General features: G+C 40.4%; 2 protein-coding genes across 6 annotated transcripts; one reads left to right on the forward strand and one right to left on the reverse strand.

Annotated features, from left to right (window-relative positions):
* The first annotated feature begins 21,221 nt into the window (after positions 1–21,221).
* On the forward strand, positions 21,222–106,747 carry EGFLAM (EGF like, fibronectin type III and laminin G domains). Of its 2 annotated transcripts, none has more exons than XM_048930739.1 (23): positions 21,222–21,849; positions 42,889–43,001; positions 44,807–44,890; positions 46,511–46,537; positions 50,273–50,390; positions 50,960–51,095; positions 57,151–57,317; positions 64,337–64,452; positions 64,684–65,020; positions 67,562–67,662; positions 68,552–68,652; positions 69,686–69,830; positions 72,333–72,522; positions 76,221–76,346; positions 77,090–77,333; positions 82,131–82,242; positions 83,956–84,072; positions 86,490–86,670; positions 90,469–90,547; positions 91,900–92,043; positions 94,524–94,607; positions 95,629–95,732; positions 96,132–106,747. In XM_048930739.1, exons 1-23 carry the CDS (start codon positions 21,747–21,749, stop codon positions 96,284–96,286), a joined length of 3,084 nt encoding a protein of 1,027 aa, XP_048786696.1. In that variant the 5' UTR covers positions 21,222–21,746; the 3' UTR covers positions 96,287–106,747. The 2 variants fall into 2 exon arrangements, with proteins under 2 accessions (XP_048786696.1, XP_048786697.1); XM_048930740.1 differs by having other exon boundaries at positions 21,625–21,849; positions 42,892–43,001.
* LOC125686592 (leukemia inhibitory factor receptor-like) lies at positions 106,720–192,196 on the reverse strand. 4 transcript variants are annotated; one of them, XM_048930738.1, is made up of 22 exons: positions 157,959–158,095; positions 157,143–157,419; positions 149,812–149,918; positions 136,728–136,878; positions 135,861–135,981; positions 133,718–133,866; positions 131,501–131,664; positions 130,777–130,951; positions 130,225–130,494; positions 128,194–128,323; positions 127,175–127,338; positions 124,163–124,308; positions 121,242–121,407; positions 121,025–121,095; positions 120,387–120,600; positions 117,378–117,557; positions 115,740–115,841; positions 114,064–114,231; positions 113,259–113,420; positions 112,115–112,208; positions 111,486–111,564; positions 106,720–110,832 (listed from the first exon to the last, which is right to left on the reverse strand). In XM_048930738.1, the coding sequence occupies exons 4-22, from the start codon at positions 136,807–136,809 to the stop codon at positions 110,194–110,196; spliced, it is 3,276 nt and encodes a 1,091-aa protein (XP_048786695.1). In that variant the 5' UTR covers positions 136,810–136,878; positions 149,812–149,918; positions 157,143–157,419; positions 157,959–158,095; the 3' UTR covers positions 106,720–110,193. The 4 variants fall into 4 exon arrangements, with proteins under 4 accessions (XP_048786695.1, XP_048786693.1, XP_048786692.1 ...); XM_048930736.1 differs by lacking the exons at positions 157,143–157,419; positions 157,959–158,095 and adding an exon at positions 191,883–192,196; XM_048930735.1 differs by lacking the exon at positions 157,143–157,419.
* Between the last annotated feature and the right edge of the window lie 56,686 nt (positions 192,197–248,882).

A 248,882-nucleotide genomic window follows, 5' to 3' on the forward strand; every position in this document is an offset into this window, starting at 1 on the left:
CACACATTTTTTCCTAGTAATTTAAATTCAGTCACTACATTAATTGGTTTTCCCTGATGAATTCAGAGTTTGATGGATTGAATTTAAGAGAATGGTGGAATCTTCACACCTGGCATCAATTTCTTGGTAAGCTGGGTGATGTTCACACCCTGAACCGAACCACACTGGTAGAGTAAATATGTTACAGCAATAAATCTGAGGTTGCACCTTGCCTTTATCTACACTGATAGCATGCTTCCTGCTGGCTTTAATCTAAACCTGTGCTTGCCTTTTAGATTAAAGAAATTACTGTTGACTTATCACTGTGTAGAATAAACGTTAGAAGGGGAAAAGAAATAACAAGGAGACAAATTTTAACATGAAATCTAATCATATATTGTGGAAACTGTAAGAGACTTTGAACTGTAAAATATCCTTACAGTTCACTTTTAAGGAGATTTCTGCACAACTGAAGATCAAGAAAAGACTTTTTCCCTCTGGGAGTCTCCCACTAAAGGAATCAAAGAGAAATTACAATCAGGATTTTTAATCGTTGAAGTTTTTCAGTACCATCACATTTTGGGCTGATGCTGATATATTTGTCCTTTGTAAAATAGACTGTTCCCTCTAGTTGCTACCAATCCTCCAGAAATTCTAATCTGGATTGCATTTGATTTTAAGTCGATGTTTCCTCAGACAGTGATATTTAAATGGCAGCCCAAGTTAAAAGAGCAATTGCAAACTAAGCACTGACATTTTTAAATGAGGCATTTTGGATAGTTTCAAAATGTTGTTTTGGAAAATTTAAATATTTTCCCAAAATTGAGGTGTTCCCAGGAGAGGGAACTCTTTACATTAACAAATGCAGGAAACCTTTCTCCAATGCCCATTCATCCACTTGATTTTTGAAAAACAAGCTGAGGCAGGTCTCTGAAAGAAAATTAAATGGATAGAAAGAATAAATTTTAGTGTATCTCTCCATCTGCACAACATTTCATATTGTGCATTTGCTGCATTTTGCAAAACTTTTAACAGGAACAGAAGAAGAGTATACATCTGTGCAGTGTTAAGGGTAAAGATCTCCTGATTTCTGCCGCAGCACAGTCAAAAATAAAGTGTTTACCTCTGTTCACTTCAGCATTTAATGTATCACAGCACAGAGCTTTCATCTATGCCCTGCTGAGGTAACTTAGAGCACTTTAGCCTACCATTCTTTTCCTCACGCTTAGCAAAAAACCCCTAGGAGCTTTTCCTTTTCTACAGCACGTTCCAAACTTCTGCATTTGTAGCTTGGAACACTGATATCTAATATGTTTCATGCCTCTCTTCAAGACCATCACTTCTCTGAGTGTGATTTTCTGCAGATCTTCTTGAAGTGAAAAACATTCATGCTTCAAGTGAATTTAGTCTCCTTGTGTTGTGTCCTGAACTGGCACTAGGCTCCTTACATCTGCCCTGCAGCCACTGCTGCTGTCTTTTTCCCATATCCTCTATTTTGTTCCTCCCTTACCCTACACATTTAAGCTTAGATATCTAAAGCCTTTTCTCATCCTGCTCCTTATCTCCCTCATCCCTAAACATCAATAGACTGATATGAAGTGTGCTTTGTCCCTTTTGTCTGAAGGGGGGGGTTTGTTACCTGGTATGCAGTAAGCCAACCACATACACATCGATGAGATACTGATTTTGCAAAGCTATGTGAGTTTGGGCACTGGGTGGTCTTCCACAAGGCTAGTTTATCCTAGGACTTTCGTGATGTCTTTCCATGTCTATTTTTTATTATTTGACCACTACCCTGATACAGCATCCGGCCTACAATTGATTAAAGATACAGCTAATCTCCTAACCTGCAGACTAGCTAGACATACTAATTAATGGCATGTTTTTTAAGGATGCTCTTATCTTCAAAGGCAAGTTTAGTCATTGCACTGTGATCAAGAGTTACTTGATTTTCTCTCCTGGCTATATGTTTGGCTGGGGGATGATAGGCTGGAGAGCAGCCCTGCTGAAAGCGATGTGGGGGTCTTGGCTGACAGCAAGTTGAGCGTGTCTAGCAGCCTGTCAGGCAGCCAGGAGGCTAACTGTATCCTGCAGTGCATCCAGCACGGCATTATTAGCTACATTGTCCTGCTCTGCTCTGAGCTGTGCGCCTCCAGCACTGTGTGCACATTTGGGCACTACATTATGAAAGGATATAAAACTCTCAGAGAACATCCAAAGGAGGGCTGCAAAAAAGATGAAGGGACTGGAGAGCAAGAGTTGTGAGAAGTGGCTGAGGGCCCTGGGTGTAATGAGCCCAGATCTGAGGGGAGCCTCGTGGCGGCTGCAGCTCCTCATGGAGCGGAGCGCAGCGCTGAGCTCTGCTCTGTGCGACAGCGACAGGCCCGAGGGAACGGCACGGAGCTGCGCCAGGGGAGGGCCGGGGGTGGGGAAAGGCTCTGCACCAGAGGGCGGTGGGCATGGAACAGCCTGCCCAGGGCAGCGGGCACGGCACTGAGCTGCGAGATTTCGGGAAGTGTGTGTACAGCACTCTCAGACATAAGGTTTAACTTTTAGGATGGTCCTTTGTGGAGCCTAGTGTTGGACTCAATGGTCCTTATGGATCCTTTCTAACTTGGAATATTCTGTGATTTTATGATTCTATAATTCTATGGTCCCACTTAATCACCCTAGCTGTTTCAAGGGTGGTCATCCTGACTTACATCTAAGTACATATTTGCTATTTCTAAGAATATACATATAAAGATTTGTACAAAAGTTTTCTGGGCCTCGCTGTTCATTGTATCCTAGAAGCCCGTATTAACTGTCTGGTTCATGGGAGAACTTAAACTTCACCTGGAATCATCTGTCTCTTTCCTTTAGGTGTTGTCTTGCAGGCTTTGCCCTGTTACAGCATGAAATCACAAGTCCAGACCTTATTTGTTTTTTTATTAGTAGCAGCTGATGCTGGTAGTCAAGTAGAAAATAAGATTTTTTATCCTGGAGAACACTGAGAAGCAGATGGAATTGACAATTGCTGCAGACATCGTGCAATAATTTTTCAGGCAATGGGAGAAGGCTCAATTTTCAGGACTTCGCTGTCATCTTGCCCTGTGTGTGAAAGCAGAGTGCAGACACGTGCAGCTGGACTTCAGCTCTCAGGGCTCCATTACACATGTTCAGCATGCCTGTGTGGACTTCCACTTCCTCCCCAGTGCATCACAGGCACACACGCATGGGGAATTTCCATTGTGGCACCCATTGTCCTCCTTCTGAAAAAGGGATGATCTCAAGAATCCAAGTTTGTGTGTGGCTGTTGTATTCAAATGGTATTTATTGTGCATCTCATGGGGAACTTGTCACTGACAGCATGCCAAAAAGGCTTTTCAAATACTGGTGGTGGAAAGTAAAAACCATTTCACTTTTCAGAGTTCTCCAGTACTTTACATACTTAAGGAAGCTCTGTAATATTTGTTTATTTAAACAGCAGTTTAGAACAGGAAAGTCTCTAAACTTCTTGAGGAAAGTCAATAGGCAGGGAAAAAAAAGAAGGGCATTTTTAAAATCTAGAAATATATATTTAAATAAGGGATACTCTGTTTTTACCTATTTTGTATTTCGTTTGCAGTCTGAGAAAGATAGCTGCCCAAGGTTACCACGACAAGCAACTTGAAACTGATCTTACAGCTAATATTAAAATAAATGTCTTTCTGGCTGTTTTATTTGATAAAATATAAAGAACTTGATATCTCAGTGTACTTTAAGATATCTCTAGTGTTGAGGCTGCCAATTACACACCCCTCCAGATGGCACTACATATATGTTTTACAAAGCATGTGTAGATGTCTTTACATTTTTACAAAAGAAGATTAGTGAGCATCTTCTAATAAGAAAGTGGTGTATCCTGCAAAAAAAACATGTATATCAAAAACTATCATCAACAAAAACAAACAAACAAACAAACATACAAGTACAAAAAAAAAGGAGAAAAGAAAACCAATCTAAAAACATTGTTTTTCAGGGTGTTATTTGTCTAATTGACATTGTGGTCTTTCAGCATATCCCATATTTCTACCAGATTAAGTTCTTTACAATGTATTTTTTTCTGATTCCAATGTAAAACACCATTAAACTCATTGTCATAACAACAGGTGAGACCATTGCAGCCTTTGCTGAGCTGTGAAGAGTTTCTTCTGGCTCTCCTGTGGGACAGTTTGCAAAGAGAGGCAGGGAAGGTGGGGGAACAATGGAAGTTCAGATATAGTAATATTGGCCTGAAAATCATGCAGGAAATATCCCAAATAATCATTTTGCTCACCACTGATTTTTTTTTGTTGTTGGGTTCCTTAGGACACACATATATATATGTATTTTCTGCAATTAAAACTGCAGCAAATGTGTTTCAAAATGAATTCCTTAATTCTTCATGTATTTGACAACTCCAGGAGCTGGAGCTTTACAGTGCACATAAACAAGAGGGGTAGGCTGGCAAACACGAGAGTAGACTTCATTTGAAAAAAGTAAAAACCCTTTCATTCTCTCCAGGCCAGGCAAAGGCAGAATGAAAACTCTTGAGCCTTGGGTGAGCAGAGAGAGAGTTGATCTCTGGTTTGTTGCTGAAGGACACAGCTGTCTGGTGCTTCCTACCGAAAACAAACAAACAAACAAAAAAAGGTACGTTAAAAATACTGTTATAAGGTCATGGCACAAGAAAAGTTAAAAAAGGCTCCTACAAAGAATCTGTTGTCTCTCTACTGAGTTTTATTGTGTAGAGTAGCACTGAGCCTTCCACTGTATCAAAACTACCCTCATTTGGGTGGTTAATGCTCCCTTTCTCTACCCCAAACAAATCAGTCTCTTTTTCCATCCAGATTGATTTCAGTTGAAAATCAGGATGCTGATCTCCTTAGCAAGCTCAAAAAAAGTCACTGCTAATATAATCTTTCATAGAAAATGAGAGAACTACTAATTCACTGCTCTGCATGTATTCCTTTTCTTTGCTAAAACATATATTAATTGAACACTTCAAGTAACTTTGATATTCAGTCTTTATGGCTTCCCATAAATGTTTCCTTTAAGAACTGTGAACCAGAGAGTGTATCTTCTCCAAAGAACTGTAATTCTGAGCTGGTTCCTTTACCCTCATCTTAAATCAAATCAGAAAGAACCTTCTTCTTTCCAGCAGTCTCCCTAGCCTTGATCAATGTCCTCTGACCTTAACTTCCTCTTCCCCTTCTCCTTATTCCTTTCCCTTTTTCCCTTTCACTTCCCTTTTCCATTTCCCTTTTTCTTTCCCTTTTCTTATCCTCTCTCTCTCCTTTTCCTTTTCCCTTCTTTATTACTAAGGATAAAAAAGAGATTATCTGTGTAGAATTTTCTTGGACTTCCCTCTGAAAAGAATTTTCTGACTCCCTGTGATGAATGCTGTATAACCATAATATTATGGTGTAAATGCCAGCACTGCTTTCTTGCATGCAGCCTCCACTAATATTTCTTTTTCTTCTTTTCTCCTTTTGATTCATATTGGCTATGGAATTAGCTCGAGAATGAATTTCCCATGTCAATTGTTAATTAAGTGTATTTTCATGCACTGTTTAATTGACTAACTTTGTATGCTCATTCAGTCACTAGAAGTTATATGTTACACATCTCCACCAACTGAATTTAAATCAGTTTTTAAAAACAGTAGTAAAAACTGATGTATGTACAGTGGATGAAGAATGTCTTTCCACTGAGATACCCTACAAGTGTGGCAAAATTAACTATTAAAATCTAATCAAAGTCCTGGTTCTCTGTTATGTTGGGAAGAAAAAGAGGAACACTGCTGCCATTACTTTTTTCTTTAGCAATTCCTTCCTTGCAAATGGAAAAAAAATGGTTTCTCATCTCTGCCTGGTTGCATGTGAGGAAAAGCAGCCATTACAGTGGGTACTTCATATCTAACTTGGTTGCAACACTCTGGGCTGGAGGGCAGGAACAAGGGCAGCATCAGCTATACTTGCCAGCTGGTGCCAGATCTTGAGCCAGGGAGAAACTGCAGCCTTCCCATTTAATTTATTTACACAGATAAGAGTGAGTGGATGGTTGCAGTCCCTTTGTTTAGCAGAACTGCTTTTGAAAAGGCAAATGTTCCACTTGCCTGCAGCTAACAAATTGCTAACCATTTATGTGTGCTTTCCTTTTCTGTTCTAGTTATTTTCTGGGGTTCACTTCCTCACAGTTTTAAGTTGGTTATTATTCTCCAAAGTTTTCCACAACAGACCCTACCTGACTCATCAGCTCCAGGAAAACAGCGCTGCCTCCCTAGGGCTGTCCAATCTCCACTAACTGGACAAAAGGAAAGCTTCACTCTGGGTGAAGACCAGTGTGTAGACTTCAGCCATACTTCCTGCTCCCCTTCTTCTGCCATGTTCTGGAAAAACATGTATCTGTATTTTTTCTATGTGTAATTTTTTACCCTGTCTGTCTTCATCCCCCTGAGGTGGCTGGCTTGCTCAGGAATTAGAGGAAATCTTTTTTTCTCCACTCTCCTTCTGCTGCTTTCCTTGCATACGTAGTACACAGCTTTTCATCTTATAGAATCGTAGAATGGTTTGTGTTGCAAGAGACCTTCAAGATCATCTAGTTCCAACCCCCTGCTATAGGCAGGGACACCTCCCACGAGACCAGATCGCCCAAAGTCCCACCGAGCCCAACTCTGAATGCTTATGATATTGGAAAAATGAAATTATTTTTATTTACTTGGACCTTTGAGTTGTGGTGGTGAAAATTTAGCTCTTAAGCAGCACGTCACAACAGTAAGTAAATAAATAGACCCAAACCGTCTCCAGCTTTAACAAATCCCTACACGCTAGCGTGATCGCTTCTGAGGCTCTGGCTGAAGCTAACTGGAAAGATCTGTTCACAGTTTAATTTCAAATTGCTCTGGATGACATATGAAGTATCTTGTGTACTTAGAACATGAGTAGAGAATTTAAATACTTATAACATGTCTGGGTAGCTTTTAGTGAGAAAGAGAATCCATGAGCCCATACCAAACTGCATGATTGCATTCTCAGATTCCCCTTTTTTTTTTTTTTAATTTGAAATCCTTCTTGTTCAGAGTAAGATGATTATTCAAAGTTTTACCCCTAAAACAATTTTATTTTTTGTTTTTCTAGCACTTAGAAACAATGGGTTTGCAAATAACAAGAGAAGTGGTTACAGCATGTGATTGTAAACATATGCTGAGCATGTCTAGAAGGATTGCCACAGCCATAGTCACCAAGTCTATTGCACTTGAAGGTCAGAGTCCTACTAATTGGGTTCAGATATCAGTGCTGCTGTAACTGCTTTAAAGAACAGCTTACTGTCATGTGGTTGTGTTTGTGCGAATTTTTGGGTGTGGGTTCTGGGCACTGGCAGCAAGTGGTTCTGCAGGGTGGCTGTGAGTTGCAGCTTGAAGATAAGGGCAGTGCAATGCCAGGGACATCAGAGGAGGCAGAGCATGCAGACACCCTGCTCCTGCGGCTTTTTGATTGTGTTGGACAGAGAAAATAGTAGTAAAATGAGAATTAAAGTCTGCATCAAAATCATTATCAGTTTAATAATGAGTAGAAAGGTTGTAGTATTGGTTTTCAGCAGTAAATACTGATGTAACACTTCTCCAAATTAAGATGAAATCATGTTATTCTCCCAGTTATGTGCCACTTGTGCAACACCTGGTAGATGGGGTTAAGCAAGATCTTGAAGAACGGTCAGGCTATGGAAGGGAGAGGCATATGCCTCTTGTTGTGCAGAGAGATTAGAACAGTGAGCCTGGGGTAACTAGAATTTTATTGCATGTGAAAAGAACAGTATTAGACAGATCTATGTTTCTCTCTCAGCAGAAAATAGCATAGCTTACTTACAGGAATAGAAACAAATCAAAGAAAAATGATTCTTCCAGGAAAGCTACAAAGCAGTTCTTGAGGGTAGAGACCTGAATATACCAGCAAAGCATGGATCAATACATCTTAAACTGGTTTCATCCAAGAACTGGTGTGATGTCTCACAGATACAATACAATGGATACAGACTTCTATCTGTTATTTTTGCTAGTAAAGTACATCTGGGAGCCTGTAAATATTTGACATGATTTTATAGAAATTTCTTTGTTTTGTACTTTTTTCTTCATTATATATATATATGTATATATATATACATACACATTAACATAAGTAAAAGTCAAAGAGAGAACAAACAAATATATATCTTCTCTCTGTAAAGTAAAAAAATAATACGTAGTGTAAAATATCACAATAGAATACTTTTAGTAATAGGAAGATATAATCATCATTGCCTTCCACCTGGATCAGAGGAGAGAAGAAGGCTTGAGAGTCTTGTGGAAAGGCTTGGAAAACACTAACAATACTCACATGAGAACGTTATTACATGTATAGGCTATTCATTTCTATTTCCCACACTGCTGTAGACCAAACCCCTGGTCACTAGAGAAGGCTGTTTTTTCTGAAGCTGTCACGGCGTCAACTCACAGAGGATCTGGCTTAACATACTACAAAAGATGGTATGGTTGATGTTACAGAGGGCACATATGGGTGCTGTGGAACTAATGCCCTGTTTCATTGTTGGCCCACAACATCAATGGCAGATTTTGATGGGATGGCAGTGGAGTCTGAACCTTCCTACCAATATCCCATCACATTTTGTTACTGTGTGACAGATGGCAGCAGAGGGGCAATCTGACAGAATGGCATCTGACATGAAAGTGCATATGAAGCAAAGGTGTGTCACTGAATGCCTCCATGTGAAAAACGTGGCACTCACTGACATTCATCAACACTTGCCAAATGTTTATGGTGTTTATGATGTGAACACAGTGAGGTAATGGGTGGTGCTTTTCAGCAGTGGTGACAGAGACAGGAAAGACAAGCCACATTCTGGACAGCCATGGACAGCTGTCCATGAGGAATATCTTGATCAGCTTGTCCATGTGAATCAAAAGATTACTTCTAGGGAACTATGTATGGAGCTGAATAATAACCTCAGTACTTCAGAAACAATGGTGGCAAAGCTGGAATAGAACAAAGTTTGTGCCAGGCAGATCAAGTTGTTCTCACACTGCAACAGAAAGAGTGCAGTGTGCATGCTTGTCAGGACCTATTGACTCAGTGTGGGGCTGAAGGTGGCAATTTTCTGGATCGCATCATTAGCAGTGATGAGACATGATGTTATCATGATGAGCAGGAATCAAACTGGCTGTTTATGAATGGCAACATGGGAATTCCCCATCAAAGGAAAAGTTCAAGACACAGCACTCAGCAGGTAGAGTAGTAGCCATAACTTTCAGCGTAACCTTCATATGTTTATATCCTTACTGGCCACCTGTCCATTCAGCAGCAGCAATGCTGACATCTTAAATGGTGGATGTAGAATCATGACATTTGTGGTAATTGCTGCAAATCTAGATAAAGCCACAAGCTGATAAGTTATTTAGCAAAAAATGACTCGGTATCTCCTCTTTATAACATCCATGGATTTTCTGCATCCAGCAGCCATGAGATTTGATTCATTTATGTGTAGGGCTCTTTTGTAAAAAAACATAGAAACAAAAAATAGAAAAAATAAAAAAGGATAAAAAGGCTAATAATGTCATTTAGAAACTAGAATACTGGAAAACAACCTGGTTCTTTGCACTTACTCTGTAGTTATTTTTATGCTCTTTGTCACTCCTCTGTCTTGAACCTGATTTTAAACTGAAAAATGGTAGTATAAATCCAGTATAGCTCCATTGATACAGTTAGACATGTATGGATTACTATGGGTACAAGCTGTTGTATTTTCATTTTTCAAGCAGCGTAAAGGTCCGTACTTACTTCCTTCTCCAAAGAAGGTAATTTATCTAATTTCTGATAGAACTAATCACTTACTAGAACATAAACATGAAGTAGGTTGCTGTTAGATATAGTTAGGGCAACCATTTGTCTGGATTTTCTTCTTCTGTCTGGAAATTTTGTCTGGGCAGAATTTAAGAGCTTTTGCACATTTTCTAGGATTCTTGTGTATGTGCTTCGGAAAGGAAAACCTGCTTAAAAATGCAACTGTACAGATTAAGTATTTATATTACAAAGTTTTGTAAAACAAATTAATTTTAAAAAGATGTGACATATTTTAAGGAAGTCCCTCATGAATGTAAAGTTCTCAGGCCTTAGAATGTGAAATATTAAAAGAAAAAAGAAAGATATTTTTTCCCCTTTAATCATTTATTTTTAGTGTTCCTGCTGCTGTAGGGAACCTGCTTTGGCAGGGGGGTTGGACTCAATGATCTCTGGAGGTCCCTTCCAACCCCTACAATTCTGTGATTCTGTTGCCACTGATTTAGTTAATCCCTAACTTTACCATCCTTGTTGCATATCTGCGCAGATGTTACTACTGAAGAAGAGGGCCTATTAATCTGTAGCACATGCACCTGATGAATCACAGACCCACAGAATCATAGGGGCTGGAAGGGACTTCTAGAGATGATCCAATGCAACTCCCCTGCTAAAGCAGATTCCTTTACAGTGGGTTGCACAAGAAAGCCTCCAGGAGGGTTCTGAATGTCTCTGGAGAAGGAGACTCCACAACATCTCTGAGTAGCCTGTTCCAGTGCTCTGTCACCCTCAAAGTAAATAGTTTTTTTCCTCATGTTCAGATAGAACTTCATATTTCTAGATTGTGCCCATTACCCCTTGTTCTGTCTCTGGGCACCATTGAGAAGAGCCTGCCCCCATCCACTTGATTCCTGCTCAGATAACTGAACAGAGCAGTCAGTAGGAGGCCAGTCATAATCAACTTCTCCCTCTCTTGTCTTGTAAGCTCAAGCATAATTCACTGCCTTTGAATTCTGTAGTAGAAAATAAATCTGATGTGTTCTTCTTCTAGTGTTCATGTGAGATTTCTGAACTCACTAAGACCTGCCACGCTAAATGCTGTGCCGAAAGCAGTGTTGTTCAGAGACATTCATACTGTTAGGTAGCTCAATAGAAAGTTCTGCGTTTGTGCCAATCATAAAATGGGAAGTTCCCCAATTACAGCAGCTGCCCCTTCTGCCTTCATTCAATTACAATGGAAACAGTGGTTGCAGCTTCTTGTAGTCTCACGCAGAGAGTTGCTATAAATTATGACCTAAATCCTTACCACTGACATGACAAATGCAGTATCCTCTGAAGCCACTAGAAGTATTTCCACAAACTGCACTGGCTTTCAATCAAGCACAGTAAGGCTATTGCAATAGTAAGGTCTGCAGAAGTATGTGCTCTGAGTTACAATGTGTCTTATTCATATCAGATCAGCAATAACAAATACTAATCCAGAGAAAGGTAGAACTCACATTTAAATTACTTTCCATCCTTTTTGTCTGATGGATGAGAAAATGAGCAGTTTGAAGATGAGGAGCTGGAAGAGGGAGCTGCTCGCTTATCACATCTCAGCTCACATTCTCACTCAGTGAGGAAGTTTCTTGCTGTGCTCTGTGGCGTTTTTGTACAGATGGGTACAGGCAGTAGTTTGATGCTGGGAGGTGACTGAATGTTCTTCTGAAATTTCATGTGTAGCTTTTGGTTCAAAACCACTCCTTCACAGAGAGTTACACTTGCTCTTAGTATGCCTTGTTTCTCAGCAGACAGCAGAAGAGAAGCTAAGGGCAGGAATGTCACTGTTGAAACCAGAGAGTTAAGTTTTGTGGAAAATAAACTTAAGATGCATAGGTGGGCTGTATCACACCACCCCACACCATGATTTGAACACTGAGTGGAAATACATGCCCCAGAACCAATCCTTAGCATTAGAAATATGTCCTGGGAGCATCTGGCCTTGTATTTCAAAGATTGAGTCTAAGGAAATTGAGATGCAAAAACAGGCCAGAGAGCAGGACAGCTGACCAACACTTAGGCAGCTTTAAATGCACTAGACTGAACATTGCACATGACATCAGTACAGCTGCCCTGTACATTGATCAGCTTCAAACCTATTAAGCTAACAGAATGGTACCCTGTTCTTATGGAAATACATTACAGAGTGGCAATGTTTTCCACATACAGTTTTGCAGCAAATCAAAAGAGTTTAAGCTTGAAACACGAATCCACTGCATAAACATTATAAATAAAAGTGAAAATGGATGATGTACTTACCTTGTCCATATAATCTGCTACTAACATATTCATTTGTGGTCTCATGGGAAATAAAGTCTCCCAGCTTTGATTTATTAACAGCCTCATCAATTCGTGTGCTAGTGATGGCCTGCAAACCATCATGTTTAATAACCAAAGATGAACTTGTCACTCAAGAATTTGATGAAATTAGTATTACCTCATGTAGATGAAACAAAAGAAAGCTGTTATACTCTGCAAAATATCTTGTAGCCCAGATAGTAAGAATAATGATTTTATGATAAACTCAGCCTATCATTAACTCACTAGTATCACATTTATATATGAGAGAAGGGGTGGTGGGCGGGAAAATTCTCGTGGCAAGAAGAAGATAAAATCATTTCAAGTTAGGTTTCTGAAATAAATAATGCAATTTTCTTGTGTTTTCTTGTCTAAAAAACAAAGATTTCTTATTTTCTTCACCATGCAATCCCATCCTGGTTCTCTCAGTATCTTAATGGCCTACTGATTGGATTTTGCTACCTGCTATATTTAAAGAAGTATTATTGCTCTGTTAGGGCAATCATGAAAAACTACTTTTAAAGATATTTTTAAAGTTTTATGAGTTTTCAGAAGCTCCATAGAATCTTATCATACTCAAAGATAGCTGGAACTACCTCTACATGGTTATCTTTGTGTTTCTGAGACACTGAGTTATTTTGTGGCAAATGAACTTTTCAGTGATCTCTGGAAAAAGGAGAAACATTGAGACATCACTGAGAAGAATTACTTGGAGATCTCTTGTCTTTTATGTTACTGAAACTTGCAAAACCATGTGATGCCTAGAAGTTTTTTAATATTCAGTCTCAGGTAAAGTGGAATGTAATAGTGTTGCATATGAGGTGATTTTGTGTTCAGAAACAAAGACTTCAAGAGCATGACTGGGTTCCCACAATGTATGTAGTGCTCATTCTGTGGATCTGTAAATCATCTGACTTAGAAAGAAAATTCATCTTCTTCAAAGTTTCTCTATTTCCTCCAACACTTTTTGCTCCTGATGGAAGAAGCAAAAGAGACTGACTAAGCTACAAGAACTTGTGGTCTTCCTCTTCTTGACTGGCCTTAACAGAAGTGTCATTCTTTCTTCAGATCCATCCTTTAGGTCTCTTTTCTGCACGTCGAAGAGGTGAACATGAAGTGGAAAATTAAGTAATTCCCTGGGACATGGTGTTACTGAACAGGCCCCACAGATGAGCAACAGAAATGAGGCTTCATACATTTACTCTTCTTATCTGTTGTGGTTTCACCCTGATGGTCAGCTAAACTCTACTACAGTTGCTCTCTTACCCTCGTTCTTCCTCTGAAGAGAAAACACAATGCAAAAGGGCTCAAGCGTTGAGATAAGGACACTCACCAATTACTACTGTGGGCAAAACAGGCTTAGCATAGGGAGATTAATGTAATTTATTGCAGTGACAACTAAAAGCAAACTAAAAATGATGCCTTGCCCCTATCCACCCTCACCTACCTCATCCCTCTGAGAAGCACAGGGATGGGGCTATGATCAGTCCGTAATGCTTCATCTCTGCAGCTCCCCCATGGTCACTAAGCCCCTGTTGCATGGATCACTTCTACAAAATACTGTCCTTGCCCATCTGATTTTCATGGGCTTTCCACACGTGGCAGCTCTCAAAGCACTGCCCCAGCACAGCTCCATACCACAGGGACCACGCTTCACGCACTTTTCCAGCACTGTTCTTGGTCAGCAGCAGCTCCCCCAGCCTACCTGCCCCACAGCAGACTGCTCGCCATGGGCTGCAGCTCCTACTCAGGACTGCTCCTGCAGGGGCTCTCCATGGGCTGCAGCCTCCTTCAGACCTCCTCCACTGCTGCACGATGGGACCCTCCGTTGGCTGTGTGTAGAGTTCTGCTGTGTGTGGTGCCCATGGGCTGCAGGGGACAAGCTGCTCCACCTTGGGCCTCTCCTGTACTGCAGGGAACTTCTGCTCCACACCCGGAGCACCTCTTGCCCTCCTTCTGCACTGACCTTGGTGCCTGAAGAGCTGGCTGCTTCTCTCACTTTGTCACTCCTCTCTCCCAACTGCTGTTGCACGGCAGTTTTTCTGCTTTCCCAAAGCACACCCAGTGTGGCTCATGGCTCAGTTCTGGCAACAGTGAGTCCCCTTTGGAACAGGAGAGCTGACTCCGCTCTGACATGGGGCAGTGCTGGGCTCTGCTCACAGAACTGATCACTGCAGCCTCCTGCTACAAAACTTTGCCACATAAACAAAATAAAGTTGTGATTTTCATCACAGAAATGACATCAGTGTAAGGGTGAAGTGATAAACTGGGGGCAGTATTCTCTCCTTTAATCTTTATTTTTCCCTAATAGAGATTAATGAAAGTCATAATACTTCTGCACATGAAGTAGAAGTGGACAGCAGCACACTTGTCTCTAGTGTACGTGCACTTCTTCCTGCAGAACAGGAATTAAAGCAAATTTGAAAAAGTTACAATTTGTGGCACTTTTTATGACTTGTTTCTGCAGAACTCACCTCCTTATTAACTGCAAAAAAATCCAGCAAGTCCATTAATAGATTTTGATGTAAAATATGGATAGGTGATCTATCTTTGATGTCTGGCTTTATGATCTGTCTCTTCTTTCCTCACTCTGAAATCCTTATCAGGAAATTAGGAGGAATACCCCCAGGAAATCATGTCACAAGCAGGAAAGCAGGAACTACATGCTGGTCTGTAAAACTTACACATGAGAGGAAGAGAAGAGCATATATGTGTGTTAAATATACATAAAATAGAAAAACAATGAAAGTAACTCTTTGAAGTCTTATTTTTTTTGAGAGCAGTGTGAAGAAATGGGAAAATAAATACAAAGATGATATTCTGAAATCTCCAAAGCACTGTGAATCATTCATTTTTTTTCTGTATCATCATCATAAACTGGGAAGAAAGAAAAGCTGACATTGGGCAATGCATCATTCTTCCAACATCTCCCAGTCTTGCAAATACTGAATATGTAATGCTAATGCCAGCAAGCTTTGTGTCTAAAGCTATGCTTAGATTTGTAAAATAGCTCATTTGTTCTTTCCACGTCTTTTCATTACATTTATCATAGGTCCCAAGTCTGGCAAGAATTCACTTACTAACAAAAAGAATGTGCTTTGTTAAATCACAAGGAACATAACTTGTAAATAATTGACCTGAGAGGAGGTGGTGAGAGAGATGTATAACATTACACTTAGATGTTTCGGTGATAATTTTTTTAATTTGGATCTTTGTGCTTCTGTTGTTTCTTTGAGAGCTGAATAAATGTCAACATAAAGAGCTTTCTGAGCTCAAGACAATGCATTCTCCATCTTACCTAAACAAAACAATAGCAGACAAAAAGAGAAGGAAAGCAAAGTTATTAAAACTGGAAACTATAAATCTTTAAACAACTCTGATAGAAAGAATAGGCCAACAACTTTATCATAAACAGCAAGCATAAGGTTTGGCTTTTACAAGCTATTGCTCATGTTGCTAGCCCTATTGCAATGTGCCTCCTTGTGTTACAGTTCTGCCTATCCTGAGATTAAGTTTACTCAGGCTGGGAGATCTTTGGAACATATCTTTAGGAATTTTTAGCATAGTGCCATCATAAGCCATGGTTGATGTGATGTAAAATTATTTGTTATGCAAGTAATTTATATAATATTACTTATGAACATAAATATTAAATGAGTTTTTGGGATAAAATTTTAGCTTTGGAACACACAGACTACAACATCCACTTTGGAGTGCTGACACAAAAGAGTGACTGTGCTCACTGCTCATAACACATTTAGTTTAAATTATGAACAAGTATTGAATTGGGCCCACAAGTGAAAGGAAGAAGCACTAAATGTTTATCCTGGCCAATACCATTGTTTTTAAAGTATAATGAATACTAATTTTTAATTTAGAAATTGTGCTGATTCTTGACAAAGTGTTATCCTATGACTAATCCTCAGGGAAAGAGCCTTGGAGGCTCAATTCAGATCCAGATCTAAAATAAGTAGATGGTGTCAGAAGTTAAGAACCTAATAGGATAAATTCAGCCCTTCATCATTTCAAGTTACTTCTGCTCTATGTGATTCTCTACCAGTATCCTGAAAAGAAACCATACTAATTCTGCAGGAAGACAAGCGTTTCCACAAACCTTACTCCTTAGGTTTGTTGGGAAGCTTGAGCTGCTCAACAGAGCCTCTTTTCCTTCTTAAAAAAAAGCAGAATACTGGAGATCCTCTTTGTTTGTGTTGTGGACTTCTCTTGTACCCTGGGCAACAAAGAGCTCTTAAATACTGTCTACCATCTTCTGTGCAAAAAATAGGCCTATACAAAACAGTCCATTTGTTAAGCCAAAGGGAAACTGTATGCAGAAAAGTTATGACTTTAGGCAGCATATTGTAATATGCACTCTTTGCATATCTGTGCCATTATGTAAGAGATAAATGAAATAATAAGCATAAACAGCTACGGTATTGCAAGATAAGTAACTACTTATTTGTTTTGTTGTTTTTTGTTTTTTTTTTTACCAGTTAGGCAAGCATTTATTATAATGATTACTATTAGATGCAAGGAATATACACATTCATGAAGCATTACTGTTTTCTAATTGAATTATAATAAGATACAAACCACTGTGATTTGTTTGTTTTTGCTATAAAACTAAATGTGAGTTGTCAAAATAAAGTTTGCTTGTTTTAAGTGATGTTTACATTTTTTAAACTTGTATCTGAAAACTGGTAAGCTAATGGTTCTTCTATTTCCATGCATTTATCAAGTTGCTATATTCAACAAATAAATCCCCAGGTCTATATAATATTATATGTCAGCACATGCATATGATGATATAACACATATTTAATATTTCATGTTAGAGTTATTATCATGATGGTGAAATATGTAAATTACCTTAGCATACCTTAAAAGCTCAAAGAGGTAAAATTTGCATTGAAATTTCTATGCAAATGCCATTAATAAGTTCTGCTTGGATTTTGGTACCCTCAGAGAGTTTTACTGGAGAGGTTCCAACACAACTTTCTTCAAATCTAATCAGGATGGAGTAAAAGTAAAAATATAGATGGAGAGAGAGAGTGAGAGGGAAAGATAAGCTGCAGAAAGAACTATGAGATAATTGACTAGGTTACATATAAGAAGAAACTGCAACAATGACACCCAGAGTACCTTATTTTAGGTTATCCTTTGACATTTCCTATCATATTTAAAGTCCAAGAGAAAATGTGTACATGCTGAATGTTTCCTGCAGTCTCTGAGAGCTTTATGCACTTCTTTCATGCACTTTCTGTTCCAGGTACTGGACAGACCAATCAGAGTGAAGCATTACTGGACCTAATGCTCACCAATATGGAGGAGATAATGAAAAAGGTAAAGATCAGAGGCAGTTTGGGCTGAGTGACCATGCCCTAGCTGAGTTCATGATCTCGAGGAATACGGGCCCAGCAAAGAGCAGAGGCAGGATCCTTAACTTCAGCGAGCAAACTTGAGGTTGTTTAGGAAATTTATGGATGAGATCCACTCAGAAATGATCCTTAGGGACACAGGAGCAGAACAGAGCTGGCAGCTCTTTAAGAATACTTTTCTGAGAGCATTAGAGCTCTCCATCCAAACCATAAGAAATCAAGCAGAGGAGGCAAGAAACTATTATGGCTGAGTAAGGTTCTGCTGATCAAAAGAAGGGGATGATGAAATTATACAATTGTACAACAGTTCACGAGGTGGAAGCAGGAACAAGCAGCCTAGGAATAATACAGGGATGCTGTCTGGATATTCAGAAATGTGATCAGTAAAGACAAAGTGCAGGTGGAACCAAACTTGGTGAAGGGTCCAAAATAAAAAGAAGGTACTACACTGATCAGACAGGCAAAGGAGAGAATACTTCCTTTGATAAATGAAAAGGGAGAACTGGCTTCAACAGACATGGAGATGGCTGAGGCACTCAACAAGTTCTTTGCCTCAGACTTCATCAGCAGTCAGGTGTTCCATGCCTCTCACATCTCTGAACTTCTAGGCTGGAGTTAAGAGAGGCCTATCCATCTCAATTATAAGAACAGAGCAAATCAGAGACTAACTTATGAGACAGAATGTGTGCAAGTCCATGGGGCTGAACTACATGCATCCCAAGGTCCTGAAGGAAGGGCAACTGATGTCATCTCCGCAGGCTTCTGCAATGCCTTTAACTTGGAGAGGTAAAGATTTCAAGTCTGGACTATTAGGTGAATAAAGAATCGGTTTGATGATCACAGCTGTGGGGTTGTAGTCAGTGACTCTACGTTCAGGTGCAGGCCAGTGATGAGTGGTGTCCCTCAGGGTTGCAGCTTCAGACTGATGCTCTTCAACAACTTTGTCAATGACACAGATATTGGAATTGAGTGTACCCGTACAAACTTTGTGGACAATGCTGAGCTGAGTGGTGTAGTTGACACAAAAGAAGGAAGAGATGCTATACAGAGGGAGCTGGACAGAGCTGAAAAGCAGGCCCACATGTGAGGTTCAAAAAGACCGAGTACACTCGGTTGCACTTGGGTTGAGGCAATCTCAGATATGTGTACAAACTGGGAGAACTTACTGAGAGCAGCCCTGCAGAAAAGGACTTGGGGATCTTGGTAGATGAAAAACTTAATATGAGCCAACAGTGTGCACTTGCAGCTCAGAAAGCCAACTGCATCTTGGACTGCATCAGCAGGGGTGGAAGTAGGGAGAAGGAGGTGATCATCCCCCTTTGCTCTGCCCTTGTTAGGTCCCATCTGGGCCCTGCATCCATGTCTGGAGCCCTCAGCACAGGAAAGACATGGAGTGGTTGGAGCAGGTCTAGAGCAGGCCACAGAGATGACCAAAATGCTGGAGCACCTCTTCTGTGCTGTGAAGAAAGGCGGAGGGAGCTGGGCTTGTTTACAATGGAGAAGAGAAGGCTCTGCAGAGACTTATTGTGGCCTTCCAATTCTTGAGGAGAGCTTATAAGACTTTTTGTATGATCTGATAGTGATAAGGGGGAATGGCTTTAAACTAAAAGAAGGGAAATTTAGGGTGGATGTTAGGAAGAAACTTACTCCTCAGAGGATGAAGACGCACTGGAACATATTGCCCAAAGAAATTGTGGATGCCCCACCTCTGGAGACCTTTAAGGCCGTGTAGAATGGCATCCTGGGCAGCCTGATATGGTGGGTGGCAAACCCTCCTGATCAGATGGGTTGGAACCAGGCAATCTTTAAGTTAAGCTAAACCAGTCTGTGATTCTATGATTCTGTGAAATCCATGAAAAACACTTAACGAAAATCAACAATATATTATGGTTGATTAGACACAGTGTTGCATTTTCAGAATTTGGCTTTTCAAAAACTGTAGATTATGAAGAAAAAAAAATAACAAAATTTTTGAGACTTCATTTGAAGAGAGAAAAATCCATGTTTCACAATTATGAAAATATGCACATACATTATTAAGTTCCTTAACTGAGTTACAGTATCATCATGGAAACATCTAAAAAGGAGTAAAATCTTCTATACCTTCATAAATGCTCCCTTTTCTTTATTTTTAGTCCAGAAGACTTCAATGATTTTCTTTTAATCTTATTCTGGACCACATATTTCCACATATGGAACTTCCCTGGAAAATGCTATAAATTCATACACTCCTTTTATTGCAAATATCTTTCAAATGAAGACAAGGCCTAGAACAAAGACACGTTTTTTTCCCCATGAATCACAATGGAAAAGCCTGCTAACCTCACTTAACTGCCCACAGAGAAAGAATTCCATACTTGAACTAAAGAGCCTTTGGGTTGACATCCTGTTTTATCTTTTCTTAGCATAAAATTGCTTTCTCAGGGATTTACTGTTAAATCAGATGTTGAAAATAATTGTAGGGTTTTTCTTTATTTATTTTTATTTATGTTATGAATGGATAACTGTGTAGATCACTGCTAAAAATTTTGTTGTCCTAAGACTTGATGTGTCCACAGTAAAGTTCACAGAAATAGAGAAAGACAGAGTTCATTTTCTGTCATGTGAAGTGCAAACCAAAAGGGAATTTCTGCCATTGGGTCCTGCACTTTTATACATGCTGTGATTCCTCCAGCTCTGCATAGGAAGGCTGGATGATAAGAGCATGTGGCATCTCAAATACGCAAGCAGAGCTATTCTTCATCTTCAGTCTCTTACAGCCTTGGACATGCTCTCCCTATGGGGATCTTTCCAAAATTCACATACTGTGCTCTCCATGGGGACCAGGCTTCTGCCTCCTTACCTCATCCCTGGAGTAGGCAGGAGATGTCCTCTCCACCACCTCCAGTGACAACTTTGATTTCCCCCCTCAAACAACTTCTTGAAGCTCTCATTGAGTTTTTAAAGGATGTGTGCACCAACTCCCTTTCTCTGATGTTCTGTCCAAAAGGGCTTCATCACTGTTTCCTTGTCTGTCCTCATATCTTGAAAGGTTACAGCTTTCCTTCTTCTCCTGTCTCAGCACTATTCCTGCAGAACTTTTCTTCCAATCTCTTACATTTTCCCTCTCCCTCCTCCCACCCTATGTCATAAAATTAGAGACTGGAACTCACTAAACAAAGTATTAGTGTTAGAAATTGAATAATGTTCAGAAAGAGACTGAATGAATATGCATAATTTATACGGACACCCAAACCAGTCAAAGTTATCAAAGTGAAGAGCAAAACAAATAACTCAAGTTCATTTCAAAAACAAAGCCTACACAAACCCTCAAGACGTAACAACTCTGATGTTTCAGGGTTTAAACTAACGAGGATTAGGATGAGACCTAAAGCAGAGGGCAGGTAATCCTACATCTGCCTACGGCAAAGTTTCTTGCAACTTCCTCTATTTGTCAAGTGTCCAAAAAAGATTTACTGGAATAAATGGATTTGGGTTTTCGTCCCATGAACAGTATTGCTCCAAAAAGGGTGTCTGACTGTTTCCTGCTCAGTTTCTCCTGTCTTTTCCCCCTGGATCTTCAAACTCCATGACTTCCCCTTGCCTTCCTCACTTCATCCCTCTAATCTCCATCGAGTGTCTATATTAGTCTGAGTGGCTGGGATAGGTCTCAGCCTCCATCTGGGGTGATTAAACTTAATTTATCTTCTTACCTCAACAACAACTTCCTCATCGAATCCTCTGCTTATCTTGCTCCAGTACTCGGCTACCCCTCCAACCCCATCCCTCGCAGGGAATCCGGGCAGGAACCCTAAGCGTCAACGGACCTCCGGAGCGACGAACAGCCAAACCGGGGTCTCGGAGGAGAGCAGAGGGCCGAGGACATCCCAGGCTCAGGGGCGGGGTTCCGCGTGGCCCCGCGGGGCTCCGGGCGAGGGACGGCACCGCGGCGTCGCGGGGCTCGGGAGCTCGGAGCTCTCGGGGCCACGGACCGACGTCGTCCCGCGGGGAGGTGCGAGCCGAGCCCCGCGCCGCCGCCCACCCCGGGGGCGGCTGTAATCCTATCAAAGGGCCGGCCCCGGCCTCCTCCTCCTCCGCTTCCCTTCCCGACCCTGCTCCCCGAGAGGGTAAAAGCCGCTCCGCTGCGCGCCGCGCCCTCCTGGCCCTGCTCCCCGTCCGGCTGCCGCGCAGAGGGGACGCCGGCCTCGGCCCCCGGCCTGGGCGGCGGGGGAACGTGGAGCACATGGAGGTGCCGGGCCGCTGTCGCCTTGCCTCGCTGCTGCTGCTGCTGGCTTCGTGCATCGGCTGCACGGCCGCGCCGCGGAGGAGCATCCCCCGGCGGCAAGGTAGGGATCCCCGCCGGGGATGCGGCGGGTGCTCGCGGAGGGAGACAGACTGTTCCGAGAGCTCCGAGAGCTTCGGCTTGAGCGCTCCGCGAAGTTTCGGGTCCCTTTACAACTGGCGTTCCTTGGAGCACCCTTCCCTCGGGCCGGGCGGGAGCGTCCAGTCGGGCGACTCCGAGCACTGAAAGAAGCCGGAGTGCTGCCCCGAGCCTCGTCCTGCTCCCCGACCTGCCCTCCCCATCGGGGAAAGTGGCGGGATCAGCGACCCCTTCTCTCTATTATTTTCCGTACGATAACTCAGTTTACTGACCGAGACCCGGCTGAAGCCATGAGCTAAACGCTGCTCGTGTTAGCCGGAGCCCTCAACCTGCTTGCAGAGGTGGGAGGCGGTTGCCCAGTGCTGTCCTTCTGGCTGCAGGGCTGTCCTCTGGCTGTGGCAGGGACTGTGGTAGATAAAGTGTGTGTGTGACAAAGACTAGAGTATGCGAGAGAAAATAGCTGGGGAAGCAGTAATTTTATCAGAAAGCTGTACTTTATTGTGTACTGAGTGCGTCATTGGGTTCTTCACGATGCTGCCTCTCTGGCCGAGGGCTAACTGCGACCCAACCAGGGAGTTCCCGCTGGTGTCAAAAGGGTTTTGCACTTTAATCAAAGTAGTCGTTAGCGTTCGAAAGCTCGGAGCCTGGGCTCTGAGCGGCGTTTTTAGCCCCTGCAGTCTGCAGCCTGTGAAACAGCGAAGCGAGATGTAAACACTGAGATGGGACATGGAGAGTGGTGAAGTCAGGCATTCTGATACTCAGAAATGGTGTTGCTTAGGGGAAATGCTGATGCTCCAAAAGGTCTCAAAGTTGGAGACTATAGTGCAGTCTTTGGGGTCAGTGCTGATCTTATCACTGATTTTACCAGGATAAGATCAGCGGGAAATTTAATAAGTTTAGTGAATTTTGCCTCAGCTGACAAAATCACTGAATCAGACCCGTTTTGCATTCTGTGTTGGTGCCCTTTCTTTCTTTCTTTCTTTCTTTCTTTCTTTCTTTCTTTCTTTCTTTCTTTCTTTCTTTCTTTCTTTCTTTCTTTCTTTCTTTCTTTCTTTCTTTCTTTCTTTCTTTCTTTCTTTCTTTCTTTCTTTCTTTCTTTCCTTTCCTTCTTTCCTTCTTTCCTTCTTTCCTTCTTTCCTTCTTTCCTTCTTTCCTTCTTTCCTTCTTTCCTTCTTTTCAGAATCAGTGCTGTGCATTCTTTTGCTCTTGTGGAATAAAAACAACAAACACAACAATATGCCAGTGCAGCTGGAAACTTAATACTTAAATACAGCCTGATCTTAAAGCGCTTACTGGACAGATGGCTAATTTTACTGGTCTGACCTTGTCTCTTAGGGATCTAGTCCTATGATCCTTGGTTGTCATAATAGCCACAATTAACTACTTAAGAAAATTAGGTGGAAGGTAGTTGTCAATGAGATGATTAGCAGCTTGTATTAAAGTACTGGGCTTGTGAAGCTGGGCATGGAAAAGTGTAAACTATATTTAAAGACTTTTAAATAATTTAAAAATTGTTTTTATGCTAACATACTAGTCCAACTTGCACAGTTGAATAGTACTAGTGGAAACGTAGTCCTATGCATTAAACTGTTTTAGAGCTTGGAAACAAATTACTTATGGTTTTGTGGAGGAGATTAATTTAACACACTGACATTGTGTGTATCTTACTTTTGTTAGCTCCGTGTATATATGTTACTTAATGTGTACAGATTGATTCAATCATTTTTTTTCTATTTCTTTTTCCATGTAAGAAGTAACCCAGTTTTATCTGGAAACAGTTTTTTTCAGAATGTAAACTGTAAATGTGTAAACATCTGAAAATCCTCTTGTAGCAAGATTTGAAGAGGAAAGCCTTCCAGAGTGCAGCAGTACTCCATCTGCATCCTCCCACGGGCTGTTGGACGTATAGAATTCCTTGAGCCCTGCAGCTGGGTTGCGTTATTATTGATGCACTGAGCACATGTGTATCAAGGTATCAAGGTATCTCACATCTCCGTCTTGTTCCTGCTGCTGATCATATGCTGGATGGCTAAGTGCAAGACGGAGCTGTGATTTATTTGCACATCCCACAGCAGTGGATGAAGAAGAGATAAGATAAAAAGTTCTTTAAGTTTGGTGTGTTTCTTATTCAGCTTTCACTGTGCCTTTTTAATCGTGGTGGAAGTGGGTCTTGTACAGGAGCAGTATCTGGGGTGGAAGCCAAAAGTCTCACTGAGAGATGCAATAAAACTGGTTCATCTTCAATAATGAGCTGGCCAGCAGTTCTCTTGTGTCAGAAGAGATAGTCAAATACACTTCTATTTTTCCACATTTTTCATCCAGGACTCACCTTACAAAGGCCAATCTTTCAGAAAGCAGTAGTCAGAAATGTATTAGTGAAGTTAAAATACATAGCAACATTGCCACAAATGCAGTTTGTTAAACTTCAGGAAAAAAGCTGTTGTGCTCAAATTCATAACATCCTGGTGACTGTTAAACTCATTTGAGTGTTTATTTACAGTTACAAGATTCATTCACTGCAGACAAGGAAATGGGATGCCAGACACTTTGGGAAGGGCTTAAAACAAATCCTTAGACATCGTGTGATGAATAGCGTAGTTGGGAGCAGATTAGGTGGGGATTCTCTAAATCTTGTTCTCCCTGAAGCTGGCACTTGTGCTGGTTTTTTTTTGGTTTTTCGGGTTTTTTGTTTGTTTCCTTGTTTGTTTGTTTTCTTTTGATTTTGCCTTCTGCAACAGCTTCTTGCTACTTCTGCTTCAAGAGTCGGTCAACTTGGACTGGAAAGGGTAAAGCTGGTCTGCAGTGTGTAACACTGCTATTGATATAAACATATCATTGGATTTTAATAGTTGTATGATTTTAGGGAATTATAGCAGGAAAAAAATGGTAGCTGATTTCCTGTGGATATTCATGGCATGAACTTGTTGCACTATGCCGTGACTTTATTTTGTTGGTATCACGGGGTAAAATTCAAAAGCCCCATAAAATATTTAACTTGAGTTGGACTGCATGGAGAAAATCAGATATTATTTTCTGATGCTTTGGGATTTATTATTATTATTATTACATTTATTGATGAGTGTAAACAAAGAACTGGGCTAAAAATTTCCTATCTTGTGTCAATTTCCCATAACGGTAGATGTCACTGACTAGCTCTGCGAATGCAGAAAATGCAGGTGTGTCTGAAGGAGACTGTACAAGATTGTGATATTTCATGTCAGGGTCAGATTTTCAAAAGAGCCTAGCTCACAGGTCAGCACTACAGTAAATGACTTTTTTTTCCAAAGGACTTGACCTGCAGTAGTAGAATTATTTAGACAATCTGGCTATAATAAAAGCTGCTGGATGTGGAACACTTTTGAAAATCTAGACCTGTTTAGATATCAAAATAGGTCAAGGTGCCTTGACAATCCAGTCTACATATGTGGAAAATGCAGCTACCTTTGGGAAAAGTTTCTGTTTTGTTGATTTAATTATTACAAATTTTGGAGCAACATTAGAATGAATTTTAAGTCACTGTCTTAAGAAATCTTGCCTGTAAAGGATAAGGTTGAACTGGTGCTGAATAGAAAACCTATCCAAGAAGAGAAATAAGGGTAAAGTAAGTTGATGCATGTTGCCAGGGCTGCGTTGCTGGCAGAGATGGTTCATATCTGTGAGCTGAAACTAATGAAGAAGTTGTGAACAATATATCTGGCGGGAGATTAATATCACTCTTTTATTGTTTCTGACATAGGTCAAAGCATGTGCTATCAGAATATACTGTTCAGTGTCTTGAACATCAATAAATTTAAAGAAGGAGTAATTATGTATGGATTTGTTGGTTGTTTACTGTGTTTGGGTGCAACTTATGTCACAACACTGTAGGGCATTTTTGGATTGGATTTGTGTTGTAGTGCTGGGGCTCATATTCTGGTAATTGCTCCTGCCTTTGATCAGTATCGCTGACACCTCGTGCACGTGTTTCTTTAGGAGCTACTAGATTTCCTTAATACCCTCTGGAGAAGAAAATATAATTTTAGCAGGGAATGCACAGAATTATTTCACTTCAGATGTTTCTTGATATCTCACTATTAGTAGCTCATTTTGAAGTACGTCGTGGAGTCCTCAGTACAGGAGACATGGATCTGCTGGAGTGTGTCCAGAGGAGGGCCACAAAAATGATCCAAGGGATGGAACACCTCTCCTATGAGGACAGCCTGAGGAAACGGGCTGTTCAGCCTGGAGAAAAGAAAGCTCTAGGAAGACGTGAGAGTAGCCTTTCAGTATCTAAAGGGCAGGCAGGAAGAAGGAAAAAGACAGACTGTTTGGCAGAATGTGTTGTGACAGGACAATGGGAAGTGGTTCCAAACTAAAAGAGGGGAGATTTAAATAATATGTAAGTAAAAAGTTTTTGCAGTAAGAGTAATGAAGCACTGGAATTGGTTGCCCAAAGAGGTGGTGGATGGCCTGTCCCTGAAACTGAATGTCAGGTGTATAGGGCTCTGAGCACCCTGATCTAGCTGTAGGTGTCCCTGTTCATTTCAGGGGAGTAGGACTAGGATACTTTTCCAACTCAAACAATTCTATGATTCCATGATTTTATTCATCACATGTTTTCTGTTCTGTCCATCCTGAAATCGCTGTCTTCATCTGTAAAAGGAAACTTTTCAGTGAATGAGTGCTTCCAAAACTACTGTACCACCTTCCACCAGTGTTGAGAAAGGCAAAATTAGACAACAGAGTGCTAACAATGGGTGAAATTATAGCTGCATAAGAGGTTGGTTTTCCCAGTGATTCTTTGTAGAAGAGTAGTGATGTTGGAGTTAAGGCATTAGGACGAGCCTTGGGAAATCATCCTGTCCTGAGGCTGTCAGAGATTTGCTTTGAGGGTTTGCCAGTCATTCTCAGCAGGCTTCCCATTTTAAAAAAATGGAGAGGTTTTGCACTTTTATTCTTCTCCAGTCATGCCACATAAGATTGTAAGAGGACTAGGAACATAGCTGAACCCCCTTTTTAGTCAAGGCTGATAGGCGTTACCTTATTGTGTATGTAACCTTATATGTATGTTAGTGTCTCCTTGTCTTCTAGAGTGCCTTGCAGAAAAAAGCTCTTTTTTTTTCTGGAAGATTCTTAAGGTTAAATGTAATGGCAAGACTTCTGAATACTTGTCATCTCAGAGATTCTGAGGATCAGAAGAACATCCTGTTTTAATACAGACGATTTCAGTGTATGAGATCTCTTCAGTGCTCCACAAACTAATCAGTTAGCTGAGAGTACACCTGGGAGTTTCTCATTTCTCAGATTGAACATCTCAGTGCTCAACCTTACGTCTGTTTGACTTGAGTCAGACCAGATTGATCTGGTTAATAATTTGTTTATTTCATGCACTAATAAATGTACAGTTTCAGCGCATATTTGTAGTGAATGTGCAGCAATGATCTGTGATTATGTAATAAAAGACTTTCTAAACAACAGGCATGCAGAGACTAAGCTGACTGTGATCCTGAATCAAATTTCCTATTTTATTTGTTTTGTTCTATGCAAACAAATGACTTATTTGGGAGAAAGCAAACAAACAAACAAAAACAAAAACCTATTCTTCACAATTAATTTCAACTGAAAGGAAATACTTATTGCTAAGAACATGGAAGGGTTGATTTCTTTTTATTTTTAATTTTCAACAATACTTGCATGTAAAACCCAAATTAATTCTTTCGTATAAAACAAAGCCTTCATAACTTATAGCTGTGAACATCCAGGCCACAAGAAAAGAAGATGAAAGTTATTTTTTTCAGATTTTTCAGAGCTTCTGAGCTGAGAACAAGCACAGCAGAATTCATCTTTGAGAGTAACTACTTCAGAAGAGCGTAAGCCTCTGAAGATTGGAGGCTTAGGGGGAAAGCTACCTCAAACCAGTTACCTAACTCAAACCAGCTAATGATGCAGTGATCCATAAAACCCTGCAGGTGAGAAGTGTGTAGTCAGGTTCACACCAGCTCTTCTACTGAATGCTCTGTATTCAGATGTAGGAGCAAGGGCTGCCCATGAGGAGCGTTCTTGAAGATTTTGGCTTCAAATTAAAGAGAAATATGTGCAGTATTGTCCCAGGGAACATTTTATCCAACAGGAAGAATACAGTTATTAGGCTGTGGTAGACATTTCTTCTGTTAATGTCCTGATGGACATTTAATTGCATAGTCAAAAGATATGGGCTTTGTTTCCTCAAAAAGATCTTTCATTCAAGCATTGCAAAAAGTTATCCCAAATAACATTTAGACCTAGAAGAGAAGAACCATGTCAAGTTGTTACTGTGTTCTGGCTTTATGTGATCCACATATCAAGTGTTTCCAGGCTAACTTTCAACTTACCTTGTTGTTAATACACTCTTTTAAAGTAGTGCTGGTAAAAATCATATTACAAACAACAGTTCTAAAATGGGACACTGAGCGGTTCTGAGTTTTCCAGTGTGTGCAGATGATAATCAGGCTGGTATAGCTGACAGAGAGACACCTCCAAGATGGAAGGATCCCAAGCTAAATTGTCCTTCACACTTCTCTTGATTTTTAAAATCATTAAAATTATTGACACCTACAAAAGTGATGGTTCAAATATCAATGTCTGTGCACATTTGGAGCTTACAGTACAGTTCAAAATGAATATGTTGCAGATGTTGAACATGCTACTTTCAAATACAGAAATTATTCCAATTCTTCTAACATGTCTGAAGAATTGTTATGAGTGCAAGGTTTTAACCAAAGTAAGTTTTGAGTTGCTGATCTCAAGAATCTTTTGAAGAAGTCATAAGGGCAAAGACTATAGAGAATCTCACATAAGTTAAATTCTTACATTCATGAGAAATTTCAACAAGATCATTTTAAGAAAAAAAAAATATGAACAAAATATATAAACCTGCAAGTGATTGAACTTGTTCTTGTACTGGGGAGCCCAGAACTGGACACAGTACTCCAGATGTGGCCTCACCAGGGCAGAGGAGAAATGAAAGATAACCACCCTTGACCTGCTGGCCACACTCTTTTTATGTCCCCGGGATACCATTCACCTTCTTCACCACAAGGGCACACTGCTGGCCCATTGCCAACCTGTCGTCCACCAGAACACCCAGGTCCTTCTCCACAAAGGTTCTCTCCAGCAGGTTCTCCTCTGACCTGTACTGATGCATGCAGCTATAATTATCCCACAGTCATTTACCGTTCCCATATGGAGTTGGTCTCTCTCCTTACACTGGGATAAATTTCCATGTCTCAGTGTCTCAGTCTTAGTGCAGCAAAGGTTGTCTCTTGACAGTCAACCTTGCTGCTTTCACATCCCAGTTCTTGTATACTAGCTCTTCTAATATACAGTTGATGTACAGCTGTATCCTCTGCTGTATTAGTGCAGAGATTCAGGTTTAAAAACGTTTCTGTTTCTATCACTTATAGCATGCAAGTAATTTCCTTTGTGTTTTGTTGTGGTTGTTTTTGTTTTTTATTGATGTTAATAGTTTATGGAAAGACTTGATGTCTGCAGAAGATAGTGAAATTGTCCTGATTCTTATGGAGAAACTGATCTGGAGAAGAAGTGGCTGCTTCTTGAGAAGATGCCAGATTTTCTCCCTGACCCGGCCTCCAGTAGTCTGCAATAAAATGACATTTGCAATTGAACTGAATTTCTTAAGTCCGTTCTGCACCTTGAGCCATCTGCAGCAAGACATGCACCAGCACTGAGGAAAGCAGTGAGTGGCGGTGTGGGTGACTCCCTGATACGGGACACAGAAGCCTCAACTTCCAACATGAGTTGAAGCCCCTATCTAGGGGCCTCTGCTTTTTGTTGGGAACTCAGATAGAGGACTTTGTGAAGAGAGCAGGCTTGGACTATTACTGCTTGCTGCTTTTGCAGTGAGAATGCGTATGGAGACCTTGGACATACCAAGTATGACTACCTGGCTACAGTGTGAGGCCCAAGCTGGCCTTTGGTGGTTCTGCTGATAAGAGAGATGGTTTTGAGGATTCAGTGTACTAATATGTTTTTGCATAGGTGGGGTCAATATCACAGATTTTCCTTTTATAGTCAGACCTTCTTTGGGGTTTGAGGATTACTAGGATTACATGGGATCCACCTATGTAAGCCACTGTCAGCCATTCCACTGTCCTCATTCATAGAGCTTTAAACTAGAAATGTCAGGGACAGAAAGGTGTGTCCCAGAGCCAAGTGAGTTAACAAGGGTTAGGCTGGCATTTAAGTAAACATGGGATCCTAAAACCAGAGAATAGGGTGGGAATGGATGCTACATTTTGGGAAAGTGAACTTTCAGCTCAGAATGATTCCAAGTGATACAGCCCTAGAGGGGACATAGGTCCAGGGGAAATGGTTGGTTTTCGAACTGAAGAATGATCCATCTTGTCATGCAGAAAGTCTGTCAAAAGCACCAAGATTCTTGCATGCGTACACAGGAACTCCTGATGGAGTTCATACATACATACAAAAGGAGGAAGCAGAGGCAGGCATCCCAGAAAGAATACAATGTCTGAGCATGTAACATTGTGGTTAGAAAAACCAAAGCCCACTTGAATTGACTCTGGTGAGGTTTTGAAGGGCAACAAGAAGGGTTCCTGCAGTTGCTCCAGCAGAAAATAAGAGTAGGAAAAAAGTGGATGGAAGGGCACCCAGAGACAAAGAGCATGCAAAGGCTGAGCCACTCAGTGCTTTCTTCATCTCAGTTCTTATTGGCAAGTCCAACTGTTTAACATTCACATTAATGCCCTAGATGGTGGGACAGAATGCAACCCCCACAAATTTGCTGAAGACACAAAACTTGGAGGAGTTGTCTGATAAATCAGAGGGTTGTGGCTGCCATACAGAACAGATGTAAACAGGCTGGAAGTATGCTCTGACAGAACGCTCATGGAGTTCATTGAAGGGAAATGCAAAGTCCTACAACCTCATGCAGCAGTATATATGGTGGCCAGCTAGCTGGTGGATGTGCCCTGTCCCCATCCTGCACATTTGCTGTTTGTCGCATGATCAACTTTGTCTTCTTTGTAATTTAATTTTTGTGTATGTGTGTACACTATGCATCTATGAGATTTAGGTTTATCTATCTGACATATTTCCATTTTTCCATAAGGTCTCCTTGAATTTTGTTTCTGGTAGCAAGTGAACTATTTATTCAAGAGTTTGGCTTTGTAGCTGGTTTCAAAAGAAATTGGAAAGAGAAATTTGTCCTAGATAAAGAGATTAAGAGGCATCAATGAGAACATTTTTCAAGTTGCATAAACATTTTACCATGTAAATGGTAATTGGAAATAGTAAGTTTTGGATAGCAAACTCCTGAAAAATATTCCTTTAAGTGTTACTCATTGATGAGAAAAGCAAATTTTCATAGACTATATGAAATGTGAAAAGCATTTTCATAGACTATATATAACATAGCTGTGTTTTTTATAATTAATATAGTCTTTGTTATGCAATTGTTCTATACATTTTATCCATGTTATAGCTACTCAGAAAATGTAGAAGGTTGACTTTATCCTCACATCATTTCGTTTCAGAACGGTATTACCCGCCTTAGTACAGTTTATTTTCACTGGGAATACCTAAGAGTCAGCTAAGGGCTTTAAGCTGTGTGATCAGCTTTATTCATGTTCTCTGATTTCTGCTTTCAATAGTGTTTGGAGGACCATGTGTTTCAGTGCAGAACTGTTCATAAACAGGAAGAAAATGTCTTCAGTATTATGTATAATCAGATTGAATATTGTCAATGTGGGTGATTTCATCGTGGTGTATACTGTGGGAAACTTTCATTATAATATAAAATCAAAGAATAACTGTAGGAGAGGCAGTCTGGTCAATTTAGGTACATAATGCATTCTTTAACTTCAGTATGAAGTAGTTTTATTGCTCTGGAACAGACTGCCCAGGTGGTGGAGTCACCATCCCTGGAGGTGTTCATGAAACATTGAGTGTAGTACTTGGGGAAGTGAGTTAGTGGGCAATATCGGTGGAAGGTGGACAGTAGGAATAGATGATCTTGGAGATTTTTTCCAACCCTCCCGATTCTATAATTCCATGATTCTATGATCCTAACCAAATTACTAAATTTTCTGTGTGTTTAGTCAGTAGTAGCCACCTATGGAGAGGTTTCCAGTGCCTATAACTTGTACTTTTTATGTCTTGAAGCAGAACATCTTGGAAACGGGCCATTTCCCACCTGCTTTCTCCTCCCAGGTCCTGTCCGTGCCATCCTGCCACTTTTCCAGTTTTGTCTCTGGAGCTCATCCTATGTTTATATTCCTTCATTCCTCAGATACTTTGCCAACAAGAGAACAGAGAATAGCCATTATTTTTTTGCTAAGCAAGTAACTTGAATTCTTTTAGGTGACATCTGAGACAGCACAGAAGGGAAGAGAGCTGCCCTGGATAGATGGTAGGGCAGAAGGAGGCAGCCAGCTGCTGCTTTGTCTCTGTGGTAGATATGGCAACACCTCTTGATGACAATTTTTCTTGTCTGTGGAGTTTCCTTTGGTTTGTCCCATTCAGGCAGCACATCTGAAGATTTCCCTGTCTGTAGCTTTTCATGAAGGCAGGACAGAAGCTAAACCTTTGCTCAGAGATAGTGCTCATCCTACTTCTAATAGGAAGGAAGGAATTCCCCCAGTGCAGTTCTGGTGCACAACTATCCGTTGGGTAGATATTTTCTTTTTCTAGTTCTTAAACAATTCTTTAAAAAGTCAGCTTCTGCTTCTCCTTCTCCCATTTGGAAGTGACTGTACCATGTAGAGCCACTGGCAGCAGAACCCAGCTGGAGGAATGCAAGCAGCGGGGCTTCCACATTTCAGCCTTCCCCTTCCTGCAGTGCCACCACAGGAAAAGTCATGATGAAGCTGTCAGTGACCTTGTGCCTGCTTGTTTTTAGTGGGATTCCCTGCACTGTGTTATAGCTTAAGTTTCTAGCTTTGTTTCCTTCATTGCTTTTCCTAGGGCTATAAATACTCCAATGGCCATTACCTTAAATGTACTTGGGACAGATAGCAGATGATAGTGGCTGCAGCAGAAAAATGTCAGATGGGTCAAAGCCTGCCATTATGGTGGTGCCACTGTTTCCAATTGGCTTGTTAAGTATTTTGAAAGGATGGATCAAAAATGTGTTCATCACTGCAACACATGAACCACCACACTGCTTCTGTAGGGCAGTAGTGGCACAGTCTTGGCAGTGGTGCTGGTTGTGCTGATGTGCAGGTGACCCAGTGAATCTGCTGTTGGTGGGACCCAGTGGATCAGCAGCAGGGTAAGGAAATGCACCATGTTGCAATCTGGGATGTGCCAGGGTTATGGCTGGGAGAGGAACCAGCAGCACTCTGCTCTGACCTATGCCCCATGCAGCATCCATCTCCTGTGCTTCTCTTCAGTAGGTGACTTGTGCAGAGCACTGACTACCAAAATTTCTCAGTTTTTTTTAAGTTTTCTATATTGGTGCTGCTACTAAGTGTACCACAAGCAGGATCAAGAAAGACTGCCTGAGAATTCCCTGTTTCAGTCGTCATCTTCTGTAATTATTGTGGTTGGGAGGTTCTTGTTTTCTTTTGTACCCAGTGGTGGGAAACAAAAAATGCTTCAAAGAGATAGAAAGATGGCATGTTTTTTTCATTTATGATTTCCTGATGTTCTTTGGTTCATCATGCTGTCTTCATGCTGCTGTAGTATTTACATAACCCAGTCCAATCTATAAAAAGGAGATTAATGAAAAAAGGCCCTTTGGATGCTTATTGTTTTACACATGGGAATTTCACCATTATTTCAGCGAGAGAGTTTATTTTGACACTAGGAATAGATGTAATTTTTTTTCTCAAAAACATTAGTGTGATAAAATATCATTTTAATAAAATTCCTTTTTTTTTTTTTTGACAAATTAATGAAGTAAATTAAATAATGTTTGGCTCAAAAGAAGTCCAAAGTTATTTCTCTTTTTAGAGATGATTTGTTCTGAGAACTTTATTGCAGCATTCATTGGAATTGTTTTGCATGATTTTTATTCCTGTTCCCTTATTTCATGATGTTAAAGACAGATAACATTTCAGTGGCAAATTTCTCATTTCATGGGACACAAAAAGGAGACACATCAACAGAGAAAATAGAATCCTTCAGTTAGTAGCTCTTAGTACTTACCCACAGAGATTTAAAAATAAAACAATGAAAATTTCAGCTCATTTTGTTGACCTCTGAAGATTATAATTTTCAGAATATCAAACTACTAAAGATGAAATGATCTGTTTTTGCTCTAAAGTGAGTTATCAAAGTACTGCATGTGAATTGTGTTTTTTTATTGTTTGTACATTATTTGATGTTGTGAGGATCTGTGACTAATGGCATGATTTGAAACAGCATAAATGGTTAAAATGGAAAGAGAAAATCAAATATAATATACTAAAATGCTAAGCAAAAATATTGTAACCTTGATCTTTCCAGATATTCCATGCATGAGTATTTAAAAAAAATGCTGTTGTCAATCAGTCTAAATTTTCAGTCTCATTCAGAATGAAAATAAAATTTGAAATTTCTATTAAAATCCAACAAAGTTTATTCAACTTACCTGAAACACCTTGGTTTTGAAGGTTGTTTTTTCCATATATATTTTTTTTCACTGATTGTTCATCCCTCTGGTAAGAGTTGGGGGTCACCTCAGAGCTGAGAGGAAGTTGTCTGTGTTCACACTAGCAGTTTTCCCTCAGTAGCTGGAGGATGTCTGCATAAGAGCTGTCTCATTGGGCTGGAACATTGTGTGAGTAATTTAAAATCTTCCCATTATCTACACAAACTGATTTTGTTTAAAATCACAGTGGTAGTGAAATCTCTGTGGGCAGACTCAGGATAAGGAGGGGCATCTCAAGACACTGTATTTTGCTGCTTGGCACAGATTGGAGAGCATTCCCAGCAGGCACTTCACACACTGTGATCTCACAGTGATGGTGTAGAGGAATTTGATGTCTGGGCAGAGGCTGTTGCGTGGCATTTATCTTCCAGGGGAGAGGAAAGTGGTGCTGGGCACATCATTCTCTCACATTTTTCTGCTTACCTGCAGGCAGCACCATCTGAAGCCCACCAGAGTCCCAGTTCTCACTCAGGACAGGTGAGAGAGAGCAGGAGCACAATGCCATACCTAGGAATCTGCCAACTCTTTGAATAGATATTGACTTTACTGGAAGAGTTTCTACTAGCAGTAAAGCAGGGTGAGCTGAAATGAGGGCTGAGGCAGCAGGAGCAACAACAGAATTATTAACTCCATAGTTGGGATAATGATGTCCTTTTTTGACCATTTTTAATTAGTTTCTTTTGTGAAGAATAAAACTTAAATTAAATTAACTCCAGCTGAGAGAGAGGATTGTGTATTCTTTAGGTCAAGTGAACAGCTTGTTTTGTGACTTATTCACTGTTTTGGCAGTTTTTGCATATATTTGCAAGTACAGAACCAAAGAAGTGTATAAACAAGAAAATAAATAGCTGTAAGGAGAGAATTAAATGTGACACTGCCCATTCAACATTGTTCTGTCACTGGTTTCATCAAAGAATTTTGGGCAATATCAAACTTTCTGTACCTCCTTGGTTGGAAAGGAGAATACCTGTACTAACGCAGAGTGTGTTTCATTTTATTTTTATATAAATTGATTCCTTGTTCTTTATCAAAGCTATCTTGTGCATAGACAAAATCTTACTGCAGAGGAGCTTTGCAGGTGGAACAACCACAGTCACAAGTGCTCATCTTCCTGGTGGGCTTCAGCTACACAGACATCTGCTGGAAAAGTAATATGGTGAGCTGTAGGGAGTCCTGGAATTCACTGAGGATAACTTCTTTGAGCCAAGTAATAGATGGCCCCACCAGGGGAGATGCAATACATTGCTCACCAATGCAAATGAAGTGATCGGTGACATTAGGAGTGAAGGCTGTCTGAGTGATCATACTGTGGTGGAGTTCATGCTCCTGAGGGATACTGAAATAGGCAAAGAGTAAAATTAGGATGCTAAATTTTAGGGAAACTAACTTCCAGCTTTTCAAGGAGTTAGTCAACAAAACACTCTGGGAAACTGTCCTCATGGGTCAGAGTGCAGAGCAGAGTTAGCAGATTTTTAAGGAAGCTTTACTCGGGGCACAAGAGCTCTCAATCCCCAGATATAGCAAGTCAGGAAAGAAAGGCAAGAGTCTGACATGGCCGAACTGGGACCTGGTTGTCAAACTGCAGAGCAAGAAGAAAATACATGGTGGAAGCAGGAGCACGTACCATAAGAGGAGCATAGGGAAGTTGTTTGGCTATGTAGGGATGGGCAAGCCAGGGCCCAGCTTGAACTGAACTTGGCATGGAATGACAAGATAAACAAGAAAGGCTTTTAGAGGTACTCAACCAGAAAGGGAAAGCCGAAAAGGGTTACCTCCACTTGAGAATAACACAGGCAGTCTGCCCGAGGAACCTGAATATCCACAACTCTATGGGTCCTGATGAGGTGCATCCCAGAGTTCTGAGGTAACTGGCTGATGTACTTGCGAAGCCATTCTCAGTAATATTTGAAAAGTCATGGCAATCAGGTGAAATCCCTGTTGACTGGAAAAAAGGCAACATGACATCCATTTTTAAGAAGGGTTAAAAGGATTATCCTGTCCCTCTGCTCTGCGCTGGTGAAACCTTACCTGGAGTACTGCATCCAGATGTGAAGTCCTCAGAACAGGACATAGGTCTGTTGGAGCACATCCAGAGGAGGGCCTCAAAAATGTTCTAAGGAATGGAACACCTCTCCTACAAGGACCAGCTGTGAGAGCTGGAGCTGTTCAGCCTGGAAAAGAGAAGGCTCTGGACAAATGTGAGAGCTGTCTTTCAGTATATGAAGGGGAGCTACAGAAATGAAGGGGACACTCTTTAGTAGAGCTATGGTGAAAGGACATGGGGAAGTGGTTTCAAACCTAAAGAGAAGTGACTGGTTGGATATTAGGAAGAAGTTTTTTACAGTGAGGGTAAGAAGAGGCACTGGAACAGGTTGCCCAGAGATGTGGTGGAAGCTCTGTAACTATGGGCACTCAAGTTTTGACCATGTTCTGAGCAAGTTGATCTGTTTGTGGATGTGTCTGCTCATTGCAGGGAAGTTGGATGTCTCTGCTCATTGCAGGGAAGTTGGATGTCTCTGCTCATTGCAGGGAAGTTGGACTAAATTATCTTTGAAGAGTCCTTCCAACTTTAAGAATTCTATGATCAAGTCTTCTGTCTAGGAAGAGCTGAGGCACATAGTCTTGTAAAAGGAGCAGGAGAAGGAGAAGCAGTAAACATTTATGCTTTGGCTTGGAAGTGTCCGAAGTGTATTTTATTATCTAAGCAGGACCCCTGTACTAAACAGCCATAAATGTTCAGATCAGTTTTAACGTAATTTTTAGTGCACCTACTACACAATGTCCTGTAACATCTTGCATGCATTTATCTCAAAATGATCTGATAGTAAAGCAGTGCTGCTTTAAAAAAGCATCAGTTGTGATCAGTTGACAATCTGCTTTGATAAAATGCTGCAGTATGACTGTTTGGAAGCTGTGACATCTTCTGCATCTCTGCGACATAAACATTGCTTGTGTCCGTCCTGCGGCTCCTCTGTGATGGTTATGAACGATAGTTACAGTCCAGAAATGGACAATTCTTTGCTTTCTGATGGGTTGTGTGAAATTTGGAATCTGGCAGTGAAGAAGCACCTCTGAGTCCCCAGATACCTATCAACAAGCTGCAAGGTCTGCAGTGTGGCTGTGGAAAACCGTGGTGACAGCTGTGCAGCATGAGATACTTCTCTTTGCATTGCTGGGGTTCTTTTCTTGGCTTCGTGTGGTCAGGAGCAGCTCGATTCCAGGTAGGATGGTCTCACATATCTGAATGTTTTTATAGACATAGTTAATGGCTGTAGTGGTGGTGGATTGTTGGTTGGACTAGATGACCTTGGGGGTCTTTTCCAACCTTAACAATTCTGTGATTCTGCTGTTCTATGATCGTTGTTCAGCATAGGCTGGGGCCGCTCCTTGGGAAATGCTGGGCTCTGAAGGCATTGGTATTTGGATCCTGAACACACTTTCTGCAGGTCTATAGCACTAGAGAAATTCTTTTATGGAGAATTAAGCAAAGAAAGTGGAAGTGTTGCAAGCAGGAGCAGAGAAGTGATTGTTCCCCTATATTCAGCACTAGTGAGGCCGCACCTCGAGTACTGTGTCCAGTTTTGGGCCCCTCACTGCCTCACTGCAAGAAAGATATTGAGGCCCTGGAACGTGTTCAAAGAAGGGCAACAAAGCTGGTGAGGGGTCTGGAACACAGGCCATATGAGGAGAGGCTGAAGGAGCTGGGAATGTTCAGCCTGGAGAAGAGGAGGCTCAGGGAAGACCTTATTGCTCTCTATAACTTCCTGAAGGGAGGTTGTAGTGAGCTGGGGGTCGGCCTCTTCTCTCGTGTCATTAGTGATAGGACCAGGGGGAATGGTTTCAAGCTACGGCAGGGGAGATTCAGGCTGGACATGAGGAAGTATTACTTTTCAGAAAGGGTGGTCAGGCACTGGAATGGACTGCCCAGGGAGGTGGTGGAATCACCGACCCTGGGGGTGTTCAAGGAAAGACTGGATGTTGTGTTGAGGGACATGGTTTAGTAGGTTTAGTAGGAGCTATTGGGAATAGGTGAACAACCGTTGTGGACTGGGTGATCTTTTAGGTCTTTTCCAACCTTGGTGATTCTATGATTCTATGATTCTAAGTATTAACTTCTGCAGCCCCTTGCTCTCGTTTTCTCTGTCGTAAGTTAGGACTCAGTCCTTCAGTGGCAGTTTACACACCAGTGTAACTGAGATCAGTATTTGGCACTCTGTGTCTCTTTCATCATCTGCAAACTGGAGATAATAGTGTTTGGTAGGTTTGGGTGAATAATTCATGGCAGGTCTTTATTAGCGGGTGTTGCCTGTCTGTGCTTGCAGAGAGTCTGCACATTGACTGCATTTTTTTCAAATGTATTTGTTATTCCAAATCATTCACCAAATACTTTTTAATATTTTATTAATATATTAATATAATTAATATATTCTATTAACTATTAATATAATTTTATGGGCCTATAGTGTGTTTAGAACATTAATTTGAAGCTTGCCTTGTTTGAGTATTTGTCATTGTTGGTTAAAATTTGTTATTTCAGCAACTGTGCCTCCTGTACAAACTTGTCTGACTGACAGGAAATACAAAGAAGGCATGAATATGTTGGAGTTATGGGGTTGTTGTTGTTTCCCTTTATTATTGTTTCAGCTCTAATATCAATCTACCTCAGAGAGTATAGTGAAGAATCAAGAGATAATTCTAAACGTGCAGTGCTGCCTTACAGTGCTATTGTTTCTAAGACAGAGGCTCTTGTCTTTTATAAGTGCCTCTGAGGGCAGGAGGTAAGCAAAAAGAGGTGGCACACACTGATGTGTTCAGAGCTACCAAGAAAAGTAGAGATGTACGAGATTGAGTCTAGGCTAATAAAGTAGATGAGGGCTCAGAGAGCAAGTAGCATACCAAGACTTGACTGATGTATATGGCTGAACTTCTTTCCTTCCCAGAATATGTACATACTGGCTTATGAAAATGGTCTGTGATTTGTGCTGTTCTCCATACCATCTCATGCTTTTCCCTAGGAGCCTGGACTTGTGCCAGACACTGTACAGGCCATTAAAATATATGAATGTATCACAGAATCACAGAATCACCTCTAAGATCATCTGTCCAGGCCATCAACACCATGCCCACTAACTTTGTCCCTCTGTGCCACATCTACACATTTCTTGGACACCTACAAGGATGGTGACTCCACCAGTTTCCCTGAGCAGCCTGTCCAGTCTATCGTTAGTGTCCTGGGTAGTTCTTAGCATCTCAGGAGCAAGCTTAAAAGCCTGTGGGTTGCTTGGCTCCACTGCCCAAAGCGCTGACTGTGTTTGTTTGTTCAGGACGTGCTCTGTTCCACATCCATTCCCTGTAAGCTGGGGAAGGAAGACATTCACCATGTCCCTGGAGAGTTGCTGAGGGAGGCTGCAGCTCTGAGTTTTGCTGCTTGGGAAATGGAAAGTGCTGGGACAGAGATCAGAGTTCTGACTGGAGGCTTGGATCTGTGGAGTAAGATCCTGCTAGTGTGGACTGCAGCTGTTTTGAATGATTCCACTAGTTCTGCTTAGATCATCACAGTGAAAAAGGACAATTAGTGTAGGCAGAGTGCTAAGAATGTTTCCCCACTTTATCGTACAAGTGGAACACTGCTCTAATACATCCACAAGAACTTCTCCATGATGGTGTTCAAGGCCAGGTTGGATGGGATCCTGGGTAGAGTGATCTAGTGGCTGGTGGTTCTGCCCACAGCAGGGGTTTGGAACTAGATGGCCTTTAATGTTCCTTCCAACTTAAATCATTCTTGTAGATGCTAAAGAGCATTTTCGTTTTCAGGATTTATTGAGAAGCAAGATCCTTAGGCGCATAGGAGATGTAAGCCAGTAACATACAACTGGCTTGTGCCTTTTCCTGAAGCTGTATGTTTGTTCATTTAGTTGATTGGTATTTCTTTTCCTGTATAGTTTCAATAGTAAAAAAAAATTTCTTAGTGTGGTCCCAGTGTAGAAGTTTTTGTGCAGTTTTGTCCAGGACATAACCACCAGGAGTCCTTGGGATTTATTTTCCACTAAGAATACCTAAAGCTTCAGGTGTAAGGAATGAACAGGGAAAGAAGGATGGCTCTCTTAAGCTTCATTTATAGTTATCCTTTCATGATTGTACCAACACTGTCTTGGATTTTTTTACTGGAGAAAAGTAACTTGGTAACTTGAAAGTTATGGGTAACTTGAAAGTAATGGGGAACTTGAAAACAATGAGCTTTTGATGTTAACCAAATATTAACCTGGTCGTACTTGTTCATTCAGGCTAAAACTGTAAAACAGCTTTTCATATTAAGGGAAAATAGAGAGTCAGCATGAAAAGGGCAAGACTATCAGGTCTGCTTTTGGTTTAACTTCTCAGGTATTGATGTTGATTGATACTCTGCAGAGATTGTAAGCTGCTATGTTTTGTATTCTAGTTCAAATCAAATATGTTGGTGGGAATGACAAATCAGTTGTAGGCGTGCTTCCCATCTAAAAATTACCTTTACAATAGCTTGATTGTTCTTGATTTTTTATCAGAATTAGTGGGGAAAAAAAGATGCCCTTTAATTACAGTTTGTTTAAGTAAGGGCATACAAAAACATAAGTAAAGTAAAAACTATTGCCTATGAAAACATGGAGCTGCCATTAAAACATTTAAAACATTAAAATTTAAATCAATTCTCTGTTGCAGCTGTTTGTTTCATGAGTTTGGTTTCAAGCCCACGAATGATAGCAGTTGGGACAGTTTGTGTTAAAATCCTTGATCCTGGTAACACGTTGCATGCACTGTACAATTCTCATTGTCAACAAGCTCTGGCTGGGAGGTTGCTGCCTTAGATCACAAGATGAGTGTTATGGCGGCTTCCGAACACATGTCTGTATCTCATCAGCCAGGAAAGGTATCCTGCTGCTGCTGCTTTCTCTGGGACATTTTAGGATTTTTTATTTTTTGGCGTGCCCTGCTCCATGTTTGCAGCACCCTCATAATTTGCTCTGCCCACACTGAACTGAGATGTCCCCGGCCTGATGAGAAATAGGAGAGTTTCTCCTCAAAGCTGCTCTTAGTGATCATGTGCTTTTATTTATTTTTCTTTAAAGCTAATTATCTTCAGTTAATTGATAAGAGTTTTTGACAGTTCCACCAAAGAAACTGTATGTATTTGAAAACTGGGAACTTCTAGAGGAATGCCTTGGTCCCCTGTGTAGCAGCATGAGGTTTGTGTTGCGCCACATTTGCTCTGGCTGCAGAGCAAACAACCATCTCTGCCTGTCCCTTTCTCAGGCAGCAAATGCAGGCATTTATGTGTTACTAGAGAAATGTATCTCAGGGTTTTCTGATCTTCCAGTGTTTTCTTTAAAGCAGCCAAATTTGCCAGTGTACTGAAAGGCCAAAGCGTGCAAAGGAAGGAGAAGGATATGGAGAGGTCCTGTGAGATCAGAATAGCCATATGACAATATTGAGAGGTTCAAGAGGAGCGAACCAACCGCTATAGCTTAGGGACTGGGAGGAACTGAGGGCACATTTGTGCTTTTCTTATAAACTTAGCTTCTTGCTTAAGCAATTGGCTTTCCTATCTGTAGCTGATGACTGAGGGACTGAGACATCAGAGGTTGGTAGTCATCAGGAGATTTCTTGATGGCCCATAAGGAAGGTTTCTCAGCCTGTGCTAAAACAGCAAAGGGCTGAGGATGGGGCATGGTTTGGTCTTGGTTCAGTTTTCCCCATACTAGAACATGTGGGAATATGAGGCCTGGTGGATGAGGTGTCCACAAGATGTTCTGAGGTGAGAAAAGCTGCTTAGCACAAACAGGGGATGTCCTCCCCCCTCCTCAATCCTCTCATTCCTTGCTGCCCTGGGGCAAGGGAAGAGGGTGCACCCTGTCAGAAGGCCTTCTAGTACTGAAGGGGAGCTTATAAACAGGAGGGAGACTGACTTTTTATACAGACACATAGTGACACGACAAGGGGCAATGTTTTTAAACTAAAAGAAGGGATATCAGTGTTGGATGTTACAAGGAGCTTCTTTACTCAGAGGGCGGTGAGGCGCTGGCACTGCTGCCCAGAGAGCTGAAGTGCCCAACGCCTGGAAGTGCACAAGGGCGGGTTGGATGGGGCCATGGGCAGCCTGAGCTGGTGGGGGCAGCCAGCACACAGCAAGGGGATGGAACTGGGTGGACTCTACTATCCTTTCCAACCCAAGCCATTCTGAGATTCTGTGACTCCGTGATTATGTGATTCTGTGACACACAAATAACAGTTCATGTCTAGCAGTTTTTAAAGAAGGCAGCACACGACTCTTTATGAATAGTTGATGCCAGGTGATCATTTTTCTGCCTTATGGATTCTTACATAATGTCTTTTCGTTTTCAGCAGATAGACTGGGACCTCCTCTAGACATACTGCTGGATTCGCTGAACTGCACAGCTTTCAGTGTGCAATGGAGGATGCCAAAGCAGCACGCAAGCACCATCACAGGATATACAGTAAGTGATCCCTTATGCTGTTAGCAGAGAGCAGCCTCAAAACTGCACATGCACAGCAGAGCAAAGCATGACAGCCTGCTCTCCAAAAATAATGCTATAGCCAGAAAGGTGTTCAGGGAATGGGTGACTGATGGAACTGTAACTTTAAGAAACAGGCAGTTTGCATGTTCAAAGGGAGCTATGATGGGAATTTGGGTTGGCTGCCAGCGGCTTATACTGAGTATAGATTGCTTTCCTTTAGTGGCTTCCATGAAAGCGTCTCGATGCTCTCTGCAGCTGATAAAGCAATGAAGTACAGCAGAGCAGGTCAATACTACACTGTGCAAATGAAAGGAGGTCTGTGGTGATTTTAGGACTGTTTGGATCCATACCTCCAGCCTGAGCAGTACTTTAGCAGCACTCACTATTCCAGAATCTGTCTCTTTGCCTCTTTACCTCTTTACCCTTCTCTCTCAGAGAAGCTGTTGGTTTTCCTGTTTCAGACGGCAGTTCTGGAGCTTTCAGACCCTTTCCCAGTTCCCCTCTGCACACTGAGCAGTAAGAGTGGCTAGCCTAAACTGGGCACTATTTGAAAGTGCAAACAGAAAACAATGGGCACAAATTGCCATTCATTTTCTCAACAAAAAAGAGGTTCATTGGATTTTCCTTCAATTGCTATTCCAGGGCAATGAAACTCAGTAGCCAAACAGATGTTAATCAGAGAGGAATTAGCATGAAAAAGATTGGAAATTTTTGTTTGTTTTGTCAGTGAAGAGATTCAGATTTTTCAGTAAAAGTGAACAGAACACAATACTCAGTTTTACACAAAGCATACATGGTGAACCTTAGTAGTAACATACAATAGGAGAGTGAGACAAGTTCTAGAAACTGTTATTTTTGATACGCATCCCCTTCATCACATGGTCACATAGATGACACTAATCCAATCCAATTGCAGAGCTGTTTCTATAGTTAGGAAGATGCTCATAATGCAGCATACAGAACTGTGGAAGTCGCAGAAGAGGTGAGTGTGGGAATATTGCTAATAGTTCAGGTGTCAGCTCCAAAAAAGGGACATTGACTACTTGCAAATTCTGCCAGTTTAAGTGATGGTTCTCTAAGTCGCAATATTTTTCAAAGCAGTACTAACAGAACTCCATATCACAAATTGTATTTTTCACTATTCATTTAGTAGATGAAATATTTATGTCCCAGTTTATTTTTAACTCTTGAGCTCATGCATGATCTAATAACGAAAGCAATGACAAACCTAGTATTAATTGTGCTGTATGCAAACCTTCTTCACTTTATGTTATCATTTGACTCTCTGGCATCTCAGTGTCTGTTTGCATACAAAATGAAATTATTTCTGGTTCATTAGTCTCCTGTATGCAACAGTAGACATGAAGGAAGACATTTATGACACAGCAATTTTGATAGTAGCATGATCATACATACATACATAACATCTTCTTTATATGAAGTAAAACAAACTTGTGCAGATCAGTCCCACAAATCAACAGCTGTCAAAATAGATCGTGGCCAAAGCATGTACACAGATCAGCTCAAGAGTGCACCAAAAGCTGGGCCATATTTAACATAAGATTAGCATAAACACTGTAAGATGGTGGCCTCTGGTCATGCTGATGATTTCTACCAAATATTAAGGTAATATTAAGGGATGTTAGCTTTTCATGGGTTTTGAAAGTGTAGGGAATCACAGACTTAACTGCTGTTCAGAAAGTGATAACATTGCAGTTGTTTTTAAAACATTGTACAGCACTGCATTATTGCATTAATCACTTAAACTGTATCTTCTTTGCAAGGTCTTCTACTCAGAGGTTGAAGGTGACAAAGCAGTTAAGCAGCTCTCACACGACGTTCCCCTGAGCCTGGATATGCTGAGCATGGTGAGTGTTCATCAGCAGTCAGAGCAGAACAGTGGAAGGTGCAAGTGGGAAGTTGCAGCTCCCTGTTTGCTGTGAATTACATGGAGGATCGGAGCCCCATGGAGGATCGGTGCACTGAGCAAAAAAGAAACCACAAAGCTTTTCAGTAACCCATTCAGAGGACCGACTCAATTTTCTCCACATTGTTGGGCTAACTTACTACATAAAATTTTGGAAGTTGTTGGTATCTTACCAGTACTGACCTCTGGTGTCTACTGAAAGAGAACTTTTAAGTTCGAATGTGCGCTTTTGTGCAGGAAGGGGGATTTGTGCAGCCTGTATATCAGTGTGTGTATATTGCAGCATCTGGCACAGACGAGTGAGTGCACAGAGTTAAAGGGGACAAGTAGTTTTCAATGTTTTCTTTTTATATCTCTGTGAGACTGTTGCCTCCCAAAGGATGGAATTTAAAGATTAATCTTGCTGTTTTGTTGCATTTGTGCAAATCTCTCCCATAGAAGATTCTTAGCTTCCATTTCTTTGGTTCTTACAAGCACTTTTTCTCATTGCTTCCTATTTTTCCACTTTCCTTTGGCTGTTTTACTTTTCTGTTTTTCCTTTTATCTGCCCTCTACATTCTTATTTTTTTCTCTGCTTTCTCTGTCCAATCTGACCTTCAATTTCCACTCACAAAGGAATGCTGCCCATCCTCTTCTGCTGCAATTAGTGCTGAGATGAAGGCGATCCCTCTGTGCTTCTAGATGGTTTTAATGCTGTCTGCTTTTAAAAAGATCTTATGAAACACACTTGCATCCCCTCAGTGGCGGGAACCTGCTCTTTGAGCTCAACAAGGAAGAATCAGTGATTTTCCAGCCTTGGCTCAGCCAAAGGTTGGAGTAGCATCTTGGGGCAGATGCAGTGAGGGAACACTTCCACAATGCGCTCTGTAAAGACCAGAGTCTGTCCCCAAGACAACACCACCACCAGCACAGGAATCAAAACCTTATGTGTGCATATAGAGCATTGCAGGATCTTGATTTTGTGGTTCTTATTTACAATTTGACTTTTTCTTCCTCTCTCATTTTCTTTCTTTTTTATTTTCTCACCTCTTTTCCTTAGCCTTCCCATCTGCTGTTCCATGACATGCATTCACTGCTTCTCTTTGGCCCATGTTGGGCCATGCTCAGCAGTCTTCCCTGTAGAAGGCATCGGGGAGAGAGTTGCTCAGATTTCCAGCAGTCACTCAGTTTTGGCTCTGACTCCTGTAGGTTTCTGGGATCATGGCAAATGAAAGTATCTCGTGGCCATGATATGTTATTTATTGATTAACACATTATTTTCTCCCTTCTCATCTTTATCTCTGTATTTCTCACTTATTTTTTTCAATCCATCAAATAGCATTCTTGCTGGTAATGCCAATAAAGATCAAACATCACATTTTTATTGTCTTTATCCTGACAATGATAATTCTTACTCCCTGCAAAAAGAGTCTGTACTCATGCAAGTAAATAATAGACTCAAATAACACCTTATGATGCACCACTGACCTTGTTTTTGTTTGCTGACCCATTACTTATGTGTATTTGCAATCTCTTTTTAGTGTGTTACTTCATTAACAAATCCTATTTTCATTTTTTCTAGGGTCAACTTGAGGGACAAGCAATTTTTGTAAGTATTGCTTCACCTGAGGCTCAGTCACAGCTGTGATTTAAAATAAGATAGAACTTTTCTGCTATGAGCTTTCCATAGATTCAGCCTCAAAAATATTTCCCTATTCATCTCTAACGTTGGTTCTAGTTAGCACTTAGACAGGATCTTTTGTAGTCAAAGTAGTGACTAGAGCTCAAAATCCAGAGGTAAATAAGGGGAATGTGTGTATGGGTGTAGCATTTCCATTTTTAATGATGGATAAATCTTCATTCAGTCTTTCAAAGTGTTTGTTGATGTTTTGCTTGTTTAAGAAAACTTCAGCTATATTCAGGTGGTGACAATTTAGAGGAAACCAGGACAGCAAAACTGGCAGACACACAACAGTGGGAAGGACAGCAGCCCAACAGTGGGTGAGGAGGGAGAGATGGGGAGGACAGAAGTGCTGATGTCCAGGAGGAGGACTGGGAGACCGACAGCTCTTATAAAATAGGTCTGAAATGAGTTTGCAGCTGGTGAGCGATTCACATTAATTATTTCCAGCCCTGTCCATTCTGCTTCCGATGAGCAATAAGCAAATTGGTCTTATTGTGAAGGAGGAAGTTAGCAGGAGGTGCTTGGCTTTGTGTAGGATAAAGGCAGGGATTTCAGTTAAGCACTGAAATATCAACAAACTCCTGCATTTTTCTTTCTCCTGAGATTTGTTAAAAAATGAAGAAATCCAGTGAAGTCAGTGGGTCTGGCACAGCTTTCACTGTCTTAACTAAGAGAGGCTGGGCTGAGAGGAGGTTGTCCAGATGAGACCTCGGGACACGCCTGAGACACGGCTGTCTGGTTCAATCCTGAGTTTGGATTACGGCATTTTGGAGTTGAAGTTCCAGGCTGGGCCCTTGTTTTCTGCTTGATAAAAATAACACTTGTGAGGGGTACATGTGGAGAATGTGACTGACTGGGATTAATCAGCTCCCAGCTGTCATTAATCCCCAGGAAGTGGTGTTCTTGCTGAAATACTTTCTGTTATATTCATACCAAACGCAACAGAAATCTGCAAAAGCTTTGTGGTTAAGTCTGCATAATTTGTGTTTCCATCACTAAGCCTCCTCTGCTGGTGTGGGTACAATTCTGCTGCCTTCTCAGAAACTTCTCTGGACCTCATGAGAGTGTTGTAGAGAGATTGGCTCTTCTTGTGTGTGTGCATGTGCCTGTGCATGAGCAAAGTGGATGGTGTCTTGTATCTGCACTGCATCATCCTAACATATAGAATGCATACATGACAGCAGTCTGTAGAATGCTGCAGCAGTACTATTTACTAAAGCTTTGTTCTTCTGGGCCAGTATACATGAAGTTGTGCGCACACACAGATATATGTTTGTATATATAAAAGCAAGGACAATTAGAACGCTTTAGAAGTGGGAGGTTTTTAGGTCGTAAGAACTACAAGATAGCCAAACACACAGGTGCAAAATGGAGAGTGAGCAGTTGAGAGTGGGGAAGGGTTGGTAGGAGGATCAAATGGCATCACAACCAGCTCTGCTTCTTCAGCAATACTTTACTCCATGTGGGTTTTGTTTCTTATTTGTTGGTTCATTTTTTTCAAATTAAAACCAAACAAAAGGGAAAATAGACTTTATCTGGAAAATAATTTATAATCCAGGTTTCTGTGAAGCAACTTCGAGTGCAGCTCACAAAAGGGTTCAGCACAGCTGGCAGGAGCACAAGGCAGGGAGGGCACAATCCATGCCTGCACCTGATTCCCATACTGCAGAAAAGGCATCACATTGCTTCACACTGTTAAAGAAGGTGAGATTGTAATGAAACTGCCAGATATCATTCTGCAGGATTTAGTATGTCATGTAAGACAAGAAGGTGCAGTCGATGTTAATAAAGCTTCATCAGGAATGTAGTGTTCAGTTTTGTGTGTCATGTTTCAAAATGCAGGAGATGCTCAAGATAGTGAAGGAATAAGATGCAATGATTGTGAGCTAACCTTTCAATACAGCACCAAAATTCCCTGTCTGTGAGGCTGTTGTCTCCTTCGAGATGCAACAAACTTTAACATCTTTCTCCTAAGTAAAAGCAGAAGAGAGTAGTTTACTGTGGTTTTTGAGAATAAATATGTTGAACCTAAATACCTCAGTCAAACTTTTATTTTGATTGGCTTTGTAGTCAATGAGGCTAGTTCTGTTTAGTTTATTGCACATTTGACTTGTGAAGCAATAGCTAAGAGCCAAATATATGTGAATATCTCACTATTTTCTGAGGACAAGTTCTTGAATAGCATGAAAGCAATCAGAGAATCAGACATGTAACAGGATTTTTTATTATAAGGTGCTTTCAGGAACACAGTGCACACAATTTAAGTACAGATGGACAGTATATATGACAAGGTGGGTAGAGTGGCAGGAGCATCAATATTGCTAGTGGGCGGAGGTGACAGGTTTTCAGCAGCCATCGTTTCAGGTCATATTTGGAACGATTGCAGTCACTTCAGCTAAATAGATAAATACTTTCATTTGAATGTTCTCACTAATTCTCCCGGGGAAGTTACTTTTTCAGAATTGTTGTCATCTCAGATGAATCCAAATCATTCAAGCAGATTGAGGGTGAAGGATGGAAAAACAGGATAATGGCCAGACAGTCTTTGTTAATAGGAAATCAGTGATGGAGTTCCAAAACCATGGCTAGTGAAATGACAGATGGCAGGGTGTTGTTAAATGATGTTCTAGTAATGAAATATCTTCCCCAAAGAACAGAAAGGGAAAGTTTGTCCAAAAGGCCATCGTGAGGACATTTAGCAGATAATAAAATTTTAGGATTGTTTACTATTTTGCTGCAACTGGAAATGCAGATTTAAAGTCTGTTCGAGCTTGAAGTGAGATAGTTCCACGTGCTCTGTGAATAATGTTTTTAATATCAGAGAGTGAAAAAAAATTATTCTCTGTACAATTCTCCGTAAATGCATTTTGTTCACAGCAAAGCAATCTGAGGCATATAAACTGTTTACTTGAGTGTGCTGTCAAAATTAATAAATCTAGGATTTTCATCTACAGATAGGCTACATGTAAAGAACTCTGCATTTTTATGTAAGTATTTTTAAGCATGTATTTTTTTGATAACATTATCTACTTTCTGGAAGAGTTTAGCAGGCTCCTTTGAAAAATATTCTGCAGAAGTTCCTGTGGAGGACAGCATTGCCTTCCACATGGTAGCTGTTTGTAGGTTAATCTTTCTGTGTTTATGGCAGAAGGACAAAAAAGGTGAGTGGTCAAGGCTGGTAGCATGAAGTGAACAGTGAGCTAGGGGTATCGTAAGAGGCGGTGAGATTGGGCTCTGCTCTATGAGAAATTCAAGATTGTCAGTTCACACGGCTTTAAATTGCTTTATTTTCAGAAGTTCCTATGGTCTCAATTTAAAAAATAAAAATTTTAAAAATGAAAAATGCACGACGCTGATAATAAAGGCCAGTAATCGGCTCAAGGGAGAGAATAGTACGTGACTTCAACTTGACCAGCAAAAGCATGACAAGGGGCACAAACAGCCCTGAGAGTTATGCTGAGAAGTAGGTCCAGATCTGCCCTATGGATTCCCCAGGGGTGGAAATGCAGCTTGAGAGGAAGCACATGGTGACCTTCGTGTTTTTTTTCAGAGCAGGGCTGGAAGGCAGCAGTCCTCCCAGAAGGCTGCATGGAAAACATCGTGTCAGATTCCACTGACTCTTGCAGTTGTTTTTGTCTTGTTTTCTCTTGACTCTGGTAGGAAGTTGTTATTGGAGATTTGAAACCTGGTACCCCACATCGCGTTAGTGTTGGAGCCTATGGCTGGGCAGGGAAGGGACGACCCAGCATGCCCAGAGATGTCACAACCTTATCCCAAGGTAACTCTGCTTTCTATTGTGAAGCTGTCAGGGCAGGATCAGCTTGACCCGTAAATGCTGACTATGTGAAATTCTCAATTTGCCCAAAGCAGTGAGTGAACAGGGGGGCAGGATTAGCAGCAAAGTGGTCAGAAATAAGTCCCTGTCAGCAGAGGTATTTAAGAGACGTGTTGAAATAGCCACTGAGAGACATGGCTTGGTGATGAGACTTGATAGGTCAGGTTGGTGATTGGACTTGGTGATCTTAATAGAGTTCTCCAACCTATATGATTCATAGCCATCTGATGTTATGAATCTTTAATAAATTCCTGCTAGACCATTTGAGGTAAGGTTTCTTTTTGCATTAGCCCTAGCGCATCTGTCACACAGCAGGCCACTTGCACCTAAGTCCCTTTTACATGCAGCACTGCAATACTTTACTATTAATTTTCCACAAATGTAGAGTTTTACAGGGGCAACAAGGGAGGGAAGAAGCATATAAATTTGATTCCTAAGTCTGTGAATTTGGATTGCTGTGCATATAAGTCAATTCACTTCTCTAATGCTGTTCTGCATTTCTTCTGGCACAGATAACTGCATGCCCCCTGCACCACCCTATCAGCCCCAGATTGTTGTTGTTTCTGATTCAGAAGTTGCATTATCCTGGAAACCTGGGGCCAATGAAGGAAGCTCTCCCATACAATATTACATGGTGGAGTTTATCAGGCAAGTTTGTCAGTGGAAACTGAAATTTAGTGGTGATGTGCTGTAGTTTTGTCTTTTTTTTTCCTAAACTGTGCTATCAAACTGACTACAGATTCTTCTTGTTATTTATTTATTACTGTATATAGTATGTTAGGTTTCACTCTCGATATGTGTTGAATTACCATGAAAATTTGAAGGCAATCTAGAAATAATCAAAATTGATATAAAAACACCAGTAAGTCCTATCTTCTGATGAAAGAAAAAAAAAACGTCTAGTTTAATATATTTCATCTAATAAAAGCCTGGGTAAATTAAGTTTTAAGCTTCTCCTGTCATCAACTTCTGTTGAATCATGCTGAGTGAAGAGTTTGTGGCAGAGGGGTCTCCCTGAGCGAATGTGCCTTTGGCTGCTATAGGAAAAAATCCAGGGGCTGAAGACTCATTTTTTTGGTTTAACTGACAGGAGTGTGTAGAGTCTTGAGTTGCAGGACTCTGATTTGTTGTTCTATCCCTGCATTGATCAACTGTCCATGAAGTATTGACTTTACTTTAATCTCTGGGTGTTTTGTGCTGTTTTGGTTTGCTCTTGTTTTTATGTAGAACTCTCTACATTTTGTAGTAATAGTTCTAAACTGTGAAAAGCTGATAGGCAAGTTGCTTTATGCATGTAAAAGGTAAGGAGCAGGTGATTGTATATGCACGCATAAATAAGTATGTATACCTTGCTGTTCATATACTTGTGGAATCTAATATTTGTATTCAAATCTTATTTATTTTCATGTGCTGGTTCCTCTGTTTATCCCTACTGTGAGCGCAAAATTCAGCTTTTGGAAGTTTAACACTTTGAACAAACATGTGATGACAGATTTTATTTGAGGTTCCTGCACAAGAACAGAGAATTGCTTCTTTATCTGTATTAAGCGGTAAAGGTCAATAAGTAATTCTTCAAAAAAAGACGCTCATTTTAAAAAAGATTTTTTGTTGTAAAAACCAACAGGAAAAACCATTGGTTTTCAGTGCTTTAAGTATGATTACAGTCTAGAAGATACTGATACAGTGCGAAAAATTCCCAAGTTGAAAACCCACTAGTGAACTTATGTTGGACTTTGTATTGGAATCAAAATGCCTCATACTCATTGGGAAACCACCCAGTATTCACTGCAGTGAGATGCAGGGCATGAAGGCTGAAGATGCATTATGGTCATCATGTAACCTCTGCTGAGGAATTACCATGTAATTTTTCCAATATCTATTTCTCCACTGTAATTGTTTTCTAGCCATTTCTCTCTTCTCTTCATCTCTTAATGATTATCTATTCATTGGATAGGAAGGGGATTTTGTTAGATTCTGACTGCAAGTACATCAGACACGTGTGCTCTCTTACCGTAAAATAGAGTCTACACATCATCGTAGAACCAGGGGCCCACTAATGTGTAAAGTGGGCATCACTGTTTCCATTTCATGTGTTGAAAGCACACCTTTAAATGTTTTTGTTCAGATGGAGAGCAGAAAATTGCTTCACCATTTAAGTAAGACATATGAGGTACTGAAATTTCAGTGTTTTGTTGTTTTTAGACTTTGGGAAAGAATTTGCTAACAGCACAGTGTTTTGATTATACTCTTTAGTTTGAGTTTTAAAGTATTCTTGTTAAATGTGGGATTATGCTCTCTTAGACTTGGAAGCTTGAGTATGTATTTGGAGAAAGTTCAAAGCACTGTAAGCCCTAATGCAGTTAGAAATAAAGATTTAACTTAAAGCTTCATTGTATTTTGCTCCATGTAGTTTTAACTAGTATGAAGAGCATTAACATGAGTTAAAGCTGTTGAAATCAAACCAATGAAAAACCAGAACAAAACAGTGCAAACAAATTTAGAGTTAAGTCTTCTGATGCTAAAGAAATACAGTTCAGATATTACACTGAGTTTTTTTTTGCAAAATTAATAACAATGCAAATCTGTAATTTTTTTGTGGATGCAGCAAAGCCTCTAGAAACTATGATATGGTTTGCATCATTTCAGGCCCCTCAGGACCAACTTCTATTACTTTGACCATATAGGAACCATGCTGAGAGACTGAGATGAAGGAAATGTCTTTTTATTTCAACAATTGTGATAGTGGGCGTTGAAAACTCACGGACTTTAATTCGTTAATTGCTTGCACCTACCAGAATGTCATCAGAAGCAAGGATAAATTCTCCTAGGGATACTCTCAGAGATAATGTGTCCTTCTGCCTGAGGTCTCAATTTGGGCCTTTTTTTGGCACTTGCATGGTTTCCCTGGGAGGAAACTTTGCACATTTTAGTTTGCTATAGGCAGCAGAAGGCCATAGGTGATTTCAGATGTGTTATGGGCAGGGGTAAGTCAAGCTCTGCTCTGCTCTTGACTGTAGGAGAATCCCAAGGAGACCACGCTCTCAGCTTAGTTAAGTGCTTAAGATCAGAATGTGAATATAGGCCTTACTCCTATCGACACAGTTCACGGGGAATGCATAAAAGAATATGTTGAAATTGAGAGAACTCGTGGGATTGCTGGAAGCTCAATGCTTTCAAGCTCAATGTAAATTTTCCAATGGTTTATGCTAAAAATATTTTATTTAAAAAAAAAATTCTTATGAAAGTCTACATAGCAACATCCTGGGCTTTAATGTAATTTGTGTTTCTATTCATAAGATACTGAAAAGAGCTTTCTCAAAAATGTCAGATATTTTCACCTGAATACCCAGATGTCTAATTATCCTTGAATCCATTCTGCTCTGAACTGTCTGTCCTTGGTGCTGCAATATATTGGGTTGTCATATTTGAATATCTCATGCTGAAGCTTGTTAAAAGCATCTAAGGCAAAGCTTGGCTCTTTCCCAGTAGAAATATTTTGAATATACAAGTCTTTTCGACCTATAGTTAGAAAAGTGTTGAGCACAGGACTGTTACACTTTCATGTACAACAGAAATTGTAATTTTTAAGTAACTTGGCTGTGAACTTCCAGACCATGAATGTTGTAGTTGTTCAATTATTGCTTTCACTTTCAAAGAACCCAAAACAACAGTTCTGATGGGGACACTCCTCTGAAAGCCCTGCAAAAAAACCCTTATTTTTTTACAGTTTTTCTGGTTAATTCATTAAACAGATACTTCTGGTTTTACTCTTACCTCACAGTCTGAAAGGGCAAAATACCTGAAAAGATAATTAATGAAGAAAAAGAAATAGTAGAAGTAAAAATGTTTAATGATGTCAGCATAACATTTTACAAAAGAATAAGGCTAGAATATTGTCTATTTATTTTATTATTTTCCTCAATTGACCTGGTATATTGTTTAGAGTGTTTTATAGAAGGTGTCATAACAAAGGTAAATAAATACTAAAAATAATATCATGTGGTGCATTATTTTCTACACTGAATATTTTCCATACTAAATAAAGACTGTAATGTATAGGTATATCTTAAAAAACATTTTGTAGGCTGAACATGGTACTTATCATGAATAGAAACATGGCACAAGTAAGCAATCAAAAACCTTGTGAAATTGATTAATTTAATTAAAATTGATCAGGCATTTCACTCTTGAATAATTTTCAGTTGATCTTTAAGAGAAAGCTCAAATGAGTGTAGCATTACTGTTCTCCACATCAGAAATATTTCCTTTCTGGGCTGAACAAATCCCCAAACAATATAGAGCAAAAATCCAAATGTTTTTGGGCATAGCTGGGACAGAGTTCTGCGCTCAGTTTATATCTGTTCTGTCCTAATGACTTTACCTATAAATCTATTATTTTAAAAGCATTCCAACCACTCCAACTCTGTCATTGACCAGATTCTTATTGCATCATATTTTGGTATGGAGATGCACAGCTGTACTTCCAGAGCAGAAAATGTGTCGTGCACAGAGACATCACCCAGAACAGCTCTGCAAGGTCCTGGCTGGAGACAAACCTCTACTGACCCAGGGGAGATATCTCTGTGAGAAGATAAGAAAGAGGCATCAAGATGAGCCCTTCTAGTGTAAAAGTTGACTTGAAGTGAAATTCAGCAAAAAGCTCCAAGCTTAGAAAACACAAGAGTTGGCTGCCCTGAGAGTATGAGTTCACTGTGTTCCTCTCTCCATCTGTTTGCCATTTTATAGTCTTGTACCGATTTGTTCACACAGGGAATGTTCTGGAGAAATAGCAAAGTTCAAGTGATAAATCTCTTTTTTTTCCTCTCCTTCAGCTGCAGAGACTTACACACTTGCAGACATTTCCTCTGCTATTCATTTCTGTAGAACGAAGTCTTTTGAAAGACAGTGAAGTTGAAGACTAGCCTGCGGTTTGTGAAGTTGTGACATTTTCTCCTCTATCTGTAAAGGCAGTAGTATCTCCTTTGGGCTTTTCCCATTTCGGCACTGATACTGGCAGGGTGCATTACAGAGCAGCTTGAAGGCCATTTTTTAATGGGCAGGAATCCTTTCTGTTGCAATTAGAGCAAGAAAAAGATGTGTGTAGGAAAACTGAGAACATGCTGCAAAGTGAGCATGTGGACAGAAGCGATATTAACATTTTTCATTTGGAAAAGACTTTAAAAGTTTTCATTTTGGCCTGGGCATCAAAAGCTCAGAAAAGGGAAACAGTGACAGAGAGGCCAACATCAATGTCCTCCTGTCTACCAGGAAATGGTGATGGAGGGTGACTGAGGATGGTCTGTTTAGCCATCATTGCATCTTGCACATTTATCTTATTTTAGGTTTATTTTTAGTGAGACAGTAAAATATTTGGCACAGTGTGCCACTGTGTAGGAGTCAGGCAGCTGGGAGCTACAGCTTTATCAGTACACTTGCCCTGCTGGCTCAAAGGAGTGAAACCTCAGTGATCAAAATCTTGTATTGACTGATAAAATAAAACATACATTAATTTTGGCACTTCCTTCCAGCTGCAAATAAACAAATACAAAATGCCTGCCTCATGTTAAAATATTCACTGGAAGGCTGTTGGAAACATTTGCAGCTAGTCCTATGTAAACATCAGTAGATTCAGGGAGCACTTGGAGGTTATTTCCTGTAATAAATACCACAAGGACATCTTAGAAACAGGCACTGGAATGACTTTCTCAGAAAGGTCATTTCTTTCCCTATTTTACTTTCATAGGCTTTAATTTAAATATTTTAGGTGTTCTGGATTTAATGTTTATGTTTTGATTTTGTTTACATTAATTTACCTTCTCATTCAATTTTCTTCTTGACGAGACTTCCTTTAGTGAAAGCAGAAATGGTGTGAAAGCTTTAGAACGTTCTCACAAGGTGTTTGAAGCAAGCCTTCTCCTTCACATATCCCTTTGTAGACGAATGTAAGCATTTCTTGTTTTCCTACATTCGTGCTGAGACCAAACCAAGCGAATGGTTGTACGGATTTCAGCTGGATTGTAATGTATACAGAACAGACATTTGTTGGTCACTGATTTCCAGTACGAGTCAAGACCTATCTAGGTGTGGCCCAAGGGCTAAGAAAATATTTTTGCAAAGGCCAGGTTCTCTGCATTATTATTCAGTTCTTTTGTCATTTCCAGGGAGAAGACTTTGGATCCAGATTTTCCAGTGTGGGGAAGATTAACCTCACTGCCTGGGAAATTAAAAGTTAGATTCCGATTCTGCTAATGCTTTTGTACATTTGAAAGGTGGTCTCTGAAGCATTAGAGTACAGCTCTTATACATAAATCAGATGTTTTCCTCTACCATTGCAAAGAATAGCATTATGCTGCGGAAGAGGAGATGGGGACCTGCTGGTGACGTCCCCTCTTTTGAAAACTGAGCTCCAAATCCACAAAAACAGACAAACAGAAGCTAATTTTCAAATTATCGAATAAACCACCTCCTTGGCTTTATAGGCAAAATCAGAATATTTCTTTTCTATCACTTTGTACTGCAGTCTTTCCATGTCACAGGTTAAGTAATGATTGCACAGTCTGGCCTCTTAAGAATTAAGGATTTCAGTCATGATTTTGCAGGTTGTATCTCATTTATTTTATGTATTTCCCTGGAAAGTTTAAAGGCAATTAATTTATACAGCCAGCCTTACCTACTTACGATCTTGTTCTTTTTAACCCTGAAGGCCAGACCTTGACAGCAATTGGACGGTAATAAGAGAGCAGATCCAGATGGAATCTATGGTGCTCAAGGGACTTCTCCCAAATACCAAGTACCAGTTCGCAGTGCGAGCAGCAAACTCCTACGGATCCAGCCCTGCCAGCACGCCGAGCGATGTGGTCCGAACGTTCAGTGAGTAGAGCCACCATTTTGTCATTGGTACTGTATTCTGGGGGCAGTCTGTGGTGGGCAGCTGGAGGAAGAGTCCCTCTCCAAACCAGGGTTCACAGACACCCTGGTTCAACACTTCTCGTTCCTGATCATGGTTTTTGCAGCATTCTGTGAAGACTGAGATTCAAATGAAGGTTAAAGCTCCAGCTAGAAGCACTTTCACACCGTTTCATTGTCAGATATTTTTGGACTGCTGCTTACTGACTTTTATGCCAGCTTCATGCAGAACTGATAAGTGAATCTCATGGGGAGAAATGAGAGACAAGTCTGTTTCATCTTGTTTGTTTGTTTGTTTGTTTTGTTTTAAGAACTATGTATATTACACATGCAATTTAAAAAATCAAAGAAAATCTTTACTGTTACCTGAATAGTAAGGCTTTTCAAGTACTAATCACAACCACAAAAATAATGATATATACCGATAAGCATCCTATTTTCATCAGAAGCTACATGTGAAAATACTGGGTAGAAATGCACACAAATGTTACACATATTTGAGCATCAACGCAGGCCATGCACGTTGAAATAAAGGATAGATCCTGTGTGGTCCATCTCCTGACAGTCTTCTTCAGAGTATAATCCTCTGCCAGTGCCCATGTCTCTGTGGGCTGACTCAGAGGTGCTGTTGCTCCTTACCTCCCACAGCGCCAGTGCAGTGTGTGAGCACACCAAATGAGCAAATCCCAGCCTCATGTGACAAAGCAGACTCCATACAGGAGGCAGAGTTAATGGTGGAGAGCATGACCTAACTAGACTATATCCTTAATGTGCCAAAGTCCTTCTTGTCCTTCTTGCATTTAGGTGGTTTTAAACAGTTCTGAAGGCATTCACAGAGGATAGAGCGCAATGAAAAAAATAAAATGCCTGCAGGCACTTCTAGTAGATTACTGAACTATAAAATTGAGCTACAAGACTGATCTTTGTCTTCCCTCACATACACACTCAGCAACAATCATCTTTACTTAACAGGTAAAATACTAGCAGCTGATATTCAAATAGGATGTTGAGCTCTGTAAGCACAACTAGCATGTTGTGGAAACCACGTCTTCAATGATCAATTTAACCCAATATGGATTTTTTTTTTTTAATTGCTTCTTTATCTTGAAAGCTCTTGTCTTCTCTAATCCCGTAAGGCGATTTTCATCCTTTTTTTGCCCCTGCTATTCTTGAAATCTCTTGAACAATTGTTCAAGAGGAGGATATTTGTTGTGGCAGCTGAACTCTTAACGTCTGAAGAAAATAGTCATAAAAATCATGAAGGTGTAATGCCCTGTGAGATTTTTTGGCCTTGGATCCTCAAGGTTCAGCTTCTTGTGCCTCAGCCACACGTACATGCTCCTCAGTGTCCTGTTTATCTCTGATATGTGTCTGCATTCTGTAGTCAGTGGACAATGCAAATCTGGTTACTTGGCCCATCTGGTGTTGGTTTCCAGGACTGACTTTACAGATAGGCTTCCAAACACACCTGAAAGACCATGCTCTCTTTTTCTGGGTAGCAGTCTTCGCAACAACCAGCTTTTTCAGAGAGAGTCGTGGTGTACAAAGGTGACAAAGAATACGTGCCTTTAGAAATAAATTCTTCTTTTAGGAAGCAGGAATGTGACTGAGAATGAAACCATCATTTACCTTTAGTAACGATGTCTGTGTCAAACTGGCGTGATGCTAACCAGATACATGAGAACCTTACATATTACAAGGAAAGCTAAGCTTCTGCACTGAAAATTCCTACTTTACATTATGTATCTTCAGCTACTAAATTACCTTCCCCCTTCCAGTAGCCAGAAAGACAGTAGTTACCTTTGGCCTACCTAATCATTCAGTTCATTTGTTCAGGTATAGGCATTGAGTGTATCTGAGATCCTCTGGATTACACCAGCTTGTTTTTGACTGTCTTTGCAGGACAGGTGCCTCCCATACCTCTTCCAGACACATGCAGCCCTCTGGGGATGTCTCTAGGACCATAATGCATCTCAGATGGCACCAGATGCCTTAATCTTTCAGAGTGCATGCAGACAGCTCTTAGTCATATTGTTGCTGGAAGGGTGTCAGACAGACAGCATGCATGTCTGAAACTGGAGCATCTTTGCTTTTCAGAGTACTCATCTCAGAAATTATTATCTTCATTACAATTGTTCTCCTAGATAAGCAATGAAGCATGCCCCAGGTATGTGGTGCTGTTTTCTGACAGCCTGGGTATTAGTACTCAGAAATATGTGAATTATCTTAGCTGGCAGAAGTCCAGACAGTGTCTGAATGCTTTGTTCATGTAAGTCTTGATGCTCAGATCCTTAGTGTGTATAAATTTTGAAAATGTGGAGCTTTATGCTTGCATAACCTGGATTTTTATGCTTGTTTTAAAATAATAACATTCTGATACTTACTTTAAGTGAAAGGTGAATTCCCAGCATTACTGCAAAATGCAGCTCCCATACTTCATGTTGCATTGTTTAGCAACTATTATAGTTCTTCCAAATGGACTGAAACAACAAGTCCCGCAGATGCAGAGTCCACACTACCTGGGCATTTTTTCTGCTGAGGCTTATCTCATTCCCACACATAATTGTCTTATTTTTGCTAGAAAAGTGGCTGTATTTGCAGTACTCCTCACTCAGTTCAGCATAAGAAATGGTTGGCTTTGTTTGATAAAATACTCCTCTGAAGGAATGCTGACTGTATCACCTAGAGTGACAGACCTCCCAGACCTCCTTGCAAGTACAGCATGTGGCCTTGACTATCAGCTGTTGCCCACTTACCTAGTAAAAAATTGCATATTTGTTTTATATTACATTGGTCTGTTTCCAGGGAGGAAAGAGAGGGCAAGTTTCCCCAAAACTTCTCATGTATTTATAATTTACTTCAGGTTTTTTTTGTTAGTTTGTTTTGTTTTTTGTTTTGTTTTGTTTTTTGTTTTTTGTTTTTTAATAGAAGGAAATGATGCAATAAATCAATTTATTATTTCTTTCCTCTCTAAATTGCAGACGCAGGTTGTAGGTGTTTCACTTATATGGTTGTTGGGATTTTTGGTCTGTCAAATCTTTCAAAAAGGCCATGGACAATTGATTGAAAACAAAAGTTTTCACGTATCAAGTTTAGTAACAACAAAAGCAATGAACTGTCCCAAAGAAACAAACAAAGTGTCCTCACCTGCATCACTTAAATATCTTTAATCTCCTGGGGAAACAGATGGTGTTTGCACTGTGTCTGGAAGGTCACCGACCTTGGGCTTTGCCAGACTGACAGAGGAAGTGCCTTATGTTAAAAATACCCTCCTGCTCGTCCCCATGGTAAACTTGACAGAAGTGGCCGCTTAATTTGGGTACATCCTTTCCACTGGGCCTAGCCATCAGCACCCAGCTTCTCGCAAATGGGAGCATCTGTATGCTCTGACTCGTGCTGAAAAAGGCATTGGCACAAGTGTTTGTTTTGCACAGAGAGTGAATGTGCCTGCTGAGGCTCGGGGCAGGAAAGGAGCAATCCCTTGGATCCAGACACTGATGGAAGTGATGGCGATGTGTCTAGGAGATACTGGATGGAGAATGTTCTCTGTAGGTCTGCTTCCCACAGGTCTCCAAAGAAAGGCCACATTTGTATTTGTTGTCCCTGTTATACAAAAAGCAACAAAAAGCAAGAGATCCAGCAAACAATACTCCTTGCTTCCCTCTGAGTCACTGGCAGGAATAAAACTCAGATAAAAATGCCCCCATGTATTCTGGATTGAGACCTGTGAGATCGTCTGTGTGAAGATCAGTCTGTTACAATTCCATGCAGCCTGCCCTCTTTGGCCAACCTCCTGCCTCTTCTGATTGGTGTACTTGTGGTCCTCATTACCTAATAGGTAAAATAGAAGTTTATGTGGCTTTCTGTTTGTTTTTAAAAATATATCTTTGATATAGCTTAATCCTGATTACTTGGAAAGAGGCTGTCTTAAGTTTAAGACACCCACATGTTTTCTAATTAATTATAAAACAGGATTATAAGATCTGGTAGAGAGTCTTAAACAGGCTTCATCTTGTACACTGACACACTGATGTAAAGTAATACAGTGCATATCTGGAGTTGTTTCTTTTTGGCATTTGCAGTGGATCGCTTTGCTTTATTATCCCTGGTTTGCCACCCATTATGAGGTGAGCTCTCCACCAAATCTGTGCACTGCTCTTAAAATATGGGCTAACACAGTGGATTCTGTACACAAGTCCTGTTGGATTCTCTGCTTTCTGTTTGCTTTGTAGTTCTGTTACATCCTGTCATGTGTGAGTGTCATGTCACACCCACCTAATACCAAATGTAAGGCAGAGCAGAGCGACCAAGAAGCCAGTGGATGTTTGATAGTGTCTGATCAATTAGGTGAATATTCATCACCTGTATGCATTCAAACATAGTTAGAAGCAAACTTCTTTGTCTTCACTGTGTTGCCAAAACTACTCACACAGTGGCAGGTAAAGTAATGTAGTATGTGTCATCTGAAGCTTAGATGGATCCGTAAGAGTGAGAAAGAGAATGTGAGGCCATTTAAGAGAACTGTGGACATCAGGGCACTTTCTGAACTTACACTTTTCCTGGTGAGGCCAAACTTAAATTTTGAAGGCCTTTGAAGAAGGGCCTCAAAGCAATCCTTTCTGTCAGCCACAATAAGCCATACCTTCTTTGCTCTCTCCAGGATGTAAATGTTATACCAATTCAAATAGCTTAAAAGAAATCATTATCTGGTTTAAAATAGTGTGTACATGTTGTATTCCACATTCCTCCGCTGGAAAAGCATGGAACATATAGTTTTGCCAGATGAAAGAGGCACACCTTATGCTTGGAGAACCATGTTTAAGTTACCAAGTCTCATTGTGCTCTGATGGCTATTGATGTCATTTAGTGATAACTCCACTCAAGAGAGTTACAGTTGTGTGAAACAGTGTGGCATTAAAATCTCGTATAATGCATGTGAGCAAGTCTACATATTGGAATGCAAAACTAGGACCAAATGTTTTCCAACAAATGAATATAAAGATACATAATTCTCTGTATCACTTCATCTCTACCATCCTTACTGAAGTCCTTACTGAATGCATTAAGCCAACAGAAAGCTTGCTTGAGAAGAGAAAAAATGTGGCAGAATTTAGACTATAGCAGGCATTTGTTTTAAAGTTTATACCCTCTAAATTGTAAAACTGAGTTTGTGTATTGCAGTCTGAATACAGATTAGATTTTTTGTGATACGGCTGATCAGTAATGTTTGGTTTTTCTTTTTTTTCCCCAACTAAGTTTTATGACTTCTGTTACTCTTAGATAATTTACGATTTCATCTATTAGAAGATCTAAATTTGTTCTGAAATACAAACACTATGAACAGTGTAATTCTAACAGCAAGAAATAATATTACTGACCTGAATTGAAAGGAAGAGCATTCCAGCGAGCTGCAACTTGGGGCATCTCCTGACAGCTGAGTTACTGGTGGGCTTTGCTTCATTAGTACAATTTCCAGTAAACCACAAGACACTTTTGTAAGTTTGGGAACACTTAAATTCTTTTGTAGAAATACATGTCATAGAAAATTGCTTTTGCCAAAGAATAAAATTCTGATTCATTAATGGATGGATCGAAGAGGAGTAGCCTGCCTTCCTTGCTGGAGTAAAATTATTTGGAGGTGGCAATTAATCTTAGTAACTAATCAGGTGAATACTGGGAATATGAATTTGTGGCCACATTTTGCTAATACTTTTTTTTTTTCCATAATGAATGCAGGATTGGGACCAGTTTGTAAAACGTGCAGCATATTTCTCCACTTGTTATCCTTTGCCTGTGAAGTTACTGTCACTACAAAAATAATCTGTATTTTGTACAATTTGCCTCTTCTCATTACCAGCCACAAAGCTATCAGTTCTCTGCTTACATGCCTTATTAGAACTCAATGCTGAATAATTCAACTTACAGTTAAATTATACAGTTAAGTTGTATTATTTACATATGATTAGATATAAAAGTTGGAGTGGAGTTTGAGTTTATGCATATTTTATTCTGGTCTGTCTTGGTTGGAAATGTGTGTGCCGCATTAACTCTGCTCATTTGCTTCTGCTTTTTCTGTGTGTCAGTGTGCCATGTGAACTCCACTGATAAGCAGCTCCCCAGGAGCATACAGTGGGGTGGCCAGCAAGCCATCCAGGGCACGTGGATTTCATAGCATTAAACCTGCCGGGCCTTGTTATCTTTCACCTTAGCATCAGGTTGTTCAGAGGTATCAGTGAAGCTCTCACTGCCATTAAGTGGCTCTCTGGCATCTCTGGGCTGCCAGTTCTCCTTCCTGCAGACTCCTGGCCCCACAGGACTTTGTGTCTTTGCCTTTTGTGGTGAGAGGGACCTTCTAGCCTGCAGGAAAGTACAGGAAAGTTGAGGCTGCCAAAATAAACCAGGACACGTGGCCAGCCCTTTCAGAGGCTCTGCAAAGCCAGGATTACCTGTGCTGTTCTTAAGTGACCTCAGCATATTTTGTGGAAAGCTGATGTATGATGTCCATTGTTTCACTGCTTACTATATGTTTTATATTCTTAACCTTATATTCTTAACCCTGAGCTCTTCTGGATATTTGGTTGACAGTGGGGTGAACAAGTGATGGGGTATTTATGAAAAGGAAGGGTTTGATTTAAACGAATATGGCTGTTAAAATGTGGTCCATGCTGAAAAAATGGTTGGAGCCATTTGACTGGAGGAATGATAGATAGAAGTCTGTTTGCAGTGGGAGTATGGAGCTTTTCCTGCTTTGTTAAGGAAACCCAGACCATGAAGGTCTTAGCTTGTTTTGTTTTAAATTGGGTGTATGTCACTTGTGCGGCCTGTCCCATCTTCAGGCTGACACGTTTGTTGCCTGTACAGAATGAACATCTGTGATCTGCTTCTTATTTCACTGTTCTAAGACAGGGAAGATAACATCTGAGCTGCTTTATGTAAAGAGAAAAAAAGCATATGAACTGAGTACACCAGTTGTGTTTTTTCAGGTTCTGAAGAGTTAGGAAGTGGAAGTTATGGACATCGTTATATCACAGAAACAGTCACTGGTGATGATGATGGATTTGATGTGGATGACTCAGACTATGACATTTACATAGAAGAGGTAAATATCAAGATTCCACTTCAACATTTCTGTTTCCTTTTAAGTCTCAACGTTTTGAAGTGTCTGATCTTATCAGATAGATATTATATGCTCAGATAAAATAATATAATTTCTTCTTTTTCTTCAGTGAGAATGGATTTGTTACTTCAGATCTGTGTCTTGGAAATTGTTCATGTCATGCCAGTGTCCAAATTAGGTTTTACTAATTTGTGTTTACTTCTTTCCCTTTAGCTCAGACCACTTCCTGCTATCAAAGGAGGCAACAGAAAATTTCTGGTTGAAACTAAGGTCACGCCAGGGTCTAGCTCCAGGCTGCTGTCACGGGTCCTTACAACCACTTCGGAGCCCACCACTTCCACTCCCACCACCACACAACCTTCCACCACGGCCAGGGTTACAACAGCCAGGGCCACAAGAAGGGGCAGCATGTCCTCTGCCCCACGCCTCTTTGATCTTTCCTGCGATGAGACCATCTGTTCTGCAGACAGCTTTTGTGTCAATGACTATGACCGAGGAGGCTCACGTTGCCATTGCAACTTGGGGAAAGGAGGGGAAATGTGCACAGAAGGTACATTTCTATGTGCAGAGCTCCTTGTGCGCCAGTACATAGGGCTGTGCTTCCTCAATGGCTTCCCAATGGGTGTCCCCCCAGGGATGGCCAACCAAATGTCTGAGGCTTCTGTGCACGTGCAGGAGTGGCACGTGCAGCAGCAGGGCCTGGCTGTGGCCCAGGTTTTTAGACCACACGGAGGTTGATTTCTAGTTTTGTTTGTCTTAGGCAAGGAGCAGCTGTGTAGTAAAACAACAGAAGTACATTTATTGAATTATCAGGTTGGGATTAATGGGTGCCTAAGGACAGCAGAAACTTCCATGTTTCTGTTCAGAGATCAGTTCCTTTGATTTTTTCTCTTTCCTTAACCATGTTTGAAAAAATTAGTCTTTAATAAAGCTGGGAAAGACAAATGCAGACACCTATAGCTATGTGGGGCATATTAATCCTACCTCCTATATTTGGGAGTGAGAGGCACCTAGGCCTCACAGTGTCCAGCCGTGGTATCTCCAGCTTTCATTTGAGGCATTCCTACCCCTTTGACTCTTGCTCTGCTGAGGCCAAACCTCTCCTTTCTGCCTGCCCTGAGAGGAGCTGATCATGCAGTGAGTCACTTCTGTTGTTTTTTTTCCCCTCTGGAATTATTTGTCTGTTGCTTTGATGATCAAGGGCCTAGAAATGCCAGAAACTGTGCAAAGTGAGAGGTGAGGCTATGCACAGGGAGGAGGGAAGAGGTACATACCTGTGTGGTGCTCTTAGGTCTGCCCAGACCCAAAGCTGGCTCGGTTGACCCTCAGTGAGGAAGGTCTGCTTCTCTGCTACACAGCATCCCAAGCATCGCTTCCCAGTCAAGTGTCAAACTCTTGACAGCAGGTGTTTGAAATTGCAGCAGACGGTTGCAATTAGTGGTAACTAACAAAAGAAATAAATAAGGAGTCTGATGGAGAAATGCTGTCCCTTCTCATGGGATAGTGTCACGACTTACGTCTTATTGCTCATGATGTATGTGGGAGGTGCTGAAGATCTGTCCTGTTACTGATAATAGTGCTGTCCCATGTGCTAAGAAGGAACACCAGGGACATGTATTTTTTCTGCAGGCCCGTTCTGAATATTCCTGATGCACTACAATGTGCATCAGCAACATTTGCACTGTGGTATTTTATTTTCTCCTCCCAGTGCAAGAGTAGACAGAGCTCATTCTGAAACCAGTCCATTGTGACTCAGCCACAGGGAACAACTGCAGATGTGATTTTTGGCCTTGATCTAGTATGAAAAGTCAAGGATGTGTTTGAACTGTATACAGCTTGTAGTGTTAGTCTGTTAATGTGATTCCAAAACCACCATTTTTCACAAGGGAGTTTTCTGTTCCTTTATACTGGTAAGCAGTAGCATCATCTATCAATATTGCTTTGTACTGAGATTCTCCAAAGAAGACAGTATTTTTAAATAGTATATTAGTCTGAATAAAAACAGACTTTTCTTTACAGTCAGCAGCTGAGTGACTCTTTGGTCCAGTCAGGGCTGTTTGTGATCAGGGCATGAGTTAATTCTGACTACTTGGTTGATTCAGGGTTATAGCACCAGTTCTGTCCACCCCAGACTCAGATGTATTTTATTTGTTTGCCTTAATAACAAAGAAGCTGTGAGAGCTGTATCTAGCTCCAAGTACACAAGAAAAATCCACTCAGTATTCAAACAGCAAAATGGAATAAGACTCTTCATCCTTCCTACCTTATTAGGCTTACATCTATGGCAAAAATTCAGGCCTGAAACTGCATCTATCCTCTGTGTTTCTTGGGAAAATTAGCTGCAAATGTAGCAGTAAGACATGCCCCTCTTGTTTTCTGTGCTGAAGCTGGGATGGTGGTCTGACATAAGATAGTAAATGGCCAGGGCTGATGACACCATCCAATGAATAATATGGAAGGTTACTGCTGCACCCACGGAATGGGAGATGCAGGAACTTTCCTCTCCCCATCCCTCCCTGAGCATTCTGCCCTGAGCTGATGGGAGAAAGGCACTTGGGGCTCCTAGCAATCACCCAAGACTTTTCCAGATGCTGGATATGGCAGATATGGAGCAACAGTGAGTAATGCATCATGGATACTGGCTCAGTGTACATTTCCCAATTAGGTTTTTGTAAAACAGAAAATTCATTTGTCGTCTCTGTATTGGGTGGTTTCTTAAATGAAGATAAGTAAATAGATGGGTTCTGTTTCCTGAAACAGAGATGAAATTCAGAAAGTTCCACTTTCTGAAGTCAGTGATTTAAGCTGTTTAGCAGTATTTGGCCTAAAGTATCTTGCTCTTTTCCAAGTTCACCAGCCTTCTTGAGAGTAGAGGAATTGTAACAGGTGGTGGAATGATGAGACAGTAGGTTAACTGATTGTTCACTGCGACAGTAGGTTAACTGATTGTTCACTGCTGCTGACTAATGGCTGTCTCTGGAGGAGCTCTACCTTGCCTTTTCCCCTGATGTTACCTACTGCTAAATATGTGTATAAGTTTTTATGTTGGTAGAAAATTGCTAAATCATGTGCTTCTGTCATTACTTTTCAGATATTACTATTCAGTATCCTCAGTTCTATGGCTACTCATATATTACATTTGAACCACTGAAAAACTCCTATCAGACGTTTCAAATTACCCTTGAATTCAGGGTGAGTTTAAGCAATTCTATGTTCTTTTTGGTGCTTTGGATTTTTCACTTATTCTGATATTCATAGATTCATAGCATCAGAGGATGGTTTATATTAGAGGACCTTAGGATCATCGAGCTCCCAAATCCCAATGTGTCCTGTATGTGAACAGCAGGATACTAACTTTTCTTCAGTGCAGTTCATAATGCAACTGTGTGTTACAATTGAGCTTATATGTAAGCTTCATCCGTAATGATCTGTCTTCATGTTCAAGGAATGCAAACTACTTGGGTAATCTAGATACAGTGTTCGTGTCCATTACTGTCCAAATTAGGACAGAGCTGATAGGGCTGTCTGAAGAGAAGGCAGCATTTGTAGATGAGCTCTCGTTTACGTCCTGTGCAGGGCAGTCTGGCTACCATCTCAGCCCAGATACAAACCTGTTGTGGAGCGGTAGCGACCTGTTGCCTCGTGTGGTGATCTAACACTTTTCTGGCAGTTTGTCAACTCAAATTGTAGGATGGCTGTGAAAAGCCACGGCTTCTGCTGCTATGCACATATGGATACGGATAAATCTTGCCTGCCCAGGTTATTTGGCTTGAAAAGCATCTGATTCTCTGAGGGTGTGAGGAAGGGTGTGTGTATTCATGTGTGGCAAGTCTCATGTCTCTACACTTAACAGCTGTTGGTAGATCTGATAGTGTCATTCTGTTTATGTAAGAGATATTCTTAAATCATTTAAGCATTAAGACAATGTGTGCTAGGCTCTTCTTAGTCAGGATTCATATGGATCGACCGTGTTTTTACAATTTAACTCCTTTTCTGAAGAAAATTCTCCCAGTACTACGTACAATTATCTGTCATTTTGAGGCTTGGTTATTGATTTTTCTTATTGGTGCTGTCATTGCAGGCTGAATCAGAAGATGGTTTGCTACTCTATTGTGGGGAAAATGAACATGGCCGTGGTGATTTTATGTCACTGGCAATCATCCGACGGAGTGTCCAGTTCAGGTAAAAGAATGATTTCCAGTAGGCCCATCTTTATTCTAAATCTGATGTAAAGAGAAGAGGACACTGCTACCTCCTGGGACACTTTAAATGATAAATAACTGTCCTGACTTTCTGTCCTATGCAGTGCACAAAATGGATAGTATTGCTTCACTGTACAGTTCCTACATATTTTCCTCTATAATCCTTAGTCAGTGTGTGAATATGTGCCCTGTTGAACTAATAGCACTCAGACCTCGGTGTAAAAGTACAGTGATCAGTTTTCTTAGGGGCAGTGCATACTCAGTGTTTTTGCCTCACAGCAAAAGGAGTTGCAGATCATATAGTACAGTAAAGGATATTAGGCCAGCAAGGTGTCTGGAGCTTTCATTCCATATTCCTTGTTTGGATGGAAGATGCAGTTTTTTTATATGATGAGGGAGAGAGTTTCTTGCATTGCCACTGATATGAAATGTGAGAAGGAGTCTCTCAAGGGTCTTCTCGTTTGGAAGACTGACTCCTTAGAAAGTGGGGAAAACCAAAACGGGGCTTGTTAAAGCTCTATTTCTGTTCACCTTCTGCATTGAACAGCAATCAGAGATAATGTGCTGTGCATGGTCAGCTCCACAGAGACTCTGGTGGAGGTCTCCTTGTCAGTGTGCACTGGAAGACTTGAGTTTTGTACAGAGCCCCGGTGTTATTAATACATTGCTACCTTTTGCCAGGCAACTAGCAAAATTCCCAAGATAAATTACTGTGATGTCTGGAACTGTGGTTGTAATACCATGCATCTTGAAAGAACTTCAGCTGTGAAAAAGCTTTGCAATGCACTTGATATAGCTGCAAACTTCAAGACCTTCTCCATGAGGGATAATACAATTTGAAATCTGGAACAAATCATACTTAGACCTCCTGTCTAATTTTCCTGTTGCCTGTTAATATGTGCTGAGAAACAGAGATGTTCCCAGAAGAGGAGGGAATATTCGGAAGTATGAAAATATTCGGTATTTGCTTCTTGAGAAATTGTCACCCTGCCCTCTCTGTCTACAACTACCAGGTATAACTGCGGCACTGGAGTTGCAGTCATAACAAGCGAAAACAAAATCAAACTGGGGAACTGGCACAGTGTCACACTCTTCAGAGATGGGCTGAATGGCTGGCTCAGGATGGATAATGATGCTCCAGTCATGGGAAAGTCTCAGGTAGGTAATCTTGCAGCTTGACCTAGGGCTCTCTCAATATTGCTATGACTTTTTTTCTTGCCAGTAGAAAAATCTGATCAGATTTGAAAGGTCCACTTTCCATCGTCAGTTTTGGAGCATTTTGTGTGAATCAGGATCAATGCACAAATTACCGTTCTACATGAGTAGTCTAGAATTCATGTAAATAGATATCCCAATGCTGAATCCCATCCAGGTTATCCTGCCATGCTCCCTCCTTGCCCTGCACCCTACTCCTGCACTTCTTTCATCTTTCATAACAATCTGCTGTGAGAAATTTGCCAGGTTTTACAGCTGTTGGCTCTGTTAGTTTCTTTTTCAAGTCTCTGCTTTTCCACTTTCTCAACCAGAACAGATTGCTCATATGTGTGTTTGTGTGTAGTTATATACAATATACATATGGCCACACAAGATTTGTATAGTAGAGTATAAATAAACGTATACTATTAAGCACTATAATGGAGATAGGCATTCTGCTCTGATTAAAAGTAATACCAACAGTCTCACATGAGACTGCTAGGATAAAATATAATGCAGGAAATTGTCTTGTCTTGATTTTCACATCTCTTACCAAATCAGAAAAGAGAAATAAAATAAAGACGCAGAGAAAAAAAAAAAAAAAAAGACAATTGCAAATTGGTTTGGATGTCTTTCCTCTTCCTTTTAATAAGAACTATTAGCTTGCCATCCCTGGCACTGAAAAAGGGACTTCTAGTATATTATTGCTTTACACTTCCATGTGCAGGCTCTGAAAGAAAGAAAATATCAAGAACTAGAATGATAGGAAGGGATGAAGCTTGTCAGCATAAATGCTGTGTGCTTGGAGCCTAATGGCAAGAATTTCTGTTTCACATAGAGTGCTCATCAGCTGAAAATGACAGAGGAGAAGGATTTTAGTGTCATGTGTCACTATGTGTTACCAGTGCTGCAAGGCAACGTAAAAGGCAAATGTAATTCAGAGTGAATCGGCGATGTGTCCAATAGAGAGTTATGCTATTGCATAGAGTTTTGGTGAGTCTGCGTGTGGTTGCCTGTACACAAGACAAGTTGATGGGGAAGAGATGCAAAGAAGGAGGATTGTGGTCCACAGAGTCTATCACCAGAAGAGTTTGATAGTGGACCAACAATTTTCTAACTGCATATACACCAGAAAAATAGTCAATTGCTCCTGCAGCTCTCCACCAGAACTTGCAGCTCTGACAATGTTATTGCTCCATTGATTCTTCCTCAGCCCTTCCAAGTTAAAATTACCTGGACTGGTGTCAACAAATGGCAGTCATATCTGATCTGTTCTTTGGAGAGGTTTGAAAGTACCCATAAGAGGTGGAACATGACAGACCTGTGCAGGAAAACATCAAAGGCTGTTGGAGCTGGCAATCAGTGGAGGAGAGCAGGAGGATGGTGTGCCCACAGCTCTGCAAAATGCCAACCTATGAAACCCTGTGGATAGATGAACTCTCTGTAACCACAGGCTCCACATTAATTATTTCACTGCTGAAATCCAGATCCATTTGATGTATTTCTGCACTGTACTGTGCAGCATATGCTCATGGACTCAATAACCTTGGCTAACTTAGCCTGGCAAAATGTAGCCCCCGGAAACAGGATTTATTGCCATAAATACCATGGAGGCAGAACAAGACTGAAAAGTCCAGAAAGTGTCTGGGCTAATGATCAGCTCTCAGGACACACTAGGTAAAATCTAGCCGTGAATAAAAGCAGGAATTTTAAATGTTTTATTCTAGAGGTCACAGATGTTTTGAAACAGCTTTTGAGTAGGAGACAAAATAAATATTTTGATCAATTTATGAAAAGAATTGTGACTCAGTTGCCCACATTATGGAGGGCTTAAATTAATGATCAAAAAGGTTCATTTTAGGCTTTTTTCGTTCCTTCCTATGCATTGCAGTAGTGCAAGGAAACTTGTATGTGTAGGTTTCCATAGGTAAGTTGAGATCAAGTAATAAAAGATCAGGAGTAAATTTAGTGCTGGTAAAGTGGGCAGAATCCCCTGAAGTTTTAGTGGTATCAGATTATGTTTTGTCTTGGTGTTTGCTGTTATCTTTTTTCATTTGATTATTATTCAACTCTCAGCATTTGCTGAGTTCTGTCCAAATGGCAGCACCATATTGATCTGTGTCCCCCAGGGCTGAGTTGAGAAGACAAGCAATGTTGGCAAAAGCAGAGGAAGAAATTGCAGCAAAAGACAGATATCCAGAAAGCTCCGTTAGAATACAGTGATTTTCAAACTTCATATTTTGCTTTAAGTAGCTCATGTTATCATAATGGATGTAGGTGCAAAAAGTAGCATATTTTAAGTGTTTTTCAGTTATAGATGGACCAAAGGAATAAGCAATGAAAAGGGCATCAACGAGCAGCCTGTAAATCCACTGGGACAAATTTTCATTGATTACATACAGTGTAGCTTAAGTTACCCTGTATTTTGTCTGTTCTACATTATGTTGTGTTATGTTTTCCTTTCAGGGCCAATATAGTAAAATTACCTTCCGGACTCCCTTCTATGTTGGCGGTGCCCCCAGTGTGTATTGGCTGGTCAGAGCTGCAGGCACCAACCGTGGATTTCAGGGCTGTGTTCAGTTTCTCAGCATTAATGGGAAAATGATTGATATGAGACCCTGGCCTTTGGGGAAAGCACTCAGTGGTGCTGATGTAGGTAAGTGTAACAGTGTGCAGTCTTTAATCAGTGCTAAACCACTCACCAGTTTGTTGGGTTTTTTTTAGTCTGAAGGAAAATTGAGCAGTCGTATAGGTTTGAGAGTGGGAAGTTCTGATTCTAGTTTTTGGCATGATATTTCTCTGTGCTTTATGCATTGCTGTAGCTGGGTCTGTTGTAGGAGGCTTTTACCAAACTATCCATGTAAATATCAATCAAATATACCCCAAACCCTTGTAGATGTAGCTGTCCAACACAATGGTAAAGCCTACTCCCACAAGCAAGCAGGAAACTCACTGTTTCTGATGTAGTTATTTCTGCAGTAGTGTTTTTGCCAGCAGCTTCTAGGCTACCTTTCCATGCCACTGACTGACACAGTCACCAGCAGAAATCAATAGAATGCATACTGAGTTTGTGCAAAGCACTATGGACACACAAAATGTGTTTTGCCTACAGGCATAATTTCACTTCTCCAAAGCAACACAACAATCTTTCAGATCCAAGCAGTGCTTTGGCCATTAAAAGGACTTTTTCCATGAAAACCCATTATTGTTGAGGCAAATAGGCTTTCCTGTTTACCATCCATTGTTTTCAGTTCCAGGATCACACTATTAAAAATACATATATATCAATTCTTGCAATAGCTCTGGAGGGTGGTGTATAACATTATTTCCCCTTCACAGAAGAAAAGATGGAGAAGTAGGGAAGTTAATTAACAAGTCCTGTCTTCTATATATATTTAGTAATCCCTACTTCATCCATGTAATGGACAATCAGAAAACAACAAAATCCTTGCTTTAATGGCATCCTAGTCTGATCAGTTTAAGTGGAAGGGTAACCCCCAGGTCAGAATGCAAGAGATGAAGGCAGGAAATTTGTCCCATATTGTTGAATGCTCTCTGCCATGCTTCATCCACAAAGTCATCTTTCTTCTCTTCTATAGCTTTGCATTTGGCTTCTCATGAAGCAAGTGATTAATGAGAAACCTGCCAACAATCACCCTGTATTCTCTAGATAACATGATTGAACTTCTGTGCTACACAGGAGGAGAATAGTGCAGCCTAAGAAATAGATAGTAAAAGAATAAGGCTTTGGAAGCAGACAGTAATTTCATGACAGAGTGAGAATCTATGGAATTTATATAGATAGATGAAAGCCCTGCTGAAATTCTCCAAGTCCTGATCTCTATTGCCTCTTGTGATGCAGCTGGTTTCATTCCCATCTAGGAATGCTTCACGTGCTACTGCATTAACAATCAACATCACTGAAAATAAATGCTTGGATCTGCCATGTGTGACTCAAAACTGAGTGATAGGGCCCTACTTTCCTTACGTGGCTGCACACTCTTATTTGATACTGTGCCAGGAGAGATTTGCAAGCAATATATGATACATTAAGCTTAAAATAAATAAATTTCAAGTGAACTCTACTGAGGTTTAAGGATGGCTTTTGCTGGCCTGCCTTTTGTTTCTTTTTCTTTAGTACAGTGTATAAATCATGAATGCTGTGATTTATGGACCACAGCACTAAGGGCAGGCAGGAGAGGGGCCACCCAGCCCCTGTGCAGGACAAGCCACCAGCACATGATGCTGTGAGAGCAGCCTGGCAGTACATACTGTGACTGCTGCAGCTCAAACTGGCTCTCAAACCAGAGAGCCTACAGCTTGTCTGACCACTGCTGCTGCCTTCTTTCTTTTCTGGTACTTAAAAATTCCACTTCAGTCTTTCTGAAAATAGTACCACCATTGTTAGTACTGCAGATAAAGACGAGCATTGCTTGAATTTTCTAGTTATGTCTCAGACTTGATGAATTTCTAGTTGTCCCACATCTTGCCTCAGTTTCCCATCCATAAAACCAATCTGGTACTGCTCATTTCTGTTTCCACTGCAAAAAGTGATGACTACATGAGAGTTCTCTCAGACCAGAGAGCTCTTGTAGCCATTGAGAACTTCATCATAGGCCTGGGGAGAACCTTCAGGAAAGGTGCAGGTCATCATTACAAAACATTCTCTGTTGTGTAATAACACTGAGCATCAGAAAGGGAAATGGCTAAATGAGCATCGCACAGCTGGGTGTGGGGCAGCCATTTTGAAAGGTAATTGTCTTGTTGCAACAGGAGGAGAATTTGTTCCCTTCCAGTGTGCTTCAGTTATGCTCCTTGGTTGAATCCCTAGACCCTGTCTAGTGAGGGCTGCATTCAGGCCATTTAGGTCCATGTCATATTACCATTGGATAGCATTGTTAGCATTGCCTGAGCACACGTGTGTCATCTCAGGGGTGATATCCCAGAATCACAGAATCACAGAATGACCAGGGTTGGAAGGGACTTCAAGGATCATGAATCTCCAACCCCCCTGCCACAGGCAGGGCCACCAACCTCCACATTTAATACCAGATCAGGCTGCCCAGGGCCCCATCCAATCTGGCTTTGAACACCTTCAGGGATGGGGCATCCATAACCTCTCTGGGCAGCCTGTTCCAGCACCTCACCACTCTCTCCATAAAGAACTTCCCCCTAACATCCAACCTAAATCTTCCCTTCCTCAACTTAAAACCATTTCCCCTTGTCCTGCTGTTATCTACCCTTTCAAAGAGTTGATTCCCCTCCTGTCTGTAGACTCTCTTTAGGTACTGAAAGGCTACAATGAGGTCACCCCGCAGCCTTCTTTTCTCCAGGCCGAACAAGCCCAGCTCCCTCAGCCTGTTTTCATAGGGGAGGTGCTCCAGCCCCCTGATCATCTTTGTGGCTCTCCTCTGGTCCCTCTTCAACAGCTCCCTGTCTTTTTTGTACTGTGGTCTCCAGACCTGGACACAGTACTGCAGATGGGGCCTCACAAGTGCAGAGTAGAGGGGGACAAGCACCTCCCAGTCCCTGCTGGCCACCCCTCTTCTGATGGAGCCCAGGATACCATTTGCTTTCTGAGCTGCAAGGGCACACTGCTGGCTCATGTTAAGCTTTTCATCTGTCAAGACCCCAGATCCTTCTCTGCAGGGCTGCTCTCAAGCACCGCTCTTTCCAGCCTGTACAGATGCCTGGGATTCCTCCAGCCCAAGTGCAAAACCTTGCACACTGCTGTGTTGAACCTCATCAGGTTCACCCAGGCCCACCTTTCAAGCCTGTTGAGGTCCCTCTGAATGGCATCACTTCCTTCCACCATGTTGACCGCACCACTCAGCTTGGTGTCATCAGCAAACTTGATGAGGGTGCACTCAATTCCATCATCGATGTCATTGATAAAGATGTTAAAGAGCACCGGTCCCAAGACAGACCCCTGGGAGACACCACTCATTACACCTCCCAGGCTTACAAAGGCACAAACTTACAGTGAACAAAGAAGCACTTACAGTATTTGAAATAAAACAAATCACAGTGTTTCTGAACGATCTATACAGTTTTCAATTAACACTTAAGAGAAAACAAAGATTGGAGTGAGGGTGGAAGAAAAGTATTCTGGGGAATTATTGAAAGACTTGACTGTCATGATTTGCTATTGAGGACTTATTTCTGCTAATTTTAAGGTCTAGTATAAAGCCAGTGCTAAAAGCGAGCTACTTTGGCTGAACTATGCATAGTTTTACAACTGGGGGAAGAATCTGGGATGGAGAGCAAATTGTATTGGTTAGTTGCAATGACCAACAATTAAGTAAATCTTTGACAAACCTCTCTGATAAATCATTACTGTGGTGCTGTATTTAGGTGAGTGCAGCAGTGGAATCTGTGACGAGGCATCCTGCATCAACAGCGGTACCTGCACTGCAAGCAAGGCAGACTCATACATTTGCCTTTGCCCTCTTGGATTTAAAGGTCACCACTGTGAAGAAGGTGAGAGTGTACTGGATTGCCTGCATTTCTTGTTGTTATTTAGTATTCAGCGTGCTTTTCCAAATAGTGACATCCAAGGATGTCTTATGTTATTAACTGATAGAAGACAAGTACTCAATATTATTTCATCTTATTAAAATCACACATTGAAATCCTGCCCGACACTCAGTCTGGGGCTATGTGCAATCTCTATTTAGTTAGAGATTCTTAAACTTGGCCTCTTATTCAAATTAACTATTTAAATTAACTACAATTAAGCTTCTCAGTCTCCCTTTTCAGCTCCACAGTTACACAATCACCCTAAAGAAATCCACAGTTTTGTTTTAACCAGCATCAGTTTTGTATTCTAAATATAAAGGACCAAATATCAATTTTATGTTGAAATTGCAGAGATTAAAATAACTAGTTACCAAATTAGTGTTTGGAATACAGTTTTTCATGATGCCACGCATTGCTTATTACTTTGAAAAACACTGCAGTAAATGTGTACAGAGATGTATTAATCACAGTAAAGCACAAAATTTTCTAATACATATAGCATCCTTGGGAGAAGGAGAGATAAAGGAGTTAAATGATTCTGGCTATGATAAAAAATATTTCTAATTTTGATGACGAAATTCCTGAGTTGTTTCCTTTTGTGTTAGCTTTAAGCACAAAATAAAGGGAACTGATACTGGTTGGTAGGTTAGTTACTCCTTACGTTTGAGCCTCAAGTGACCTACTTGTGTATTCTGGATTTCCAGCACTCACCCTGGCCATACCTCAGTTCAATGAATCCTTAAGATCGTTTGCTAGCACACCCTGGCCCTTGGAACCACAGAACTATCTTTCCTTCATGGAGTTTGAGATGACATTTCGTCCAGATTTAGAGACTGGTGTCCTTTTGTACAGCTATGACACAAACAGCAAAGACTTCCTCTCTATCAATATGGTGGCTGGTTACGTGGAGTTCAGATTTGATTGCGGCTCAGGAACGGCTGTCATCAGGTACAATCTCATTTGTCATATTTCCCTTCCAACAATGCCACAGATCATTCCCAGGAGAGGAGTGAGTTGAAAAGAAGAATACGGTATAATGAAGTATGGAAGCCCATCTGTTTGTACTGCCTGCTTCTTCTAAGAAGGCACAGAAACACTACCACTGCACTTACAGGGACAACATCTTACTTTGTTTCAAAGACTTCTCACTGTTTCCACATCATGTCACTGTCTTACTGCAGATGTTATTTTTCTTTCTGTGTGTTATTGCAGAAATTCATTCTTACCTCCATACATTGTGCAATTGGTAATTAGGAGGTTGATAAATGTTTATATATATTTCTAGACACAGAATTGTACTGCAGCAGTCTTGTGATCACGATCCTCCCTGGTCTCCTGCCTGATTGCAGGCAGTAAGTACTGGGATGGAGATGTCACAACAAGATACAACTCCAGGTCCCCTCTTTTGCGTAGTCTTGTTTCTTTGAGGATCTAAGAGTAATACCCAATTTACCTAGCAGTCTTAAAGATTATTGTCTGATTTGTATGAGTCACCCAGGCTCCCAGACACCGTCTGAGAATGATTCATCTCATCCTAAAATAATGGCGTAGGACAGGAGCAATGATATGCCTCGAAAAGGGCTTTTCTTTGTGTGTAAATGAGTGCCCAGTCCTTGAATAGTTGTTCCCAGTGTTTGTAGAAAAGGCAGTGAGCTGAACAGAGGCACTCAGTACCTTGGCTGCAGTCCCAGTTTGACCAGACTGACCTAATATATAGAAATAATCTGTGTAAAGCTTATGAAAAACATACACAGTGCCTGCAAGTCTTGTGTATCATGTCTTTTCTGTGGACACTAGGAATTATGGCTGTACTGCAATTAAGAGAAATACGTTGATTTTCCACTGAATGAAGACTAATACATACAAATTCACTCAGATTATAAACACAAAGATGAAATATCATTAGGACTAGTGCAAAATAATGCACAATACCAACAATTCACAGCTGTGGAGATGTAGTTAGTGTTGTCACATAGGGGAGGATTCTAGAGTAATCATAGATAGTCCTGTGCAACCAACAGCTAGCTGCTTGGAGACAAATACAAAAATGCAATTAGAATGCAAAGAGTTTTTAGGAATGAAATAAAGAACAATGCATCTGCAAAAATTCATGATGCACACTGTCTTGAAAACTTCCTGCAGCTGTAGTCACTTAATTTCAAAAGAAATCAGCAGAATTAAAAGAAGAGGAATAGCGTTGATATCCAGGAAAGGTAAAGTAACAATTTCCACAAGTGGAAGATCATTTCAAAGAGACTAATGGAAGTACAATTAGGATTTTGAAACTGTGAATGGAACATGGAGATGAACAAAAAATGATTATTCTGCATTTTTTAATTTGTGCGGGAATTGTGCAGGAGACTGCAAAACAAATAGTAACAAGCATAGAAGACTTTTTTTCCCAGACAGCACATAAATAAGTTGTGGAAACTAATCATCACTGCATGTTTCAGATGCCAAAACTATAAATAGGTTCACAAAAAAACTTAGACAAATCCAAAGAAAGATCCATTGAGGGAGATCAAACACAATTGTACGGATGCAGCCTTCAACTCAGGAAATTGCTAAATAACATGTTGCCAGAAGCTTGGAGGATACATCAAGGAAAGTATCATTCCAAACTTGCCCTGTTCTTTTATCTGACCAAACTGTCAGAAATATCTTATGTGAAAGACCTTTGCTCGAACCCGAAGTGACTCTTACAATAGCCTTCAATTTCTTTCTGATTACATCTAATTCCTCCTACTGGTAACCACAGTACTTTAAAGTAGATATCATTTTCCCACCAAAGAATACTGTAGTGCTGCAGAACATCTTGGATTAAAGTTCAGCCAAGAGGTATGGGGCTTGTAAAATGTGCTGAGAGCCACAAGCTTGTGCCTAAGGTTGGAAACTGCCCCTTTCTATTGGAAAGCACAAGAGAGAGCAGCACACCAATTAACACTGAGTTGAGTGAAGTAGGAATGAGTCTGGTGTGACTGATGAGTAATGGGGGGAGATTTTTGAGGCTGCCAAGATGAGTGGAAGGTTGCCAGAATTGTTCCACACATTAGAGAAGCTGTTAAACAATAACTTAGATACATTTATTTTCAGTGCATGTTGTGTCAATTGCATGGTCAGGCACTTAGACGAGGAAAGGACAAGTTTGAGGTTGACTGTGCATCATCAGTTTAACAAGTTTATGTTTAAGGAGGCATAGCACTGGTGCATAGAGTAATCCTTTTCAGCCTTTAGATGTGAATCAAAACCCATGAACCCTGGTTCCTCTTACATTCAATTGATTACCTTCTTTACATGGCATTAACTTCATTTCTGGAGCTGTAACTTCTTGCCCCCTCCCTTCCTGTGCCCAAGCACACAAGCTTCAGGTGGGGTAGTTAATTTTCAGCTCAGGCACTGACTACTTAACTCCAGGTGTCGTAGTGAACTTGCCCTGTCTGATGCACATCAGGTTGCTGTTATCTTGGTATAATTAACCTGTATTCTACTGCCTACTCCAGTCATATCTTCATGGAACATACCAGTGCTCAGCCCTGTCTCCATTTTACATCCTCTTGTAACATGGGCAACTTGCACCCTGCCATCAGTTATGTCAGTTCTTAAATGAAATATGCATGCCTGTTTATTCAGTACCAGCTCAAAAGTCTGCTTTAGTCTTCATCGTAATAATTCTCACCTATCTTTTGTCCTACCTTTTATGAGGATACAGTTCTGGTCATCCTATCTCTTCCACATGACCAAGCTGTTAAATATTAGAATATGACTGGAACACAACTACAATGTATTTGTAATTAAGGATATGGAAAACAGAAGGTATTTCAGTGAGTCAGAAGCAGCAGTCAGGATTTTGCCACAGATGAGCCAAGCTGGAAGAAGCATAGTGTGCATAAGGTGCTCAGGAAGAAGAAGGGCTGCTGAGTGAAGGCAAAACCAAAGCCAGGCAAAACCAGGATGTAAAAATTTGCTGTATCCCATGGCCACATGTTGCAGGATCAATAATTTTATTGTATGGAGTATTTTCTAAGTTCCAGTTTGTCCTGGAAAAAGTAATCATTAGCCCATCGGCACACAAAGAATCAGGAGTTCCAGTACTGGAAAGAAGCACTACCATATTCGCAGCTTTCAAAAACCCCATGAATCCAAGAAATATGAGGGAGCTCCAGAAATTATGCCTCCTATTTTATAATGTTGGTCCAGAGCCGGATCTTGGTGGTATGACAATAGAGGCTGAACCTTCCCAACAATGTCCTGTTCCATGTTGCTGTGTGACAGATGGCAGCAGAGGGGCAGTCTGACAAAATGGCATCTGACATGGGAGCGTGTATGAAGCAAAGGTGTGTCACTGAATGGCATACATTGGTGCTTGCTGTATATTTCTGGGGACCAAACAGTGGGTTCGAGTACAGTGAGGTGATGCACAGTGCATTTGAGCAGTGGTGACAGTGAGGAGATGAAATATATGTAGTGGCACTTATTAGGCATCCAAACCCATTGGTTTCTTATTAAATATTTATATACTAAGGTGATGAAATTCTGTTACCTATTAATTTACCCCAAGTAATTAAACAATAAATGCTACCACACACAAAAAAGAGGAAAAGGCAAATAGCATTGCTCAATGATATGTGTTTTTTCAGGTTCTCTGAAACAACTGTCAAAGTAATTATTGTTAATATCTTCCAAATAAAGACAGATACAAACGTTGAAGAAATTTGAAGGAGCGATGTAAATGCAACAAAAATATTTCAAATTATACAGAAATAAAAAAGGAAAGGAACTCGTATTTGCACATTTTGAAATTGATACATCTTTTTTTTTTTAAATCAGCATTTAAATCAATCTGAAAATTTCATATTTATTTATACTTTCTCATAAAGAAAAAGCTAAAAAGTGCTGAAGTATCCCAAATAACACCATTTCTGATTTTTTCAGCTTGACTGGTGTATGAAACACAGGTTTTATCACTCCTGGGGGAATGGCTGCAAATTATCATTTAGACATAAAATGTTTTAACTTTTATACTAATTGGCAAGTTCTGTAGAACTTCTGAAGGGGAAAACATTTTTGACCATTAAGTACTCTGCTATTCGAATTAGAATTGAACCAACCCATATTCTAAGAACAGTCTTCAAAGACTTGCTTTGAGACTGGAGAATGCTTTACACAACTGGGGATTATTGTTCCTGTCCAGGATTTCATCACATCATTAGGATCATATTTTAGTTACTTCCCCTTAATGTGCAGGCTTCTTGTGTGTGTGTGTGGATGTCACTGGAACAAGATGCATAAATAGAGCTGATAAGCCAGTACAAAGCACTTCTGTTTTAAAAGAGAAGGGAGGATGGGGGGCTAAATGAACATTAAATGGGAAATTTTATCTCCAGGCTTATGTCATCATGAAATAAGAATGTGCAACTGAGCCAAAAAATTTCCTTTACACTTTACAAATGATTGAGCATAAGAAGTAATTCGGAGCTGGATGAAGTGAATTCTGATTATTTAGATGTTTCTTTTATAAACAAGAGTAAAGAGATAGTTGTTTGTGGTAGGAACACAATCTTATTTTCTTTAGTGATAAGCCTCAGGCATTATGTTTCTTCCTTGTAGCTAAACGGAAACTTGATGGATTATTATTTTTTTAAGAAAATAATCCGAAGGAAAATTGACTTTTAGCATGGCAGTTATTTGAAAATATTAGAAGGACAAAAGTATAAGACACTTAAATCTTTCTTCCTTTTAAAATAGGAGTGAAGAACCTGTCAGTCTGGGTCAATGGCATGAGCTGCGAGTGTCTCGCACTGCGAAGAATGGTATCCTACAAGTGGACAAACAAAACCCAGTAGAAGGCATGGCAGAGGTGAGCATATGATCTAAGTTCTCATTAATATGTATGTGAGTATATATATGAATACAGCTGTTAGTTTGTAGAATAATCACATCATAAGCCAACAGGCTGCTGTCAAAGCTCTTACAAGCTGACAAAAGTACACTTCAGGGACACATTTCCTTATGTAACATTGTCTTCCCTGTAAGTACAAGAATTCTATAAAGGCAGATGAAACCATGGCCTTGCCTGCTCACACTGTGCAGCTGGACTCACATTTCTGCAAGTTCATTCAAGTTCTTTAGGTTCTTTTCCTGGCACTTAATTGTTCTAGCTGAGTCAGTTGAACCATGAAACTGTACACCATGAGATGCAGTATCTTGAGAAAAGTGAAATGAAAAATCTGTGCACAAAGTCCTGTTTTTATCTCTCTGAATATTGTGTTGGATAGGTAAGTAAAAAGAAAATTGTTTCTTTGTCTTATCCTTGCAAAAGCAACGTTTATCGCAGAGTAAGGCCAGCCCCACTCACAGGGGTTCACGTTTTATTCTTTTATCACTGAGAGGTCATAGTGAGTTTTAATAAGGTGAAATCATGCTTGCAAAAAGCCAAGCAGGGTATTTCCCTTGAATGTACATACAGAGGTCCTTCTTTATTCCAACTACCTGAGACTAGAGCTGCCTTTTACTATAAAATGTCTTTTATAGTTTCCAAATGAAAAATCTGGCCATAAAACCTCATTCTAAATTCTATTAGCAGAAGAATCTACTTCTTTCTTTCTTTCTTTCTTTCTTTCTTTCTTTCTTTCTTTCTTTCTTTCTTTCTTTCTTTCTTTCTTTCTTTCTTTCTTTCTTTCTTTCTTTCTTTCTTTCTTTCTTTCTTTCTTTCTTTCTTTCTTTCTTTCTTTCTTTCTTTCTTTCTTTCTTTCTTTCTTTCTTTCTTAATTCAAATGAGGAAACCATTTAAAGGAAAGAGTTTTCTTGAAATGTGTAAATCAGTTGAAATTCCAGTTGTCTCTTAAGAAGCAGCTTGAGTAGGAAAATGTTCAAGCACAGTTGAGATTCCTCTACAACGTGGGTCAAGATGAACACTCATTTTTTTCTGTAAGTGCTGCAGTGCAACTGCTGAAGGAAGTTGTCTGGGAGCTGCATTTGCATATGCATATGGCATTGCATAGTTATCCTGTCCTTACCCGGTAAATGATTCACACTAAGAAACTGATAGTCCATCAGGTATCCTAGCAAATACTTTTAGCAACTAATTCAAACCCAACTTTTCTTCCATTTTGCTATGGATTTACTTCCAACATTGTTGGAAACGTTGATTGAGTCTCTGTTGCACAGACCTTGCCTTGGTTTTAGCTTCACAAGCCTCATTTGGGTTCTGTGTACCTCAACACATTGCGGATAGCTACATGTGCAGTCAGCAGTCAGAGTGTGAGCTGAATAAGTAAGTAAGGAGAAAAGAAATTTGGTATTGCTTCAAAGCTCTCTCTTGATTCTTCCTACAGTTTTCTCATTTTGAAATGTGGGAGGTTTTTCAGCTGGCTCAATGAGGATAAAGTTGGGCATTAAGGAGTGTTCTGTAGTAGCTTTCTTGACGGAATTGCATGAAGATATGAAGTTAATAGAAGTAATGTGGCATTAAATAAGCTGTAATGTAATTAAGCTCTAATGTAAGCCAAACCAAATAAACAAGCATTGCTCCAGCTACTCCGATAAAATGCTACTCCTGTGTTTCTTGCAGGGCGCTTTCACACAGATTAAGTGCAGCTCTGAGATATTTCTTGGTGGAGTCCCCAGTTACGATACGGTGAAGAAGAACTCTGGGATCCTCAGACCCTTCACTGGGAGCATTCAAAAGGTATGTGCCAGAGTAACATGCCAAAGTCATTTATTTCCATTTTCCCATATAACCCACCCAGTGGACTCTTCATGTGTAAACTAGACCATATAGCACTGACAGTATCCAAAATCACCTCTGGAGCACAACATGAAATGATTAAACACATATTTCACAATGGAAATTCTTTCTAACTTGAACAGCTGGTGAGTGTGTCCTAATTAGTTTCTGCACTAAAGAGAGAGCATAAGCCATGCAGGAGCAAGAGGAGATAGATGCATAATCCTTTTTCTAGATTAGAGTCCTGGAAGTGTTCTTTAACATTACGTACATATATAAATAAATAGAAGGAAGATCCTCAGATACTTCAAGGACTGCACACTGAGATGCTAAATACATGATAGAACCAGTACAACAATGAGCAAATAGATGCAAATTTAAGTAGCTTCCAGATCAGCTAGAATAATGTTGTACCACACAACAGTTGTTCTCCCCTCTTTTATTTGCTTTTATTTGGGGTGTATGAATCACAGAATTGCAGGATCAGAAGGGACCTCTAAAGATCATTGAGTCCAACTCCCATGGGGAATATCTTTTTCATTGTTGGCAAACTGTATATGACATTCTACATTTGCATAGGTGTAATCCTCTTCTGGAAAAGAGATACACATTAATATAACATTCTGAATAAGTACTTAAATGGGATTTCAGGTTGAAGTAATATGTGATCTAGCTTAAGCATATCTAAAATAATTTGGATAATGCCCAAAAATTTGCCTTCAATTCTCAGTATTTAAAATGAGTAAATGTTTGCATCAACTTTAATTAACAAATATAAAGCCCTGGCAATGCATGTCATAATAATTAATCAAGGACAGAAGAATAATTTCAATGGTTAATGGTTTCATCCATTAATCAAGATCTACCATTTTTCAGTATCTGTGTCAGTTATTTAGTGGAAAACATGAAATACAAGAGAACTGAAGGAATCAGTAATAGTGGTGAGCACAGATCAGTTACATGAATATGTTTGGAAAGGTGAATTGACAAACATTGTGTGATTTGAACAACCAGATAGGGAGCAAAGAACATAGATCACACTTGCATGGTGGGGGGACTGTACCCTAGAGTACAGAGGCATTGATGTTTTAGAAATGTGGAGTATTCACTGTTACTTTTCTGGTGTAGCAAGAGCATAGATGGGAAGTCAGGGAAGAGTACTGTCAGCCTCTCAGGCCCTGGAGACTAGCTGTGTTCACACATAGCAGAATTTTGAAGAATGGAATAGAAATAAAGCTGCAAACATCCCTAAGCACTGGAAATAGGTATAGGAAGGGCCTAAGATCTCAGTCTACTTAGAAGACTCAGATATGGCTAAGGAATTGACTTTGCTGTGATCTGCTAATTTCTGTATGAGTATGAGATTTCTTCCAAATGATGCAGGAAAAGGCACAATGTGAAACAAGGACTGGAAACTGAAGACAATCTAAATGCAGAAATAGCATACACATTGTAAGAGTGGGAGCATGTTAACTTCTGGCACAATGCAGCTGGAAGTTAAAGAAGCTGGAAGGGTGATGGGCTCTTCACTGGTCGTTACTCATGACAGGACTACTGTTGAAGTTGTTCAGCGCTGTCTCAGATAATAAGGTCTTCATGCAATTCCCCCTTCCCAAATAAACCTACTAAGATATATTGTCTGAGTTAATTGTAATTTGAGTTAATAGTTAAAATGCTCACTTCTGACCTTGTTTGTGGAAATAGATTTCATATCTTGATGTAGCTGAGGTCAGGAGCTGAATGCACAGATGTAACCTGTGGTGTCAGCTGAAATTATAGAAATGTCAGTTTAACTGGAGAACATATGTTACTGACACATTGGGAAAATCCCAGCATTTAACAATTCTCCTTGGTTTGTACACAGACTGTTTTGTTAGGTCATTGTGTTTATCTTCTGCTCTTAACTCAAGCTTCTTTCCAGCAAGATTTGCTAGAAAGCAATAGAAAACATGAAAAACAAGCTGTTCTACATAGTGTTCCTGTTGTCAACACTGGTCTCTTGGGGGATTCCTGATCTCAGAGACATTTTTTCTCAGCAGTGCTCATCTGATTTTCCAGTCATTGCTCATGGCTCAGTATTCGGAGAACAGATCAGTAAATCCCGCACTGCTTCTCTCCATATAGGGGTTGCCTAGTTCTCTGCCATGAAACACAAAAGAAATTTATCTTCAACAGGTCAAAGTGAGCAATAGAATTTGTTGGACCAGTTCCTGGAAAACACTTTGATCCCAAGAAACAGATTGTTGGCCATATTTCAAGGATTACCTTTCTCTGAAGTCTTACAGAGAAGTCTTCTGACTAGCAGTGCAACATGAAAAGCCTTTAAGACTTTAATAAGCATTTTTTTCTTCCTCCATTTCTTTCTTTTTAACCTCTAGATTATCTTGAATGACCGAACAATTGATGTGAAACAGGATTTCACTTTTGGAGTCAACCTAGTAAATGCTGCCCACCCCTGTGTGGGCTCTCCATGTGCAAATGGAGGCAGCTGTGTTCCCAAGAAGGACAGCTATGAATGTGACTGTCCCCTGGGATTTGATGGACAGCACTGCCAGAAAGGTAATATTGGCTGCATCTCAGTTGAGGATTGTTTGCAAAAACAGGGAGAGATTTAACACCTACAATTGTTGCACACATTTCTTGAAATAGAAATCCTGGAGGACAGGGCTCCCTTTGCAATCATGCACGTTCTGTGTACTCAGGGAAGAATTCATTTTGTTATTTAGGAACATCATAACTGTTATTCCAGCAAGGAACAATAATTCATAGACAGCAGCCCGCTATCTGATCGCTTGCAGTACTCAGCATTGAATACTTCATATATCTCCCACCTCCCTGGTTACACAGACTATAAAAAGGGGCAGTTCCTGCCACTGTCCTTCAGCCAGGGATTATTTTACATTCTGAAGCACGAGGATGGATAACCCTTGTAATTTAATCCTCCCCAGTACTAATGACAAACTCTGCTCTCATATTCAGAAAAGACTAATCCTTTTATAGACATTACTACTCAGCAGTTTCAACATCTGCACAGATCCTGCCTTAATATAGCAATGGAGATCACCAAGGAGGAGAGCCTGCCTAGGCACACGTAGTTTTTTTTTCCTCGGAGCCACTGCAGTATTTCACTTCTAAGACTCAGGAAAACGTCCACATTGCATGAATAACCTTGAATAAAGGAATAAATGTGATTCCACTAGGTGGAGGTATTTCCCTTCCATCAGAATTGTCTTGAAAAATCCCTAAGGAAATGCTTTCCTGTGTAATAGCAAACTAAGTTAAAAAGAGCTGAGTGACATTATTGTCTTCACCCACTCTTTCATTTATCACAGGCATAAACATCAAAGTAAAAAATAGTTGCTTTGGTTAAATCATGATGAATAGATTGACCTTTTCTTCCACAGAAAGACAATGTCTTAGAACAAAAACATTTATTAAAAAACAATGCAAGAAACCCCTTCGCTTACGTTATTGCGGTCTAGCTAATAGCAGGAGCAGCGTCATTTATCCCAGCTTCTCAGTGGGGAGGAGGAAGAATTGTGATTTTGCCGAGTGCTGCGCTCCTGGCATCAAGATGGTATCTGAGCAGTCCCAGGTCTCCAGACTGAGCTAAGGCAAGAGAATGGCTTGCAGCTGGGGCATGTGTTCATGGATGTACAGAGAGTGCAGAAAGCCCTCCTCCTGCACCTCTATCCAGAGCAACCCTTATGAACTCAGTGTAAATTTCTCATAATTACCATTACCAGTGTCTTGTCAGTAGGCTGTAGACAAAGCTGAAGCAGCATGCATATGCATGGACACTACTATTTCAGCACAGGGCTTTGGTTTGTGCACTCAGCCCCTGCAAGAAAGGCTGGCAGCGCAGACTCTATCCTGCTTGCTGTAACTCCAGGCACTGAAAAAACAAAGTGCTTATGTGGTACTGTGCCTCCTTCTCCAAAGTGATATACATACTTTGAAAAACTCAAATGGTTTTGATATGAGATGCAAGTTGGATGCTGTAGTGGATCATTGACTGAGAATTCAATAGAGCATTACTGGGATATTACTGCGATTTATATTTTCTGTCCAAGCTGTGATAAGTATTAAAGTTATTTGTACTTGCAAAATGGAAGACAACAGTGAATTGTTACTATGCTCTGTGTAGAGTTGATCCCTGCATAAGCCATGGGGAGTTGCTAATACTTGAAAACAGCAGAGAAATTTGGTGCTTGTCCTATCTAACTGCATCTTTATGTGTCTTGGGCTGGCAGGCAAATATGTATAGTTGAGGTAAAACACTCATGTGTGCTGCCTTCATAGGTGATTATACTTGCATATGCAAACGGGAAGTGGGTATCATGCCTGTGCATGAAAGGTGGGCATGAAAGTAGATGACCACTGAATAGGAGAAAATTATGCCATAGAAAAATAAAACCAGAATGTTCTTGTTTTGTTTTTTTTTTTTGCTTACTCACTGCAGAGTGTGGAAATTACTGCCTCAACAGTAAGTACTGCAAATGATACGAAAACTTCTCTGTCATTATGTGCCTGTGTCTGCTTTAGCAAGCTGAATGCCGGATTGCCATTAAGTCTGGCAATTTTCTGTCAATAAGCCAAAACATTTTCTAGCATTATACTGTACTTCCTTCAGCCTTGTCCTGTTGACATTTGAAACTGTATCCAGAGCACCTGCTGAGTACAGTGTGGTGGCTGCAGAGCTGGTCCCTGCATTTGCAAAGCAGTAGAGGCAGCAGGTGCTTTGCAGCTCTAGGTGCTCCCTCATGCTGCGCTGTAGTTGTTCAGACTTCACCCCTGCTTGAGAGCTCCGGTGCCAACCAACAGCATAGTGATGAGCTGGGAGTGAAGGTGTTTATGACATCTTGTTCATCCTACTCTCTTCCATTTGCAAAGATCTTGCATGTATCAAAGTACTGCTTAACTTCACATGTTTTTCTGCAGTTACATACTGTGCAACAGGTGAAGAGCATAGTGAAGAGCAAGAAGAGATAAACATCCACAAGGCTTTACTCTGTAGAGGAAACCTGAGTGAGATCAAGGGCTGTGCATGGCACTAGCCCCTTCTCCTGCTGAAGGCAGAAGCAGCAAGGCGGTAGGACCAGCACAGAATAGAGTAGACGGAGAAGGGCTCCTGACACCCTTTGCAATCTTCCAGCATGGTCAGAGGCTGTCCAGTGCAGAAAGACCAAGTGGGCAGCATCTGAATGTGCATAACACATTTCTCATGTCTTCCAACAGTTCTGGCAGGCTGCAGGCTGTAGCGGTTTCTTTAGACACATTAGGCAGCTTTCCTGATTTCGCTAAGGATGGAAACAGACATTTGTCACTACCTAAAATTCTCACCCTTTGCAACCAAGAGCTCAATTTTTTATTGCTGTTGTTGGCTGCCAGACTACAGCGATTGCTTTGTGTCACAGTGAACTTTTAAAGCCCAGCCAGACTCAGTTTTGTACAAAGAGAGTGTGCATCCATGCTCTGAAAAGTGAGCAATTTATATGGATGGGATTAGGAATGGATTGAGGGGATTAGTTCTCAAGAGGAAAATAGGATGAAGTTAGCTATTTTATTGATTTTATGAAATTGGTTTATATTTATGCAACAGGCAGTCACGAGAGCTCAGCAGCTAGCTATAGGCTGCTCACTCAAAATAAAGTCTCCCCAAGGCAGTGCTCACACTTGCCGCACACTCTGTGTCATGGATGTTCAAGGATTTGCATCACAAATCAAAGTTTTCCCAATGGGAAGCTCCAACTCCAGCACTGGTTATGGTGCATGCTGACCTTGCAGCAAGGACTGGGACTGCACAACACAGCTGTGCTATGGGCTGTCTCTGGTGAGGTGTTGTGGGAGCATCAGTGAGCAACACATACTCACCCCTCCTGCACTGCTGTGCATGCTGATTGCATCAGTTGAGAGGCTTTGTACATTCTGTCAGCAGCCTTTGGAATAGTGTCATTTGCTTTCAGGAGGCATAAAATGATGAAAGGCAGCTTGGATGTCCTCCCAGAACTATCCTTTATCTGTGCTGCTGTTAGAGGTGCTAGGGCCACCATGGAGGAATGTCATAACAGGGAGTGAAAAAAAAACTGCCACATTTTCCCAGTACTTCATCTTTTCCTACAGTGATGTTTATGGTGGAGTAATACATTAGGCCCTTGGCATGAAGTCAGTACTTTGACCTGCGTCAGCTACTACCCTTGCATTTACATAGAAACTAGCAGTGCCTTTTTGGAAGCCGTCGTGAGCAAGTTCAACTGGGTTCTGGGCCACCTGTTGATGTGGAAGTAAGTCAACAAAACAGTCTCTCGTTCCTTCCTTTCGACAGCTAACATGCATCTTATTTTTAATACATTTCAGCCATTACAGAAGCAATTGAAATCCCACAATTCATTGGTCGTAGTTACCTCATATATGATAATCCAGACATCCTGAAAAGGTAATGTATCTCCTGTGACCATAAGTGATCATACTGGTTGTATACTATTATAATATTGGAATTGTTATTTATCTAAGCATTTTAAGCTACATTTCTCAATTTCTAAATTTTTGGAAAAAATATATTTTCTATTAATATGCTTATGAATCAAATTGCTATAACAGTTAAGGATCTTGCAAACTTCAAAGAAGTGATATTCATGGCATATGTCTCACATGGAGAAGGGCTGTTTTCACTTTCCAAGAACAGACAGCAGACATATAATAAAGACCCCACATCCACAGACAAAGGATTTAAACTCTTACTCTAGATAAAATTTAGATCCTAAAACTTCTTTCTTTCTTTCTTTCTTTCTTTCTTTCTTTCTTTCTTTCTTTCTTTCTTTCTTTCTTTCTTTCTTTCTTTCTTTCTTTCTTTCTTTCTTTCTTTCTTTCTTTCTTTCTTTCTTTCTTTCTTTCTTTCTTTCTTACCCTTCTTACCCTTCTTACCCTTCTTTCCCTTCTTCCTTTCTTCCTTTCTTCCTTTCTTCCTTTTCCTTTCTTCCTTTTCCTTTTTCTTTTCCTTTTTCTTTTTCCTTTTTCTTTTTCTTTTTCTTTTTCTTTTTCTTTTTCTTTTTCTTTTTCTTTTTCTTTTTCTTTTTCTTTTTCTTTTTCTTTTTCTTTTTCTTTTTCTTTTTCTTTTTCTTTTTCTTTTTTTCTTTTTCTTTTTCTTTTTCTTTTTCTTTTCCTTTTTCTTTTTCTTTTTCTTTTTCTTTTTCTTTTTCTTTTTCTTTTTCTTTTTCTTTTTCTTTTTCTTTTTCTTTTTCTTCTTCTTTTTCTTTTTCTTTTTCTTTTTCATTTTCATTTTCTTTCTCTTTTTCTTTCTCTTTTTCTTTCTCTTTTTCTTTTTCTATTTTTCCTGCCCTCTACCCTAAAAGATGCTCAGTCTGCAAAATTTATTTCAGCAAATACTTGCCTGTATTTCAGCCATTGGCTGGGGGGAGGCTTCCCAAATATTCTCACTTGCAGCTCAGTACCTCTCACCCACCAGTTCGCTAAACTTATTAGACCTTCTCAAAGTCTGCTTGTTAGAGTGCAGCTCACATGGTGTGGGGACAGAAAGTATTTTCTCTTCTTTGTGTAGTATAAATTAGTGTTTGGGATTCTGGAGAACCAAGCTCAATTCCTTCACTCCAAAATGTTGGAAACGGGCCTGTGAACCACAGTGTCTCATAAATCACTACATGGGCAAGTTACTAAACAGAAATGAGCAAGATCAGTGAAGAAGGAATACTGTATTGTCTTTTAGGTCTGTTTGAAAGAGGACTGCACTATTCAGTGTTTACTTTTATTTTCTTATTTTACATTAAACAGGGTATCAGGATCAAGAACAAATGTTTTCATGAGGTTTAAAACCACCATGAAGGAAGGTCTTTTGATGTGGAGAGGAGACAGTCCTATGCGACCTAATAGTGATTTCGTTTCTCTTGGCCTTCAAGAAGGAGCATTAATATTCAGGTAAACTACCACTTCCTTGTTTTTTTTGGCAGACAATGCACTTCACGCTCAAAAGAATCCACTGCATATCCAGCGCACTTGTCCTTTGGTACATTGTGGCACAATTCAGATTTCAAGGTTTGTTCAAAGATAGTCCAGTTCTTGTCTAGGCCAGCTTCACAGCAGTCATTCTTCCTCTCTTCCTACCCATTCTTAGAGCATCATCTTTTAAGTATTGAAAGTCATCCTGTGGTAGTAATAGTAATGTAACTCCCCCCCCATGTCTATTGACGTATTTGCTATTTCAATTAAGTAGAAAGATGCAGGGCTTGCAAACAAAACAGGTCAAAGAAACAAAGCCTTGCTAGTGCCTGTGCTTACAGTAGACTCAGTCTTCATCAGACTCTTTGTAACTGACACTACCGACAAAACCACTTGTTTAAGAATTGAGTAATATTATCATCAAAAAGCTGAAACCAGGGAGTACTGGGAATTGACTGAAGATGTCTGCTGGCTCTTCAGAATTACTTTCTCCCCCACAGACACTTAGGCAGACTCAGTGCAAGTTTGTGCATGGCGCTTTTTGTGACTCCTGCTTTTGAAAGCTGCATCTTTCCAAGTGAGCCACTTTAAGATTGTGTAAGACAAATACTGAAACAGAAAACTACAAATTTCATTGTTGTTATGGATTATTATGAATGACTGTTGATTAAATTACAAATATTTTGTTAACCATTTAACCTAATTTGGAACTACCTTTTACTTGACTTCTCTGATTGTTCTTCACAACCACAGATACACAAACACAGATGCGTATTTCTATTTAAATTAATTTATTTAAAGATATTATCTTGTGGTTTCCTGTGGTTAACCATTTAATAACTCTTAGCTACCTCACTGTTTAATAAATTAGGAATTGAATCTGCAGAAGTGGTGCATTTTATGTCTTTGGGAGAGCCTGTCTTTCCAAGATGCTGGTTAGTAAGTGGCCAATCTGTTATGCCTGTTTTCTCAACACAGCGTAAATAAACACAAAGGTTTTACACTGAAGCTATTGTTTTGTTTTGTTTTACTGACACAACTGTACTTATACATTTAGGAAAGATTAAAATTAAGATCTCAGATTGAAATTCATGCAAACCATCACTGCATAATTAAAGTGAGCACTTGAGATGATGAGAGGACAAATGTATAAAAAATGTATCATCTTTCACAGCAAGTAAGCCTCATTCTACTCTTGAAAAGAGCAGCTCATGACAGATTAGGTCAGAAGAAAATCATAGGCCTCATTTGGTAAGAAAGCACAAAGTTAGATATCTGTGTTCTGGTTTGAAATTCAAATACTCTTTTTTTTCCCCACCCGAAAGGGATGGGTTCCCTGTTCAGTGCTGTAAACTCTCTCTGTTCTTCTGTGTTTCAGTAGGTTATACCTCTGTTTCAGAGAATCTCTGTACATCAGGGATATGAATCTCATTTTGTAACTAAGAGTATAACACTGAGTTATAAAGCTGAGCTTAGCAACAGCTGTATCTTCCTGCAGCACTCCTCCTCTGTCTGCAGGATGAGAGGAGATACTTGCTTGAGACACACTCAAGTCTTTGTGAGTAGTCAAATTTAGGTTGACTGCTTTGCTGTAGGCAGTGCTCGGCATAATACTCTTTTCTCAAGTGCTTGACTCTGGCCTTGAACTTTGTTCCAGGATCAATCTTATCTGAATATTTAATGATGTTGGCTTTAGCCTCCAGAGTCAATACAGGCAGAAGGCCATTGATCAGCAGCTGGGGGTCAGAATATTCAGGCAGCAGAACACCCAGTAGCTCAGTGCTGCATCATCACCTCCGTTCATGAAAGTAGGTTTAGGTATTTGGAGCTCAGAAATTAAGATGCTTTAAGTGTAAATATGATGGCAATATCTGCTGAGTAATTTCACTAGCAGCAAATGCAAAGAAATACTCAGCTGCAAGTGAAACAGAGAAGTTCATTAGTATCTCTACCTTTACATCAGTAGGCTTCACCTTTTCTAGCATGACAGGACTCAACCCTCCCTATAATTCAGATGATCTGTGAGCCTGCTGTAAGCTGCATGTTTTATTGTATGGTAATAGTTTATCAGCCACGTGTGCATCCTCCCATTCATCTCTGCTCTTAGGCCAAAGTTCTGTAGATCACTGACCATTGCAGCCTCCTGGTGCTCGGAGGAGCTGCCATGCAGAAGCCCTCTCCTTGCCTCCTGGGCTGCTGGTGTTGGTATCCTCTCTCATCTGAGACAGGTTAGGAGCAAATTTTTTATATTATTCTATGATCTTGACTTTGCAAAAAAACTACATCAGTCCTGGCGTTTGAAGGAAGCTACTGACACACTCCAAAATCTAAGGAAGGAGGCTCTGGGAGCTGAGCAGGTGCATGAGGCACAGAGCAAGGGTATTCTGTCATAATGACAGGAAGCCAGTCCTCGTGGAGGAAGCAGTAACGTTTTATATTTTGTTTTTTTTTCATTTCAGCTACAACTTAGGCAGTGGCGTTGCTTCCATAGTGGTGAACGGCTCCTTCGGTGATGGCCGATGGCACCGGGTCAAGGCTGTTAGGTGAGTGGCTGCGTGCTGCCACAGAGGCCTTGGGAGACCTCCTGCCATGGGGCTGCCATCTGGGTGTGAGCCACTGCACCCTGTGCTCTCTCAACACTTCTTAGCTAAGCTGTGAGCAGTTTGGCTGTAGCAGAAGGGCGTACGTGGAGATCTTTGTACAAGAGGTGGCAGTGCCAGCTCTGAGACCAGCACAGCCTCAGGCAGTCTGCTCCCCAGTGGTGACAGGCTCTCTCTTCAGCTCATGCCATATGGGTTTCTTGCATCTCTCTTTCATGTCTGCATTTTGAAATTCCCCAGAGAGCACTTTGTGGGCTGGCACAATGTTTGGAGCACGGACCATGTATGCCTACTTTTTCTATCTGAGGGAGGCACAGACATCTCACAGTGTATATATAACTCGTATTTATAGCTCATTACCTCATGGGAAGCCATCAGGCCCAGCAGAAAAAGCACACATCTCTCGCCTCATGAGATGTCGGCTCCATGGAAGTCACAGAACGATGTTAGTATATTTTGTTACCAAAGTGAGGAGTAAGACCTTCCAAGTGGCTCCTCTGTCGGTCAGGGTACTGACCGTCTGTAAGATGGAAGCAGCCTAAGACCTCAAGCAAGAAAGAAGTCTTTTGAGTATGTAATGGGCCTTCCAAAAATATCTTGGATTATCATTTCCTTCTCTTCTTGTCTAAGCTTCTGCAGTTTAGTTTCATGTATCTGATTTTAAAATGCCTGTCAGCACATGCCCATTCTCCCCTCCTCCTGAGCTGTGCAATTAACTTCTCCAGTCTGTTTTTCCCCCAGAAATGTGTCCCCGTAATTGCATGTCCATGGAAAACATAATCCCAAAGGGTCAGGATCGATGCGGCCCAATGCTACCTACGGGGCACCCAGAATCCACTCCCTTGTGGATGGATGTTGAGTTCAGAATTTGGGTTGTCCTGGCCTCCTGGATGGAGGAGACGCTGCTGCTCCCCCTGCTTGGATGTAAGCTGGATACATAAGAGCTGCTTGCTTTGCATTTCAGAGATGGGCAGTCTGGCAAGGTAACTGTGGACGATTATGGAGCCAGGACTGGTAAATCCCCTGGAAAAATGAGGCAGCTAAACATCAATGGAGATCTCTATGTAGGTGAGTGATCATCATTTGTGTTCAGCACATGGCTGTGTTTTTCTGCTTGTAAGGACAGCCGCAAGCCAATGCATCCTAGTCCCATTTTCCATAAGGTGAAGGCTCCATGCCTTGGCCTTTGGTCCTCCTCTGGCTTCTGGGGGAGGCCTCACCAGGGGATACTGCTGTAGGAGAGGGGATAAGCACCAAAGGTTACACTGCAGTACGCCAGGAGATAATTAAGGGAAAAACACTGTGTTACTGGGAGCCTAGGCACTAAGCTTTCTCAGAGCTTACTAGTGCTACAATTTCTGCAATAATCAGAATCCTAGTTCACTCTCTTCTGTTTATCCCCTTTGACTGTCCAAAGCTAGTTCTAAAAACAGAATACATATATTAAAATTCACCTCTTTCCCACAGGAGGCATGAAGGAGATAGCCCTGCACACCAACAGGCAGTACCTGCGGGGGCTGGTGGGCTGCATCTCACACCTCACACTGTCAACTGACTATCATATCTCTCTGGTGGAGGATGCAACTGATGGGAAGAACATCAACACCTGTGGGACTAAGTGACAAGAGAAGAGCCCGGGTGGTGAGGACCCGTCCTGTGCTTGTGTGTGCAGCTGAAAGCCATCTTGCTGCAGCCCTCCACAGCTGGACCACAGTTGCCATCCGGGAAGATGACAGAGCCAAAGGGGATACCCTAAAAAAAATTTTCCCTCTCCTTTCCTCAGCAGACCAGACCAAACTGAGTATTTTGTATAGGAGCCATCCCTTTTCCCCCTGCGTGTCTAGTGAGTGCTAAAGATCGTGTGTTGGTGCAAACAGCAAAGAACTGTGTGATGTTGTAAGTAGCTCAGTGGCTGTGTTGTGGTCCGTAGGTGTCTTTTTTATGTCAAAAAGAGCAGTCATTAAACACCTGCATTCATTCCATCTTGCAGTGGTACAACAACTATGTTGTGCAACAGAAACACAAGCAGAAATGTATCTATGCATTCAAATGTATGTCTCTGTATAAGTAGTTCTTATTGCTCTCTGATTTAGCTAAATTATGTTTCGCCTGTGTAAATAATGCCTGCAGTGGTTGGTTAAAAATACTGTTGTTTGTTGAGGAGAAAGTTCTTAAAGTCTACTTTTTTTACTGCAAGCAACAAAAATCAATGGACCGATTTTGTAGAAGTAATTTTATACTTTGATATTTTTTATAGCAGCAGCAGACCTGCTTATGTGGTATAACTTTTAACATTTAAGTGTACTATACATTTAGCTCTTTGCACACTTTCCAAAAAAACAGCAAAGTGACCTGTGGTTTCAGTTGGTTATACAGAAGGATCGATATTATACAGTTTTTGTTGGGGATATTTGTGAACTATAATCAGCTTTAAATCTTTTTTTGTTCTGTTTTGTTTTGTAAATTTTGACAGCTTAAAATTGTACATTATGAACTTTTTCTGCCTATCCAGATTAAAAGTTTAGGAGAAAAAAGATCAAACTCTTCCTGCTGTCATGTTTTGAGGCACAATTTTTGATCCTAAAAAATGACAAAAAGGAATGTGCAAGAGACCTCAGTAGGTCACAATCCTCTTAAAATAAAATAATTTCTAGGCACTGGACCAACACTTGTGCAACCTTGATTGCCAAACTGTAATTTAAGAAGGCAAACTGAGTGCTGTCGAGACAGTAAGGAAACATTCCGAAATTTCATAGTTCAGAAATTTTGGGTTCTCTTAACTCTTTAGCTGAAGAGGAGCCCCAAGATGTCAGGGGGCAGAGGTATGAGAGATGCACGAAGTTCCCTGCTGGCTCCTCTTAGTTGTACTGTGTTGAAATGATGCAATGTGGCGAGGGCAACGGGCAGCCAGGTCTTTTGGCTGCTTTTTACTGTGCCCAAGATACTCCTTGTAATGTTCCTGAGACTTGTCCCATATAAACCTGTCCTGGAGCAGCTGAGCTGCAGAATGGAGAGAACAAATAGTAGTTGGTTCTAGATCTGAGCATGTGGAATAGCTGCCCAGGAGACCCCAGTCATTCTGCATGCTGAAACAGAGACTCTGATTGCTAAAACATATAAATCATACTTAGCATATTCACCTGTGTTCCCCTGTTCAAAACACACTGCAGAAAAGCTGCAGAGGAAATAGGCGGATGGCAGAGGGGCACACATAGCTTTCCGCCCAGGAGGAACAAAGGTTTTCACATTTTAGGATCCCCACAGGGAGACAGAAGCCTGTATATGGTCAGCAAAAATCAGGATAATGCATGAACTAAGTGTCACTGAAGTGCATGATAGGACATGTCTTTAAACTGAAAGTAAAAGGAATTTGATGCAGTAGGATTTAAAAGAGAAATTTGAAATTGAGTGAAAAGGAAAATCTGTGGAGACAGCAGGCTTGCCAGCCGCTGGAGAGGAAAGAGCTGTGTTTTATGTGCATTGGGGTTTTCCCAAGCAGCAGTGACCTGACCATCCTGGCAAAGGGCAGCAAGATTTGGCCACACCCCCTGTCCTGGAGAATGGTGTGTTGACAGCATCACTCTGCTCTGCCACGTGTGCCCCTCCATCCCCTTTCACTTTCGCCATAGGAGAGCAGCTCCAAGGCAGACATCTGGCGTGTGAGGTGTCCATTTTGAGATCATTTGTTGCAGGGTATAGAATGCTAGGTACAAGGCAGCGCTTCTCCAGAACAAAAGCTGCTCTTTGAAAAGTGAGAAGGGGGAGTGGGTAAGAAATATTTCTGGTGTTGTGGGGAAGGAAAAGCAGCAAACTACAACTCTCTAAATGCCTCTTTTCAACTGCATGTATCACTGCATGGGAATTTGGCACTGGCAGCAGCACCCCACCACAGCAGAGAGCAAAGCATGGGCAATACAGCTGTGCAGCATCACGAGGAGTGTGTGTGAGGGTGCAGATAGCACAGATGCTGTGATGTTTGGTTCCGCTAAAGAAAAAAAAGATCCTTTCTGAGTTCTCTTATAGAGTGTCTGAAAAGCTTCCAGATGGGGAGCATCCCTGCTCACACATTTGCAGTCTCCTTAGTGAAGTTTGGCGATTCTCCCAGGCTTGATTTGGGAACAGGAGCTTCTGCTCAGTGGGCTGAGCATAAAGCAGGCGGCAGGACCATGGGAACATCTGACCTGGCATGGGGACTCGGTGCCTGGGGCATGGACTCCAACCTCTTTGCTGGCCTGGACCACACTGAGTGAAGAGAAATCATCACAGGCTGCATAAACAAAAGTTGCTCTGAAAGTAATGCCTTCTATTTATTTCCACGGAAACTGCAATTGATAAGGCATACACAATAAGAATGTTTGATGGAGCAAACTCTCAGCTACAAAGCACTATTTTGCAACAGTCACCATCATTAGCTATGCGCTTTTGCTAGGGATGAACAAGAACCTGCATGTCACACATGAAAATCTGTACTGGCAGAGTTGACCCACTGTTGCTGACGCCACTGCTGAAATGCACCATCCACTGCCTCACTGTGCTGATGTCCACTGACTGATCTCCATAAATGTTACACAGGCTTCACTGAATGTCAGTGGGTGCCATTTTTTTCACATGGAGGAACTCAATGACACACCTTTGTGTCAGACACACTTCCATGTCAGATGCCATTCTATCTGCCCCTCTGCTGCCATCTGTCACGTGGCAACAACATGTAATGAAATACTGGTGGGAAAGTTTAGCCACTGCTGCCGTAACACTGATAAGGCACTGATTCTGATGCTTCTGACATCATGGGCCAATATTATTAAAGAGGAGGCGTTACTTTCAGAGCAGCCCTCATAAAATATATAGTTTATGTATACAAGAAATTAAACATTGAATCTTTCATGCCTTTTATTAAAAAAAAAAAACAACAAAACCACAGAACTAGTGGGATATGTTGCCCTGTTTTCATGAAGCTAATGCATCAATCCCTCACTGCAGAGGTGGATCTAGGGGACAGCAGGAACAAAATCCAGGGACAAAATCCCTACCTGGGCCATTGCTGTTCCCAGTCCTCCTGCAAGGACCTGCTGGGCTGGCAGGGAAACCGGTGTCCATGGTGCTCCACATTGTTTGCAGCAGGTCAACAGGGAGCATGCAGTTAAGTAAACTACAGAAAAAAGATTAAAACTGCTATAAAGAGGCCATTGAAATGCAGCTAGCATTACTGGGTCTTTCTGTCTCTTCGAGTGAAATCCTCTTCCTAAACCTAATCTCAGGTCTTGGTTTTCTTCTTAGTTTTTCATGTTCATCCTGAAAGACACTCTTGCTGCAAGCATTGGGTGGGATGAGGCAGGCTCTGTGCTGAGCTGCAGAATCCAGGGGACAGTCAGGAAAAAAATAGATGGTGTTGTCCCAAGAGGAAGATGCCCAGTGGGGCAGAGGCCATGTTTTTGGGAGCTTGCCTGCCTAATGCCCTGACAAAGGCAGAGGGCCTGGTTTAAACTCATCTCAGGCCAACTCTGCAAGGACCAGCTGCTGGGGTACTGGCAGGTAGGTCTGCTTGGGTCATCCTAGGGCAAAATAAGGAAAAATGTAAAAGAAAAAAAAAATGAAGTGAAAAGTGATGGCAGAGGAAACTGAAGCCAGACCTAGCGGTGATCCCTACTGTAGGCAAAGCCTTATGTTGGCAACAGTGCATTTTTGGCAGCCAAAAGTAAAGAAGACCAGGGACTCTTTATCCCAGGTTCTAAACTTGTCTCTGGGGAGCCAGGAGGTGATCAGGAGGAGGCTGCTGGAGGTGGTTGTCCTGGGACCCGGTGCATTATCTTGCCTGAAGAGCCTGCTGAATTTTCATCACACAGGTTCTGCTTCTGGGAAAACCTTTTAAAGCAGAGGCCAAAACATTGCTGAATTCTACTCACAGAGAGCAGCAATCCCATCTCAACAGTGAGTCACTTCTGGTTTTAGAAGTTTACTGCAGAGGGGGCGGCTCTCTCACTTGCTCTGTTTTTTTCCATGGTGTGGCGCAAAGTGGGTCTTTGTCCCCACAGTGGGGCTGAGTCTTCTATACCTGGGCTCAACAAGTGCCAGCAGCACCAGGGCCTGCTGCATCCTGCAGCCTCACCAGGCTGTGGGCATCAAAAGCCCTCAGCAGTGCTCCTGCACAGCCCGGTGAGGACTCTGCGCAGACCATGTTGTTAGGAGCTGAGCCTGGACGGGATCTATCTGCAAAATAACAAAAATATCACCTCTTCAGTCCCCTTTTTGCCCCTTCTGTTCTGCCAGCTCCAAATTGCCCGCTACAGAGACTGCCAGGCAGCACTGTGGGCTGAGTGTCCCCATTTCTCTTGAATTTTCCCTCACTGTCAGAGCATTATTCTTTGTTTATTGTGTGCAGGACAAAGACGACGTTGTTCCTCTCCTCCCCCTGTCCTTTTTTAAGCTTCCTTCAGTCTTCCTCTCTAAGGGAACACCAATGCTGTTCTCTCTGCACCAGCCCCACCGGTTGCATTTTCCTGCACCACACGTGACGGCGAGACGCCAGGAGTGGGAGTGGGGACATTGTGAAGGTCACCGTGGGGCAGACAGCCACAAAAACTGTGACTGGGTAGAAGAAAAGGGACAACAGAACTTAAGGCTGGCTCACAACTCAGCGGCTTTCCACCCTTTTTTTTTTGCAGATTTGCAAGTAGTTTTCAGTGGCAACAGCAGCAGCTTTTGTGATAACTTTTTGTGGACATTAGATTTTCCCTCACTTTTCCCATTTTTTGAAGATACAGTGAGAAAATTTAATATTTTCTTCACTATTCATTTTGCTTCCATTTTTTTTTGACTTCAATATACCTTTTGAAGTTGGCATCAACAAAGCAGAATTCAAAAATGAAATAGCCAATTATCAAGGTTTCATTTGAACTACCACAATACTGCTTTTTTTAGAACTAGCAAGTGGCACACACACAGGGATGCTGCAACCTTTATTCATGTAATGCAACAGGAAATGCAGGGAAACACTGGATGCAAATGCCACAGGCAGTGATGTGTTAGAAGCAGATAGCACTGACAGACCAGAGAAAATAAAGTTAGGCAGCATAAAATGATGCATGCAGATATGAGGCCAGGAAACATTGGCAACATAAAGCCCTCTCTGCGCCCATGTACTCATGGTGAAGAACAGAAAATCCCAATCCTCCATCACTACCCAACCTTAGAACTTGGTCAGGCTACTGTTACAACTTACATTGTTCAGAAGGCCCTAACACCCTAACATAACTTGAACCTCACTCTCCTTTTGGGTATATGATTTTAATTTTTTTATTATTATTTTTTTTTTAATAATTAAAAAAGTGCCTGTACTAATGGTTCCCAGTTATCAAATGCACTCAGAATGAAAAGTTTCAGATCACAACTTGCTTGAGGTATTTTTTTCCATAGTTACTGTATGTTGTAAATGCAGCACAAAAAGGTGCTGTCAGTAACTGATTTCTGCATTCACTTAGCAACTAGGAAACAAGCACGCACCTAGAGGTGAATCCTTGCAATGAGAGGACTTGCCACACGCATGGTAAGATGCACTACTGGGATTTCTGCCTCATCAGAGCTTCAAGTAATAGAGAAGGACTACTGCTGATTATGGGGAGATCAGAGACTACCTTGTGTCTTCAAGGGCCTGTACTCTCGGCTGCTCCTCTCTGGTCACTGCAGTGGTAGAGATCAGCAGGATAGCTGGTCTGCAACACTTATATATTGTATGCTGTGTTATAGCACTTGTCTGTCTGCACAGTACTAAGCCAGTGGGTCACTCATTGGTCCAGGTGCTGTAGTTAAATCACAGAATCATAGAATCTCCAAGTTTGGAAAAGACTTGCAAGATCATCCAGTCCAAATGTTCACCTGCAACCAACATTTCCCACTAAACCATGTCACTTAGTACAACATCTGAACATTTCTTGAACAATTCCAAGGACAGTGACTCAACCATCTCTGTGGGTAGCTCATTCCAGCCTCTGTCAGAGATAAAATTTTTCCTAGCATCCAATCTGAATCTCCTTGACATGTCTCAAGGCCATTCCCTTTAGATCAATCACTAGTACACCAGAGAAGAGGCCAACTTCTACATCGCTACAGAGAGCAATAAGGTCTCTCCTGAGCCTCCTCTCCTCCAGCCTAAACACAGTTTCCTCAGCTGCTCCTCATAAGTCCAGACGAGACACAAAATTCCCTGGATATCGCTAGAACAAACAAGTATTGTGGCATAAATAAATATCTTCAAATGTAAGGCCCGTATTGGGGCCCATGAAGCCACCATAGAGGCTGATCATCTCAGTTCCACTACAAGATCTTGAGAACGTGTCCTACATCAGGCAAACCAACCCACAATCCTCATTCTGGACCACTTCCTCCTGCCTCTACATTCTGCGTCCTGGAATAGGGGCGTCCACCACACAGCTCTGGTGTGGGTGGTGAGGAGCTCTGTCTCCTCACATCTAGAAGCCCTCAGCTTTGGAATCACATCTCAACCCCCAGGTGTTAGAGCCATAATCTGAGGGAGACACAGGTAAGGGAGGCAGCCCACTTCTTCTCTTCACATTGCATGACATGAACCAAAGAGCTTCAGTGTATGCTGTACTTACATGCTATGAAAGGCTGTGCTTAGAAGCAGATCAGAGAGTACTTGCATTACTCTACTGATCAAGAAGCCAAGGCAGTGCTTGCCAGATCCTGAGGTTATTTATTCTGGCACAAAGTTAAAATAACTCTGTTTACACTGGAGCATGTGCAGAATTTAACTCTTATTTAAGAATAAACATGCAAGCAAAGAATATCAAAACATGTAAGAGCGTAAGAAAATATATTTATTAAATTCCATGGCAATACTATGGTAAAATTGTTAAATACATGCATATTTTTAGACACACAAGCAATATAACAGGAATTACAACAGCCAAGCAAACTAGTTTTAAAACATTTGCAAAGTTGGTGTCTCAGGTTAGTCTCACGTGTCATCTAGCTCACCGGAATATTATTTCCCCATCGTGATCCCATGCTTCCATTTTCAAGCACGCATGTTTAATTGCTAAGCCAATAAATTTTCTCATTGATACACACTGTTGAATCACTATTTTACTTGGTATACTACAACTTTGTTAAAGTGCTGTACGATTATTTTAAATTGTGAAAATCTTGTTTGAGTAACAGATTTGGAAGCTGGAGAACTTCGGTATCATTCAGCAATAGAGCTATGTTAAATGACTGGTTAGGTTTAGTGCATTAGGATGACTGTTTTGACAGTATGATTTATTGATTTATTGATTTATTCTCAGGACTAATTTTATAGATGAACATTTCAAATTGGCAAACAATATTTCACTACTATTTAACAGAAGTCCATTAAAATATTTGTAAAAATAGAACACAAAACCATCTCTAAAAAAATTATTTATGCTGTAAAAAGACGGTATAAAAAGATCTAAAAAAAACCCAAAACATTGAACCACTGAACCTGTTCACAGTATATATTTTAAAAGTAACAGCATTAGAATACAACAAATTTTTGGGTGACTTGCATGACTCCACCAGTTCTGCTGTTTTTTGTGCCACAGCTGGACTGAAGTTCAAACTACCATTATCATCAGGTAGGGTTTCAGATGAGAGTTACCTTCTTTTCTGGCCATCTGACAGGCTACAAACCTTACAGTATTGTTTACCCTAAGCCACTTTAAATCACATTAAAGAAACAATGTCATGGTGAAGTTTAAGGACTGTTTTGTATCTGTATTTGTTTTGCTACTAAAAGGCGTGAGACTTTACAAGCATCTGTTTTACTCTGCCCACTTGGAGCTTTTTGAATTTTTATCATCCCAACTAAAGAAAATGAAAACCTTCAATTTTTATGCATTCTCTGGTTAAACTTTACTCTCTGGGCACTACGATTTGCAAGTTGCAAAACGTGTGGCTGGCAGAGTGCTCGTGGAAGCTGTCTTCAGCAGCCTGCTTTCCAGTAGCACCAGCTGAAGAGCAGATTTGGGACTGTTTAAAATCCTCCCTACAGATGCTGTTAAGGAACACAGTAAAAGATGAGGATGCTAATTGCTCTGGCTCACCATGGCATCACCCAGACACAAGGAGAAGGTGAGACTGGCAAGGGATTAACTCAATCCCTTGCAGCACCCTACTCACTGACCAGCTCACTGGTGAAGCTCAGTCCTCACATATTTTCTAGAGAGCTTTTTTGTTGAAAAAGTGAGAGAAGTTGATAGACATTTTTGTGTGTGTGTGTTGGGGGGGGGGGGCGGGGGGAAGCATTGTTATGCACACTGGGACAACTTGTAAAGTTGTGGAAAACCCTGCCAATATAATTTGAGGTTTGTTTGCATAATGTGCAAAAAGGAAATAAACACTATCATAGAAACACTGGGGAAAATCCAGAGTTATATAAATGATGGAGGAGGGGAAAAAAAACTGTTATGGAAGAAACTGTTTTCCAGCTTCTATGAAGATATTTAAAAACTTAGGAGAGGCATGAGGAAATGAGCTTTTAAACACTCCAGTGTTCCTCAATCTCTGTATGCAACATTTGGGGTCGAAGAATGTCCTCCCCGGCTTGCTAATGCCAATTCAAAGAAGAATCCAACAACAAATCTGCAGATGTGCTGACAGCATCTCTAAACATCAGTCACTGCTAAATGCACAGCAGCACGAACTCTGCATAGGATGCTGGGAGGAGTGCAGATGGCAGCCAATTTCCCCTGTGAGAAAATGCACTCCTAAGGCATATAGTCAAGGGCAGGGCTCTCAAAAACCATGCTTTGGGAATCGTAGGCCAATACACAACTAGGTACATAATGCTGCTATCACACATTTGCATGAAAAGTTAGGACCTTACTTAGTGTTAAAAATTCTGATGCCATTGGATTTGAAGTCTTCTTCAAAGCCTGTGGCAGAGCAAAGCATGCTATCTACAGGGGAAGTCTTTGATAGATTTATGGTACAGAGCCTTGTTAGCAACTTGATTCTTGAAATATTACATTTTCTTCCTGCATATTTCAAATTCTTTTACTGTATTTTTATCTACTTCTAGGTACAAATACGCTATTTACAAAGAAATTATTGTCTAAAAATAGAGGATACAATTTCTCGTCACCTTTTAATAGTGATATTCAAATATCTTCTCCCTCCAACAAATCCAGTTACCTTCAATTTTGCTACCATTTATGTTCAATTGAGTGTGGAGGACACTATAAGAGACAATATCACTGCCTTCAGCTCTAACTTTATTCTGTTGGACTTGTCAAAAACAAAAAAGGAGAGAAGAGACTTTTGTGTGCCCCCTCAGAGCAGCCTGAAACTTGAGTTGAGCAGAAGCACCCTGATGCCCTGTGCCCAGCAAAGGAAAGTTCTGGTCCCCCTCATAAATCAAATGTGAAAAAAATGTGTTTGCCAATTGTGTTGTGATGGATTAAATGCCTGCTGATTTCCTTTGAGAAACAATTTACCCATGAAAGCAGCAACTATGGATAATAGAGTCAGCAAGAACAGCAAATACCACTGATTAGGTCCTAAGTCTGCATTTGCAGCCTCCACATAGCTGGGGAGATAATTCACTGCTCATCTGTAATATTAGCTTACTGTTTTGTTGAAATATTTACTAGTAGTTCTGTGAGGTATATCACATTCAAATTTACAACTCCAGAATTTAACACACAAAATCAAGATCCCAAGTATGCTCCTGTATGTCAGTCAGAACAACAAAAATAATGAACAAGTCAAACAGAAGAGTGCATGATGTTACATCAGACGTGACCAATGTTCCATGCATCAAATGAACAGTACTAAAAATCAAAACAAAAAACAAACCCAATTGTCACATATTATAGTCATGGCTCAAAATAAAAAGCAGCAACACCGGTGACTTGCTTCAGAACAAAACAGCTTGACATTGGCACCCTACATCTCTGGACATTGATTCAACCAGAGGACTGAAGCACTGAGTTAGGAGTGTTTTGGAAAAAAGCTCTTCTACTTGGAACCCTTCTGGAATTTTTTTCTTTTCCCTTTTTACATTTTTTATTCTAGGAAAAAAAAAAAAAAAAAACCAAACAAAAGCTCAAAAGAATTAAAACAAAATAGATGTTCAATAAAGGAAAAAGATCTTTCAGAAAATGATGAAAATGCATTACATTTAGTTTCTTAATACATCTTTCAGAAACAACAAGAAGGGGTTTCACTCACATCTAATTTGATCACACAGACTCACTGGGAAGCCCAAAGGCACAAGTACAAGGAGTCTGATCTCCTTTGAACCCCAAAGTTTCAGTCTTACAATTGACATCAATACATCCAGAGGTTAAACAGCACCATGCTTTGAAAGTGCTTTTGGTATGAATGACTTTCTTAAAAATGCTTCATTGGTTTAACAAATCACTTGGGCTCAAAAAGCAAGTCTACTCTTACTGCCAAGGGGGTACACCAAGGGGTGCCTTCACATGGACACTAAATAAGCACATATTCTCTCATTAATACGGTATTTGGATTTGCTGCAGAAGATTTAAGACAGATATTGGAAAGGAGTCCTCGCTGGTAGTGTACAGATGAAGCCCCTCTGCAGGGCTATAAACCAAGATTAAAGATATAGTAAGCCACTGTTCTTAATGGGACTCTTCTGCCTACATACTGGGAATCGGGACACAAATCAAATAAAGTTAAAAAAAATTAAAAATAGCAATGGATAATTAAGTGAGAGTGCTATGGTTCATTAAAGACAGCCCTATGTTAAGGGAACTCTCTATCACCTAATCATGGTGAAATAAAGGATTTTGCCTTTACTGAAAATTAAGAGCAACATGAAAGAGAATTTGACTATGTGATATTTATGTTGAACTGATTCTCCTCGAGAGCACTGCAAAAGGTGCTAGGTTGCTCCCTGTGAGCTTTGAGCGCTCTCTGCTCACCCTGGCTTCCAGTCCGCCAAGTTAAAAACCACAACTTTGGTTTGGTGTTGCTTCTTGCAAAATGCAATCATAAGAAAGCACTATTATTCTCTGAGATCAGCAATTCCCCTACAGAGTTTTCCTTTTTCCTACGGATCTTCATATAACAGTAATTGCTCCTCTGTGTTGAGAAACTGCTCCACTAAACAAAAATGTAATAAACCACACTACCCATGCCTTCTGTTCTAAACATCTTCTGTTCTCAGTTAAAAGCATAGTCTAAAATTTATTAGAACAAAATGCAATAGAAAACAAAAAAAATAACGTTAGAGTGAAAAAAAAAACAGGCTTTAAATAAGGTACTGTGAGCTTTGGAATAGAAAGAAAATACTGCTACTATTAGGACATAATCGCTGCCTCTCTATCAAGCACAAAGAGTAGAACTGCTTCCTTTTATGTATTAATTTAGTGTACTGAATAACAAGCAGTAATACGTTAGGCATGAAATGCTCTCTTGTAGGGATGCCTGTGGACGGATGGACACCAGCTATTCACACTGCCTTACTTTTCATTTGCAGCCCTGTTCATTTCAAAATTCATCCTCTAGAGCAGAACCTGATCTGCACTTTCCATTCTTCAGACAGACCATGTATTCTGTCAGGCCCACAAACACATCTAAACTTACTGTCTTTACATTTCACTCTTCCAGAAGGCATATATAGTTGTTAGTGATGATGATTTGGAAGCTTCTTAGTGTTTTGCCTTTAGTGTTCTGTCTGTTTTGAAATCCCTCTGTGTTTTCATTCTACGGAGATGGCAGAGACATGTCAGTATCTGAAACTGCAGCACCCATTGCAGTGACTAGGTTTAACCTAATGCTTGGTTTTACTTTGATGGCCAGGTCATGTGGTTCGGTAGACCAAACATCTGCTAAGCTTAGCCACCCTTCTGGTCTGTTCTCACACCATTATAGCTAAAAACTTAGTCAATCCAGCCTCCTTATCTGTTAGAAATCTCAGATTGAAATCTACTCATTCATCTTATTTTCAAATGCCACAAGCTGGTTCAGGAAATTGAAATCTACACTAAGATTTGGTTATGACTTTATGAAAACCCTTTTTGATCAAGTGCTTAAAGATCTGACCTCTCTTCACTGTGTTTTACAATATGGAACAGGTAAATTAGAAAGCACTTTGTATTGTAAGCTAGTGAAACTCAGTGTGCTGAAGTTGGAAATTTGCACAGTGAAATACTACAATTACAGTTGCCTATAGATGCATACATGAAAAAAAAAAATCAAAGATGATTGTTCTGAAAACTTCTTTAAGCATACAAATTTACATCATTTAAGATATCTTTGCATCACATGTCTAGTAAAGGAGAGGTAGAACTAGTGGCCTTAAAACCTCTTAAGGTTTCTGCCACTGCAGAAATCCCCCTTTGCACTCCTAGATAGGATGTGTAGGAAAAGGTCCTGTCGGGTGGACAATGTGGAGAACAGCCAGGCAGCAGGTAGCAACACTAACATAATGAAGACCATCCAAAGAGAAATTTGTTCTCACAGAGCTGTAGTACTACATCTGATTTCTGGTGCCAAATGGCTTGGACAACTAGTGTTAGTGGTCAGAGATTTCCCCATGGCTTACATTGCTGCATAATGCAAAGACTCCTGAATACTGTGGGGGAATTGAATAGAGTATGAGTTGAGGCAGGAGGTCTGGAGCTCAAACTATAAAATACAAAATGCATTAGTGCAATACATCAAGAAATGTAACTCCTTAACAGAAGGACAGAAAAAGTATAGAGTATTCTATGGTTGTTTTTTTTTTTGTTTGCTTGTTTTTTTGTTTTTTGTTTTTTTTTTTTTTTTTTTTTTGTTTTTGTTTTTGTTTTTTTTTTTTGTTTTATTTTTTAAACTTCATGCAGTTCTTGTTGAGGTTTAAATCAGTGTTACACTTTTTTTTCCCAAGTTTGTACCCCTGAGTCAAACACTGAATAAACATTGTACAGTAGGTACAGAAACTAGTGTCTAGTTAAGAAGCAACAGCTTTGAACGGCCATTGCTTCAAAAGTGTTAAACAGTGACATATGGGAGAAAAGTAGAACTTTGATTTGTTGTTAGTTCATCATTAGGTAAAAGATCTCAAGAGTTTCCAACCATATCCTTATAAAACATTAGGCTGAAGTTTTCAGTAAATGAAATCTTCAAGTGAGCGTATCTGTTGGGACTACATCATTTGAGTATGCATGGTTGAGAACAACTACAACAAAGCAAAGCAATCTTTCCAAGTTGTGAGTTGTATGAGATCACACTAGCCTTCAAACACTGAAGGTAAGCACAGTTCTCTGACTATATTTATCAGGAGATCTAAACTCAATACCGCTTATATCCAATATATTTTACTACAGTAATAACTAGATTGCTATAATTCTGGCCTCAGCCTCTATTAAAATGGAACATCAACACTTTCATTAACTTAAACATGGTAACATTCAGCTTACTAGAACCTCTGCTGACTGTCTCCAAGAATAACGCATGCTTTTTGTACTTTTTTCATCCTGTTTCATCAGGAATAAGAGCTTATTTAGAAGGCAGGTTCAGGTGCAATGATAACTCACTGTTAATCATTTGGCTTGTTTTGAAAAAAGTGTGTGAAGGACCACCCCGTGTTACTGGGCTTGGGAGAGTCTTCGTCATCTTTGGGGGGAAGCAGAAACTGTCGGGAATTAATGGAGCACGGGCTCCCAAAAGATGCATTTTCATTGTTGCTTTCAACTGATCCAGGAGAGTCTGGAGCGTCCATGTTCCAGGCATTTGCGTTTGCTTGAGGTCTGTAACCTGCTGTCTTGTCTGATTCTTCCTCGGCAGGTGAGTGACTTTCTATTTTCAGAGCACTGACAGGCAGCTGCATTTGTGGCTTATAGCCCGCAGTAGTCACTAAATCTATTTCTGACTCCTCTTCTGGTTTAATTTGAGGCTGATACATTGACTGGATGTCAATGTAAACCACCTGAGATAACCCCACAGGTTCATCCATAGGGGGATTTGATATCTCCTCTTCAATGATAGGGGGGCAGTAGGACACAACCACATGGTTTTCTGTTTCAGAGTCAGATCCATCTTCAGGCACAATGGTGTCTGTTGTTGCGGACATCATCTCAGTGTCTTCAATTTTGGGAGCTGCAGACTGTGTTTCCACCACTTCAACACTATTTGGGGTACAGGGATTCATTTCCAGTGTTTTAAGTGACTTATTCCCCTGAAGTGAGAAAAAGAAGGCAGAGACTAAGCTAAAAGACCTGGAAACCCTGATAATAACAGCTTGTCCAAATTAAACCTGCATGCTGGCTTGTGCCTTGCACTCATTCCATTGCTATCAGTACAATCAATCAATCAATCAATAAATGCTTTGATTTTTATTTTCTGGTTCCTCACACATTCCTCTTCTTGTTAAAACTATTTCAGCCAATTTAAAGAGACTCCAAATCTTGCAGTAAGTGTTTGAGAACTGTTTCCTCAAATCTCAGCTTTTTATAATCCATTCAAGAAGGTTATCTAAATGTTACACTCAGTTCCAGTTATGGGGCCCAGTATATGTTACCATACTTTCTATTTCCCCTACCAGCATGGCAAAGATAATAACTATGTGGGAGTAACACAGCCATCTACTAAGACTCACTAATTGCGTGGCAGGACAGAAATGTATCAGCTCTTTCCTAGTTCAAACTTCGTAACTACATAAACATTATAGTTTCAGATGTAGTTGGACAAAAGTTACACAGCATCTTGCCATGTTCCTCTTTGCCACAGAGTCATCTTACAACTAGAGTAGAAGACTCAAAGCCTACAGAGACTTATCTGCTCACAGTGTCTTCTAGAAGTCTGAAATGCCAGATTTAAAATCAAGGTTACCTCACAAATGTTCTTCTGAAACTGCAGTGCCTTACTGTTCTCAGGATTTGGGATCTCCGGATAAAATGTTTCTTTGATCCTTTAAAGAGGAGAGACAGAACTTATCAAAGTTACCAAGCCCTGAAACACATTGTCAATACACTGAAGGGGTCAGAACATTTCAGTTTACTTCAGAATACTGAAGACATCTGGTATAAAGATTCAGTACGTTGTACTTTCTCTGAGTATTTAATGGAAATAGCAGTAAACTATTCTGTTTTCCTTTTCTTTTTTTAAACTAGGGAACTTGTGATGCCATGTTTATGAGAACATGAAGGTGGGATGTCTATCTGAGTGTTTGTGGATAGCTCACAAATTATGCTTTGGAAAATGATTAATAAACAGGGTTCACTGGGAGACAGGCTCCTGTAAAACCCTTTTGTATCCCTAGTTCTCACTTATTGCCAACTTAATTTCTTCCTCACCTTCTAAAACATTATTTTGCCAACTTCTTTTACACAAAGGTCTGTAAAAGCCCACTAACATATTTGGGCACTCGCAGAAAACAAGGAATTGCTCAAACAATCAAAAACACTGATGCCAAAACAAATATATTTTAAAAACGTTCAGAATTGAATGCAGATATTTACCACTCCCTTTTCCTATAGCAAAAGATGCTTGCCACCACTCCAAGCAGAACAACCACTGCCACAGGGATGAGAATTGCAATGATTAGTCCTACAGCTGGGGGACAAAAAAGAGAAGGTACTAAATATATCCAAAGTTTATCCAAATATATCCAAAGGCAAGCTTTATGCCTTTTCTAACAGCCCCACAGAATAGAGTCTCTCACCTACACAGAAACTCAGCTAACAGTGGCCCATAAACAGTGACCTATACCATAAACTTCATAATATATACCATAAACTTTTTAGGAAGATCAAGCGTCAATCTATAAACAGTTGATTCAGTGACAGCTACAGAAATTAGCCGATTATTTCTCTCTGCTTGCTTAATCTCAAAGGTGCAACACAAGACTGACTGCCACTGCGATGTTTGCTCTCAGTAGGCACTGGAACAGCACTTTCAGGTTACTTGAGCTCTTCAAATCTCTGGTAATAGCTCTTAAGGGCAAACAACACTGCACAAGCTGCACTGGCTTTTATACGGTTTACAATGTTTCTAATTCCCAGGGTTGCTCTCTGATACATTCCCTCTGCCTTTCTCTGTTGATGTTAAGTGCCTTACATTCGATTTTTCATGTATTTTTGTTGCACCCGTGTTCAATCTTCCTTTCACATGACTTTTTTTTTTTAATTCTTGTTACCTAAAGTCAATCTCTTTTTCTAACTATCTTTTAGGGTTTGTTTCTGTCAGGGGATTGATAAAACTGAATTAAAAGCAGAAAGGCATCTGTTTATAATTCTGAAACGGGTAAATATTTCCACAGTGTGTTTCTTCCCATCACGTATTAACAGATAGATATTCTTCATGGGAAAATTGAGAAAAACAAGTTGCTAAAGAAGACTCCATACTATAATAAAAGTTTATAAATTATTTCTTCTGCATACATTAGCTTGAATTATAAGGTAGCTGTAATAAGAAAGGACTTTTTTCTCACTTTTATCATTTTTTGTGGTTTTTTTTTTTAAGGTACTAAATAAATAAAAAATAGGCATAGACTATCTGAAGTAACCAGGAAAAAAAAAAAAACACAACCAAAACACCTCAATTTTACATACACTGGATAGCCCCTGAGTAACTAACATTAATGCATAGGGATGTTCAACTTACAGTCTTCCTTTGTCACCACATAGAGGCTGTTTGGAGGGCTCAACCCACCAGCAGTGTAGGCTTGTAGATCCAGCTGGTAACTCGTTTTGCCTTGAAGATCAAGTATTTTCAAAGACTTTTTCGTTAAGTCAGTGATATTCTTAACTTTAAGTTCTGGATTCCCTGTTTGTTTAGAAGAAAGAAAAGCATGCACTGTAAAAAAAAGAATTCAGAGAGCCATCCTCAGCATCAGCAAGATTTTCTTTAAGTCAGCTTACTAAACCCAAGGAGACCTCTGTTTTAAGCAAAACTGAAGCAGAGATTCCTGGTCACGACACTTCGCTGTATGGCAGCAAACACCACAGCATTTAGCTGAATTTTTTACACTTGTGCTTGTCCTCTTAATTCAGTGCGAGACAAACCTGTACAGAGGTGTGTTTGCAATATGGGTCCTGGTAGGGACCCAATTTACATAGTCACATAAGTTTGCCTGCATCTCTTCCACCTAAGACATCTGTACACAGGGCAGTGTGTCTCACTGACACTTAGTCACTGTACAGCTCTATGCCCTCAGCAAACCTGGGTGTTCTCCAACTTTTGCCTTATATTAAAGAACAACTATGCTAATCAAACAAAGAGCTGATATTTCAAATGCCATTGTTACGTATCAGGGGCCAACTACCAACAGTATCAGTGACTAATGCAACTGAACTATAAAATCTCTTTTCTTTTTAAAAACGAAATTAAAATGAGTGGGAAAAAAAAAGAAAAGAAAAAAAAAAGAAAAAAAAAGCTTGAGCAAGGGAATGATAATCTATAGATTTACCTGATTCCAAAAGCCTAGGCTTTAAGGAATCTTTTTCACCTTTTGCGAAGGAAAGCCGATATCCTTCTAAAAACCCCTGACAATCTTCAATAGGCATGTCTTCCCACTTTACCAATATCGAATCTGAAGAAGTTTCTTCTACAGTAAAATTTGGTGCACGTTTTGGAGCTGCAGGAAGAATTAAGAAAGAAGAAGATAGTCAGTAATATTCTAGAGTTAAATGCTGAATCCATGCAAGTGTTGCACCAGTTTAATTTCAGGGCTGGCATGTTCAGCTTTTCCTGAACATCTTTCCCTAACTCTCAAAAACTGAACAGATGACACTGCAAAGACACAAGTACATTGGTCTCTTTGATATTAAGTACTGCAACTTTATCTAGTAACACCAGCTGAGAGAAAAATCTCTTTTCAGGTAGTGTTTTTGCAGACCTATACCCTTCTTCACATAACAAATGCTGAAAGATTGCATTCAGAACATATTAACTATTAAGCTTGTAAAGGCTTTAGCTTTGTGATTGCATTGCTTGTCTTCAAATTAAACAAACTTCACACTACTATTATGGAAGCCTATCTCAGTTTAAAAGAACAGCCTTAGCAGGCATCACAGGTCCTTACTCCAATTCCTAGAGCTACTGAAAACATCTGTTGTATAAGGTCATGTAACAGGACATAGTCTGATGTTAGACACTAATCTGCTACTATCTATCAGCACTGAACTCACGTCTGAGAATGCATCTATTTCATCTTTGATTTCACCATCTTTGATGACTACCTGTCCAAAGGCAAATCTGATGTTTAGAATAAACCTATGACCTTCAGCAAAATGAGTATCCTTATTTTCCAATGTCCAATGCGTTTTTTATTATCCAAAGATGTTATCTATTTGTCTTGGAAGTTTCTAATTCTGCTGAGAATGCATACTGAAAAACCCTCTGGGAGATTGTTCTTTATTTTTGCAGAAATGCAAATGAATGAAAGATGAGTTCCTGGAAAAATTCTCTTGATTTCACCTTCAGCTTTAGCAATGCAATAAACAACAGTCTTTCAAAGGGATCAGATCAGTTCAGCAGCTCAGTTTTCCAAGCACAATCTTCCAGGAGAAACCACGCTAAACTTCAAAGTGAAATGGGAGCTGTAGTCACATTCTACACAGAAGATGTGATTGTAAAGAACAACGACAAATTCAGGCTCCTGGAAGTAGAAGGCATTCAGCCACTAGTGCATCCCCAGGCAAGTAAGCTCCGCCTTAGTCCACACCCCAAGAAGCTGAAATGAGAAAACTCAGTATGACAGGGTATTCATTATGACAGTAGCCAAGGAATCCAGTTCTCAGAAGTTTGCTTTGACTTGACAAGTTGACCCTTCTCCTGCAGAAGGGATCACATCAATGAGGCTCATCAACCGTGCCTTCAACACCGAAGAACACTGTCCATAAAGCAAACTTCTGCTCTGTGGTGGCAAACCCTATACCACAATACAAGCTGGAGGATATAGAGTTGTTGCATGCTGAGAACTGGAGTGGATCAAGAAATATATTACAGTTATGCACAGAGAACAAGCAGAAGTCAGTAGCACTGTATGACAATTTCAGTGTCAATCTTCTGCCAACACCAAGCTAAAAGCAGACACAGTTCAAACTCACTTTGCAAAGATCCTGAATGATAAAGTACACTTACGCAGCTCTTTTGTATACCCAGTTATGTTTTTCAGTAACTGATATCCACTGGATTTGCAGCCATACAGTGAAAAGTTGTATCTCACACCAGGTCTGAACAGAGCTGCAAGAGAAAAACTGTAAGTGAGAAGGTTTCACTAATGGACACTGATGCTTCTAATTTTCACAATGCACATACTCACAAAAATGTGTATTAAAAAAATGACAGCCTCAGACTGCAGTATTAGATATAAACATTGTTAGTCACGGTTTTGGAGCAGTAAGCAAATCTTGCTCTTGGAAAAATTTTGTTTCTAAACAAACAGATTCAAAATAAGCTACTCAAATTGCATAAATTGCTTTTTCCATGAGGAAATACAAACTAAAGTTACTGAAACAATCACTTTACTTTCCTCCCACAGCAGCTATGTAGACCCTGACTCCTCTTTGGAAACAAAAACGTGTTTTGAAATACACAGACTTACTGCAGCAATAGTGCAAAAGAAATTCAGAGAGGTCTCAAAAGTGACTCTGAAACACTTCAGCAATGAAATTCCAGGTCTGAAATGACTCTACAAAACCCAGACAGTCAAACTTTGTATGCTTTGTATGCCTTTGATAGATGCTTAATACTACCTTGTATAAATAATTTACAACTTCCTGTGATTTCTGCAGGTCAGTATTTTCAAGCTGAACCTCAATTAATCTTTTCCTAAACAAGCAGCCTCTGTGGACCACTACAGAAGTCATGTGGATTCAGGTCCAGATGGAGAGACTCTTCTGGAAGGACCAAACACAGAGGTAAATGTGGCAGCTTGAGCCCAGCCCCCACAGCCTGGAAACTCTCACAGCACACTTCAAAAAGCATCGCAGGAAAGAGAGCAGGAGTTGAGCAGTGCATTTAGGACAGACATAGTATTGTCTGCTTAGAAAAAGCAAGAGCTAGCCAGCACAAACAAAAATAACATGAAGACAGCACTGTCACTGCAAGTAGGAAAGCTCACCCACTAAATTTGCACCCACCCAACTTTTTTATGTATACAGTTTCAAATCATTTTCTCTAATGGGAGCTTTGTATATAGCAAATGCTTCTAGAAAGTAAATACACATATACATAGGGAGCAGAGAAAAAACCAACATCTTTGTTTGGTCTTTTCTGCTTCTACCAGTCTCACAACAGCTGAAACTCATTTCCCTATCTCCCCACCAGCACCTAGAGACCTGGAACTTTAATTGCAGAAAGTGATCCAACACATGGAGGTCACACTTTAAAAAAAAATAAATCTGCCTGATGTAAAAACAATGGATTAGTCTTCCCCCCATCCTGAGCAGTGCTTTTATGTTTACAATCCAAATACACTCCTGAACGCTAGATTAACCATTACGTATTATACTGTGACAGAATGTTGTTGGGTGTAGCTAGAAAAGGTAATTTCAAAATAGTTAATAAATGCATGACGATAATAATTTAGTGATGACTAGCATTTGGATTTGGTAAGGCTGCATAAGAAATTTTAAAAAATGCAATGTCAAGGAGAAATTCGTCAGTATACACAAGCACAGAGCAACAATCTTTGATCCATAGCATCGTACTGCTCTCACTTCATTTTCTACTCAGACTTCTGAACCAGAAAAACTCAACAACTGATTTCTGACTTACCAGATTTTATCACTGCATCTGTTGTATTTGAAGGAAATTTCTGCCAGTCCACGCTGCAGGGTTCCGACCCAGATGAATGACACCATTTTACTATATAGCCACAGGTCATGTTGGGGTACGAATTCCAAGAAATATAAATTCCATTCCCCATTGCCACGGCTCGATCTGTTTTTACATTGTCTGCAACAAAGACAACAAAAAAATCCATCAGAGACAGACACTTATCTGTCAAAGCTGAAAGAAAGACTTCCAGACACAGCACAAAGGTTTTATAAGCTGCAGTGATTTCTAGCAATGAGAAGCGCACTCCTGGTACTGTGAAATTCAAAGCAGCACACTCAGCCATGCTTTCTCAAGTGCTGGAAATCAGATGTAGCCTGCAGCAAATCCCACAGCAAGTCTTAAGTAAGATGATGAGAAGTACTGCAGCTCAGGGCTGGCTAAAAAAGCACTTTTTCAAGGTAAGGATTTACAGCAGATGGCAGGTTCAAATCTGACTTGACACCAATTTGGCAGGAGCCTGCAGCTATAAATTCCTGCTGTTATTTCAGCTAACAGTTTGCTTTGTGTTTCTGTCAGAGTGTCTTGCTGTCATTCGCCTGACCACAGACCTTTATTTTTCACTGAGAATCAACAATGGAAGTTGAGTCCTTGGTGAACTTCATAGAAATTCGAGGCTACCAAGGGTAAATAAATTATAAAAAAAAAAAACAATGAAACAACAAACCAAAACAAACCTGCAATGCCTTTTGGTTCTTTTGTTTGTTTGTTTGCTTGTTTCTGATTTTTAAAGGTTTGGATGCCTCTGAACAAATTGGATCTGAGAATGACTTCTGATTCCTGCAGCTTCCCTCCCTGGTGACAGATGGGACCCTGCAGAGCTAAGAGATGTTTTCCAAAGGCCATCGCAACAGCTGTGGCCCCACAACTGATCTTCAAAAACAAGTTCAGAGTTTGAGTTTTTCCTTACTCAGTATTCTCATTTATGCTCCCTATTGAGTCTATTATTTCATGTCATTAAATCCACAAACCATGGAAGGTTGAAGGGCAATGGCAGTTTTTAAAAAGCAGTGTTGTGAAAACTTCACTCTCACAGACATGCTGTGAATGATGAAGGACTGCTTAGCTCTAAGTATACAATCATTTTCTAGCTTCCTAGCTAGGCAAAAAAAGCCACATCTGGTTAAACAAAGACAAATCAACTCCGGAAGTCTTGTAATATCTTTTCCCAAAAAGTACTATGCATTCAGTGAAATGACTCTTCTGTGATGCTGGAAGAGCATATTTGTAATTAGACTGCTTTAATTTTCCTACTGACATGAAAATTTCCTATTTTTATAGTGAGCACATACCCTCTAAAATGCTTAAATACACCATATTCAATATTATTTCCTGAGCCAGAAGATTAGAGTTTCACCCAGGGTAGTATTGCTCATTTTGATGTATTTATAGCTGCAATCTACAGCAGGAGAAGCACTATAGCACTGCTGTAGAAGAAGAGTCTGTAACAGCCAGATTATGCATCCTGAACGCTGAACAGCACTTTTCACAGACAGCAACAAATTAATTAAGGCAAAGTATCCTTTGTTTGTGTTTTTGGGCTCCTTAAAACCTCAACAGATCTCAAGCCTCAGAGCCACTGCTCTCTTATGGACACTGAAAGCACTTACAGATTGCACACAGGAAGCAGCCAGAAAAGATGTTTGGGTAGAAATGTCATCCAGTTCAGTAAATGAGTCATCTTTCATGACTCTAGTCAGTGACTCAGACAATTCCTATACCAGCTTGGGAGCAAACCTTCAAGGAGTGCAAGTTGGGTAACACTGAGGGGAACCTCAGACATCCCAAGTACTCATTACAAGAGAAAGCTACAAATGACTGCAAAGCTCCAGCTGCCATCAGCTGTCCCACACCACAAATCTATTACAGCGACCTCCCCAGCAGCTAGAGTCTAGCGCTGGTATTGCATGAAGAGAGCTATAAAAGCATTTTTATTCATTTAGCTACTCTACAATTACTTTTCCATTCAGGAAGCAGAATAAGAAAATATTTTTAGGTGTTGGTGCTTTGGAGAAGCACAAGAAACATTAGGAGCTATTATTTCCTTTTGCATTTTTCTCTCACTGCAGATCTCATTCAAGGCATGCATCTTCCTGGCAGGAGATGGCATTTTCTTACCAGAGCCAGAGTTGGAAGAAGGATGACTGTGGTTACCTGTGGTACCTGCACTATCAGTGGAGAAGGAGAGGCAGTACATCCTTTGCACAAAAACAGCTAAAAGAGCCAAAAGTTTAATCTTTGGAGATCACACACTTCTCTTGGTATGTAGGGAAGCATGGACTGTCAATAGCCACGTGCGATATCATCTGCTCCACAAGCTCAAGGTTAAGAGCAGAAAATCATTATCTGGCTCAGCTATTTTGCTTTACAAAAGTCCACAGCAAGAGTGGCAGTATTTTAATTAGGAAGTTAAGGTCCTATCTTCTTTACAAACCCCAGCTCTCAGCCAGGATGCCAGCATTTTACCAGACAGCCCAATTAATATTCTCCTGCAGAGCTCAGGAGCATTGAACCAACAATCCCTCTCTTAAAAAGGCACACAACACCTCCAAATATTTATTCTGATTCTCTTCAGCACATAACACTTCTTGGTATCTCAAAAAGAATGCACAGAAATAAACTGAGCTCCTTAAACATCAGAGAACCATGCTAATGCTTTGAAGCTTCATGTTTGCTGCTCCTGGGAGGTCTCCAGAAAAGCAATAGTGAGAGAGGCTGTACACTATCATCCTTTTTTGTAGAGAGCATAATTAATTGGAAAGACACTACCCTAAGAGCAAAGCAGTTTTTTTTTTTTACCTCCCCCATGCAGTGGAATTGCATGGGAAAAAGAAACAAAATCAAAATGCAAACAAGCAAAGCGTGTTTCATCGCATTTTTCAATCATCAAACTTGCCAACATATTCCCCAGGGTATAAAGGTGCTAAGCTCTCCGCTGGGAGCACTCACCACTTGGAAGTTCCACGCTTGTTATCCTTGAAGGAGGAGATGAGCCTGCATGATTTTTGGCTACAACACTAATTACACAGTCATTTCTTCCAAGTTTTATCTCAGTACTGTTTGAGGGCTCCGTGACTTCTTTATACTCCAGTGATTCCTCTAGCAGGTAGCAGGACACTTCATGAGACACAATTTTTCCATTGGCTTCAGAAAGGGATAAGGGCTATGAACAGACAAAGAAAACGTTACAAAAAAAAATAAGAAGGAAGAAAGTTAAAGAAGATATAGGATAATATGATTCTAGCATCCCAGTCTTGTCTGAGGAATGCACAGGAAAGGCAGAAAATTTAGTAACTCAAGTGTAAATTTGGAGGTTAATACAAAGGTTTCTAAATTTTTCATTTCTACCTGGGATTTACTAAAAATTTAATTGTTTAAGTGAAATGCTTCTCACTGTACGTTTTAAATACAACTTCAGTAAATTTCCATTTGGGGAAAAATATTTTTTCCATGGATGGTTCTATAAAATGATAAGAAAAACAATCTGATTTATTGACTATCAACTTCATTCATTTATAAATCTGTAGGAAAATGGATTTTCACGCTTAAATTACACCATATGTTATAACGTTAGGTTTCCTATCTACCTTCCAGAAGATTCTTAGGCTTTTTCCAGAAGGACTTCTCTCTCTCCAGATATCTGGTCCTCTGGCAGGAGCTAAGATAAAGAAAGAGATTCTTTTTCCAAGTTGCACTGTACACAATTTATCGTCTATCAAAAAGTTAGCTTTTTAGACAGCGAATTTAAAAAGCACACAGCTTCACAAGTTCACTCTTTATCATCAAAGAAGCAGATAAACTTACGGGCTTCCAATGTTGTGTGTTCCTCTGTCCCACTCCAGTCACTCCATCTCCAGAAGTGGTCAGCAGCTGAACAGCGCACCCTGAACCGGTATTTGGTGTATGGGTGCAATGCATTCAGCTGAGCTGTGTAGGTTGAGAACTTCCCACCAGGCATGGAGACATTGTGCTGTTAAACATTGATAGAATTTTACTTGCTATATAAAAATACATATATATATAATTTGCTGAAAGTCAACACCTAAAAAAGGTGGTGTTTTCTCCCATATAGACTGGAAAAATGCTACAGCCAAATTCTAGATAGCTGTTGTTTGTCTCACAGAAGGCAGCCTTCCCAAGGAGAGAAGGACTATACAAAGAAACAGTGTGAGAATGTGACTATGTTTGGAGAGTATAAAAAAATATATATATTGAAAAATATTTCCTATGCAGTCATGCTAGAAAAGAATTCAGAGGTCTGTCAAAATGAAGTCGTATGTGGCACAAAAATATGACATACACTCTGTCTGCTGCAATTATTCCCTAGAAGTGTGAGCTTTCAAGAGGATAAGCTCTGCAGGCAAAAGCAGGCTGCTGCTTCCACCAACCCTCTTTAGCTTCCCCCCTCTCCTATGAGCAGTGAAATGTTAGCTCACAAGTTCCACCAAGGCTTCGTCTCTGGTACTCATAATCTGAACTCCCATCATGACTGTGCACAGCAGACTGGGCAGACAAAGGACTTACTCCTAAGACACATTCACAAAGGCATGCTAAAGACAGTCCATCTGAGAAAAAGCTTATCACGCAGCATCCATACCAGACAGACGTTTTCCCCTCAAAAGACAGTATCCAAGTAAAACCCAAATGACTTCTGTTCACAGTTCTTACTACAGCACTAGTCTCTCCTGTTATTAAAATGGTACAAGTCTATAGAGTATTTCTGTTTCACAACCACTTAAAAAACAACAACACAAAACCTAGGCATGGGAATGCGCTTTACTGAATCTAATTATAACACATGTGCATCACAGCTGCCAAAACTGGACTCTCAGTGACTTCAAGCTGCAACTAATTGTGCATTTCTAAAGCCAAACGACAACTTGAAAAATATAAAAATGACAACAATCTCTCATACGGATGGAAAAGCTTCTGAAAACATCCTCAAAATGCCATGTAAATACCCATAGCAATTTCACAGCTACTTTTTTATTACAGAGAACTCTTTGAGCTTTTTTATTAAGCAACCAAAGACAATGTGACAATGCTTAAGAGCTTCTACCAAGTTGTGCATTGTGTTTCAAAGTATCTGTAAGGGAGAGCACTGATACAGGTGCAGTGAAGCAAACTGCTGTGGCAGTGTTTGACTTTATCATCCTCCACTGCCCCTGATTACTGACCTGGTAGCAGCATTCACAAGCAATTATGTTCTCCAGGCTTCAAACAGTGTAATTCAGGCTAGACAACTGTGCAAAACTACTTTTTGGCATCTTAAGCTGAGCTGGGGGTGGGTAATGCTCAGATATTTGTTTCCACTCCTGACTGCAGCAGAAGCAGTTACTGCTGGGAGCAGAAAATGCAAGCAACTGTGGGTGAGGGTATCTGTAACCACAACACCAAAATCCAATACAGCTCATTGGTTAGAGCTTTTATTTACATCTAAAAGCAAGTTAATTCCTCTGATAATTCCCAAGGCATCTGAACTGATTTTCTCTGCAATACTTAGTATTTGAGTACTACTAAACATATTACTACAGAGAATATAGACAATCTTAAGGCTTCCACAGTCTGTAAATGCTTCAAAATTGTTTTAGAAATGAGCATGTATTTATTACTACCCTATTATTTTAGAGAACACACATAAAATTAGTGTGTTCACTGTCAACTGCTTCACTTCTGTGACTTGAGTGACTCTGTACAAGGCTATGGTACTAAATGTAATTGGGTAAGAGAATACTCCTGCTACAAACTTCCTGAGGAACCAGCACTGATCTGATAAAAATCAGTCTGTGAGGTTTCCGTGCTCACATGTTCAGGTTCTTTACACCAAGTCTGGGTAATTAACCATCTGTCCACCTGAGCTGCTCAGAGATGCTCCAGCAATGAGCAATCACAGAACTTGGAGGTAAACCTGAGGCCAACTGAACAGGCAGCCATTAGGCTTCCCCACTGATACAGATCACCCACACACTACTTTAGGCAGTAAGAAGGGGATATATTTCCACCACCTACGCTTGGTATCTGATGCTGGTGTCTAAATTAGTGCCTTAAGCTCATTTGACAGTCAGCAGAATAAATATGCAGCTCCAATCAGTGACAGAACACCAATGCTGGGCAGCAGCTAGAACTCCAGCCTGAATGCTGGAAATCTGAACACCCCCCAAAAACCACCACCTCCTCTCCAGTTGCAGAGGTCTTCACCAAGGATTACGTTCTGTTGTGCCAGTGGGAAAATGTCTCCCTATCCTGCCTCTGCTCTAGTGACATAAGAGCAGGTTTAGCAACTCTGTATTACAGTCATACACATGCCAATTGCTAACAGCAAGCAAATAAAATGTTCTCTAAGGAAAAAGGATGGAAAAAAGAAAATCAACTACAGATTACTAAAGGCAATCAGAAACAATCACTGTGGAAGTCCGTGGGGCAGAAGCAAACCATGGAAAGAATGTGCATTAGTACAATTTGCAGCACGAAGGACAGACTACAAGGACTGTTACTCAAAGAGTGGGCTTGAAGTGCCAAATAATACTGTAGCTACACTGAAACTTCCCCTAAGCTACTTAAAAACAAGCAAAATAAGGAACAGCAGGCAACAATGAAAATGAGTAGAATTTTATCTAATTGTGCTAGATGAGCTCTTAGCCATTCCTGCATTAAGATGATCAGAATGAAGATATGAAAAAAGATAAGCATTTGAACCAAAAAAATCCACTGAAAATAACACTTACCAGTTTTTGCTCAGAATGGCCACTGCGGATTTCAATTTGACACAGAAGCCTGATCTCAGCAAAGCTGCCATTTATAAACCAACGCAGACGGACGCTTGTGGAGCTGTTCCCATAAACAGTTAACTTTTCTGGAGTTTCTGGATTAACTTAAAAATTAAAGAAAAAACATTTATTCTAAGAAAAAAAAAAAAGCATTAACTTCAGTTTTAAAAGTTACGTTTTGAAAGACTGAAGAGAATAAGAAGAATAAATAATACCCAAATAGGGCTTAAGAGGCACCTATAAAACAGCCTTGCTCCTGATGCACTTCTCAGTTATTAAACATGGAAGCAGATTTACTTATGCTGAGTTCCGCTGGCATACATAATAAGGGGTTGGAGTTGCAGAAAAACATTTCATCGCTAGCTATTTTACCAAAACAGTGAAACATGGGCTATTTCAGAGGACTGTAAGGACACATGAAATTCACACAATCATGGGAACCTGGCAAGTTAGAACTTAAAATATTCAGACCTCTTTACCTCCCCCTGTCCAAAGCTCCCTTCATGAAGCATTTGTGGACTATTCAAAACTACTTCTCAGAGCTGTTGGAGAAAATCAATCTCCACTGTTGGAAATGCTCCAGTTGCCCTTGAGAAAATATGTGCTCTACATTGGGAACTAAGTGTACAGTGAGTAAAAAAAAGGAAAGGAAACAAATACAGAACAGCAGTCATACTGACAGTTTATCATTAACAGAAGTAAGTTATACCAAAGTGACCTGCCTATGTATTCCTACAGTTCTAGTCTCAGGCTACTTGTCATTAGGAGATGAAAATAAATAAATAAATAAATAAATAAGATGAGCTATCTTTAACTACAAACTGAGTTTTACAGAGTGAATGGCTGAAAGCTATAAGTCCTAGAAACTCTGAATCCACAGCTGTGTGTGGCTGCATGGAAAAGGACAGGGAAGAGAGTCAGCATGACAAAGGTCATCATCTTCGCTTTAAAACATGAGTGCAATGAAATAAGTTCATAACAGCAGATGATCACAGGTACGTGCTTATTATAAACAGTAAGTAATACCCTTGCTAGTTCCTTTCAGCACTGCCTTTTTATGCTCCAAATGCTGCCAGTGTGAGCCTGTACAGTATTCTGCCCTTTATGCAGACACTGAAGTAAAGAATCACAGAATGGCCTAGGCTGAAAGGAACATTAAAGATCACCAAGATGTAACCCCCTGCAGTGGATAGGGTAGCCAGCCACCAGATCAAGCTGCCTGGGATCCCATCCAACCTGTCCTTGAATGTCTTTAGGGATGGGGCATCCACAGTTTCTCTGGGCAAACTGTGCCACTGCCTCACCACCCTCCAAATAACGAATTCCTTCCTAACATCTAACTTAAGTCTCCCTTCTTTCAGTTTAAAGCCATTTACCCTCATCTTACCACTAACAGACTGTGTAAAAAGTCAGCCTCCCTCGTACTTATGAGCTCTCTTCAAGTACTGGAAGGCTGCAATGAAGTCTCCCCAAAACGTTCTTCTTCACCAAACTAAACAAGCCCTGGTTGCTCAACCTTTTTTCATAGGAGAGGTGCTCCAGCCCCTCCATCATCTTTGTGGCCTCCTCTAGACCCGCTCCAACTGCTTTGCATCCTTCTTGCATTGGGGGCCCCAGACCTGGACACAGTACTCCAGATGGGGCTCTATAAAGGCAGAACATTTCCTCCACCCTGCCGGCCACCCCTCTTTTGATGCAGCCCTAACATTACTGTTACTGAACATTACTGTTCAGAGATACAAGTGCATAGTGCTGGCTCATGTTCAGTTTTTCATCCATCAGAACCCCAAAGTCCTTCTCCACAGAGCTGTTCCCAATGAGCTCTTCTCCCAGCCTGTAGACATATCTGGGACTGCCCCGACCCAAGTCCAGAACCCTCTGGACAGCTTCCCTTCCTTGTGTTGTGTCAGCTGCTCCATACAGCTTGATATCATCTGCAAATTGACAAGAGTGCACTCAATCCCATCATTTATGTCACTGATGAAGACATTAAAGAATACAGGTCCCAAGATGGATCTCTGGAGGACACCACTCATGGCCAGTTTTCACCCGACTATACGGACATTGGCTGCTAACATCCAACCAATTATATATTCACCAAGTAGTCCAGCCTTTGAATCCATACCTCTCACCTTAGAGATAAGGATTGTATGGGAACTGCTGAGTCACGGCCTGAACCTCTGATTAATCACCTGAGGTGAGCCATGAGTCAGCCAGAGGAGCACAGGTGAAGGCAATTCACCTGTGCTGCCGGAAGGGGTGGAGCCTGGCTCCACCCCTCCTAGACCTATTTAAGAGCTGGCTACCAGAGGGGAAGGATCTCTTCTGGAGATCACCTCTCTTGGTGTTTTGTGGTGAGCTCAGCCGAAGGGTAAGCTCTTCCATCTATTCTCTTTTTGTGATCGTTGTCTATTTTGCCTAACTCTCTTGATTATACTGTGATTATAACATCTTGATATCTATTGATTATACACGGATACATGCAGGACCATGTCAAAGGCCTTGCAAAAGTCCAGGTAGATGACATCAGTTGCCCCTTCTTTGCCCACTGAAGCCACTGGCCCATCATAGAAGGTCACCACCTTAGTCAGATATGTTTTGCCATTGCAGTTCTTAGTTACAACTAAACTTTAATTGCTGATTTGGAATAGAATATGAAGCAACACATAAGTAGCAGCTGCTTATTATTAGATCACAAGCAGCATTTATCCATACAGCAGCGTATACAGTCCAGCAGTACTGCTGTAGAGTACATACAGTACAGACATCTCCCTGCACACCCTATCTTTACCTCAGGACATGTGCTAAGCTTTCTTAAGTTCAAATCACAAAATGAGTCAAAAAACTTGTGACAACAAAGCGAAACAATCACAAACAATAGCATACCATGTCAGTGCTCTTCCAAACCCCAAACAAACCTTTAGTGTATAATAAACATATCTAATTGCCTTCATAACTCTCAAGACTTACCTCTCCGATTTAAGTCAACCAAAAGTGATGCCTCTGTTTGTCCAATAGGATTGGAAACTCCTAATACAAAACTGTAGGTTTTCTGATCAGCCAGAACTGGAAAGCCACAAACACGCTCTTTCTTCATTTCATTTACATCACAGGAAACATTTTTACCAGATATACTACAAAGTAAGAAAGGGTGGGGGAACAATATTATTTTTGAATAAGGTAACTTACAGCAACAGTCAGAAGTCTAGATTAAAAACAGAGTAAAGAATAATGTGTTCATTAAAACACAGAGCTTTCAGAATTAGTTGACTGCAGAGGCATATCTAACACCACAGTACAAGTTAAAGTGGCATCAGTTATGACTTGCCCCGTTCTCACATGAAACTCCTCTCTTTCACTAGCATAACATTTCTATCTTCCCACTTCTCAAAAGCCTGGAAAACAGGTATGTCCTGTAAAACTACCTCACAAGTCACAACTAAATCTCTTATTTGGAGTATCTTTGTTCAGATCAGCAGACATTTGCATTGGAAGTATGATCTTGATTGCTTTCTGAGCTAAGGAAATGTAACATACATAACATCTTTCTACCAGCCCTGCCAAACTTAAATTAAGATTTGTTGCCCAGGATACATCCACTAGTCCATTGCCCACGATACATCCATTAGTCCCAGCCATTTATAAATCAAAAGCAGGTTGGTAATACCCAAGACCAGAGCTATATCATGTTGGCAGTAGTCTGACAGAATAAGCCAGAAGAAGACAGAATAAGACAGAAGAAGAATTTTGTCATTCGTCCAGAACAGCGTAAGTCTTTGGAAATATCATCTCCAATTCTCATTGCAATTTTCAAAATGAGGTTCCTGTAATTTTATTTTTAGAGTTCAGTTCCAACTTCAACAAAAATATTTCAGGCTCCAAACAGTGAAGACTATGTCATATAAGGAGGCATGGAACAATTAGTCGCAGCCAGCAAAGGATGTATTCTAGTTCTACCTTTTTACTTCTACAATGCTGATCGGTTTTACCTTTCAATTAAACTGTACTTTGTTCCACGTACTCCGTACAGTCCACTGGCTCTACCTGGTTTCCAGGTGCATTTTATTATCACAAAGTTGGATGTTTCACAGCTGAGGTCTTCGGGAATATCAGGGCCATCTGTAGGATAAAATAAAATCAAAACAGTTAGACAAAGTATTTCCATCCCAGTGTGATAAGTGAAACTGCGATACATGCTTAATTGAACAAATAAAATGAATTATTATTATCAGCGCCAACTGATTTACGCTTGACTCTGGGCTCCTAAGTGGGTAGGTAAGTTGATTAAACCTAAGTTCACAAGCTCCAGGTTCTGACTTGGAAGTGCTTCACTAAAACTCTGTGAGTCTCAGTTTAACAATGAAACAATTTAGGAATTTTTCACATGCCAGCTCCACGACTGCTTTGCATTCTCCAAGCAAGTCATGTCAAAGAGATGTCCCCCTTGGCAAGATTTTGATCCTGAATTTGAAAACTTAAGCAAACCATGATTCCCTCATTCTTTTCACTGTTGCTTTGAAGGCAACCATCCTCTCCTTTTGAAGCATGTTTTTCTCTCTCACACTACACCACTGTTGACTGCCTTTTTGGAGAGGATGGACAGTACTGCCAACAGACAGGGTAACCAGGCTGATGTGACACTATGCATAGTCTTACTTCAATTCTCATACACTTTTCCCCAAATTGTACTGCAATAGTATCCATGTAGCTGCCATATAGAAGGAAATTAACATGAGACAACAGTGGCAAGGGTTAGTTTAGACTAAGAGTAAAAGGAAAAGAAGAGTTAACATTTAGTTTGCCAGGTCTAGCCTTAACTAAAATGGTGTGGATATACATTCATTTCCTCTACTTTCTTTTCTCCAAATCTACCTCATCAGGAACGGTATTCTGGCAAGTCTTATTTCCCACTAAGCAGCTACACTGGCAAGTACAAGAAACACTGGAAGGACACAGACTTCACTACAGCCTTGCTCTTCAGAAAGTACTGTATGAAATAATCCTAGATCATCATAGTCTTCATTCACTGCGCACTGATTATTTATGTGGAAGGCTCTTCCACAAAAGCAAGCAGGGCACAGATAACATAAAAACTGTACCTCACTGAGAAGGCTGCTTTGCATTTTCTAACACGGAATATGCAAGAAGACAGATTTTCAAAAGACATGTTGGAATTAGATGTTGGAATCAGAACACACTTTCAAAATGAGTTCCTCAGTTCCAAGGATTCTAAATTCCAAGATGGGTGCTTATAATGGAAAACTGGAGCTGTTAGAAGATGGCAACTCTCATAACCATTGTGGTGAAAGCACATAAAACTCTGAGGTTTATTAATTAATGGGAAGAAGAAACAGATAATTTCAAAAGGTAGCTGCATCTGGAAAAGATTTCTGAGGCTGGCAAAGATACATAGAAAAGATACATGGTGCATCTTTAAAAAAAATATTAAAAGAATATTTAGAAGATTTCCCAAGGAAAATGAACTGTCAGCCAAATTCCCTCACTGTAATTAGCTCCCAGGAAGTTACTGCTCTGGATGAGCATCTGCTGTTTTTTCAAGCATAACTGTTCTATCACTTTTGTTTGGTTGGTAAATTAGTCTTCACTTACAATTCTTCCTCTTCCTCTTACCTTTATTAGGAACAAACTGAAACACATGTTTGTCAAAAGTGACAGAAAATGAGGATAAATCTTTGAATGCTGATAAACTACTAAGTACTCCGGATAAGGAAGAACTGCCTCAGGAATAGAGGTCCAGAAGCAAAGATGCAATGGGACTGGTTCTAGGAGACTCTCACAGGTAGTCACTGGGTACCCACCATCCCTCACCCTCTCAGCCCTTGTGTCTTCTCCATGTGTTGGAGTTTCCATAATGAAATTAATCATATGAGTAAAATACCAGTTTTTCCTCACAAGCCAAAAGCTAGGGAAGAGCAAGAAAGACACAACAGCATGTTTTCTAGCAGACCCAAAAGTCTCAAGAGCATTTCCTCAAGGTTAGTAAACATAATTATACATACATCCTACAAACAAGACAGTTCCATCCATCCCATTTTCAGACATTCTGCACACTATATTTGTCCCACTGGCATCTGAAGCACTGGCATTTAGCACTCTGATTGCACTGCTCCGACTGCTCAGACGTATTAGTGGGTAATCTTTTGCTCCATATGACATCCGTTGTACCTGCCGTCCTTCTTCATGGACACAACAAAATGTCACATTTGAACCCACTGCCACCACAGTGTCCTGAGGAAAAAGTCCACTTCCACTGGGCTCAGTATCTTTTCCTATCAGAGAAGGAAAAAACAAAAATGAAAAATATAAAAGGAAAAAAAAAAAAGCAAAAACAATTTGCTATAAATATGCTTCCAGTCAACTAAAACTTAACTCAGGAGTAAGCCAATGCACCCAAATCAATGCTTACGAGGTTTCATTATTTCATTAAACATTTCTCTATTATACCTCCAAAAAAACATTGAGTCATCACAGCCTTAAATCTTTTCCTCTGACTTTGCCTTAGTTTTCATAAAGTACTTAAAGTCCATGTGGTACTAACAGAACATACATACCAGGAACTACTTCTACTGGGCTCCAGTCACTCCAATCCTTGTTGCCATCAAACTGTGTTATATTAATATAACGGCGAATCCTTGCATAATGCGATGTACACTCCAAAGGCATGTCTGATTTCCAGTTCCAAGAATGAATGATGTCTTCATGGGTCAGTTTTGAATTGTAAAATTCCTACAAAGTTTTTCCCCCAAAAAACAAAAAGATCATGAATGGTTGTTAGCAAAGACACATAATCTTACAGCTGTTAACCAAATGGGAAAGTGAGTGAGGTTAATAATAAACTCACAATGGATGGTCACAGTGTTTCATTTAACTTTCAACTGCCTTATGAATTCACTTGGATAAGAGTCTAAGACACTAAACAGCCCACCAGCCAGAAATACCAGAGGGCACACATTTGAGGAAGAGTAGGCAGCTTGCTGTGCATTTCAAAAGGTATATATTGTATCCCAGTATTCAGGGCCTACTCCATGTCCCAACTTTTTCAGCATGAATTTCTTGTAAATTTTAGCCTGAGAATACATATTTTATCTTTTTTCCTTTTCTAAAAAACAAATGTAATGGAATAAGGTTAGAAAAACTGGGGATGTCGTTTCCTAAACTCTGGTTAAATTTAGAAGGTACTGTGACCTCAAGATACCTACTGATTAATTCAGCTGACCTACTACAACACTGGAGACATAATCTGCACATTTATTTTTCAAGATGAAAAGAACTTACTCGTGTGACATCTTCCATTGTTTCCTTACGGAGTATCTCAATCTCCCAAGAAGCGTCCACTCCATATGGGAAGGCTGATCCATTATCACTCCACTTCAGAGTTAACGTGGAAGTTGAAAAGTCAGGTGTTAAACTAAGAATGCGTGGAGCGAGTGGAACAAATGCTTGAAAGAGAGGGCAGGAAAAAAAAACAAACATATTGAAATTATTAGTCAGCAACACCAGCCCTACAGGTGTTTAACAGACACATTTCTGCTCTGAACTGGCTAGTAGCCATACAAACATATAACTCAACCTCTGTGATTAGAACAAGATGTGCTTCGTCATTACTTGAGCAGAAAAGTGCTGAGGACAGCACAGGTGCCAATGAGTCACCAGGTAGCAGCTTCTTGCAGACATGTAATTCAGTGATCATGAATTGACCTTTCCTAATGTGTAGCAAGGCAGGCAGACAACTTTCACTCCACGCCACAGAGTGTACTACAGAATTGAAGTGTACATAAGAATACAAGAAGAAAGATGTAAAATCCACCAAAAAAACAAAAAGGTTTTAGAGACAAGCAGAAAAGAGGTGACTCAACAAAAGTGGGAGCAGAGAGATAGGAGAGCAGAAGCACAGCATGGAAGAAGCTCACATGAGGCTCTGGAGAGGATCATGAGGAATATGATTTTAAGATACAAGAAATAGGGAAGACATGACATCGTGATAGAGACATGACAAGGAGATTAAACAGAAGCATATCTTCTACAAAAGGACAGTAGTGAAGCAAGAGGCTGAGAGGCAAGGGTTACAGCAGTTCAGATGGTATTGGCCCTGGTGTAGGATAAATCTGGTTTTTAAAATGCAACTTGGGTACTGGCCAAGACTGAGAGCTTGCAACATGTTCAGAATGATTAACACACTAGCCAGGATGTCTTGTGAAGCGTGAATGGGTCCTCCTGACTGGAGTCAGACACATGCTGGGGAACCACATTGTGGGAATCCATTCCCCACATATTTTTCAGTTCTGTTTTGTTCACATTTCCTAGCAGCTCTAGCCAGAACCAAAGACTAAATTATGAGTAAGTGCATCAGATTGCCAATGCCTATCTTCAATTCACAGCTGAGGAGCTGGGATGATCAGTGAAGTTGCTGCTGGAAGTGAAGAACCAGAAAATATAAGCTGAAGGAAAAATCAGCTGTCGACTAGTTCAAGTTCTGCTTCTGTAAGAAACGCCTGGAAGCAGGTAGTGCTGTTAAACTGACTGATAGCAATCAGAGTTGGAAATACACAACATAATGTCAATGGCTAAAACTACTGGAGCAGATTACATGGCAGTGGTTTTGGGTGACTGTCATAATTTCAATACAGCTACAGAGAACCTGGAAGAACATGCACTTGAAACTCTAGGGACAGAGGCTGTGGGCATACATATTGAATGAGATAAGGGGATCTCCTTTTGAACACTGGACACCAAGTTCAGTGAAATTCCTCAGAGCCAAGCAAGCCACAGTACTATTATCAAGGTAGGAAGCAATTTAGTGTAGGGCTCCACTGCCTCAACCTGCAGATACTTTCTTGCTTTCTTCCACTTTTGGGAGAAAGGAAGTAGGAAAAAGTCTGTTTTATTAAACTATGATACCACATCCAATAGGATGCAGTAAAGGTGTTAAGCATAGATGTCTTTGCTGAGTTTCACATAAATTTAAACAGAATGGACAAATTCAGCATGTATTAAGAAAACATGAGTCTGTCATGAATGATGCTTGATATAACTGATCTTAAAATATTGCCTAGTTGCAGGAATAAACAACTTAGTTCTGTAGTGGTTCAACATTTAAGAAGGGAGAACTGGCACTAGGAATTTTAATCTGCCTTCTCCCACTCAAGTCTAAGCAAATGCACTTTATGCTCCATGTAGGTACTTCAGAATGTAAACTAGTAACTATTCCACAAATCCTTTCTACTATGCAGCAAAGAAAACAAGAACACGGAGCGATTGGAAGGATCTAACAACATTGGGCTTTGTTTCCTCCTCACATTCTGTCCTTGAATTCTCTGTGATGAGGGGGTTCAGGATTTTTTTTCCTCTGAGGAGAAATAACAACACACTATGTATGGCCAGATTCATGTGGATTCATTAACATTCTATATACAGGAACACTGGCAAACAAAAATGCAAGCATCTACACTTAACAGCATTTCAGATATGTTAGGTCTGAAACCCGACACTTACAGATGTTTTTCTTGTGAATTTCAAAGCGTCTAGTAGCAAAGGCTGTTCCAGAAATGCTGTATGTGGTTATTTTCATCGTGGTGGAGCTCTCTGGGACTGGAATCTCAACTTTTTTCTCCTTAGTTTTAAAACACTTTGGAATGACGTCACTGAAAAGACAGAGAGGTTTAAGCAGGTATTTCAGCTGATAGGAAGTTAAGGCAAGCTAAGTCATATCTCTAGGATACTAACAAAACACAGATTCTCTGAAATGTAGCAAACAGAACTTCATATCAAATACGTCTTTGTGAAGAGTCGCAGGACTTGGTTGGCAGCAGATTAATAGGCAGTCCTCTTCCCTCAAGCCACTTTAATCAAAGTGGTAGACCATGCACTAGTTGTATAATGTGGCCATCCAGTTAAGAGAACACTTCAAAGTGAAAAAATGACTTTTTAACCACGAGATACTTTTCTAAAACCTATAGTTGCTACAAATCAGTATTTCAAAACAATTTAAAAAAAAACAAAAACTCTACAGTTTTTTCCTTACATTTCCTGACTCCATCTCTCTCAATTTCTTTCCAGAGAGATGACATGTGGATGCAAACAGTATGTTCACCCACCTGAAAACAAAATCAGCTAGCAGGGGAAGAACAGACTGCAGGGGAGAGAACTACTAAGATTCCAGATGGAAATGCAGTCTGCACACAGTATGCAGCGCTCAGCACAATGTGATCTGGCCTTTGTCTAAAGGTCATAGATACATACATAAAACAACAATGCATGGGTCAAGTCCCTTTGCTCATAATCATTGATATGCAACAAGAAAGGAAAAAAAGTTTGAAAAAATCCAAATCTTCCTCTTGAGGCAATGATAGGAGGAAGGAAAATGATGAGAACAATGCCAGACTTCCTGCTGAGAGATTACTACTCATTTATGAACTGGAACAGGACCCTGGAACTCCTATCTGCTGGAGTCAAGAGCTTGGGTTGAACTTTTCTGATTCACACAAAAGACTCTGAACTAGTGAAAGCCAGTTGAGACCTGAGTGCTCATAAAGGCTATTCCTATTATGTACTGAAATATCATTAGAGGATGTTTGAGCAAATGAAAAACAAAATTTTTTTCCCTCTGGGAGGTCTGCATGAAGCTCAGCCATCATTTTCTGCTTTGGGACCCAACCTTGATCTGCTTTGCTAAGGAAAAACAGAAGCAGCTACAAGGTTGTTGTTGTTCAGAGCGCAGTACCTTGTGAACTTTGCACTCCTAATCTCTGGCCAAAATATCACATATATGCAATTTTTGTATAGAAATAATAGCTGGCAATGCAGGAATAATAACTAAACAAAGAAATCAAGCATGTAGGTGGAAGAAGTACAGCCAAGCCCTGAGACCCCAAGGAAAAGTTTGGGCTGCCTGCAGAAGTAACAGGAAAAAAAGAGCGCAAATGTCTGGACTGGGAGAAGAATCAAGATACAAAAATGATTTGAACTCAGTCCTAGCACATGATAAGTATTTGGCAAGTCAGCAGCATGGGGAATTGCACATGCATTTTCATGAGTGAAAAACATACTGAAGATTTTATTTTCTTCATGTTTTTTTGAAATTTTTCACTTGCATTCACTTCAGAAAGGCTACTGGATATGTGGACTCATTTTCATACACTCTGATAAAACACTCTCCAAACAGCTTAAAATTTAAATAGGTTATAAGATAGCCACTAAGAGATTTTTAATGTTTTTTCCACATGTAAATCTTGACATTTATGTATTCTACCTCGTTGGCGCATAATATCGGGATCTGCTTCTTCCAACTATCATTTCCTTTTGGACTAAACCTGGTATGAAGACGTCCCTTATGAAAACTGAGTAAGGGCTAGGCAGACACACAGAGAACTCTGAGTAAAAGAGAGCATCTTCCAGCTCTTTGAAGAGATCAAGGAGGAGATTTTGGCAGGAGAACTGTTAGCGTCAAAGAAAACAACTTCATCAGAAACCCTGCCATTGCCTGAGTGCCTGTTGAGAGCACCAATGGAGGACAAGCGGCAGGCAGATTCTTAGGAGAAAAAAAAGCATTATGGATTTCACAGGCAGAGACTGAGGTATAACTATACTTTAATCACAGTTCAGCAGTTTGCAGTCAAGTAGGTAACGGAGGACTTACTCTGTAGTGTAACAAAACTCAGTTTGTCCGTGTCTTCTTTTAGATGACATATCCCAAGTACAGACCATTTTACGTAAATTGTGCGTGACACATTTTAAATTCTGGGGGTCCCCTTGAGAACCTGAAATTGTATAAGAACTACAGTCACAAAAATTTTGTAAATGACCAATTTTTGTCATTTACAAAAAAAATGGTAGGTCATAAATGGCCAGCTGTAAAACAACTACTATGGCTCATACCTGTAGGCATTATGTTTACATATTTACTGTACATATTTCTGGACAGTATTTTAAAACCACTGCATGATTTTTGAGTGCGCCTGATTATAGGCAACCACGGACTGAAGGATTTCTGGAGGTACGCAAAATCTGGGTTTATATTTGTGCACTAGACAAGCAGTTGTCTCCACAAAACCCATTCCTAGCCTGGCCTAATAAGCAGGCTTTGGGCCAATGGCAAAACCACAAGCAGTGACAATAAACTTAATGTGTTTTTGTTTTCCTCCATTGTCCCACATGGAGGACAATTAATGAGAGATGGGCAATTAATGATAATGTGTGAACTGTCACAGACAGCTGACATATACAGCAGAATGGCCTCAAAGCAGACATTTACATCAACTACACATGCAGGCCACCACAGCTGCATTATGGAGAATTTAAAACCCAGCTTTATGCTGATTAACAAGACATCAACGGCTGCTGGAATAGAGAGACCAGGTCTGGTGGTGTTTCCATCTCAAGGGTGGTGTGGGATCACACTGGTGGCAATTCCTGAACATTCATAATGTAGGAAGGCACCATAATTAAGTGGTGTCAGTAGAAACAGAAAAAAGGTAACTAGCGAATTACGTAACAACATACTCACCTATGTCTCGACTATGCACTAAGCTTGTTAAACATGAAATAGCTAGCGCTAAAAGACAGCGGAGGTTTGGATTCGTCCACATTCTTCTTCTGTTTCCCAAATGGCAGCTTCAAGTAGGAATAAACATCATCTTCTAAGAAGCTGGTCAGTTCTAAAATTGCAAAAAGAAAAAAGAACAAAAAAACCTCTTTGAAATTCTAGAGCTGCCACCACACAAACGCTACTGTGTGTTCCATCTGTTTTTCTTTTTCAGTGATGCTACCAGGTGTGTTACCACTGTTCTTTTCTCTGATTGGCAAGCAAACCTTTTTCACCGTCCCGACCACTCCCCAATGCACACTTTTTCAGAAAGGTATTTCAAAGATAATTTTAGGATTCACACATATGGGAAACACAACTGTACACAAAGCTCCTTCAGGACTATCTCATGCCAGAATAGACGTGGCAGCGCATTCTTCTAGAACAGGTTTCTTCCAGTGTAGATTGTATATCACAGTTACAGGAAGTCCTGAGTACCACAACTGCAAATGTCCTCTGCTTTGGGCAAGGGTCTAAGAGAGCAGAGTAGTTCATCTGATTACCTGGTTTCCTTTCCACTGTGATAACTCTTGCCTCTCAAACCTACGAGATGGCAGAACCAAAGCTGATTAACTGAGGATTGCTGGTTCAATATGCTGCTAAATGATAATTTCTAGAGCAAAAAGAAAGGAGGAAGAAAAAAAAAAAAAAGAAAAAGAAAAAAAAAAGATGGCCACATCTGCATCCCTGGATACTTGCTGCTGTAAATATTGACCTTAAGGCAAAAATCTAGAATATTATATTTAATGTCTTCTTTGAAGATGAATGGGTTTCATATTTTCCAAAGAGATGTTTATCAGAAACTGAGGAACACATTTAGTTCCACCCACACTTCAGACAACATCAGTTTTAGTTCTCAAAATGAAAACTGCAGGAAAGCTTTTGCTCAAGCTCAGCCTACTCCTGAAGCATTGTTTCCCAAACCACCTGAAAGCTTTGAAAACATGAGTTTTCCAGAGACACAGATCAGAAGGAGCTAGATCATCTTCACACAGGAATACCGTCGAGACACTCTCTCCTACAGAGCAATTTTTTAACGCTGCAGGCCAGCTCTTTCAAAAGAAATACCAAGTGGAAAACCACCTCTCCCCAGAAGTTTCTTCCAAGGCTAGATGTACCTCATCGTCTGAATAACAGGCTTGGTCTGAAAGCTTCTAATAATTTTAGAAGCCTCCCTTTACTGAAGTCCAGCACTCCCAGGCAGATGTTCCTTCATCTTTCAATACAGACATCTTTATCATTATTATTATTATTTAAGAAAATTTTCCTCACAGGAGACCTGGGAACGCCACAAAGACTTCTGCACTCCCCATCAATCTGTGTGCATTGTGTTAGAAGTGTAGCAGCATTATTTCAGATAATCCAGAGCTGTTCACAAGTGGCCACTGCTTTCTTTTGGTCTGCAGCATACAGAGGGAATGGCACAGGCAGAGCCGGAGCTAAGATTCTGTGGTAAAGGTCAGCGTTATATTTGGAGAGAGGAAACACCCCTAAAACTTATTCTATTTTCATCACATTCTCAAGTGAGTTCCAAACTTTTGTTTTCATACATTCTTCAACTGGAATAACCATGTCATGCAACTTGTTCAGGACCAAATCAAAAGTAGACAAATCCACATTAAGGACTAATTAAGAACCTGCCAGCACATAGAACATAATGCTGTCAGTGCCAGAAGCACCCACTGCATGTTGGCGTCCTTTGAGGGCTTCATATCGTATTTGTCCACATTACTCATGGAAATCTATGATGTAAGCTCCAGGTTTAAACTCCTTCACAAACCTCTCACTTCATCAGGAATCTGAAGACTGCTCTGATAGAACTGGGAGTTAACACGAACAAAACAACGGGCATCCACTCAATAAGTATATGTAAATTACAACTGACTGTTTGCGAGTACTCGCAGTATTTTTTTAAAAAGCCATTTCAGGTTTGCAATAAAGCTCATAATCAAAACTTCAAGTTGACAGCATCCTGATAGCTTGCAAAAACCAGGGAATCAAAAAAAAAAAAAAAAAAAAAAAAAAAAAGGAAAGCACTGATAGCACCTGAAGCAGAGAAAACTTTGCACTGTGAAGTTAATAAAACCCCGAAGAACTCACTTTCTAAACACACAGCTGTATGCAACCGTGCAGAACCTGTTTGGTCATGCCAGGTTTCTGAGGCAGGCAGCAGCTACACGTGCCTGTGTGTGGTTCAAAAAATATGCTTTCCTGCTTTCTTATATGTACTTTGGATGCTGCGTGGATACTTTAACATTTTAACAGTGAATTCCAAGAAATCTGAGTAAAACTGACTCTCCTAAATCAAGCAGTTTTAGTTTCTGTTTCAGAATCAGACAGGCACCAAAGGAAAGTTATGTGCTTCCATGCAAAGCATGACAAGTATCTAGTAAACCACAATCTTTCCTAAGAAGTGTAGTCTCCCTGGCTCTTGTCTTCTCATATACATTTTCTAGCTTGCTGAAAAGCTGCCAAATCAAAGACTCACATCCAGTAATTGAATGCCATTAGTCAGGAGAAAAGATACCCATTAAAAGGCTTGTTTTAATTACAAAGTTACAAAATAATTGAAGTAATTTTGAAATAGAAAGTACCCTTTCTTTGGATGAAAACTGCCTTTCATCTGTTGCAGGCTAATGAGATATGGAGGTTTTACCTTGCTCTGCAGAGTAATGAAAAGCTGTTACTCTCTAAGCAGATACACTGCTATGGCACAGGACAACATAAGATTAAGAGATACAAATTCAGGACAAGAGGTCCCAGTGTTGTTAGGAGAAGTCAAAACCCTATGCTAGAGTGCAACAGGAGCAACTGCTGCTAAGCATCTTCCAGTTTCAGGTCTGCATCTTCTTAAAATGAAAAGAAGGGGGTAAATCTGGTCTCTCCACCGGAAAGAGCAACTGCAGCTAAATCTTTTGTAATAGTGAATATTAAAATCCATCAGTGACAGGACATCCCATAACAGTCCCATCAGCCCAGGAAATCTATTCACATCACTCCACTGTTGGTGTTCCCCAACTGCTGCACAACTACCTCTTGTTCCAAGGACATTATTCTGCTTTCAAGGACACTATTCTGTTGTTCTTTCAGAAAATAAAGCACAGTTTATCATCTGACATACAGCAACCTTGTATTTACAAGATGACTGGAATCAGGTCTCCACTAGTTCCACTCTTAAAAACTCTATTTTTTTCACTTTTCCCAGTCCCCATTTCTAGATCTGTGATAATTCCTGGAATGCATCTGTGTGGACCAAAGCTGTTGTACTCTCAGATTCAAAGGTATTTCTGTCCCCTGAAGCCTTGAGCATTACCAAGCACAATGAAAGAACTTTCCTAAGGTAAACCTTTGAGTAGTATGTGTTTACACAGGCCATAATGTATTTGCTTTTCTCTCAGTGTTCAGACCTTGTTGACTCAATTGCAGTTTGTGATCCAGCCCCGGATGCTGCTGCATATAGCTGCCACGTAGCTATTTGTCTAGCACTTCAGAATCCATCCCCATCTTCAAGTGGGCTGCAAGCCCCCTGACTCAGCACTGCAGAATTAATCTTAATGAAGTTTCTTGTACAGATCTTTCACTTTCCTGATTTTAAAATAAGGAAAAAGCCTTCCATAATTCCACACTCATGAAGAATAGTGTGCATGTATTTAAAAGACATCTGCATGCAAATTTCTGCCATACCAGCAGCAAAGGTTTTGGTGTATAAATTGCCCATATTTAAGATCAGTTGCTAAAAAAAAGATTTCGAAATAACTTTGCTGAAAGCTACAGTATGTGGAGATGTTCTGACTTCTGCTCAGGGCTCTCTGGTGTGCAACTGGTCCTTGTCCTCGTGGCCAGAAAGAAGTTATTTTAAATCACTTTTTATGCAGGCAAGTTAAAGGAGGACAAACAGATTCAGATTCTTAATCACTGAAGTCAGAGGATGATGGTCCCTATTTAAAACAAAATTAAGGGTATGCATGCACACAAACTGGGAAAGCAGCCTCAAGCGAGCCAACAAACAGATTAATGCTAACTGTGGATTTCTAAAGGTGTTGTGAGGCATGCAGCATACCTACTGGCGGATCAGACAGATTACAGAGAGGAGATGATACTTCCAGTTCAACAATATGGGTCTGGGAAAATAATTGTGAACATCTTTCCTTCAAAATCTTGTCAGCTGTAAAGGTTAAGGGTTCTGTCACAAGCTCAGAAAACAAGTGGAGCACGAAATGTCTGACATTGACACGTTGACACATTCCCAGCCTCACCAGCCTTAACCGCACAAAGGGGAAAACACAAGATAGCTGCCATCTCTCCTGCCAACTGTGTTTCTTACTGTGCATTTCTGGGTTTAACTGCTTCTGCCTAGTATTTTAAAATATGGTTGATCAATTGTTTGAATCTTTTTAATATAAAAAGAAGTATTTCTTAGTCAGCTGTAACAGCTTAGTTCCTGAAGTATAAGACTTCTTCAAAGTTCTATTAAGTAATTACAAAGGAAAAAAAAAAAAGTATTTCTGTGTCTTCTGGTCTCAGAATGTATTTCATCGTCAAGTGCTTAGAAACAGCTCTGAACACAAACAAACAACACCAACTGGAAAAAAAAAAAAAAAAAATCAAAAAGCCTTTTTGGCCTGTCTCCTGCTGGCAATCTGATATGCCAGTCGCAACGCTGCAGATCTGGTTTAATAATTGATGAATTGAGGATCAGTGGTCACACCTTTCATACCTATTTTTGTGATCCACATGCAGGTACATAAAAGGAAAGGTTAAGAAGTGAACTTACCCAGAAGGCTCACAGAAATTATAAGTGGAGAGTACTAGATGAGATCATACACAATAAACGTAATCAACGTAATAGATCTGTACATCAATAAATTATCTCTAGTTATATTTTGTTGGGTTTCTTTCCATCATTAAAGTTATCATCAAAATAATTTAGCAAAAAAACAGAACAATAAATGCTCTCAAGGAAAATGATTGCATAGAATAGCACCAAAAAAACTGTAGAGACTGATGTCAGGCTGTATTTCCAGAGGCACTGAATACCCATCATCTCAAATGTATCCAGGCAGAAGTGAAGGTGCCAAGATCAAAACTTTACTGCTAGCGGAAAAACTATTCTGCTTCGCAGGTGGAGAGCATTTATTTTACTTGGCTTTGAATTTTTTTTCCAGACAAATATATTAATTTAATCTCCAAAGTGAGAGACAATGCTCCTATATCTGTATGCACAGATCAAGTTACACATTCACATCCTACTATCGCCAGCAGAATACTTTGAAAAAATTCCCCTATCTAAAATTCATGCCAGAAGTACACATTTCTGGGAAATAAAGCAAACTGCCAGTGCAGCTGACAGTAAAGACAATGAAGACAAAAACAGAGGACGAAGTGGCTTTCCTTAAAACAGCTTTGCTGACCCTAGAGCCTACAGTCTTTGACTTCTAGAGATAGCTGAGTAATATAAAAAGGAGAAGTAGAATTAATAAGATTTATTTGAGAGGTTTGGGCTATTTTTCAACAGAGTACATTCTTCCATCTCCTTAAAAAAATTCCCAGACTTGAGACAAAAATCTCTCTTTAACAATCTGAATGCAGGCTTTCCCTTTCTGTTTTATAACATGGCAGCATTCCCTGTTATAAAAGATTTGCAGGACATGAATCACTAAAATTGTTTATAAATGAAGGCTGAAGACCATCTGGGAATCTGGCTTTCCCCAGTTCTGAGGAATTAACTTAAGAATTCACTAGCTTTCTTTTGGAAAGCTGATGAAATAATTCAAATTGCCTATCTGCACCAGCGTAACCTCCTAATCTGCAGCAGAGGAAAAATAAGTTAGCAGCATTAAGGTATTACACAACTAATGTGCAAGAAGGCACAGGGCCATATAACTTGTCCTTTCAGACATATTTTGTTGTGTTTTGTTTCTGCGAAGCACAAGTGAAAAACTCCCTCCTCACCACTTCCTCTGGCTGCCGAACAGCAGCAGCTTCACAAAGGTGCCGGGAAGCCACTGCAGGATGCTCCTGCTCTGCAAGGTGGAGGAGGATGTCGAAACACAACTCACCAGCTCAGCTCAATGACCAACGCTTCCACAAACTGATTTTGAAAACTGCTGGTCACCAGCGCCATCTAAAAAGCCAGAGATTTTACAAAGATTGCTGAATGCAGCCCTTTCACCTGGCTCAGAGTCTCAAGGACAACACAGCAGCTGCTCTCACTTCTCACTGTTACCAGTTCCTCCTTGCTTTCAATCTGCCAGTTCTCCTGAACACTATGGAAATACAACCAAGGAAACCATTGAGAGCTGATGGATACTTCAAAGAAGAAAATCAGTATGAGAAAGCGTCTGCACCTGGCAAGGAGACAAGAGAAAACTCTCGGAAAAGGACTTCCTGATGTGAGGAAGGTGATGCAGGTATTCTGTGTAAGGGCATAGATGAGAAAGGGTTGAAGGCATTTGATTAAGAAATGAACAAGTACCACAATCCAAAGCTGATTTCAGGAAAGCATTTAGTGCTTCCTTGACATCACAACACAGATACTTGATTACAAAACCTGATACCCAGAAGATCTGCTGTTAAAAAAAAATGAAAACACACAGGTGAAACAGATGTCAAATGGTTTGATCACAGCAATGGATACAATCCTGAAAAAGGATTGGGATTCTTTGTTAAGGAAAAAAAGCTCATACACAAGAACACACTACATGGCTTATAGGTAGCACTGGAATGTCCCAACATTCCTGCTGGAACAACCAGGCTGGAGGGAGGAAAGGGCAATGATACAGCAGTTAAGCAGAGCAGTATACTGAAAGATCAGAATAAAGCAAAGAGATGCTGTAGGAATCTATGGTTTATTCTTACCACAACTTAAACAGAACACACTAGATGGTATTTGGGGGATTTTTAAGCTAAGTTTGTATCCTGTACAAACTTAATTCTCATTGAATTGTTCCTGCTTTCAATTAATTTATAGGCTAACTCAGGAACTTCTAGTCCTCCAGAGTTATCTGCCACGCCTTGCTCAGCACACATGAAGACAGTCACCACCCCACATGCTGCATGTGATGCTCCCGACGCGGGACCTTCAGAAGAACAAAGACTTCCAAATGAAAATCAGGTGTCTAAATCCTGAGTTTGGAAGTCTGTTTGTATCAATTACTACCAAGCATGTGGTTAACTACACGAACATCCATCACTACTAGGAATACAGCACTGCTCTCCAGATGGTGACAAAAGAAAACAAATTCTTCTTAGGAACACAGTGAACCCTAATAATACCAAAAATAGATTAAATACTTTCAGTATATCTGCAAGCCTGTGCATGATTTATTGCTTTTACACGCTAGGAAAATGTTATCGTGGATTGAAGCTTACACGCTAAGCCTTACTAGACATCACAGAAAGCATGCTAGAAAGGCCTGGATTGCAGTAGGGTGAAGGCTGACTTCATGCTGCAGCCATTTCCTCAGCAGGGTCTCTGCATCTAGCTGCAGAACTCCGTAAAGCTTTTAAGTAGTATTTTGAGACCTCACCTCCCCATTCTGAGCAAACTGAACCTGGGAAGCATGTTCAAAGTTTATGGCAGGGGTAAGAGAACAGCCAAAGCATTATCAGATATGCCTGACTTCCTTAGGAAGTTAGCTCAAATTAATAAGCACAGATTCTTCTTCCACAGTGGTGCAGATGGAAAACACCTAATCATTTGAACAAAGAACAAAGTGGAGGGGTGAAGGTTAAGGAACACTGTTAGCCAATGAGAAACTTAGCTTCTAGCTATTATGCTGTGCAGTAGAAGGAAACAGCTACGAGTCACTTACACACTAGTATTTTAACCCATTCAAAAATTGTCTTGATACTAGAACTGGCAAATTAATAACGCAATAACATGAAGGACTCTACTTTGGTATTTGCGTAAATCTGATACAGCTACACACATTTCCTGATATGCTTGAATTTAGTGACCTCACGGTCACACTTCCTTGAATTCTTGCACTTCACAACACAGCTTGGAACAAGTACACTGGCCAAAAAAAAGTCAAATGAGTTTGCATATGTATAGAACACTCTGTGTATTAACATTGTATGTTACATTCGTATTAACACGAATGCCTATGTCTATCCACTACATCTCTGCAATATTTAATACTGGGACAATGCATATGAGCAAATATATTCACATTTTTCAACAAATTCATTTGAAAAACTACTCAAACAGAATTACATAAGCATGATTTTCTTCTTCTCTGAGACTTGCTGCATTTTAGTGATACATAACTGAAACAAAACACTAATCCACTATTCCAAAGGAAATTTAATTTTTCAGGGCAACATCTGTTTACATCTCAGAACAGCACAACTTCAGAGGAAAACTCTGCTCACATCGTCAGCTGTGCTTTATTCAATGTGAGGTTCAAGGGCAGGGCCACTGTCACTCACATTTTATGAAAGGGGCTTAGGCAAGTCATGTTGTCCCTGAAGTTGAAAGAGGCTGAAGAAATTCAGCTCATACACCATTATGAACAGATAAGTCTTAAAGAAGCTGACTATATTAATGGAAGATTTCATTTTCCTTAATCTGGCAGTGTTCAAAAAGTTATTTTGAACTGTATGACCTTTAATCTTCTTTCCATCACCGGAAAAGCCTATTTAGTTTTATAAGAGAACACTGATAATTATTGAAGCAATTCCAAAAGTGTTTTTTTCTAAAAACAGCCGGCAATGACCCGAGGGTTGGAATCCTTCCTTGTTTACAGTGAAACCTGTGGTATTCAAATTATTTTTAAGGTACAATGAACTGAATCCAAAGAAATCTGTTCTCATGTGTATGAACAATATACAAATAGATCAAATGCTGAACTGTGGCTTTCGCATTAAATAATATATTGAGAATAACAAGCAACAGTTATGCAATATCCTTTCAGTGTGAATATACGGAATGAGAGTCACTTACGAGAAAGAAATTGATTTTTTAGTAGTCAAGTGAATGAGCGATTCCTGAAACTACAGATCTATATTTTCTGATAAATTCCCTTTCTATTAATTTTTCTCATGTCTTTAAAACTCTCATACTTCCACAGTGAAGAGCATGCCATTACAGGTAGGCTCCCTTTCCAATGGGATGACTAAATGCTTTTCTTTCCTCCCCACTGCACTGTTAACTAAGCTGGCATCCAAGTGCTGCTATTTCCCTTCCCTCCAAAGAAGGAAGACCTACAGTTTATCATGACACTACGAGAACAAGCTTGTCCATGTGTAATTACATTGCAATTGGCATTTATTTTGAAAGTGTAGTTATTTCACATATTCCTTTAGTTGTTTCTTATTCCCCTCCAGGTTCCCATTTATGCATACCACATGCATAGTCTCCTTTTGTGGCAGCAAAGCGTAGGAATTAATCTTAAGTACTCAGAAACACAAATATTGACAGTTGAAAAGCATCAGAGCCAGCCTCCTTCCTAATTAACTTTTGTAGGCCTCAAGAGAGAGCACTGCTCTACAAAAGATAAATATCAACTCCTGCATTTGTGCACACATACACGGTAGCACAGCTATTGGAAATGGAGACTCCCTCTCTCCCACACACAAGCCTGCTCACTCTTTCACAGTACTGGCACTCTTAATTCTGTTGCTGGTCACCGCCATCAGTGGAGCCATGCACGCAGGGGACACACTGGCATATCAAATCCATCTGTCTGAAGCTATGCTGTTCCCCTTAGTCTTCTATATTCCTCTCGCAGAAGTCCCCAGGTGTTTGGCAACGGACTTACGGTCCACTCATGGCTCAGCTCTTATAGTAGCACAGCTGGCAATCCAGAACACCAAAATAAACCAACTCATTAACATTATCCTTTCCACCCCTCTACAAAACTTTCACACCCTGAAAATAGACACACTGCCAGCTATCTAGTTTTAGTACACTGCTCGATGTCACCCTCAGCTCTACAAGCACGTGTTGCTTCCTTAACTGAACTCTACCTGAAATCACTGTCTGCAAGACTGAAGGAACAAGATTCTGTTGCTTTACATTTAAATTAATTTACGATTTTCCATATCAAATAATTTCAGATAAATATTCAGTTTATATTTAGCAGAACACTGCTAAATAAAATATATACAAAGTCCAGGTTTTGTTTTCCATTTTTGTAGGATGACTTCAAATCTGATTCAAACATTGACTGATATGTCTCAGTCAACGAGACTGAAAAACATACTAAAAAAACTCCCAAATTTTGTTTTAAATACTCCAAGTGAGAAGCTCACATCTTATCTGTTGACTGAATTCATTTAACTTACAATGTTTTTTGATTTTGCATGACAAACATAAACAGGTCTTCAGCTGTTTCTTGGAGTGTTTCAGAATGGAATGAACTGCGGTAAAGTACTGTGTAAGGGGATCACATAGTTGATCAGACTCTGCAACATTGAAATACACAACCAAAGACAGAAAACATTAAAATCTCAGCATTTTAAAATAATAGTTACAAGGATAGGACTCAGATGTACCATTTTTATCTGTGAAGAACAGAGCAGCGCTTTCTGACATTCCTTTCAGTATTTAGCAAAAGCAGCGAATTGAATCCTTGACAATAACCCACCAGCAAGTGCTGAGACAGCAGCGTCTGTAAGGCAAATGATGCTGCACCTAATTTAAAAATGAAAGCAGCTCACAGAAAATTGAGCCTGCTATTAATGGGACACAGTGAGTCAGTTCCACAAGTTTCTCCTGACCTAATACAGGCATAGAATAAGAAAAATCATAAATTTTCAGTCACAACTGCACCTAATTTCACATCTTCACATCATTTTCACATGACCATCCCTGTAACAACTGTAATCTAGATCTGTCTTCTGTCCTTCAATCCTCCGTTGAAAATAAGATTATTCTAGTGAAGATCTGTTGTTGTTATGGTATCTTCTCCAGGGTGAGCATAAAAACAGGCTACAGAGAGGGAAAATAACCCTGGTTTTACACACACAAATCATTCCAATTTTGCTGTCTTTGTTTAATGGGGTTCTTCCTTCCTGCTATTATTAGTAAATCTCATGGTTTACATTTCTTAGCATTGAGCTGGCAGATGATCTACAGAAGAAGGAGAATTTCTTACTTATTAGATTCCGCCTCCCAGAAATCCTACATACATATATATCGGCATGAAAAAATCCCTTCCTGTGGAATGCTCTTCATCCCATTTTTCATGCATTGTTGCTGATACATTTGACTTTTTTGTTTTGCAACTCAGCAATGAAGCAGCTATTGTTCCTAAACTGCTGAGCAAGTCCAACTGTGGGAACAAGAGACGTGCGACTGTTCTCAGTGGTCTTGCTGGTGGCTACAGAGAGAAGTGTCAGGACAACGGGTGGAGAAGGCAGGAGGCAAGATGAAACCTAACTCTGTAAAGAGGAGTTAATGGGACCATTAATATTTCAGTGAAGTTAGAAGAAACACTTATTCTGCTTCAGTGTATTTTTACTTCTACACTTCTATTCCTTGGGAAAACTTCTGCTCCTTATGCATTTAAACAGATATATCATACATGACTCACAAAGTCAAGCATGTTCTTAAACCCTTACCTGTCTAAATCAGAGAGCTGCAAAACATCTAACGTAAACTTTACAGTGTGAAACACTGACATATTACTTCTGTTTTTCCTTTTTGCAAAACCTTCTTCTAAAAAACTTGTGCCAATCTCACCAGAACCCAGTTATTGGAAGTTATCAGAACCCACCTATCATTTGGAAACACCACCAACTCAAACACCTTTGGAAAGTATTCTACTCTTCCCAAGTCTGTAGTCTATATCCTGCAACTATATTCTGCAACTATATCCTGGGTTGCACTAAAAAAAGAGTCGCCAGCAGGGAGAGGGAGGTGATTGTCCCCTTCTACTCAGCTCTTGGGAGGCCCCATCTGGAGAACTGCGTCCAGGCCTCGGGCCTCCAACACAGGAAGGACATGAAGCTCTTGGAGTGGGTCCAGAGGAGGGCCACTAAGATGATCAGAGGGCTGGAGAACCTCTCTTATATGAAAAGGTTGAGGGAACTGGGCTTGTTTAGCTTGGAAAAGAGAAGATTCCATGCAGACCTCATTGTGGCCTTCCAACACTTGAAGGGAGTGTATAAACAGTAGGAGGAATGACTGTTTACAAGGTTGAATAGTGATAGGACAAAGGGGAATGGTTTTAAACTGAGAAAGGGAAGGTTTAGGTTAGATATTAGGAGGAAGTATTTCACACAGAGGGTGGTGACGCACTGGAACAGGTTGCCCAAGGAGGCTGTGGATGCCCCATCCCTGAAGGCATTCAAGGCCAGGCTGGATGTGGCTCTGGGCAGCCTGGTCTGGTGGTTGGCGACCCTGCACATAGCAGGGGGGTTGAAATCAGATGATCTTTGAGGTCCTTTTCAACCCAGGCCATTCTATGATTTTATGATTCTATCGTACTAAGGGCCTGTAAACTGTATATTGCAAGTATTACATTTGCAAAATGTATTTAAGCAACAATGCATATACCACAGGAGCATAAATATTTCGCTTTAGAATATACATAAAGTCTTCGTGAGCTACAGCAGAAAGGATTGAAAAGATCAAATAAGCATGCACATACCAGAAATGTACAATATCCTTTTTTCCTTTTTTTTAATTAAGAAAATTAAAACATTCCAACCAGTTTTCATTAGAAATAGTAAAATTTGATGCACTTTACTTCTAAAGAAAAGATGAATAGGAGATGATTATTGCCAATACTTGCTAAGCAACTTTTAAAGTAAACAGTTCTTCCTAACTCTAGGCTTAGACTGCAGAATCTTCTTCACAAGTCCCATGACTCAAGCAGCGAAATGCCATCAGAGATTACTGTGCCCTCTGAAATGAAGGTATTTCAAAGCCAAGGGGTACCATACAAAGAAGAGCTGATTTACGTGAGAAAACAAATCTCAGTAACCACATATATATGCTTATTGCTCCTGATTATGACTAATCTGACCTTATGAATAAAGCTATGCATACACTTACACTTGCAGTGCTGGCAGGAGCTCAGATGCAGGAGCCTTTGATGGACTCAGTCCTCACTCTTCAGTGCAGCAGAGCTGAGCGCTGAAGCGGGCAGCCACAGTAGGTACCTGGAGTTAAGAGATTCATATATAATCAGTGGGGAAGAATGCTGCACAAGAGGTTCCATCAGAAAAGATCCTGAATTATATGTATACCTTCTGTGCTTACAAGTGTAGTGAAAAAAGTTAACACTGCTCAGAGCCCATTAATGACCTAATTCTGCGGGCAGCTATTGTAATACTAAGGGCTTGCTCACATTATTGTCTGCAATAATCACAGCCCAAACTCATCTCAAACCAATGATACCTACTGATCAGCCAAAAAGCATATAGCAGGGCAAAAGGACAAAACAAAAGAACACAATATTTTCAAGGACATGTACTTCACACATTAACACTACCTGCACTGCTGATTAGTTGAAACATGGAGAAGTAATTGGAAAAAATTCAGTTCTCAGAGTATGAGTTTTAGCATCACCCAAATATACGTTAAAAGTCACTGAAAAAAATGTCCTCACAACTTAATCTGTATGGATGAGGCTACTTTATAGAATTCAAGCAAACACTGCAAGAGAACTACTAAACATTCACTGGCAATGGAAATGTTCTACTGCTGGTTTACATGCAGAATGAAAAAGTTACATAGAGCAGATCACGCCTGGGAGATAATCTGCTGCTGCAAAGCCTGAAATAACACAACTACTTAGTTTAACAATGTTACTTGTTTACATTTCTCAATTACATACAAAGAAGAAAGGTTTAAACATGGCAAAGCTAGAAAAAGAAAACTTGTGAAAGTATGTAAGTGATGTGAGAACTTGTAATAAACGATTTGGGTAGTTCACATCTGAGTCTGTGCATGTAGTGTCTGTGCAATGTAGGCATTGGCAAAGCTTTCCAAGGACTGGATGAACTGCTTGAAATCTCAAGATCAGATGCATTCGTGAAAATAATTCTAAATATGGTTTTAGCACAAATATTTCAAAATTTAAGTTTCAGATTCATATTACACTAATGTGAGACAGATAAACATAAAAATCCCTCAGAACTTGTAACTGTTTTAATACTGGAGGAAGACAATATACAGTGGACAAACTAACAATTTTGAGGTAAGATTTAAAATAAGTCACATGGTAAGTTGCTGGATTTTACATCCACACCAATTCCATCGTTTGAAACGTGTAGTAAGACTACACCAAAAATATCTTCTTTTGAAAAATTCCTAGCATTTTGAAGAAGAAACCAGCCAATCACATTCAGTTTGGAAGAGAAGGCCATTCTATATTGGGAACTGTGACAATGCTATTCTAGCAGATGAATTATGAGTTACATGCCTGGAGACCTGTGTACTACAGACTTCTCATGGCTATGACCTTTGCTGGAGTAGGGAGCAGGGGAAGGAGGGGAAAAGGAAGAGGAACAGGTTGACTCTAGGGAACAGATATTATTAGCCTCATTGCAAGCAGAAACCCTAACAGAAGTAAAAGAAGCATGCAACAAGTAACAACACACAGCAACTCACACACACAGTACTTTGGTGCTTGTTACAGCTAGCTCAAGACAAAACTGAAGTTGTGTCTTTCTCAGAACTCCACCTAGGATTAAGCATTAAACTTCTTAGTCTTAGCTCAACAGTAGCTGTAAAATCATGGAGATCAAATCTCTCTTTTGCCGAAAATGATGAACCTGATTCAAAACATGAAACACTGTGAAAATTAGTTGCAGTTCAAACACATATAACTTATATTCACCCTTGGGCTTCAGAGCTCACAGAAGCCCAATGTGTAAGATTGACCACTGTAATTTTCTCCTGTGGTTCCCTTGATTTAAGCAACATTTTTTTCCCTGCAGTACTATTAAAACCAATTATTTGAGAAAGACATTTTGTAGCTCTATCCTTACTGATTTTATAGTTAGGAGAGGCCATTATTAGATCACTTGTTTCAAGAGAGGCAAATCCACGATCAGCCATCCAAACAGGGTTAAGTCCCAGGGCAAGTGGCAGAGATGCCCTGGCACAAGTACTTCTGTGTGACAGCACAAGCCCTGATCTGAGAGGAAGGAGGGCTGCCAGAATAAGAGAAATACTTCCAGACAGCCCTGAAAGCAGCTGCCTGCCCAAGCCAGGCCCACACTCAGCACAGCCATGCCTCCTCTCTTGCTTGTCAAAATCTGCCAGTCCTCTGGGCTCTCCAAGATACACACAATTGTAGAAGCACTCCCAAATGTCCAAGTAACATGAAATGCAACTTTATAGAAACCATGAAAACCAGCTTTTTGTGAGCTGCTCAAAGTGCTCCCATAAAGAGCTTATTACACCATTAAGCAAATTCTATAATAATAATAAAATTACACACGCGTATGAAAGTTTCCCACATACTTTTCAGAGAGCATTTATTATCTAGAGTACAAACACAGTGCTGTACATAAATTTCATGATTCTGCACTACAAATCAGGCCACTTCACTATGAATTTAAAATGCTTCAGTCAATACTATCAAAGCTATTATCGGTGCACCTGAAGCCCCACATAATGCTCTAATCAAGTATACTATACCAGTGAAAATTTTTGGCTGGCATGGAAGATGCTGGAGCATAAAAACAACCCAAAGTCCACCTTCAGCTACTGAAGACTTCATGTGGCTGACACTGGCCAGTATGCTGCACTTTCTGGTTTTGAAGGATGATTCCCCTCAGTTCCTAGGTTTACGAAAGAGAAAAGACTCTGCTCACAGACACACGTGGCCTAAGAAATGGGGAAATCATCCTGCTACTCCCACACCAACCTGGCAACACAGACTGCCCATGCTCTGCTTTTTGGCATGGTAGGAAGTGAGGCAGAGGAGCAGGGAGTTGCTACAGTGCCATCCTTGTTTCCAGGACACATGCTTTTATAACTTGTGCTCCCTGAGGTAAAAGGCATAATTTGGACTCCACAGCTGACAACTCAGCAGTTCTCTGCCTATGGGATAAGCGAAGGCTGCTTCTGTTGTAGCAACAGTCTTTGTCATCACCCCACTGCCAGCTACAGACAGTGCATGGAAAGCAGCAGAGACATATGCCCTTCAAAACTTTACACCCTGACCAGCTTCATACCAATGGATTAGGAGCTATATTTAGTTGAAGCATTTTCTCCTTGCAGTGAAATCCACTGCTAGGAGTGACTTGAGAGAGCAGCAGAGAAAGGCAGGCAGTAGTGAAGGGGCAAAAGACCCTGCTACGAGCTCCTGACTCTTATAAGGGCAAGGACTTTGAAGTCACACACCTAGACGGCTCCCATCACCCATAAATCCAGAAATTACACACTCATCAGAGGAGGGAGGACAGCAATGACCAGCAATAGTCTGGAGGTTACTACAGAAAGCCTTATCCAGAGCTTCAAACTGGTGGGTATCACTAATTCTACTTAATATCTGTTGGCTCATAATTCAGTAAGCAAAGCAGACAAGGAACAAGGCAATTTTTGTTTGTGGATGGCTGGTATTTGAGCTGTCCCCTAGCCTACAAAGGTGGGTAAGAAAGTAGCTCTAGCAATCTAGGAATTTATATAGCCCTCACCACTGCCACAGTAATGAGTCTGGAAGAAATCCAGAAGATTCTGGAAGAAATCCCTGGAGACATTTAAGCACATATAAAATCAAATTTTGTGATGCATAGGCCTAGAAGAACACGCTCCAAAATCCCATTTAGCTGCAGCTAAATATTAATGGGAACAAAAAAGAAAAAGAAAAAAAAAAAAAAAGGAGAGAGAAAAAGGAGAGGAGAAGAGAGATGATAAATTACATAAGCATAAACACATATATATGCAGATATCTCAAGTTTGATAAGACCAGAAAACCTGCCTAACACCTATATGCTCAAAATTCACAAGGCAATTATTTTTCACCTAAGCCATCCAATAAAATGTTCACAGAACAGGTCACATACAGCCATCCAGCATGAGGTTCCCCAAAAAAGTAGTCAAGAAAAGAAAGCTCTACTTGCTCGGGTGGCCCAATGAGTACAGAACATGCTGTGGAGCATCTGTGACCAGGAGATTAAGAGACAAGCCAGGATGGAGACTTCCCCAGTCTTTCTGTAAATGGCATTTCTCTTCATGGCTTCAATAACCTCTGACTCAGAGCAGGACTCTGTGTACTTGTGAGGGAGAATGGAGGACCCAGTGCTCCGAGCCCTGCTCCCAGAGATTACTTGTGTCTTTTATATTAAGCTGCTTATGGAGTGAAGTACATGAAATGGCCTTTGGGCATAATCACTTCTCATGCCATATCTAGAAGAAAGTAGTTCATTTTTCTCATTTTTAGATAGAAATTAGATGCCTAGCAGTCAAAAAGGATTTGTAACTCAATATCAGGAGAAAAGGCACAATAAGACACAAAACTACTGCAGGTAAATCTAGTCAGCTTTGTTAACAGCAGTGAAACTGATTTCCGCACCTGTTCTCCACATCTCAGTGGGCATGGACTGATGTCCAACCCAAAGTAACATATATTGTCTTGAGAAACTTACATAAGCAAGTATCTTTACATCTCCTTCATCAAGTCTTCCTTGTACTGCTAAATAACACCCCTCCACTTAAGTCAACTCTGTATTTCAATATCATTTTCAACATAAGATCTCAGTATTTGTTACAAACGTCCTATCTGTATACTGAAAATGGAGCAAAATCAACCCCATAGAGCTTCCTGATTTCCATCTGCATTTTCCCTGAAAGCTGACATTCACAGAATCACAGAATTGCAGAGGTTGGAAGGAACTTCAAGAGTTCATTGACTCCAACCCCCCTGCTAAAGCAGGTACCCTATAAAAAAATCACAAGGCCACGTCTCGAGTATCTCCATAAAAAAAGACTCCATAACTTCTCTGAGCAGTTTGTTCAGTGCTGCACCACTCTTAGCAATAAAGAAGTTATTCCATATGTTAGTACAGAGCTTCCTATGCTCAAGTTTTAGCCCGTTGCTCCTTATCCCATCACTATGTACCATCAAGAGCCTGGTCTCATCCATTTGCCTCTGACCTCTCTTCTAATATTTATAAACATTAATCAGATCTCCTCTCCATCTTCTTCTCCCCAGGCTGAACAGGCCCAGGTTACCCAGTCTTTCCTCCTAAAGGAGACACTCCAGACCCTCTATCATCTTTGTGGCCATCCACTGGACTACTTCTAGGAGATCCTTGTCTTTTTAATTCAACAGCTCTAGTAAGCTCATTACAAGATAACCTGACTTTCAAAAATGTGCAAGATTTTTGTTTTCATTTAGCAAATGTATGAATACCCCTTGGCTTACAAAGCAGTATGGTTGAATTTAGCATGCTCTGCTTTCCTCTGAGCACTAATACACAGAATAACTGGAAAAAAGCCTCATTTACCTGGCCACATCATCTACTGAGTCATTTGCAGAAAAACATAATCCATCTGCATCATCCTTATGATGCGCTGCACTCTGCAAGATAGAGTCAGAATCCATAAAAATCTCCATTGTTTAAGACTGCCAGACATATTTTACTTGAGGTACCATTTAATTTTTCAGGTATAATTCTTACCAGCATACATCAACCCTTCTGCTTAAATACATCAGCTCTCATGGCACAAAATTCGCTTTCAGGCACCCACCAGATTAAACAATTCATGCTCTAACAGAGCTGCTTCTTATCAACAGTACAGACTCTGCTACAGCATTACACATAAAGATGTATAAATAAAACCATATCTATTATGTTTACTAAAGTTCTTAGAGTAAGCCTGGGCTGCGCATGATGATGAAACGGACCTGACTTCACAACAATAGATGGCAACTTATCCAGCACATGAAAATTAAAGCCCCACGAGCTCACTGCTGACATTGCAGGAGCAGCTTTTCTACCTGTGAAAATAAATTTTTCTGAGAGCATCTCCACCCATATGGCTGCTCCTGCCCACTCCACAGTGTCTGGCAAGTCCACAGGCATGCCCTCACCTAGAGGTTACATCTCTCCCTTTCCTCAGCACACCTGTAAAGGGATTCTGCAAAACCTAACTCCCCTGATAGTCCTTGCCATCAGACGCTCTAAGTGACAGAAAAGGTATGTTTGGACAGTGCACAATGGAAACTCTTATCACTTAATAACACTAATAAAAGTTGCAATAGGTGAAACAGTGATAAGATGAAAGAATGTGAAGACTGAGTAAACAGAAAGAAAAACCAAACAAATCAGGTCTTCTACTACCTGAAAGCGATACTCTAAAGCAGATCCAAGGCAGTAATCTTTAAGCTCTTGATTTGTGGATGTCTCCATCATCCTCTGGCTTTGTGGATGTCTCCATCATCCTCTGGCTTAGATATGCATCCCTGCAGACCTGCAGCCTCCCGACGGACGCTAGGCTGTTCTCTGCAGCCTCAGCAGACCTCTCAGCAGAGACCTGCAGACGCCTGCCCAGCTAACAGCTGGCAGCTGCCGCTCAGAGAGCAGCGCCCGGCGGCAGCACAGCACTGCTCACTCTGGACTTCTCCCTGCCTTTGCTTCTGCCTTTCCCTCATCCTAATCCTTCCTTCATCAAACATTTTTGTTTTAATCTTGAATCAGTGGGGCCCAATCCAGGAGTGCTCACTGTCCTTTATCACCAAAAACAAACGTGCTTATCTTTACCACCACAACCATACAGCATACAATGGCTGAGAAGCTGAGAACAAGACGACTTTTTGCAAATTGACAAGTTTATGCATTTTTCCCCACAGGATGCACAAAGCTGTATTAATAAAACATATGCGCACCAACAGAACAACATGAAACAACACAGTTCCTTAGAGAGGGAATATGGCACGACATGGACCCTCAACTTCCACACAGATGACAGACCTGCCAAAACTGATTAACGGTCAGGGTCCAAGCTACAAGCTGAAGGTTTAAGAAGCGTTTAAAGAAAAGGAAAAAAGGCAGAAAAGACTTTCAGGTGTGATATCAAAGAAACAAGTCACATTGCCTTGCTTCAGTAACAAGCCAAACTTCACATAAAGAAGAAAGCTACCTATTCCCTGTCTGATGTTTTGTTAAATTCCAAAGGAATTTAACACAACATGGCCAACTTGGTTGTGGACAATGAAAATCTGACTGTTTTTGCAACAGAAATGTTAAGCATGAAATGTCTGGATTAGGGAATCAAAGGGAGAGCTCCTACACATAAGCACAAAGCTGAGGTTGCCCAGATACAAGGGAATTTCAATACTCGTCTGAAGTCCGATTCCCATTTACAGCAAAGTCCCCTGTCACTTACAATTAGGAAACAGAAAGGCCACATCTATCATTAATTCTTACCAGCACAGCACTCAGCACAACATGCCCCGTTCACACTGAGCTGTAACATGGGAATGACGTTCCTTCCAGAACCGCTTTAGAGGCTTAGGGTGATCTTTTTTTAAGCACGTTCTCTAAAGGCACCATCAATTCAATCCCTTAAAATAGAGGCGGTGAGCTGACGCTGCCGTGCCACTGCCGGTGTGCGAGGTGCGTCCAGATGCTCCTGGCCACAGAAAGGGCTCTGCAAGTCCCTCCCAAGGACTCTTTTCTTTTCTTTTTAATTTTTGGAAATATGCTACTTTTAAAATAATAATAATAATAAATAATGATAAATAAAAACGCAAGGAAAAAGAGGCATAAATATTTACCCACTGCTCGGTCCTTGAACCCACCAACTTGCCGGCCAGCAGAATGAGCTGTTGACACAACACAGCCTCTATATAACCGCCGGCTCCGGCCAGCGGCTGCCTTCCCCGCCGCTCTCCCCCGGGGAGCCCGCGACCGCCGCGCCCCCGGCCCCGCCGCCACCTGTCTCCGGCCCGAGCCCCGGCCAAGGCGGGAGACGCGGCCCTGCGAAGCGCCGCCGGCACAGCGGGAGCTCCGTGCCCGTCCGCGCGGAGGCACCGCGGGAAGGCAGCGCAGCGCGGAGCTCGCCAACCCCGCCGCCTCGCTTCGCCCCGCGCCGGGCCCCCCCGCCTCCATTCGCCCCACCTCGAGGCGGGTGTAGGGACGCGGGGGGCGCTTCCCGGCGCGGCCCCCCTCCCAGGTGCGAGCGCAGCCCCCACCGCGGAGGCGCCGCCGGCAAAAGCCGCCCGGCTCGGGTCCGGCACTCACCCGCCGCCGCCTCGCCCTGCCCTGCGGCGGCCTCATGCCGCGGGGGTGTGCGCGGTGTCCGCGGCGCGATCCCGGGCGGCCCAGCTCCGGCGGGCAGCAGTGCGCAGCGCCGACAGGAAGGAGGGATGGAGCAGGCAGGGAGAGGGAGGGAGGGAGGGAGGGATGGAGGAGAGGGCCTGGCGGGCTGCCTGCGGGAGGAGCCTGCGCCGCGCATCGCCCGGCGGCGCGGCTGCCCAGGCGGGAGGCAGCACCCGCGGGCCTGCCCTGGGGCGCGGCTGTTCGCGCCACCTGGCGCCTCCGGGCTGCGCTTGGGCAGCGCTGCCTGTGGCGTTCGAGGCTGAGGTTGCGCTCGTGCTCAGGCGGTGGTTATGGTTTTTTAGGGCTGAGGATTTCAGTTTCTCCTTGGTCATAATGTGCGACTTTAGCATCAGGGTTTGGTCAGCACGCAGTTGCTGAAGATACTTCAGCAGCCAGTGGTCCCCAGCAGGCTGTAGAAAGCAGACTGAAGTCACAAATGTGATCGCTTCAGGTTCCCTTTGAAACCATCAAATACCATTCTCGGAAAACCCTTCTGTCCAACATCTTGGACACCACCAGCCATCTGGGGTTCCAAGTGTTGGGCCAGACCTTCAAGTGCGGGCAGTTCTTGACTGACTATATTTGCCTACAGTTTTTGAGCTCTGAGACTCAACCTCCAGCATTTCTCTGAAGCCACAATAGCTACATGCCAGCTTCTCCTTTAAATCAAACTTCAAATCTTCACAATCCCACAGTCTCAAGAGTCAACAATTAAAATATATATATATACACCACGAGGCTCATAAAACCAGAAGAGCTGGCAAGCCTATGGCTCCTCTTTTGTTCTCCAGTAAACCACAGCAAGACTGAGAGAAAAAGCAACTTCTCTGTTTTCCTTGGATTTTCCTGCTTGCACTCTCCTCCAGGGGGTTTCTAGGTTGCTGCAGATGGCTTTTCGCAGAGCTTACATGGTAAGGAACTGCATGTACTTCCATGAGGGTGCTCCCTCTCTACTTTGCTCTTCCCTCTCTACTCTGCTCTTGTGAGGCCCCATCTGCAGTACTGTGTCCAGGTCTGGAGCCCCCAGTAAAAGAAAGACAGCTGTTGGAGAGGGTCCAGAGGAGAGCCACTAGGATGATCAGGGGGCTGGAGCACCTCCCCTACAAAGTCAGGCTGAGGGAGCTGGGCTTGTTCAGCCTGGAGAAAAGAGGCTGCGGGGTGACCTCATTGCAGCCTTTCAGTACCTAAAGGGAGCCTACAAACAGGAGGGGAATCAACTCTTTGAAAGGGTAGATAACAGCAAGACAAGGGGAAATGGTTTTAAGTTGGGGGAGGAAAGATTTAGGTTGGATGTCAGGGGAAGTTCTTTACACAGGGAGTGGTGAGGTGCTGGAACAGGCTGCCCAGAGAGGTTGTGGATGCCCCGTCCGTAGAGGTGTTCAAGGCCATATTGGATGGGGCCCTGGGCAGCCTGGTCTAGTATTAAATGTGGAGGTTGGTGGCCCTGCCTCTGGCACGAGTGTTGTAGATTCATGATGTTTGAGGTCCTTTCCAACTCTGGCCATTCTGTGATTCTGTGGTGCTGAGCCAGACATGTCATACCTTGGCTATGTGGATGTATTTCAGGTCTCCAAGCCATTCTCCACAGCCCTGCACATTCCCTGTTCAGGCTAAGTGAATGCAAACTATTTTGTAGAGATGAAATCTTCCATCCTTTCCTCCCCTTTCCAATGTTTTTGCATGTGCAAAGAAAATTGAAGTTGCTGTATGTTAGAGCAAGAACAACACGAACCTTGTGGTTGGGTCTCTTCTGGCTCAAGAGCATGCTTGACTTCAGGCCTCCTGAGACAGTTGTCTATCCATTGACCTATGTCACCTTCTTAAGAGGACTGGCTGCGTCTCCTTATACACTACTGTACTGTTCTTGGGAAAGCAGGGTAACAGCATTTGGAGTGAAGCCCTGGGCAGTGAATCCCAAGCCGTAGATGATGTTTCCTCCTGTTACAGATTTAAACGTTTGTATCTCCAAGGATGGACACACTTCTGTCAAGCTCTCTCCTTGGGGGTCTTCCAACTAGTAGATTTAAGCAGTTACCTTCCTGGCTTGTCAACCGTCTCTTCACAGTCTGAAGTCTCTTCTGACTGCAAAGGCTTGCTGGATGCCTAATTCTGTGCTCTTTGCAGTCCAGGCACACAGTGATTTGCTGTTCCAGCTGCCTGCTGAAAACCAAATCTGAATTTGTTTTTCTGTAGTTTTCACTCTGCATCCCCTCCTTCTATGTTATAGAAGCCAGAGCTACAGTGGAGCCAGTAATATCCACAGCACCAGAAAGCTTATGGTGAAGTTTTTTTGTGTTTGACCCACACAGGCTGGGCAAGATGCAGTTCATCCCTGTGCTGTGGATGGTAGTCCCATAAATGCAAGTTTCCACAAAAGGTGCATGATAACTTTTTTTTTTTTTTTTTTTTTTTTTTTTTGGAAGGCATTGTATATGTCAAATTAAATTGTACCACCTTCCTTTCCTGCAGCTCGTGTTACTTTCTTCTTCATAATGGCTCCCTGGCATCTCACTTGGCAGGAAGCCTTCCTGAACAAGGAATGTGCGCCATGATTAATTACAGAGGATCTGGCTCCTTTTCTGCATGGCAAATATTATTCATTTGGCCCATTTTCTCTTTTTAATTAGCAAGGCAGCTTCCCTGTAATTTGTATACATTCTGTACAGGAACTAGGGAAAGAAGTGTCTGTTGCTTTTTTTTTTTTTTTTTTTTGAGCAGGAAAATTTGATTGTGAAATCAGACTGATTGAGAAGCTGCCAGGACAAATCAGAGGTAGGGATCGTTTCTGGGGTTGTTTTGGTATTGTATTTAATGGCTCAGTGTTTAGTGGCACCATTAGAAGTTAAGAAACTTTCTTGACTAGTTGTAATTTAAGACAATATTGTAGTAAAAGTGTCAAAGTGCTAAAGCTGATGGTTGAGTTTCTGTTATCTGTTTGTTATACAGTGTAATATGCTAATTTAAATAAAAATACCCCATGCACTAATGCTGCTATGATTATCCTTACCGTTTAGCTTTTGATGTGCAGAAAATACGCTGCCTATGCATCCTGACTCACCTGGCAACTTTCCCTGTAAAGTGTCACAGCTGCTATATTTTATAACAAAACTTATCTGCATGTAGTACATAAACGCATATTTTTGTTTCCTGCCTTATCTCTGGTTTCCAGAAAATTGAAGAGCAGATGCTGAAACAAATGCTGTGTCTTTATAGACTTAGTGCAGGATTTTGTCATTGATTTTAACTGCAGCAGAGCTCTGCCTTTCATCATTAATGCTTGGGCAATGGGAGAGGAAGATTTAAGTCTCTCCGGATAGTGGGCTAGTTTGAGTTTATCTGAGTTTATCTCAGTGCCTCCTATTACTTACAGAACAACTTGTCTGCTATCCAGGTCAGAAAAATTCCAACTGAAAGTGAGAAGCTCAGCTAGGACATTTTCATTAATGAGAGTTTCCTGGAGCCATTTAGTCTTGCTGCTATGGGTGTGTTGGTTATTTATGGCAGGAAAGAAACGGATGTGTTGATGTTCTGGAACTTTTCCTTTGTGCATTGTTTCCCATTTCACAGTTGTATTTGGCACCCACTTTCCTCCAGCCAATAAAGAATATTAAAGAACTTCCTTTTCTGAGACGTTGTGTGCACATTTTACAAATCCTACCATTTAACCAGAACTGTGTGATGAGCACTTCTACCAGTATTTACAAAAGCTAGAGATGTAAATATGTAATATTGTGAGAGAATGTCTGCCAGTTATCCTTTGTATGGATCACCTATTCCTGTTTTTGTTTTTGTTCTTTTAATGATTATATAATGCAACCAGCAAAGTGAATTTGGGCCTGACTGAATGTATTCAGGAAAGCCAATAACAAAACACACACTGGCTGTGATAGGACAAGGAGGAACAGGCTCTGCTCTGCCAAGAATAACCTCAAGTTATTCATATGCACTGGGTAGCACATATGTTTTGGTGCACTCAAAAAGCAACAGTTCTTTCCTATGAGATCTCAGTGGAAGCATCTCTGTGTTGTCAAGCTGGATCAGAGCTATTCTTGGAAATGAGTATTCTGACCCCAGAGATACAATCTATTTGTAAATAGTGTTTTTCAAATGCAGAGAGTTTTCTTTGTCATTAGGGAATTGCGCCTGCAGAGCGCAGTGACATATTGGCAATATATTGCTAAAAGGCTTCAAAAAATTCCCTGACCTCCCTGATTGGCAGGAAACCCATGTAGTTTGTTGTGGTTTGTCTTTTTGCAGGGAGAAACAAAGAAGGACTTTGATCTGCTGACCTGCGCTAGTTAGATAGTGCCATGAATTTAACAAGAAATTGGAAGAAAAACACTAGTTGCCAAAATCAACTATGCTGAGGGCACTTGCATTCCTCTCACTGGAAAAAAATCCACCTCAGATGTCTGAAAAATACATTGGGTGGTAATATGAGAATCACTACCAGTAATAAGACCCTTATGGTTAGCATCGAAGGTAAGCTTCACCCACGCAGTACAGAGATGCTAGCAAGGGCATCTCATTGCCACACACAGCCAAGTGTCTCATTCCTGTCCACATGATGTGATCAGGACTGCTGAGGAAAAGGGCACCAGTTCATGTCCTCCCTAAGTATGTCAGATTTTTCTTGGCTGGCAACAACAAATATTTTTTGAACAAGTCTTTCATGTTGTACTGATAGAAGCAGTTATTATGCAGTGATTTTGCCTCAGAACCTTGCCATATTCTCCAGGAACCTTAAGAAGAGCTTCTGCTTGTTGGTGTATTCCATTGTTTTGCCATCTCTATGGCTACTGTTTGTCTTTCTCTTGGGAAGATGTTATATGAGCCCATGTTATCAGAGCATGAGTTTTGGGTAAAAAATACCTACATGTTAGTAACAAAACGGAATGCTTGTTCTTCTAGTCTTGATGCAAAAAGCACATTCCTCACCATTCCTTGTTTTGTTTGCTGTCTTTCATATCCATTCTTTCCGCCCTTGCTCTGTTGTGTCTGCTGATATTTCCACATGCAAGCATTTTCATTCAGACCTTGGAGTCCTAATACTTTGGTTACAAATGTCTACAGTGCCTGCAGTGAACTGATGTCTGAGAAGGAAACTACTGCTGAAGTTGCTCTGCTACGTGTTGTAGACATTATCAATTGCTTCCCAGTTTAAGCAGGTGTGCTATTTTGCCTTTGTGCTGCCAGTGTGAAGTTCAGCATGTGCTTAATCATCAAGTGGGATGAGTTCCATACAGTGTTCCATACAGTAGCCTGAAAGGTCAGTCTTCATGTCAGTGAAATAAGATACGGCATATTTCTTGGAAGAAAATGAAGCTAAATATAAATCTCTGAAGAACACAATAAACACTGACAAATGGTAACAATCTTACTAGCTGTGGAAGGGTTGGTGGAACCAGTCCTAGAATTAAATCTGATTTATGGATATGAAGCTAAAGAGGCTTACTTTGCATAGTAGTGGAAAAGCCTAATTACATCATGAAAAAAGGAATTTATGAGAGACACAGACTAATTTAGATTAGTGATAGCCAGACAAGCATGAAAATGTGCAAGTAAAATATACAAGAGGGCATCTCAGACATTCATATACTTTTTGTATTGCAAGTCCTTCCAGTGCTCCCCAGCATCAGTGTATCACATTCAAACATACTTCCTTTTTCTGTGTAGCTGTTCCTGTCTGTCACATTTTTCTGTTTTCCATTTTATCAGGCAGATATTGCCATGCTTTTTCTATTTCTAAGAGACTAAGAAATGTGTCCTGTGCTATAAAGTTTAGTACGCCAATGCTTGTGTGATGCTTCAGATTATCTGTTCTTCAGAACATGGCCTGAACATGTCTGATGAATGCTGGATGAATTTGAAGCAATAATTCAGCTCTGACGAACTTTGCATGCACTCAGGAGCTGGCGTCTACGCCATCAGGAGCCATTCATCGAGAATTCCTGTAACTCAGTTGAGCAGTCAGTACCAGTGAATAAGTGATTAAAATTATCAAAATTCTCCCTGCACAAAGTTTCCAGGCACCAACATCCTCACACCCTTCTGAACCACATCCAGGGGAAAAGTTATATCTTCTTCCATACATACCACCCTTGGACAGAGCTGTGAGCCCACTCACTGCTTGGAACCAAATTTCTGTGCATCAGCATAAAAGTAGGAAGATGGAGACAGCTCAGTCAGAGAGCAGGTGGAGATAACTAGCAAATGCTTTGCAGGAGCATATGAAGTTCTATATTTACACAGGACATTGTGTTTGTTTTGTCAGTTTTTCAATGTTGTTATTATAGGCAATATAATGTGCTACATCTTTAAAGCCCCATGGGCTGTGTACATAGAAGGTGAAAAGCAAACTAAAGGACAAATTTAAGGATGGGAAGTCCTTTCTGCTTACACTGCTGCTCAGCTATTCTCCTGTCTCAGAGCATCTATCTCATGTCCAAGAGATCTCTGCTGCTGAATTGGCTGCAGCATGCATAGGTCCCACAGTATCATATGAAGAACTCCGATGATCTCTCCAAGATGCATTCCAGGGTATGGGGTCTGCATTATGCCCAAGTACATGCTGATACATGAAAGCTGCAGTGGGTAGCCAAGTGGAAGAGTGGGACTGCACACTGAACAGTAATCACTGACTTCTATATGATGACATGTGGAAGAAAACTTGGGTTAAAAGTGTGTTTTGGACTTCTTTTGTGCGTAGTGCATTAGAGGTTGGGATATTGTAGTGTTAAATAATGTACAAGTAACATACCTTAAGGCGTGGGTTTGGAAGATGCCATGGCAAATCCATTTATTAGAAGCAGCTTTATCCTTTCTGTTTGACTTTACAAGTATTATTATTTAGTGTATCAGCACAGACCTTTTATTAGCCTGCAAGAGAGCTCTGGTTAACCACAATTCTCCTGCAGGCTAATAAAAGGTCTATAAAAACATATAAGCAGAAATTCTAACTTTAATAAACAAGTATATTCCAGTGTTTTTAAAAGGCAAGCTGTGGTTAGCGGATGGGCAGCAATCTCAACCCTGGCTTCTCACCCAGGGAATGATTTCTTTCAATCTTCAGGGCTGTAAGATTAAACTTCTTCAGGCAGAAAGCTGTTCTATGAAGAACTCTTAGAACACGTGTGGGCAGCAATGCAGACACCAGGAAGGTACTCACATGCTTAAAACTGTACTACTGAGCATGCTCTTTCTTGTGCCACATCTTTGCCAAGCTGGAAGTGTAGGCAATCTCTTTTGCCTCTTGAGTCACTTGAAATGCAGCCACCCCTGTGTCATCGATTCTCATTTGTTAACACTGGGCAAAAGCAGTGGTTCACAATCATGCAGCTTTGCTGAGTGCTTCCACCAGTGAAGCACAGCTCCCCATTGAGGTGGTAAATCATGTTTTTGAGACATCTACTGGGAGTGCACGAGGCACAGTCTGAGTTAATGCATGCCTCGATTAGGCTTTGGCAGGTACTTTTGCAGCCAGCACTATGAACTTGAGCATCCACCTTGTCACTTCTATGATTCTGCACCATGTTTAGTTAGTATGAATCTTTGTACATATCCATACAGAAAGATCAAGGAAACAATTCCATTATTTTTTACTAACCTCCCCTAAAGGTATTTTTTTAACTGAATAGTTCCCCTGCTTTGTTACTCTGAACACAAACATCAAGCCACCGGAGGGCTAGTAGGAAGTCGAATAAACAGGAAAAAATAGCCAAGGGCAAAGGTTTAAGGCTGGAATGAATATCCAAGGGCAAAAGTTGAAGCAGCACTCCTGCTATGTGTCAAACCACAGTCCTGAGCTCCAGGCTGTCCCTCGTCTGGGAGAGCTGGTGAGCTCATCCTTCAGCTATGAGTCTTAGCCACTGGATGGAGTATTTCAGGCATGGTCAAGGACTCAAGTGCACTCGCAACTGAGCAGAGGCCTGATCCTGGCAGGGAAAACTGAGGACTTGACTTTGACCATTGTCTCATGAAAGTGACAACTGAGGAAGCAGAGAGGGCAAAGCTGTGTCTCTAATTGCAGAGATCTTGATTCTTTTCTGTATTTTTTTTTTCCTTTCCTCAGCACATGAGAGTACTTCTTATCCTCCACAGACCTCTTTAAATAAGACATTTGGATACCCACTAGAACATGGGAATTACCTAGCTGAGAAGGAATATTCAGCTTACAGGAAAACCTAAAAAAGTATTTTTTAATTTAATTTTTAATTTTGAGGCACTTCACTGGCCTGCCTGGCTTTAGCACGCTGGCTGTTGAGTACTCCTTTAGCCTCTGCCTCTACCCAGCTTCATGCACAGTGTTGCCATAGGATTCAACTGGGAGCAGAACATGCACAGCAGTACTCAACATTTTAACAGTCCTCATGCCTGAGTTAGACTGATAGTTCTTCTTCATTTAGAGGAAAATTAAGAACTCAAAATATAGAAGTCCAGACACAGTCTTTGCTAGACTAAAATATGTAATTATAAATCCATGCAAGTATCTAGTGGACAGGGAAAAAGGCTTGCAGTAAATAACCTGCTGAGCATGGGTCATTCTTCCTAAACAAAAGCAAATTACTGTCATCTCGCTACTTTTCTTAGCTTTATTTTCCTATGCAGCTCCATAAGATAAGGTTTTGTTGTCTATTACATGCACCAACAGCTCTGCAATTCCTCAGTACCTTGTTCTGGACCTCTGGCCACATGTATGTATAGTCTTCCTCCTTACGATTGTAATTAGCAAGACTAATGCCAAGGAAGACTAAATGTCTCAACCTTTAAGATATGGAATGTACACTCTGTGTGGAGTCACATCCAGATGGAATCTCTCCTGGATTTGGATCGACACTAATGCTGATCTGCGTTTTCTCCTGTTCTGACTATGCTCAATGCTCAGGCCAGTTGGTACTTTAGCCTGAAACTCTCTCTTGAATTTAAACACCAGGGAATTTTCTGCCTTTGAAGTTAAGTGGGAGAAACAACAAATGTTGTCACGTGTGATTGGAAAGATCACATCCAGCTCAAGAAATGATGAAAGACTTGCTGGGAGGCTAGAAAGCTGGGGTGTGAGGGTCCAGAGGGTATTTCTCCTGTCCAGAGTGCTCTGACCACATCATTAGGCTAGAGGGCACTGTCCACTCTGTATTTGAAGCTTGGCCATCCCTTAAATAGCAGAAGCGAAGCAATACGGACAGAGAAGGCAGGAGCAGGGTGTATGATTGTGCCAACAGTGCAAATTTCTGGCCATTGCTCCAGGGAATGCTGGTGCATTTTTTGTATGTTCAGGTGCTGAAGCTGTGTTTTTTCACACTGAGTAGTTAAGTTTGATGAGGAAGCTGGGGAAACTTGTATTTACCCATGACAGTCACACTATGATTCAGTCTGTCCCTTATTACAGGCAACAACCTTGACCAACCTTGTGCAATCTTACCATTTTCTCGGAGGAACTCTCGGACTCTTTGGGGTTTTATTCCAGAAAGGCCTTATTCCTCCCACAGAGAAACCCACACAAGAGAACGGCAATAGAAAGACTTGCTGAAGCTTACTCTCCTTCTAAAGTTAACATAAGTTCTGCCAGTAACAGTTCTTTTCTTTAGAGTCCCATTGGTAAAAACTTTCCCTATACCTTCCACATCTGGAGGAAGCAGGAGCTCCCTAAATGTTGTGTAATTCCCTTCTGTTTGGGCTCTGTCTGTAACACAGCTCCAGCAGGGACTGCAGTAGCCATTGGCATATGCCAACCAAAGCTCAGTAGCAGGCAGAAAATGTAACCCACAGGAGGTAACAACTGATAATCCTGTTCTGAGCAGTTAGAACAGCAGTTCTTTCAACAATTCCAAAGCAGGCATCTCATGGCTCCCTTGCCCACAGCTCAGTGAGACTCCAGAATAGGGAGAAAAATTCATGCACTACAGAGAAAGGTTTGATGATGGTTGCATAAATCATTGCTTTTTTTTGTAGAATTGGTCACCAGAAAGACTGCAGGCTGGCTGTTATTGCTGCACACGGACATGAGATCTGTCCTAGTAACGAAGCTGGCTCTGGTTCCAGGAGGGAGTGTACCAAACGCTCCAGGGAGAATTTGTACCGAGTCACCTGTGGGATGGGTTCCCACAGCTGGCAAGAGATAGAGCAAGATCTGCTTCCAAAGGGAACTACTCAGCACAGTCTCTGACTGACCCAGAACAAGCATTTCAATTTGAGATGGTTGGGGGGGACAGTAAGATCAATAATGCTAAAAAATTCTATCTAGCTACTGCTTTGCCAATGCTCTCTCATTTTACTTTTTTTCCTTCTACTGTCCTTGCATCCTTCTCTCTCTGCTCTTTTATTATTCCAAAACTGCTCAAAGGTCTGGTCCCACACTTTTACATAGAGGACTACCCTCTGTTGTAGAAATCTCCAGAGATGTGGTCCTCATTTCACATGACAGCAATCACTGATCAAAAAGGAAGTTATTCCTACCTTTTGAGATAAACCAACATGTTGCAAGGCCTAGCTACTAAATACCTTCCCAGAGATCTTCTCTGCTAATTGCAGCTCTGTATGGAGAAGTATCTTTCACACGAAATTTCTGCATTGGAAACAAATAAGAAGTATGAGACTCCTAAATTTAGAGAGAAAAAGTTATCTCTGTGTTTGGATAGTCATTTTTCTGCTCCCAGCAGCTGGAAAGATATAGCTGTGTAACTGCTAAGCTTTATTTAGGGTCATAAACATCTTCACAGTTACTAGTGTAATGTTTAATATCAAATCTGTCTAGGCAAAGTGAGTATGAACCTCTTGTCTTATTTATGCAGAGGCAGATGAAGTCTATGCAAACCTTTGCTGTCTGTTTTAGAGAGAAAACCATTGGACTTTCTAATGCATGGCCTGTGCCCTCACAGAATCATTCTGAAAAAGATGAATGGAGCAGAGACAATGACATTATAATTAGAAAGATTGATACTTTAATGCTATGACTCACTCTTTCCTCATAATTTCCTTTCTAAAGACAATTAATATTGTTTAAGAGAGATGTGTTAATGCTTGCTCTTGCAAACAAACCTGATTAATACATAGTTGTGGGGTCCTGGTGGACAACATGTTGGCCATGTGCCATCAGTGTGCTCTTTGGCCAAGAATGTCAATTGTATCTTGGGGTACATTAAAAAGAGCATGGCCAGGAAGTTAAGGGAGGCTATCCTCTCCCTCTACTCTGCTCTAGTCAGGCCACATTTAGAATACTGTGTCTAGTTCTGGGCTTCCCAGTTCAAATAAGACAGGGATCACCTAGAAAGAGTCCTGTGGAAGGCCACAGAAATGAAAAAGGGCCTGGAGCATCTCCTGTGTGAGGAAAGGCTGAGTAACCTGGGCCTGTTCAGCCTGGGGAAAAGAAGATGGAAAGTGGAATCTGATCAATGTTTATAAATATCTGAAGTGAGGTGGGAGGCAAATGGATGAGACCAGGCTGTTCTTGGTGGTGTATAGTGATAGGGCAAGGAGCAACAGGCTCCTTGAACATAGTAAGCTCTGCACTAACTTGCAGAAGAACTTCTTTATGATAAGGGTGATGCAGCACTGGAACAGGCTGCCCAGAGAAGTTGTGCAGTCTCCTTTTATGGAGATATTCAAGACCTGGCCCCTACCCATGTGATTTTTTGTAGGATACCTGCTTTAGCAAGGGGGTTGGAGTCAATGATCTCTTGAAGTCCCTTCCAACCCCTGCAATTCCGTGATTCTGTGATATTTCCTGATTTTGCAACTTTAGTGATGAAATGAATGGAATGTTGAATAATCTTTCCAAATTTCAAGATCAATATATATATTTTTTTATTTTCTTGAAGGGTATTTTTTCCTCTTTTTAGGCAAAAGACAACACTGGGCAGCTTCTGAGCAATCCTAGTATATCTGTATTTGTTGCTGACCATTCTGTGTACAACCATTATACAAACGGCACATATCCCTTTGATTATAAAGGACTTGTTCCTCCAAATGTACATTTTCAGTCTTCTGTAGCATCATTACTATATATTTATTCAGTTTGTCTTCAAAACTGAGAAAGGGCAATGATTAACTCTGTATTTTCCACAAAGTTTTGCTTTTATAGTCTGTAACCTTCAAAATCTCCTATTGAGCTTAATCAGTTTAACTGAATAAATTGATAACACTTTAAATAATCCTGAACTAGACAATGAAGAACCTGTGATATTCCATGAGCAGAAGGGGATCTCCATTTATGAGCTGTACTGTTTTTGTACGACTAATTCATCATGCAAAACCTGAAGGCTTATGAAGAGCAAGAGAAGATTTTCAGATTCAAACCTAGAGAAGGGAAAGCATCCAGGTCACTAGCAATGTCTTCTCTCTCAACACTTTTTGAAGTGTGATCTTAGTGATACAGATTTTGATGACAAGAGCTTGGAAACTCTACAAAGAACATATTTCAGTGCTGATCTCGCAACTCATAAAGGAGGTATATGAAAACATGTTCTCTTTTTTCCAGGTGAAATTGTTATACTTTCTTTTCAGATGAGATCATAGCTCTGTCTTGTGTTGTTCTGTAGCCCCATTCCAATGGTTACCCAGTGTCTCAGCATTTCAGAACTGCAGAATTAACACAAAATCCATGAAAAGTGTGAGTGTACTGCTGTTTGGTAAAAAAATTAAAATTAAAATTAAAAAAATTTTAAAAAATCAGCAGAAACTAGTTTCAAATAAGATACGTTTTCCTGCCCTGAACATTTGGTAGGACTCTTCTAATGAATGTTTGTATAGATCTATTAAACATAAAGTAAACTGAAAATACATGCTTAAATACATAGAGAGCAGCTTATTAGTACATCTGTGAATAAGTCTTGAACACGTATGCAAATTTGAAAACTTTACATTTTATTTTTATTCTTCAGTACAAACTCATGATGTCCACATGATAAATAATTTTCTCACTATTTCTGCATTGGATACTAATTGAAAGCAAGGAGTGGTTGAGTGGAAAAGGTGTAGTATTACATTGAGGGCAATGGACAAGGCTTTGAAAACTTGGTGTTCCTCCAGTTTTGGCAAAAAATATTGCTATGATGTTTGTACTAAAGCAACAGGTACAGTTAGTGAAGCTGAATATTAAAGACAATCGGCACCTACTTTTCTTATTTGTACCTGCTGGAAGTGCAAGCACAACAAACCAACAGCTCTGGGTTGAGATCCTCTCTCTGAAATAATGCGGGAAGCTTGCCTAAGAAAACCAAGTGAGAAGAAACAGCTGGTGAAAAAAAGTAGAAGCAAATGCACTCAAATGTCCTCCTCCTCATCTTTTGAATACAACTATATTCATGATAGCTTGTACAATGTATACCTTTAAGAACATTTTAAAAATAACGTAAGGTACAAATTCTTTTGAAGAATTGCTGACAGGGACGTACCTGTGGAAGTGTCAGTGCAGAATGAGGGCTAAAATCATTGATAAGAATGAGCCAAGGTGCTTTAGTCAGTTAAAACTTTTTTAGCAATTATCGTGTGCTTTATATCTCTTGTTTTTGGGTTTTTGAGAACACTTTACCGCTGATTTCTCTTGGGAGCCATAATTGGACCATAAATGATTTGGACTTTCATCATCCAGTGATTGCCATATGCTTTTCATTGGATTCAAGAAAAGTGGTTTTCATAAATGAAGGCTCAGAATAACATAGGAAGTTTTGAGTCGTTTTAGACTTAATGACACAGGCAGATGCCAGCTCCAGCCACATGTGGAGCTATACAAAAATGTAGAGCTGTGGCCTTATGAAGATACTCATGCATGAAGATTATTAGCAAGACTATTATAGTTTTTAAAGGCATATTTATGCTGTTCATTCTTTTAAAATCAGTCAGTGGTGTAGAGCATATTTTTTAAAAGCCTATCAACTCAAATAGAAACCACTATGCTGACATGATCCTGAACTGGTAAAGGGATGTAAGTCCGTGATTTTAAGTTCATTTCTCTGAGACACAATGCCTGCAGCAGCAGATCTAACACAGAGGGAACCACCCGAGGAAGCCTGAGTATATTCGTAAGCTTTCGAATGATTCCAGTAAAAAGTCCTTGTACAGAAAGTTCCAGCTCACTTCTTGTTTACTTGGTTAGCTGCTGCAGAAGAGTCACATAGGATTTCCCTAGCAAATCACATGTTCTCATATTGCGGCAACCTTGAGCCAAATGCATAGAAAACCTTGGGTAACCTTTTCTTCCTCAATATACACAGTGAGAAATGATCTGTTTTCAACATTTTTGGCCCCTATATTGCATAGATAAAAGCCAAATAATGACTTATTTCAGCATATTTTCTCCTGTACTCTAAGCAGCATTTGTGTCATTTTCCATCCTTAACACGTAGTACTTTTACCTTTATAGGCAAGACTGCTACACACGCACTAATATTACACAAATGTAGATTTAGTGCTTTGAATATTAATCTACAGGAAATTACTTTGTTCCAGAGAGTGGAGTTATATTCATATGCCTACTGAGATAAACAGACCTGAGGCTAGGAAAGGCTTTGAACCGGCTTATTGAAAGCCTGTTTTCCAATATCTGCTTCTTTCTTAGATACTTCAAAGTCAGACATTGCCTTTCCCTTAAGCATTTGGCTCTTAAAACCAAATCTGAGTTCAAGAGGAGGAAATTGTCTTAGGTCAGTGCCCTCACTGGAAAAAGATGCCAGTGCAAAATACAGATGATCCACATTTCCCCAGATTCCTATCAAAATGGGGGAAGATCATGAGAATGACATTCAAATGTGCTAAATATTTGCTAAGAAAGAGAAAATGTGAGTTCTAACCCCTGCTCCAGGGACAGTTTACATACTGAACCCAGTTACTGCCTCTCACCAACGGTCCTTTAAGCAGGACCAGAACCCAGGTAGCCATTAGTTCATGAAAGTGCCTCAATTACTGCGTTAAGGACTCAGGCTCCTGCTCTCTTCTTCCGGCTGCATGACACTTGAAGTCTTTTTTCTTGTTTTTCATAGTGGGGGTGAAAAGCACACTGTTGTCCTATCACATGCACTTAAAGAAAATGCATTCAGGTTTTCCACTAATGAAGCAATACGTGTGAAAGATTGCAACATCCCTCACAAGGGGATTCATTCATTTTCATTACTATCATCATCCCAAACTTCTGTGTATATCATCAAATATTAAGCAAAACCTTCTTGCAAAGTAATGAGTATCTTTTAAAAGGGTGGTACATTGTGTTTCTTTTTCATTTCATGCAAAGAAACAGAAGTTACTTTATACAAGCTATCATACCTGCATCACCAGTCTGCTTCCACAGAAGGCAGTAAAATTCTTTGCTTTGAAATCACATTGGTACTGGTAGAATATGTCTTCAAGAACCCCGACTGTTCTCTTCAGGATAGCCTGTTAGTACTAACGGCCTTATTGAAATCCTCTTCGTGGAAAGCTCCCTTTGAATTCACTAAACTTTGGATAAGCTGCTTGGACTTTGATGCCAGAATTTTTTCTTTACTGACATAGGCTTTTTAGTAAGTATCTGCGAAGTAGGTATTGTGTGTTCTCAGTAGGTGGTAGAAGTTGCACAAAGGCAAATTTTACTGATTTATTTTAGGTATCAATCTAGATAACATCTCACAGATACACAACATTTGTTGTGATTACAGCACTGAAGAGTTAATGCTTTCAGTATCTTTCCTATTTTTGCAAAGCATAAACTTTATAAAAGCACAGCATTTTGTTTAAAGGATGTGTTTAGTTCCTCTAAACCAAATTAAAGGTTTTGGAAACCATGTCAAGCTCACAGTATAGACTGTGCTTGAACTTTGTGGTTACTTTTGCCTCCCCAGTGACTCACCCCTGGTTGTTTTGGTATTCTTAAAATATAGATCTAGCTTGAAATTCAGGTCAGCTTGTATGGTCTCACTTGCTGTATTCTGTCTTCAAATCTGGAAGATATTTGTAAAATATTTTGTCTTCTCTCTGTGCCACCAGATTCCCAGAAGTCAATAGTAAGCTTTTATTTCCATTTCCAATTGTAGATAGAAAAGAGCTGGTAATTAAAATAATTGTGTTATACAATCATTTAGAGGAAGGAAAAGCCCTCTTCTATATTTCCAAGCCCAAAAGTGATGCTTTCTTCACGGTTCTATGAGAACATACAAGATAAACACTGGAAGAATTTGGGAATCAGCTGTGGTTAGCAGCACACAAGTGGACAAGGACAGACTGTGTACACCTGTGTTACATCAGAAAGCACCCTCACACAAGAACATCCAAAATTCAGACAAATTAACATTATAGAAAGAGCATAAATACAAACAAAACCAACAATTCATTGTCCTGATACCTGGAATTTGTCCTTGTTGACTTGTATTAGGAGAACTGCAAGTTAATGTAATGTAATTTTCCAGTGCACACTTCTGTAATAGATCCAACTGATACAAAGGTATTGTTCAGCTCCAGGGCTAATGTTTTAAATAAAAGAGTTGGGAGGAATTTACGGTTGTGTATTTTAGGGCAGCAGTGTGTGCATTTTCAAAATCTTTGGCAATAAGATGCAGTCAACAGAAACTAAGTGGAAAAGATATTTCTTTCATATTGGCAATTAAATCTATCCTGAAATCCACAGTCTGCTTGATAATTATGGGAAGATTAGATCCTCATGCAGCTTCTGCTGTGTATATCAAATGAGCAACAAACTACATCTTAATTTTTGTTATTACTTTTAATACTGGCCAGAGCAGCAGTATGCTCTGCATTATGAGCATCTAAAATCCATCTCACACTCACCTCAGACACCCTCATATCAGCAACAACTGAATATTCCCCACATCACTTTGGACTCAGAGAATATGTCCAGTCTGATATTCAAACCACAGGAGGATCTTTTGGAACGTGAGATTCAAATTTTGTTTATTTTAAGATGAGTAAAGTCAAGAACGATGTAAATGTTGATATGGCTTACAGCTTGGTTTGCTCACTGTGTAGCAGACCATAATCGCAATGTACTTGTCTGTTATGATCTGTCTCTGAGTGCATGTGGATATGCTTGCAGAGTATAAGTCTCTACTAGTGGTCCATTTAATTCTCACGTGGTTTCTTCCTTACTGGTTTTAGCATCATAATGATTCACAGATCCTCTCAGTTTGCCCCAGATTCCTTCTCTTAGGGCATGTTTTTGTTCAGTAGGATGTATGTTAAGAACATTATTTCAGCTTACTGTTTCTGCTTCACTTATTTTTGATTGACCTGCCTTGCACAGCAGTGGAAGGGTTCTGCATAGATGCTTCTTGTGTCACTCTAATCACACACTTTGTCCAGTGAAGCTATGGAGATTCCATTAAATCCCTATATATGTTCTCTATTCATCCACCACCATTCCTAATGAAATTTCATCCACATATTTTACTTCTCAAGATATTTGTTTTCTTCATCTGTCCTTTTTGTGAGCAATCAAATCTCACTTCTAGATAAAACAAAATATGTTACAATGGTCTGCTATCTCTTGTCTTCTTACTCATGATCTGAAAGTAAAAATTATTTTAAAATGAAGGAACACACCTTCCTACTCCATTTACCTCCTCAGATGTGAGGATGTGAGATGCTTTATGAGTGTTCTCATAAAGCAATATTCTGAGCACTAATCACCAAAGATTTGTTATCTGTTGTTATCAGCTGCTAGAGAAGCTCGTCTAAAATCCTTTTGTAGGATTACAGACAATAATTGGTTTTACCTTTTTTTAACTTGAGCCTCATTTTTTTTCTTCTACTTTCTTGCGATCTCCAATTACCTTTTATATCATATTGTTTTCCTTTTGTTGCCACTAGAATTACTAGTAACAACAGAAGGATTGCTGAGGATCATCTAATTTCAGTCCCTCTTGCAAATATATTTATAATATAGTTTTAATTGGGCCATGACTCCAAGGAGACCTTAAGGAGACATGAAGGAGTCAATCTTTGTGTCTACTCCCACAGTTTATTTTCCAGAAACTAGATTGCTCTTCAGCTGTTATCTTCTCTGTATAAGAGGTGGGTGTATAAAATGTCACAAACAGGAATTTATAAACAGTACCACACAGGAAGTGTTATGATCCTTATTATAATCTATCTCAAAACTTTTTAAAAAATGCTGGAGAAACTATTTTCATTCCAACAAAGTCAATTTCCATGGTTCTTAAGCTATCTTATGTCACTGTCCAACAAAGACCTTTCCATCATCTTTCTGGTTTCAGTAATTCAGTTCTTAAACTTCCAACATTTTGTCCTTTGTTGTTTCTGAGAATTCCAACTGCCTCTTAAATCTCTGATTTTTTTTTCTGTTCTACAAATAGCTCAACTATCTATGTACTAAGAAAGTCATTAAAGAGTTCCCTCCCACTGTCCGTAACTGCATTCTTGCGTTCTGTCCTTTTTCACACTCACAGTTGATCTTCTCTCCCTCTCATGAATGGCTCTCACATTACACACATTTTCCTCTTGCTGCATTTTATCCACTAAATCCTGCAAACTCTCAATAAATACAAGACTTAAATACCATATGTCCTTCTTAGGCCTTGTCACGTTTAGCATGACACCAGACTGAAAGTTACATTCTCATTGTTGCATGTTAGTCTCCATCTACTTTCCCATGTGCTTGCAAGCAGTCCCTTGTTTCTTATATTTGGAATTATCCTGAATTATCTCTCCAGCCTATTTCTTTAATATATCTCTAATATCTTGTGATCTTTAATGACTCTACTGAATTTCCTTGTTACTTTTGTACTACCTCGCTATGATTAATTCTTACATTTCCAGTCTTTGTCTTGAGACAAAATATGTAATCTGATTCATAGGGGCTACCTTTGTAGATAGACATCTATGCCTGAGAACATTTTTAAGAGATTTTCTGTGCTTTAACTGTTACGAAATCAACTCATCATGCCATTGTTAATTTTTATATCATAAAAATTAGATCTCTTCCACTGTCTTCTCCATCTTCCTATTCTACTTTGGTATCCCAGCCATCTGCTGCTATTTTGGTGTCACACTTGGCAAGCTTCTTGGAGACGGTATCACAATCAGCCCAGAATTCATCTTTCATGATTCTACGATTTTATGGTGTTGCGCAGTTTTTTGGGTTTTTTTTCTCCTTGGAGCACATTTATTCACTCCTAATACATTAGCTGTCTCATCAGATGGAGATATGGACAGTGTGCTTAATGTTAGCTTCAAAACCAATAAAAGCCAATAATGTAATTTCAGCGGCTTGACAAAGTTCCAGTGGAGATACAGTGAGACATAATTTCCTCCTTCTTGACTTTCTTCCAGCATTCTTGCTGCTAAAAGAGCCAGAGATACTTCTTCCTAAGAAGCAGAAGTATACTTGGGTAACTTCCCTTCCTTTATTATAGCCCTTAGAGAATGCCTGGGACTGATGGGCCTCTCTTTCCATGGCCATAAAATTTTATTTCCATTATACCATTTTTTCATTGTCTTCCCTGAGTAAACCAGCATGGATTTCATAAACTTAATTAGCATGGCTATGATGTGCATGTCATCTTGTATTTGCTTCACTGCAGTTTGGATTAACAACGCAGCAAAGAGTATTTCTTGCAGCAGAGTAAGGCTTAGCTTCAGAGCACCTCAAGAACTAAGGCTCCAATTCACATGGAATTTGAGTACCTGCATCTTTGCACTCCTTTGAAAATTCCAGCCCAAACACAGCTTTGAATGCAGCTGTCAGATACTTTGAGATGCCTCGTGGCAAATAAGACTTCTGTGCTCTTTTCTGTCAGCACCTATTACGTTAGGATAAGAAAGAGAAATTGTTTATTAAAGCAAATGCTATTCCAAGATTTCTCTTTCTTAATAAAACCATTTGCAATTGTTTAGGCAGGAGACAGCATGCTCTCATCAGTGTCGCGTCTTGAAGTCTGTAAGAATTCCCGTAAAGCAAAAGAACCCAAACCCTATGTGTCCTATTAAGTGAAAAGAGCTTGAATACCCCTTCTCAGTTTATCTGTCTGTATATCTGTGTCTGACTGCACCTATCTGCAGAGTGGGATTGCTACTGTAGGTGTAATTTAATCCTTAAGAGAAAAAGATGACGTAGAATTTATCCTCAGAATGTTTTTATCTCCAATTCTACTGTTTGTAATCTTAGGGCATGGTGTCAGGATCATAGTTTCCTTCTATTGAGGAAAGTAAGATTGCAGCTAAAAGGTAGAAAATAGAGCACTGTGAAGAAGAAGCAGGACTTCTTTAAAGGGCCATTTCAGGAAATTGTGTAAGTAAGTTTAAGTTGAATGTATATGTAGTTTCCTTGTTGAATAAAGATGAACTTGACAATACAATTAAAATGTAACTGTATTCTGAAATGCTTTGTTGAGTCGTTTCAAAACTAACAGTACAGAAGACTTCAGAAAGTCCTCCTACAGAGCGCTGAACCAAGTTCTACTTCAAAGCTGCACATGAAGTGCATTTCAAAGTGTTTGTCTACCAAGGTTGACTTGGACAGGATGTTCCAGTGTTCCCAACTGGAAACACTGCACTGTATGTCTGTGCAGAGCTTTGCAAGACTTTGCAAGACAAGGTAAAAGTAAACCGAGATGAGATAAAAAGACCAGCGTTTGAAAGAAAGAAAGCAGAAGAGCTATCTAGAAAATCTTTACCTTCCATGCCAACATTATAAAGTACCCAGGAAATATGCTCTGCTAACATTCTGCACTACAGAAGCTCTCATCTTAAAGAAGATAAACCAGTACTGGTAAGTTTTGGGAGCACTTTCTATGGCATTATAACGGGTTCAATTCTAATGGATTTTCATTGTACATTATTGTACATTGTCACCACCACAGGATACTTGCTTGTAAACCTGTCTCTCCTAGTTTAAGAATCATTTCCACAGACTGCTTGAAAAGCATCTTGTAAAGAGCAAGACACTAGAATGGAAATTACAATGTCTGGGCACACTATTAAGTTTCCATGACTGTAAATCTTTGGGAACATCACCAAGCATGAGCATAACAACACTCAGCATTAGTACTGTGTGAATCTGTCTTTGCCTAGACAGAAATAGCAGCCTCTAGCTAAACACCCAAGTACCTCACACATCATCTCTTGCCAATGACAGACCTAATAACTAGCATCCTAGGAGCCAGGAAACCAAGCTAGCATTGTGTAGAGCAGTGTGTAGAGAGGAAACAACAGCACGATATGTATTCACCGGGTTGTATCACAGGCCCTATCTCCCATACTGGTACCTCTCAGTGGGACATGGGTTTCCTGTCACTCGAGGAGTATCTCTGTACGTGTACCTCCTGTTTCTGCTCAGCACCACTTCCTCTGGATCCATTTGTTCCACATCAGCTGTTCTCATGAAAAACTGTTAATGCTTCATAGCATGTTAAATAAAGCAGTAAGACTGACTTGAGATCTCCTCTGGTTCAAATCTGAGACCAAATCTTTCCTACGAGTGCTCTGTTGTCAAATAAGGTAATTTTTTTTCTGCTTCTCCTGCAGAAATTAACCCTTTCCATATTAATTGCTGAAATTGTCTTCAGGCAAGAAAGACAAGGCTTCTGCCTTGGTGCTTAAGGTATCATTTTGGAGCACAGAGATTCCTGTCCCTTCCCCAAGCAGAATTTCTGTGTTCTGTGGGAAGCAGAAAAGCTTGAAGGGTCTGGAAAATATCAGTATGAACGCTTCAGAGGATAGTGACCAGGATGTTCATCTGGAATGTGGTAAAGCTGTGTTAAAAATTCTTTCCTGTTTAATTAACCGGAGTAAGATTCAAACCCAAATCTTCCATTTCCATTTACTTTCTATCTGACTTATGAATTGAATCTCAGTGCAGAAGCCTAATACCTACCGATAAAATCTTCAGAAGCCAACATTTTAAAGTCAGAGACAGAGATACTTTGAACAGCTGGACAGCTATGTGGCAAATGACTCTGTCATAGAAGTTCTTGTTGGTAACATGGTACTGATACGTGGGCCTAATATGTAGGTGCTTAATTGTCCTCACAAATTTGGTTGCTGTCTGTGCTCACACCTTTTCCCCTCCCTCTCATTAACAATCAGAGTAATTCTGCATTGCCATAATCAGATGATCTTTCTTATTTAAAGTGGAAATTTTCCTGGCAGGCATAGTCTGTTCAGTGGATCCTGACTGAGGTGTTCCTGAATGCAAAATAATCATAAGGAATGAGCAACACTCCTTGCCTTTCAGAGCAGTTCTGGGCAGGCAATCCTGAGATGCTGTATAGTAATGGAACTGTGGGTTGTGTAACTATGATGAAATTGTTTCCCCATGTACAATATAACTGAGCCATACTTAGCACTGAGGTTGTAAATAGCCTTGTTACGTACTTCTTGGTCCAGAGTTTGAAGGCAAGATTTTTGAGTGGAACTACTTTTGGTACATACCTGGAAGCTTATCTGTTCTTTCCAGGATGAATTAAAATAAGACATTACTATCTCCTATAATCCTTGCCTCATTTAGTGCAGAAATTCTGAGACAAAAAAAAAAAAAAAAAAAAAAAGAATAACTACCATATAACTAAATAATAGCTTTTATAGCTGTGGAAAAGAAATCAGAAGTAAACTCATGAGCCTTCTTTACCTTCCAGATCTGTTGTGCTGAATAGGGTGTACAGAAGTATCTTCTCTACTTTTGAAAGTCATCATTCCAGAAAAGGATTATCTGATTAAAAATATAAAATAAAAACCAAAACAAAACCTTGGGCAATGGGTTTGTTCACTAAGTCGTATCAGCAAGAATAAAGACTTCCATTTGTTCAGCACTTACTGCAAGCACTGAATAAGGAAAACAAAAAATGTGAAGCACATTTGTGCAAATCTTCTTACAGTCAGACATACTATAGTTGAACATAATTATATAATTATATTCAACTATGAATATAATTAGCATTCAGCAAAATAAACAGGTAGATGGTTCTCACCTTCCTAAACTTCAATTTACAGTTATGTTTGGTGTGTGCATGCTTCTAATGCTTGTCCTCACCTCAACAACCTTTATATGCTTTTAGTAACTTCATTAAGAGCTGCTGGTTACCAAATGTATAATTATGATTAGTCATGTTATAGGAATATCTTGGATTAAGTGATACTACCTTACTAAGCACTTTATTATCCAACTGCCAAAAATATTAGCATATAACTGAAGTTTTATGGGCCATCTGTATTTTAATGCCTGTAAAGAAATCTTGTAAAGGGGAGCACTTTTTGAAGGTATAATGTAATCATGAAATAGAATTTGAGAAACTTTAATTGCTTCAGCACAGAACAGTTTGTTGAATGGAATGTAAAGGAACTACAGATAATATTTCTTTGCTGCTTGGCTCAAAAAGAAAATACTTGTTGATTGGGCAAGGAGATTAATTTGATGAGGTTGGAACTATAGCTGCTAAACAGGATAAGTGTTTGCACAGAGTTCATGTTTCCCAGAGAACATCTCTGAAATAACTAAGGGAGAGGAGAAATAAGAACAAAAGGAAGTCAGTCAGTCACTACAAGATTGCTTGGTAGAAGAAGCAAATGGGATTAGTTATAATGAGATTATCAACTAATTCTATGAGGCAACACCCATAAAAATCAACATGCAAAGGAGTGGGGGGCTGAGCTCTGCCCTATTGTTAACAGCAGCAAGGTATCAGTGTCAGGAATAGGGTTTTTTCCCAATAATTTGAAATACTGCTGTAGCTGTAAAATTGAACTATAATCTCTGATAGCAAGAGTTCTTCTGCCCAGCATGTGAAAGATCCTGAAGCTCAATGCTCTGAGTTCATAAGAAAAATTCCTTTTACAGAGTAACCAGAATTGCCTTTTTACCAATCCATTATTTTTTGCCACTGGAGCACTGAATTCAGGCAAGACAGCATGACAGTTTTCCTGCATTGCCCCTTTCTGCAGCTCACTGTTCTGCTTTCTACTGCCTGCATATTTCTCTGGCAGCATACTTTTAACGCCATACATGCACTTTGCCACCAGTGGTGAGTGTGTGGTTTCTGTCTGTGTCACAGTAGGGTTCCATAATCAGGGAAGTATAACACATCCTGGGACTGTCGTCTTTATTACGGAGAGTCTCTTTGTATCAAGGTCAAACACATGGTAACATTTGGAGGAATAAATCATCCCACCATCGTCCTGCTACAGAAAGTCTCCTCTGAACTCTGGCTTTCCTCTTCCCGTGTTGTTGCTGGTGGACTCAGAGCTCGGCACATTCCCTGTGTTATTTAAAGAACTTCTTGAGCCAGTATGTTATTTTAAGGCTGCCACTGTATTCTTTAAAGTACCAACAGGAAGCGTTTAGCTTACATAAATCTTAGTAACTTTTCTGTCCTCTGTGTGTACACAGAGACTAGATTTTCCATGTTTTATATGTATATATATATATATGTATATATGTATATGAATATAATATGTATATACATACATACATACATATATATATATATATATATATACACACAAAATTAGATTTAAAAACAGAGGACTCTGTCCCATGTAACATTTTCCTCTTCAGCCCTCTTTTCAGAGAGATTTTCCATACTGCTGACTGGAAAGGTCTTTGAATACGTCAGATGTAGGACCTACGTCATGCTGAAAGATCTTATTGTTTCAAGGGTTGCAGATATGACCAAGGAGCACAAAAACTAACAGCTGAGTGCAGCTGAAAGTCAAAGAAGAGTTTTATCAGGACTACGTGGGTAAAACACCTGCAGGATTATTTTAACCATATACAACTCCTCCTCCATCCATTTAAAGGTCCAGTGGAGGCCACAAAGATGGTAAAGAGCCTGCAGTACTTCCCTTCTGAGAAAAGGCTGACACCTGAGACTATTCAGCCTGGAGAGGCTACTCTATGTATCCAAACTCTTATTCATCCTTTGCTACTGGAATTTTCTCCATTGCTTTTTTAACCTCATGCGTCTACGGTATTTGAAGTAACAAGTAAACAAAAGATCAGCTGAACCAAAACCAGGTTGCTGGCTCATAGATAGAAAGAAGCCAAAGCAACCTGGCTCCTGGTTATGCAAACAAACATCAGTAACAATGAAGCAATTTTTCTTAGCCACTCCCCTTGCCCACAAGGAATGTGGTCTCCACAGCCCCCAGTTCTGCAAACATTAGTGCTAGCCTGTGAGTTAATTTCTCAGCTTTACACAAGAACAAGCTGGAAATGGTCTCTTCTCCGCTGACATCCTCTTTGTCTTGGAGCTTTGACACCACCAATCCAGGCTCGCATATCAAAGAACAGCTGAGTTTGAAAGGAAATGGGGAGGTCACCAGATCCCACTGCCTCTGTGGGCAACCAGTTCCTGTGCTGAGTCACCCATGCAATAAAAATACATCTCCTGATGTTCAGAGGGAGCCTCTTCTGTTCCAGGTTGTGCTGCTGACTCTTGTTCTCTTGCTGGGCACCACTGATAGGAGCTTGGCTCTTCTTTCCAACTCCCTTCAAGTATTTGTAAGCACTGACGAGATCACGCCAAGCCTTGCTTCTCTTCTACCTCCGTATCTCATACTTGGGGAAAAAATGTGGATATTGCCACATACTGCAACTTATTTTTGCAACAGCAAAGAGCACACTGTTCCCTGGTGGAGCTGCCCACTCTCTTGCAATATAGAACTCCTTTAAAAATAGCCAAATAACCAACCAAAACCAAAATCAAACCACTTAACTGCATCAGTGGACAAAGTGACTGTGTCAGCGGACAAGGGAAGAGACGCTGATATCATCTACCTGGACTTCAGTATGGTCTTTGACATAGTCCCCTATAACATCCTTCTCTCCAATCTGGAAAGATACAAATTTGGTGGGTGGACTGTTCAATGGATGAGCAACTGGTTATGAGATCATAGACAGAGAGTGGTGGTCAATGGCTCAATGTCTGGATGAACATCAATGACAAGTGGTTTCCCATGGGGGTCAGTGCTGGGACCAGTGCTCTTTAACATCTTCATTAGTGGCATTGACAGTGGGATTGAGTGTACCCTCAGCAAGCTTGCAGATGATGCTCAGCTGTGTGGTGTGGTCAACATGCTTGAGGAATGGAATGCCATCTAGAGAAACAGGCTGAACAGAAAGCCCAGGTGAACCTCATATTCAATAAATCTAAGTGCAAAGCCTTGCACTTGGGTCATGGCACAGCCCCTTCTACCAGTATTTACCCTGATGAAAAGAACTTGGTGGTAGTGGTGGATGGGAAGCCACATGAGCCAGAAATGTGCCCAGAAAGCCAAGGCATGGAATGCTTCCCCTATGAGGTCAGGCTGAGAAAGCTGAGGCTGCTCAGTGTGGAGGAGGCTCTGGCGTGATCTGGTGGCAGCTTTTCTGTATCTAGAGGGGTGCTGTAAGAAAGAAGACTTTTCTGCAGAACCTGTGATAATAGGACAATGGGAAATATTTTCAAACTGAAAGTGAGGAGATTTAGTTTGGGTATAAAAAAGAAGTTTTTTACAGTAAGGTTGGTAGGGCCCCTGTTCATTTCAGGGGACTAGATGACCTTTAAGAGTCCCTTCCAGCTCAAAAGAATACATGATTCTATGATTCAAACCAACCAAACCAAATTTAAAAAGTCTCACAAGATTACTTCTGGGAATATTCTTTCTTTAAAATGATTATTTTGCATAAACTTCATCAACTTCCTTATTCTAGGACTTCCTCACACAATTTCCAGAATGAACAGAGAAAACAGACGGTTTGTTTCCAAATGGGATATCATACTTTTTTGACTGGCGCTGGTTATCAGATTTATCAAATGAGAAATATATGATCTTAGGTCAAATGCATTAGATGTTACTAACATGATACATAATTTTCAGGAGTCAGCTTTGTAAATGTGTCAGAATCTCTGTTTTCTGCAACTTTAAACATAGAAGAGTTGTCTTTTCTTCTCTGCAGTGCAGCATCAAAACTGGAGGCAGTAAATCAGGACTCAGCAAGTTTAATGCATTCTTATTGTTACACATTCAGTTTTCCCTAGACCTTGCTACAAGTTTGGGCTGGTTACCTGGGTCCAATGGGCTTTTTTCTGAGGATAGAGTACTTGCACTCCACTCTCCAATTTTTAAGAAAACACACATTTTTGCTTTCAAAAGCAAATTCTTCCTTTGCCTTTCTGTTTAGAGTTAATCCATTCCTGCCTCCTAGCAACGAATTACCATTATATCTACAGCCAAGACAGCAAGTAAACATCCGCTGTGTAAGTACCTAATGTAAGTGGAGTTAATGAACTGTTAGCAGGCACTGTTCCCTTTAGATAATACAGACTGGAAATCTATGCCATTTACCTTCTGTCAGCATTCTCAAGAAGGGATCCTGAGATTAGCTGACCAGTAAATGTGCTAGAGTAACTAAGCAAAAGCAGGCTCTTCTCCTGGATACCAAGTACAGATCTAGTCCTGTTGTGGACCTTTTGAATCCCTTACAGTGTCTATCAAGGGGCCAACAGAAATAACCTCTGCATTCATCTATTTAAGCACAGCACCTGCATTAGGTTCTTAGTTACTCTTAGTTATCAGGGATCCTGCTACAGCTAGTGGACAAATGCATCTATGGAGACAATTTAAATCTGAATCTGAATTGATCTTTGAGGGTACGTCTTTTTCTCTCTCCACTAACTCTCCAGAGAGTTATGACAACTAGACTTCTGACTTGTGCTTCTCAGCAGCTGGTGTTAGACAGAGTGAGTGCGGGTAATGCCTGTGTTTCAGCTATATCTCTATCTCTACTACAAATAAGAAAAGATTTACTGCCAGTATGTTGTCATCTGATGTTTTCTCAGCATAATTTAAACTTGAACTCTCCTAAGCATCTGAGATATTCTTTAAGTTATATAATAATGATTATCAGAGCCAGTGCTACTGAAGGATGAACATTGTAGAGTTAATTTTACTTCTCCTGAGGAATGACCTGTCTGCTCTGTACATACCTGGAATTCTACTCTGCTTATTTTGTTGATGAAGTAAACTTGCCACAACCATGTGCTGGGCTAGTCCTTCACATTTCATCTTTTGACACAAATTTTAGCAGAAAAATTAACTTAAGAGATTTCTGTCTGCTGACCCATGGTACGGGGAAGAGCTCTCTTAGTTGTGCTAATACAAATGTCTGAGGAGTCAGTTTCTAATCCAGATAAATAGAATAAATTCTAAGCAGAAGACTGCCAAAACTGAAGATCTCTTAGAGGAAAGACTGCATTTGAGAAAGTGCTACACATTGTAATACATACCAGGGTTGTCTCATTGAAAAATCTGCTATAATCCTCAGTTGGATTCATATCAGTTTTACTGATTGATTTTCAGTATGCAAAGACTCCATGCACACAAAGAGCCTTGTAAGCAACATGTAATGTAGTAAAGAATATGCAGAATTCACTGGAGAGCTCAGACAGGAAAGGCAGAATTCGTTTCATCTCTGTAACATGACACTCTGTATCCCAAGACACTACCTTTTGCTCCCCTCCAGGTAATGGAGAGAAAAAGGTTTTAAAAATGTGGTCTGTTTCAGACAACAGTGAACTGTGCTCTGCTCAGTGCCAGTTTGTCACCACTGTCTGCAAGGAAATGTGAAGAAACCAGCTTATCCATGGGCATATGTACTGTGGATAGCTATCAATTCTTCCTTGCTTTTTCTTGCGGATACGTTGTCGTATTTTTACTTCTATATATGTGCACATGTATATGTTACCTATATATGTATACACATTCAAAATTTATTTAATAAAATTCCAAGTTGACATATGTGTCTGTACAGCCCCATGTGTAAGCCCATTCCCTTCTGATCATTCCACCAAAGATTTTCCTTTATGAAGTGACCGTGATATGTAATCCTAAATCCGAAAGGTCTCTACAGTTGAGAAAAAGGCAGTGAGTATTGCACAAGTCCTCCTTCATTCTGTCAGCTAGAAAGATTCAAAAGCTGGCAGCTGCTTCCTCTTTGCACGTAATAGCTGGGACTGGTTAAGCACTAAACCAGAGTGGCACAAAACGTTTGAGTCAGCATTGCAAACATCCAGTCCTTGGATCTTCATGCTGCATAGGCAGCTTAAATACCTCTCCTCCTAAGCCCAGTAAAATGATGCAAGAATGTACAAACTCCAAACTTCCAATGTTCTCCCTTTAACTAAGATAAAATTCTAAAGTTAAAGAAGTTAGCTAACAACTATGTGAGGAGTCAGAGGCTGTCTGCTGTGGACGGTGCTGCCCTTGCATAAACATTTACATCTCCTCCACTACAGAATGACCACAATGAACTGAGCATCCTCTCCGATCCCTTGTGACCATCACGTCACACTCATCACACCCACATACCTCCGAAAGGGTGAAGCTGTGGGGCCTTCACCACCCTTTATAACTAGAGGCACCTCTTGAATCTGCATTATCCAGCAGTGTTGGACATGCAATAGTTAATGGTATGAGAAAAGTTTCAACACAGTTTCATAAAGAGCAACCACGCATATTCCCAGGTTGTCTTATATCTGGAGATTTCTGGGCTTTTTTAGCTGCATCCTACGAGCATTTAGAAAAACTGAGAATTAAATAAAATCCCTTCCTGTTGCTTTTCTCTTATTGGAATAAAACCAACCCCCTGTAGCACTCAACACATTGCTCATCAGAGTGCTTTCCAGCCAGAGCACTTTACAAACTCAAATTATGCATCACAACACCCTTGCAGGATGGAAAGAAAAGTTAAAAAGCTGGTAACAAACTGTTACTTGTTGGAGCAATTTCATGGAGATCAAAGGCTATGACGGACCAAAGAAATTTAAGTAAAGGGGTGTGGAAGCACTGAGGACAGAATCTCCGTACTTCACAGCGTGAATAGATATGGAGACCATTCAGTGCTTGCAGACCTCAGGTTTTTTTGTTTGAAAGCCAAGCACTTTTGAGAAAATCAGGCTCGAAAAACCAGACTCCATCAGTGTTAAAGCAGCAGAGCAGTAACTAAGAAGGCCTCAAAAGCACCTAGATACCTGGCTCCTGTCTGAAATACCACATATACAAACGTAGGTCTTTAGGTGCTTAAATACTTGTTGAAAACATGTCCATACATGAAGCACATCAAATACAAACCTCAGAGACCATGATCATCTATCCCCTGAACAAACACTTTCCCATCCAGTATGGGTTTCTGTCCCCATGTATTGTCTCCTATCGTCTCCATGCACTGTTTGCAGACACTGTGGCACCATTTGGGCAATCTCTAGTGGTCTTCTTCTTTGCCAGTTCAGTGTTTGTGATTTCTATTTCTTCCTGTTTTTAAGTGGCTTATCTGGCACAACATTATTACAATGTTATTATTTTCTGGCTCAATGAAAGTATGATTAAAGCAGAGAATATAAACAGACTTTGGGAAAAGCTGTCATTTAAATCCTTCCTGATTAGCTTCATTCCTTTGTAAACTGTCACTGACTCTGGAATGGGAGGTGGTGGGCCTCAGTCAACTTTAACATCTGGACCCAGTGTCACAGTCTGAATTCACAGTAGTTCCTGTCATTACAGAGGAATAAACCACTGTTCTTTAACCCTAAACCTCCCAGAAATTAGTATTTTCATACCCTGTGGAAAACCCTGAAGTAAAACTAAAGCAAGAGCCCAGAGCCCTGCTGTACTGCAGCTGTAAGAGTGCTCAGCACATTTTACCCCGAGAGATGTTTCCCAAAGTTACAGAGCATATCAGAGGGACAATGAGGGACTGCATGCTGGTGGAGGATAGAATGCCTTTACTCCTGCCACCACTATCACACTCAAAGATCATCTCTCTCAGTGAATTTGAAGCGGAAGGAAGAACTTGCAGCTCACCAAACACAAGTCTCTTTGGGAACTATGGAGTTTGTTCACCACAAATTACTCTCAGCTGCCCTTCCTGGGAGGAGATAGAGAGATCTCCTATAAGCTTTCTGTGATTGATTTGTGATGGGTCAGGCTCACAGAGCACAAAATAAAGAGCCTTCTGTTAGGTTCAAGTAACACAGGCACTGCTGCAAGAAAAAGCAAACAAAGAGCTTCCCTTAGTTCAGACACTGCGGTATTCTCAGCCTGTGAACATTGACTTTTTTGATATTATGTACATATAGCCAAGCTGTGGCCTTCCCTGCATTTGCCCTCCCGGCAGCCACATCCTGGCTGCCCCACAGTGCACAAACCCAGAGCGGCCACCCAGGCTGAGCCAGAACAGTGGCAGATGGAGGAGTGGACACTGCAGATGGATGGACAAAGATGTGGAGTGGAGAGGGTTGGGATCCTCCAGGTTGAGAGAATTCTCTTCCCAGCAGCTTGGCTGGTATCCACATTCCTGCATTCCTTGCCCTGCCACAGAACAAGGCAGTGTTGTATAGAAGAAGGCTGACTGCTTTGTTGTGGGTAATAAACATCAGGAGAGCTTGAACAGAAAAACCAAAGTTTTACAGTTCCTCTGCTGGCCTGTGACCTGAACATATAAACACTTAACAGACAATCGTAGGTTAAGTTATTGTGTAGCACTTTTTTATAATGGCAGTTTCTCTGAACCGAACTGAATTTGCTTTGATTAAACTACAGCCTTCTTGACTTTTTTTTCTGTCTTGATATAAAAATGCCAAAACTCTGAAGCACTAAGAACCTTTTTATGCCAAGGCTGCTAAATAGATTCTACCTTGCAAACCCAACCCTGAGAATCAGAGTTGCTCAGACGATATGGCAAAGCAGTTATCAGCAGTTTAAATGCCACTAAAGCCTGTTACTTTCATGTTCTGAAGCAATAAAACAAATAAGAAAGAAATATATCTAGATTCTGGTAAGTACTATACTAAGATCCATATCCTGGGTGATTGGGTCACCCACCCATTTTCCAGTGGATAAGAGATACGGAAGTTAGACTTTCGGGAATGGTAGTTTTTTTGCATTAATTTGGTGGGTCTGGCACACAAGCAGACAGAAAAAAGAGGAGTCGTAGCAAATAGTTTCACTTCTCTTTTTCCTTTATAAGCCTTTCTTTTTCCTTTATAAGCCACGTTTTTGTTAGGATATATGGAGCTTGCCACTGCCCTCAGCACCCTCCTGTATAGGTCCTTCATGGAGGAAGAGCAGATAAAATATTTCAGAATGAACTTTCCTGATTATCACCTGGAAGCCAAGCATTTCCTAAACACACTCCCTGAAACTTGTCCCATGTGGATGTTTGGATATAGCCAGCATGTTTTGGAGGGTGAAAGAGCTCAACAGAATAGGCACAGATATTCTATGCCAGTTAAATCAAGCTTTTTCCACATGGTATAGCAATTTGGTAGTACACATGTAGTATCATAAGCCTGCCTTGTAGTGCTGAAGATTAGTGGTGTAAGCGGAATATTGAACAGTTAGGTTTGTCTTTAAGCTACCTTCTTCCTTCCTACAATTGTCTTTTTCTATTTGCACTACCTGCCTATATGTTCTTGCAGTTATTCAAATATGCAAAAGTCTGTGCCGTTGGACTTCTGATCACAAAAAAGGAAGAGGCAGAATTCAGTTTGACAGGAAAACAAATAAAGAATGAGAGAGAACTGTTGATCTTGGTAATTTTGAAAGAATGTGAGTCACAAACAGCAAGAATCAGAATGGATGTCTCTGGACGTATGAGCTGTACAAGTGCAATTTCTCTTTAGCAACACGTCTATCAGAGGCACGCTTACTGTAAGCCAAGCCAATGAATTAGAAATCTCTATAATAATTCTTCTCTTTTTTTTTCTCATTAAGTGGACAATACAGAACATCTCCAAACTTATTGTTTCAAGCAGATTCCCTTCAACTTTTCTATTTCAGATGACTGGATTCCAGCTCCTGATGAACGACCGTTTTCTGAAGTAAGATCTGAACCAAAGGCCATTCACAATCTTCCAGAAACATTTCTAATACTGCTAAAGTTGATAACAGCTTGTTTTTATTAAAATAAGACATTGATGCCAAATTGGAGCTGGCAATATCATTTAAAGAAGTGTTATTCTGGATATAAACAGGAAATGTTTAGACTACTGATCCCGTGATTAATGAATGTTTCCACATCCACATAGCAGCCAATTTTCCCTTTCCTTGGAGATAACTCCATAACATTTTCTAGAGAAGGGTCAGCCTCCATGCTGAGTATATGAAAAATGGCATTTCTGTAGAAACACTGGTGTGTTTTTCTCCCTTTGATATCAAATCCAGGTATTCAAACTGACTCCAGTGGGAGTGGAAACCAAGGCAAAAACCTTCTGAAAGGTTTTTGTTCATGCTTCTTTTTTTGAGGGCCAAGGAAGTTTTCTTTTGCAAGAATTCTCAGATTTCCCTAAGTTCATTCATAGAAAGTCACTTGACTACAGACTACAAAAAACTCTTTCCTTCCTCTTAGACACCCTTAATTTTTTCCTGGCTAGGGGAAAAAAAAATGAAATTGATTTAGTAGTTCCAAAATGTATTGTATGGATCTAGCTAGACACTCCCATTAGTCTTCAGGCTACACATTTACATACATGCTAAAGGGGAGCCTAATAACACAGCCCTCTAATTGCCTGATCTAATTGTCTGACCAGAGTACCAATTTAGAATAACAACAGGATGGGGCAGAACTTGCTAGCTAGTACATGCTGTCCCCAGACCAGCAAACCAGGGAAAAGAGAAAAATACAGTGTTTATGTCGACTTCTCTATTGTTTTTGCAAGGTCATAGAAACCTCAAACACCCAGGAGAGACCAGGACCATCAGGACAGTTGTTTAACTTGGCACTTTCAGTTTCAAGCCAAGCTTATCAATATTTCTTCATTGGAAAATCTGAGAAGGAGAAACTCCACTGAGAATCGTAAGGCAAATTGAAAAAGAAAAATCAGATGGAAAAACATACCAGTGCTTTTCTGATGAGCTCACAGACAAGTTTAGACTTACCCTTGAGAGACAGCCAGGTGTTCTGGAGCTTCTGCAAGGTGTCAGCATATCACTGCTTTTGCTGGAAGCAGCAGCAATAGGCAGGACTCCACAGGAGATAGAATTACAGTTCAGCATCTGGGTTTTTTTTTCTCTGAACTCTTCGGAGAGGTTTTGTTTCTGTTTTATCGAGCTCAAGACTGCTTTTCTCCTGCTTTTGCCATATGCAGGGCATTGATTTCTCCAGTAGCAATCTGTTGTACGAGAAGTGGAAATCTCTGTACAAACACTTACCTATATCATAAAGGCCTTCTAAGGCAATTACTTGGCAGAAAAACTCTCTTACGTAAGCGCAGTTGCCCTAACCTAAAGTGTTTCTACTACATAGCTTTCAGGAATGAAGGGTGTTTAAAGTTAATAGCTCACTGTGTAATAGTTAGCTTTCAAACATGCAGTTGTTCATACATGGAAGGGGTTTCCTTAGCTAAATAAATCAATAAATAAACCAGATATGGCAGATACGAGCATCATTGCTACTGTCGAGTAGACAAGGAAAAGCAGTAATAACGTCGCTTAATTCTGCAGGAATATATATCATGTATATAATGTATATTTTTTGTGCTTTGTACCTAGGTATTAAATTACTTTCATTAAGAACATGACCTCAAGTTTGCTGCAGTCCCTGAAACGGCTATTGGTCCAAATGTCTTTGGGTAGGTAGTGATTCAAATATTTAAGTTTAGAAGTCTCCAGTAAAGTCCATGTGATTAAGAACTCAATGAAGACTTCATGGTTATGCAAAATTTGAGCAGGGCACAAGCACTCTGTAAGTCTGGTTCATTTCTTGAGTTACACAGTTTTAGGACATACTTCTAACCGAAAGACTGACTCACCCATTTGAGATACAGTTGTCCCTCATGGTCACACTAACTTTATTCACAACCAAGTAAATAAACTGTGCTCCATGTTTATTTCTTTTCTTGCGTGTGTGGGACTGTGTGTACTTACATTTCCTTATTTATTCTGTGATGAATTTGTATTTCCTGAAGCAACTGCTTTCAGATTCAAACCTGGATGTTTCCTGTACAATCAGACAATATTCAAGGCACAGGCAAGTTTCTGCTCCCTTGTTCAGAAGTAATAGCTGTGCTGTCATGTTTGTGTATCATAATTTCAAATACAAACAGAAGTTTGCTTAACCACTTACCAGTGGGCTGTCTTCAGTTTCATCTCCATCTTCTAATTTGAGCAGCTTGTACAGTCAAGCTTAGTGCAAGCAGCCATGCAAGCATAGTTTTTGGTAACACAGATACAGGAATGACAGCAGAAGTAGGAATCTGGCTTTAAGAGGAGGACTATATGACTGCATGTACAGACACATTGTTATTTATCTGAAAGAAACAAAATTAAAGATAAATTTTTTCATTCATGGAAAATTTACAACCAAATATATTTAGAAATTCATGCCCCAGTTACTTTCTGAATAATACCTAATATTGTATACAGATATCTATATACTAAAGTTTGACCACTTATGCATTTATTTGAGTTCTTCAGTAGGATTATTACTGTAGCTTGGTGAAACTTGAATCATAGGCTGCAGTGGAATGACACAAACTGTATTGCAGTTAGCTTTTTTTGTTTCTTTAAAAAGGAAATATTAAAAACTGCTTGCAATCCTGGAGTTTGTTTTGGATTTTAAAAAATGAATAAATGAATAAAAAACTTGAGAGGATCTTTATTCTTTCTTTCATTCTGGTAGATACTGCTAAGCCTCATTTTGGTTTGGTTTGGCCTCTGGTTTAACTATTTGACTTCCCTTTCTTCCAAGATGTTTTGGGGATCTTTTTCCTTTAACAGATCTAACTTTTAATCTAAGCACAGCTGAAGTTGTGCCTCAGGTTACATTCTTAGGGAGAAACTGAATGAAATTATCACTTCTGTGAGTATCTATAGCAGCTATTCCTCATAGCTGGAAGCTCTCATCCACATAAAAATCTCTACAGCAGATCTGTTAGCCAAGAACACACATCTCAGCAAGCAAGTCCTGCTTACCATCTTTGGTAAACCCTTGCATTAATGTAGCTGTAAAGGGAGATCTTCACTCTAAAGTACTCATCCTGGTAATACAGGACATCAAGCTTGCACAACACAATGTACTGCTAGAGACCTCAGATGGCTCTAGGGAGCTGATACATTAATCTATGTGAAACCACCTGGGGATAGATTTGCTATTTTATCTCCTAGCAGAGAGCTTAGTCCAAGAGTTAGGATGTATTTGCTTTAGCAAAGGAGCTAATAAGGCAGAAGTTTTCTCCACACCCTCTGCACTGTACTGTGTATGTATGCATGTGTATCCTTTGAGCTCAGATGCCTGCAGCTCCTTCCAGTTCATCTGTCAACCTGTGGTTAGCATAATCCTAAATAACAAACAGAAGGATTCAGTAGAATTAAATTCAGGCCTTATTTTAGGTCTGATTCTGGTAATTTTGACCCATTCTCCAGGGAAACTCATCACAGAGCACCAAAAATGCTACATGTATTACCAAACATTAAAGTATATCACAATAAATAAAGTATACATGATAATTTCTGCAGAAAATAAATTAGTACCAAGTCCTGATAGAGAGCCTCTGAAAAGTAATATAAATATTTTGAGCTTTGCTGCAAGCTGAAAAGAACTCATCTGAAGAAGCAACAGCATCAGATGTGGTTTGGCAATGGTGATGAGGAGACGGTTGGACTAGATGATCTGGTAGGTCGTTTCCAACCTTGTGATTCTATGATTCTATGATTGGCAAGATTTTTTAGGGAGCAGTGGAGACTGGCAGATGCATGAATTATGGCAAGAGTAGGGCTGAGCACAAAAATAGGTGGCAAAGCACATCATCCAGTGCCCAGACCCCACAGTGCTGAAGGAGGTAAGCACAGCAGACCTGGAGAGGGTATCCAAGCTCAGCAAGGCATCAAGATGATCGGGTAAGTTCATGGCAATACAGAAGGTAAAGCCAGAAAGTAAATTCACAGGTCAGGAGAAGAATCAGATTTGGAGAGGGCTCAGTGATGAGATATAAAGAGTCAGTTCATCTGAAATCTGTCATCTGCTGGAATGATTACGTATTTTATTTATAGTATGTATAATAATATTTGAAATCTGTGTATTGCAAGTACTTAGTGAAATTATAACATATTTTAATGCAATAAAGATATAATGCAAATTTTACTTACCTGTTTTTATTCTGCAGCTGTATTTTACCTCTCTCTCTGCTTTCTTATCAGTCTCCATTCACACTCATACTGACACTGGAAGACAATTCATTCTCAGTAACAGAACAAAACATTTATTTCTCCATGTTCCTGTAACACTGTGCTTAGACCATACCATTGTTCTCAGTGCACTGAGTTGATCTGGTGTATTACTGTTCATGCTTGGTTGGCCATAAATCACACAAGGAGGCTCTTCAATCAGCAAATATTTTGATGCAGGCTCGAGTCAAAAGCTGTCTCAGAAATAGAGATGTTATAATAGGTCACATCTATTTATCTGGCTTAGCTGCATTCTCTGAAGAAGGTGGATATCAAAGTATTCAGCTATGACCCTTACAGTGGGTCTCTTCTTGAAAGGAGTTCCAGAAGTATTGCTGCATCATAGATAAACAGAAGAAAATGTGTCAAAGGAAAACAACTACAACAACAAAAAACAATGAAAAACTATTTTATCTTTCTCTCAATTTCAAAAAATTTAGATCAGATTTTGTGTGCAGCACACACCTTTTTAACTTTTGGTCTGTGTTCCTTCTAGCATTTCTAGTTTGTTCAACTCTCCAAATAGTAAAGCAACGTGACACTTGACATAACAGTTACAGGCAGTGCTCTCATTTCAGGCTCCTGTTCAGATTTAAACTAAGAATCAAGAATGCAAAGCTCTACTTATGAATTACTGCAAATATTCCATTGTTGACATGCAAGTATGGTTCAAAATGGTTCTGGGCACCTGTTTCTGTTTAACTCCTGCATTTCTACGACACATATAATGGCTATCTAGCATTGGTCTAGAAGGCTCTGTGCCAGGTTAGTACACGAGTAGTCTGAAGGCTAAATCTGAAAGGAAAAAGAGAACTTACCAATTTGTAAATATGTATTTTTTTTCATTAGATAAAATGTGGACTTAAGGAGATACTGTATGTATCTCCTGTTTATCTTTGCAGGGCTGCTCTGTTCAGATAGGGCACAGTGGAAGGTATACGGGCAGAAATCATTGTGAAGTGGTATTGATTTCCATTCACACCACACACAGTTGCAGAAATATAAGCCAAATAGTGTGTCTGCTCCTCTATTTTCCCTGCTGAGTGTGACCTCAATTTTCACTGGACGATTTGTACTTCTGAAGTTCATGGCATTTTGCATGACACTCAGATGGGAACTTCATTAGCTCAGCAACTTTCTGTTGGCCGTAAGTTCCTGAAGTGGAATGATATCCCTGATTCCTTGCTAGGAAATGATCTGCAGAGCTTGTTTGTTCTGTCAGTGATTTGCATGCAAGTTCAAATTTAGCTACTCATCTTCTCACCTTCCTGTCTGCTCAGATCATGTATCTGGAAAGAACAATAGCCTGTCAGCTGCTATGGTTTGATGGTCTTTTCTAATCTGTAGAAGGCAGACAGTTACCCAGGAGCAGAATGTTTTTCCCACAGCCATTTTATTTCTGTACTCAGTTTGTCTACTGATCACATTTTGAATGTGCCCTTTCATATTAAGGACTGTTACTCATGCATGACCTATGCTCAGCATCCCAAAGTTAAGGAAATATTTCAGCGGGGCATAGTCAGAGAGATCGTCAGGTAACACATGTGTTCCACACAGAGCTTAAAAGAGAAAAAAGGACAGAGACAAAATACTCATTCCTCTTTGTGAAGCCCTTCCTGTTCATGCTGCAGTTCATAAAACTTCTCCTGTTCTATATCCAGAGACTTGAAAACTAAAAAGGCAGTGATAATGGACTTTAAACTGCATCCACACCAAAGAAGCTTGAACCTTAAGGAAAACTTCCTTATAAGAAAAACAGTGATGCAGTACAGTGGTTAAGCAACAGAAACTGTGGAAAGTCCACTTTTAGAAGCTTTCAAGAGCAGGTTAGGCAAATATTTGTCAGGATTAGCTAATGTTCTGTCTTGAGCGAATGTTTTGTCCTGCCCTCGGAAAAAGAGGAGGACTGAACATTCCCTCCAAAGCTTTTTATTTTATTTTATTTTATTTTATTTTATTTTATTTTATTTTATTTTATTTTATTTTATTTTATTTTATTTTTTGTAGCATTACTCTGATTCTTTATGTTATAGCAACAGTATAGTTAATTCATGGCCTGGAAAATCTGCCCTCATTTATGGAGACTAAAAAGAAATTGATTTACTATATTTGTGAAAGAGATTGGAAACTCCACTGGATTGCTATCTTTTAGCATGTGCCATAAGGAGAAGATTTCTTATTCACCTGGAAGACAATTTGATCTATCAAAGTTCCATGCAAGTGTAGATGGTGGGAAGGCATACTTAGGAAAAAAAAAAAAAGTGTATTTAACCAGTGTACTGTCACTAGAGACTTGATGGCATGTTCATTAGCACTTGAGATGGGATTTCTGTGTGAAAATCTGTTGTTTAGGTTCCCTACATACTCAGCTGGAGCAGACATACAGCTCTTGGAGGGTACAGAGCCCATTTTTCTTAGTGTGGCAGCCTACTGACATGGCTGTTTCTCTGTGTTGACTAGAGACAGAATCTACAAAATCACCAAAGACCAGAGCTGAAATCACTGTAGATAAATTTCACCCCTGAAGTCTGTAAATTGATTAGCTTTCTGAAAAATAGGGTATAATTCAAGTGCAAGGAGCAGAGCTTGTCAATCTTCTTTCACTGTATGAAGCAAAATAAATTTCTCCTGGTCTTGCAAAGCTCTGTGTATCAGTCACTCTTGTGCAAAACATCAGATTAAATAATTACAGTGCTCCTGTCCAGACTTAAATTCTATTAATTAAAGAAAAAAAAATGCAAAGCCCAGTTAGATATCATAGAGTTTCTACACATGAGAAATTGCAAAGATAATAAAGGTCAGATTTTCAAAGGTAAGGCGCCTTCATTGCCAGGAAAATTTTTGCATAATTCTATAATTCTTGTGATAACAGAAGCTAGCATAAACAAACAAACAAACAAACAAAAAGATTGATTTCCTTTTCAGATTTCATGAGGTTGATTTAGATATCACATTATTTGAAAGACTCAGTAATATTAACTTTGGATAGATAACACAGCTGAGCAGGAACAACAAGATACTGTAATTTACAAGAGCGCAGAATGGCTGAAATGTTGAAAGGATTAAATTTAAAGAGTACAGAGCATTCATATTCAAGAAATAAATCTTAAGATAAACTCATAAGAAAATGTTTCAGCTTTTTTCACTAAAGAAATTATCCACATAGCATGTAGTGAAAAACTATTTGTAAATACATCAAAATTTGCCTAAACGTCACATATCCATTTAATTTTGTTTTCTCTTTTTTTATTTTTTATTTTTTTGTTATTTTTTATTTTTTCTTTGTTTGTTCATATTGTGATGCATGCTTGGAAACAAATTATTTAAAATACATTCCCGTCATTTGTTTTATGGACAATCACAGAACTGGGAGGAAGTCAGAGAAACAAAAGTGATTTGAATCCTCATCATAAACCTGCTGAGAAATGCTCGATTCTAGCGAACTCTCACACCTCTGACTCGTTCTTTCTGAGTTAATGATTTACATAGGATCATACGCATAGCCAATGGTTCTGAGCCACTTACAGTGAGCTGCCGAAGAACTCTCTCATTGGTGCACACAGTTCTCTTTCAGATGCATCAGCTAGTGACTTATCAGATGATGATGATTACCTCTACGATGACTGTCTGGAATGTGCTGTTCAAAAGTATCTTTGCCATCTTTGAAAAGGCCTTAGGCATAGCTCATCGTTCTGTAGAAGTAGAATGAGGAAGACTACAGACACAACATTTTGTCCTTTCATAATGAGATTTGCTATGGTAACATTTAAAACCCGTTTGGAGTTAAATGCTACTTGAGACAATATGCCAATGATACAAAAGTGTAAAAACCTCACTGCAATACCGCTCATACATTCTATGAAACGCTCTCAAAGCAGCAAAATCTTTTGGCTCCGTAACAGTATTGTCTACTGATTTCCTGAACTCAGAGATGCAGGCATCTGGATAGGGAGTACAGTTCAGTAAGGATTTTGGGCAAATGGCCAGACTGAAGGAAGTTTCCCAACACTTTCCAGCCAGGAAGCCTCAGCTGACAATTCTAGTGCCAGGCCACAGCACTGCCTTTCATTCACACTATGAGTGATCATTTGCTCAGAGAACAGCTTCCTTGTTGCACTGACTGAGGCCAGCATAGGACAGAAGTGCCAGAAGGCACTGTGTGTATGGCCTCCTTTGCAAATTGTTCATCCAGGCACACAGAAAATAACCAGAAAGGACAAGGCACACGCACTAGGCCCTGCCAAGATGTCAAGAGAGGTTCATGTGGTACAATGCAGAAACAGGACAGATTCCTTGTGAATAAAGCCTCTATTTCCCTTTGTAGAGAGGCGCATGCCTTACTAGGATGTGTACTGTTTCCTTTCCAGCAACCAGTGCCTCTTAGGATTTGCTGATGAGCGCAAGTTTCTGTTGCTTTGGAAGAAATTGGTGCAAAAGATGATGAGGTGGTGTATTAACTCCTCTCTGCTTTTCAGTTGGCTTCACTTTCCATGGGAGGACTACTTTACTCAAACATTCAAGATGAAAAAAATGTCTTTGCTGGTACTCTTTTAAAAATATGTATTGTTATTATTGTGATCCCTCAAGAGAACTGTTGCACATACAGAAACCAGCTAGTAAAGGGCAGAGATAGCAATCTGGAATGATTGAACCATACAAAAATGTCAGTGGCATAACATGACCTAACTGTGATTCCACAAATTATAGATGAATGCAGAGGCTGAAAAAGCAAAGGCAGAAAACACACTGTACTCTTTATATTCATATCCCCCAAATTTTACCAAATTCCTTGGACCAGTTGCAGACATTTACAGAAACTAGCTGCTTTCTGCACTTTGTCCCTTGAGAAATGGGCTCTGGGTAGAAAAGCTGACAAGAGAGCTTGAGATTAAACTTGTCCTCATCTTTAGAGGTCAGAAAGGTCATATTTAGAGACACATGAGCAGATTCCTACCCTCAGTGTGCTGATGAGAACAGGTTGGGATGGAACAACATGACCTCTACAACTCTGCTACTGAGAAAAGCCATGTGTGCAAAGGCACGCACAAGATGGAGAGGGAAGAAGTGGAAGCTTACTCTCAGTGTTAGATTAACTCCTGCTTCTTACTGATAGGCTATCAAGTATGTGCTTGAGCTGAGAATCCCATGAGTGCCATGAACAGTACCAGACTAACCTCTGCTCTGAGGAATGCTTATGAAAGATAGGGCACATTTGGTCTTGGATTCGTAACAGGACCTATCCAGAAAATAGGATGCTGTACATACTTGACACAGCTTCTCTTCTGAGAAAAAATCCTGAAGGTTTCACTATTTGTTTTTATGATATATCCAAGAAGGAGAACTAGACTGTCACAATTTTATTCTAAAAATAATCAAAACCAGCACATGGCCCAACTGAAACACCAGAGAATCATTTTCAGATTTTCACTTTGCCTTAAATTTTATGATAATTTTATGCTAATTATGAAAGAAAAGCTAGAAAATGCCTGTTGAACTCACAGCTTAGATTTAGGGTTCTGAGGTGGGAGCCTGGTATGCATTCCCACAGTCAGTCAGGCAAGACAGGGAAAAGCTCTCAGGCTTTCCCATTTTAGATTTGTTCTGGACTGAGGCAGAAATTTTGTTAGTTCAGAGTAAGGTTTGAAAAAACTCTGCATTTTAACCCTACTACTTCCAGTCTAAGACAGTTTACTACTGCTTCAGAGACAAAAGTTAATCCTTTTCCTGACATGGTCACAGGACTCTGCATTTCACAAAGTGTTCAAAAAACAGAAATTCCTCTCAGTATTATTAAAAGGTAAAAAAAAAAAAAAAACTTGCTATCTTTTGCTATATAGACAGAGAAGAGTGGGGTTTCCTGTGCTGTAGAAGAAATATTACCTCTAGACTCTATGCATTAGCTATTATAAAAGGCTTAGAAATCTTGCTCTGACAGAAGACAGGTGCAACTGCTACAAGCACCTTCTTATACACCTTCTGAGTGCTGACGTACACATTGCTTCCTTCAGCTTCTCCATGTGTAACTGAAACCAGTCTAAATACAAAGTCATGTCCTTCCTCCAAGGTGAAAGACTTGAGGTTTTCAAGCGAAGGACAACTCTCCTACAATTTTGGTGCAGTTTATATGACAGAAGGAAGGCATGCCATCCAAAGGGACCTGTGAGTGTCCCATCCCTGGAGGTGTTCAAGGCCAGGTTGGAAGGGGCCTGGGCAGCCTGATCTGGTGAAGGAAGATCAGCCCATGGCAGGGAAGGCTGATACCGGATTGTTTTTAATGTCTCTTCTCATCTAGGCCATTCTGTGATTCCGTGGTCCCTGAAAGATATTTGCTGTTTTTTTTTCCAACATTGTTTTGGAGTGGTAACAGTTCTGAAATTGTGGAATTCCCCTGAAAATAGAAAAAACTGTTCCTTCTCAGCAACAGTTTACACACAGTGTGTTTTAAAATGTCTTGCTGTTCCTCAGAGTTTTCAAAAAAGCACACACATGGTGGTAGGAAACATAGCATGAGAAGTTATCTCGATTATACATCTGGATACAAGAGGGCCACAGATTCATAAGCAAGCTATTAAAAGTTAGTGCATGTTTCTTCATCCTGGTATGCTATTTGTATACTCCAGCATTTTGTCAACCAAGCTTTTTTCCTCTTGAACAACCTTACTGACAATAAAAGGCGTGAATCCAGGTGTAAAATCCAGGTGTAGTTTTGCTTGCAGCTTAAGAAAATGTTTGAAGAGGACACAGAATCATATCTCAGTAAGAACTGTATGAAGTGTCAAACAAAACTCTTGGCCAACCCAGCAAACCTGAAAATGAAGGCAATGCCATCAGTCAGGAAACATGAAGCAGCCCATCAAGGTTATTTTGGTATTTTTTACATTTTAGCACTTTACCAGGTTTCTTTCAAAACCACCAGTAAAACTGCATGATACCCAATTTCAACAGTGATGTATGAATGAGTCTCAGTCAGCAAATCAAATAGGTTCAGAGCTGACTGCAGCCAAGCCCTTTCATCATCAGCAGGGTGGGTGATATGTGAATTGTCTAATTCTCACTTATACCAGAGTGTCAGTGCTGATACAGCCCTCACTATCATTGTGATTATAAAGCTACCTGACAGCGATACAAAACTGTCCTCTTCTAATACAGAAATAAGAGTTAAGGATACATCTGCATTCACATTATGGCCAGTCTAAACTTGGAAGTTTTACTGGCAGAGACATGCTGGTTCAGAGTGCAGAGAAAAGTGTCACACACCTCTCTAACAACTGTGCTGGCAGGCACCCTGGCGGAGTGCTTAGATAGGCAAGAGAAGTTTCTGCAGGACAACAGCAGCTGTCTGCATAAGCGAGGCTCGTATGAGAGGCAAGGTACTTTGAACTGGCTTAGCACCCTTTCACTGAGTTTGACCTAATGTCTAAAGCCACAGATGTGTCATTAAAGATACTATATTCCAGGAAATGGTAAAAGCGGTAACAGCAAGCATGCTCTCTTGTCAGTATAGATGTCTTCTCTCAAGGGTAGGAAGTGCATCAGTAGAACTACCATAAATAAGTTCTGAAGGGAGCTATCTCTTCAACTACAACAGTGTAGTTAAAATGGTCCAGAAGATGAAGTAGTCTAAGAAGAGCACTCTTTGTCTGTAGGTGACTTCAGCTAGACATGCTTTAGGATAATGCATCAAAACAGCTGAAGATTATTAAGCAGTAAGGTTTATTAGGTAGTTTCAATAAAACTGTTGCGAGAGTAAAATTGCAAGCTCAGACAATAACAGTGAAGTTGTACTCAAACAGGGATGGGGATTCCCAATGATAGCAAATTTGGACTTCCCATTTATGACTCAGAAGCTGAGGAGACTTCAAAAGCTTCCCTGCTGCCTTGTATACAAAACTATCATGTACATTCTTCCTCCCATTGTTTTACAGTACTAAAATTAGTGCAGAGCAACTGTGGAAAACATGTATGGAAATAAAGAAACTTTGCTGAACATGGTTTTGTTTTTCATAATTTCAGCATTCTGCTCTGAAACAGAAAACTGTTGACATTACTTCAGACCTTTATCACCCTGCTAGATACCCAGATACCCTCCTTCTGCAATAAATCCTAGAAAAGATTTTGAACTTTTCAGGCCAAAAGTAGGCAAGTAAGATGTGCAGTGCAAAACAACCATAAATTTTATGGAAGACCTTCATTTATTATTTCACTAATGCTTTTTTTTTTCTTTTTTTTTTGTAACAACAAGATGATCTACTGAAGATTTCAAGTACACAGCATGAGGCTATGCCCTCCCTCCATCTAGAATTCCTCCTGTTTTCCCACTGTCTTATTCCTGCCACTGCAATTCTCAACCACATCACTTTCATCTTTCCTAACTCACTCTTTGCCTTCACTGCTGCACTGGTCTCACTAGGCTCCATTTTACATTGCAGTACTCAACAATAATTCCACAAAGTTTCTAGATAGCTTGCAGAGTCAATCAGCCTCAATTACCTTGCCTAAAATCCCTACTTGGTTAATTTTATAGAATCATAGAATCATTAAAGAGTTTGAACTGACAGGGACATTGAAAGGTCATCTAGTCCAACACTCTGCAATGAACAGGGATATCTACAGCTCAGTCAAGTTGCTCAGTGCCTGGTCCAACCTGACCTTTAATGTCTCCAAGGATGGGGCACCCATCAGCTCCCTGGGCAGCCTATTCCAGTGCCTCACAACCCTTGCTGTAAAAAAGTTCTTCCTTATATACAATCTAAATCTCTCTTTCAGTTCGAAACCATTTCTTGTTGTCCTACCACCACAGACCCTGCTAAATGATGTTCTTTCTTATAATAGCCCTCTAGATACTGAAAAGCAGCTCTCAGATCTCCTTTCTCCCCCAGCCTGTCTAGGTCTCTCTGAATGGCATTCTGTCCCTTGAGAGTGCTGACCACACTACACAGGTAGGCATCATCTGCAAATTTGCTGAGGATGTGCTCTGTCCCACTGTTGATGGATACATTAAAGAGCACTTGTCCTGGTACTGACCCCTGTGGGACATCACTCATCACATATCTCAGTCTCAACACTGAGATATTTACCCCCAGTCTCTGAGTATGATCTTGCATTCATTTCCTTGTCCATTGAACAGTCCACCCATCAAATGATTCTAATTTGAAGAGAAGGATGTCTCTGTTCTCTGCAGGGCAGTTGGACTAGGTGACTTTTAATTCCAACTCTAAAGATTCTATGATTCTATGTTATGGGGGACTATGTAAAAGCCTTACTGAAGTCCAGGTAGATTACATCAGTGGCTTTTCTTTTGTCCACTAACACGATTATATCATCACAGAAGGCCACTAGATTGGTCAGACAGAGCTTGCACATGATGAAGCCATGCTGGTTGTCTTTTGTCACCTCCCTGTCTTCCATGTGCCTTAGAAAAGCTGCAGGAGTATCCATTCCATGATCTTCCCTGGCATTGAGGTGATGCTGACAGGTTGGTAGCTCCCTGGTTCTTCTTTTCTGCCCTTCTTTAAAATGTGCGCTACATTGCCCTTCTTCCAGTCACAAAGGACTTTTCAAATGTCATCAAATGTGGCTGGGTAACTGTATCAGTCAATTCCCTCAGAACTCTGGGATGTATTTTGTCAGAACCCATAAGACATTCAGGTTCCTCAGGTTGTTGAAAACATGATCTTTGCTTATGGTGGGAGGGGCATCACTCCCCCATTGCCCACTTTCCAACCTATCCATTTGAGGGCTGTGTTCAGAGCACTTACCAGTGAAGACTGAGGCAAAAAAATGTTGAATATTTCAGCCTTTTCCTTGTCCACTGTTACCAGCCTGCCTGTATTTCCTTCTTGGAGTTCCTTCTTCTGGTTGCTGTGCCTCTAGAAGCATTTTTTTAAATCTACTTCTTTGCACCCCTTGCCAAGTTCAGTTCCAGCTGGACTTTGGTCTTCCTGACCCCATCCCTACGCAGCCTAGCAGCATGTTGATATGCATCCCATGATACCTGTCACTGCTTCCACTACCTGTGCATTTTCTTCTTGCTCTCCAGTTTGACCAGCAGGTCCCAGTTTGGCCATGCCAATCTTCCTGAAGCCCTTCCTTTCCTGACTTCTTACACCTGAGAATGGAGAGCTCTTGTGCCCCAAGGAAAGCTTCCTTAAAGATCTGCTAGCTCTGCTCCACTGTTCTCCAAGACAGTGTTTTGTTGACTAACATCCTGAAGAGCAGGAATTTAGCTTTCCTAAAATTTTAAATCCTTATGTCTGTCCCATATCCCTTGTGAGCGTAAACTCCACCGTTGCATATCACAGAATCACAGAATCATAGGGGTTGGAAGGGACCTCCAGAGATCATTGAGTCCAACCCCCCTGCCAAAGCAGGTTCCCTACAGCAGGTCGCACAGGTAGGCATCCAGGCAGGTCTTGAACATCTCCAGAGAAGGAGACTCCACCACCTCCCTGGGCAGCCTGTTCCAGTGCTCCGTCACCTCACTGTAAAGAAGTTCTTGCGCACATTTGTGCAGAACTTCCTATGCTGCAGTTTCCAGCCATTTCCCCTTGTCCTGTCTCCACTCACCACTGAAAAGAGTCCGGCCTCACCATTCTGCCCCCCACACCTTAGATATTTATAGACCTGGATCAGGTCCCCTCTCAGTCTTCTTTTCTCAAGGCTGAACAGACCCAGTTCACTCAGCCTTTCCTCATAGGAGAGATGCTCCAGGCCCTTCACCATCTTCGTGGCCCTCCGCTGGACTCTTTCCAAGAGATCCCTGTCTTTTTTGTACTGGGGAGCCCAGAACTGGACGCAGTACTCCAGATGAGGTCTTACCAGGGCAGAGTAGAGGGGGAGGATCACCTCCTTTGACCTGCTGGCCACGCTCTTTTTAATGCACCCCAGTAAGCCATTGGCCTTTTTGGCCACAAGGGCACACTGCTGGCTCATGGCCAACCTGTCGTCCACCAGGACACCCAGGTCCCTTTCCGCAGAGCTCCCCTCCAGCAGGTCATCCCCCAACCTGTACTGGTGCATGCAATTATTCCTCCCCAGATGCAAGACTCTACACTTGCTTTTGTTAAACCTCATCCGGTTTTTTTCTGCCCAGCTCTCCAGCCTGTCCAGGTCTTGCTGAATGGCAGCACGGCCTTCAGGCGTGTCAGCCAATCCTCCCAACTTTGTATCATCAGCAAACTTGCTGAGGGTGGCCACCATCCCCTCATCAAGGTCACTGATGAAGATGTTGAACAAGACCAGACCCAGCACCGACCCCTGAGGAACACCACTAGTTACAAGTCTCCAGCCAGACTCTGCACCGCCAACGATGACCTTCTGTGCTCTGCCAGTCAGCCAGTTCTCAACCCACCTCACTGTCCACTCATCTTTCCCACACTTCCTCTGCTTTGTTATAAGGATGTCGTGGGGGACAGTATCAAAAGCCTTGCTGAAATCAAGGTAGACTACATCCACTGCTCTCCCCCCGTCCACCCAGCCAGAGACAACATCATAGAAGGCCACCAGGTTGGTCAAGCATGACCTCCCCCTTGTGAACCCGTGCTGACTACTCCTGATAACCTCCTTTTCTTCCAGATGTCTGGAGATGACATCCAGCACAAGCTGTTCCATCGCCTTTCCAGGGACAGAGGTGAGGCTGACTGGCCTATAATTGCCTGGATCTTCCTTCTTGCCCTTTTTGAAGACTGGAGTGACATTGGCTATCCTCCAGTCTTCAGGCACCTCCCCCGTCCTCCAAGACCTCTCAAAGATGACAGAAAGTGGTTCAGCAATCACCTCTGCCAGCTCCCTCAGCTCCCACGGATGCATCCCATCGGGTCCCATGGATTTGTGAACACTGGTGTTGCCTAGGCGCTCTCGGACCACCTCTTCCCTGACTGAAAGGAGGTCTTCCATTCCCCAGATCCTCTCACTAACCTCCAGGGTCTCAGATTCCCGAGAGGGAGCTTTTTCACTGAAGACAGAAGCAAAGAAGGCATTCAGTATCTCTGCCTTCTCAGCATCCCATGTTATCAGAACACCCCCGTCACTTAGTAGGGGTGCCACATTCTCCCTAGTCTTCCTTTTACTGTTAACATACTTAAAAAAAACCTTTTTTATTATCCTTTATCCCCTTTGCCAGATTTAATTCCAGGCGAGCTTTAGCCTTCCTTGTCGCATCCCTGCAGGCCCTCACAACATTCCTGTATTCTTCCCAAGTGGTCAGACCCTTTTTCCACATTGCATGGGCCTTCTTCTTTCCTTTGAGTTTGCGCACGAGCTCCTTGCTCATCACACAGGTCTCCTGCCACCCTTTCCTGATTTCTTCCTCACAGGGACGCACCGATCCTGAGCTTGGAAGAAGAGCTGCTTCAATGCCAACCAGCTCTCACAGACCCCCTTACCTTCTAACACCCTAGCCCACAGTATAGCTCCAAGTAGGTCCCAGAAGAGATCAAAGTTGGCTCTCCTAAAGTCCAGGATAGCAATCCTACTTTTTGCTTTACTTCTTCCACTCAGAATCTTTACAGTCCTCTTCAGTCAGCTCCTTTTTCCTCCCTACAGAGAAGAACAGTTTCTTTTTGGATGATTTCTTATCAGGACTGGCATAAAAGCTACAGATGATCTTGTAGTCTAAATAATATATTGCAGTCCATTCTCGGACAGTGTAGGTATGGAGAGAACTTTAGTAGCCTAGGTGTTAAGCACTATGTTACAGAAACTTCACAGATTGAAAAGCTTTGCGCAAACTCTCATCTCTAGTTGTGAACTGGGAAAGGAAAGGAGGAAATTAATGATTACACAATAAATCAAAAAACAGTAGGGTGAATGAAAGTCTGTGTTATAACCCTGTCTACACAAACCAATGGAGACAGAGAATAGCTTGTTTGATGTTTCACTCCCCACAGCTTCCAAAAGCAAGCCTCCCTAGGGAAGAGTTGTTAGACAAAGGACATGGGTTGATCCTATTTCAGCACAGATTTCTGTGAAACTCTCTGCAGTAGACAGAGGAAAAACATGTAAGTCAGAAGTTCTGGAGGGGAGTGCAAAGTCAACATGCGGGTACAATGACTGGAACGTGGGAGGGTTATGAAGTCTCAGTGTGCTATAGCAGCATGCACTTAACTGCTCTTTCCAACAAACCCAACTGTGCAGTGCTCTGCATTCTTATTTGCCACTAATTGTGACAATCAAGGTGCCAAGTCTCAGAAGGGAAACTGAATATATATTGTTCTCTTTGTATGAGGGCTGCTCCAAAAGTAATGCTTCCCATTTTATGTTGGCCATGATGTCAAGGGCAGATGTTGGTAGTGTAGTAGTAGAAGTTGGACTTTCTCATCAATATCTCATTATATTTTATTGCCATGCAACAGATGGCAGCAGAGGGGCAGTCTGACAGAATACTGTCTGTTGTGCAAGTGTGTATGAAGCAAAAGTGTGTTACTGAATTCCTCCATGTAGAAAAAATGGCACCCACTGACATTCATGAACACTTGTGGAACATTTTTGGAGACCAAACAGTGGATGTGAGTGCAGTGAGGTGATGGGTGGTACATTTCAGCAGTGGTGATAGCAATATGAAAGACAATCCACGTTCTGGAAGGCCATGCAGATTTTTACAAGTGTGGCATGCAAGCTGTTGTTCATTGCTGGCAAAAATGCACAGCTAATGGCGGTGACTGTGTTTCAGAGTAGTGTTTTGTAGCTCTGAATTTTCTCTATCAAACAGAGTTATTGTGCTTTTTGTATCTGTTGTGGTTCCATGGAAAAAAAACAAGAGGCATTACTTTCATCACAGCTTTATGTCTCTAGCTGATATATTTCCTGCAAATTACGAGAAATGCAGTGCTTTCTTTTAAAAGCAAAAATGGAAATGGGCTTCTTGTCAGCAGCGAGACACTAGAACTCCCATTAATCTCTCTTCCTTGCCGCTAAAAAGCAGAGTTCACACATCCTGCAACCCCTACTGATAGCTAATAATTTGGCTCCCTGAGAGCTAAGAATAAAAAAAAATAGAAATCTTACTGGAAAATCAGCATGGCCTTTCCTCTTAATTGCAGCATCGTGACAGAACCTATATTGAATGTAAATATTTGCACTTTGACAGCACTGCATAAAGTAAAAAGACCAATATTGGCATTTTTTTTGTGTACTGCACATTCCTACAGAAAATCATCTCCATTGCTATCTCAGTTGCCTGTCTGGTTATTGAATATCAGTCAATTGCAGTAAGCATTTTTGAAACTGATGTACTAACAGATGAAAATCATTTGGTTCCAGTATGTTTGTATGAACTTTCTCTTACAGAAAATCATTCTGTCTAGGCTGACAAATATATGTTTGCTATAAATATAGGAAAAGAAATTGATACCGGTTATTACTTATAACAATTAGAATGTTTAGTTTTACAAGTGTAATACAGCACAGTAAATACATAATTGTTTAAAAAGTAATCACATCAATAACTAATCACAGTGATACATCAGAACAATGCTCTCTGGAAATGCTGACAACTACTTCCATAAAAAACGAGTCATCCACTGTTCATGAGAAGCAAGCATCAAAGTCAAAGGGAAGTGGTCAGACCAAAGCAAAATCATTACAGCCTGGAGAATCTTGACTTTTTTGTTGATTGTTTTCTAAGCCCTACTGATGGTTCAGAGTTGGCAGAAGATTTGATAGTATAATTTGTTATTGATGCATCATGTATGCCATAACCAACAAGAAGAACATTAATTCATAGCTCTGGCTTCCATTGTAGCCCTTCACATAAGAAGAGTACTGGGTGACTGCTATCAGCGGAACAATGTCTGTAACTCGAATGGTACCACAAAGTTCTGTACACACTGAGTATCAAATCCATGAATTGTTACTGGTAATTCCTCCTTCTGTCAGATGGGAATAAACTGCATTTGTTGAACAGCATCAGCAGTCTTTCAAATACTCGCACCTGTACATGCTTACACCTGTTCACTGTACTCTCCCACAAGCCTTGAATTGAAAGCAATTACAATTATACAGTGAGCAAAAATAATTACATAGAAATAAAGTTTGCAGCATTTATATAGACATACTGACAACATACAGACCTCATCTCCCTCAGCCTCCCCTCTCTTCACAGACTACCCTGTCCATGTGACATCCTGTGGCCACCCTCATGCCTGGACTATTAGCCGTGTGAGCTGCTTCCCATCACACAGCCATTATTTTTATGCTGCTGTAATAAGTTGTGCATCCTCTCACTGTTGTACGATGAACAGCCTTATGTGACTAAATTATTGCTGAGATTATGTAAGAAGGATTATGTAAACTCAGCCCGTAAAATGACTTCACTCTCCCTCTAATATTGTTTTTGTTTTTTTTTTTATTTCCTCCTTTTAGCTAGACTTGCCTAGAAATCAAAGTCATGCTGGCGCAAGTCTGGTTTTGAAAATTTGCCCTGTTATCCTGCTCGCCTTTCGTGCAGAGAGCTGTCATCTTTAAAGCGAGTGTCAATGAAAAGCTCATTCCAGTGCATAGTTTACTTTCATTTACTTTTTGTTCTATTTATCGATATAAATTCATACTTTCTTTTACATATTTATGAAAAAGGTGTTTCCCTTCACATGATTAAACATACATTTCTGTACATGATTTTTAAAATAAAGAAGCATTTTTTTTTTACCATCAAATTCAATGATTTCCACATTAAAAATGATGGAAAGAAATGAAAACAAGTTTTAAAATATTTTGAAATAAGTGGTTCTTTTGTTACGTAAAAGCATTAGAAAGTCTCCAAGGTACTGCAAATAAAATAATTTATAGTAAGTGAGATTATTATTGCTGGGAAAAGGACCTCTTAATGCCAGTTTTCTGTAGGAAAAAAAAAAATAATCAGATTGATCCAATAAGGATGCTCAGAAATATACAGCAAATAATCAAAGCTTTAAGGATCCAAAGCAATAACTATAAAGTACATGCTGAGACAGCAGTTTGGAACAGGATTTTTCTGTTTATCTGGGAAGTAGGTAAGGGAGGTAGCCTCAGTGTCCTTAAAATGAAGATAGGTGGCATATTTTATCACTGTGTTCTTCCACAATGATACTTTATCTAGAGAAGCTCCAGCAGCATAAACGTGGAGTAATTCAGTTTTGAGCCAAGCATGGATACATGAAGCTGAAATAGAGCATTCAACATTGGGAGGATGCAAAAAAAAACTGTCTGGAGAGCCCATAAACTGACCTGCATGGCTCCCCAGAACAAAGCTATTATGCCAGAATAAATTTTGCTCACTGTACTCCTACAGCACTCAGATAGTAGTGGCTCACCTTCCAAAGACAGCATTACTACAAAATGAGTAACTCACCCATGTAGCCACATGACTGAACCATTAATAACCGAGAACAAGCCCTGAAAATGACTGAAAAGTATGTAATATTTATTAGAAATAGGTATCAAAGGGTGTATCAGAGGTGATTTGTATCCCACACACTTTCTGCCTTCAGATGACGAGTTTCAACATCTTGTCCCTCAGATGTCCTAGATGTCTCGCCAAAAGCATCAGCTGCAGCTCTCAACTCAAAGATGATGATGGCATTTGGAATCCTTAGGTAACAGTGTAACAAGATCTGTCACCTGGATGTGGAGGAGCAATCCTTGTAAGAAACGCATTCCGTCTGAACTCAATCCCCTCTCATACTTGTCTTCTCATGAGTCTTGTTCCAGCTCACCTGGACGCCTCATAAAGCACTGTGGAATTTTGAGTTTTGATGGATCAAATATATATGTAAATATACACATATGTTTGTTTATTTATTTATTTATATTTGATCCATCAAGACTCAGATATATGAAGTTCATATTTTCTTATGACTGTTCCTTTGTTTCATCTATTGAAGCACTACAAGGAAATGTTTCTCTGTTTTTGATGTCTCACATACACATTAGTGCAAAGCAAGCTGATGAAATCACAGGCACATGGAGATGGACAATCCTGAATTAATTCTACTAGATCTCACCTACCATTGACTTTACATGGTATGAATATCTACTCTAATGCTATGATTACCACATTAAGTAACTTAACTTAAGTAACTTAAGTATAACGATTTGCACTTTGTAGAAGTTTTTGCTTATCACATGCATTGTGGACAGGAACTACTTAAATTTCATGAGAATATCTTGAAGACAACAGTGATAGGCAGAGGGATTAAAGCTGAAATGCATTTTATAAGTAAATAAACGGCCTTACTGACCTCAGTGGTTTGGCTGAAAGCTTCTTACATGTCTAATAGCCAAATATCATTTGCATTTGAAACCAAGTTTCTACAAAAATGTTAACAGCCCATTCTCATTTATCTCAGTTCTAATTTCAAAGCTGATAGGAGTTAGATGAAACACCTGAAAAATCTGGCACTAAGAAATTCATCCAAGACCTTACTGTCATGACTGTGTGTGTACAAAGAGGGCTTTAACTGCCTTCATCTCAGACCTCTGCTCTCTGCTCATGGTCCATGAGCCCCATGAAAGCTTAGGCGTGGACATTTACTGCTTGCCTTGTCTGTGTTGTAAGTCTATCCGTTCTTTCAGTCCTATCCTAGATGTCTCTTGGACTTATGCTGTTTACTGGTTTGCAGTCCTGTTTCTGGTCCCAAATCTGCTACTTCTGGATGAGTTCCCTGGATGAACCCTGCACCTGATTCATTATTTTCTCTTGTGTGAGTCTCTTGATTCAACCAGTCATCAGCATTCTAATTCTGCCCGTCCTGCTCACATGTTCTGGAACATGTTATGTTTCTGGAACCACGTTCTGGTGGTGGCATGCGTGGTTGCTCCTTTCTGGTTTGTCCTCTCCTGTAGAGCTGCACTGCTCTTGCTGCTCCCTGACACACAAGACAGAGAGATTTTTTGAGTATTTCCCCTGTTGAGTTGAGTGCATGTAAGCTCAAAACAAAACCTAGTGTTTTTACAAATACTTGTAAATTTCCATTCGTTGTGTTGGACCAAATTTCGGTCTCAGCAACTGTACTGTAAGAACAGAGAAACTTCCTGAAATTTTCCTATACCTTATGATGTCTAAGTCAAGTCGGAATCTATACAGACCAAAATATTACCGAGAATATATCACTGAATTAAAACATTAAAAAGGAACAGATCTCCTTTTAAGACCAATGATGAAATCATTGCTTTTTTTTTCTTGTATTTTTTCTTTTCTTTTTTTTTTTTTTAACCAGGGAAAAATATCTGATAAAAGCTTTGGGATCATACAGACCATTAATATATAATGAGCAGTTGTTCCTGCTTGATTACATAGTTGAGAAGAAATTCAAGATAAAAGGTAGAAAGCAAGGAAAAGAAAAACAGTTTTAGGAAAACATATGCAGAGCCTGATCAGAAAAAATGGAATGTAGTAAGCAGTTACTGGAACCTGCACAAATGAACTAAGTAAATATTCAATTTGTCACGTAGAAATGATAGTATAGATCAATGCAGTGCATCAGTACTCTCTGCTATAGCCATCAAAGCATACAGAGCAATGCTGCTCAAACTGATTTGATGTGGAAAAAACGTGTAATTAGAACATGTGGATACAGAGATTGCAAAAAAGTGCAAACTGTGCTGCAAGTCACTGAGACATAAAAGATAGAAAGAGATATAACGCTCTTAAAGAAAACAAATATGAGATCAAACTCTGTTAGAAGTACTTTTTCATCTGGGGTCATGTGGGAATTCAAATGCAGAACTTTCATTACATTTAATTGGTGCCATTGTATGAAGTCCCACTGCACCAAATTGTTAATGTAAGCCATCAAGAGTGGATTTATACTTCTGAAGATGTATTGAGGAACAGCAATTTCTCACTTTATTATGAGCTTTGAGCCTCTAAAATCCTTTTTTCTTGGAGGATGCATTTTAATTGTCAGTCCTCTTCAATTTACCTGTTAGAAAATGCCATTTGTACTACAGAAAAATAATCTGTATGTTGTTAACCATTCTGGATAAGGAAATGAGACAGGAAACAAATACTTTTACTATTATCCCTTTCGTTTTACACTCAAGGGATTGTTTTGGCCTTTTCATGTTTATTAGTTTTATCAGAGTTGACTCCATGAATATTCCTTATGTGAGAGCTCAGCTAACAGTTTTCAAAACAGGCTACAGTTTGTCTAGATAAGTTCAAGATGTTGACTTCTTAGCTGTGACAACCTCAGGGGCTGGTGATTTGCTGGCACCAGTGGATGCCAATGGAAAAAAGGAATCCTCCCAAGTTAGCATTCCACTTCATTCTCCGCAACTAATTGATGAAGTGTTGGAAAGCACTCTGACAGGGCTGTGGATTCACAGAATGGGGCATCTGAAGTGATTTAAAGGAGGAATTTACTTAGCAACATCAAGATTTCTTGTTTTTCCTATGTTGCATATCTGTTTTTATTCTTGGTGTCTAATTTCATCCTTCTCAGGAATGAAGAGGCCATTGAGGAGATGAACAAGAAAGTGTGAATATTTGTTATACATATGCCCAATATCCAGAGCTTTCAGCAAATGTTTAATCTCCTTTCAAATGCTTTTGTTTCTTTAGTGTTCTCTTTAGAGAACAAATATCCAAATATTCCTTTTTTAAAGAGAAATGAACTTTATGAGATCAAATTTGGAACAAAATATATGAATTCTGTGTGAAGGCTGTGGCATTTTTGTCTAAACTTCACCAGTTACAAGATGAAAGATCATAAAATAGGAGAGTAAACTTAGTTTGAAGTAGAGGAGCTCCAATTGAGATCAAATAGGTAGAGCATTTACAAGCGTCCTAATTACCTTGCTGTTGGATTTCAGGTGTATAATAACTTTCTGAAGTGTAATCAGTTCTTCATAACTCCTCAAGTTCATATAAAAATTTCTCTCTTTACTTTCTGCCAAGATGTCTGGGGATGTCCTTCCACCTCTTCTCATCAGCTTCCCTACTTGTCTGGAAACATTCATGCTGCTAAGTAACTCAAGGGCAAGGACTGTTCCCATGCTGTGGGCCAAATGACACTGTCCACACTGCACAAAGCTGTCTTGAAGTCTCCTTCGTGGTGTTCCTTTTGGTGATTACATGGCTCTAGAACATTCTTGTGTGCTTTTACTTTTAATTTAGGTGTCTAAGCATAGAGAAGGAGCTGAGCTCAGGGATAAGGAACCAGCTTATGAATGCCTGTTTGGCATAGCCTGGCCCACACTATCCCCTGAACTGTGCTCAGGCAGTGTTTCAGAGAGTATTAGCTGACACAGATCAAAATAGTGTCATTGTCTGTGCTAGCAATTAAGCAGCAGCTTTGGAATGCTCTCCTAAGACTATCTCAAATGGAGATACAACCTTTGTGCACCTCTATCTTCTGCATGTTACACCCCATACTGCGGAAACTGCTGTGTTTTTCCACCTTTCTCTTCTGCTCCTGGTAAGCATATTCTAGTGATCTTGGAAAGGGTTCATCACAAGTAGACTTCTCTGCTAGCTGATCTGCTTCCTCCAGGAGAACACATAAAGTGCAAACCTTGCAGGCTCAAGAAATGGCTGAAGTGTATTACAGTGAATCTGTCAGTGGCTGTTAAGCATTGTCCAGATATAACCACAGACTCAGGAAGTCATTAGGCTGCCAAAGACCAGCTACTGAGACAGTATAGCAGGCAGCAGGTCACAGTACTTTTCTAGGCATTTGTTGCCAGTCCCTGTCAGAAACAGGCAACAAGGTAAAAGGTCTTGCTTCTTTGAAGTGCTGGTCATCACGACAGTTGTGACTTTCTCAGTAGTGAGACTAATGACTGGATCTTCAAGGGAGGAGGAAGAGAGGGAAAATATACTCTTCAAGTTACTTATGATATTATTTGGAGAATAAGCATATAGAGGAGATGATATTTCTTGGGGAAACTTGGCTCCCAGTCTCACCCAAACAATATAAAATCTAGGTGTAGTGTTATTATCAGGTACATTCTAGGAACTTTCATGTGTTTAGAAGCACTGGCTTCTTAGGAAGAAGAAGCATTTTAAATACATGAAAGCTGTAATCACAGAATCATAGTACTATGATATTTGGAGAGACCTCCGGAGATCATTGAGTACAACTCCCTGCTAATGCAGGTTCCCAACAGTACGTTATACAAAAAAGCACACTTTTTAATCCACCCCAGGATACCATTGGTCTTCTTGGTCATAAGGGCACACTTCTGGCTCATGGCCAATTTGTTGTGTCCCACAACACCCAGGTTCTTCTTCACAGAGTTCCTCTCCAGCAGATCAGCCTGTACTGATGCATGCCATTATTCCTTCCCAGGGGTAGGATTCTGCACTTGCAGAATCTGCACTATTGTTGAGCAATATCAGAGTTCCTCTCAGATCAACTCTCCAGCCTGTTCAGATCTTGCTGAATGGCAACACAGGCATCTAGTATGTCAACAATTCCTCCCAGCTTTGCATTGTCAGCAAACTCGCTGAGGGTGTGCTCTATCCATTCATCCAGGTCACTGAAGAAGACATTGAACAAGACTAGCCCCAGCTCTGGCCCCAGGGGAGCACTGCTAGCTTCACACCTCCAACTAGATTCTTCATTTTGCTGATAATAACTCTTTGATCTCTGCCCATCAGGCAGTTCTCAATCCACCTCACTGTCTGCTATCTGTTGCACACATCCAAAGTTTATCTTTGATGATGATCTTCTGGGAGAGAGTTTCAAATCCTTGCTTAAATCAAGGTATGCAACATTCACCTCTCATCTACCCAACTGGTGATGACATCACAGAATACTACCCTTGGTGAATCCATGTTGGCTACTCCTGATAATCCTTTTTTCACCCACTTGCTTGGAGATTACATCCAGAGTAAGCTGCTCCAACACCTTCCCAGGGATAGAGGTGAGGCTGACTAGTACATTTCTGGCTCCTTCTCTTTGCTTCTTATCAAAACTGGACTGACGATAGTTTTCCTTCTCTTGCTCTCATCAAATCATAGAATGGCTTGAATTGGAAGGGATCTCAAGGATTATGAAGTTTCAACCCCTCTGCCATAGGTAGGGTTGCCAACAGCTAGATCACATGCTAGGTCAGGTTGTCCAGTGCCCCATCCAAGATGGCCTTGAATACCTCCTGAGATGGGGCATCCACAACCTCTCTAGGCAATCTGTGCCAGAACCTCACCATCCTCTCAGGAAAAATCTTCTTCCTGACATCTAATCTAAATCCTTAGTTTTAAACAATTCACCCTTGTCCTATCACTATCTACCCATGTAAAAAATTGTTTTCCCTCCTGTTTATAATCTCCCTTTAAATACTGGAAGGCCATAATGGTGTCTCTCGTCAGCCTTCTCTTCTTCAGACTGGACAAGACCAGCTCCTTCAGCTTGTCTTCGTAGGAGAGGTGTTCCTGTCTTCTGACTGTCTTCATGGCCTAGAAGTTATCCATGACCTTTCAAAGATGATAAAGAGTGGCTTAGCAAACACTTCTGCCAGTTCCCTCAGCACTTGTAGGTGTATCTCATCAGGGCCAGTGGATTTATGTGCATTGAGTTTGCATAGAAAATATCTGACCAGGTCATCTTCTGCCAAACGGAAGTTTTTCTTTTGCCAGTCTCTCTATTATCTCCATGGTCTGGGATTCCTGAGGGACAGTCTTAGCAGTCAAGACTGAAGCAAAGAAATTGTTCAGCTCTGCCTTCTCAGTATCTTCCATTATCAGAGCACCTATGTCATTTAGCTGCAAACCCATATTTTCCTTTGTCTTCCTTTTGCTACTGATGTAATTAATAAAGAAGGCTTTCCCATTGTCCTTGACCTCCTTCACAAAATTCTAAGTTGGTCTTGTTGCATCCCTGCATGCCCTGATAAGTTTCCTTGTGGCCAGATCCCCTTTCCACATTCTATTGACTTTCTTTTTCCATTTGTGTTTTCCCATAATCTGCTTGCTCATCTATATTTTTCTCCTGCCATTTTTGCCTAATTTCTTGCTTCAAGGAATGCACCAATCTTGAGCTTTGTGATTGAATGTCAACCAACTCTCTTAAGTTCTCTTACCTTCCAATGTTCCAATCCATGGAATACTTCTAAGTAGGTCTTTGGAGAGGTGAAAGCTGGCTATCCTGAAGTTCAGGATTGTAATTGTACTTACTGCTTTATTTCTTCCACACAAGATCCTGAACTCCACTGTTTCTTGGTCATTGTATCCAAGGCTATCCAGTCTTCACAACCCAAAACAGTTCTTCCTTGTTTGTAAGAACAATGTCCAGCAACACACTCCTCCTCATTAATTTCTCCATCACCAGCATCAGGAATTTATCTTCTACACACTGCAGGAACCTCCTGGACTGAGCACAGTTGGCAGTGGTCTTTCATATCTTTCAAGAAGATAGGCCATCCATTGGAGCATCTACCATGTTCCAGTTTTTGTGCTTTCTAAACATTTAGCTGTAAATGTCACTGTCTTTTTGGCTTACTGTCTTACTTTTCTTCTTTCTCTAGCCTCTCTGATTCACACAGCTACAGGAGCTGCTTTAGGTTTTGGACTTATCCTTCATGAAAGAAATTCTGTTTAACTTCTTCCTCCAACTTTTCAGCTAAAATACCTATATAGAAACTGTTAGGTCAAGACCTGAGCCATTGACTGAACACCTGGTGAGGAAAGTAGCCTGGGAGCACAGGTGGAACAATTCATCCATATGGAAGGGATGGGGCTTGGCTCCACCCCTCTCTAACCTCATTTAAGGGCGGGCAGCCATAAGATAAGCATCTCTACTTGGTGATTCCTTCCTTTGTGGTGTTTGGGGAGCCCTTATCCTTAGAAACAAGAAAGCAATTCCTTGTTACCAGATTGTGACCATTACCTTTCTTGCATAATCCAAAACTGGTTTAAAGTAGCTGTATCTGCTGCTGCATATCCTCAGAATACTTAGAGATAATGATTCTATAGGAATCAAAAGCAGAGGTTGAGATTGCAGGTATTTGCCAGATATTGTATCCATCTATCACCAGCACCCCCAGCTTCACCATTCTTGTCCTCAGATTATCTTATCCAGAGCTCTCCAAGTGTGCCAGCAACTTAATTCCCTAAGAAGGTATGCAGGAGAGAGCCAACTGATAACAGAGTGCATGCCACTTGTCAGCACAGAACTAGAACAGCCTAATACATTATTAATAACTTTGTGTTACCTGGCTGCTAAAAGAAATGTGAAGGTCATAGGATACTCAAGGCTGAATTTTCGCATGAGCAATATGCAGACTTAAAAGTCTCAAATTTTCTAAGAATAAGAAATCAGTTGCTCAGTAATTTTCTTCTTCTATAAAATAAAGAACTAAATGAATTGTACCCTAAGTAAAACTGTTGAGAATGCTAGGTTGTTACAATTACACTATTATGTACCTCTGTTTTTGTTTACCAAGAATTAACCATTCAAGGAGCGTTGCTGCCTTGTTCTGGTTTCTTCTAGTTTTGAAAAGCAACGCATCTATCCCTGAGAGAAAAGTAAGGAGAGAGTAGATTGCATTATGTTTCTTAATTCAGCTCAAGAATCAGAATCGTAGAATGGTTTGGATTGTAAAAGGTCTCAAGGATCACCAGGTTTCAGTCACCTCACTGTAGGCGGAGCTGAAAACCACTTGATTTAGCTATCAAATGCATGCCCAATCCCTGAAAATCAGCTTGTATGGGGCCCTGGGCAATCTGATCTTGCACCTGATTGTGACATGTACAGTCTCTCTGGACTGCCTGTTACAGCATCTCACCACACCTCTCAGGGAAAAACTTCCCTCTGACATCTAATTTAAATCTTCTCTCCTTTAGTTTAAAACTTAAACCATTCCCCCTTGTCCTATCACTATCTACCCAGTAAAAAGTTGCTTATAATTTCCCTTTAAATAATGGGAGGTATTGGTGTCTCCCTTCAGCCTTCTCTTCCTCAACTAGGCAAGCCCAGCTCCCTCAGCCTGTCTTTGTAGGAGAGGTGCTCCAACCTTCTGATCATCTTCATGGCCTTCCTCTGGACACAGTCCAAAAGCTTAACAGCTTTCCTTTGTTGGATGTCCCAGGCCTGGACACAGTACTTTAGATGGGGCCTCATAAGGGCAGAGTAGAGAGGGACAATCACCTTCCTTTCCCTACTGGCCACCTTCTTTTGATGCAGCCCAGGATACAATTGGCCTTCTGGGCTGCAAGCACACACTGCTGGCTTATGTTAAGATTTTCACCTTCCAGGACCACTAAGTCCTTCTCAGCAGAACTACTCTCAGAGAGTTCTCCCAGTCTGTACAAGCCTGGGATTACCCTGACCTAAGTGCAAAACCTTGCACTTTACTTTGCTGTACCTTGTTAGGTTCACATGGCCCACCATTGGAGTTTATCAAGGTCCTTCTGGATGGCATCCCTTCTGTCTGCTGTATCAACCGCACCTCTCAGCTTGGTGTCATCAGCAAATTTGCTCAATGTACAGTCTATCCCATTATCTGTGTAACAAATAAAAATGTTAAAAATGTCCCAAGACAGACCTCCAAGGGACACCACTCATCACCAGCCTCCACCTGGACATAGAGCCATTGACCAGGTCCCTCTGAATATGGCCTTCCAACCAATTCCTTATCCACCTAATAGTCCACACTTCAAATCCATGTCTCTTCTATTTAGAGATAAGGACATGGTAGGAGACCAAGTAATAGGTCTTTCCAAAGTCCAGGTAGGTGACATCAGTTGCCTAGTTCTCTTTGTAAAGTTTATCAACATTTAGAACAAGTCTTACGATATCACAGTAAGACAATCAGGGAACATAAGATCTCGTGTTCTTGCATGAAAATCTATCCAAATATGGCAAAATGACAAACCAATAGAAATACTGTTTGTAGGAATGTTTTAGCATACCCAAGCTAAATCTGAGCACAATGAAGTACCATCCAAAAAATGGTTGTTTGGCTCCTAATCCAGTGTCTCTGCAGGCAGTGCATACTATATGCACCCTTTTCTGTATAAATTTCTGCCCAAGCTAAACAAAGCAAACAAGCTCCATCCTGTTATAACCCTTCAAGAATTTCCCCCAGTCAGAATTGGCAGAACGACTTACTCCTAATCAAAAAATCACATCGTTGATTTATGAAGTCTCATAAGCACACATGATAAAATCAGAATGGAAGTAAGGAAACAGTGGCACTTCAGTGACCAGCTCAGTACTAGATGAGGAAATGGCTATTTTGAGAAGAGTAGAGAGCTATTTCTCTTTACTAAAATACTAACGTGATAAGTAAGCTGTCAGTTCTGTACTCATGATATGTGGCTCTACAGCAGAATTAGACATCTCCTTGGCTCTGCTACAGCTTCTCTCCCTGTAACTCTGTATGCATTTTGACTAGCTGCTCTTGGTTGTTCTTAGATTAGTCTTGACTGTAGGTGACTGTTTGTTTGTTTCTCATATACCATCCTGATAATCTGAGAAAAACTCTTCCAAATTCCAGTCAGGGATACAGTATAATGGGGAGCTGACAATATTTTACACAGTTTGTTCCAATTCCAGCCCATTTGCTTTCACCCTGGAGACAACAGAAGTTAGTACAAACTGGAGGCAAACACAAGGAGGGAAATGAAACAATGAATCTTTTCATCATGCTAAGTACTGATCTTGGAAAGAGAAGCTGTGTGTATTTCTCTCCACTGTGGGTTGTTGAAAGAAAGTCAAGAAAGAAAGAAGGGAAAAAAATATTCTGTCCCTCTCTTAAACAGCTTTAAAGATCAGAAGAGGACTTTCAGAAGCAACTTTTAAAATACACAGCCTTACTTTATGTTAAGTACAGAGATACCACAAAAATAACTGGAACTATGGCTAGAAGAAAGCATGAGGTCATCTAGATCAACCCCCCGCCCAAAGGTGTTGCTCTCAGTGTTACTTACCTAACTCATATTTAGTTTCAGTGATGGGGACAAAAAGCATCCCAATGTAACCCATGGACAAATAACTAAATCTTAGCTAATGTTTTAACAATTCCTGTCCTCACTGCAAAAAGCATGGAAACACATTTTATTCCTTCTCTCTTTTCAGCAACATGTAACATATCTGAAGTTGCATCCTGCCTCCCCTTTTCCCCACACTAAATAACCATATTTCTTTTCATTTTTCCTAAAGGTCATGTTTTGGACTTTTTGACCTGCAGCTTTAAGGTAGCACTAATCACTCACCTCTGCAGTGATGAAACTTACACATACCAATGTTATGTATAGTTGCCAGGTGGAGACAATTAGGCACTGGTTTAAAAACATGCTCATTCATTGCTTGTTCTTCATTCCTATGCTGTCAGTTTTAATGATTTGCTGTGTGTCCTCGTAAGCTTCTTTGCAGTACATTTGAATTGCACATACATATACAATTGAATAGTATAGTGAAGCCACACACAAGTCTGTACTGGGACGTAGTGCAGATATCTGATAGCAATCAGCTTATGCACTTTGCAGGCTTGACAATACTGAGCACTCCTGAGCTCTGATGGACCAGGATGCATACACCATTTGTAAAGATGCTCAGCAGCTCTCAGGCGGAATATCTGATCAAAAGACCCACTTTTTTTCAGAATTTCTTCCGGACATCTTCCCAGCTAAGGGAAGAGTCAACCTCACTGCTAAGAGTTCAACCTTGCTATTGTGGTTTGTCAAGTTTAACAGGTTTTCCTGTAATCCTTTTCCTTTTACATATTAGCACACTGATATTTTCTATTAGGAAAAAGATTGGAATTGATCACCGCCATCATGTTAGGTAGCTCTAGCCATATCTGCAGTTAGTTGAAAGATGTGGAAGAGGGGAAAGAGAAATATACATCATTTTAAGATAAGTATTAGTTGTGCTGTGCAACATGAAAAATGATCTTTTATGGAGGGTGTTGGATTTAGCCCTCTGACTGTGTTAACAGAACAAGTAGTAGAAAATACATGCACAGAATAGAATGAAGATCAAGACGTGGGAGTTTTATATTCTTTCAAAAACCATCTTCTGGTTCATTTAGTTGAGGTTTGCCCGTCTGTGCATTCAAAAAAACTGTAAAAATTTTATGATTTCAGCAGTGGAATACATTGAAACAATTGGAAGTGCAGATGGATAGAAGATATTTCTATCTCTGTGGCACACATGATCTCCTATTCGTGCACTTCTGTGCATTTTCTGTCTAGTTTGAAACTGCAGTGCAAAGCCAGTTAACACTGCTCTGAGACAAGTAGTTTCTTTTCATTTCCACCCAGCTGTACTGACAATTTTACTAGTGGGAAGCCAGACCAAAGGAAAGGAAACATGTCATTATGCATTAAAACAGTGTTTGCTTTCAGTGGCTGGAATAATTCTTTCCCAGGAGACCTTCCTACAAGATTATTTCTCCCTTAGAGAACTTTTTTATTCATGACTCCCACTTGCTTTGTCTTGGAATTTCCAAAAGAAACTATTATTTTCATGTTTCCAAAGAGCACATGTTTCTAAAGGTGATGTTACTAAAAGCCTCTAACTCAATTCTTTGCCAGTCCAGGCAGAGAGAAAACTTGGATAAAGGTCTAGATGTTCTACACATGAATTAAAATGTTTTGTTATGGTGACAATACCATATTCAGATACAGAATTATGTATTTTAATGTTTTTCACAGAATCAAAGAATCCTGAGAGTTGGAAGGAACCTTTAAAGGTCATCTAGTCCAATTCCCCTGAAATGAATGGGGACATTCACAGCTGGATCAGGTGGCCTTGAAAGTCTTCAGGGACAGGCCATCAATCACATCTCTAGGTAACCTGTTCCAGTGACTCATCACCCTCACTCTAAAATACATTTTCCTTGTATTTAACCTAAATCTTCTCTCCTTAAGTTTGAAGCCATTTGCCCTTGTTCTATCAACACAGATCCTGCTAAAGAGTCTGTCCCCTTCCTTTTTGTATCTCCCCTTTAGATATTGAAAGGCTGCTATCAGGTCTCCTCAGATCCTTGTCCAGGCTAAACAGCCCCGGCTCTCTCAGCCTATCCTCATAGCAGAAGTGTTCCATTCCGTGGATCATTTCTGTTGCCCTCCTCTGGACATGCTCCAACAGGTCCATGACTTTCCTGTACTGGGGACTTCACATCTGGACACAGTGCTCTGAGTAGGCAGGCAGGATCACCTCCATCACCCTGCTGGCCACACTTCTTTTGATGCAGCCCAGGATATGTTTGGCTTTCTGGGGTTCGAGGGCAAATTGCCAGCTCATGTCCAGCTTCCCATCTACCAGTACTCTCAGGCCTTTTTTGGCAGGGCTCTACTCAATCCTTTCATCCCTCAGCTTGAATTGGAAGTGGATGTTGCCTCGACCCAGTTACTTGAGAACAGTTGTGTGTGTGTGGAAAAATACCTGATACTTCACACTTTTGGAGGGAAGAATATTCTTGAGGAATTGAAGCAATTTCACAAATCACGTAATGATTGCCCAGTCCAACCCCCTTGCTAAAGTAGGTTCCCTACAGTCGGTTATATAAAAAAAGTATCCTGGACGGTTCTGAATATCTCCAGAGAAGGACACTCCACAACCCATGTGGACAGCCTGTTCCACTCTGTGCCCATTAACCCTTGTCCTTTTGCTGGGCACCCATTCACCTGACACCCAGCCATGGCTGAAATATGGCTTGCAGAAAAATTCAGGACAAAGAACTTCAGTTCCTTTAACAACTGTATTAGCAACCCATGGAGGTCTCTGATGTGCGTTAGAGGAGTCATAAGATACCAAATTTCTTCAAGAGTTTCTCAGAAACCTTCAGCTACTCCTGTGAATTTTTTGTAATGTGGAGGAGCCTGTAGGGATAGCAGTTCTGTGCAGATGCCTTCATGTAATGGGAGTACATGGCTCTAATTATGCCTTTTCCTGAATTTGTATGCAGGCATTACTGGTCTGTGGTTTCTCTCCTATCCTGCTCCAGGATGGAAAGTGGAATCTGATGAAAAACAGAACATACTCTGTTCTGTGTATTTCCCTGGAGTGAGGCATCATGAGCTCCAAACTTTTCTAAAAACAAGGAAGTCCTTTAAACAAAGACTTATCCCACCAGATGGTAAACAGCAAGGGGCTTCAATTCCTGGCTGTCACAATTCCGGGACTGAGTCACTTAGTGCCAGTTTCAGAGCAGTAGGAAACAGAAAAAGATCAAGGTGCACGCACTTATCAGCTGTAGTTTAATATGCTGCAAGAATACTTTTAAAGGCTCTGACTATCTGCAGACAAAAACCACTCCGTGAGATAAAAATCATTATTGGATGTATCTGCCAAGTTCTCCCACTATTCAAGGGCAATATGTAGGGGCTTGCAGTAGTTGTATTCCAACATGAAATCACAGCTGTCATCCTGCAACAGAGAACCCAGAAGTACTTAAGATTTGTCTAATTACACTTTAGAAGTTTGAAAAATGAAAGTGGCAGTTATTCTTAAACTCTGCATCACGAAACTATCACTTGGAAATTAAAGTAACTCTTCTAGTATCAAACATTTACACTAAGATACTGTTATATCATTTCACTGTGTTAACAGTAGCATTAGAGTCACTCATGGCAGCGAAAAGAGATCTTCAAAGTCAAAGGTTGTGCAATTTCTTCTGTAATTGTGCTGGTCAGCCATAACTTAGTAGGCCTGGAATTGGTGCTCACACCCAGAATTGGTGTTCAGCCCAGCAGCTGAAAAGTTATGAGCTCAGCTCTGGGGAGTTTTGAGAGGTGATATCTCCTCCACTGTGTGGCAAGCTCTCAGAGCTCAATTAACCCTCAAAATTCTGACTCTAGTCATGACATTAATGTATGTTTTCCTTCCCACAGGATCTCACAGCTAAAGACGTCATCCCTAGAAACATATGGGAAGATGGAAAGCATTTCAAAGGCACTATTTCCAAAGGAAAGCTCTAGAATATAATAAAATATAGACTTCAATGTCTGTATTAGAAATCTCTGGACATGCCCACTCAGTACAACTTCAGTGCTTGATATACCCAGACTAGTATGACAGTCTTTGGAGTTCTGTGCTTGAAAAAAACAGATTTCAGAGGTAAATCTCATGAATATTTCTTCATTATGCTCCAAAGAAATGTGGTGAAAGCCTATAGGAATTCCATGCATGCCTTAGGAAGCATTCCAATCTATAAAATGTCCTACCAAAGCCAAAGAACAGCAGGGTATCTATGGTACTGTAGCATCCTCACTGATGGCAATAATTCCCCTTATTTGTATGGAATTGCTTCTGTATTTCAGATGAGCAGCAAAGGATATGGATTATATATACTTGGAGGCAATAGGAGGGCAAGTACATTTAGAGTTACAAATGAGACCCGGAGATTTCTTGCTAATATTTTATCCAGTGTTAAAACCCTGAACTCTGCCCTCTCTAACCAGCTGGGGAAATAAATGCCGTTCATGCTTGTAATGCAGTGCATTACCCAAATTGTCTACTTCAAGGTCAATCATGATTATCTCAAAAGTAGCAGGAAGATTTCAGCAGGAATCACATTCATAACCCTCCTGTAACTTCTCTCTTCAATCCTTTTGGGGAAGTCCACTTAAGACCCTTCCTTTCCTCCCACCTCCTCTCCTCCACCCCACCAAGAGATAATCAGATATCTTTTTGCAAGCTAGTGCATAATACTTATTCTCAGATGCTTAATCAATTCTGAAATAAAAAAATGTTGTAATTTTACACTGAAAGCTAAATTCCTGTGCAAATATCCACTCTAAAGCATGAAAGACTGGCTGACAGCACCCAAAAGGCTTTTATAGCATCTGTTCACATTCACAACTTTGGGGCCAATGAAGCTACCTTATTCCCCAAGTAGGGCAGCCACAGCCTCTGAGCAAAGACCAAAAGGATAATTTTATTCAATGCTAAAAAGAATTGACAGTTAAAGAGAATTATTGACTCTGTGGACAAGAATCTTGCTGCTTCTAGATGCCAAAGCCAAACAATGAGACATCTTGCTGCCTGCCCAAAGTAAATCTCAACTTGTCAACACTTGCACTAGTTTTGCTATCAGGTCTGAGATTTATCTTCTAGACTATGTTTTCAGGTTTGCCTTTGTATATCATGGCCAGCTCAATACTCTCCAACTCCAACTTATTTAGAGTACCAGCAAGACTGATTATTTGAAGTAGCACTGTTTCTCTGTACACAGGCCTGAGCTTCTGAAGATCTTATGTGTGGCATGTACACAATTTTCATACTGCCTTAACTGTATATCCTATTTACTCACTGCTAATAACTGCAATGATGTCAGAGATCCCATTAATGTTGGGCAGAAAAGCATTGACTGCTGTGGACAGTGTCACTTTTAAAACAGAATTGTCTGATATCCTAATATGGGTCACTCTTGAAGTCTGGAAGTTATGGAAAATATGCTTTGTGGAACAGGAATCCTCATGGGGACACTGCCAGTTGCCATGGCTGTAATAGAGTTACGATTTGAAACTTTCTGCCAGCTAGAACCTTCTGCCATACTCTATTAGTACCTGTCATAAGCCTACCCCATGGATCCATCCTAAAACTAAGTCCTAGACTGTAATTGCAGGAACTGTGCTTTACTAGCCCCACGATAACTCGTCACTGTCACCTAGTGAACTCCTATTGCAACCTTTTGCCTGGTGCAAGCAGGCAACTTCCAGGTCCTGAAGAAGATGCACTCTCCACAGATAACCCTTACTGAAAGAAAGATCCTTGCCCCCTTCCCCGGCAAGCCATTAGATCTCTCATCATTGTTCCCTGTCATCTCTTGCTACCTACCTGTAGTCATGCCCCCTGTTTGAGTCAGTTTTTTCAGCTTTGTTTAGACACAATTGTGATTGCCCCTCCTATCCCATCCCATACATCTTCTACCAGTTCCCTTTTATCATATCTGATAGGTTTCTCTTCATTCAAAGGCTGTTCCACCCTTATCTGTAATCCATTTGTTTCAGTATCTAAAGGTGATTTAGTAATTCTCACTGACTCGTTTGAAATACCAGCCTGCACGTTTCTTGCTCAAATCTCACACTAGTACTCTGATCTTACATATGCAATCATGAAATTCTGTTTCTTTAATTTGCTTACAAATCCTTTTTTCGAGGTCATCTGCTCCTGATGTACTATGATAACTCTTCACCAATTTCGGAAAACATTACAAAGGATAAGAAATCACCTGTAACTACTGTGTTAGATTTCTTTATTGCTGAAAAAAATATTTAGTTTTCAGCAACTCATATCTAACACAGCTACAGAAAACACTACATTCTACCTCATATGTCATTGATAACATTGCCATTTAAAGCCTCCCTTTTTGACTTCAGTCCCTGGAGATCATGACTGGACTGGAAGGAAATCAGCTTGGCTCATAGAAACAATGGTATGTTGGAAGTCATGAAAAAAGGCAGGCGGAATGTCAATAAAATCCTACAGATCTCTTTATAGAAAGATTTTTCTAAAGACAGCTGGACTTCAACCAAGCCATTTCCCTGTTTCTAGGTGCTGACAGCAGCAATAATTAACAAAAACATGTGTCTGCTGATACGATCATCTCATGAACAAACACACCTAAAAAGGACTGTTAGGTGACTCCTGCTCCTTCACAAGATTAGTGCCTGTCCACTTTGTAAACGATTTGTCAGCAACAGAAAAAAAGTTACTGGGGAAAAAAAAAGATTTGAATTAGAAGGCATGAATGTGCAAAAAGACAGATATGATTAGGGCTAATGTAAACATGAGTCCTGCCGCCTTTAGGTGCAAGGAACAAGGCTTGGGTTTTCAAACAAGAAACATCCTTTTTTTCCTTCTTCTTCTTTTGGAATTACAATTATTTTTAATCTTTTCAATTTTCAGTGACTCCTTTGGAACTATTTTTATTACTCTCTCTCAGAGTAAGCTGCTGCTTTCAGTCACTGTACTGCATTTTTTCAAGCCTCTCCTCTATGCTTTCCTATTGGAATGCACAGCATATCCTGACATCCTAGGAACTGCAATTTGAATTGAGCCACAACTTGGCTTTTATTCTAACTACTTCTAGTTCTAAATATTTGCGTATTTCTCTTCCTTTAATCTAGATGTTCTTCAAAGATTCTCTTACAAAAGTGCAGAAGAGCTGTTACTAGAGTTTATGTTGCTGTCCCTGAATTTCATTGACTGTCCTTTGCTTGATCCTTGTGTGTTACTCTTCAAAAGAGCAATGGTTCCTTGAAATCACCCAAACTACAAAATGTGTGAAGATGCTATCAGAATGACTGTGAAATCTGTTTTGTCAGGATCTTTGTATAAATTATATTTTCATTAAATCGCACCTATTCTGAGATTTGCAAAAGATTTTTGAGAAACACAAAAACTAAGGTACCTCAGATACTTCAGTCAGATTTTTCCTGAATATAAATTTTGGACAGTAGAAATGATTTTGCTGTTCTATGGAAAGTTCATAGCCATTTAAGTGTGTTCCCACTTTTTTTTGTTTGTTTGTTCTGTTTTGTTTTGCAATTTCAGGGATGAGTAACAAAAGCTACTTCCTTCACCTAACCAATTTAGAAAAACAGAACTTGGGTGCAGTCTGAACAAACCTACCCAGTTGTAGTTAACAGTAAACTGAATGGTGCTCATTATAACAAGAGTATATTGGCAAGACTACAGCAAAGTAGTTCCACTAAGAAGTTTATCCTTGATACAGTTAAGCTGATGGAATGTATGTTTGTGTTATGTTGCCAAAACAAATTCAGCAGGGACACAGAAGTTGCTATTATTTTTTTCTTGTACTGAAAAAGATTTCAAACACTTCAGGATATAATGATCAAGGTCCCTTTTCAAAGAAACCTGTCACATGGTAGGAGAAAAAGAACTTGATTGTTGGTCAGAGAAAATGCCCAGAAAAAGGCAAACCGTGAGAATTTTCTGTGCCTGTGACCTCACTCCAGATCAGTCTAGTTTTCTTTGTAACCTGTGCTAAGTGAATTCGTTCTCTGGTGAAATGAATTTGACTGGAAAAATAATAAACTGAAGTCTGACATTTGGAACACATCCCTACTGTTTCACTGTAGCAGAGTTTTGATATAAATAGAAAATTAATTAGTAAATAACTGTGAAGAATCAGAAACTGAAGGCTATTTATCTCAGCAAAATAAACATTTATCGTGCTGCAAAGAACATAACCGAGTCTTCATGATCATAACACAGATAGCCAATAAAGGAATGCTGGAAAAGCGGAGTTTACAGCCAGAAGCTCAGTACTGTTTTACTGTAAAACTTAATTCGATCCTTGTCAGAACCTCAGGTCCCAGAGACCTGAGCACTTTACAGAGATTTGTGAATAAGGATTAAGTTACAAAAACCTTCATATATACAAAGATTAAGAAGAAAAGCAACTTGCTTACAATCATGTAAGAAAGACAACTTGTACCTCCTAATCAGACTTGAAGCAAATCCAGAAATGGTGAAGGCTTAAATACAACTCTATCTTCTCCTCCCATTCCATAAGAAAATCACAGAGTAGAATCAATCACCAAGGTTGGAAGAGACCTCCAAGATCATGCAGTCCAACCATCCACCTACTTTCAGCATTTCCCCACCAAACCATGTCACTTAGTACCACATCTAAATGTTTCAAGAATACCTCCAGGGACAGTGACCCAACCACCTCCTTAGGCAGCCTGTTCTAGCACCTGGATACTCTTTTGGAGGAAATTTTTTTCCTAGCATCCTGAACCTCCCTTGGTACAAATTGAGGTCATTCCCTCTTGTGCTTGTTCTTATCATGCAGGAGGTCAACCCCCACCTTAACCACAAACTCCTTTCAGGTCAATTCTGAACCTCCTCCAGACTAAACACTTCCAGTTCCCTCAGACACTTATTATAACACTTATGCTGCAGACCCCATATCAGCTTCATTGCCCTTCTCTGGACACGCTCCAGGGCCTTGATGATTTTCCTGTAATAATGGCCCCAAAACACAGTACTCGAGGTGCAGCCACACCAGACCTGAGTACAGAAGAATGATCACTTCTTGCTCCTACTGGCATCACTATTTCTGATACAACTCACGATGCCTTTGGCCTTCTTGGCCACCTGGGCATACTGCCAGCTGATGTTTAGCTGAGCATCAAAAAACATCCCCAGATCCATTTCTTCTACACAGACTTCCAGTCACTCTGCCCCAAGCCTGCAATATTGCTTGGGGTTGCTGTGGCCAGCCTTCAGGACACAGGACTCAGTCTTGCTGAATTTCATTCCATTGGCCTTAGCTCAGCTATGCAGCCTGTCCAGACCCTGCTGTAGGGCCTTCCTACACCCAGGCAGATCAACATTTCCTCCCAGCTTCGTGTCATCTGTAGACTTATTGAGGGTGCACTCCATGCCCACATCCAGGTCATCAATAAAAATATTGAACAAGACAGGCCTCAATACTGACCTCTGGGGAACACCACTTATGACTGGTTGCCAGCTGGAATTAACTCCATTCATTTACCAGCAAAGAGTGTATACCTGTCCAGGACATGGGCTGCCAGCTTCTCTAGTAGAATACTGTGGGAGACAGTGCCAAAGGCCTTGCAGATGTCTAGGTAAAATATCAGCAAAATGTCAAGAGCCTTTTCCTCATCTACCAGGTGGGTCACTTGATCATAGAAGGAGGAGAGGTTCATGAAGCAGTACCTGCCTTTCATGAACCCATGCTGGCTGAGCCTGATTCCTCAGGTTGTCCTGTATATTCTGTGTGATCTCAATGAAGATGATCTCCCCCATAACCTTTCCTGGCACTAAGGTCAGACTGACAGGCCTGTAGATCCCTGGATCCTCCTGATGATCCTTCTTGTAGTTAGGAGTCAGAAAAAATGCAAGAAGTGGAGAGGAAATCAAAACATTTGCAAAGGGGTAACTGAAATTAGGCTGCACTTGCTTGTCAAGTAATCAGTAAGGTACTGTGTACAGTAGCCATCACTCTAGAATTATTAGTAGGTAAAATAAAGGAATATACATAACAGTTTTATGAATGAAACCCACAATGTCAGTGTGGATAAATCTGTGCTGCATACTCAAGTATATTTTCATGTAGATACAGGCAAGAAAATCAAGAGTTAGAAACATATTATGATTTTGTAATGCTGACTAACAAAAAAAGGCTGTATCCATACAGTCTGGAATAAAATGTGAAAAAAAGGGCTTCTAGAATGAAAATACAAAATAAATTCGTGTTTATAGAGAAATAACTGGAAAATAATCTTGTCAACATGTCTTTATTATTTTTATAATAAGACTAAGAAGCTTCTTGGTCTACATAAATATAGGTCTTATTGCAAAGAAGTAGTACCTACCTAACACTGTGCAATTAGAAATAACATTTAAATCTATTTTTACAGGAAACATTTTGCAAAAAATATTGCTGTCAACATCATTTGAAAGTTAGGATAGATGATGTCTTCCTTTTTGCCTTGAATGAAAGTAGTTCTCATATAAAAGTATTTCCCATACGCATTTTTCTTTTCCTTTTTTTTCTTTTCTTTTTTTTTCTTTTTTTTTTTTTTGCAACATAAGCCCTACTTGTTTTGTAAAATGTCCACATCATCAGAAATCTTTTCTATAGTACATGGGAAGATTGGCAAGCAGAGGATTTTGTGGCTAATTAAACAAAAGCAGATTATGAAGATGTCAATCACATTATATGATCTTGAGATCTGCTATTTTAGATGCAGCCAGTAATTACAACAATGGACACTTCAAATGGCAGGCTGCATTTCTCAGATAACGGCATTCTTAGCTCAGCCCTAGAAGAAGGATGCCAGAGTGAGATCTCACAATTGTTTCTTGCAGTTTACAGCGTGCTTAGAAATAAGGGCAAGCTGAGTAACTGTCCTGCTGCTGTCAGAACAGAGCTGTGAGATGACTTTGCCCCTCTGCAATCTCGAATTTGACACAGAATTCTCAAATATTATATATACTTTTGCTCTGCATTCTCCCAAAAGATAGTACTGGGCACTACAGTGGAGGACAGTCTTTACAAAACATCCTAATTTCCAAGTCACTTTCCAAGCATAAAAGTTGGATCAATTAAACAGAAGACATAACTATATTTATGTCACATGTCTTCAGCATTAGAGATGACATCAGCTGTTCCCTGTTTAGATCTATCCATCCCTTATGCTGGCAGAATTGAAGAAGGTTAAATAGGCTTCAAAAATTTCTTCTTGTGCTGATCACAGGTGACAGAAGATATGCCCTTCATATCTGTATCTCTGTACATTGGCTCTCCTGTCTCTCCTGTCTGACTGTGACTGTAAGCTTGCAAAGTTGTGGAGACTTCTGCTTGCGGCTGTAGAATTTCCTGCTGCTTTACACATAAAACTGTATGGAACATAGACAATAGTTCAGGTGTCCAAATACACTTTCTCATAAAGCTGAAATTCTAAATTTGGGTGGATGCTTAGCTAGATAGCCTAGTGCTACTGTGAAGATGCAAAGTACAAGAGTTACTGTTCTGACTGCACAAAGCTGCGCCTAGGTAAAAGGTTAGGAAGGCTGCACCATCTGTATTGGACTGAGGATAAGCCTACATACAATTGATATAAGCCTCCAAAAACACACAGATCCCATGAAGAAAGGGCAACTTGTATCAAGGCTGCTGAGTACACAAATGTCACAAAAGACAGACAACTTTTGGCAGCACAGCTCTTCCCTATTAATGTTTTCAGTTTAAGAACAGTCACAATCATATCCTGTAGCCTTTTCAAGGTCCTTTTTATCTTGTGCTTACACACACACACAGATGAAGATGAGACTTGACATTTGTGCAGGGAAGTTTTACTGCAGATGATAAATTCAATCATTTCTGGAAGGCTGCACCACTCCATATTTCTCAGAAGACTCTCAGGTGAACTGTTACACTTCTTTCCACCCTACTCTAGTGGCTTAATAGACCTTTTTTTTTTGGGATTATTAAACGAGACAGCTTGCCCAAGGAGGCTGTGGATGCCCCATCCCTGGAGGCATTCAAGGCCAGGCTGGATGTGGCTCTGGGCAGCCTGGTCTGGTGGTTGGCGACCCTGCAGATAGCAGGGGGTTTGAAACTCGATGATCATTGTGGTCCTTTTCAACCCAGGCCATTCTATGTCTCTATGAAATGCTTGCACTGCTGCTTAGCAGAGACAGAACTGTGGTTATTCATGTTCAAATTAATACCATATTTGAGAAACAATATGCTATCTATGTATCTCATGTGTGGCATCCGTTTGGATTTCAACTTTTATAAAGTTGGTCAGTTCTAATACTATTTTGCTTTAATATTACCAGGCCATCTGGTAAAGCACAACGTCAAAGCACAGTGTGACCATGGGAGAACTGCTTCTCTTTTCACGGCAACTTTGTAATAAAAGGAAGAAAACACAGCATTTCTTTCAATTTAGAATCTCAAATCTCAGACAGTACAATCAACCTATTGTTGGTAAGATTGTGACTATAAGCACATTTTGTTTGGGCTTGAGTTTAAGATTGCAGTCACAATCTGAATTCCCAGAGCTTTTATGTACTTCAGTAGAATCCAAACACAGTTCCCTTTTTCCAGTGTGCTTCTTAAAATCCTTTTGATTCACATTGTTGGATGTACCCAATATGTTTGGTAGCCATTGAAAAATGTAGAGATAAGGAGGATGAAAAGAAGTAATAAGGTGCTGTGCAAGCTATAAGTTTGCATTTAACAGAGAAACACAATCTGCGTGGCAAATGTTGTGAAGAAGGTTCTGAACAGGTCACAGCCTGTAGCAGGAACTCTGGGTTACTGACAAGTGGAACTGGAAATTCTCCTGCTTGAGAGAACTGTCCAGTCCTGGGGGTTGATTTATATAACTGAAATGTAAAGTCATCCAATAACTTTGGTAGGCCTAGTAGAAAAGGCCTGTACAAAACAGATTAATTACTCTGGAATTACTGAAACTTCAAACAGAGGAATATACATATGAAACTCTTCATTAATATAACCCCTGATAAAGAATTAGTGAAGGTCCATAGGCAGTGCTCATCATGAAAAATTATGACAAAGCCATTTGTAAACACTTTATTTCATGAGAAACTGTGTTTATAATCAGAAGATGTATGCTTTATTAGAAGTTGGATGCCTTTAGCATATGCAAATTGCATATGCTAAAATTTACAAAAATTATACCAAGCACATTTCAGTATTAGATATTATTTTTAAACAATTGAGAAATTAGTCTCTGGGTTAGAAGCTAAGAATAGAAATCTTTCCCTGACCTGTTTGTGTTCCACTGTGACATGATTTTCAAGTTTAAATATAATTTTACAGTTCTAAACTTTCTTGGAATTTTCTTAGCATTGCTAGTTCAAAAAACAAAACAAACAAACCAACAAAAAACCCTTCAGATATTTCCCCATTGTATGCTGGCCACCTTAAAATGTATTTTCTCCTCTCTCTTAACCATGGTTTAAGTCTTGCCCAACATTTACATAACCACACTCCATTTTCACTGTTGTATGGTCAGATTTCCACCATTCTGTTAGATGCTGGGTAGATTTCATAGCAGCTTTCAATGCTTTTCATTACTGCAAGTTACCACAAAGAAATCATGCAGCCATGGGCAACCACAACAGAGATATCATGATCTTGTGATCTCCTTCTGTTAGTCAAACCCAGTGCAAACTGAGCCTAACCCAGTGCAATCATGAACACTTCAAAGTACATCTAAGCACCCAGTAGATGCTCAGAAAGATATAACCAGTCTCTTGCAATCCCCTTTTCTCTCAAGCATAGCAAGTTTATGATCACTGCAAGGTAAAATTCACCAAGGCCAAACTAAAAAAATATGACGCTATCCAATTAATGTTCAAGTATTCTCACGTAGGGCCTGTGTACCCATCAGAATATTTTTTAGAGGAACAGAATTGGTAAGAAAGCAGGGGAGGTGCCACCTCACAAGAATGAGTGAGCAAAGGATATTTTTTTTATGCATATAAAAGCTATGACTTGCAGTAGTGTAAAAAGGAATTAACAGGATTTTGGGGTCACTAAATTTCTTCTCTATGCCTGCTAGAAATAAGAAAAGTATTATGCATGTATGGTTATGAACTGCTAGTTGTGAGGTCATTCAGTGCCAGGATGCAGAAGCTGATGGTGAACGGATGGATCAGTAAGAATGCAGAAAGAATTGCCCTAGCTGCTCAGGAACTTATGAAGAAGAAAACAAAAGATAGAAGAATATTGGGAGAAAATGAAATAATGTTTTCCTCATAATTATGTCATCAAGAAGATAGACTTCGTGCTTCAATAATTCCAGTGGGTTCAACGGGTAGTTTTGAGTTGTAGCAAGCCTCCTGCAGTTCCTTATCACAGAATCACAGAATCACAGAATGATCAGGGTTGGAAGGGACTTCAAGGATCATGAATTTCCAACCCCCCTGCCACATGCAGGGCCACCAACCTCCACGTTTAATACTAGACCTTATTTTAATCTTCATGCTACTATTTAATAAAGATCATGAAGAACAGTTCCTAAGAGGAGAATCCTAAGACAATGAGCCTAAGCACACTACTCAATTAGCAAAACCAAGCTCACTCTGTGAAAAAACTCAATAGAATAAATCAAGATATACTAATGACTTGTCCAGTTTTAAAATGAATATTTAATTCATCGTATCATCCAGAGGTTTTTCCAACCGTAGGCCACTCACTGACAAATTTTATTATATTCTTAAAATTCTCAGAAATCTACTATGCTTCTCACACTCTTTTTCTGAGATCGCACCACGTAGTCACTCAAGTCTAGCCTTTTAAGTTACCACCTGGGAGTTATCATAGAGAACATTTTCTAATTGGCAGGCAAGGTATAAATTTTATGTATCTTCTCCACATTACTTTTCTCCAACTTAGACTTTTCTATCCATGTAACTAGGTAAAATCTTTCAAAAAATGTTTACTTCTTGACAATCAGTAAAAATTCCCATCTCCAGTCTTGCCCAGCTTGACACGCTCGTATCTATGCAGTATGCTATTGCAGCATTTTGTCACTGTCTTTCATTTTAACTGGATACCCTTCTTCCTTCACAACAGTCTTTCCTTCTCTGTGACACTGAGCATCTTTTCTTTCAAGGTCTTTCATGGACTACTCCAAACAGAAGCCACCTTGCTGACCCTAGTCAGAGGGCTATGAGCCGCAAGACACTTACCATATCCCACAGAGGGCAGAGTTGAGAAAGAGCATAGTTCACACAAAGATGATATTGGCTCCCCAGGAGACCCACAGTTCTATCTGTGGTTTGGGGTTAAGCTGTGTCCTAGGATTATCTCACAGTGCCAGCTACAGAAACCCTTGCTGGCTTACTTTCTCCCACAGAGGAATTCTCAGAATACTGAGTAGCCTGCCCTGTCCTTGCTCTGGTGATTTGACATAAACCTATAATGGTAGCCACGCTTGAATGGTCTGACAAATGCATGCAGAGTGTCTGCTTTCACAGAGCACTTTTACAGTCAGGATCATCAGGTTGTTGAAATTTCAATGTCTAGGGTTTCATATAACCTCACTACTGCTATACATGATATCTCTGATATGTAATGTTCTTTGTGCCTCCTTTACTGCATACAATCACCAGCTGTCTTTTTATTTACAGTTGCACAGATGCTTGGAGTTTACAAGTACCTGTGCAGGGCCTAGCACAGAGGAGACAACAGTTTCAGGAGACTTCTCAATAATTTAATCACTTATGTATTGCTGTCTTTTCCACCTGGGAGCCTTGCTACCCAAACTACAGAGTACTTTCTCATGGGGCTTTTGGCATATCTCTTATCATACAATGTACAATTGTGGATACTAGCTTGGTAAAACTGCTTCAAAAAAGCAAAGGAGGTATTTGCTGCTTTCAAGTAGCATCACCTTGGTTAGCAATTCTGTGTTTACCTAGTTCCTTTCAGTCATTTTTGTTTCCGTGCAGGACAATACTGTGACCTTCTTTTCTGGTCTAAATCTGCCAGAAGCAGACACACAGTGGTTGAAAGCACCAAAAAAACTAGCATGACTCTGGTAACGTGAAGACTTGGAATCCTAAGAGAATATCACTAAACTGGACCTGAACAAGCTCCTTCCGTTATCTCTTCTCTCTTATTTCTTGTCAGGACAAGGAAATTAGTTTGGAACAAGTTACAAGTATAAGTTTGTGTCTTGAAATGTTCCATATGCTGTGGTTCTTGGTATTTATGCGCAGTTAGCTTGGTAGGCATTACACGTCTCACTCTAAAGCAGAGTCTGGTAGCAGAGAACTAACAAGCACCGATGAGTCTGCATTCAGGTGCATAGGCCACTTCATCCCGACTTGCATGAAACTACCTTATGCGATAGGAACAGGTTGTGGTGAAATGCTTCAATCTTCAAAAAAAAGTTGTCACAGCTCTCACACTCTTTTGTCTGCGTTGTCCTCAGCCTTGTATTTACAGAACATTCTTAGTTTCTAAAAGCAATTTCAGGCATAGAAATCTCAATAAAGAAATTTAAAAATGAAAGAAGGAAATGGATTTTTCCTACTCTCCATTACTGCCTGGATGCTAATAGCTTTATCCTGCCAGTGGTTGAAAATCTCCTGCTAGGAAGTGAGTTCCCTCATTATTTAAATGTAATCAGAGTGCACTCAGTGCCTCGCTAAGGCACTTGACACTTCATAGGAACAGATGCTAAATGTTCAGTACATTAACCATCTGACTGTTACCCTCAACCTTTTTGATAATTGGAGTCATTTAAAATTCCACATACTGCTGCTCAAGTATTGATAACTCCTCTCCTGACCTTTCTAATGAATATAAATAACTCATTAATCATCACTTATTTATCTTCTACAAATAACAATACATGAGACAGACACTTATCTTGAGCTTTTTATGTAAACACTATTCTCTATCTGAGAAACTAGCAGTCTGCTACAACGTAATTTGGCAACAGAAAGTAATTCCATTTAATACTTACTAAGCAGCTTCACAAAACATTTCAGGTAGTCCTTTTCAGTTGTTTCAAGCAAAATAGCAGATTTTCACTACTATACTCAGCTTTCCTTTTTCATAGTAACTGGAAGAATGGCACTCTAAAAATGTATTTTCAGAACATTTTTTCTTCCATTAAGGAAAAAGCTGACTTTGAGTCTTTTTTTATTGTTTGGTAAGTATTTGGAGACTGTGGTTTATTGGTATACAAAACATCTATAAGCATAACCCTGTGGTGTTCAAGAAGGCAGTGAGAAGGAAATAAACTTTAATTTTCCCAAATTAGAAGCAACCAAACTTTGCTTACCCTCAGCTGCACTTCTGGTTGGAAGGCACCACAAAAAAAAAAGAAAAGAAAAAGAGACGTATTCATGTTGTTTTGTCCAGAAAGAATCTTGGATTTGTTTCCATGTGGACTTTAACTTAGATGAATATGAAAAAGTATGAATCAGAAAAGCCACAAAAGGCAACGAGATTTTCCCACGTTAATCAATGCATCGCTGTGTCAATTAATTTATGAGACCGTGGAAATTTACAGGAATTTGCAGCCCCTCCAACAGCTGAAAAATTGTAATGCGTTAACCTGCTGCGCCACCTAGCCTTCGCTCGCTGGTATTTACACCCAGAATTTACAGGAACTGTGTACCAAGAAGGGTATTCAATAGAGTACGAATTGAAATACTACCCTCTAGAGTGACACGCTTATTGGACGAGGGTGATATTTTTCTAGCTTATGTTTCTTGCCTTGAAAGTCTTTACAGCTAAATCATAAAAGCTACCCTTGAACAATAAGTCCTGGTCTGCAAACTAATATATAAATGTTGGTAGAGAAAAATAAAATTGAATTATTCTTTAAACAGTACAGCCAACATTTTATACATTAGGTCATGCATTCACATGGTATCATCACTGACCTTGTATTTATGATTAATTTCTAATTGATTAATTCTGGTATTGATTCACTAAATATATATTAAAATTTCAACCAGTAATAATAGTAGATTCACTTCATGGTATCTAACTTTAACATCTGAGAATCTCAACTTACTGAAAAAAAGTAGTACACTAAGCTAATTTACCTTCTTCACTCCATTTTTATTATTATTTTTTTAATTCTAAGCTTGAATTTGTATTTCAGAGGAGGAGGGAAGAGACAGTTCATTAATTCTTAATGATGGGAATTTGGATTTCTGCTTCTGATTTATCCACAACTGACATAATTTTTCATTTTTTTTCCCATGAGATATGATGTGCTTGCCATCCATGATTTCTCAGCACCTCACAAAGAATGGATTCTAATCACTGCTGAAGTACTTCAAATTACACAGCATCCGAAAAAACACACCTTCTATTCTAGAGATTGGTTCTGCTTTCCATTAACTTTCAACTGAACAAAAATCTCCATGGACAAGACTGCTGAATACAAGTAGCCAAATTCAAGATGTGGAACAAAATGAACTTTGCTTTTGTTTGTTTGTTTGTTTTTCATTTAAATCACCAAAGTGCCCACAGAGCTCATTTCCAAATCATTTCGTAGACGTATAAGTAGATTTAGTATAGTTATCTATCATATAGATGTGCTTGAAGTTGCTACTCTCAATTGTTTATACGGCTGAAAAAAAACTCTGTTGGGCTTGAATTTTCTTTGCTGGTTACTGAAGGTTTCTGAATGTTCTTTAAACTTCATTTCAAATGACTTCTAAAAATTATTTTTAAAGGAAATCTGGAGACTTTTCAGAGTTGCTCCAATAGACTCACGCTTGATATAGTGGAAAACCCCACACTTGCTGTAAACAGCTGGCTTGGAGACCTGAAAGCAATCTGACTGTTGCAAGCCCTCTTATGTTGCTATTTTGGATTTCTCAATTCAGTCTACAGTAGACATATTCTGAAACAGTGTGTGAGCCAATTAATTCTCTTATCAGTTAGAACAGCATAACACTAGTTTTGGAAATTGAAATACCTAAGAAAACATGCGTGCCAATACCCTGTGGAAAATAGCCCTTTGTTCTCTCACTTGTGTAACTAGCTGGCAGGGGTACATGCCAGTACTACATCGTGTCCTGCCACTGGCTTGTTTTGTCCTAGAACTCAGGAATAGCCTCAGGTTAATACCAGGGCACCTAGGGGACTATTGCAGATAAGTAACCTTTGTCTTGTTTCTTGTTTGCTGCTGTCTCCAATTGGAATGATGATTTTTGCATCCGGACGTATTACTGTTTATATACACTGATCTGACTCCATAGCATTCACTCTAAAATCATTCATTTTTGCTCTGCAAATATTAAGAGAAATCATTCTACATCATTACTTCTTTCTATGCCTTTTCTGGATCTTCTTTGGTTAACCTGATTTCATCTATGCTGTTAAAAATGGGTATCAGCTAGAGCTCCTTTGCTGGTACTGGCTTCAATGGGAAATACCTATGATCTTTGTGTCAGATACTGAATTTTATTTCTGTTCTTACATTAGGAGAAAAGCCCATAGCACAGTAAGAATCCACAAAGAACTTTCTTCTCCTCCTTCTGCATACAGCCAACTCCATTATACAGTCACTGAAAATGGGCTGCTGTATCTGGACGTGACAGACAGTGCGGTATAGATGACCTGAATAAGTCCAGTGTAATACAAGCATGCAAAGCTAGCAGCCATGTTAAAACTGCAACATTCTGATCACACACAGAGAAATACTAGGCCAGTTTTCACATTCTAGCAAGTTCTCTCACAGGAAAAAAACAACTACTTTGTTCAAGTACACTAAGGGCTGTTTACTCCTATCCTGGAGTGTTACATTATACTCTCAATATTTTATTAGTCAAACATTCCAAATATGGTATGAAGTTTCAACCCATGACTCTCTCTTAAGAGAAATGTCTGTCCTTGATGTCACTTCCCATAGTTTACCGCAAGATGGTAGCAGAGAGTTTATCATAAAACCAAAAACCAACCAACCAACCAAACAAAAAAAAACCCACAAAAAGCAACCATGGAAATATCCCGTGTCTCAAAGAGCAAATGTTTCTAAGCTTAATTTATTTGGGATAATGCAGTAAGCCATACAGTCACTAAAACTGTTCTGAAGCAGAAATAAATTCTCTCTCTGTAGTCCCATCCAGCTATCCATTAATATGGGAGTCTGAATTCAGTTGGCACCTGTTCATTCAAATTCCTGGAACACTTAAGAGTTCATGCATACAGAATATAGTGTGAAGTGCGTATAGCCTGCTTCTGCTTGACACTTCTGCTGTCAAGAACTAGGTGGAGGAATGCACAGGAGGTCCATTTCTCTGGATATTATTATTGCATGTTGCACATATTTGTCCATCAAAGGGAGATGTTCATGACACTCCCTTTCAAAGTGTAAAAGCATGCAGTATTTTCCGAACAGACTACTGGGCAGAGAGCTCAGCCTGAAAATGAAGAGTTGGATTCAATTCTCTCTTCAGCTGAGAGTTCAAATGTATGCTTGGAGCAACCCTGGAGAATGACTGAAGGAATAGATTCAGGGATGACGTAGATGGAGACTTGAAATGACATTTTAATTCTTAATAAACACCTTTCAAAACTGAAACCAGTAATTTTATGCAATTATTCATTAGTGGCAAATAAATGCTCGTTTTTTTCTACAGCAGTTCCCTAATCTATGTTACTGTGCATTTTCAGAACAGACCTATGCTAATTACATAACAGCTGAGATTGTATCACATTCTACATACACAACAGCTGCACAATCTCTTGTTAAGAACCATGATTATTACTTGATCAAAGAGGTATGCCTGGAGGGGAGACTGTTGCTGGAACCACACAGGTTTGTTTGTAATACACTGCAATTCAATACAAGCTCAGGCTTTGCTCTTTATAGTGACCTCCCACAGGCACAATGGAAATGTCTACAGAAAGCACAAAGCTTACTTGAGTAGGCTTCTCAAGGTGCAGCAGCAAAACAAGTGAAGACAATTCATCATTCCTTCTACATTTCATGAGACAATGCAGGCTGGCAGACAGGAATTCCAGCTTGACTCCAAGTTAAGACACCTATTGAGATGCAAAGAACATTAGCTCAATCCAACACTAAAATAATTTCTGTGACTCCTTGGCAGCTGTGGGATTTCTTAGAGAGAAAATCTATGACTGCAGCTGAAATCCTTCTGGCACTACAGAGTACTCCTGAAATTGTTCAGTCCAGTGCAGTTAAGCTGAAGAACACATCACAGTCCTTTGCTCTACAGCACCAGAACTTGAGGGTCCTTGTGGATGAGAGGCTGGACATGATGCTTGCAGCCCGGAAGGCCAACTGTGTTCTGGGCTACATTAACAGAGGAGTGAGCAGCAGGAAGAGGGAGGTGATTGTTCCCCTTTACTCAGCTCATGTGAGGCCCCATCAGGAGGACTGCGTCCAGGCCTGGGACCCCCAGCACAGGAATAACGTGGAACTCTTGGAGTGGGTCCAGAAGAGAACCACTGAGATGATCAGAGGGCTGGAGCACCTCTCCTATGAGGAAAGGCTGAGGGAACTGGGCTTGTTTAACTTGGAGAAGAGAAGCCTGCAGGGAGACCTCATTGTGGCCTTCCAGTACTTGAAGGGAGCATATAAACAGGAGGGGGAACAGCTGTTCACATGGATTAATAGTGATAGGACAAGGGAGAATGGTTTAAAACTGAGACAAGGGAGGTTTAGGTTAGATATTAGGAGGAAGTTTTTCACAGAGGGTGGTAAGGCACTGGAACAGGTTGCCCAAAGAGGCTGTGGATGCCCCATCCCTGGAGGCATTCAAGGCCAGGCTGGATGTGGCTCTGGGCAGCCTGGTCTGGTGGTTGGCAACCCTGCACATAGCAGGGGGGTTGGAACTCGATGAACTTTGAGGTCCTTGTCAATCCAGGCCATTCTATGATTCTATGAATTTCTGCAACCACTAACACCAAATAAAAGCTGTTTCTGCCTGGAAATCAAATTCTGCATGAGAAACATGTTTATGGAAAATAATATTTATTTTGGTTTTGGAAGTTATCACTGTGTGGTCTGAGAGCAGTTAACAATGGTTCAGTGTTAAGAAGGAACAACGCCTTGAGCTGCAAAGAATCTGTCTTGGCTGTTAGCAGTCAGTAATCTGTCTGATAAATAAGAGGCCTGTTGGATTTTCAGATGACTTAAAGCTATGACGGATCACAAGCATACTAGAAAGCAGAATTAAAATTGGAAAGCATTTTGACAAAATCATGAAACTGTCTATTAATAGGAAAAGCTTGTAGTTAGGAGCAAAAATAATCAACTAAACAATCTATGAAAAAACAGATCCGGCAAGAAAACAGTTCTGCATAAAATGAACTGCTTACAGAACACCACAGGCAGGTCTTGTCAACAACATTTCTTTTCCAAGGAAAGAGCAAATAAATAGGTAGGAACAGAAGTGACATCTTTAAGTAAATACAGTGCTGATAAGGCTAGAAATGCCATGTACTTAATTCCTTCTTTTGGAACTGGACTTCAAGTATGATGGGAATAGCAGTATTCACAATCAATATTCTTTAGACTACTGAAATAATTGAACTTATTTAGCCAAGAGGGGGCTGAGAGGATTCTGTTATTTATCTTCAATACTTCAAAGTCTGCTACAAAATAAAAATCTGTGAGATTTCAGACAGATACTGGTGAGTATAAAAAGCTAGTAATTATTTTTGGATTATACATTAGAGAACTTTTTATTACTAAGGATAATTAATTCCTTGCTAAAGACTGCCCCAGAAGGCAGTGAAGATTCTAGCAATAGAAGTTTTAGAGAAAAAGTTTGGAAAATTAGGCTGTAGGCATGATCAATTGTGCTTTAGTGCTAAGGGTGGCCTAAAAGGTTTATTCACACTATTGTAAATATACATTTATAACTGAAAGACTTCAGGATTATTCATACATGTTACTGCTTTTCTGTAGAGATTCAAGATCTGCAGCAAGGAGATTAAACGTCTTGACTATTTTTCTACTTGGTATTAGAATCCTAATCAAACTCTTCTTTCTTAAAGTAAGTAATTTTTCTCTTCCTAGGCAAACATCAGCACATTTTTACTTTTTTACTCCAGAATTCCAGCCGCAAGTATTCCTAGTGAGTGCAACTCGACACTGTGTGAAGAGGTAGGCAGATGATGTGAACAAACACTTATTATCAATCTCTGTCTGAAGAAAGAGAAAAAACAAAGATACTCACACAGAGGGGGATTTATTCATGCCCTTGAATTTTTATCTGATGCATTTAATCTTTCAAACAGCACAGTGTGTTTTTGCTAGTATTATATGTTCCATGGACTTGCTGTTTAAAATCCAAATTTTGGTTTGTTGCCACCTAAGGTTTCTTACACAAGTTCAGTGTAGGCTGATATATTATCCTAAATGATAATGATTTCCAAGTTATCCTTTCCAAATCATAAGCTCAACATTTTTTTACCTGAGTTTTCCTACTAATGAAACTTGCTTACATCAGCATATGTATAAAGCAAAGCAAGACAAAACAAAACAGCCCAACCACCCCTGTCCCCCCAAAATAACAGAAAAACAAACAACAAAAATAACTTAATTAAGAGAGCTAACAGAAGGCAGACACCAGATACAGAAGTTTACACAGCATTTTCTAGGTTCCATCTGTACATTTTCTAGATCTTAAGGAAACATCTGTTAGATTATTGGAGAACTTCTGGGAACTCTATAGAACTTCAGGATGCCTATGTCTGCCAGGAAGAGATAGCTCCAGGAATCTTTGACTTCCTAAGTCTAATAACGTAGAAGGAATTCTACTAGCTGTTCCTGATGAAAGGGTGGTTTCTTTTTTCTAGCTGATTCTGAGACAGAGGATACGTGAAAGAGGCCTGTTTGTGTTCTCCGATATCCTACAGATATTAGAACTTGAATCATCAGCAGTGCTGAAGGAAGGGGCAAGCAGCAGCACCTGTGTGCTTTGGGATGGGAAAGGGAGATCCTCAGGACAGCAAAGGCTAAAAATTTGGCTGGGAGGTGATGCCTAAGGGCACAGGTGCTCAGTTGGTACCTTCTCAATCCAGCCATAGAAGGGAAAATGTGTCAGCCATGAGTGGAGAATTCTGAAGGTTAACATATTCCCATACCGCAGGTGTCAACTAGAAGGAATCAGATTTTATGACCATGGGACCCTCGTTGAGGAATGAGGACTGCTGGAAGATAAGATCTGCCTGACTAAGAGTGGCAAAAGCTTCTTTGCCAACAGGCTGGCAATCCTGAGGAGAACTTCAAACTAGGAGTGATGAGGAGTGATGATGAATGACAGTGAAGTGAGGGAAGTGGTGGACTAGTTGGCAGCCACCCCAAGCTTATGCACACAAATGAAAAAGCTGAAAGGACAGCATTATGGGAGAAGATCTCATACTCTGGGAGGAAATTATCATGGCTGGATGCCCACCTGAAGTGATATTACACTAATGAATTAGGCACTGGGAATAAACAGGAGGGATAAGAGAGCCTTGCGTGCAAATGCAGGGCTATGGTAGTACTTTTAACCACCAGCTAGGATACTGTAATAATGCATCCAGATATGTGTTACTCTGTTCAAGGGAAATGCTGAGAAACAGAAGATAGGCCACTAAGGTACTAAGACTGTCAGTGGCCTGTAGCACATGAACTACAAGCCTGCTTTGTTTCCCAAAAAGAAGATAAAGGGAACACTCAAAGGCAGGCCACAACTATCTAAACAGCTGTTACAAACTGGACAAGCAATGTATCTTGGTGATTGCAAATGCCTCAAGATAACGAGAGTCACAGATTTTGGTCAGGGATGTTTAGGTTGTATATTGGGAAAAATATTTCAGGGGAAAAGAAAGGTTGTGTCAGGTCACTTAGAAAGGTTCTGAAATTGCATTTATTGGAGGCTCTGAAGAATTATCATACAGGTGAAGTCCGGTTTTGAATGGAAGGGTTATGGCCCTTCTTGGTCAGTTTAGGTATTTTTAGCCAGGTGCAGACACTTTATATGAAGAATATACATAATCCAAAATAAAGCATTTAGTTATTGCCTAACACACACACACAAACATAACACCACAAACATGGTATTTAATGAGTTATTAGACTAAGCATTAGTATACTTGACACTTTTGTTAATGTCCTACAGAAGCCTATACAGGGTTAGCAGGCACGAACAAGAAGGGAAAGGGCCATTTCCAGTGTCTCAATTGAAAGGATTCTCAGTATTGTACTGTTTCCACCTTCTATCAGCTCCTGAAAGGTAACGATAAGATTCACTGATTCCCAGCTAATTCCTAGCTAGACTGACTAGCTTGACTAGCTCTCCTCAGGTGACTTTTCCTGTTAGGATTTTATACCTTTTTATGCTGGTACTTTCCTTCCAAAATTCTTCAACTACTATTGATATCACGCCTTTCTTCTTTCTTACAGTCTGTACTTCCAACACTCTCCTCTTTCTATAGATGCTCTCCCAGCTCAGTCATACAAAAGCCTGGGTTGAGGTTACGCTGCTGTGCCATATCAGGTCAGGGATTTGGACACACGTACACAGGCATCTGAGCACCTGGGATGGTAGGTGATGGAATTCAGTGCTGCACTTCCTGAGAAAAAAGGCTGAGGCTGGATTGATGTCTCTTTCAAGGCCCTCCCAAAATGCATTTCTAAGACTCACTGCACAAAGGTCTTCGGCCTCTAGTTTGGAACTTTTTGAAAACACTGTAACGCTGACGTCACGTTACACTTAGTTCACCTGTGGATTTTTTTTTTTTTTTATTTTTATTTTTTCCTAGTTCCAGTTTCTTGCCTCAAATATGAAAAATCTGATAATTTATCTTTTGAAATACCTTATAATTATTATTTAAAACTTTTCGGGTTTTAGGTGACTATTTCAGGAACACTTTTCCTAGACAGAAGTAAGAAGCCTGTTCTGAGGTATGGTGCATTCAAAAGATAAACAACTACATTGTTAATTCTGGAATGGCTGGATTATGTGGACGAGTGTGAAGAAGCAGCATCAGAGATTATCACTGCTACCCAAACAGAGAGTTGAGAGGCTGAAAATTTTTAAGCCAAAGCAGTCATGAAATGATCTGGGAGCTGTTGATCAGCAGATTTTTAACAGGTATCTCCAGCAAAAGTGTAAGAGGAAACACTTTCATACACAAGACAAGGAGGGCTGGAAAAAGGGAATGATTCAAAATTACCTTTAAAATAGCAAGTGCGAAAATTTTCAGCCCTTACATTAGAAGGACAAAAGAAGATCAATTACACCCAAACAAAATTTTAAAATCCCTAGAACTAAGCAGCTGCCTTAATTTATTCCCTTTACTTTTCATTATGTGATGTGCCATTTTTCCCACCAGACTTTTTAACATATGAACATCCTATATAATATTAATTGCACATTATTCAAATCCTACTGTCCCATATGAAAATGATAGACTTCCTGTAGGATTTCCTAATTATACTGTTAAAACACAGTTTAGGAAATAGAGCTCATTGATGTATTACAGTGATTTGCTAGAGAGAAAAAGTGAGAGAAGGAGCATGCCAAAAGATGGACATCTTGTTATCAGACATCTGCAACTTGATTTTTCTCTAAAACGACATAATTATATGACCTTTCACATAGTGACTCCCTGCATTCTAAGAGCATTGAAAGGCAGTGGTAAACGTGTATATATAGCGCTAGCGCCTCAAATAGGTAGGGAGGCAATGCACGATGAGTAACCACTGACCGTCTAGGAAACGCTCAGTTTGCATGACTCAACTTGCAGAGGAAATCCACGGAAGACATAGATGTAATTCTCCGGAATAACACTCCGAACAATAACACTGTC

The sequence above is a fragment of the Lagopus muta genome, chromosome Z (genome assembly GCF_023343835.1).
Source record: "Lagopus muta isolate bLagMut1 chromosome Z, bLagMut1 primary, whole genome shotgun sequence".
Lineage (NCBI taxonomy): Eukaryota > Metazoa > Chordata > Aves > Galliformes > Phasianidae > Lagopus > Lagopus muta.

Coding starts and splice junctions, on each gene's coding strand:
- LOC125686592 (XM_048930736.1), bottom strand. CDS start 136,809: ATGTGGACGAATCCAAACCTCCGCTGTCTTTTAGCGCTAGCTATTTCA. Junction 135,982..136,727: donor AGTGCATAGTCGAGACATAG/GTGAGTATGTTG, acceptor ATACAATTTCAG/GTTCTCAAGGGGACCCCCAG. Junction 112,209..113,258: donor TGTGGTGACAAAGGAAGACT/GTAAGTTGAACA, acceptor TTTGTCCCCCAG/CTGTAGGACTAATCATTGCA.
- EGFLAM (XM_048930739.1), top strand. CDS start 21,747: ATGGAGGTGCCGGGCCGCTGTCGCCTTGCCTCGCTGCTGCTGCTGCTG. Junction 43,002..44,806: donor GCACCATCACAGGATATACA/GTAAGTGATCCC, acceptor CTTCTTTGCAAG/GTCTTCTACTCAGAGGTTGA. Junction 44,891..46,510: donor GCCTGGATATGCTGAGCATG/GTGAGTGTTCAT, acceptor CATTTTTTCTAG/GGTCAACTTGAGGGACAAGC.